Source organism: Aquarana catesbeiana, linkage group LG05 (genome assembly GCF_042186555.1).
Source record: "Aquarana catesbeiana isolate 2022-GZ linkage group LG05, ASM4218655v1, whole genome shotgun sequence".
NCBI lineage: Eukaryota > Metazoa > Chordata > Amphibia > Anura > Ranidae > Aquarana > Aquarana catesbeiana.
In genome coordinates, this window is record NC_133328.1 from 463264574 (window position 1) to 463552931 (window position 288358).

General features: G+C 42.0%; 1 protein-coding gene across 2 annotated transcripts; it reads left to right on the top strand.

Moving 5' to 3' along the window:
* Nucleotides 1-67413: 67413 nt before the first annotated feature.
* Nucleotides 67414-206855, top strand: TMEM200C (transmembrane protein 200C). Of its 2 annotated transcripts, none has more exons than XM_073631381.1 (2): nucleotides 67414-68144; nucleotides 204234-206853. In XM_073631381.1, exon 2 carries the CDS (start codon nucleotides 204270-204272, stop codon nucleotides 205911-205913), a length of 1644 nt encoding a protein of 547 aa, XP_073487482.1. In that variant the 5' UTR covers nucleotides 67414-68144; nucleotides 204234-204269; the 3' UTR covers nucleotides 205914-206853. The 2 variants fall into 2 exon arrangements, with proteins under 2 accessions (XP_073487482.1, XP_073487483.1); XM_073631382.1 differs by lacking the exon at nucleotides 67414-68144 and adding an exon at nucleotides 70571-70713 and having other exon boundaries at nucleotides 204234-206855.
* Nucleotides 206856-288358: the final 81503 nt, after the last annotated feature.

A 288358-nucleotide genomic window follows, 5' to 3' on the forward strand; every position in this document is an offset into this window, starting at 1 on the left:
AAAGTCCCACTCACTCCAGCCTCACACATCCCCCTAATTCCATTAGTGGGAATGTACCAATGCCGGAAAAAATTATGCCTAACGTGCAAATTTGTTGACCATGGACAAAAAAACTTCACTGTTAAAGACAAAACATTCACCATAAAAGACTTTTATAATTGCTCCAGTGAATACGTGGTGTACTGCCTGACCTGCCCATGTGGTCTCTTTTATGTGGGCAGGACCATACGCCCCCTACGCCAACGTTTTGGCGAACATAGTCGTTTCATAGAAAAGGGCTGGGACAAACACAGTGTCCCTCTTCATTTTTTGAAGGAACACCAAAAATCTACCATGGGCCTCAGAGTCTGGGTCATCGAGGCCATGCCCAGAGGTCTTCCTGCCGCAGAACGTTTTAAACGCCTGTGTCAGCAGGAGACCTACTGGATATATTCATTGGGTACTCTCTCGCCAGGGGGACTCAATGAAGAATTAGAAACACATTCTTTGTTGTAGTTTACTCCCCCCCCTTCCCCTCTCCAATCATACATTCATTCTTCACTTTCTTATTATATATATATACACCTTGCCCATCACTATACAAACCATGTAGACGTTTCTTACAACATAAAAATACCCCCATGGTCCTTTGCTGTCGTATCATCCAGTCACCTGAGGGACCGCTGTCCCCTCATGGACCCAGATAGCAACTCCATTGTTCTATATAACTCTTCACCCCCTTCCCTCATGTCCCCCTGAGCTCATCCTCATAATGTGTATCCCAGTGCTTTTTAATCTCATTTTTTATTTTAATTTTACATTTATTTTGATTTTTATACTTATTTTTATTTTTATTTTATTTTTTTATTTATTTTATTTATTTATTTATTTTATTTCTATTTTTCATTGTTTTTTTCCCATTTTTATTTTTATTTTTCATTTTATTTTTTAGTTTATATTTATTTTTATTTCATTTTTTTTTTCCACATTTTTTCAACTTCTAAATAAATGTTTTAACTCTAATTCCACTTACTATTATTATCCTTATATTTATTAAACTTACCCCCAATTCATCATATTTTTAATTCTTCATACTTTACTTTCAACTTTTTTGTGCTTTTTGGAAGATTGTGGGTCTGCTGGCTGTTGTGGTTCCACAGCCACAGACCTCCAGCCCATACACCTTAACCCAATTAACCTAATTGCCTCCACTATATATTCAAGCTGCTCTCCTCCAGGGAGCAAAAAGGCCAGTAGAAGGAGCTGTGAGCCCCGAGCGCGTAGCCTGTACTATCCCTGCATTATCCCCAACACCAGCCTGGACGTTTGCCGTGCATCAGTGACGTCATTTCCTCTTCTGCACTCCAGAGTGGTCAGCGTGGAGCTTTCCATGCACTGGATGCAGTGGTTCAGCCTGTGTACAGACTCCACACCCAGACGCCTGAAGGAATGAAATCCGAGCCGGAAACAAGATCACAGCACATCCCAGGACACTTTTAAATCTCAAAGAAACACCTCCACCCTGCGAACCAGTAAGTGTAATTGTTACACTAACTTTTATTTTTATAAACAAGCTACCACAGTTGGCGCCTCAACACCCCTCCTTTTTTCAACATTTTTTGTTCAACCCACTGCTTGAATGAAAAAAATGGACTGATCTATGGGCTGCCCTGATCTATTGCACATGTTGAAACTGTTACTAAAATTGTTACAAGGCTTTTGCTTTTTAGCTAGCTTAGAGTTAAAAAATACACGCACAAAAGAAAAAACTAGCAGGTGCACTGATCAACAGTTTGGTACAGCGCTGTAGCTGGCTATTGGTGATAATTAGACAAGTCAAAGGGTGGTGCTGCTCTTTATGGATCCTCTGAATGGCAGGAACACATCTAGACAAAACACAAAAGAAGAGAGCGCAAAGCCACCCTAGTGTAACTTTGCTTTAATATGGTAAAGTTTAAAACACTACTAGGGTCTTCACACTCTCAGTGTGAAGATAGATACAGCATAAGGATTCCACTGTGGCCGCGCTCCTATAACCACCTCAAGATCCTGGCAGGGGAAGGGGGGAGCCATGGACATTCAACCTAGCTGCCCAGATCCTGGCAGCACATCCAAGGCTATCCACCACCACGCTCGACATGCAGATCCTAATGCGCATGCTGGCGTTTCTCTCCGAGGACACACAAACCTACAGAAACAGGATACGGGGGGAGGAGGTCACACAGTTGCCATAACAATGTGTTTCGGAGGTGTGGCCTCCTTCCTCAGGTCATGCCGACTAACTCACCAATTTATAGGGGAAGAGAGACCCGTTCACGGTGATGCCTTTCCTGTCTCAGATCTTATAGAGTTAACCTAGTTTGCCTGAATTACGCTTATTTCGTTTCTTTTCTCCTCTCCTCGCCTCTCTTCTTTTATCTATATAGATTTACAAGGTTTCCACAATTTACTATATTTTCTATTTGTAGTGCTACTTATGTAAAAGCTGGAGGAATTAAGTCCAGGTCTTCCTAACTTCAGGTCTGCGGCCAGGCATGCACTAGGCTCATTTACTGTTCTCCAAAAAACAGTTCAGGGATTTTGTTGTTTTTTTGTTTTTACTTTTGGAGAACTTGGATAGGGATGATGGTAGTGGTGGGATACTCCAAGATTGAGAACTATATACACTGAGGACTTAAGGTGGTTGTAAAGTCACATGTATTAATTACTTTGATTACCTCTGTTTTAAGTCCCTGTTCAGTACAGTGTGTTTTCCTAAAAGTATAGTGCTAAATACATTCTTTCCAGAGCCCTGCTGTCCTATCAAGTGACTTCCCTCTGATTTCCTTCCAAGTGAGTACAGTGTAGTGATGTCCAGTTCATGAACGAATCGTTCTTTTGAATCGATTTTTTTCAGTGAACTGGATGAATCGATTCACCTGAGTGAACTGATCCGTTTGAAACAGTTCACTATGCACTCAATACTAGCAGAGCAGAGCAGGCCTGGTAATATGATCCTAGAGTGATAGAGCTTGGCCCCTCCCTGCAACCAATCAGCGTGCTCAAGGCACAGTGACACTCAGGAACTGGATACAAACTTAAAACAAGAGTCAGGAGTACACAGTACACCGAGTTAAAGAATCATACAGGTTACCGAGTTAAAGAATCATACAGGTTACCAAGTTAAAGAATCATACAGGTTACCGAGTTAAAGAATCATACAGGTTACCGAGTTAGAATCATAGGAGTTGTTAGAACATAGTACACTGAAAGAACCATGAGTCGCCACCAGTAGAACAATACACTAAATCAATGATCAGGTAGCAGCACTACACTACAGACTGCTTTAAAGACAGAGAGGACAAAGTCAAGATAACAAGCCTCTATGTGATAGTTTGTTGAAGTGACAGGTTCTCTTTATTGCATCTTGGGTCTGTTGTATGATCATATGAGTATAGGATTGTGCTCAGTAACCTGGGTAGCAGGTGTTCTGTCAGATCAAGCAATCTATAGGAGTAGCCAATATTGCCACTTACGTGATGCACAAACAGCTGTGTGTTTTTGTGCATGTGAACTGCATTCTGATGGGCCAACTTCACAGTTAAGATTGCTAGCCATCAGATTTGTCCGTAGTCTTTACAGTGCCTAATGAGGCCCCTTTCACACTTGTGTGACTTGTCCTTCGACTTGGGACTACAAAGTTGCATGACAAGTGGTACCCTATGATTTCCAATGAGTACCGTTCATATCTGTGCAACTTCAAGTCACAGCGACTTCAAAGTAGTCACTGCATTACTTTGGTCCTATTTTGATGCGACTTGAGGCAGAGACCTCAAGATTACATAGGTAATTCTTCAAATCGCATCAAAGTCACGGTAAAAATCATGGCAAAAATTGCACGACTTTCAAATGGCACAAGTGTGAAAGGAGCCTAATGATTGGATTTTACTACCGTGGGTACTTCGCCCGCCCACAGTAGTAAAATCCGATCATTTTTCCTGTGCATGCACTGTAAAGATTACGGAAAAATCTGGTGGCTAGCAATGTTAACTGTGAAGTTGGCCCATCAGAATGAGGTTCACACGCACAAAAACCCGCTTTTCATCTACACAGCTTTTTGTGTGACACCAAAATTGATGACGCTGGCTGCTCTGACAAATTGTGGTCTGACAGTCTGACACAATAGTATTGTGCTCTGAGCAACAAACTAAATACAAGTAAACCTCCCCAGGACCTGCCAACCTTCTGCGAAGAATCATTCTTTTGATTCTAATCATTTAAGAAGGTTGAGTCAGAGATTTGGTTCACTTGCTTGTCAGTAGACTCAGCAAGTGAACCGAAGAACCGAAGAATCGATTCATTGAATCGGTTCATTTCAGTGAGTAGTTCGAAATGAACCGATTCAATTAAAAGATCTGGACTTCCCATCACTAGTACAGTGAGTATAGTGGGAGGTGCTGAGATTTCCCTCTGATGAATGCAAGCTAGCAGAGGGAGGTCACATGTCCGCACAGAAGGGCTCTGCAAAGAAGGTGTTTAGCATTATAATTTTAAGAAAAAACACACACTGTACTGAACAGGGACCTAAAACAGAGAAGATGGAAGTAATTATTACATGTTTCTTTTCTTTACAAGTACTGGAGCAGCTGCAGGGAATATAATTACACAGACGTGAGAGGTGGGGAGAGGAGAGGGGCGGGGAGGAGCTGCAGCTGCAGGGAATATAATTACACAGACGTGAGAGGTGAGGAGAGGGGTGGGGAGGAGATCGGCTCTCCCACAGACTACAGAACTAACCGCGAAAGAATGGGGGGGAGATCAGCAACCATGTTAAACGTGGTCAGTTTACAGAGGGGAAGACAGGAACAGGCAGGATCAGCCAGGAATTGTACAATATAGAAAGGGACAATCAACCTGGAAAAAGCCCTGTGCTATACTATATACTTGTGCCTTAAAGGCACAGGAGCATGTTTTTTTTTTGTTTTTTAGGGTTACAACAACTTTAATCTTCCTTTCTTGCTTGAGTAGTAGTAGAACTAGTCGAGCAAAGTCCCTTCTCTTTAGTGGACAATATCTGGATAGAGCTCTTCAGGACCACCAGTCATTGTCCCCTTTAACAGACCCACAGCTGACTATACTAGGCACTAGAGGGCTAGCTAGGGCACAAGGTCCCCAAGATCCAGTAATGTTTGTACTCACAAGGCCCAAGGACAGATGGATGAAGCCTTCCAATCTTCCAAGCAATGCCATCCAGTGATACCAGATAGATATGTGGCAGACTGCTCACCTCAGTCAGCTTCTTCTAAACACCCGGGTCTCTGCTTTCCTCCCTCAGGTCACCCACTTGAGGCCTCCTCATGGCAGGTTGTGCCTGAGAGGGCAATGTGCCCCTCTCAGGCTGGCTTCCTCCCTTCTGGGACCCAAAACTCAGTGTGCTCAGTGTGATCATTTTTCCTGTGCATGCACTGTAAAGATTACGGAAAAATATGATGGCTAGCAATGTTAACTGTGAAGTTGGCCCATCAGAATGAGGTTCACACGCACAAAAACCCGCTTTTCATCTACACAGCTTTTTGTGCGACACCAAAATTGATGACGCTGGCTGCTCTGACAAATTGTGGTCTGACAGTCTGACACAATAGTATTGTGCTCTGAGCAACAAACTAAATACAAGTAAACCTCCCCAGGACCTGCCAACCTTCTGCGAAGAATCATTCTTTTGATTCTAATCATTTAAGAAGGTTGAGTCAGAGATTTGGTTCACTTGCTTGTCAGTAGACTCAGCAAGTGAACCGAAGAACCGAAGAATCGATTCATTGAATCGGTTCATTTCAGTGAGTAGTTCGAAATGAACCGATTCAATTAAAAGATCTGGACTTCCCATCACTAGTACAGTGAGTATAGTGGGAGGTGCTGAGATTTCCCTCTGATGAATGCAAGCTAGCAGAGGGAGGTCACATGTCCGCACAGAAGGGCTCTGCAAAGAAGGTGTTTAGCATTATAATTTTAAGAAAAAACACACACTGTACTGAACAGGGACCTAAAACAGAGATGGAAGTAATTATTACATGTTTCTTTTCTTTACAAGTACTGGAGCAGCTGCAGGGAATATAATTACACAGACGTGAGAGGTGAGGAGAGGAGAGGGGCGGGGAGGAGCTGCAGCTGCAGGGAATATAATTACACAGACGTGAGAGGTGAGGAGAGGGGTGGGGAGGAGATCGGCTCTCCCACAGACTACAGAACTAACCGCGAAAGAATGGGGGGGAGATCAGCAACCATGTTAAACGTGGTCAGTTTACAGAGGGGAAGACAGGAACAGGCAGGATCAGCCAGGAATTGTACAATATAGAAAGGGACAATCAACCTGGAAAAAGCCCTGTGCTATACTATATACTTGTGCCTTAAAGGCACAGGAGCATGTTTTTTTTTTGTTTTTTAGGGTTACAACAACTTTAATCTTCCTTTCTTGCTTGAGTAGTAGTAGAACTAGTCGAGCAAAGTCCCTTCTCTTTAGTGGACAATATCTGGATAGAGCTCTTCAGGACCACCAGTCATTGTCCCCTTTAACAGACCCACAGCTGACTATACTAGGCACTAGAGGGGTAGCTAGGGCACAAGGTCCCCAAGATCCAGCAATGTTTGTACTCACAAGGCCCAAGGACAGATGGATGAAGCCTTCCAATCTTCCAAGCAATGCCATCCAGTGATACCAGATAGATATGTGGCAGACTGCTCACCTCAGTCAGCTTCTTCTAAACACCCGGGTCTCTGCTTTCCTCCCTCAGGTCACCCACTTGAGGCCTCCTCATGGCAGGTTGTGCCTGAGAGGGCAATGTGCCCCTCTCAGGCTGGCTTCCTCCCTTCTGGGACCCAAAACTCAGTGTGCTCACTGAATAAATACAGTCTCCCAACCCCCTTACTCCCAACCTGCTTCTCTGAGAGGGGCCAGGGCTGTATAAATATTCATGCTGCCATCTGCATAACTCATAGTTGCCAACATTGTAAAAACAATTTTAGGGACACTTTTTTGGCTGTAGGCGAAGTCTATTCTAATTAGTGGGCGGGGCATGCGATTGTAGGTGTGACATAGTGGGAAAAGAAAAATGACATGCCAACAAATGGGCGTGGTTTATGTGAAATGGTGGGCGTGGCTTATGTGGGCGTGGTACAAATGGGGGTGTGGTTACAGTCTGAGATGAATAAGAGATGGAGAAAGAAAGGGGAAAAGAGGGAGGGAGGGAGAGAGAAAGAAGGAAAGAAGGAAGGAAGGAGAGAGAAGGAAGGAAAGAGGGATGGAGGGATAGTGTGCCCAGATCTTACACCACAATAGAAATGTGTATTCCAGAGTTTAACAAATCAGCAGATAAAGATACTCCAAACACCTGGTGTTAGCGCTTTAATCATCCCAGCACCATGGTTGTTGTGGTGTCAGGATGATTGAAGCGCATTATTACTATTATTACATTGTAATATAGAATGAAATCATTCAACTCACCATAATCCAGAATCAGTGGGATCCCTGAGCATGTCACCTGCCACGTCGCCTGCCACCAGATGCCATCAGTTGTCCCCAGCAGAGTCCGTCCTTAAATCAGGTGCCCCCAGCAGAATCTGTCCTTACATCAGGTGCCCCCAGAAGCAGAGGCCCTCCTTACAGATCTGTGTCCCTGACAGCAGAGCCCCTCCTTACATCTGGTGTGCCCAGCAGCGGAGCCCTACTTTACATCTAGTGTCCCCAGCAGTGGAGCCATCCCGAAAAATTAATCGGGACGAGCTCCGATTGGGATGAGGCAGGGCGGTGTACGGAGGTCAGCAGGTTGCAGGGCGGTGTAAGAAGGTCAGCAGGTTGCAGTATACGGAGGTCAGCAGGTTGCAGGGCAGTGTACAGAGGTCAGCAGGTTGCAGTATACGGAGGTCAGCAGGTTGCAGGGCAGTGTACAGAGGTCAGCAGGTTGCAGGGAGGTGTACAGAGGTCAGCAGGTTGCAGGGCAGTGTACGGAGGTCAGCAGGTTGCAGGGCGGTGTACGGAGGTCAGCAGGTTGCAGGGCGGTGTACGGAGGTCAGCAGGTTGCAGTATACGGAGGTCAGCAGGTTGCAGGGCGGTGTACAGAGGTCAGCAGGTTGCAGGGCGGTGTACGGAGGTCAGCAGGTTGCAGGGCAGTGTACAGAGGTCATCAGGTTTCAGGGCAGTGTATGGAGGTCAGCAGTTTGCAGGGCGGTGTACAAAGGTCAGCAGGTTGCAGGGCGGTGTACGGAGGTCAGCAGGTTGCAGGGCAGTGTACAGATGTCAGCAGATTGCAGGGTGGTGTATGGAGGTCAGTAGGTTGCAGGGCGGTGTACAGAGGTCAGCAGGTTTCGGTATACGGAGGTCAGCAGGTTGCAGGGCGGTGTACAGAGGTCAGCAGGTTGCAGTATACGTAGGTCATCAGGTTGCAGTATACAGAGGTCAGCAGGTTGCAGTATACAGAGGTCAGCAGGTTGCAGGGCGGTATACGGAGGTCAGCAAGTTGCAGGGCAGTGTACAGAGGTCAGCAGGTTGCAAGGCAGTGTACGGAGGTCAGCAGGTTGCAGTGTACGGAGGTCAGCAGGTTGCAGTATACGGAGGTCAGTAAGTTGCAGGGTGGTGTACGGAGGTCAGCAGGTTGCAGTATTCGGAGGTCAGCAGGTTGCAGGGCAGTGTACGGAGGTCAGCAGGTTGCAGGGCAGTGTACGGAGGTCAGCAGGTTGCAGGGCGGTGTACGGAGGTTCGCAGGTTGCAGGGCAGTGTACATCAGCAGTGTTGACATGTGTGCCAGTGCCACTGTGACCCTCGCTCTCTATTTATAGAGCCACAGCCAGGTCAGGGTTTAGGGACAGTCTATGGGGAGAAGGCAGCACATACCTGGTCCTGCTGGCCAGCCAAGATCAATCCACGGGCTGTAAATACAGCCTTCTACTGCTCCCAGCAGCTCCTACCCCATGGCGTCCCCAACATGCAGGCAGCATGGCATAGGGTGGGATCAGAGCAGCAGTGACGCTTACGGCCTCGCCCACTCGTTCCTCGCTGGAGAAACATAGCGGCTCGCTGCCTGTCTCCCTGAGTCCAACAGCAAGCATGTGCCGTGATGATCCGCCTATTGGCATAGCGTCATGACACACTGTGTGTCATGACGCTATGCTAGTGGGCGGATCATCTCAGCTGGCCATGCCCCCCACTGACCAATCTGAAGTACTTCCTGGAGGAGGTGGGGGGATGACAGAGCGGCCCGAGGGCAGAACAAAAAACAATTTTCGGGACAAATGCCGGGACAATAAAAAATCGGGACATAGGTCGGATTTTTGGGATTGTCCCGGCAAATTCATGACTATTGGCAAGTATGCATAACTTCACACTTACTGTGCGGAAACTTCTTGAGCATCCTGGATACAGGGGAAGCTTTAGACCAGACTGGGAGCATCTCCACACACTGAACAGACCTAACTAGCGGCTTGCAGCTTCACTGATTACAGTGAGCAGAATATGCTTTTGCCTGCCAAACAATTGCAGCCACACTGCCTACAGTGTGGCAACTGAATTTACCTTTCAAAAACACAACTTAACAGCTATCTAACTATCCTAGCACCTACCTAGGAGGGTGCTACATATTTATATTATCCCCTTTTTTTTATTAAGAGTTTCAGAATGATCTTTAAAGCTATATTAAACTCAAAAGCAAGCATTGATATCAGCTTACCAGTTCTTAGATGTGATGGCTGAACTAGTTTTCTGTTTTAGTCCTTCTTTCCTTTATTTTCATCTGGTAATCCAGCCAGGAAGTCTGCTGGAAATGAAACTGTTATGTGGATGGGTTTACTTACACTTTAAAGTGGTTATAAATCCTCACATATACCCTGTGAAGTGACTGGCCTCAGGTGATACACAGAGATAAAACAAATCCTACTACATAAGTTGTACCTGTCTATAGCCATCTGTCCCCTACATCCATTCAAAGTGCATAATTTACACAGGATCTCTCTTCATTCACAGAGCAAACGGGAACAGACCTGACCAATCACAGGCTGAGCCATCCCGTCACAATTTTTCTCTTGGTGTCAGGAAACCTCTTCAGAAATGACTCTTGACTTATGCACACAAATAGAAGGATATGCTTTGTTCATATTTCATGTCTGAGGTTTACAACCACTTAAAAAAAATAAAACAAATACAGCCACAGCATCTAATGATTTGTAAGCTGCAATATACATTACATTTTTGGTTTGGGGTTTAATACCGCTTTAAGCCTAAGCATACATTTTTCACATGCATCAGCTAGCTGCACAGTAACACTTTGTAATCCCTTGTGTATGTATCCTTACAGAAATCTAGAATTACTAAATAGCATGAGACTGCCTTTACGAAGGCAATTTATGCAACTGCTTTAAGTATCATTTGCAATAATCAAGCAAAGTTGGGTTAAAAATATTGTCAATGTCATCACCACTGAAATTCCAGATCTCAGTGAGAGATCTACTTACATATGAAAACTCAAAGTTTATTTTCAGTAAAAGATTGCTCCTCAAGGATCATTAAACAATCTATTTCAAATCTTTAGTACAAAAGTAAATAACAAAAATGAATAATGCCAGAAACAGTTAAACTTATGTATGGGAGGTAAGATTGAAGTGGTATTCTGATTTATATACTGTATGTGTATATGGTACCATTATTCTCTGACTTACTGTAGGTGCTACACCAAAAATGTCCTCCTCCAGTTTGCACTTCAAGTAATTGCCTGCTTTACTTAGTCAGGCAGCTGATATAACCATAGAATGTGCTGACCTGCATGACATGGAGGAGAAAATGTTCAGCTTTGGCCCTTTCAGCTGTGGTATTATAGAAGCATTGACATAATCTTTGTGTAGGATTTGAATTGCTGTAAACATGCTGATCCCAAGTCCTTGGTTTTATATGATTCACCATAGTTTTATTGTTTGCCACAGTTTGTGTTATCCGTGGGGAGGTGTAAATCAATGTATAATATCTCTAGCCTAAACCTAATTTTTGGCTTTGGATACATACATAAAGAGATAGATAGATAGATAGATAGATAGATAGATAGATAGATAGATAGATAGATAGATAGATAGATAGATAAATAGATTCCCCGACGCTCTAAAACATGCACTGGTCACCCCCATACTCAAAAAGCCCTCCTTGGACCCAGGCATGTACTGGCCATTGGGACTACAGAGAGTTTCCCGGTGGGCCGATGGCTCAGTGGGCCGATTTCAGTGACAGTGGACCGCCGCCCTCCCTCTGGTCCTCTGTCCCCCCCACAGTGCTCACCTCCTCTCCCTGGCTAGTTATGCAGTGCGCCTGAATACAGACATGATACTCAGGGGTCAACACTGAGAAGCTCATCATACGATCCGGAAGGAGGGTGGCATCACTTTCCTGCCTAATCTTGTCCCATGGGGGGGGGGGCGCCAAACTGATTCTTTGCCCCAGGTGAAATAATGTCTAACTTCCCACTGGTACTGCCTATAAGAGCAATAATGTAGAACGGCTAATGGCTAGTGGGGGGTGGGGCTTGGGTGGCAGGCCGGGGGAGGCGGGTTTGTCCAGCCGGCATGGGAGAGACCTGTCAAAGTGGGCCAGTCTGGATGAAGTCCAGGGCCAAATTTTTGTCCCAGTCCAGCCCTGGACCCTACCAATCTTAACAACCTACGCCCCATCTCCTTGCTCCCCTTTTCCTCTAAACTCCTTGAACGCCTGGTTTACAACCAACTGAGTGACTACCTCATTAAAAACAACCTTCTTGATCCCCTTCAATCTGGATTCCGCCCTCAACACTCCACAGAAACTGCTCTTTTAAAACTCACAAATGACCTACTAACTGCAAAAACCAATGGACACTATTCTGTACTCCTACTTCTGGATCTTTCAGCTGCCTTTGACACGGTTGACCACCCCCTCCTCCTCAAAAAACTTTACTCCCTCGGTCTCCGTGACTGTGCTCTTCAGTGGCTCTCATCCTACCTATCCCAACGCACCTTCAGTGTCACTTACAATTCTACTTCCTCCACTCCTCTTCCCTTCTCTGTCGGGGTCCCCCAAGGTTCTGTTCTTGGACCTCTTTTATTTTCAATCTACACCTCTTCCCTGGGTCAGCTGATAGCCTCTCATGGCTTTCAATATCTTTTCTATGCTGATGACACGCAAATCTATCTCTCCACCCCTCAACTCACTCCATCAGTCTCTTCACGCATCACTAACTTACTAACCGACATATCTGTATGGATGTCACACCACTTCCTCAAACTCAACTTGTCCAAAACTGAGCTTATAATATTTCCTCCCCCACGTGCCTCTTCCCTTGACTTCTCTGTCAAGAGCAATGGCACAACCATCCACCCGTCCCCACATGTCAGGGTGCTAGGTGTTATCCTGGATTCTGAACTCTCCTTTCAGCCCCACATCCAATCACTTTCCAAAGCTTGCCGCCTCAACCTCCGCAACATCTCTAAACTACGTCCCTTTCTAACCAATGAAACCACAAAGCTCCTGATTCACTCCCTGGTAATCTCTCGCCTTGACTACTGCAACTCACTCCTCATTGGCTTACCTTTAAACAGACTATCCCCCCTGCAGTCCATCATGAATGCTGCTGCCAGACTTATCCACCTTACAAACCGCTCAGTGTCTGCTACCCCTCTCTGCCAATCCCTCCATTGGCTGCCACTCGCCCAACAAATTAAATTCAAAATACTAACAATAAGTTACAAAGCCATCCACAACTCTGCCCCCAGCTACATCACTAACCTAGTCTCAAAATACCAACCTAATCGCCATCTCCGTTCCTCCCAAGACCTCCTGCTCTCTAGCTCCCTCATCACCTCCTCCCATATCCGCCTCCGGGACTTCTCCCGAGCCTCGCCCATCCTCTGGAATACCTTACCCCGTCTGTCAGACTGTCTCCAAATGTATCCACTTTTAGGCGATCCCTGAAAACTTTCCTCTTCAGAGAAGCCTATCCTGCCTCCATCTAATAACTGCACTATTTTCTCCATTAGCTCATCCCCCACAGCTATTACCCTTTTGTATAACTTGACCCTCCCTCTTAGATTGTAAGCTCTAACGAGCAGGGCCCTCTGATTCCTCCTGTATTGAATTGTATTGTACTTGTATTGTCTGCCCTAATGTTGTAAAGCGCTGCGTAAACTGTCGGTGCTATATAAATCCTGTATAATAATAATAATAATAATAATAATAAATAGGTTTTCTGTGCTATTCCAGCTACCACTTACTGCGCTAGTTTTCTGTTCAATTGAACCAAATTTTTACCACCCTTTTTTTAACTGTTGGAAATATTTTATGCAAATAAATTTTCCTTGTTCAACGGGATTTACACTATGTGGAGGCCTTTGTTCCTTTCCTTTTTGGCTTTTTCCTCGTTTGCATTCTGAGGATTGTCGGAGATTGAGGCAAACCCAATGGACGATCCCAGCCCCTACTAGGATTTGAAAATTGGAGTCGTGGGTTCTTTCCTGCCTACCAGACACATCCTCTGAATTGGAACCAGACCTAACCCTACCGCTTTGACGGTACAAGCCTGTATGACTCACCGCCAACGGCCTGTGAGTCCAACCTATCTGGTAAGGGCATTACATTTTCCCCTGATGGAGTGTGTGTTTTAAGAAGATCCTGTCTTATAAGATTGATATGCTTCACACTTTATGCTGAAGAGCATTCGCACAAGTCTGGAACATTTTACTCTTCCAAGAATCCTTATCACACATATGGACTTATTTTATCACATCATGCTCCTATGTCTTGTTATTTCTGGTTAATTTTTTACATTTGTTGGCACAATTTTTTGTTATGATAGGTGTGTGTCACCATCTTTCTTCTTATATGTGTATTGTTATGCCAACTTAATCCCCTAGACCACCTATGCACTTTTGGTCGATTTTCCTATTCATACCTTTTTCCCTCCCCCTGTTTTTTATTTATCCATCTACCCTGTTTGATGTCACATCAAGTGATATACATTTACACGGCATATGATTTTTTGAGTAGATGTAATATTTCTTTGACACAGCAATTGTCTATTTGGTCTATTTTGATGTTTTACACCTTATAGGGGTATCTATACACTTTGTCACCAAGGTGATTCTATATTCACATAGCTTTTTGTTTTCTGTTTTTTTATTGTAGCGCTACACTTTGTTGCTTTTTTATTTACTTTCCACAATTAGTCTGATTATAGTGTTGGCTGCTTTTAGAGTTGGCGCGGCAGTTCTTCTTATTCATTTAGATAGATAGATAGATAGATAGATAGATAGATAGATAGATAGATAGATAGATAGATAGATAGATAGATAATCAGAATCCCTGTAATACCATTGTAACGGGGTAAGCAAGCAATAGGATATCCAAGGTTTTAAAAATTGTCACCAGAACAGAAAGTGAGGAGAAAGCTTCTATTGGGGATCCTCTTAGGCAGCATTCTAAAAAGTAAATTTCTACTAATTTTGGAGAAATTTCCTGTTTCTTTTTTTAGTCTTTAGAACAAAAAGGTATTGGAAAAATTCCAGTAACAGGCCACAGACAGCAAAAATAAATAAATAAATAATACAATTGTTCTAAGCTTTTGCCATTTTATTGAAAAGATAAAAAATAAAAAGATAAAAGAAAGATGCCTAGACATAAAATGATTTATAAAAAAAATGCAAGCTTAGTTATGGCAGGTAAAACAAATCCTTTTTTTTTACAAAGATTGCTACACAGATGGGAGTTGACATATGATGTAATAGGTGCATAAAATCTTAAAACAATTATTCTTGCATATACAAACTCACGTGTAAGCAATATACTGTATGGATACATGTTAATAAAGTTATGTGAAGTGGATTTGACTTGTCCTGCTGGGGGAGAACCAGATAGTTCTTTAAATTCTTTTTATTCATTTTTAGAAAAAAGATTCACAAATACAATACATCACAAAGGAACCTAAGACATCATTCACAAAATAAACAAGCAATAATAGAATACATCTTTAAATCACATACCCAACACTACAACCATACTATTTCATGTATATAAAAAAGCTGTATATTCTATGACTCTATCAAACCAAATATGTCATATTTATTCCCTAAAGAAGAGGAAAGAGACGTCATGAGAGGCGGAGGATACCACCCCATCTAAATACTAAAAAAAAAAGAAAAAAAATCCAGCTAGTCTTTCTTCCAGATAGATCTAAGGGTTGCCCAGCCTCTCTACCTAATCCTTACATTTTTCATCCACACTCCCCTATCCCCTTTCTTTTTCCCCCTCCATCAATCTCAACCACCCCTTACTACATGTGTTTGTGATGTTACCAAAAATCAAAAACCAAAAATCAAACCAAAAATAATCTTTTCTGATATTAGGGAGAAATAATGTAAGATGCTCTCATCTTCCTTTATAATTCTTCCCTTTCCTTCCCATACCCTTTTACCCCCTTAACCCCTACCTCCCTCAATTTTACCCATTTAGGCCCCATATGGGCATTCTATACCAGTGAATATACCCCCTATCTCAAATTACTGAAGGTGTATATCCTGTGTGAGTTTTAAAAAGTTCTACCACCCATTGACCCTAAACCCTAAGGGAGATGATAGGGGGGAGTAAAAAAAGGGTGAGGGGAGATGAGTACCTAGACAGGCCTTATTCGATTTCCCCTCCACTATATCTTTTACACAATATGGGGATTCCTCTGTCGCTCCCTCTCTCCCTTCCTCCTATGTATTCTGATTACCTAGAATCTCATTTAAACCGAAGATTGTTTAAACTCAAACCAACTTCTCCAAGTTCCATAGAAATTTGAATAGGAATCATTTTGCAGATGTATCAACTCTTCCATTAATAGTTCCAGATAGTTATAATAAGCAGAAAGTGTAGTCATTGCTATGCGCAGATTCAACAATCATCATATATCCTTTTTTAGACTTTTAGACTTTGCCAAATATGCATGTTTGAAATTCAGAATTCACTAGACTGAGGATTCATTCTTATTACAATTGGGATAATAATACTATTCATTTCTATGTTACAGCCACCTTGTTTTTTCTTTCTAATCACAGGAGTAATACTGAATAAAGCTGTCAACCACTGAGTTATCCATATCCTAAAGTATGAAACACTAGGTATGTGTTATTATTTTCCACACACCCCAATGTAATCTTTACAACTCAAAGTATATAATGAGCAAGAAAATTCCAATACAACAGAGAGAAGACCTGCTTGATAAAAAGCGACCTAGTGACCAGCCAACAACTAAAGCAGTCTTATATCTGTTTACTCAGTTTGCCTGTACAGCTAAAGATAAAAAGCAATTTATTTCTTAAGCAGTGCTAGCCATAAAATCTGCTTGCAAGTGATCTTCAGTTTCTAATTTTAAAAGACTTAGTGGATCAGGAGTCAATCAGTTTTAGCATTCAGTGTAATAATTTACATTGCTCTTGGTCAATTGCTTTTTTTTGTTACAATGAGTGCACTAACAACAGTTTCAGACATTAACTGTTAACAATTTCAGTCATGCCCTCTTTCTAAGAGGCTGACACAGATCAAAAGAGATTTGTGCTGAATAATGTGGTCCCTAAAATGAACCCATCATCCAGCACTGAAATACCTACCATTAATAATACCCTTTGATCAAAAGCCAGTTTGCATTGTGTAATTACTCTCGCACATACATTTCATGAGTCAGTTATAAAATTCTTTCTCAGATATATATATATACATAAAAGTGTAATGACTATCCATTGCACTAAACTCTTTTTAATCATTCATATTTCTCCAGCGTCTGACAAAGCTCTTGACAATATAATAAGCATGATTTGAGCAAATAAACTAATATTTTTTTTTTAAGCAAGTTGGGGAAAAATAGGAAGATATATTTTCTTCCTTGTAGCTTTAGATGTAGATTTAAATCCAAACCTCTGCCAAAAACATTTTTTTTTCAATAGCATGGGTAAGTGTCAGAACTTCTGTTTTATCGCTATGCCCTGAGAAGATATCCTTTCGCTTCCTATCATGGTGACACTAGGACAAGAAATGAGGGGTTGCGGATATTATCAGAACAACAAAGCTTATGTTGGCCATATAAGTAACAAGCTGATGGAACGATTCTTTCCAAAACTGAACAATATAATTGAATCTATAAATAATTGAAAAGACGCTTACCGTTGCACATCTTTTCTCTTGCCCCAGACTGTCATATTTTTGGAATAAGGTCCAAACTATAATGCAGAAATTACTGACTTTGAATTATTTTTATTACAATATAACTCTGTTACCTTTAAAGTGTTACTAAACACACAACAGTAAAACCAGTCTGTATATGCAGTAAAGCATGCTTGTTATACTCACTGTGGAACCTAAGGGGTTAATGTCCAGTTTGTTGAAAAAGGCTGTTTGATCCTATCTTCTCTGATCCTCCCCTTCTTCCACTGTCCCTAATCAATCTCCTGATAGTACAGAGCCTTTGGACTCACTCAGCACATGCTGAGTTTGGTGAGTACTGCTGGATTTTTTTATTTTTTGGGGGGAGGGTGCATGTGATCAGCACAGGGCCAATCAGCACTGTCCAGACAGAGGGTTAGAGGTCCCGCAGCCTCATAGGACAGTCAGAGGAGAATGAAAACTCCTCCTACAAGCTTTAACCAGACACTGATAGAAGTCACAAGAAAAGAATCTCCCTCCTTACTTTTTTTCTTTCCTTCTCTACCCTTCTCTCAACCCACCTCCTCCTTTCCTTTTCTCCTCCATACCAATACCTCTTCTCCCACTCCCATATGTCCATATTTCTGCCTTCTCTATAAGAAAAGCAATGCTCCTCTGCCTTTCTTACTGCCCTACTGTCCCTTTCCTCACTTTCTCTCTTTCCCTTTTGATTTGGAATAATTTACTCAAAAACAGGGATGCCCTGTATTTCAATGATTAGTAATTTTAGGGATTCTTATATTCCCACCTTTATTATTTATATCTCTTTTTATATTTGTAATGTTATAGAAATGCTTCTGTCATGCTTTTAGTACAATATACAATAGCATATGCACCTGAACAGTGATCCACCAGCTCCGTGATGTCATCATGGAGGAGTGGAAGAGGACTCCAGTGGCAAACTGTGAAGCTCTGGTGAACTCCATGTCCATGAGGTTTAAGGCAGTGCTGGAAAATAATGGTGTCCACACAAAATATTGACACTTTGGGTCCAATTTGGACATTTTCACTTAGGGGTGTACTTGACATTGTACCAAAGTGTCATTTCTTCAGTGCTGTTACATGAAAATATATAATAAAATATTTACAAAAATGTGAGGGGTGTACTCAGTTTTGTGAGATACTGTAACTGCAGGCAATGCTTTTACACTTTAAGGCTGGTCATAATGGGGTTAATCATTAACCTAATTTGAATCTTAACCTAATTTGAATCTTGCCAAGAAGCTTGGGTTAATTTTGGCTACCACAGAGGGAGGTAATCGGTGCTTCCAACTGTTAGAAAAATGTGGAAACTAGTTGCTAAATATCTGTGCTGTCAAGAGAGAGATGTAAGTACTAAACAAAGTATGTTAATTCAGTCCATAAGGCAAGTACCCAAAACAGGGTATGAAGTATTAACCACTTGCCTTGGGAAAAAAAGTGTGGGAACTCACTGAAGACCCCCCCCCCCCCCACCTGAAAAGAAAGTGTGTGTATATATATATATATATATATATATATATATATATATATATATATATATATATATATATATATATATATACAGTGTCTCACAAAAGTAAGTACACTGCTCACATTTTTGTAAATACTTTATTATACCTTTTCATGTGACAACACTGAAGAAATGACACTTTGCTACAATGTAAAGTAGTGAGTGTACAGCTTGTATAACAGTGTAAATTTGCTGTCCCCTCAAAATAACTCAACACACATCTATTAATGTCTAAACAGCTGGAAACAAAAGTGAGTACACCCCTAAGTGAAAATGCCCAAATTGGGCTCAATTAGCCATTTTTCCTCCCCGGTGTCATGTGACTCTTTAGTGTTACAAGGATTAAGGTGTGAATGGGGAGCAGGTGTGTTAAATTTGGTGTTATCACTCTCACACTCTCATACTGGTCACTGGAAGTTCAACATTGCACCTCATGGCAGAGAACTCTCTGAGGATCTGAAAAAAATAATTGTTGCTCTACATAAAGATAGCCAATGCTATAAGAAGATTGCCAAGACCCTGAAACTGAGCTGCAGCATGGTAGCCAAGACCATACAGTGGTTTAACAGGACAGGTTCTACTCAGAACAGGCCTCGCCATGGTCAACCAAAGGAGTTGAGTGCACATGCTCAGGGTCATATCCAGAGGTTGTCTTTGGGAAATAGACGTATGAGTGCTGCCAGCATTGATGCAGAGAATGAAGGGGTGGGGGTCAGTCTGTCAGTGCTCAGACCATACGCCGCACACTGCATCAAATTGGTCTGCATGGCTGTCTTCCCAGAAGGAAGCCTCTTCTAAAGATGTTGCACAAAAAAAGCCCGCAAACAGTTTGCTGTAGACAAGCAGACTAAGGACATGGATTACTGGAACCATGTCCTTTGGTCTGATGAGACCAAGATAAACCTATTTGGTTTAGATGGTGTCAAGCAGGTGAGGAGTACAAAGACAAGTGTGTCTTGCCTACAGTCAAGCATGGTGGTGGAAGTGTCATGGTCTGGAGCTTCATGAGTGTTTCCGGCACTGGGGAGCTACAGTTCATTGTGGGAACCATGAATGCCAACATGTACTGTGACATACTGAAGCAGAGCATGATCCCTCCCTTCGGAGACTGGGCCGCAGGGCAGTATTACAACATGATAACGACCCCAAACACACCTCCAGGACAACCACTGCCTTGCTAAAGAAGCTGAGGGTAAAGGTGATGGACTAGCCAAGCATGTCTCCAGACCTAAACCTTATTGAGCATCTGTGGGGCATCCTCAAACGGAAGGTGGAGGAGTGCAAGGTTTCTAACATTCACCAGCTCCGTGATGTCGTCATGGAGGAGTGGAAGAGGACTCCAGTGGCAACCTGTGAAGCTCTGGTGAACTCCATGCCCAAGAGGGTTAAGGAAGTGCTGGAAAATAATGATGCCACACAAAATATTGAAACTTTGGGCCCGATTTGGACATTTTCACTTAGGGGTGTACTTACTTTTGTTGCCAGCGGTTTAGACATTAATGGCTGTGTGTTGAGTTATTTTGAGGGAACAACAAATTTACACTGTTATAAAAGCTGTACACTCACTACTATACATTGTAGAAAAGTGTCATTTCTTCAGTATTGTCACTTGAAAAAGATAGAAAATATTTACAAAAATGTGAGGGGTGTACTCACTTTTGTGAGATACTGAATATATATATATACATATATATATATATATATATATATATATATATATATATATATATATATACACACATATACATATCTCATACTCCAGGGGTCGGCAACCCCTGGCACGTGTGCCACAAGCGGCATGTGAAGTCTTTTTTGTTGGCACGCCGACTCCGTCTTCATCTGCTGAGTGGCGCATGGAGAGGTCAGTGACACAGCTGCTGCCTCGCTAGTGTATGCCAATCTCAGAATTCCCTGACCCACAGCAGCACGGGGGGAGGGGGGGCGCACTTTACCTCCAAACCTTGTAGAACATGTGAAACACTTTTTGGTTTTACCTCTTTGCTGCAGATGCAATCATAACTCACAGCCGCAGCAAAGATCCGCCCAGCTTCTGTGATGGGGAGGAGATCGAGTCCCAGTTTGCTAGGGGGCGGGTCCCTGTTTCCAGGGGGAGAAGGACTGTGATTGGTAACTGAAAAGGTCAATCACAGTCCTGATAGCCCCGCCCACCTTAAGAAGGAAGATGGCTCGCTTGGCTGAAATAGAGGGATATCACTGTGACTGAAAAAATGGCAAACAGGTGAAAGTTTTTGAAAATTCTAATGAGCTTCTTGGAACTTTGTTAGAATAGTCAGAGCCCAATGTGTTTCCATTTGCTGTTGCTGCTGCTCTCCTACCAAATTGGCCTTTTTAATTTTTGGTGGAGAGGACACATGGAAAAACTGCCATATCCTTGCCTGGGGCAGATGAAAAAAGAGGTACAGTGGTGGTGGGGCAGATGAGGGGGTACAATGGTGGGGCATATGAGAAGAGGGGTAAAGTGATGGGGCAGATGAGGGGGTACAGTGGTGGGGCAGATGAGGAGAGGGGTACGGTGGTGGGGCAGGTGAGGGGGCACAGTGGTGGGGCAGATAAGGGGGAACAGTGGTGGGGCAGATAAGGGGGGCACAGTTGTGAAGAAGATGAGAAAAGAGGTACAGTGATGAGGCAGATGAGAAGGGGGTACAGTGGTGGGGCAGATGAGAAGGGGGTACAGTGGTGAGGCAGATGAGGGGACACAGCTGTGAAGAAGATGAGAAAAGAGGTACAGTGGTGGGGAAGATGAGAAAGGGGGTACAGTGGTGGGACAGATGTGCAGAAGGTACAGTGGTGGGCCAGAAGAGCAGGGAGGTACAGCAGTGAGGCAGATGTGCAGTGGGGTTCAGCAGGGGGTGTCAGACAAGAAAGGGGGTACAGTGGTGGGGCAGGTATGCAGGGGGTACAGTAGTGGTAGGACAGATGTGCAAGGAGTACAGTTATGGGACAGATGACAAGGGGTACAGTGGTGGAACAGATGACAGGGAGCACAGTGGTGGGAAGAACAGGGGGGGTTACAGTAGTAGGCCAGATGAATGGGGGGTACAGATTTGCAAGGGGGTACAGTGACCTGAGGTTTAAAGGTGCAAGAATTGCAGCTGACTTGAGATGTAAAGGTGCAGGAACTGGGGCTGATCTGGGATGTAAAGATACAGGGATTGGGATTGGTCCGGGGAGGTGAAAGTGCAGGGATTGGGGATTAACTGAGGTGTGAAGATGCAGATATAAATTGGAGTGATCTAAGTTGTGAAGGTGCAGGATTTGAGGGGTGAACTGAGGTCTAAAGGTGCAGAACCTTGGGTGATCTGAGGGGTTTTGATGCAGGAATTGGGGTGATCTGATGTTTGATGGTGCAGAAATTGGAGCAGATCTGAGGTGTGAAGGTGCAGGAACTGGGGTGACTCCAGGTGTGAAGGTGCAGGAATTGGGGTGATAGTGGTGTAAAGGTGCAGGAATTGGGGTGATCGGCGGTGTAAAGGTGCAGGAATTGGTGAGATCGGAGGTGTGAAGATGCAGGAGTTGGGGTGATCTGAGGTGTGAAGATGCAGGAGATGGGGTGATCTGAGGTGTGAAGGTGCAGGAGTTGGGGTGATTGGAAGTGTAAAAGTGAAGGAAATGGTGAGATTGGAGGTGTGAAGATGCAGGAACTGGGGTGATCTGAGGTGTGAAGGTGCAGGAATTGGGGAGATCTGAGGCGTAAAGGTGCAGGAATTGGGGTGATCTGAGGTGTGAAGATGTAGGAGGTGGGGTGATCTGAGGTGTGAAGGTGCAGGAATTGGTGAGATCAGAGGTGTGAAGATGTAGGAGATGGGGTGATCTGAGGTGTGAAGGTGCAGGAGATGGGGTGATCTGAGGTGTGAAGGTGCAGGAGATGGGGTGATCTGAGGTGTGAAGGTGCAGGAGATGGGGTGATTTGAGGTATGAAGGTGCAGGAATTGGGGTGATCGGTGGTGTAAAGGTGCAGGAATTGGTGAGATTGGAGGTATGAAAATGCAGAAGTTGGGGTGATCTAAAGTGTGAAGATATAGGAGTTGGGGTGATCTGAGGTGTGAAGGTACAGGAGTTGGGGTGATCTGAGGTATGAAGGTGCAGGAGATGTGGTGATCTGAGGTGGGAAGGTGAAGGTCAGGGTCTATGGATATCTGTCCCCGGACAGCTCTTGGCTGCCAACTTGGGTGAAGTTTTTATATTCGTCTTTTGAAATTTGGAGTATATAGTCCACAATAGTGTAAAGCAGTGCTAACAGTTTTTTCTGGGCTGGGTATAGAAGAACAAAATGGCTGAAATAGTTATGTTTCCTGGACAAAATAATACTTCAGATGGCCACATGTCTGAGGTCCAAGAACTGGGTCATATAATCTTTGCTGATGAAGATAAGTCTAAGAATTGCCTGATTCTCCTCTCAAACCATGCTTATTCTTTAAAGAGAATCTGTCTAACAATAATGAGGATATCCGTGGTGTGCTGGCAAATATCCTCATTATTGTTAGACAGATTCTCTTTAAAGAATAAGCATGCTTTGAGAAGAGAATCAGGCAATTTTTAGTCTTATCTTTATCAGAAAAGATCATATGACCCAGTTCTTGGACCTCAGATATGTGGCCATCTGAAGCATTATAGTGTCCAGGCATTTTATTCCTCTATATCCAACCCAGAAAAAAACTGTTAACACTGTTTTCACCCAAGTTGGCAGCCAAGAGCTTTCCGGGGACAGGTATCCAGAGACCCTAAGTGAGTATTTTGCAGACAGATCGTTACAAGCAGCACAGACAGACACCTCTCCCAGTGCTCCTACTCACACACAGTGCACTGCTCCAGCTCCTCCGTGCTCCGCTCGGCTCCTGGCGCAGTGCGGTGCTATAGCGGAATGCGCCATGATATCATCGATTGATCACTGGCCTACTGATGAATAGGTGTGCCGCACTCGCACAGCCTCTGCCAGACCCTCCCTCCAGCCCGGGCTCTGCTGGCTGAACACAGGATTGAATGATGGATCCACCAGGACACGGTTACTAATGGGAATGGCGTTCCTGCTGTGGAACGAGTACAGGAACGCCGTTCCCATGTGTTGCTGCAAGACTCAAGCCCTGCTTTTACCCCCCTTCCTGCCTAGGCCAATTTACATCTTTTAGCGCTGTCACACTGTACACAAATTCAATTTTTATCCTTTTTTTCACACAAATAGAGCTTTCTTTTATTGGTATTTAATCACCACTGGGTTTTTTATTTTTTGCTAAACAAACAAAAAAAGACTGAAAATTTTGAAAAGAAAAGGGTAATTTTTCTCCTTCACTGATATACGCTAATGAGGCTGCACTGATGGGCACTGATAGGCTGCACTGATGGGCACTGATGGGTGGCAGTGATGGGCACTGATAGGTGGAATTGATGAGCACTGATGAGGCAGCACTGGTGGGCAATGATGAAGAGGCACTGATGAGGCTGCACTGATGGGTAACACTGATGGGCACTGATAGGTGGCATTGGGCACTGATAGGCAACACTGATAGGTGACACTGAAGAGGACTGATAGGTGGCACTGATGGGCACTGATAGGCACTGGTAGGCAGCACTAATGGGCACAGATAAGTGACACTGGTGAGGAAGCATTGATTGGCAGCACTGATGGCCACTGATTGGCAACACTTGTGGGCACTGTTGGGACTGCACTGATAATCAGGACACTGATCATCAGTGCCCTGATGATCAGTGTATATGTCTCTTTAACACAAGCCGGTTATCAGCTCTCTTTTTTCCTCCTCATGCTGTCAGCGCCAGGAAAAGAAAGCTGATAACCGGCTTGTGTTTACATTGTGATCAGCTGTCATTAGTCACAGCTGATGATGTGATAAAGGGCCGCTGTGATTGGCCCTTTCCCCAGTTCTGTCTGAAGGACTCAGCGATCACAGAGTGTGCCACCCGCGTGCCGTAGAGGGTGCGTGGGCTGCGCGATCACAGGAGGGTGTCATATGACAGCCTCCTGGCAAAGTAAGCCTGCATTGTAACTGTCTTTCAGCTACAGTATAGCATGGGTCTCTCCTCTGAGAGACTCCAACAACTCTCCTCTGGGCTTTGATGTTCTTTCCTGTGTCCTCTGAATTCCCTCCCCCCTCACTCATTCAAAGTCTGTATCAGCGTCTCCTCCAGCCGATGGGGGGAGGGGGGAGAGTCACTTCTCATGTCCAGAAATGAACACAGGTAAGTTCTCCAAACACAACACTGTGTTATATGAGAAGAGCAGACATGGTGTGGAGCATAGTGACCTGTGCCCTGTGTCTGTTCTCTGAAATGTACACAGTGCTATGTGTATAGAACATGCCTGTGTACAGTACATAGGAGAGGAGACTGAAAACTCCCCCACATCTAAAGGGACCCCCGATATGTCCCCAGAGTCTCCTTTATTGTACATACAAATCATCCCTTTGTCATTCTACTCCTATACAACATTTCATTTCACTATACCAGTAATGCATGAAATGCCTGTGTGCTGTCACATCCATATGTGTATTCTGCTTTACAATATATATATATATATATATATATATATATATATATATATATATATATATATATATATATTGTTTTCACTCTGGTAGATAGTAATATGTAGAGGACATTTACATACACAGCACTATCAGTGACTTCTCCTACCTTAGTCACTGAACGAAGTGCTCTTATCTCTGCCGACTCTGACTATTGAAACATGCTGCGGAGGAGAAGGGAGGAAGGAGAGAGAGAAGGGAGGAGGGGGGAGGAGAGAGAAGGGAGCGGGGAGGAGAGATAAGGGGGGGACTAGCTACACTCTGTGAAGTCTTGGGAACGAGCAGAGAGAGGACATCAATCAAGCAAAATGACAGGAAGGGGGGGTGGATCCAGACTCCAGAGCCAGACCATTGTCTGTATTACACTGTACCAAAGTCTGTAGACCCTACCACAGGTATTTAGCTCGATTTTAACCAGGGCCATTTAAATAGTATCATGGGCCCCTGGGCAATGTAATGGTCTGGGGCCCCTACACTGGAGACAGTGCAGGTAAACAGACATCAAGTAGGTAGGAGGCAGACAAGCGAAGCTTCCCCTTTTGGGTGGAGCTCCGCATTAACTACATGAACAATCATTCTGTACAGCAAAGAAACAGTGGGAAAATACTATATACATAAAGTAACAAAGCTGTCCTGTGCATATAATATATCTGCTAGATTGATGCCTCCCCAGCACTATGGCCCCTCTACACCCTAGATATCCCCCCAGCACTCTGACCCCTCTACACCCTAGATATCCCCCAGCACTCTGACCCCTCTATACGCCAGATATCCCCCCAGCACTCAGACCCTTCTACACTCTAGATATCCCCCCAGCACTCTGACCCCTCTACACCCTAGATATCCCCCCAGCACTCTGACCCCTCTACATCCCAGATATCCCCCCAGCACTCTGACCCCTCTACACCCCAGATAACCCCCCAGCACTCTGACCCTTCTACACCCTAGATATCCCCCCAGCACTCTGACTACTCTACATCCCATATATCCCCCCCAGCACTCTGACCCCTCTACATCCCATATATCCCTCCCAGCACTCTGACCCCTCTACATCCCAGATATCCCCCTAGTGTGCTGACCCCTCTACATCCCAGATATCCCCCCAGCACTTTGACCCCTCTACATCCCAGATATCCCCCCAGCACTTTGACCCCTCTACATCCCAGATATCCCCCCAGCATTTTGACCCCTCTACATCCCAGATATCCCCCCAGCACTCTGACCCTTCTACATCCCAGATATCCCCCCAGCACTCTGACCCCTCTACACCCCAGATATACCCTCAGCACTCTGACCCCTCTACTCCCCAGATATCCCCCCAGCACTCTGACCCATATACACCCCAGATATCCCCCAGCACTCTGACCCCTCTACATCCTAGATATCCTCCAGCACTCTGACTCCTCTACATCCCAGATATCCCCCAGCACTCTGACCCCTAAACACCCCAGATATCTCCCCAGCACTCTGATCCCTCTACACCCTAGATATTCCCCAGCACTCTGATCCCTCTACACCCCAGATATCCCCCCAGCACTCTGACCCCTCTACATCCCAGATATCCCCGCAGCACTCTGACCCCTCTACATCCCAGATATCTCCCCAGCACTCTGACCACTCTACATCCCAGATATACCCCCAGCACTCTGATCCCTCTACACCCCAGATATACCCCCAGCACTCTGACCCCATCTACATCCCAGATACCCCCCAGCACGCTGACCCCTCTACATCCCAGATATCCCCCCAGCACTCTGACCTCTCTACATCCCAGATATCCCCCCAGCACTCTGACCCCTCTACACCCCAGATATCCCCCCAGCACTCTGACCCCTATACATCCCAGATATCCCCCCAGCACTCTGATCCCTCTACACCCTAGATATCACCCCAGCACTTTGACCCCTCTACACCTTAGATATTCCCCCCCCAGCACTGTTACCATATACCATAAGATACTCCTTGTATTGTGACCCAACTACATTCCTGATACCCCCTACACTTTGACCTCTCTATATTCCTGATGTAGAGAGGCACTATAGCCACCCAAGATACCCCAAACATCGCTACCCCCTATACACCCCAGATCCCCCATCAGCATTGTTTTCCCCTTACACCCTTGATATCCCCCTGCATCATTATTCCATCCATGTAGTACCCCCTTTTCCAGTGGAGATGCAGTGCATGTGAACTTTTGGCTACGTGCCCACCTTCAGCACTGTACTCATCTATACCAATCAAGGAGGCAGAAGGAGGGGCAGAGGAGGGAGCATCTCTCCGAGCATTCCAAGCCCTTCGGTGCAAACAGTGCTGGACAGGTATTGTTCTGCACAGCACGGTGCACCACTGCCAACCTGCCTCCTTTGTGTATTCATCACTCTCAGTGCCATCATGAGGTCCCCAATTTCCGGGAAGTGTGGGCTCAAGAACCAGCAGCTTTGGGGAAAGTGCAGGGGCCCCCCATGCAGCCGGGGCCCCTGGGCCGTGCCCAGGTGTGCCCACTCATTAAGACAGCCCTGATTTTAACAGAATGGGGGCACTTCTGAGAGGGTTGGAAAGATTTTTAGATATCAGCAGCTCACATAGAATAGATGTAAGAAAAAAAGGAAACCCATACTTCTCTTTTAAGTGGATTTTTGAAAATCAGACAGCAAAGGTATACAGAGACTATAAGCAATGCATGAAGGAGATGAAAACTTAATGACCCTATTCCAGCAGTCTGAGCACTTACTGAATGGTGTAATGAAGGCATGGATGAGTAAACAATGAGGTCCACTAAATATGAAGTTAAAGGATGCAAAAATATGACAGAAGGAAACAGTACTTCCCTATTGCTTTTCATTTGCAAAAAAAAAAACAAACATGATATTTTTTTTTGTATTTTACATGTTTGTCATAATATGTCTTGGACAGAACACTTGCTTCAAAGGAGAACTTTGTTATGTGTATTTTAACCCTAACAAAGAACAACTCTTAAGCCTCTTTCACATGGACGATCCGTATGTCCGTTTTTCATCCTTCCGTTTTCGGATGCAAAACGGACATACATTCATCCCTATGGAGCGTCGGATGTCAGCGGTGACATGTCTGCTGACATCCGACCCCGCTCCGATCTGAAAAGTGTAACGGAGGAAAAACCTACTTTTCCATCCGTTTTCGGATCGGATCGGGTGACGACGGACACTACGGTCCGTCATCACCCGATCCCCCATAGGGGAGAGCGGCGCTCTGACAGGTCCGCCGCTGCACAGCGTGCAGCGATACACCTGTCATCTTCCTGCTCAGCGGGGATCGGCGGAGCGATCCCCGCTGAGCCAGCGGATGTTCACGGGGCGGATCATCACTGATCCGCCCCATGAGAAAGAGGCCTTACTTGCTTCCTATTGTTTGTTATCTCTGTTCAATAAGACCAAAAAATACCTGTTGATTCTGCCATTTATCAAACAATGGCAAGCAATTATAGCAACCCTGCCTGGCTTACTTCTGTGAACAACAGAACACCTTCCATCTATGTTATAGAGATAATGAGAGGGGCTGCTGTTTTGTAGTCTGAACACACTTCCTATCCAAGGGAGACAACCATGTTCCTCCATAGTTAGTATAGTGAGTGAATGTTGTCACCCTATAACAGGAAGTGTGTTACTGGCAGGATTTCCTGACGAACATAAACAAAAAAACAAATGCAGCCACTACATCTAAGGCTTCATGTGCACTTGGCCATCATTTTCACGAACTCAGGAAATTGCAAAACGTGGTTTTCTCACATTTAGCGTTTTCCTGCGGCCGGCCATCAAAACGTTTTTATCCTGAACGCGATTCTTCCACGTTCAGGAGAGGGAAGTTGAGGGAGGTTGAACCTAACCTAATTGCAGCAACTTCTAAACTCTGATAAAAGCCTATGTGTACATGGACTCACAGGCTTTTATGGAGTTGAATTTAGGAGTTTTGGCAAAAAACACCAAAAAGTCCCAAACTCCAGTTTAGGAGCTGCTAGTGTACATGGAGCCTGAGGACTGGTAACTGCAATATATTACATTTTTTTGTTTCTTATCAGGATAAGATACTCTTTTAGTTAAAACAAAAATGATCAGTTAACTCTGATATAAACCTTTACCAAATGCCCATTTAGTAGCAAAATGCTGTATATGTATTATGTATGGTGGGAGGGAATCATGACTACAGTAATAACAGGCTGAATGTGAGTCTTTAAAAGGGCAAATTGTCTATTTTTTGCACTTCCCTCACAGGCTGCACATGTTGGTTCATAAGGCATATTTCCTAATTGTTGCTGGCTGACATTTTTTTATTAAAAGGCCTTTTCATTAGCAAAAGCCGTGTAATTTTCCTGGGCAATGTTCATCAGCATGTCACAGTGTGATTGGCAGATAGGAGATGGTTGGCAACAGGGGCAGAGAACAGTCAACCCATAACACAAAATGCCCAAACATGGACCTTTTTATTAGTATCACCAGCTGTTACACAATGAGCTGCATAAACAGATAAAATATTTTTTTCTTTTATTTTTCACAACAAAAATGATGATCATGCCACAGGCTATGCAAAGTCAGCTGGTGCATTCTCATTAAACTCTTCACCTTTGGCAGGCAAGGGAGTAATGTCTGCTTTGGCAATCAGAAAATATTCATGTGCTTCGATCTGCTTCACCTACATGTGATTGTCACAACAAAGTAAGCCGGACAGAAGACCTTTTTGTTTTGCCATCCACATCAACCCTGTTTAGATCAGATGTTCCATTAGGTTTGAGTGGAAGACACTATATTATCAAAAGTATAGGGACGCCTGCCTTTACATCCACATGAACGTTAATGGCATCCCAGTCTTATGCCACTTACACACGGTCGGAATTTCCAACCACAAATGTCCGATGTGAGCTTGTTGTCGGAAATTCCGACCGTGTGTGTTGGCTCCATCGGACATTTGCTGTTGGAATTTCCGACAACAAATGTTTGAGAGCAGGTTCTCAAATTTTCTGACAACAAACTTTGTTGTCGGAAATTCTGATCGTGTGTACACAATTCCGACGCATAAAAGTCCACGCATGCTCGGAATCAAGCAAAAGAGTAGCACTGGCTATTGAACTTCATTTTTCTCGGCTCGTCGTATGTGTTGTCCCCGTGTTCTTGGTGATCGGAATTTCCGACAACATTTGTGTGACCGTGTGTATGCAAGACAAGTTTGAGCCAACATCCGTTGGAAAACAAATCTGCGGTTTTGCTGTTGGAATGTCCGATTGTGTGTACATGGCATTAGTCCGTAGGGTTCAATATTGAGTTGGCCCACCCTTTGCAGCTATAACAGCTTTAACAAGGTTTCGGAGTGTGTCTATAGGAATGTTTGACCATTCTTCCAGAATCCCATTTGTGAGGTCAGGCACTGATGTTGGACAAGAAGGCCTGGTTTGCAGTCTCTGCTCTAATTCATCCCAAAGGTGTTCTATCAGGTTGAGGTCAGGACTCTGTGCAAGCTAGTCAAGTTCCTCCACCCAAACTCGCTCAGCCATGTCTTTATCGACCTTGCTTTGTGCATTGGTGCGCAGTCATGTTGGAACAGGAAGGGGCCATCCCCAAACTGTTCCCACAAAGTTGGGAGCATGAAATTGTTCAAAATGTCTTGGTATGCTGACGCCTTAAGAGTTCCCTTCACTGGAACTAAGGGGCCAAGCCCAACCCCTGAAAAATAACCCCACACCATAATCCTCCCTCCACTTGGACCAGTGCACAAAGCAAGGTCCATAAAGACATGGATGAGCGAGTTTGGGGTGGAGGAACTTGACTGGCCTGCACAGAGTCCTGACCTCAACCTGATAGAACACCTTTGGGATGAATTAGAGCAGAGACTGCAAACCAGGCCTTCTTGTCCAACATCAGTGCCTGACCTCACAAATGTGTTTCTGGAAGAATGGTCAAACTCCTAAACCAGACACACTCCTAAACCTTGTGGGCAGCCTTCCCAGAAAAGTTGAAGCTGTTATAGCTGTAAAGGGTGGGTCAACTCAATAATGAACCCTACAGACTAAGATTGGGATGCCATTAAAGTTCATGTGCCTGTAAAGGCAGGCGTCCCAATACTTTTGGTAACATAGTGTATCTTACTGCTGCAAAGCCATAGCAAGTTCATGTCATGAATAAACACATCTGTAGCAGGAAACTAAGGCTGTTCTGTCTTTTAATCAGGAGATATGATCACCTATAAATGTGTTAGTTACAGTTCTGCTGTCCCTACTCACCCTATTTACAAATCTGGACAAAGATGGTCTTACAAAGAAAAACATCTTTTTCAAAATAATAAATGAAAATGCTATGGTTGGGTTCACACTTGTATGACAAACGCTCTGACATCGGGAGCTCATGTCGCATGACGTGTCAAAATCAATGTTTCCCTATGGGAGCCATGTTAACTGGTCCGACACAAGTCGGTCCGACTTTGAAAATGCTTCTTGCACTACTTTGGTCCGACTTTGATCCTACTTCAACCCATTGAACATCACTGAAGTCAGATCAAAGTCGGATTGCCGTCTTAACTGATCTGACTTTGGCATGCAACTTGTGCTCTGATGATCTTGAAGGGCATAGGCGTGCGCACAGGGTGTGCCAGGTGTGCCTGGGCACACCCTAATCGCCTTGTGTGGTGCATATTCCCTCCTGTTTAGACCACTGATATTTCATCCAAAAAAAATGTTACAAAATAAAATAATTTTAAAAGAATAAAAATACAACTACTGACACTATCCACTGCCCTACTGACACCATCAGTACATATACACATGCATATGTATTTGAGCTTTGGGGTGCACACCCTAATGCAATAGGCTGCGCACACCTATGTTGAAGGGGAACTCCACGCCAATTAAAAAAAAAACGGCATGGGTTCCCACTCCAAGAGCATACCAGGCCCTTTGGTCTAGTATGGATTTTAAGGGGAACACCCACGCTGAAAAAAAAGCATGGGGGTCCCCCCAAAATCCATACCAGACCCTTATCCAAGCACACAGCCCGGCAGGTCAGGAAAGGAGTTGGGGACGAGCAAGCGCCCCCCCCCCCCCTCCTGAACCATACCAGGCTGCATGCCCTCAACATGGAGGTCCCGCCCCTTTTGACGTGTCTGCTTGTATCTCACTATGTTTGTTCTCTGCACTCCCGACCTATAGTCTGACTATGTTTCTGATATTGTCAACTGTGCACCACGCTATGGTTCTAATCCTGGTCAGCTGATATCTGCACAAGTGTATCTGAGGGCCAAAACCTGGTACACCTATTAGAAAAAACATCACTCCTTGCAGGGCGCTCTGGTGAAGATCTGGTCTGTATGCTTAAATTTTGTACCCCTGCCATTTCATGGATTTGCATCCTCTCCAACATGTAGATATCACCTGGGATGCAATCATTTTTTTTTTTTTAACAGAAATGGCCTTTTAACCAATTAGAGACATTCCTCTCTCTTATCTCACTTTCAAGAAGTTATTCCTTTGAGCCAATGCCAAAACCTCTGCCAGCCGAGTTTCGGATTTTTTGTTTTTTTGCTTTGAGGAAATGAACTATGGACTGTCTTAATACATTCATTGGATTCTTCTATACTGCTGCTTTCTAGCAATTTCCATTTCAGCTGACCTTTTAGTCCTTTAATTGCCTTCATGACTGCAATTAAATTATCCACATTTGGATTGATGCACTGGGGTTGATTTACTAAAACTGGAGAGTTCAATATCTGGTCCAGCTCTTCATAGAAACCAATCAGCTTCCAGGTTTTTTTTTTGTCAAAGCTTAATTGAACAAGCTGAAGTTAGGAGCTGATTGGCTACAATGCACAGTTGCACTGGATTTTGCACTCTCCAGTTTTAGTAAACCAACCCCACTGTGTCATTTTTCTTCTTCGGTTCAATACTGGATACATTCTTTGATTTGAAGGCTTCAATAAAATACATCTTTGATTCGCTTTACAACTCTATTGCATATCATTTAATTGGGCTCCTTGAGTAAAGAGAAGCAGGAAGAGGAGGAAAAGGACATTTTAGAAACCTTCAATAAAAATAGCTGCTATACACCTTGGAGAAGGAGGAAGAGAAGGAAAATGGGGCATTAAAAGTCCTAAAAAAAATGGCTGCTATGTGCCCTTGAAGAGAAGGAGGAAAATAATGCATTAGCATCACTCTAACCACCCTTGAGGAGGATTGCATGTCTTTTGTTGCCAACTTTTCTCTGTACCCACTGCTCTCTGTGGTGCAGTCATGTGTTTACGCATGCATGTGGTACTCCAATGACTGGTATTTTTTGCCACAGCTGATACCCTGCAGGCAGAGGCTGCAGACCACAATGGTGCTGTCAGCAGGACACAGATTACAAAAGAACTGCACTGCAGTGCTCTTTCTATTTGCTGTCTATTCAAGTGTTGTCTATATTTTTAATATTTTGGTAATAATTCGGGATATAAGGATGGGAGTAGGTTCAGGGAATGTAGAATTGTGGCTGTGAAGTGTATTCCATTGAGCCATGTTTAATCATTTGACTGTGAAAAAAAGCTCACAAACTCAAATTATACTGGTAACTACTTACCAGCCGCCGTCGTTATACGGTGGCAGGTTGGCTCCCTTGCGTGAATCACTGTCCCTGTTTGGTGGCCGCTTTAAGGGGTATAGCAGTGACATTGGAGCCGATGCGCATGGCTGGAGGCCGCAATGTCCGCCGGCGACCAGCAAACGCTCCTGAGAGAGCCCGAACAGGGATCTGTGTGTGTAAACACACAGATCCTCGTTCTGTCAGGGAAGTAGAGAGACATCTGCTGTTCCTAGTGATCAGGAACAGCGATGTCTCTCTACTCCCAGTCAGTACACTGCCCCCACAGTTAGAAACACTTCTCTAAGGAACACTTAACCCCTTGATCTCCCCTAGTGTTAACCCATTCTCTGCCAGTGTCATTTATACAGTAATCAGTGGCTATTTTGAGCGCGGATTGCTGTATAAATGTCAATGGTTCCAAAAAAAGTGTCAAAAAAGTCTGATCTGTCTGCCACAATGTCGCACTTCCGCTAAAATCGCTGATCATTACTAGTAAAAAAAAAAATAATAATAATAATAATAAAATAATAATAATAAAAATGCCATAAATATATTCCCTATTTTGTAGATGCTATAACTTTTGTGCAAACCAATCAATTTCCATTTATTGCAATTGTTTTTTACCAAAAATATGTAGAAGAAAACATATTGACCTTAACTGATGAAGAAATTTGTTATTTTACTATTTTTTTGTTTGGATATTTATTATAGCAAAAAGTAAAAAATATTGGGTTTTTTTTTCAAAATTGTTGGTCTTTTTTTGTTTATAGCGCAAAAAATTAAAACCGCAGAGGTGATCAAATACCACCAAAATAAAGCTCTATTTGTGGGAAAAAGAGGACATCAATTTTTTTTGGGTACAGTGTCGCACGGCTGTGCAATTGTCAGTTAAAGCAACGCAGTGTCTTATCGCAAAAAATGGCCTGGTCATTAAGGGGGCAAATCTTCCAGTCCTTAAGAGGTTAAACTGTTTTGGTCTCCTCACATATTCAGCATCGAGCTGGTAAAATTGGTCGGCATGTAAAGTTAAAGAATCACCAGCTCTGTGCTCTGGGACAAAACAGTAGTATTCATGGGAATGGGCGGACTGTCCGAGGGCCCGGTCACTGAAGGGGGCCTGCCAGCGCCACCTGCTGGAACTCTCAGGGCTGGTTTGGGGACCAGGAACAAAGAACTTGCAGCCACAGGCCCCTGGCCACCAGCGCTGCTTCGGATGGTAAGGGGGAGGGCGAGTACCGCCAAATTACATGGAGCGGGGATCTCCTGCTCACCCGGCGACCGCTGTCATCCGATGCCCTGCCTCCTCCGATGCCCTGCCTCCTCCGATAGATGTCACACGGGTCCAATGCTGGAACATGTGACGTCTATCAAAGGAGCCGGTGCAGGAGGCGGGACATTCAATGACAGTGGCTGCCAGGTGTCACAGTGGGAGATACGTGCTCTGTGTAATCCGACGGCTCTCCTCTCTAACCCACATGCACTGATCAGGGAATCATGGGTAGGTGTTCTGATTCAGCAGAGGTAGTGCGAGACTTGTATTAGGTTATAGACATAAAATTGAAGAATAAGGAGTTATTTGCTTATATTCACCAGGAAGCACCACCTGGTTTCTTACTACCAGAACGTTACACTACAGTGAATTTATCTGGTTTTGTTCTTCACATGTTACTCAAAACCACCAACCCAATGCATTTGGCATTAAAGTTGGACTCCAGTCAGCTACAGAAAATTCACTTTACTGTTCATGTGGCTACCACCGCTCATCATAGGTACATAGTTGTTAAGGTTGAATAAAGACACGGGTCCATTCAGTTCAACCTGTGGTGTGTGTATATGTTTATGTCAATAGTAAAGCAAATATCCCTGTATGTTGTGATCGCTAAGATGCTCATCTTATAGTATTTTTAAACTATTGATGCTCCCTGCTGATATCACTGCTTGTATAAGAAAATTCCATATCCTTACCACTCTGATGGTAAAGAACCCTCTACGCAGTTTAAGGTTAAACATCATCATGTATAATGACAAAGGATATCAAAGACCTTCCACACTGGGAAGTAAGGAATTCTTCTCTATCTACTTTACTCTACTCTACTTTAACCACTTCAGTTCTGGAAGGTTTTACTCCTTCCTGACCAAGCCATTTTTGCGGTCGTGCAGTCTTGAGACACTGTACTCAAATAAAATTTATGTCCCTTTTTTCCCACAAATAGAGCTTTCTTTTGGTGGTATTTTATTTTTTTGTGCTATAAACAAAAAAAAACCTGACAATTTTGAAAAAAATAAAATAATATTTTCTACTTTGTGCTATAAAACATACCCAATAAAAAAAAAATGTAAAAAAAAAAAAATGTCTTCATCAATTTAGATCAATATGTATTCTGCTACATATTTTTGGTAACAAAAATCCCAATAAGCGTATATTAATTAGTTTGCGCAAAAGTTATAACGTCTACAAACTATGGGATATTTTTATGGAATTTGTATTTATTTATTTTTGTTACTAGTAATGCCGGCAATAAGCAATTTTTAGCGGGACTGTGACATTGCGACGGACAAAACAGGCACCTAACTGACACTTTTGACACTTTTTGAGGACCAGTGATATTATTACAATGATCAGTGCTAAAAAAAATGCACTGTTACTGTACTAATGACACTGGCAGGGAAGAGGCTAATATCAAGGGCGATCAAAGGGTTAAGTGTGTCCCTAGGGGGTGCTTTCTAACTGTGGGGATGTGCTTTCACTAAAGGAAAACAGAAATCCGTGTTTCACAAGATCTCAATTTTCCCCTCTGGCAGAATGATGACCTGGAATGGAGACTGCCATTCTGCCTCTCCTCAAATCTATCGGCGGGTTCCGGTGGACATCGTGTCTGCCGGACCTGCTGATTAGCTTCTACTATGTCCAATGACAGTTGAAGGGGGCTACAGCAGCATGCGCGCGCGCGCCCCGGAGCCAAAGAAAGGAATCACTTACAGGTATGTGATTTTGCACTTAGGGGCCACCCTGCCGTGTACGTGGGGCAGTCCTTAAGCAGTTAAACCTCCACAAGCCTAATTGAGGGTTGATCCCGGGAGAGTGGTACTTGAGGGAGCTTCACGTACTACTTATATTTTTTTGTCTGACTGGATTTCAGTTTTATCTTGGAAGCCTGTCAAGAAAAATCACCTAGAATCACCTAGAATCATCATCATCATTTACTCCTTTGGAGGGAATTGTTTAGATGCCTGCTCTTTTTTTTTAAATCCTTTGTATTGTACTGTATTACTGTATGAATAACTCCTAAAATGTGTGTTTTATCTCAATTTACCAATAATAATAAAAACAGTCATATTCTTCAATTACAGTGGGGACGGAAAGTGGCTGAGCTCCAGAGATGCAGTCGGGAGATGGGAGAAAGTTGTAGAAAGTCAGCCATCACTGCAGTCCTCCACCAGTCGGAGATTCATGGCAGAGTGGCCCGACGGAAGCCTCTCCTCAGTGCAAGACACAGGAAAGCCCGCATGGAGTTTGCTAAAAAACACCTGAAGGACTCCAAGATGGTGAGAAATAAGATTCTTTAGTCTGATGAGACCAAGATAGAACTTTTTGGCCTTAATTCTAAGCGGTATGTGTGGAGAAAACCAGGCACTGCTCATCACCTGTCCAATACAGTCCCAACAGTGAAGCATGGTGGTGGCAGCATCATGCTGTGGGGTGTTTTTCAGCTGCAGGGACAGGACGACTGGTTGCAATCGAGGGAAAGATGAATGCAGTCAAGTACAGGGATATCCTAGACGAAAACCTTCTCCAGAGTGCTCAGGACCTCAGACTGGGCCGAAGGTTTACCTTCCAGCAAGACAATGACCCTAAGCACACAGCTAAAATAATGAAGGCGTGACTTAACATCTCCGTGACTGTTCTTGAATGGCCCAGCCAGAGCCCTGACTTAAACCCAATTGAGCATCTCTGGAGAGACCTAAAAATGGTTGTCCAACAACGTTTACCATCCAACCTGACAGAACTGGAGAGGATCTGCAAGGAGGAATGGCAGAGGATCCCCAAATCCAGGTGTGAAAAACTTGTTGCATCTTTCCCAAAAAGACTCATGGCTGTATTATATCAAAAGGGTGCTTCTACTAAATACTGAGCAAAGGGTCTGAAAACTTAGGACCATGTGATATTTCAGTTTTTCTTTTTTAATAAATCTGCAAAAATGTCAACAATTCTGTGTTTTTCTGTCAATATGGGGTGCTGTGTGTACATTAATGAGGAAAAAAATGAACTTAAATGATTTTAGCAAATGGCTGCAATATAACAAAGAGTGAAAAATTTAAGGGGATCTGAATACTTTCCGTCCCCACTGTACCTAACATTTTAAATTGAGATATCTTTACTGGACATGGTTTTAACAATCAAGGTAATTGAAGGAAAAATATGAACACTTCTAGGGCAATGGCATTGTAAAAGGAAAGTAATTAGAGTCGGGTATTCAATGACTGATTAAGAAGCCTCAATAGATTCATTTGGAGGACTGTCTTGTAAAACATACCATTTTAGTTACCCACTCTTTAAAGCTCCCAGCAAAAGAAATTTCTGAATACTATAATAGAAACTCATCACATGGATATCAATCAGTCTAGAGCCAGGCACACTGCTCACAAACGGAAAAAAATTAAACACTATTGCTGCTTTCTATTGGTGTGAATGTCCTACAGAGATCAATCCCAAGACACATCATACAAACCTCCGGTAAATGAAAAATGACACTATGATAACAGCTAAGGATGTGAATCTTATGTACCCGAAAACCTTTGTATCCATAAGGCTGGATATACAGAACAGTGTTCATAGGTAGTTGCTATGGGGGAAGCCTCTGCTTTGCAAAAAAATGTTGATGGTGTTAGATTTGTTTGGGTCCACTTGCATGTTCCGCAGCACTTTTGGAGCAATTCTCTGTGCACAGATGAGAACAGGGCTAAACTGTCCTGTAAAAACAGCACCCGGGGGGGGGGGGGGGATTTACTAAATCAGGTACACACAGAATCTTGTGTAGCTATGCATAGTAACTAATCAGCTTCTAGGTTTTAATGTCAAAGCTTAATTGAACAAGCTGACATTAGAGGCTGATTGGTTACTTTGCACACCTGCATGAAATTCTGTGTGCACCAGTTTTAGACCCCTTTCACACTGGAGACGTTTTTCAGGCGCTTTAGTGCTAAAAATAGCACCTGTAAAGCACCTGAAAAAAGCCTCAGCTGCAATCCCAGTGTGAAAGCCTGAATGCTTTTACACTGGGGCGCTACGCTGGCAGGACGTCAAAAAAAAAAAAAGTCCTGCAAGCAGCTTCTTTGCAGCAATGTAGGACCAGTGAATACACGGCTCCTAAAGCGCCCCTGCCCATTGAAATCAATGGGCAACACCGCCGAATCGGCAGTGGCACTTTGCGGGCAGTTTCAACCCTTTTTCGGACGCTAGCAGGGGTTAAAAGCGACACTAGCAGCCACTAGCCACCAGCAGCCAAAAAGTGCTGCAAAAACAACGGTACAGCGTCGCTAAAAATAGCAGAACTTTACCGCCAATGCCCAGGCACTGGCAGTGTGAAAGTGTCCTTAGTAAATCCCCCTTATTATGTTTGAAGAAAGCAAACCACAGCAAATATGAATGGAGGGAATATAATAATTTAGGGATACATTTCTGATTCATATATTCAAGCACTGGCGGCTGGTGCTCAAATTTTTTTTGGGGTGGGGGCGCAAATAAATACCACCAAAAGAAAGTTCTATTTGTGGGGAAAAAAGGACATCAATTTTATTTGTGTACAACATTGAATGACCACGCAATTGTCAGTTAAAGCGACGCAGTGCTGAATAGCAAAAAATGGATTCCTATCTGTGGCTGATCACAAAAACCTGGCCATGCCCGCTGCAGACATATGCTGATCTGGGTGGTATACGGCTCTAATTGGCCGTGTGCATGAGATATAGGACAACTATCATCTTATCTTACCTGTCTCTATACCTAACACACTTAAGGTAGATATTAACTACTATGACATTTAGCTTGCTAAAGCATGGTTTATCGTAACAAATGCCATTTTTTCTTTTTTGGAAAACTTTTTTTCTTTTCATGCAGTTGTGCATCTTAGCACTTCTGATCTCCTGCGGCCTCTTAGCAGCCACTTCCAATTTATATGCATGCCCCCTGCACCAGCTACATGTCGTTGGTTGACAGGACATTTCTGCACAATGGGTGTTGCCACATCCGTCTCCACCAGAAGTATGTGAAACTAAGTGACATCCCAGGAAAACAATTGGCAGAGGGGGACAGAGCGTTGCCACTATAACAGGAAGTGCCTGAACATGGACCTTCACAGAAGGATCGCCTGGTATTATTATAATGACAGCTGCAGATTTGAAAAGATTGACAAGAACTTTGGAAATAACATTGACATGATGACAATTGGATGAGATTGGGTGCACAGGTCACAGATGCAATCCAGCTGTGGGAACTGTCACAATACAGATGACACACATATACATCATCATTCAATTCTCCCAAATGTAATGAGAAAGCCTGTCCTCTTATTGGATGAGATGATCAGTGCACTCATAGGATGTCTGACAAGGGGGATTTTTTACAGAATCAGCAAAACATCCATCCTGAAAAAGTTATTTCCCCATTCCCCTCAGGAATTCAAGCCTGATTCCCAAACAAAGACTTTCCCAAGTGTGTGGGCTGGTGGCACATACACATAACATTGGGTGGAGGAGGCAGGCATTGAGCCTGGGATGGATGGACGGTGGGGGAACAGAGCCCATGTGCTCTCACTGATGTACCTCATGCAGCAAAAAGTTTGTTTGTTCCGCAAGTGAGGAGCTCAGCCATGCACTGCTGCTGGGGAAAAGGGGGGGGGGTCCTTTGTGTGCAGATTGGTTAAACGCACAAGTGCTTTTTTACCACTACTATTCCTTTATATTGGATTTTGGAATTTACAAATGCAGCAATTTAGAAATCAGATTAACCACTGGGCACTTAAACCCCCTTATTAACCAGACCAATTTTCAGCTTTCAGTGCTCTCACATTTTGAATGACAATTACTCAGTCATGCAACACTGTACCTAAATGAAATTTTTGTCCTTTTTTTCACACAAATAGAGCTTTCTTTTGGTGGTATTTAATCACCGCTGGGTTATTTATTTTTTGCGCTATAAAAGAAAAAAGACTGAAAATTTGGTAAAAAAATGAATTTTTCTTTGTTTCTGTTATAAAATTTAGCAAATTAGTCATTTTTCTTCATAAATTGTGGCTAAAATTTATACTGCTACATATCTTTGGTAAAAATAAGTACACATTGGTGTATATTATTTGGTCTTTTTGAAAGTTATAGAGTCCAAAAGCTAATTGTGTCAATATCTGAAAATTGATCACACCTGAATTACTGACGGCCTAAGTCTAATTTCTTGAGACCCTAACAAGCCAGAAAAGTACAAATACCCCCCAAATGACCCCTTTTTGGAAAGAAGACATTCCAAGGTATTTAGAAAGATGCATGGTGAGTTTTTTTGAAGTTTTTTCATTTTTTTCCCACAATTCTTTGCAAAATCAAGATTTTTTTTTTCTTTTCTTTTTTTTTCACAAAATTGTCATATTAGCAGGTTATTTCTCACACACCGCATATGCATACAACAAATTACACACCAAAACACATTCTGCTATTACTCCCGAGTACGGCGATACCACATGTGTGAGACTTTTACACAGCGTGGCCACATACAGAGGCCCAACATGCAGGGAGCACCTTCAGGCGTTCTGGAGCACCCAGGCCAATTCTGACATTTCTCTCCTACATGTAAAAATCATAATTTATTTGCTAAAAAATTACATAGAACCCCAAAACATTATATATATATATATATATATATATATATATATATATATATATATATATATATTTTTAGCAAAGACCCTAGAAAATACAATGGTGGTCGTTGCAACTTTTTATCTCGCATGGTATTTGCGCAGCAATTTTTCGAATGCGTTTTTTTTGGAAAAAACATAGTTTTGTGCTTTAAAGAAAAACAAAACAGTAAAGTTAGCCCAATGTTTTTGCATAATGTGAAAGATGAAGTTACGCTGAGTAAATAGATACCTAACATGTCACCCTTCAAAATTGCACACGCTCATGGAATGGCGCCAAACTTCGCTACTTAAAAATCTCCATAGGCGACACTTTAAAATTTTTTACTGGTTACATGTTTTGAGTTACAGAGGAGGTCTAGGGCCAAAATTATTGCTCTCACTCTAACGTTCGCAGCAATACCTCACATGTGTGGTTTTAACACCGTTTTCATATGTGGGCGCTACTTACGTATGCGTTTGCTTCTGCATGCGGGCACACGGGGGACAGGGTTTTTATTATTGTTCATTTTACTTTATTTATTTTAGTTTGACACTTTTTTCCAAAAAATTTATTTTTTGATCACTTTTATTCCTATTACAAGGAATGTAAACATCCCTTGTAATAGGAATATGGCATGACAGGTCCTCTTTACAGTGAGATATGGGGTCAATAAGACCCCACATCTCACCTCTAGGCTGGGAAGCCTGAAATAATAATAAAAAAAACAATCCTGGCTTCGATCGTGGCGGTGAGTCGGTAGAAGCACTGGAGGGTGGCGGGAGGGGGGATGTAAGAACAATCAAGCAGTGGAACAGCCGCTATGATTGCTCTTATGGTGTAGGGAATTGCCGGCTGAAAAAGCTGATATCTGAATGATGCCTGTAGCTGCAGGCATCATTCAGATATCCTCGCACAAAGTTAAGGACGTCATATGACGGCGGGCTGGAAGTGGTTCGAAAGCATTTTTTTTAACACAAAGTTGTCCATTTATACAATATTTCTAACACATAGCATGTACATACCAAAAATGACACCCCAAAATAGATTCTCCTACTCCTCCTGAGAACGGCAATACCACATGTGTGAGACTTCCACAGCCTGGCCACATACAGAGGCCGAGTACAGCCGAGTATGGCTGAGCATGGCCGAGTATGGCTGAGCATGGCTGCGCATGGCTGGGTATGGCAGGGTATTGCCGAGTATGACTGGGTATGGCTGGGTATGGCAGAGTATGGCTGGGTATGGCAGGGTATTGCAGGGTATTGCAAAGTATTGCGGGGTATTACAGAGTATTGCAGGGTATTGCAGAGCATTGCAGGGCATTGCAGAGTATTGCAGAGTATTGCGGGGTATTTGGGGGTATTGCAGAGTATTGCAGAGTATTGCGGGGTATTGCAGATCATTGCAGGGTATTGCAGAGCATTGCAGGGTATTGCAGGCTATTGCAGGGTATTGCACAGGGTATTGCCGAGTATTGCACAGGGTATTGCACAGGGTATTGCAGAGTATTGCACAGGATATTGCAGAGTATTGCACAGGGTATTGCACAGGGTATTGCAGAGTATTGCACAGAGTATTGCAGAGTATTGCAGAGTATTGCACAGGGTATTGCAGAGTATTGCACAGGGTATTGCAGATTATTGTAGGGTATTTCTGAGCATGGAAGGATGGCTGAGCATGGATGGATGTATTGTGGCTCTGTGCACAGAGCAGTGCTGTGGGCACTACGGATGCAGCCCACAGCGCTGCTGCCATCCGATCCCTCCCCCTCTGTACTGATCGGTACATTTTTGATAGACAAAAAGTGCATTTTATATACAACTATATAGATCAGACCAAAATGAGGGACAAATCAGGATGAATGAGGGACAGAGGGACATTGCTCCAAATCAGGGACAGTCTTTCGAAATCGGGGACAGTTGGGAGTTATGGAAGTAGCCTGCATGCAGATCAGAGAGGGTTAAAGTCTGTCTGAGCAGAACTATGGGGGGAGGGGTCCTGCTGATCGCAGTCCCGGGATAAACAGTGACAGAGGCAGAGCATTCACTTTGGCAGCAGCATGGAAAGCAAATGTCCACACAGACAACACAACCCGCCCCCCTGTCTGTCAGTGCAGACACCCTCCATCCCCTGTACACAGCCTGCACCTGCCTTTCTTCCTCTTCATTGTCCGATGGTCAGAGCCACGTCCTACAGCGGTGCCAAGCAACATAAACACAGTAAGACGAATGACACTATGAGAGTGTAGAGGCACACTGCATAACGCCATAAAGCCGCAGAAAACCCCACAAATGAAGCGTCTCGTCTGCAATCATGTGATTGCATTGGCGTCACGCTTCCCATAGTGCACTGTGTCCAGCGCCCGAACACAGTGCACTTAAAGGACTTATTTTTTCTTAAAGGGCCTTTTTTTTCTTTTACCAGCTTTGGGGGGGTGGCACCCCCTATAGACGGGCTGCCACTGTATTCAAGATATTGAATTTCAAGTTGTATCAGAAAATTCCACAGTATAATCTTATGATTTCTATCTGCACACAACATGAAAGCGATCCAATAAATTAAACACAACAAAATTCTAGAATTTGTAAAAGCCAGATTGCTGTCCTAACCTTAGGCTTATTCAAATGCAGTATTGAGATTTGCAGGCTGTTTAAGAAAAACAAATCAGAATGCATATGATTGAATAGAGATTTTGTATTTATGAATGAGCCAAAATAGTTTTTAGCTACTGCATAGGTATGGTCATAGGACACAAAACCAGGGTAAGGGTATTGCCAACAAAGAATATTCCACTAAATATAGTTGCTAAATATAAAGCATCATGTATGATAATGAGTTAAAGCAGTACAAAAGTCATTCACTGGAATACCTGACTCCATTTCCTGCTTTTCATCAGGTTATATCCCAGAGTTTTTCTTGCATTTTTCACCAATGAGGTTGATTCGTTAAAATGGATGAATAAAAAAACTTCCACAAAAGCAGACTGGTTGCACATAATGACCAGTTGAGTTTGTCCAATTGTCTAATCAAGACTTTCTAGCACCCCTTTAAGTGCAATGAGAAAGGGTTAGATCTGGGTGTTTGTTAGTACACATGGCAAGTGACAGAGCCTCTTATTAGTCTAAACTAAACACCAGAACATGCGAACAGGCAAAAAATTCATTCGAACACACGAACACCGTTAAAGTCTATGGGACACAAACATGAATAATCAAAAGTGCTAATTTTAAAGGCTTATATGCAAGTTATTGTCATAAAAAGTGTTTGGGGGCCTGGGTCCTGCCCCAGGGGACATGGATCAATGCAAAAAAAAAGTTTTAAAAACGGCCAGAAGCGTCATACAGCGGGAGCCTCCCACCATGCTGGATGCGGAGCGGCCCAGAAGACAAAGGGAAGAAGACGCTGGTGCCGCAGAGGACCAGACGAGAACACCAGAGGATGAACCAGAAGAATCAGAAGAACCTGAAGAAGAAGAAGATGGAGGAAGAAACCGAAGGAAGATAGAAGATAGAAGAAAGAAGATAGAAGATAGAAGAAAGAAGAAGCATTTAAATAAAGGGATTGTCAAAAACTGTCTCTTGTCATTTTTAACATTTTTGACACTTTTTTTGTGAAATGGTAGGGGTACTTTTGTACTCCCTTACCATTTCACACAGGGGGGAAGGCCGGGATCTGGGGGTCCCCTTGTTAAAGGGGGCTTCCAGATTCTGATAAGCCCCCTGCCCGCAGACCCCCACAACCACCGGGCAAGGGTTGTTGGGATGAGGCCCTTGTCCCCATCAACATGGGGACAAGGTGTTTTGGGGGGCTACCCCGAAGCACCTTCCCAATGTTGAGGGCATGTTGCCTGGTAAGGTTCAGGAGGGGGGGCGCTCTCTCGTCCCCCCTCTTTTCCTGTGGCTTGCCAGGTTGCGTGCTCAGATAAGGGTCTGGTATGGATTTTTGGGGAGTTCCCACGCCATTTTTTTTTTAATTTTGGCGCGGGGTTCCCTTAAAATCCATACCAGACTTGAAGGGTCTGGTATAGATTTTGAGGGGGACCCCACGCCATTTTTTTTTAAATTTTGGCCAGGGTTCCCCTTAATATCCATACCAGACCTAAAGTGCCTGGTATGGAATTTAGGGGGACCCCCCACGTCATTTTCTTTTTAAATTTTGGTTCGGGGTTCCCCTGTGGGGAATTCCCATGCCGTTTTTATAAATTAACTTTTATGTGTATTGTCGGACCGGCAATTCATTAATAGCTGCGAGTAGTTTTAAATGACTTTTTTTCCTTTGAAATGTCATTTTGCTGTCAGACTGTTATAAACACGGGAAACATGCGCCCCTTTACAGGCATACTCTAGACACCCCCCAGGTACGAAATTTAAAGGAATATTACACTTTTATTGTTTCACTAAGCATTATTAAAATCACTGCTCCTGAAAAAACGTCCGTTTTTAAAACTTTTTTTTGCATTGATCCATGTCCCCTGGGGCAGGACCCGGGTCTCCAAACACTTTTTATGACAATAACTTGCATATAAGCCTTTAAAATTAGCACTTTTGATTTCTCCCATAGACTTTTAAAGGGTGTTCTGCGGCTTTCGAATTTGCCGCGAACACCCCAAATTGTTCGCTGTTCAGCGAACTGGCGTACAGCCAATGTTCGAGTCGAACATGAGTTCAACTCGAACTCGAAGCTCATCCCTAGTCTAAACCAAGTTTTAAATGCTCATTTAGTCAAGGGGAGGTTTAAGGCACAGGAATACTTACCTTATTCTTTGCTCCAGCAGGCTTTCCTGTAAACCGTACAACCAGTCCCTCAAAGCCACTCCCCTCACACCTGGTGATGTAGTCTGAAGTGCAGAGGTAGGCCTCTCTTACAGCTCTGGCTCAGGAACCCTGGTAAGGTAACAGGGAACGCCAGAGCACAGAGTGGCATGAGTGCCTGTAAAGCCTTTTGCCACAAGGCACTGATGTGCGTTAGTGCTCAGAGGTGACCTGCTGAATGTACATAGGTGGAAGGACCAGAGCTGGAGGCAGGCACTGGTCTTTTGATGCAGATGCAGGTATGAAAGCAAAAGCAAGGTCAAACAGTCCAGGTCAGCAATCAAGGTAGATCAAGGTACAGACAGCAGGCAGCAGAGTGGTCGGGAACCAGTCCGGGTCGGTAACAGCAGGGCAGATCATACAAAGGAGCAGGCAAAAGAGTAGTCCAGAGGCAAGCCAGGGGTTGGTACAGGCGATGTACAGGCAGAGTCAGGTACAGATGAGGTCGGCAACAGAGGATCAACACAAGAACAGATGCACAGATGCTCAGGAACGTAATAGACCAAGCGGCACGTACACAGAGGATGCATGCAGTTTAAATAGTCCGCTTGGTGCCAATGTGCACGTGAACACGCATCCGTTACGCAGCAGTGGTTCTTAGGCCTATGCGCCGGCATGAATGCAAACGTCTTTCCTTACATCACTGTTCATATAGCCAAATCCTTTCTGACAGCATCATGTGCAATGACAAAGGACATTGAAGGCCTTCACACTTTGCAGGAGCAGAAGATCATACTGGTTGGGGGCTGTCACACACTACTGATTTTTTTTTTTTTTTTTTTTGGCTGACTGGAGCTTAACTTTAACTTGGAAGCCTGCCATAAAAAGGACTTCACCCAGAAATCAGTTACCCTTTTGGAAGAAATTATTTAGACACATTTTCTAATGAATTGGCAATACTGTTGTGAGAAAAACATAAAACTGTTCACTCTTTTTTTCCCAAGCCTTTGCATTATCCTGGATTGCTGCATGAATGGTTCCTAAAATGTGGTTTTATCTCAATCTAATAATAATAAAAAGTCATATTTTTCAAATAGCTAACATTTCAAATTGCCATGTTTACGGTTTAAATGATCAAGGTACTTGAAGGAAAAAGCATGACCACCTCTAGGGTAATGACATTGTAAAATCAAAGTAAATACTGTAGAGTCAAGTGTTCACATGACTGATGAAGGTGCTTCAATCAACGCATTTGGAGGAGTGACCTGTAAAATATACAATTTTGGTTACAATTTCAGTTCTCCTGAATGCGTAAAATGACAGAATATGTTTGGGATGTTTTTACTTCCTATGGGATACCTAAATAGGAATTGGGGGAATTTTCCCCATAAAAAAATGCAGACCTTATCCCTAAAATAAGAGAAAAAAAGTTCCAATTTTACTTTACTACTAATACAAATGTTAATAATTAACAATGTAGTGCTACCCCTGCAGGATCCACTTGAATTTTTGGTTGCCCAGGGCTCCCATTGTTTAATCTGTAGCCAGTTTCAATATATTTTCCCACACAGCAAGGTGCACACACTCTTCCGCTCGTTGTCGCTAAGGGGATGCGTGTTCTTTTTTTTTATTTGGAGAACTTGGGTAGGAGAAGGGATTCAGTAGGATACGCCTAATTAACTATTTACATGTGAGGACAGCTTTCTCAGTAGAACTGTGTAGCAGACTGTCAGTAGAACTTACAGCAGACTGTACAGAATAGAGCAAAGTCTCTTTGTAGTAGGAAGAATTTAGTGAACCTTGCTTCTTCAAGACACCAGCTGGTGTCCCATTTAGCCTACACCCAGCAACTGACTTCTAGCATCCAGAGGGGGATTTAGCAACACTAGTCTATAGGATCCATTTAGGGGGGTCTGTACTCATAATACCCTGGCCACTGGTCACCTTCCTCTGTGATACCAGACAGGACCTGTGGACATCCTCCCTCAGTCAACTCTCAGGAGAACCATGCGTTTCAGCTTCAATGTTTCAGGCCCCCAGGTCACCCACCTGAGGTCACATGGCAGCCTCTGTGGAAGAAGACCCAGAACCCATGTACTCATCAAATATAAATACAGGCACCCAGCATGCTAATTGGCTAGGTCTGTAACTGTAAGGATATTCATGCTCTCAACTGCAAGGTTTCCACCCATTATTCCAGCACCTGCTAGACCAGTGTGAAACTTCAAGACAGCATGAGCAGCACCAGAACACATGGAATAGGCTCTGCTAAACAATCACGGCTTCTGTTAAGCAGAGAGCACATCATTTTACGTACTGTCTCTCTATTAGGCAAGGAAACCAAAAAAAAAACTATAGTACACTCACTCCAGCACCTATTTAGGAGGGTGCTACAACAATAAGCTAACAATTAGCTATTTTCATTCTGAAATATGGTAGTAACAAAAAACCTAAGACATAAAATAAAAACATTTACACACCTCTGTGCTTCCAGATGTTGTGCATTTTTCAACTTGCACCTTCATGCATTTTTGGTATGTTCCTCCAAATGATGTGTTCAGTTCCTTGGGGGTGTGAGAAGAGCCTGAAATGTTCCAAATGTACCCAGGACAAGAGCACATGACTAGGGTTGCATCTCAATAGCTGTGCACTTTCAGAACGTGAAAGCAAATGTGTTGTGCTTTCATGCACTCATATTGACTTCTACGGACTCCTCAATGCTCATTGACAGATGAGAAAATGTACCTGAATTATTTTCCATGATGCTCCACAATCAATTGCAAATATGTGAACCATATTCATTGAAAAAAATGGGATGGCAAGTCAAATGCACTTTGATGCGTCTTAACATGCCTTACACATAGGTGTGAACAGAGCTTCAAGCATCAGGAGGCAAGTTTGAGACCCCACAGAGGAACAGCTGATTCATTTTACAATGGACCCAGGCTGTTTCCAGTTCATAGACCTTTGGACGATTTATTTGGATCATGCAGAGAGGTCATTACACAATGAACATGCTGTGAAAAATGTCTGCAGAATTTGAAACATGGTGATCTTGTTGCCAATTATGCCTATGATTGTAATGGATCATAGCAAAACAATGTTTGCTCATTCAGGATTAATATACACTTATTGTATGTGATCATTTATGTACTTTACAGATAATGTTACCCTTCCCAGTAAGTGCAAAATTATCAGGTTACTGTAAGTTCACCCATTGACCCAGTTATGCTCACCTTCACAGCACTCCCCTGCAGCTTCTTCCATTGCTGCGGCTGCAAAATACCCAGTGCTTCTATGCAGTGCTCGGGTCTAGTGGTCAGTTGCTAGACACAAACACTGCCACATTATAAAAGGGGTCCTGAGACCTGCCTCAATATTTTGTGTTAGCTACAACAGAAAAAGGAGCAGCTTGGTAGTTCCGTGGAGGTGGGTATAATGGGTGGAGATGTGTGTTTTAATAGCATCATTTTGCTACAAATGGTCAAGGTCACAGGTTCCCTTTAAAGATAACCTTTCTTGAAAGAAATATAAAGATTACCGTTGAGTCTCTTCTAAAGTATAAAGTCAGAAGACTTTCAAAGCTGAAACCAACTTATAAAAGCACTGAGGTACTTTTAGTAACCTCATTGTTCCCTCTTGAGTCTGGTGCCACGGCCAGCCACTTATTGTGCCTTTAATATAATCTGCCACAGTGAAATAATTGCCAGTTCAGACAATGAGGTCACATTGTTAAAACAAAAACAGTAAATACTCATTGTTAAAACCAGTGTTCATTTTGACGTCAAATCTCGATTTAGTGTTAGTTTTTTGACTAAAATGCCATTTTAGTTTTAGTTGCATTTTAGTCATCTGAATTGTTTTAATTGTAGTCATATTTAGTTGAATAAAACCAGCAGTGCATTTTATTTATTTATTTATTTATTTTTTCGACTAAAATCTCCAGTACTTAGTCAATTGACGAAAATGTGGGGTAATTTTCGTTTAGTTATTGTCACTGGAAACATGCCGCTGACGAAAATGTTTTCGTCAACGAAATTAACACTGGTTAAAACTGAAACAGTGATAAGGTGCATTGGCCTTTATAAAGGAAAACATTTTTTTCATTTTTTTCTACATGTCAATAATGCAATAAAATATGTCATTCTTATTGTTTCAGATTGTTTTATTTTTTTCTCTAGCTCTCTGCACTGACTAGCTGATCAATATTAGAGATGCCATCTTAGGGAGAAACTTACATTGTTGATCAAGCAGATGTGTACAAAGTGTGGCTAATTTGACCAAGGGGCATTTTTTTTCGACAGACTAACTTTACCATATACAGTATCTCACAAAAGTGAGTACACCACTCACATTTTTGTAAATATTTTATTATATCTTTTCATATGACAACACTGAAGAAATGACACTTTGCTACAATGTAAAGTAGTGAATGTACAGCTTGTATAAAAGTATAGATTTGCTGTCCCCTCAAAATAACTCAGCACACAGCCATTAATGTCTAAACAGATGGCAAGAATAGTGAGTACACCTCTAAGTGAAACTGTCAAAAATGGGCCCAAAGTGTCAATATTTTGTATTGCCACCATTATTTTCGAGCACTGCCTAAACCCTCTTGGGAATGGAGTTCACCAGAGCTTCACAGGTTGCCACTGGAGTCCTCCATGATGATGTTAGAGACCTTGCGCTCCTCCACCTTCCGTTTGAGGATGCCCCACAGATGCTCAATAGGGTTTAGGTCTGGAGACATGCTTGGCCAGTCCATTACCTTTACCCTCAGCTTCTTTAGAAAGGCAGTTGTCATCTTAGAGCTGTGTTTGGGGTCGTTATGATGTTGAAATACTGCCCTGCAGCCCAGTCTCTGAAGGGAGGGGATCATCATCTGTGCTTCAGTATGTCAGAGTATACATGTTGGCATTCATGGTTCCCTCAATAAACTGTAGCTCCCCAGTGCCGGCAGCACTCATGTAGCCCCCCGGATCGTTGTATAACGACAGCGGATGGTTGGCAAGTGGTAAAAGATATACATTTTATTTAAACAATGATTAAAAAATTGACTAAAAGCAATTCCACAACAAGTACATAAAGTACAATCCTTATGGATACAGCAGATTTGATGGCGTTCCCAACATGTTTCGCCCTCAATCTGGGCTTCCTCAGGGGATGCTGTCCACTTGGAGCACAAGCCTTCTAATATTGAAAAAAAAAGTAAATATATATATATATATATATATATATATATATATATATATATATACATTGATATCCATACAAAGCATTTTTATAACACCAACAGTAAAAATACAACAACAGCAAAAATTACATAAAGAGGTTGGATTTACATACATGTGCATATTCAATTTGAAGGTATCCCTACTCACCCCAGGATTTGAGACAAATGTGTACACTACAATCAATGACGATTTAAAGAGTATATAACTGCCACAACAAACCAAGGACTGCAGGTGATCATAGGAGGCATTTAGGGACCAGCTAAAAAAAGAAAAAAAAATTGAAAACTGAATACATAATAAAGAAATAAATTAAATGGGAACAGTTGTCTCCAGGGAAAAAACAAAAACTTACAAAGAATGGTCTTGCAAAAACGAAAAACGCAGAACACTCAGGGACATAGATTTTCAAGGCAGGACACTCGCATATGGAGCTACACAATCAAACAAAGAGAGACTTCAATTGTATGCATTGATGTTAAAAAATTGCCAGCATCTAAACACTCAAACTAAACGCTTCATACTTAAGCAAGTTTCCCCAAACAGTGGGGGAGAAAAGAAGGATGCTGTGCCAATAACATACAATATATAGAAAAACTTTCTTCCAAACAAAAATACCTGATATCCTGCAAAAGCAAACGTATCCCTGTGGTTCCAGCAGTTTGTAATGGGCGAAACAAGCGGCCTTAAATACCTCCCATCCAGCCAGCAATCAGCACGGCTAGATGTGGATGAAAAAAATGCACCACGCATGCCCTGCTCGCGTCATATCCTCTGCCCTCTGAGCCGCTGCTGGGTCTAAATGCTCGAATTGTGAGAGGATATGATAGACTCTTTCTAGTGACTGGAGGGAAATCATTCACCTCAGAGACAACAATAAGGACATAGGAAAAACGGCGCCAGATAACTGAGGAAAATGCCTGGAGATGGTAACAGGTTGACGCGTAGAAGCTCACAGCAGCGTGGTACAAACGGGCGCCATCCCGGGGAGAAAAAAATTCCCTAGAATAAAGCGCTCTGAGCCTCCAAAGGGTCCAGGGCAGGCGGCATTTGTGTAGACTCTTGTATGTCAAATATATATAAGAGAAAAGAAAACAAAAAATAGAGGGGGGGGGGGACAGAGGAGAATAGCATGCACATATATTTACAAAAATATCCACAAAATAAATCACAGAACAAATAACACTTTAAATGAATGCATTAAAAATTATATACTAATTAATATACAGTAACGGTATAAATATATAATGCAGTATAATATCTGGGATTCATATATCAATTTACAAGACCAGGGGGAGAGGAGAGGGGGGTTTTTTGAAGGGGGGGGGGTGGGGGAAAGAAAGGGAAAGAGGACAAAGGGGATAGAGGCAAATAAAAAACAAAGTAGACAATTATAAACATAAATTATATAATATAAAAATCCTGTATAAATGATTTTTTTTACAAGAAAGGTTTATAGCTTATGGTTTTGTTTATGGTTGCTTATGGTTTTGTTTAGTCTAGGGAAGGTTGTAGCTTTAAGAGAGTTAATCTAATGAGATTCTAACTGTAACAGTCTTTGATTATTACTCCCTCCTCTAACATCAGTGGGAATATGTTCCAATGCCATAAATTTTATTGTGATCAAACTAAAGCCATGGAATAGGTCAACATGATGACTAATAGGTGTTTCCATTTTGCCTTTTTTAATAAGAGAAACATGATCTTTAATTTGTTTGAAAAAGGGGTGTTTGGTTTTCCCAACATAAAAGTAGTTACAAGTACACTTCATTAGATACACAATTTCGAGGGGGGTCTGACATGTTACTCTATGCCTAATTCTATGAGTTTGATTATTAGGTAACAATACCTCTTTACTATTAGATATAAATTGGCAATGGTCACATTTTCTACATGAAATTAACCAGAGGTCATAGTAGATGGTTTGAAAATTGTATAGTGGCTTTGAACCAGACTATCAAGGACTCGGCTTGTCTATGTGATTTGTGGTTGTTTCTCCACATATTTGCTCACTATAGGGTCAGCCAATAATAATGGCCAGTATTTGTTTATAACTTGCCTCACTTGTTTGTGTTGTTTTGTATAAGAAGTAATGGTTCTCACTGACTTAGAGGTTTGTTTGGTTTTTGTTTTGATCAAGGTATTAGATACATGGGTTTTAGCCCTGTTAAAAGCCTTCTTTTTAAATTACTACAGATATGGCCTCTTTTGCGTAGACATGAGTAGAGATGATTCACCTCAGTTTGGAAATCCTCATATCTACTGCAGTTTCGCCCTAATCTAAGGTACTGACTGTAGGGAATGCTCTTAACAAAAGACTGGGGATGAGAGCAAGACAATACTATGTAAAATAGTATTCCCAGCTGATGGCTTTCTAAACAATGAAGTGCCCAGAGATCCATCTGATTCAATACAAATTGTGATGTCCAAAAAGGTAATAGATTTTTGATCATATGACATTGTAAAATTTAGGTTATAATCATTTGCACCTATGACGTTCATAAATCCAATCAGCTCCCGATGAGTACCTGACCATACCATCAGAATATCATCAGTATATCGATGGAAGGTAAATATGTACTCCAGGTATTTGCTAATATCTTCCCGGGAAAATAAATTCCACCCCCACCCCCCCAGGGACAGGTTGGCATACGATGGGGCACAACGTGTCCCCACATCACAACATCCTGCACCTGGAGGTAGTGGGAGAGACCAAACATGAAGACATTCCTCGTTAGGATTAATCTTAGAAGGTCCAGTATAAATTTGTTATATTTGTAAGCAGAGTGGCCCTGTTCGTGTAAATGGTCTGCTACAACAAAAAGTCCCAACTCATGTGGGATCGTATTGTACAGACTCTCAACGTCAATGGCTGCAAGCCAAGCATGTTTAAGGATTTGAAGACCTTCAAAGATCTTCAAAAGATCAATGGTGTCCTGTACATACAAAAACAAAGATCTCACATGGGGACTCAAATAGGTGTCATTTAAACTGCTCGCATTTTCAGTTAAACATCCACACCCAGAGATGATAGGATGACCTGGGGGATGAGTTGTAGATTTATGGACCTTGGGTAAAGCATATAAGGTGGGGATTTTTGGTTCCTGTACAATTTAGGGATGTGGTGCTTATTTTAGTGGTTTGTCCGTGGTTAAGAATTTATCCTTTTTCACACAACACACTAAGGCTCTGTTTCCACTACTGCGACTTGTTTTGCGACTTGACACATGTCAAGTCGCATGACAAGTCAAAACCCATGTATTTCAATGGTCCCCGTTCTAATTAGTGCGACTCAAGTCGCAGCGTCTCCAAAAAAAGTTCTTGCGTTTGTTCCATCTTCAGTGCGACTTGTTCTCTATAGAAAGGTATTAAGTCGCAATGCAGTCGCATGTACATGTCTGACACCGTGACTTTGTTGCGACTTCCACGGAAGTCTACGGAAGCACATGATCTCTGCTCCTCCCAAATACATCACTTCCTATATTGATGTACGTGAGTGTGGAAGACAGGAAGGGGAAGTAACTAAGCAGGATAAGAAATTACATCACTCTGGCTAAATCGCAGAACATCAAAGTCGTTTTTAAAGTCGCATCAAATCGCAACATAAATCGCATTGTAAAGTTGCAGTGTAAATCGCACAACTTTGGGGACGCACTAGTGGAAACATAGCCTTAATGGCATTTTTTTTTTTGCCAAAGACGTGTAGCAAAATACATTTTGGCTTAAATTTGGAAGAAATCTGATTTTATTGATTTGTTTTATAACATAGTAGAAGTAGAAATTATTGGGTTTTTTTTCAAAATTGTTGGTCTTTTTCCATTTATATCGCAAAAGAACAAAAAACCCAGAGGCAATCAAATACCGCCAAAAGAAAGTTCTCTTTGTGTGAAAAAAATGATAAAATTTAATTTGTGTACAGTGTTGCATGACCATGCAATTGCAAGTTAAAGTAGCACAGTGCTGAATAGCAAAAAATGCCCTGGTCATGAAGGGGGTAAAATCTTCTGGAGTTGAAGTGATTAAAGCCCCATTCTGGAATAAAATCCTGCCCCCTCCCACCTACACCCCAAACACAATTTGCTAGTAGCCTCTGTCACCTAGAAATCTGGCCCGAATTTTCTCCTCTACTACTAGTTTCTGGATTTTGGTCATTTGGTGTCCATGTCAGTGCCTGCCTGAGGTGAAAACTTCCTATGGGATGGTTGTAGCAGTTTTGTCTCAGAAAAGAGAAAAGGAAGGCGGCATCACCGGAGGATGGCAGGAAGACAAGAATTTCAAGAGGGGGGCACTGTAGCACTGGATCAGCAGTTCCCCTACCGGGAACTGGCAGCAGCAAGATACCTGGGTAGGGGATTTAGGTGAGTACATAAGGTTTCACAAGGTAAGGAGAAAAAGGTTGGGAGGGGATAGTTCACCTTATCATTTTTTCTGAAAAGGTAAACTTAAAGTGAAAGGCAATTCAAAACCTAACTAAGTTTGAACCTGCTCCCACCCCTATTCTAAGACTATTTCTGTCTACCATGGAATAGGAAAGATCACATGATCAGCTCCCAGAGACAGGTTCAGTGTAGAAGTTGGACAAATGACAACAGATGCCCCATAGTAAGCCTATGGGTGACATTATCACCCAGGCTCTATAGCCATTGTCTGTGATCTCTCTTCTGTGCTGAAGACGGCACTGGAAAACAATTATGTGTCCAGGCTGAAGTGGATGATTGGCTTCCAGCGCCATGTTCTGCATAGAAGAGAGATCACCAACAATGGCAATAGAGTCTGGGATGATGCCCACAGGCTTATGATGAGGCATCCGTTGTCAGCTGTCCAACATTGAAGCTGCCGCTGAGAGCCGATCATGTGACCGGACCAGAGCGTCCTCAGAATAGGTACAGTATGTATACAAATCTTTCCTTTTCAAGGGGAGATAGAATAGGCTTAGAATGGGTGGTTGGAGCAGATTTAGACTTAGTTAGGTTTTGACTTTCCATTTTAATATTTAGATCATGGCCAGATCAGGGGGTGCTGGGAGTGGGCTGGGTCTCCCTTAGATTTCAGTTGTGCCCCCCACCAAAGCCCTGATGGAGTACAAGTCTAATTTCTGCCTCCACACTATAAAGAAACAACTTCTGCAATCTTGTCAGGTAATCACTTTTGTTCTTCCCAGCAATCCTCTCACAGCTGTGTGCTCTCTGGCAGAAAGCAGTGAGCATGCCCTGCTGTCACCCGATCTACTGAGCTCCCAACACAGCTCCTGGCTAGGGGGCCACCGCTCTACTTCTCCCTGGACTTTTCTTGCTCTCTCCTGGGCTGAATAGGGGGTGAAAAGCTATTGATGCCACTCCCTGCATAGGCTGCCGACCCTCCACTCTCCCTCCCGGTTCTGCCACCCATTTTATTACACCTGAGGTGGTTCTGCCCCACTAAATTGGCAGTCCTCTCCACTTTTCTCTGCCAAACTTTTAGAAGCTAAGGACCTATGCATACCTCTCCCACATCACTGCCCTTCAGACCTGCTGATCTCCTGGAACAGGCGTCCATGCATTGTGATCTTCCAGACTCCTCTCACTCCCTCCATGAATGAAGGCTTATGGAAAAAATAATAAATGCACATATTTTTTGCAGAAAAAATATGCATCTATTATTTTTTGCAGCAGGAGCCTGGAAAGCATTGTACGTGCGATCAGCAGATCACGGGTGCAGGAAACTTTGAAAAGAACGTGACACATCCGCGTCATTCACTCACAAAGTGACAGCAGGTGCGGGAAGAAGAACTCCTGCCTGTTGTCACAGGGAGGGGGGACAGGGGGCAGGAGTTGGAACATGTTCCACCCTAAATACAATAGGAAGACATAACGTGTTCCAAAGAAGTGGGAGAAAAAAACATCACTGCTGCTCTCTGCTTATCTAAGGCTGCTGCCTGACACTGTACATCCTAAGCCTGCTACCCTTGCATTGATATAGTAATCTCTCCTGCTTTTCTCCACTTACATTTGTAGAAGTCAAAGCCCCCTGCCCCCTCCCCCCCCCGGACACTGTGCCCAGCTGCTGAGCTCCTTCTCCCATCCCTGCACTGCATTCAGCCTGGGCACTGGCAGCAGTTTTCATCATCTACACACTACACATAGCTGAGATCACATTCTCTTACACACAGCCACGATCCACACAGTGCGTACCTGGCTACTGCAGCAGCACTGCTGTCCCATTTCACAGAAAAAAACAACAGCCTCCTGCGCTCAAGGGTGATGCAATGGTGGTGGATGTAACAGAGGATCTTGATAGTTCCAATGGATACACAGGCTTTGCTGCCCTTTAAGGGTCCGGGAGTGGGGGGGGCAATGGAAACACTGTAAGAAAAAGAAGAAAGGGTGCACCAGCATTGCCCATTACCCAAGTGATGTTTATTAATATAAAGTAAAAGTAGATACTCACAAACAAATTAATTATAAAAGCATATCAGGGTCCACAATGGACACAAAGTGACCATGTCACTGAAAACCTGGAGGACCTTTCAGATGGTTGACGCGTTTCAAAGGGAGGTCCTCTCTTTCTCAGAGCCAAGATGGTGCATTGACAGTCTTAAAATAGCAAATGATTCCAATCACATGATGTTGTGAAAGCCCCTCCTTTCACAACATCATATGATTGTAATTCTTTTATGCTTTTTATATGCTTTTATGATTGATTTCTTTGCAAGTATATCTCCTTTTACTTACTTACATAATAATAAAGACCAATTGGGTAATGTGCAAGGTTGGTGCGCCCTCTCTTTTTCTTACAGGGAATTTCACAGGTCAGAACTGCAACATAGCAGCCTGCTACACACTGCCAAGTGCCCTACCATCAATGACCCCTGCCCTCTTCCCTGTCGACAGTGGCCCCTGTCCTCTGTCCTACCAGCAGTGACTCCTGTCCCCCATTCTGCTGATCCCTGTCCTTTGCCCTGCTGACCCCTGTCCTCAGCTCAGCTGACCACTATCCTTGGCTCTGCTTATCCCCATCCTATGCCCTGCTAACCCCTGTACACTGCCCTGCTGGCTCATGTCTTCCACCCTGTTGACCCTTGTCCTCTATCCTACTGACCCCCTGTAATCTGTCATACCGATTCCTGTACACTCCCCTCCCATCCTTTACCCTGCTGACCCTTTACACTGCCCTGTAAACCAGTGTTTTTCAACCTCTTTTCAGGCAAGGCATCCTTTAACCACTTCACCACTGGAAGGTTTACCCTCCTTCCTGACCAGCCCATTTTTTGCGTTAATTTAACTGACAATTGTGCAGTCGCGCGACACTGTACCCAAATAAAATGTATGTCCTTTATTTTTTTCCCACAAATAGAGCTTTCTTTTGATGGTACTTGATCACCTCTGTGTTTTTTATTTTTTTCACTATAAACAAAGAACAACCAATAATTTTGAAAAAAAACCAATATTTTTTACTTTTTGCTCTAAAACACATCCAACAAAAAATGTAAAAAATCTAATTTCTTCATCAATTTAGGCCAATATGTATTCTGCTACATATTTTTAAGCGTATATTGATTGGTTTGCGGATAAGTTATAGCGTCTACAAACGACGCAATATTTTTACTTATTTATTTTTACTAGCAATGGTGGCAGAGACTTGTAGCGGGACTGTGATATTGCAACAAATCGGACACCTAACTGACACTTTTTACACTGTTTTGGGGACCAGTGACATTACAGTAATTAGTGATAAAAATATGCATTGTCACTGTACTAAAAGCAGGGGAGGGGTTAACATCAGGGGCAATCAAAAGGTTAACTGTGTGCCTAGCTAATGTTTCAGTGTAGTGGGGGAAGTGCTTTTACTATTTGAAGACATGGATCAGTGTTTCTGCTTTACAGAAACACAGGATCCATGCCTTCTGTACTGCCTTGTTTACATAGGCAGACTGCCATTCTGTCAGTGTGCCGGACGATCAGCGGGTGCCAGCGGACATCAGGTCCGAGAGACCCCGCTGTGTAAAATCCAGTGCCCAATACTCAAAAGTGCAGGATCACGTATATGTAGATGAGATCCTGCACAGCGTGGCTGCCCTGTAGCAGTAAATCTGGTCGGCAAGTGGTTAAAATGCTACACAATCTCAAGGCACCCCATTTCAAAAAGTTAAAAACTAAATGAATAGTTTTACATACTATAATATATATAATGCAGCAACATCCCCACATGTAGGACACCCAAAATTAGAGATGATTTATTCTTCTAAAGGAGGGGTCTCCAAACTTTTGAAACAAAGGACCGGTTTACTGCCCTTCAAATTTTAGGTGGGCCGGAACTGTGGACAACGGGAGTAGAAAATGTCCTGGCATTGGATGGTAGTAAACAATGCCATAGGCTTGGTGGTCAGTGGGAGTAAAAAAATGACATCATTCATGTCAGTCGGAGGAATAGTGCCCCATCATTGGTGTCAGTGGAAGAAATAGTGCCCCAAGGGCACGATAAAGGCAAGCAAAGGGCCACATCTTGCCCACGGACTGCAGTTTGGAGTTCCCTGTTCTAAAGCAAACACACCTTTGCACACTGGTACTGACTAGTATTCAAATGTTTCTTTTCTCTTTCAGTTTCATTGCCTCACTCAGCTAATGTGACCCCAGTGCTGATGGAGGAACAGGGGAGGAACAAACAAGGAGGCTGTGCAGGTGCCCAACATCCTCCTTATCAACCGATTACATCATTGTAGCGGAAACTCGCTACTCATTTGTTTGCAGCAACCAAACTCACTATCGCTAGGGCATGGAAGTCCTTGGTCCTTACGTTTGAAGCGGTGAACATGGACGATAATATGGTTAACGAAAAAATGACAGCTGTGTTATTTGACTCTCATGGCAAATTTCTTAGAGTTTGGCAACCTTGGATACCATATTCTTCTCCTTCATGTTTTGATCACCAATTGTTGGACATTTGATGCACTTGCACCCCTGACCCCTGGGATGCTCTATTTCTTCTGTTCTCTCTTCCTTCTTCTTTCCCTTTTTTCTCTTTCCTTATCTCCTCCTCTTGGGTTTTTCCCCTCTGGATTACCCGTAATGGTCCTTCTTGGCTGGTCCCTTTTTACTGTTGGAAAACGTTTACCTTATGTATTGGACTATTATATTCCTACTTGCATTATAGTGCCTTGAAAAAGTATTCATACCCCTTGAAATTTTCCACACTTGTCATGTTACAACCAAAAAACATAAATGTATTTTATTGGGATTTTATGTGATAGACCAACACAAAGTGGCACATAATTGTGAAGTGGAAGGAAAATGATAAATGGTTTTCAACATTTTTTACAAATAAATATCTGAAAAGTCTGACGTGCATTTGTATTCAGCCCCCCTGAGTCAATACTTTGTAAAACCACCATTCACTGCATTTACAGCTGCAAGTCTTTTTGGGTATGTCTCTTCCAGCTTTGCACATCTAGAGAATGACATTTGATTGGATGGAGAGCGTCTGTGAACAGCAATTTTCAAATCTTGCCACAGATTCTCAATTGGATTTAGGTCTGGACTTTGACTTGGCCATTCTAACACATGCATTTGCTTTGATCTAAACGATTCCATTGTAGCTCTGGCTGTTTCTTAAGGTCATTGTCCTGCTGGAAAGTGAACCTCCACCCCAGTCTCAAGTCTTTTGCAGACTCTAACAGATTTTCCTTGTAAGATTGCCTTGTATTTGGCTCCATCCATCTTACCATCAACTCTGACCAGCTTACCTGTTCCTGCTGAAGAAAAGAATCCCCACCACATGATGCTGCCACCACCATGTTTCACAGTGATGTTTAGGGTGATGTGCAGTGTTCATTTTCCACCACACATAGCATTTTGCTTTTAGGCCAAAAAGTTAAATCTTGGTCTTATCTGACCAGAGCACCTTCTTCCACGTGTTTGCTGTGCCCCCCACATGGCTTCTTGCAAACTGCAATCGGGACTTCTTATGGCTTTCTTCATGCCACTCTTCCATAAATATTTGCCCTGCGGACAGATTCTCCCACCTGAGCTGTGGATCTCTGCAGCTCCTCCAGAGTTACCATGGGCCTTTTGGCTGCTTTTCTGATTAATGCTCTCCTTGCCCGGCCTGTCAGTTTAAATGGACGGTCATATCTTGGTAGGTTTGCAGTTGTGCCATATATTTTCTATTTTTTGATGATGGATTGAACAGTGCTCCATTAGATGTTCAAAGCTTGGGATTTTTTTTATAACCTAACCCTGCTTTAAACTTCTCAACAACTTTATCCCTGACCTGTCTGGTGTGTATATTTATACTGAGATTAAATTACACACAGGTTGACTCTATTTACTAATTAGGTGACTTCTGAAGGAAATTGGTTCCACTAGATTTTAGTTAGGGGTATCAGAGTGAAGAGGGCTGAATACAAATGCATGCCACACTTTTCAGATATTTATTTGTAAAACATTTTGAAAACCATTTATCATTTTCCTTCCACTTCACAATTATGTGCCACTTTTTTTTTTTTCTTCTCTATCATATATTTTTTCTTATATTTTCAATTGTTAATACTGTGTGATTTTGATATATTATTCTTTTGATTAATTGCTGTTTGGGGTCACATTGCTCCATTATGGCGGACTTCTGTGGAGAGGCCTGGGAGGGATTCATGGCCAAGATACATTTATCTCAGAATTCCTCCAATATTACTAAGGCAGACTTAGATAAATCATTTTTGAGATTACAACGTCTTTTAGAGAAGAAAGTAAGGATCTATTGGCATAAACAATTCTTTGAGAAATACTCAGAAAACAAAATTGTCCCATGGGGGCTTAGAATACAAATTTTTCCCAGTATTAGAAAAATCAATGACTCTCTTAAACTGCTTTGGGAGCAAAACTTACAGAACTGCTCCCTAGAAATGATTGCTATTTTATGCAATCAATACCAAATCGAAATCACCAATCTTGATGTACAAATCAGTATTTGGTATCTAGACCATGTCTTGATTGTCTCCTCTGCCTTATTTGTTCATAAGGAAAAGGAATTACATGAACATTTAGAAGAATACACAGTAGACATCATAAATGCAAAAGAAAGTAAATTTCTTAGGGATAAGTCAGCACACGAAAACGGTTATGCCTACAAATGGAACCAATTGACTTTTAGTAAACCTATGAATAGACCTCCAACACAGGCAGCACCTAAAACTACCAATGATGTACCTAATATGTCCTCTGTTTCTCCTGTGTCATCTAGCCAGTCAACCATCTATCATGATCTGTCACAAGACAGACTCCCAAAAACACAAAGGAAAACTAGATACGATGTCCACGGAATCACTTAGACACGCCTTTGGATCTTTAGCTACTCGACAATCACAAGTTGCACGTTCTATACAAACTACTCCATGGGCCCTTTCATCTACTCTTCATTCACTTAAACACGTCGACACTTTGTCCGCACCGGTTTCTAGTTCTGCACTTAACACTTTGGCATTAGCCTCGTCTTCCCTCTCTTCCAAAACCATGACCACCGCAAAAAGGGTAAGTGAACCTAACCTTCTTTCTTTATTCCCCACAGTACTCTAGCTATAGATTCCAAAAAAAGCGCCTATTTTTTTTTCGTGAAAACACCGAATCAGTCCCCCCCAGCTCCACTGCCACGGCCTCACTACCCAAAAACAATATGGAGACACTAAACTAGAAATTATCAATCTTTCCTCTTTATTTTTGACTAGTGACAAAACTGAAGTGTTAAAACTAGGGTTAACCTTTTGTCCACAAGTTGATGGTGATAAGTTCCAGATGATTAAGGATATACAACTCTTTGCAAGGAAATTAATGTATGAAGTCAGTTACGATGATCCTATGTTAGGTGAAGGTATTCCCTCTAGCACCTCTATTGAGCAACATAATTTTGGCCTTAATGAACTTCAAGCTTTTGATGATCTGATGGATTTGTGGGAGGAGAGCCACACCGAGTTGGGGGCATCCCTCACTCCACCCTTGGGTGGTGTCTGCGTTCCTGGTGTTGCCTTCCCCCACCTTTATCCTTCAGACCAAAATTGCAAACATTTCCACTACTCATCAATAATCCCAATATTTGGGCATTTGTTGAACAGACAACTAAGGAAATTGAAAAGATTGACTGTAGCATTAAAAGCACCAACAACAATATATCACCAGGACAGAAGCAAGCTTTGAAATCTCTTCAAAATAATTGTAAAAGTGTAATTAAACAAGCAGACAAGGGAGGTAATGTAGTAGTTATGAATGTTGAAGTTTAAGAAAATATTTGTCGAGGCATTCTCAATAACAGAGAATGGTATCGACCCATTTCTAAAAACCTAATTGAAAACTTTAATCTTGAATACTACTCTCTAATCTTTAAAGCATACACCAAGGTACTTATTGACAAAAATACCTGGAATTATATAAATACCAAAGAACCTAGGATCCCTACGTTATATGCATTACCAAAAGTACATAAATCAATATCCAATCCCCCTGGTCGACCAATTGTATCTGGTTGCCAAAGTTTAACCGAAAATGCAAGTGCACTTGTTGACAAATACCTTTACCCTCATGTAACGTCCTTATCTTCCCATATCGAAGACACAAATGATCTTCTTCAAACCATCAAAGGCATGCATGTCCCCGAAAATACCTGGCTAGTTGGCATAGATATAGAGAGCCTTTATAACGCTATTCCACACACCAAAGGAATTGAAATTATAGGGAATCACTTGAAAGACAGGGGACTCTCGGCCCACCAATACAACTTGTTAATTCTGGACGTACTTAGATTCATTCTTACCCGTAATGTTTTTCTATTTGGCTCCTCCCATTTCCTCCAGGTGCAGGGGGTTGCGATGGTGACGAGATGTGCCCCATCGTATGCCAACCTTTACCTGGGGGGATGGGAGAAAGAACTCTTCTCACGTGATGATATATCGGAATAGCCGTCACATGTAATTTCATGGTACAGGTATATCGATGATGTTTTATTGTTTTGGTCTGGCACTAAAGACAAATTAACACATATTATGAGTATCCTATCTGTAAACGATTTCAATTGAAAATTTACCATGGATTGTAATCAATGTAAAATTAACTTTCTAGATTTGGACATTTCTATTGACAATGAGGGCTTTCTTTATTCTTCTTTATATCTGAAGCCCTTTGCAGGGAACACCATACTGCACGCCACCAGTGCACACCCCCAATCCTTATTAAAAAGTATTCCATTCAGTCAATATGTAAGACTCAGAAAAAACTGTACATGAAATGAGGACTATCAGATAGCCGCTAAATGACTTTATACCAGATAGGAGGAGTATTCAAATCCCCTGGCCCCGATCTAATCAGGACTCACGATCAAGTGAAGTGCATGGGACAGTTCTTGTCGTCCTGGGTCCAGTCAGGGACGTCCATTGTCTTTAACCTTCTTGGTCCTCGACCTGTCCCACAGGGGAGATTGAGGGCTGGTGGGGGTTGGTCTCTTGGATGATCCAGGGTAGTTTTGGGAAGTATTCATAGCTGCTTCTTGTGAGATGAGCTTAAGTTGCAGTAGCAGTCTTTCACCGTCAGGGAAAGTGGAGAATGAGTAGTTCTTTCCGTTGTCTGAAAACTTTACAGCAAATGGGAAGGCCCACCTGTATTTAATGTCCTTTTGTGTCAAGGCTAGAAGTAACGGCTTCAGAGACTGTCTGTGTTGCATTGTGGAGGGCGAGAGGTCTGTGTATATCTGGATGGGGTGTCCTTGGCACATCACCTTGGGCACGGACCGAGCTTGTCTCATTACCTCCTCCTTCACTGCATAAAAGTGGGGTTTAGCAATAATGTCTCTCAGAAAACTGTGCTTTCTGGGGGGCCCCAGAGCTCTATGGGCTCTATCCAGCTCCAGGCGTTGTTACGGGATATTTGGGATCAGGTTCTGTATCACATTTTGCACTGCTGCCGGTATGTTAGTAATGGATTCAGGAAGGCCTCTGATCCTGACATTATATCTTCTCGATCTGTTTTCCAAGTCATCGATCCTGGACAGGGCCACATCCAGTTGTTCCTGTACAGGGCCCTCTGATCCCTCCTGTATTGATTTGTATTGTAAGTGTACTGTCTGCCCTCATTTTGTAAAGCGCTGCGCAAACTGTTGGCGCTATATAAATCCTGTATAATAATAATAATAATAATACTGTGTGCATGTGGTCTGAGTTTTGGTTAGTAGTCGCGATTGTTTGCTCTAGCTTGTTTTCAATAGCTTCAATTCTGGTTCCCAGATTCTGAAAGTCTGCTTTTAAGTCTACTGTTATCTTAGCTGCAGTTTGGGATAAACCCCTTTCAAGGAGATCTGATAGTTTCTGGTACAAGTCAGCAACTGAAAAGGCAGATGCTGCAGCTTGGGAGTCTGCAGGGAAGGTGTCAGCGTGGCTGGCTGTGTTAAGCCCTATAGGGGAGAGGACATAGTCCTCAATTGAGTGGCCTATCAGCGATTCTGTGGACCTGCTGGGTACTCACATGTACCAGGGGGGTATAATGCAGGGTAGCCGGGGCGATCATCAGCCATCCGCCTGGGGTGTCTCAGTGCTGGAAGCATGATGCCTTGTTGCGGCCACCATCTTGGATATATGTTATTAAATTGTGGCCCGAGGTCCCTCCGTACTGTGGTACTGGGCATATGGGGGGATGCCCAGGTGTCTGGGGGTGCCGTGGACAGTGGTGGCTTTGCTCCCGGATTGCTGTGTGCGGATCGTCAGGCGCCGCTGGGCTGGGGTGGTGAGGAGCTCCTGGCTCAGGCAGCCATCTTCCGGGCTCCGCGCATGCGCACTGACTGTGTACTCAATTTTATTCTATTCTATTTATTTGTGCACTATTTTTATGTTCATTGAATATGTACAGTTTTTTATATATATATTTTTCTGTTGCAATCTATCAATAAAACTTGGATACACAATATATAACTGTTGTTCAATTTCCTTTAGATTTACCTTCAACTATGCAGTGGAAGGGCCTGCCTGATTGCATACAAATTGATAGTGTGTAGGTTTGACCCCATATTATATGGTTTTGGTAAATCTAAAGGAAAAAATCGAAAGAAGATTTTATAGCAGTATGTATCCACAAAAATCTGAAGGCACCCTGGTTGAAAAAGGCTGCTATAAACAAATAGCCTCTATACAAAGTGCTAAGCTTATCCTCCGTCCTGCTGACCCTCCCATCCTCTGGCCCCACATATCTTTTACTGCACCCCCCCCCCCCCCCCCCCATCAGACAGGCTAGATCTGGCCTTGCTTTAGCTCCTAGAACTGCAGTCTGCTCACATAATTTGTAATAAAAACATCTTTGCCATTCTGAACCACTTTGAATATTATTTTATTTATACTGTGATTCTGTATCTGCCAAATATGCTGCAGAAATGTCCCTCCACTGAGTCTGGCTGCAACCATTTTAACTGTGGGTAGCTGAAGCTGCTGCCTGTTCACTTCCTGGATTTACACAGACATGCAAAGGCACACCTCCAGCTCTGCAGCTCTCATTGGCCCTCTTATGACTTACCCCCCCTCCCTTCCTGGCAAACTGTCACGAGAGCTGTGCATGATGCCATACGCCTAGGCTTTTTACCAGAAAAAAAAGAGGAAGTGGGCTGTATAACTACTTTCACACTGAAAGCGCCTGGCGTTGTCGGTAAGCGCCTCTTGTTTTTTTATCTCCCTAGGGAAGCATGAGAGGCGCTTTACAGGTGCTATTTTTAGTGCTAAAACGATGGAAAAGCGCCTTGGTGTGAAAGCTGGGGAGGTAACTCCAGGCACTTTCAGTGTGAAAGTAGCCTTATAAAGCCCACTTCCTGTTACTTGTCTGGTAAAAAGCCTAGGTTTATGACATCATGCACAGCTCTCTCTAGTGAGAGTTTGCCAGGAAGGGAGGAGGGATGGTCATAAGAGGGCCAATGAGAACTGCAGAGCTGGAGGTGTGCTTTTGCATGTCTTTGTAAATCCAGGGGTCCAAGGTATTTACTGGCAGAAAAAAGAAAAAAAGTTAAAACAACAAGGGCAGAAGATTTAATAGAGGGAAAGATGAAAAAATGACTTTAGTTTCCCCCATATTAGTGAATGCAGCCTATGATGTGTATCCATTCCTCGGTGATCATATCAGGTGTGAAGAGCTGTCCCTACACTCCGCCCCTGCTGTGTAAATGACCCTGAGGACCAACCACAGGGCGAGAAGTGACCAGGGGCGGAGCCTGCCCGGAGCTGTGCGATGGAGAGAGTGACAGAGGCGGATCCCGCAGCCGAGGATGTCAGGGACGGGAGATCTTCTCCAACCTCAGCGCGGCGCAGGACCGGAGAGGAGGAGGAGGAGGAGGCAGGCAGCCGGGGGAGCTCCGAGCATGTGAGCCGGGTCCATGGAGGAACATGATGGACGGCCGATGTCAGGAGGATCGCAGGATCTGACCACACTAATCCTACTGGCTGGGTTGTCACCCGGCATCCATTCCGCGGCACGGCAAACTGGTGAGTGCGATCATGGAGGGGATGATTTCCCTGCAGATGGCAAGCTGTTGTCTGCTCACTGATCGGATTTACAGACATCTCAGAGCCGGCGATCGGTGTGCTGCTGATCAATGGGCTGCTCAATGGGCTGCTCGCTATCATCTGATCGGTCCCGGGAGTTCTTCATGTGACATCGATCTACTTTGTAGTGTCTAAAGAGGAGCTGATCTTATTATACGGGGATGTATACAGCATCCATGGGCTTTATCCACACATTCCACCTTAACCAGTCTACCAGTCAGGAAAAAACAAATCATACTGGGAATTCCTTTCACACTGTCACTCTTATTGTGTTCTGCTTATTCTGATACAATGGTTCTGTTTTACCCATTGTAATTGTTATTAGAACTTTCTATTGTTACCACTATATTCTTAATTATTAATATTATTACTACTATCATTTGTATTATTGTTATTATTTATATTATTGTCATTATTCGCATTCAAATTATTTTATTTATTTTTATTATTTATTTCAATGACTATGACCGTGTTCCTGATTGTTTTCCTTCCACATCGAAAACCAAAACACATCTGAACCCTTTCTAGACAACGTTTATTTTCCTAAAGCACTGCTTATCATAAATAATTACCTTATTGCCATCCTTTTTGTATCTCATTTCAGCTGATTATTACTATTATCATTATTATTTTTATTATACGAGAGTTCTATAGCACCAACAGTTTCGATTCGCTTTACAAAATAAAGAGGGACAGTACCGTTACAATTTAATTCAATAGAGGAGGGCCCTGCTCATGAGAGCTTGCAATCTAATGTCATCCAGCCTCTTTTGGCTACCTTTGGTTACCATGTACTCGCTCCAGCATCCACACTGGAGCAGCAATGGTTGTACAAACCTGTGCAATGTGCATAGGTACAGCCGCTTGGAGTCTACGCCAGGGGAGCAGGGTGACAACATAGGAGCAATTTTGCGAGACAGGTGCCACCTCATAACAGGAAATGCCTGAACAATGACCTTTATAGCAAGATCGCAATAGCCTCAATTTTGAGAGCTAACACACCAATATTAGGATTCTTATTTTCAAAAAAGTGAAAGGTATTTTCAGCAGCAGCTGAAAGCCGCAGATTTTTAAACAAAATTAAAATAACATGGTAAAGCTGATCTCTGAGGAAAGGAAAAATCCTCCTTTGTAATGGAGCTTCTCCAGCAAAGCAAGATTTCAATTCTCATTTAGGACTAGGGGACCAGAAAAAACAGTTTTACATACCTGATTCCTCGCTCCCTTGGCAGCCAGTGCTCCCCTCTGCTCCCCTACCCTCCAGTGGTAGACTTTCCCTCGGGGTCCTCATGTCTAGTTCAAGACTATTTGCCCTGCATTGTACTTAATGACATCAGAGGGCCTGCAGTCGCCAATGCGTAGAGGAGAAAAGGCTGCAGGGACTGGTCTAGCAGCATGGAGGGAGCCTACTGGACTCGGGGATCGGGTAAGTAAAAGTGTTTTTACCAGTAACCTAGACCAGTGTTTCCCAAGTCCATTCCTCAAGTACTCCCAACAAGCCATGTTTTGGGAATTTCCCTTAGATAAAATAACTGTCATAAATACCAAGCCATTAACATCGATCTAAAGCTCCTGTGAAACAAAATCAAAGAAATTCCCAGCTTAACTTACGAACCAGCCCGCTAACCAATGGTTGGTTAGCGGGCTAGTCGTTAAGTTGAGCCGGGAATTTCTTTGGTTTTGTTCTGCATGCGTTGCCCTTCCACATGCTGCTTGCTGCAAATGACAGTTATTGGTGAGGCCAGTGGCCATTTGTTTGTACTGTTTAAAGCACCTGTGCAAGGTTAAGGAAATCTTGAACACATGATCTATTGGGGGTTCTTGAGGACTGAAGTTGGGGAGCACTACTCTATGAGTATTCAACTCTTAAAGTGCGACAACAGCCTCACTGCAAGGGAGGATTTATGTTTTCCATGGAGTTCAACTCTAAAGCTCATATGAAATGTAAGTGATTGGGTCTCTATCTATTTTATTGCATGCCATTGGTATATGACAGTGATGGCAAACCTTGGCACCCCAGATGTTTTGGAACTCCATTTCCCATGATGCTCAACTACACTGAAGAGTGCATGAATATGATGGGAAATGTAGTTCCAAAACATCTGGGGTGCTAAGGTTCACCATCACTGGTATATGATGACCTGAAAAGTGGAGATGTGTGAAGCTTGCATCAGTTTTCCCTCCAGTTATATGAAGGTCAGCTCCATGGGTTTTCCACTACCCCAGAGTGCAGGTGACCCTGACGTGTAGAATGAGGGTAAGCTTAGTAGGTGCAGGTTACCACTTCCATCCCCTGTCCTGGTCTGCATGAGCCCTGCACTTCCATTGAGCCCGGGTTCTCTTCTGATGCATGAATACATTGTATCTATGTTGAATCTCTATGGCAACGTGTAGAGGAGGACACGTGATGCACACAGAGGCTTGCAGCGGTAAGCAGTCCTGCAGCTTCCTGAGCCTATGATGTTCCCCTGCCAGTTTGGAATATTTTGGGAAACCATGACATAGGGGGGTGAGTGAACTCCTTAGCTGAATGAGAATGGGATCAGTGTGTGGCTATGGGCACCATGGTTTCTTTCCGTCTTCTATGCTCTACTTGCTAGCTGACTTTTCTCTATAGTACAATGTATCTATTATAAACCATATTTTGAATGTGACATTGTCTGCACCTGCTTAGTGCTCATAGTTACATCTGGTTCAGTTTGTGTTCTTAGTCCCTTCCTAGCCAGGATCAGCGGCAGAGGTAATTTAAGTGATTTAAAGTGTTTCTTTTGTGTAGTCCAAATAAGGATGTCAGGATTATTAAAGGCTTTCCTAAAGCTGACATCTATATTATTTTAATAGCACATGGGTCAGTGCGTGCTGATCGTACACCGCTGTCTGTTTTCCATCTTAAGTCTTTCACGGGAGAATGTGTTTCCTAATATACACACACCATTCCTCAGTCAGAAGGGGTATGGTATATTACAATCACCTTATATGTTGCAGAGCTACAGCACAATTCATCAGTGCTAGATGAGTAAATTATGTGTAGAAGACCCGTGGCAGCGGTGAGAGTGACAGCGCCAGGTTCTGTATTGTATTGTGCAGCTACACTGGCGAGCGAGGGGGTCAGTGACTTACCTGAATGATTGAATACCGGTATATTGTGCTGCTGGATTTCCCACTGCAATTTACTTTTACCTTAGCTCGTTACATGCTTGAGCTAAAAAGGCACCAAAGGTGAGCTTGCGCAAGTGATTCTAATAAGCCTTATTAAACGTAGTAAACAATGCGGAGATCAAATCGGAGTTGCATAAGAAGAACCCCGAGCTTTGAATAACTAGGGTTGGCATGTTCAGCACAAACTGCAGCTGCACAAGTACTGTGGGGATACGTTATTATGCAGCAGTATTGCCTCGTTCTATTCTAGGGAGAGTAGACCCATGTAATGTATTCTGAGCTGTGTGGATTTTGCCTTTATATCAATGCAAATACAGTACATACACAGATGAAAGCAGGCTAGGAGCCAGGATTCTAGGAGGCCCTTTTTAACTATTTTGTTATTCCTGTGTTAGCAGATTACATTTATCAGAATAAATAGAATACTGCTTATATATTCATGTGGACTGCTGGTGTAGTTTCACCATTTTTCGGACCCTTTGTGTGTGACATTTTTGAATACAGAAAAAATGTAAATTTATGCGTTTACTGTATCATATTAACGTGTCTTGGAAAATAACACAGAGGAGTGTGGACTTTGGGGTTTGCAGGAATGATCTGATTGTATAGTATGTATTATATTAATATGTATTAAATGATATACGTAAATTGGAACTGCACTGCATCTGAGCACCACAAATCAAAAATGCTATATAAATTAATTTTTAGTCCTCAAAGTAAACTCCTCTGTCCATCCATGTCTCTATGCTTTATTTTGCTGAGAAATCATTTTAAAAAACACCCCCTGGCATTTCTGGCAGTGGCCATCTTGAGTAAGGGCAGGGGATTAAAGCAGTGTTCCACCCAAAAGTGGAACTTCCACTTTAAGCACTCCTCGCCCCTTTACATGCCACATTTGGCATGTCATTTTTTTTTTTGGGTGGGGGGGAGTGGGTACCTTGTTTTGAGAGAGACTTCCTATCCCACTTCCTGCTTCCGTCTCTTGGCCGCCTAGGCGACTCCTACTCTCCCCCTAGGTGGCCCCTCCCTCTCTGCAATCTTCTGGGACACGTCACAGGTCCCAGAAGATTGCCTGGCCACTAGCAGAGCGCAGCGTGACTTACGCATGCGCAGCGTGCGTCCGGCCGCGAAGCTGCAAGCTGTCACGGCCGGGTGCCCACAGTTGCTATGACAACGAGGAGGGGGAGGGAAGTGAGGCTCAGAGCGGTTGCATTGCTGGACTGTGGGACAGGTGAGTGTCTATTAAAAGTCAGCAGCTACACTTTTTGTAGCTGCTAACTTTTAATAAACTAATAAACCAGTGGAACTCCGCTTTAATGTAGTATTTACTTCCTGGAATCCATATGCCCTTCGCTCAGGCATGGGTTGGGCTGAGAACCATTTCTCCACTCCTGAAATCTTCTGGGATATATGATATAATTTGCCTAGGCATGGAAACTAGGAAGAAATAATAAATAAATAAATAAATGTTTAAAACAAGTAAATATGATATACTTTCCTATCTACTGCGGACCAAGGATATGTGTGTGAGCCGCTCAGGCTGTATGGGAATGAAGTGTGCCCACCGCTGTGAGTGATGGCCAGGAAGGGAGCTTGTCTATGCTCCAGGCAATAATAGAGAGTAACTAGGTGTCCTGGGAGCCACACATCAAGTCAAGACCTGCTGTATGATAGTGAATGGCAGTCTCAGCCTGGACTCCTGCTAGGCCATGTCTTGGGGGCATTGCCTGCTGGGCGTCCAGGCCAAGACTGCCATTCAATATAACAAAGCAGGTCTTGACTTGATGTGCGGCTCCTGGGACACCTAGTCACTCGCTACCATTTCCTATCTATTTACTAATGCTAGCAGCATAAGTATTAGAAATAGTCTATGCTGTTTGAGAGCGTAAAGTTCCGCTTTAAAGCAGAACTATGGGAATTAGACAAATGTACCTCTTGCGGTGGGGTTCCCCATACTGCAAGGGCTAAATGATTATTTAGTCTAGGGGTGAAATAGTTAGGTGTATCACTTACCCTATCTCTCCCTCCAGCACTGTTCTCTTCTGTCTGAATTTCCGTGCTGTGGGTGGTCCCACGGCATCACCATGTGCAATGCAGGGCTAATAAACCTGCATTGTATGTGAGGAGGTGAGGTTGCAACCAGGGCCCGAAGCAACTTTGAGAGGTGGCAGTGCAGGACTGGTTGCATGGTTGAAAGGAGCCTGCCAGAGCACCCCTAGACTAAATGAGCAGTAGGGGCCACATTGCAAGGGTAGATTTTGTCTTATTCCTGGAGTTCAGGTTTATGAACTGTTGGTCTCGACCATACAAAAAAAAAAAAATGCAGATTTGTTTTGTGTAGGAGCATATAATCTTTATATTGTAGCTGGCTGGTAGATGAAAGGTGAGCTGTAGACAGAGATGTGAGGTGAAACAAGTTCAAATGTCAGGGGATCTTGCAGTCTAGCAAACAAAAAAGTTGCAGCAATTTTAACAAATGTGACAGCATGCAGATCAAGCTTGTTTTACAACTTTGGGGCAAATACATGAAAACATGTCTTCTTTCTGGCTAGAAAGTTTCAGTATTGTTCCTCTGTACTCAATGTACATAAGTACCGAATTAAACCTGATCTATGACAAAAATGGTACAATTCAAGGAACTTTGCATAATTACAGTATTTCATTCCTCGCTGCACACGACAGGTTCAACTGCACACAGTTCTTATTGAGAATGTTCAAATTCATGTTGTGTAGTAGCAGTTAATAACTAGTTTATTGTGTGCTGGACAGGAAAGGACAAATTGATATCAAAGTTAGGAGCCAGTCAGTCCTGTTTAATCACCAACTTTGGGTACAGAAAAAAAACCCTTGTAGTGAGGCCGCCTGCATTGCAAGGATTAAATGTTTGATAACAAAAAAACACTGCTCTAGGCAGACATCTCATAATGCATCCCACCTGCTAATGGAAACAGGTACTGGCTCTGCATGTAGGAATGAATCGAAGAAAAGGCTGGATGGCCCCACTCTGTTGACACCTTTATTGAAGACGGTTTAAAAATTCTTTTGGTACAAAGGCATCAGAGGCACAGGATCAATGAAAAGCTGACTTTTCACTCCACACATTTGTGGCTATGACTAAGCACCCCATAGTGGTGTGAAACATGTCAGCTTTTAGTTGATTCTGTGCCTCTGATGTCTTTGTACCAGAAGAATTTTTAAACTGTCTTCAATAAAGGTGTCAACAGAGTGCGGCCGTCCAGTCTTTTCTTCGTTCCATTAAATGTTTGATAAGTCTAGGGGCAATGGAGGAGGCTCCAGCACCTTCCTCTTCACCGTGTAAAACTTGTATTGCATGTCTTACCACTGTGCTGACAAGAACACTGTCCTCTTCTCCATGTAAAACCTGTATTACTTGTCTAGGGGCTCATGTACGCAGACTTGGTTGACCGCCAACCGTGGGAAAACGCAGCAAAATCATGCCGCGATTTTGCCGCATTTTGCGAGGGAGATTGAGGGAGGTTAACCTCCCCTAACTGCAGCTGCTTCTAAACTCTTGTAAAAGCCTATGTGCAAATGGGTACATAGGCTTTTATGGAGTTGAGTTTAGGACCTTTGGCAAAAAAACGCCAAAAGCTCCTAAGCTCCTAAAAAGCTCCAGTGTTCTCTTCTCCTTATAAAATGTCTATTGCTTGTCTTATCACTGCTCAGGCAGGCTCCAACACTCTCCTTTTCTCCCTGTAAAATTTGTATTACTTGTCTTACTCTTGCTTTGGCAAGCTCCAGTGTTATCCTTTTCTCCTTCTGGCACTCCAGTTTGCAGGTGATCCCTCAGTGCTATCACATACAATGCAGGGCTTTTAGCCCTGCATTGTATGTGGAGGAGGTAAGTGTGCGACCACGGCTGGGAGTGTCTTAGAAAGGAGGCTTTGGAAGGACTGGCCGTATGGATAGGGATAACCTACTGCAGTGATTAATATGACAAGCATTACACCTTATTCCTGTATCCCTACACCTAACGAGAATCTAACCCTTGCAGTGCAGGGGCTCCACTGCAAGGGTATTTCTTTGGTTGTGCCTGAAGTTGGGCTTTAGGATGCAGCAACTGATTTTATTTTTCATCTACAGCTTTTACTATTGCAGTAGAAGAGTCTTTGAATAGTCTTGGTGTAATGGCTACCTTCTTTCCAGGATTTGTCCAGACTGATACCTTGAAAAAAATGAAACAAATTGTTTGTGGACGTTTTTTTTGCAGGCCAATAAGTCATTTTCTCAAGAGATGTAATTAACGTCTGTTTTCTGTACATGTGAGTGAGTTAAGATACACGTCCGCTAGTGAAAATCATTGTCACATAGTAAGATGTACTGTCTTTCACAAAAACAGGTTCTGGAAAAAAAACTCATTAGGAGAATGGACAGTCCCAAGGGATAAAATATAAGCTTTCCATGCAAGGCTAAGCTTCAGGTACAGTACATATCAACCATTTTACATTACTGGGCCAGAGATGCAGATGAAGGAACTAGTGATGAACAAATGGAATCCAGGTGGAATAAGAAAATCAGTGAAGTGTAAATTTTTAAGCACTCCTGAATATACACAGTCAGATTGATCCTGTATTGAGACATACAATTCATTAACCAATATTTCCTGGGTTCCTACATTTTTTAATTTAAAAGAGAAGTTCGGTATTTTTGTTTTTTAAGAATCATAATTACATAGGCTGAATGACTGGGAGCCGAGCGATCAAACACTGCTGATCGCTCAGTATTCAGAGCTCTGTGAGCAGAGAGTGTCAGTCACTACTGTCTGCTCTGCCCCCAATGCTTACTGGAGCGCTGGGCGGTGGAGGGTGCAGGAGTGGCTGGCTCAGCCTCTCAGCGGTTGTGGGTGGATCCCATATTGCCGTAATCTTGCCTGGACTGGCTCTGTGATGTCAGCCGACAGCGGGCTTCAGCCTGCTGTCAGCTGACAATGAGTCACAGAAGTGCAAAACAGACTGCATACCTGTGATCCACAGGAAAAGTACAGCCAAACGAGCTTTGGCTGTACTTCTCCTTTAATTCAGATCAAATCTACATGAAAAAATATTAGGGGATTCAAAAATAATGAGTCAGCAGCTTTCCTGATTTGACATTACTTAGCAGTAATCCTTAAATTGAACATGCACTTTGCCCATGCAGAGCGAAGCAACAAGCTCACTTACATTTCCTATCTTCCCAGCTGTACATACTCTTTTTCCGTTCACTCCGCTGCTGCTCTGTTCAGACACTAGCATAGCTCCCAACTGTTCCTGATTTCTAGGGACTGTCCCTGATTTGGAGCAATGTCACTCTGTTCCTCATTCCTCCTGATTTGGATATCTTTTTATATCCTTTTCCACCTTTGTAAAGTTTCATTACCTTGTTACACGGGTCTTTTCACTGTTCTTTTCTACCTTCTCATGGCTCAGTGTCTAGCCTGCTTAGTGCATCCATGTGAGAGCTAACAAACTCATTGACTATTTATACACAGACACTAATTGTGATTTAAAAAGCCACAAATATGGGAAATTAACCTGTAATTGCCATTTTAACCTGTGTGCCAAGGCCAAACATTCCAGGGTATGTAAACCTTTTATCGGGTCCATTTGGGTGATTTCTGTTCTCATTATGATTTAAAAAGGATCCAAAAACTACATGATAAAAAATGGTTTCATGTGATTGCTATCCTTAAATAAAAGACAGTTTTTTGGCATGATCAGTCATATTTTCAATATTAATGCCAAAAGTCCACAATTTCTGCCAGGGTATGCAAACTTTTGAGCACAATTGTATATAGGCAAATTACCATAGGTTCACGCTAAGCAAGTGCTTCCATTCTAGAAAGGTTGTTTGATCTAGTTTCCTTATTGTTGCAAGAATGATACGATGGGTGAGTTATTAAGTATTGACAAACTTGCTTTGAATCTAGGAGACAGCTAAAAAAAGTCAGGAGCCAGTTTTTTTTTTTTTCCTTTTGCCTGCTGGTTACTTTCACCCCCTTCCCACCCAGACCAATTTTCAGCGCTGTCGTACTTTGAAAGGTAATTGCGTGGTCATGCAACACTGTACCCAAATTAAATTTTTCAAATTTTTTTGAGACAGAGCTTTCCTCTGGTGGTATTTGATCACTACTGGGGTTTTTTACTTATTGCTAAATACATGAAAAAAGACCGAACCCCCCCCCACCTTTCTTCATTTCTGTTATAGAATTTTGCAAGTAAGTAATTCTTCACTAATGTGTAGGGATGAGGCTGCACTGATAGGGCCACTGATGAGGCTGCACTGATAGGGGTACTGATAAGGCAGCATTGATGGGCACTGATGAGACTGCACTGATATGGTCACTGATAAGGCAGCATTGATGGACACTGATGAGGCTACACTAATAGGGCCACTGATAAGGTAGCATTGATGGGCACTGATGAGGCTACACTGATGAGCACTGATGAGGCTGCACTGATAGGGGCACTGATGAGGTTGCACTCATAGGAACACTGATGAGACGGCACTGATGGGGGCACTGATGAGGCTGCAGTAATGGGGTACTGATGAGGCTGCACTGACGGGCACTGATGAGGCAGCACTGATAGGGGCACTGATGAGGCTGCACTGATAGGGACACTCATGAGGCTGCATTGATAGGGCCACTCATGACGCTGCACTGATATGGACACTGATGACACTGCATTGATGGGCACTGATAGATGGTGACACCGGCTGTCCAGGGGGTTCTCAGGCTGACTCAGAGCCCTTCCAGGTGGGAACAGGGTGCCCAGGGATCCCAGCGGTTCCTGCTCTAGGGAGTCTCCCCGGAAAGCTCAATCTAGACACACACCTGGCGGGAGGGAGAAGAGAGCCGCACAGGAAAACTTCTTGCCCGGGGCTCTGCTCCCACCCTGTCAGATCTGCTCCTCTCCCCAACTCGCCCTTCCTACTACCTTATAGCCCCCGTTTGCTCTAACCCGCCCTTCACAGTCCCGCCCCTCTCCTCTTTTAACCCGGCTTCACAGCGATGCCTCTCCCCACCCCCGGCATCAGAAAACAAACTTTCCTTCCGGCCGCCCGGCAGTGGTGCGCCCGGCTGTTCCTCCCTATGCTAGCCACTGGAGCTGACAACAGCCCAGGTGCCAGGCTACATTTCCTAGTCGCAATGGCGACCTACGGTTTGCCAAGCCTTGAGATGCATCCTTTGTTTGTTAAAGCACCAAGATATGTTTCTGCATCATTGAAACATTTTTTTCACAGAGATTGACACATAGCTTTCTTAAAGCGGAGCTACATCCAAAAGGGGAAGTTCCGCTTTAAGCACTCCTCCCCCCTCCCCTGCCACTTTTGGCATGTAATTTTTTTTGGGGGGGAGCGGGTACCTAATTTAGACAGGTACCTGCTCCCACTTTCGCTCAGATCGCCAAGACAGAGTGGAAGTTCTCCTTTTCCCCTTCCTCCCCGCAGTCTCATCTGGGACACGTCACAGTTCCCAAATGACTGCCGGATCATATATGACACGCAGCACGACTCGCACATGCTCAGTGTGCACCTGGCTATCACTGCCGATTGCCCACAGTTGAAATGCCGGCACAGGGTAGAGAAGAGGGAGAGAAGCGATAGCTTGGGTGACCACATCACTGGATACAGGGACAGGTGAGTGTGTGTTTATTAAAAGTCAGCAGCTAAACTTTTTGTAGCTGCTGACTTTTAATAAACATAGAAACGACTGGAACTCCTCTTTAAGGAAACTTTACTTGAAAAAGTGTTTCCTGCTCATAGCCTATGTCATAAATGAAATTAAAATGACCCATGTCATTCCTTTTACTATCCTATCTACAAATAACAGTGCATAATAGCTAATTTTTATATCAACCCCTAGATTGCAGCTGTGAAAACTTTGTGTAAAAGTTACCTTTTCAAGTCAGGCTTGCAATGCCCGTATACAGTATGTCCCAGTAGATTGACTTCAGCCCTTCTGTCCTTATTGGATGCAATTTTTTTTCTGTTGGCTGAGGTCAGGAATTGCCAAGAGAGGGAAACATATAGAGCTTATAAAAGCCATTATGTAAGGTACTGTTAACTGTGGTAGAAAGAAAAACGTATGGGTCACTTGAGCATTTTACAGGATCCCAGTAATACATCTTCTTTGGTAAAAGCTGTGGGTCCTTTCAGTTCAGTGAGCCATGGTTTCAGCATTCCCCTTGGCACCCACCTGAAGGCTAAACAACAGCCGTAGTGGCAGTGCCTGACAAATTCGGCCATTCAAGTCAGTTACAATGCATTAACCCATGGGTGCTCAACCTGTGGCCCTCCAGCTGTTGGTGAACTACAAGTCCTATCATGCCTCTGCCTTTGGTAGTTACGCTTGTAACTGTCAGCCTTGCAGTGCATTATGGGACTTGTTTCGCAACAGCTGGAGGGCCACAGGATGAGCACTCCTGCATTAGCCCCATTATAAACTGCAAGCCCCCCCCCCCCCCCCAACAATCGAAAAAACCCCCAGACATTTAGAAGAAGGCAGGGCTGCCTTCTGAATTGCTGACAGCAGTTTGAGAGGCGATCCGCTGCAGACTACTTTTCAAATCACTGGTTATTGTGAACCTAGCCTAAAGCTGGCCATATATGGATCGAAATTAAACCGGTTCACCATGAACCAGATGAATTTCAAACCATATAAAGCTGAAAAGAGTTGATCTACTCCCCCCAAACTGGACTGTTGGTATATTTTTGCTCGACCAACGCTTGCAGCCAAGGCCTACAGAACTGATCAGTGTATTCTGGCAGCGGAGGAGTCCCTCTGCCAGCTTTAGTGAGAGCTGCCTGGAAGCATGGAACCTTGGAGATATGCTGCATCAAAGACATGGCTAACTCTGGACTCTCATTTGACTGGTAAGCCATGTATTATTTGGACTGCTGATTTGCATACTTTCCTGTACCAATGGATTCTTAATTGAACTGAAGGAAGAGAGGTAATTTAATGTTTTGTTGAAGAGTAGCCATTACTAAGAAATAAACTGACTTTTTATAAGCCAGCAGTGTCCTATGTGCATGCGATATTCCAGAATCCCTTGAATTTCACAAATGATTTAATTAGCTGCAGAGGAGTAGAAAAGTACACCATCTTTTATCTGATAATCAGTCTGTAGTCTGTGGTGTATGCTGGGAAGTGGACGCTGTTACACAATTTTTTTTGCATGTAGCACAGTGAGCATACTCTTTGAAGCTGGCTAGAAGACAGTTGTTTCATGCAGACATGTAAAAGGCATGTTGTTTTTTTTTTTTTGTCTGATACTTGTTTCTGTAGGTGGCATGCTGTCTCTAACAAAACAGGGACACCACTATTACCTTGTATTTGCTTAGGTAATGCATATTTTTTGTTCCAGTTATTACTTCTGTATTAACTCGGTATGCAAATATCATCCTAATTATTTTGCAGTGAGACTCATGGGCAAATATATAGTATGAAGAATCATGAAACAATATTAGGTGGTCTAAGACCTAATTTGACATTAAAGGTGAATTTCATATATGGATATTTTTTAAAGTGTGGAAAATAATTATTTGATTCCCTGCAGATTTTGTAAGTTTGCCCACTTACAAAGAAATGAAGTCTATCACTTTCCATCATATGAGTATTTTAAATGATAGAGACAGAATATCAACCAAAAATCCAGAAAAAAACACATGATACAAATGATATAAATTGAGTTTCAGTGCAGTGAGTAAAATAAGTATCTGATCCCCAAGCACAAGATGACTTAGTACTGAACTGCAACTTAATTTACAGCATGTGTTTTTTCTGGATTTTTGGTTAATATTCTGTCTCCATCATTTTAAATATACCTATGATAAAAATTATAGACCCTTCATTTCTTTGTAAGTGGGCAAACTTACAAAATCTGCAGGGGATCAAATAATTATTTTCCCCACTGTATATATGTAGCGCTATCCCCAAAGGAGCCACTTGGTAATTTGGGATCTCTGTCCTGCGCCTCGACTCCAAAAACAGGCTCAGCCCCCCTGATGCACCTGGTTGAGTGAAAGTTACTGCAAGCACTTATTGGAACACAAGTGTGGATAACCGTAACTTGGTTGTGAATTAGTACCGGGAAATAGACTCAATACCGTATAGTGATACATGAACTCAGTGTATTGGTACAGGTTAGAATAAATTATGGTTTGAGCATAAACGAACACACAGAAGGTAGGTTCAGACACAGTCTGCTAGGTAGTACAATCACTATGAAAAAGGTAACTTAGAATAGAGCTTTGTACCACTAAACTGAAATTAACTTGTGAATCAGCAAATTCAGCAATAAACAGTGCATATAAACAATAACTGCAATGTGAAAAATCATACAATAACTAACCTAGAGTGCACTCTAGGAGAATGGCTAATATATAGTACAATGTCCCCTGGGAGGTACCTCTTAGCATAAGTAATAGGTGAAGGCTTCTGTGTAGCAGCTGTAAAGGGACAGTCTTTAGTCCTAACTCTTCAACTGGCTAGCATTGGGTCCCAGTTGTACCCTTGGTGCACATAAGAATAGTCACAGTCTAGCCTGTTGGCAGCAAAAAGGCTACTAGATGGCTTTATGGGCAGCTCCTAATGGGCTCAGTGTCTCTAGAAGCAGATAGTAAATTTCCACAGCAGGAGCTCACCAGTCCATGTGATATTGCAGTTCACCATCCGGTCACACACAGCGTTTGGTCCACTCTGTGCTGTCGGCACCCCTGACCTCAGATTCCACTCAGGCTGCTGATATGCAGCAGTGATGGTGCACACTAGACGGCATTGTGCACTCTCCAATCTCCCTCACAGCAAGAGTCGAGCTGTGTCCTATACAGTCTGAGAAAATACAGCCCTGTCACCTTCTCCTGATCTCTCTCTCAATCTCTCTCTGGGAAATGAAGTTTAACCACTTAAGGACCGAGCCTCTTTCTGAGATTCGGTGTTTACAAGTTAAAAACAGTTTTTTTTGCTAGAAAATTCCTTAGCACCCCCAAACATTATATATATTTTTTTCTAACACCCTAGAGAATAAAATGGTAATTGTTGCAATACTTTCTGTCACACTGTATTTGCACAGCGGTCTTACAAGCGCACTTTTTTTGAAAAAAATACACTTCTTTGAGTTAAAAAATAAGGCAACAGTAAAGTTAGCCCAACTTTTTTTATATTGTGAAAGATAATGTCATGCCGAGTAAATTGATACCCAACATGTCACGCCTCAAAATTGCGCCCACTCATGGAATGGAGACAAACTTTTACCCTTATAAATCTCCATAGGCGACGGTTAAAAAAATTCTACAGGTTGAATGTTTAGACTTACAGAGGAGGTATAGGGCTAGAATAATTGCTCTCGCTGTACTGATGGTGGCGATACCTCACATGTGTGGTTTGAACACCGTTTTCATATGCATGCTTTCGCTTCTGCACGCGAGCTTGGCGGGACAGGGCGCGTTTAAAAATTTTAATTTTTTTTTCTTTTTCTTATTTATTTTACCTTTTTTTTTTTACACTGTTCTTTTAAAAAAAAAATGTGTCACTTTTATTCCTATTACAAGAAATGTAAACATCCCTTGTAATAGAAAAGAAAGCATGAGAGGACCTCTTAAATATGAGATCTGGGATCAAAAAGACCTCAGATCTCATATTTACACTAAAATGCAATAAGAAAAAAAATGTTTTTTATGTCATTTGAAAAAAAAATGTACCTTTCCGCCCTCAGTGGTATGGAGATGGATGGGGGCCATCTTCCCCTCACTCGTCTCCATGCTAAGCCAGGGACAGGACACGTTCGCCTCCGTCGCTGCCGGCAGCTCCGGTAAGTGCCGGAGGGCACCGGAGAGCAGTGGGAGGGGCCCTTTCCCGCCGCCAATAAAAGTGATCTTGCAGTGAATCCGCTGCAGAGACCACTTTTATCTTGAAGTGGACCGCCCGCTGAAGAAGAGGATACCGGGGTTATTGCAGCTAGCTGTGTCCATAACAACGGTATTCCTCTTCAAAATAGGGACGTAAAATGATGGCAGGTAGTCTGTAAGTGGTTAAAAGCTCTTGATACAGTAGAGTCTCCCTCCTCTGGACTACAGTTCCCACAGTGTAGTGCTGCCTTACTTAGTTCATTAAACAATTCTTGCTTAGCAGCTCCTTCCTCTTGCTGATATAGCTGTTAACCAGTTCAGCACACCAGAGAAGCAGCTACAGAGAGTAGCTGCAGCCAGTGTTTCTCTCACACTTCATTCTTAGCCAAGCACCTGGCTACACATAGTTACTGAAATAGACACCACGACTCCAGTGATCTCCACTTGCTTCCATGCTCTGCTGCATTTTATGAATAAATGCAAAGCGTTCTCTTGTTGTACGAGGTGGATAGCATGACATCACCACCCTCTCTCTCAACCTCATCCAATCAGAGATTGCCTTGCTTTCATTCAGCAAAGCATTCTCTAAATGGAGCTGGTGCCCTGCAACCAACCTCCCCTGTTCAGAATGCAGCAGAGCAACTGCTCAGGGGTCAGGTATGGTATACGCATAGTTACATTGATCCAAGCTGAACCGATGTAACTATGTATAAGACATCTATACCTGGAATTCTTCTTTAATGTATTAGGTGACAAAATGTGCATCTCAGTGGTCAATATAGACTGCTGCCTAAGGCCTTGTGTAGAACAATAGCTTGAGTTCACTCTTCTCTGAAACAAACAGCCTCTTGCCAGGATATTAACATTTACTTTTGTTGGGTAGCAGGGTAGCAAGCACATCTGCTCTTATCTGGGCATGCAGCCCCACAGGGGAACAAACAAGTTCCTGCAGGTTTGGGGCAATTTTTATGCCCCTAAATGCTGTTCTAAAATATTAATCCAAATACCGCAGTGTGCATGGACACATTAGCTAATATAGAGCTGTATTCAGAGGCAAAAAAAACCCAGAAAAATGCTTCTAAAGCGGCATTTTTTTTCCTACCTGCATGTATGAGGTCTAATGCTGTGTACAAGCGACCGGACTTTCGACGGATTGAATCACGTCGGACTTTTCGATGAACTTTCGACGGACTTCCGTCGAATCGGACTTGTCTACACACAATCACACCAAAGTTCGACGGATTCGACCGTGATGACGTACGACCGGACTAGAATAAGGAAGTTCATAGCCAGTAGCCAATAGCTGCCCTAGCGTCGGTTTTCGTCCGTTGGACTAGCGAATGGATTTTTCGACCGGACTCGAGTCCGTCGGAAAGATTTGAAGCGTTCTAAATCTGAAGTCAGTCACATTTTCGACAGAAAAGGTCTGCTGCAGGTCCGATGAAGCCCACACATGGTCGAATTGTCCGACGGATTCGTTCCGTCGGACAAGTTTGGTCGAAAAGTCCAGCCGTGTGTACACGGCATTACTCTCTCTATTTGTCCATTGTTACTGGGACAAAAAGTGAGTGGAAATCCAAAATATTACAGTTGTCACTGGAACAGGAGGTCAGGTAAGTCTTCAAATGGAGACATCTTTTCTGATGATGCTAAGAAGATACTTCTCCTGACTTTGTGGAGAGTTTCACTAACTTTCTGTTGTCATTCCATGACAGGAAGTAAAGGGAAATTTCCTCTAAAGATGTAGACAACTAAAACATTTGGTGAGGATTTTACCCATTTACTACTCCATAGAGCTGCACGATTCTGGCCAAAATGAGAATCATAATTTTTTTGCTTAGAATAAAAAGATCACGATTCTCTCACGATTCTCGCAACGTAAAATCTTTCACATTATACAAAAAAAATTGGGCTAACTTTACTGGTTAGTTTTTTTTTTTTAATTTTCCAAAAAAAATTGCATTTGAAAGACCTCTGCGCAAATACAGTGTGACATAAAATATTGCAACAGCCACCATTTTATTCTCTAGGATCTCTACTAAAAAAAAAATATATATATATATAATGTTTAGGGGTTCTAAGTAATTTTCTAGTAAAAAAAAAAGATTTTAACTTGAAACCAACAAATGTCAGAAAAAGGTTTAGTGTTTAAAGCAGAGTTCCACCCAAAAATGGAACTTCTGCTTTTTCCGGTTCCCCCACCCCTCCGGTGTCACATTTGGCACCTTTCAGGGGGGAGGGGGTAGCAGATACCTGTCTAATACAGGTATTTTGCTCCCACTTCCAGGCATAGATGCCGGAGCCACCCGCGGGTATCCAGGCCACTTCCTGTCCCACCCGCTGTATACTGGGATACACACGGGTCCCAGAAAACAGCAGGGACCAGTGGGATAGCGCAGCTTGAGTTGCGCATGCGTAGTAGGGAACCAGGAAGTGAAGCTGCAAGGCCTCACTTCCTGATTCCCTTACCGAGGATGGTGGATAGATCGGCTTTGGGTGCTGACATCGCGGGCACCCTTGACAGGTATGTGTCCATATTTTAAAAGTCAGCAGCTGCAGTATTTGTAGCTGTTGACTTAAAAAAAAAAAAAAAACGCCGGAACTCCGCTTTAAATGGTTAAACTTTCCTCACTTACACACAAAGTCTATTTCTTTGACAAATTGTTACAATGTTTCGGCTTAGTTCCACTGCTAAAGAATGTTGTGATTCTTGGCATACTGCCTGTTTTTTTTTTTCTTCCTTTCTTTTGATGGCTGTCGGCTTCAGAAGAGCAGAGAGAATTCTCTGCATAGCAAGAATCGTGAAACACCTTTGTCAAGATCGCAACGGGGAAAAAATTGTGATAACGATTCTTGACGATTAATCGTGCAGCTCTACTACACCAATACTCTTTTATCCAAAATATTTAAAAAAAGGTTTGGACTTAAAATTGAGTTAAACTAAATAGTAGCTCACTAAGCAAGCATTGTTTGGCAAAAGTTGAAGTATAACTAAACCATAAGTGGAACTTAGTTTGCTAAAACACTGTATATCTTAAACAACTGACTTTTTTTTACAGTCCTGTTTTAAAATGATGAAAAATGACTTGAAATCACAGTGTATGTCAAAGTTTATATGATATTTTAGTAACTGGATTTATATTTACTTTAATATATCATTTACAGCCCATTAACTGCCAATTATGCCTCTTTGCTTATAATAACTACTTGACATCAGGAAATATGCCTAATAAGATCACTTGGCTTCCCTAGATTGTCCCCAGACGTCACTTAACACAGTCAAAAGTCATCTTGGTGTTTTTTCTGTTCCACAATCCTTACAATATTTAGATATTTCCTGGTATAGCTTGCTGGCAAGACAACTCCTAATTCTTGTGGCTGAAAACTGATTTTTCAGATATGCCCTGGTGTCCGATAAATATCATTTTATTTTTTTTGCCTATATTAGCATCACTTTTACAATTTTTTTTTGTTTGTTTGTTTTTTATATGTGCTTTTTATACCCCTGCGTTTAATACTTTTGGTGCAAGCATTGGGTTTTTACTGTTACAGCTCTGTCACCTTAATAAAGGGGACCAGCATGCTTCTGACATGTCCAGTTTATATATCAGACTTCAGTAAATTTAATTTCACACTGGCATGCTAGCCTTTATTATACATTGGATTCTGGCATCTGGCTGTGCACTCACCTTTTTGATTGCCTTGTAAGGAAACTGTGCAGTATGTTTGTATTTTGAGAAAAAAATGACAGGCGTTCTAGTCTACCCCTAATCTATTAAATAAAATCTTTTTTTTTGTCTCTGTTGTTGCTGTCAGTTGATTTCACGTCCTGTAAGGGAAAATGTTGTCAGCAGGACAGGAAGTTATAGGAAACCTCTTTAGCCACTTGCTTACTGGGCACTGAAACCCCCCTCCTGCCCAGACCAAAATTTTGAAAAAAAAAAATATGTTTCATACTTTGTTATAAAATTTTGCAAACAGGTATTTTTTCTCCTTTATTGATATGCGCTGATGAGGCGGCACTGGTGGGCACTGATAGGCTGCACTGATGGGCACTGATAGGCTGCACTGATGGGCACTGATAGGCACAGATAAGGCGGCACTGGTAGGCACAGATAAGGCGGCACTGATGGGGACAGATAAGGCAGTACTGATGGGCACAGATAAGAAAGCACTGATGGCCACTGATAAGATGGCACTGATGGGCCCTGATGGGTGGCACTGATAGGTGTTACTGATTGGTACCACTGATAGATGGCACGGATGGGCACTGATAGGTGGCACTAATAGGTGGCACTGATGGGCACTGGAAGGTGACATTGATGGGCACTAGTAGGTGACACTGATGGGCAGCACTGTTGATGAGGCACTGATTGGTGACATTGATAGGTGGCACTGTCGTGCACTGATAGGTGGCACTGTGGGCACTGATAGGTGGCACTGTGGGCACTGATAGGTGGCGCTGGTGGGCATTGGTAGGCGGCACTGTTGTGCACTGGTAGGTGGCACTGGCAGGTGGAACAGGTGGGCACAGCTGAGCTAGCAGCTATTCTCCTTGATCGGGACCGATGTCCCTCTGACAGCCGCCGGTGATCAGCTTAAAATATAGCTAAATACCGGCTCTGTTTACATCACATGTTCAACTGTCATTGGCTGACAGCTGATCATGTGGTAAGGGGTCGTGATCGACCCTTTACTCCAACCTGTGATCCGTGCTTGCGCAGGCCGCTCGAGCACGGGAGGACGTCTATTGACACCCTCCCGGTAAAGTAGGTCCGCGCTGTAGCCATCATTCGGCTATAGCGCGGATCTGAAGTGGTTAAAGGAGCACTGAATTGGAGGAAATGTTTTGGCTGAAAATACATTTTTGTGGAATTTCATTAATTGTTATCAATGGACTTGACCAGTGTGGATATGTGGTAACCTCTTACACTATATTATAAATATTAATAGTTTAAAGATGCTACAGAAAATCTTAAATACTTCTGAACTGGCATAAACATTACTTAAAATTGACCTGAGCTTTGCTCCTTAAAGTGGATGTAAACCTTCACATACACCCAGTGAAGTGAACAGCCTCAGATGATACACAGAGATGAAAACCCTACATAAGTTTTACATGTATATCTGCTGTCTTCAGCTTTATATACTGTTTAGAAAGTGCACATTGTGTTAGGAGATTTTCTCTTCCTGGTTAGCACTGCAGTGAAGCCTGGGCATACAGCCAAGACAGCTGATTGGAGGAAAGGCACACAACCCTCTCCTCATAGGTAGAGACTTTCAGCTTTGTCCCTTTTGAAGATTTAGAAGACCATTGATCATTTTCCTTCCACTTCACAATTATGTGCCACTTTATGTTGGTCTGTAACATAAAATCCCAATAAAATACATTTACGTTTTTGGTTGTAACATGACAAAATGTGGAAAATTTCAAGGGGTATGAATACTTTTTCAATGTATACTTATATAGGATAATTGTAATACAATAAACTTGCATTGATAAGGTGTTTGTGGAAAAAAAGTCCTCTGCAATGTTTTGGCCTGTTGCCTGTAGAAAAATATAAAATTAGATCAGCAGCTCTGCTTCCACCCCTGACTTCTTTCTGGTTCTGTGCCATGTGACATGTACCTGTGATCTAATGCAGAATGCTACAAAGCAGAATTCGGGGATAAATAGACTTCCCCTAGGTTTGTAAGTTCCTTGCTGATTAGAAAAAGTGAGCTGCCATGTAATAAGGCTGTCACTACAGATCCCAATTAATGTGCTGATGGAGTTCTAATGAGGACACATGGTGAGCTTTGTAGGATGTGGTTTTGGTAGAAAAAAATGTCAATGTCACAGCAAAGATGCTATAGAGGAAGTGAGGATGGTGGCTATTTCCCAGGATTTAGGCATATATTTTTTAGTGTCTGACAACTCTTTTTTATATGTGGACCATCATTAGGTAGGTGGGAACCTTAATTTACATAGTGAGTCTTTTTTATTTCTTGAGAAGCATTAAAATACATTAGAAAAAAGGAAAACACTTCGGCCTTGGAAAAATGGCAATATATGAGCCGCTGCTGTCCAGTGTTATCCCCACTAGAGGGCAAATTACATTAACACGCCTTGTGATCCTACCAGTCCCCTCCACCCTGTTTTCTTCTTACCACACTAGACATGGATGCAGATCTATACTAGCGTGGTCAGTTTATGTCCGTGCCTTCTGAATGGGAGCTACAAGACTTGTGCCTATGCACTAGCAATCTCCTCCCACAAGACCTTATATAGTTACAAAGTTGACAAGGTTGAATAAAGACACCAGTCCATTCAGTTCAACCTGTGCAGGTGTGTGTGTTCATGTAAAAAAAATCATTTCCCGCAATCCCTGTATTTGTTTGTTAAGATACCCATCCAAGAGTTTTTTAAAACTATCAATAATTCTCACTGAGACCACCGATTGTGAATGTGAAGTTCACATCTTTTCTGCCAGTGAAAAACCCCCAACGCAGTTTATCCGCTTGACGCATGCCGGCCGTCATATGATGGCCAGGCGGCGCTGCTCTTGTTCTGGGCGGGCGTCATATGATGTCTGTCCATTTAAACAGGGCATGCGTGTGATCGTGTGCGCGCAGCCCTGTACTGTCGGTGGCGGAGTGTCAGGAAGACACCTCTCGTCACCGAGGGGGGGTGAACAGCCATTGGGCATGTCTGTTTACCACGTGATCGGCCGTGATGAAGTCACGGCTGATCACAGATGGTACCTCCCCACTTTGCACGGCGCATGCGCTCGGTTGCGAGCGTGCTTTGAGTGCACATCAGTGGTAGCATGTTCCCGGGAACACTGCTCGTCACCGACGCTGGTAAACAGCCATTGGCCAGCGGCTGTTTACCATGTGATTGGCTGTGGTCCTTTCACAGCCGATCACTAAATGTAAACACAGAGCGGTAACGAGATGTTACTGGGTTCTCCTCCTCACACACTGATTGTGTGTGAGAAGGAGATTGCGGTAACATCTCGTAACCGCTTACAGTGTACACCAATCACACTGATTGCCCCCCCCCCAATAAAGAGGACCTGTCACCACCCATCAAAGTGCCTGTCACAGTTCATATGAGTACCGAGTACCTGTCACAGTCCATCTGAGTACCTGTCACTGCCCTTCAGAGTACCCGAATACCAGTCACCAGCCCATCAGAGTATCCCAGTACCTATCTGTAGCCCATCAGAGTACCCGAGTACCTGTCACCAGCCCATCAGAGTACCCGAGTACCTGTCACCAGCCCATCAGAGTACCCAAGTACCTGTCACCAGTCCATCAGAGTAAACGAGTACCTGTCACCAGCCCATCAGAATACCCGAGTACCTATCTGCAGCTCATCAAGTTACCCGAGTACCTGTCTCCAGCCCATCAGAGTACCCGAGTACCTATCTGCAGCCCATGAGAGTACCCAAGTACCTATATGCAGCCCATGCCTTAATATAATATACGTTGGGGTGTTTGCTTTCCAAAATGGGGTCATTTTGTGTGTAAATCCACTGTCCTGGTGCTCAAGGACCTTCAAAAGTGTGATAGGTAGGAATGAAATGATATGTGTATTTTATGCTCCTAGAACGCCTGAAGGTACTACTTCAATGTTGGACCTCTGTATGTGGCCAGGCTGTGTAAAAGTCTCACACGTGTGGTATTGCCATACTCAGGATGAGTAGCAGAATGTGTTTTGGGGTGTAATTTTTGCTATATACAGGCCTTGTGTTAGAAATATCTTATAAATTGACAACTTTGTGTAAACAAAAAGCGTTTTCAGTTTTTTTCCACATTTTCCAAAAACTTCTGGAAAAAAATGAACCATTCAAAAGACTTATTATGCCTCATAGATTATATGTTGGGGTGTTTGCTTTCCAAAATGGGGTAATTTTGTGGGCAATTCCATTGTCCTGGTGCTCCAGGGCCTTCAAAAGTGTAATAGGTGATTGAGAAATGAGATATGTCATTTATGCTTGTAGAACACCTGAAGGTGCTACTTCAATGTTGGGCCTTTGTATGTGAATGAATGAATGAGTGACTTGTATAGCGCTACCTGTGCAAACTGAATCGCCTCAGGGTGCTTTTTAACCTACCAGCATGTCTTTGGAGTGTGGGAGGAAACTGGAGTACCCGGAGGAAACCCACGCAGGCACAGGGAGAACATGAAAACTCCAGGCAGGTAGTGCCGTGGTCGGGATTTGAACCAGCGACCCTATTGCTGCTAGGTGAGAGTGCTATCCACCACACCACTGTGCTGCCCCTATGTGGCCAGGCTGTGTATAAGTCTCACACATGTGGTATTGCCATACTTGGGAGGAGTATCAGAATGTATTTTGGGGTGTAATTTGTTGTATGCATATGCTGTGTTTGAGAAATAACCTGATATGACAATTTTGTAAAAAAAAAAAAAAAAAAAAAAATCTTCATTTTGCAAAGAATTGTGGGAAAAAAATTACAACTTAAAAAAACTCACAATGCTACTTACTTAATACCTTGGAATGTCTACTTTCTAAAAAGGGGTCATTTGGGGGGTATTTGTACTTTCCTGACTTGTTAGGCTCGATTCACACTGGGGCAACACGACTTCAGCGCGACTTTGTACCGCGACTTCAACGCGGCTTCAGCGCGACTTTAGCGCGACTTCGGAAAATTACGAGGCGACTTGAAGTCGCCTCCATGACAGGCGACTTCGCCTGTGGCCAATCACCTCTCTGGGAGGGAGGGGGGGAGGGAGGGGTTTTCCCTGCAAAGTCGCTTGACTTTACAGAGAGATCCGACTTGCAGGCGACTTACATTGAGTTGAATGGGTACAAGTCGCCTACAAGTCGGATAGAAGTAGTACAGGAACCTTTTCTGAAGTCGGAGCGACTTCAGTAGTGTCAATTAAGACGCTCCCATTGCCTACCATGATAATCTAAATGCAAAGCGACTTGGGGCGACTTGAGGGCGTACAAGTCGGATCCCAAGTCGCCCCAGTGTGAACCGACCCTCAGTGTCTCAAGAAATGAGATACACCTGATGTACTGAAGGCCTGATCAGATGTGATTAATTTTCAGTGATTGGCACCATAGTTTGTAGACTCTATAACTTTCACATAGATCAAATAATATACATATAATATACTAATTTGGGTTATTTTTACCAGCTGTGTAGCAGTATAAATTTTGGCCAAAATGTATGAAGAAATTCTAACTAATTTACAAAATTTTATGACAGAAACAAAGATAAAGGCATTTTTTTCACAAAATTTACGGTCTTCTTTTATTTATAGCACAAAAAATAAAAAATCCAAAAGGGATTAAATACCACCAAAAGAAAGCTCTATTTGTGTGAAAAAAAGGATGCAAATTTCATATGGGTACAGTGTTGCATGACTAATTGTCATTCAAAGTGTGAGAGTGCTGAAGGCTGAAAATTGGTCTGGGCAGGAAGGGGGTGTAAGTGCCCTGTATTGAGGTGGTTAAGGTTAAAATGCTTCTCCTATAATTTAATTGAGTGACCCCTTATTTTCTTACACTCCCTGAGACTGAATAGTGTATTCCCAATGCTAGAATCACCATTGAGGTATTTATATATCGCTATCATATCTCCTCTTAAGTGGCTCTTCTCCAGAGTTTAATGTTTATAGTTGTGCCTCATAGCCGAGGTCCTCCAGTCCCCTTATTAGCTTTGTTACCCTTCTCTGGTCTTTCTCCAGTTCTCGCACCTCCCTCCTGAGAACTGGTGACCAGAACTGATCTGGTGACCCTTGAAGTCCAGGATGCAGAGCCTGCATATTGATAGTGTTTTTTATTTTATCTTTTTTTGTCTTAAATTAGTATTGTACTTGATTCTGATATTTTAACCACTTGCCGACCGCCTCACGACAATGTACGTCGGCAGAATGGCACAGGCAGGCAGAATCACGTACCCCCCCCGGTGCCCGAGGCGGTCGGCACTTCTCCCCCAGCGATCAGAGGTGAGGGGGAGGCCATCCATTCGTGCCCCCCCCCCCTCCCGATCGCTCCCAGCCAATGGGATAATTTCCCTGCCTCTGTATAGTACACAGAGGCAGAGGAAATTATGTCATCTCTCCTCGGCTCGGTATTTTCCGTTCTGGCGCCGAGGAGAGAAGACTGTAATGTGAGTGCACAACACACACACACACTCAGTAGAACATGCCAGGCATACATTACACCCCCGATCCCCCCCTAATCACCCCCCCCCCCCGTCACACTGACACCAAGCAGTTTTTTTTTTTTCTGATTACTGTATTGGTGTCAGTTTGTGACAGTTAGTGTGGTAGGGCAGTGATTATTAGCCCCCTTTAGGTCTAGGGTACCCCCCTAACCCCCCCTAATAAAGTTTTAACCCCTTGATCACCCCTCGTCGCCAGTGTCGCTAAGCGATCATTTTTCTGATCGCTGTATTAGTGTCACTGGTTACACTAGTTAGGGAGGTAAATATTTAGGTTCACCGTCAGCGTTTTATAGCGTCAGGGACCCCCATATACTACCTAATAAATGTTTTAACCCCTTGATTGCCCCCTAGTTAACCCTTTCACCACTGATCACCGTAAAACCATTACGGGTGACGCTGGTTAGTTCGTTTATTTTTTATAGTGTCAGGGCACCCGCCGTTTATTACCGAATAAAGGTTTAGCCCCCTGATCGCCCGGCGGTGATATGCGTCGCCCCAGGCAGCGCCAGATTAGCGCCAGTACCGCTAACACCCACGCACGCAGCATACGCCTCCCTTAGTGGTATAGTATCTGAACGGATCAATATCTGATCCGATCAGATCTATACTAGCTTCCCCAGGGTTCCCAAAAACGCAAAAACGGGATCAGCCCAGATACCTGCTAACACCTGCGTTTTGCCCCTCCGCCCGGCCCAGCCCAGCCCACCCAAGTGCAGTATCGATCGATCACTGTCACTTACAAAACACTAAACGCATAACTGCAGCGTTCGCAGAGTCAGGCCTGATCCCTGCAATCGCTAACAGTTTTTTTGGTAGCGTTTTGGTGAACTGGCAAGCACCAGCCCCAAGCAGCGTCAGGTTAGCGCCAGTACCGCTAACATCCACGCACGCACCGTACACCTCCCTTAGTGGTATAGTATCTGAATGGATCAATATCTGATCCGATCAGATCTATACTAGCGTCCCCAGCAGTTTAGGGTTCCCAAATACGCAGTGTTAGCGGGATCAGCCCAGATACCTGCTAGCACCTGCGTTTTGCCCCACCGCCCGGCCCAGCCCAGCCCACCCAAGTGCAGTATCGATCGATCACTGTCACTTACAAAACACCAAACGCATAACTGCAGCGTTCACAGTCAGGCCTGATCCCTGCGATCGCTAACAGTTTTTTTGGTAGCATTTTGGTGAACTGGCAAGCACCAGCGGCCTAGTACACCCCGGTCATAGTCAAACCAGCACTGCAGTAACATTTGGTTATGTGGAGAGTCCCATAAGTGCAGTTGAAGCTGGTGAGGTGGCAAGCACAAGTAGTGTCCCGCTGCCACCAAGAAGAAGACAAACACAGGTCCGTCGTGCCCATAATGCCCTTCCTGCTGCATTCGCCAATCCTAATTGGAAAACCACCACTTCTGCAGCGCCCGTACTTCCCCCATTCACATCCCCAACCAAATGCAGTCGGCTGCATGAGAGGCATTTTCTTTATGTCCTCCCGAGTACCCCTACCCAACGAACCCCCCCAAAAAAGATGTTGTGTCTGCAGCAAGCGCGGATATAGGCATGACACCCGCTATTATTGTCCCTCCTGTCCTGACAATCCTGGTCTTTGCATTGGTGAATGTTTTGAACGCTACCATTCACTAGTTGAGTATTAGCGTAGGGTACAGCATTGCACAGACTAGGCACACTTTCACAGGGTCTCCCAAGATACCATCGCATTTTGAGAGACCTGAACCTAGAACCAATTACAGTTATAAAAGTTAGTTACAAAAAAAGTGTAAAAAAAACAAAAAAAAACCCCAAAAAATATATAAAATAAAAAAAATAGTTGTCGTTTTATTGTTCTCTCTCTCTCTATGGTTCTGCTATTTTTTACTGTATTCTATTCTGCAATGTTTTATTGTTATTATGTTTTATCATGTTTGCTTTTCAGGTATGCAATTTTTTATACTTTACCGTTTACTGTGTTTTATTGTTAACCATTTTTTTGTCTTCAGGTACGCCATTCACGACTTTGAGTGGTTATACCAGAATGATGCCTGCAGGTTTAGGTGTCATCTTGGTATCATTCTTTTCAGCCAGCGGCCGGCTTTCATGTAAAAGCAATCCTAGCGGCTAATTAGCCTCTAGACTGCTTTTACAAGCAGTGGGAGGGAATGCCCCCCCCCCCCACCGTCTTACGTGTTTTTCTCTGGCTCTCCTGTCTCAATAGGGAACCTGAGAATGCAGCCGGTGATTCAGCCAGCTGACCATAGAGCTGATCAGAGACCAGAGTGGCTCCAAACATCTCTATGGCCTAAGAAACCAGAAGCTACGAGCATTTCATGACTTAGATTTCGCCAGATGTAAACAGCGCCATTGGGAAATTGGGAAAGCATTTTATCACACCGATCTTGGTGTGGTCAGATGCTTTGAGGGCAGAGGAGAGATCTAGGCTCTAATAGACCCCAATTATTTCAAAAAAGAGTACCTGTCACTACCTATTGCTATCATAGGGGATATTTACATTCCCTGAGATAACAATAAAAATGATTAAAAAAAAAAAAAAAAATGAAAGGAACAGTTTAAAAATAAGATAAAAAAGCAAAAAAAAAAAAGGAAAAAAAAAGGCACCCCTGTCCCCCCCTGCTCTTGCGCTAAGGCGAACGCAAGTGTCGGTCTGGCGTCAAATGTAAACAGCAATTGTACCATGCATGTGAGGTATCACCGCGAAGGTCAGATCGAGGGCAGTAATTTTAGCAGTAGACCTCCTCTGTAAATCTAAAGTGGTAACCTGTAAAGGCTTTTAAAGGCTTTTAAAAATGTATTTATTTTGTTGCCACTGCACGTTTGTGTGCAATTTTAAAAGCATGTCATGTTTGGTATCCATGTACTTGGCCTAAGATCATCTTTTTTATTTCATCAAACATTTGGGCAATATAGTGTGTTTTAGTGCATTAAAATTTAAAAAAGTGTGTTTTTTCCCCCAAAAATGCGTTTGAAAAATCGCTGCACAAATACTGTGTGAAAAAAAAATGAAACACCCACCATTTTAATCTGTAGGGCATTTGCTTTAAAAAAAATATATAATGTTTGGGGGTTCAAAGTAATTTTCTTGCAAAAAAAAAATAATTTTTTCATGTAAACAAAAGTGTCAGGAAGGGCTTTGTCTTCAAGTGGTTAGAAGAGTGGGTGATGTGTGACATAAGCTTCTAAATGTTGTGCATAAAATGCCAGGACAGTTCAAACCCCCCCTCAAATGACCCCATTTTGGAAAGTAGACACCCCAAGCTATTTGCTGAGAGGCATGTCGAGTCCATGGAATATTTTATATTGTGACACAAGTTGCGGGAAAGAGACAAATTTTTTTTTTTTTGCACAAAGTTGTCACTAAATGATATATTGCTCAAACATGCCATGGGAATATGTGAAATTACACCCCAAAATACATTCTGTTGCTTCTCCTGAGTACGGGGATACCACATGTGTGAGACTTTTTGGGAGCCTAGCCGCGTACGGGACCCCGAAAACCAAGCACCGCCTTCAGGCTTTCTAAGGGCGTAAATTTTGTATTTCACTCTTCACTGCCTATCACAGTTTCGGAGGCCATGGAATGTCCAGGTGGCACAAACCCCCCCAAATGACCCTATTTTGGAAAGTAGACACGTCAAGCTATTTGCTGAGAGGTATAGTGAGTATTTTGCAGACCTCACTTTTTGTCACAAAGTTTTGAATATTGAAAAAAGAAAAAAAAAATTTTTTTCTTGTCTTTCTTCATTTTCAAAAACAAATGAGAGCTGCAAAATACTCACCATGCCTCTCAGAAAATAGCTTGGGGTGTCTACTTTCCAAAATGGGGTCATTTGGGGGGGGTTGTGCCACCTGGGCATTCCATGGCCTCCGAAACTGTGATAGGTAGTGAGGAGTGAAATCAAAAATTTACGCCCTTAGAAATCCTGAAGGCGGTGATTGGTTTTCGGGGCCCCGTATGCAGCTAGTCTCCCAAAAAGTCCCACACATGTGGTATCCCCGTACTCAGGAGAAGCAGCTAAATGTATTTTGGGGTGCAATTCCACATATGCCCATGGCCTGTGTGAGCAATATATCATTTAGTGACAACTTTTTGTAATTTTTTTTTTTTTTTGCCATTATTCAGTCACTTGGGACAAAAAAAATTAATATTCAATGGGCTCAACATGCCTCTCAGCAATTTCCTTGGGGTGTCTACTTTCCAAAATGGGGTCATTTGGGGGGTTTTGTACTGACCTGCCATTTTAGCACCTCAAGAAATGACATAGGCAGTCATGAACTAAAAGCTGTGTAAATTCCAGAAAATGTACAATAGCTTGTAGACGCTAACCAATAAATATACGCTTATTGACATTTTTTTTTACCAAAGACATGTGGCCGAATACATTTGGCCTAAATGTATGACTAAAATTGAGTTTATTGGATTTTTTTTATAACAAAAAGATAGAAAATATCATTTTTTTTTCAAAATTTTCGATCTTTTTCAGTTTATAGCGCAAAAAATAAAAACGGCAGAGGTGATCAAATACCATCAAAAGAAAGCTCTATTTGTGGGAAGAAAAGGACGCAAATTTCGTTTGGGTACAGCATTGCATGACCGCGCAATTAGCAGTTAAAGCGATGCAGTGCCAAATTGTAAAAAGTGCTCTGGTCAGGAAGGGGGTAAATCCTTCCGGTGCTGAAGTGGTTAAGATAGACAGGGTTCACAATTACTTTAAAGTATATGTTCACCCCTACCTTGTAAAAGAACTCATTCAGTTTAAAATAGAAATAAATTGCAGAACATTTATGTGTGTATATATCATTATAAATGCTTTTTTTTTTTCACATAACCTCTGTGCTCAGCTGCATACTGTGGGTGTGGAGAGACAGCAGTATGCTGATCTTTCCAGTGAATGGCTGTGTAGGGGAGGGAGGAGGGGCATGTCTTGGCCATTGAAGGACAGGCAGGCTGTTATACCAGCCTGACTGACCACACCTGGATGGATGTGCTCTCATGCCTAGAGTGGTCAGTTTGATATAAGTAAGGAGGGGGACTGGCAAGAATACCAGGTATTTCACGCAAAGGAAGCAATGTAAAGGGAACAAGATACTTTACATTTTACTTTATTTTACACTGTACAACAGGCACATATCTGGACTATGAAATGCTGGGGTAACATTCTTTAAGTCACTTTGACTATGGGTCCGCTTTAACTGCTGTACCACTATGACTTTTCTTTATGTATTATATTTCGCTATACTCTTTAGTTAGGAATACTCAAATAATGCCTCTGTAGGTGTTTCTGCAGCTATATAATGTATATTGTAATTACAGGGGATATATGATAGCATAATTTGATATCAAGCTATATATAATTGATATATCAAGGTTATCTTAATACAAGTAATCAAGTAATACATACGAATATCTACTTTAGCGTGATTATGCCCCTAATAGACTCTAGTTAGGCAGGTCACCTCCAGGAGATTGCATCGTCTTCTGGTCTGTGAGTACTCTGTTCCTCCTTGAAGGAAAAGGTTGAATTGAGTTTAAAACTGTAATAAAAGCAGTATTGTAATAGGAAAATAGGCTACTGAGCTGAACACAATTATACTTAGAAAATACATTTACTAGTGTTTGATTTTTTTAACTCTATAAAATAATGTTTTGCATTTAAGACAATAATATTATGGAAACAACCATGCTCATGCTGATATGGCATTGCCTATGAGGCATTCGCCTATTTTTAGCAAACGCTATTAAAGTCTATGGGACAGGAACATGAAATATCTAAAGTCCTCATTTTAAAAGCTTATATGCAAGTTATTGCCATAAAAAGTGTATGGGGACCTGGGTACTACCCTGGGGGACATATATCTTAAAGTGAAACAATAAAAACAAATTATTCCCTCAAACTTCGTGCCTGGAGGGTCCCCTTAGTCTGCCTGTAAAGTGGCACATCTGTGCGATGTGTAGAACATGGCACAGCAATAATAACATTTCTAAAGGAAAAAATGTAATTTAAAGCGGAACTTCAGTCATTTTTTCAACTTTTCATCTATAAAAATCCTCTGCCCTTGTTGTTTTAACTTTTTTCTGCCAGTAAATACCTTATACCTCCCACTTCCTGTTTCTTGTCTGATAAAAAGCCTAGGCTTATGTCATCATTTGGGGTAAAAATGTACTTATTTGAATTAAAAAATAAATCTTTTTTTTCTATATTGTGAAAGATAATGTTATGCCGCGTAAATTGATACCCAACATGTCATGCTTCAAAATTGCGTCCACTCATGGAATGGCAACAAACTTTGGCACTTAAAAATCTCCATAGGCGACGTTTAAAAATGTCTACAGGTTACCAGATTTGAGTTACAGAGGAGGGCTTTTGCTAGAATTATTGCTCTCACTTTAACAATAGCGGCAATACCTCACATGTGTGGTTTGAACACTGTTTACATATGCAGGCGTGACTTACGTATGCGTTCGCTTCTGCGCACAGGCATGGAGGGAAGGGGCGCTTTAAATTTTTTTTTCTTATTTATTTTACCTTGTTGATGGGGACAAGGGCTTCTTCCCGACAACCCGGGGCCCCCAGATCCCCCCCCCCTTTCCATGTGAATGGACATCGCACCCCTACCCATTCACCAAAAAAGTGTTGAAATGTAAAAGCCACAAGAGAGTTTTTGACAATTCTTTTATTATGTCCATTTTTTTTCTTTTTTAACCACTTAAGGACCGAGCCTCTTTCTGAGATTTGGTGTTTACAAGTTAAAAACATTTTTTATTTGCTAGAAAATTACTTAGAACCCCCAAACATTATGTATTTTTTTCTAACACCCTAGAGAATAAAATGGAGGTAATTGCAATACTTTCTCTCACACCGTATTTGCGCAGCGGTCTTACAAGTGCACTTTTTTAAAAAAAATACACTTTTTTAATTAATAAATAAGACAACAGTAAAGTTAGACACATTTTTTTTATATTGTAAAAGATAATGTTACGCTGAGTAAATTGATACCCAACATGTCACGCTTCAAAATTGCGCCCGCTTGTGGAATGGCGACAAACTTTTACCCTTAAAAATCTCCATAGGCGATGTTTAAAAAATTCTACAGGTTGCATGTTTTGAGTTACAGAGGAGGTCTAGGGCTAAAATTGTTGCTCTTGCTCGACCAATCGCGGCGGTACCTTACATGTGTGGTTTGAACACCATTTTCATATGCGGGCGCTGCTCATGTATGTGTTCACTTCTGCACGCGAGCTCGGCGGGACGGGGCGCGTTTAAAATTTTTTATCTTTTTTTTCTTATTTATTTTACCTTTTATTTTTACACTGTTCTTTAAGGCCGGGTTCACACCAATGCAAATTAGATGCGGGTTTCCCCACATCGAATTCGCATAGCAGGAGAATGTGACTGGCTCCCTATGGAGCTGGTTCACATATCTCCGTTGCGGCTGCGGTGCACTGCACTGCACTGTGCGTCTTTGGCTCAGTTTCAGGGCCGAATTCAGGCATAGATTCGGCCCTGATTCGTCCCTGAAATAGGGAGCAGGGAAGCACAGAGCTCCTGTGCGATCCGCAGCGGGTTCCAGTGTGAACCGAGCCTAAAAGTAAAAAAAATTGTGTCACTTTTATTCCTATTACAAGGGATGTAAACATCCCTTGTAATAGAAAAAAAGCATGACATGGCCTCTTAAATATGAGATCCGGGGTCAAAAAGACCTCAGATCTCATATTTACACTAAAATGCAATAAAAAAAAAATGTTGCTTTAAGAGCTATGAGCGGAAGCGACGTCTTGACGTTGCTTCCGCCCTGCAATGGTATAAAGACAGGTGGGGGCCATCTTCCCCTCACTCTTCTCCATACCAAGCCAGGGAGAGGACCAGCGGCCTCCGCCGCTACCGACTGCTCCATTAAGCGATGGAGGGCACCGGAGAGCAGCGGGCGGGGGGGCCCTCTCCCGCCGCCGATAAAAGTGATCTCGCGACGAATCTGCCTCAGAGACCACTTATCTAAAACCGGACCGCTCACTGAAGAAGAGGATACCGGGGTTTGGGTAGCTAGCTGCTGCCATAACAACGATATCCCTCTTCAAAGTACCGACGTATATCGGCGTGAGTCGGTCCGTAAGTGGTTAACCACTTAAGGACCAGAAGATTTGCCCCCTTAATGACCAGGCCATTTTTTGCGATACGGCACTGCGTCGCTTTAGCTGACAATTGCACAGTCATGCGACGCTGTACCCAATCAAAATTGATGTCCTTTTTTTCCCACAAATGGAGCTGTCTTTTGGTGGTATTTGATCACCTCTGCGGTCTTTATTTTTAGTGCTATAAACAAAAAAAGTGACAATTTTGAAAAAAAAAACAATATTTTTTACTTTTTGCTATAATAAATATCCCCCACCCAAAAAAAAAAAATCATCAGATTAGGCCAATATGTATTCTTCTACATATTTTAGGTAAAAAAAAATTGCAATAAGCGTAAATTAAATGGTTTGCGCAAAAGTTATAGTGTCTACAAAATAGGGGATATATTTATGGCATTTTTATTATTTTATTTTTTTATTTTTTACAAGTAATGGTGGTGATCTGCAATTTTTAGCGGTACTGCGACACTGCAGTAAGCAGATTGGACACTTTTGACCATTGACATTTATACAGCGATCAGAGCTAAAAATAGCCACTGATTACTGTATAAATGTCACTGGCAGGGAAGGGGTTAACACTAGGGGGTGATCAAGGGGTTAGGTGTGTTCCCTGGGAGGTGTTGCTAACAGTATCGGGGCTGGGCTCACTGGAGGAGGAGACAGATCGTTGCTCCTAATCACTAGGAGCAGACAATCTCTCTCTCTCCTCCCCTGGCAGAATGGAGATCTGTTTGTTGACACTGACAGATCCCTGCCTGTCTCTGGAGCAATTGCGGGTGGCCGGCGGACATCGAGTTCGCCGGACCCACTGGTTGGCTCCCCCGCTTGTGAATGCATCGTGTATGTGCGCCCACAAATCGACGTGGACACGCCTGACATACAATGATGCCGATTTGCGCAGGGGAGCAAACTTGCCGCAGTACAACTGCGGTGGGCAATCCGTAACTAGTTAATAAAAGAATTGTCAAAAACTGTCTCTTGTGGTTTTTACACTTTTTTGATGAATGGGTAGGGGATCTGGGGGCCAGATTCTGATAAGCCCCTCTCCCGCAGATCCCAACAACCACTGGCCAGGGTTGACGGGAAGAGGCCCTTGTTCCCCATTAAAATCTATGCCAGACCCAAAGGGCCTGGTATGGATTTTGGGGAGACCCCATGCCAATTTCTTTATACATGTTTTTTTCCATTTGGTGCTTTCACAGAGAAGAATTCACATTTAGTTGACATATTTCATGGTTTACCTAGTCCACAAAAGAATTAATAGAGCCCTGAAATTCAGCATTGGAGCAGGGATTTTTTTTTTTGGGGGGGGGGGGGGGGGCGTTTCTTCCCCTTCCCCCATTACACTTTCTACTCAAGGACTTGCATGTGTGCAAAACCAAATACTTTTGTATGCAACTAGATTTAATACAGATTTATGAATAGTTCTTACTTATAAAATATGTATTTATAGTCTGCAAAAGTCAAACATAAAGCAAAAAAGAATCAACTTTTTATTTCAGCAATTGGTACATTAATGTACTAGGGCAAAAAAAAAATAAAAGGCATGGAAATGATGCTCCAGCATTTGACAATATAGTTAGAAGGGCCCTGTTTATAAGAGCTTACAATCTACAAAGTAGAAAAGCAGGGATACAAATCAAGCCAATAATAACCATGGCATACAAGAAAAGGTTGACCCCTATATTGCTACAGGGATCAAATAGTGGCTACTTAGAGCAACAACAAATCAACACCAGGATATGTATATGTAAAAACTATTATTTTATTAATTTAAAACCGCTTCAACATGCATCAATTGCATCCATATGCAGGGCTTGTAGCTCATGCATAAGATGTGCGTCACCAGGTGCAGCGATAATACACTGTCCTGGTGGGCACTGTGGTCAGTGAATAATCATCAAACAACAGAAAAAACCACATAAACCCGAACACATAACAAGACAACAAACAAGTGACACATATATGACACAACCACCACACAGACAGTCCGGACGCCGGCTTATTGCCTTTCACAGTGAGGCTGGATGACAATACCCCAGTATCACTATCATGAATGGCCAATTTGGGTAAAAGACATGAGGGGACACATCATGTTGTGTCAGACTGAGGTATTTCCAGTGTCACTGTGAAGACTACCCCAGGATAGCTAGGTGGCTAAAAAATTATTATAATAATTATGCTGTTGAACAGGGGCTTGTGGGGCATGTATGGCTGAGTAGGGGGTCCGGGTGGAGGCCCAAATGGGCTGGAATCAATGGACTCTGCCCTGTCACAAATACCAGGGGCTCTTCCCAATGGCCGTCACAAATTGTAGCGTACAACAGCTGATGGCTGTAGTTGCCTCTTGATTCACCTGCTAATTTAATTTAAGTACACAAAGCAGTCCTGTCTCCCCGCTGGAACATCAATCAGTCCATTGTTTAATCATGCAGTGATAATGAAGTATGTCACTGGGCATAATATGCCCTTAATGCTGGTATGGGCTGATGTTGCACCCGCAGGTACAGTTGGACGGGCGTCTGTATGTGAGAATGGCAGTGGGAACTGTAGAGGGTTAAATGGGAACAGAGTCTACATTACCACCCAATCGGTCAGCCTGCACGGATCCCTTTGCCGATGTCTTGATCCCCCTCACACCACTCTAGGAGCCGTCCTTAATGCTTGTATATAGTGGTGCCGCCGCCTGCTTATTGCTGTACGTTCGTTGGCAGCGCGGGGTTGGTGGTATTGACCCACCGTGGCTCCGATATGGCAATAAAGCAGCGGGACCCGTGAGTGTGCTCATCCGCTCCGTTTCCCATCCATTTCTCCGGCACTCGTCTCCTGCTCCGTGACGATAACCAATGGGGGAGTAGTAGGCGTGTCCTCCGGCCAGCGTCACATGACCGCGGAGGGCACTGGATCGCGGCGGGAGGGGGGGCCCTCTCCCGCCACCAATAAAAGTGATCTTGCGGCGAATCCGCCGCAGGGCCCACTTTTATCAGAAAGCTGTCCACCACACGAAAACGGGGATACCGGGGTTATGGCAGCTAGCTGCTGCCATAACCCCGGTATCCCCCTTCAAAGTTTGGACGTACATCGTCGTGCGGCGGTCCGGAAGTGGTTAATCAATGCAGATGTACTGTGGAAGGCCAGAGCGCCATTGAACAACCTGTTTCTGGCATATGACATCTGTTTGAAGGCTGGGTATGGCTGATTACTGTCAGCATGCTGCAATTGGTGCTGGTGGGGAATTCTTAAGGCTAATTATTGACCTTGCCCATGGAAAACATATGGCATGATTTGCAATGGTGGTGGAACCCTCCTACACATAAATACACAAATACTGCATTTCTTTGGGCATATACCTATGGGTGGTGGAATGACATTAGTCAGGACTCAGGAGTTATGCATCTTTATTTATTCTGTGATATTTTGTGGTTCTTGGATTGTGAGTGTAAAGTAGTTATTTTACCCTCTGAATTCTGGGAATGATATTCTGATGTTGGTACACATATCACATTTTTTGGGGTCAAAATATGATCATGTGGGAATACTAAACAACACACAACATTTTGACTTGATTTAAAATTTGCATTAGCAATGGTATTGTTTGTTACTTGTGAAGACACCTGTGAGAGTTTGGATTTGATTTTTGTGAAAAATATATTTTACCAAAACATGAAAACATTTTACATTACTAGCATGCTTAATAAACAGTTCATCTCAAAATTAAAATGTATTTTTTTGTAGAAGTAACAATTGTACAATTATATTCAATGGTTGAAACATTTTCGCGTTCGCAAACGCTTTTTAACTAAGCGCTAATGTGCGAATTTACTATAGCGCTTGGTGAAACATTTATGGGAGTTAAAATGTGAGTATTTCGCATGTCTGAGCATGCACACTTGTGCTGGCACATAGTTGTAGAAAGAGGGGGAATTTATCTCTTCTCAGACTTTCAATGATATTTCTGTTTATAAATACATTTTTCCTGCAGATTATCTTTAACCCCTTCCAGCCAAGCGTACGTAGATGTGCGTACTCGGCTTTCTGGGGTTATACCGGGATGATGCCCGCAGCTGCAGGCATCATCCCGGTACCGTTGTTTACAGCGGGCGATCGGCTATCCAGATATAACAACCGATGTGGCTAAAAGCCGCTCGGCTGCTATACCGGAGCAGCGGGAGGGGACGCCCCCCCCCTCCCGCAGCCTCCCGCCGCTCTTACCGGGCCTCCCGTGCCATTGGGAGGCCCGGTGACCAATCGGGTGCCTCCGGCGGCTGGGGGTGGGCTGGAACGAAGCTGTGGGCGGCTTCGTTCCAGCCTTCTAATTGTAAACGCGGAAGCGACGTCATGACTTCACTTCCCGTTTACTCGGCTGCCAATGGCGCCGTTTTAAAAAGATATACGGTATTCAGAATCGCCGTTTTCGGCGATCTGAATACTGTGAAGTGCAAAGGGGGGATCGGGGGTCTTTTAGACCCCCGATCCCTTTATAAAGAGTACCTGTTACCACCTATTACTGTCACAAGGGATGTTTACATTCCTTGTAACAGCAATAAAGGTGATCAAAAAAAAATTTTTTTTAAACACAATTTATAAAAATAAAAATAAATAAAATAAATAAGAAAAAAAAAAAAAAGCGCCCCCCGTCCCCGCGAGCTCGCGCAGCAAAGAAAACGCATACGGAAGTCACGCCCGCATATGTAAACGGTGTTCAAATCACACATGTAAGGTATCGCCACGATCGTCAGAGCGAGAGCAATAATTCTAGCACTAGACCTCCTCTGTAACTCTAACCTGGTAACCGTAAAAAAAATTTAACATGTTTGGTATCTATTTACTCGGCGTAACATCACCTTTCACATTATGCAAAAAAAAAAAATGGGGTAACTTTACTGTTTGGATTTTTTAAAATTCATGAAAGTGTCCCTTTTCCCAAAAATTTGCGTTTAAAACACCGCTGCACAAATACCGTGTGATATAAAATATTGCAACAATCGCCATTTTATTCTCTAGATTCTCTGCTAAAAATATATATATAATGTTTGGGGGTTCTAAGTAATTTTCTAGCAAAAGAATACGGATTTTAACTTGTAAACACCAAAATTAAAAAATAGGCTTAGTCATGAAAGGGTTAAACAATATTCCACATATTTAAGAACCATTTAGGCTATCATATCACGCCCTAAACATTATTTCCATGTGCAATTCCTGTGTTTCTAGCATGACTAATGATTTGGATGGTCTCTGTTGTCTGAGACCTATAGTGAATTTGGTTTTGTCAAAATTTTTACCCAAGCGCTTTTATTGAATTCCATTTTCACACTAATTTAAGCAGTTTGGCTATTTTGCGAGTATTTAGTCGAGCATTCGCATATTTGCGCGATAGTGAATCAACCCCATTGTGTATAAAAGACACCTGTCCACAGACTCTCTTTCTTCCATTCAAACCTCATAATAATGGGCAAGACCAAAGAGCTGTCAAAATACGTCAGGGACAAGATTGCAGACCTGCACAAGGTGGAAATGGGCTACAAGACTATCAGCAAGACGTTTGGTGAGAAGGAGACAACTGTTTGAGCGATTATTCGCAAATGGAAGAAATATAAAATAACCATCAATTCCCTCATTCTGGAGCTCCAGGCAAGATTTCTCCTCATGTGAAAAGGATGGTCATGAGAAAAGTGAGGGATTAGCCCAGACCTAAACGGGAAGAGCATGTGAATGATCTTAAGGCAGTTGGGACCACAGTCACGAAACAAACCATTGGTAACACAATACGCCATCATGGATTGAAATCCTGCAGCGCCCGCAAGGTCCGACTCCTCAAGAAGGCACATGTACAGGCCCATCTGAAGTTTGCCAATGAACATCTAAATGATTCAAAGAAGGATTGAGAGAGTGCTGTGGTCAGATGAGACCAAAGTTGAGCTCTTTGGCATTAACGCGGCCGCTGTGTTTGGAGGACGAAACATGCTGACTAAAACCCTAAAAACACCATCCCTACAGTCAAGCACGGAGGTGGAAACATTATGCTTTGGGGCTGTTTCTCTTCTAAAGGTACAGGCCGACTTTGCCACATTGAGGGGCCAATGGACCGTGCTATGTATTGTAAAATCTTGGATGAGGACCTTCTCCCCTTTAGCCAGCACACTGAAGAAGGGTCGTGGATGGGTCTTCCAGCATGACAATGACCCAAAACATACCACCAAGGCAACAAAGGAGTAGCTCAAAAAGAAGCACATAAAGGTCATGGAGTGGCCTAGCCAAACTCCAGACCTTATTTCTATAGAACATTTATGGAGGGAGCTGAAACTTCGAGTTGCCAAACGACAGCCAAGACACTATAAGGTTTTAGAGAAGATCTGTAAAGAAGAGTGGACCAAAATCTCTTCTGAGATGTGTGCAAACCTGGTAACCAACTACAAGAAATGTCTAACTTCTGTGCTTGCCAACAAGGGTTTCTCCACCAAGTACTAAGTCATGTTTTGCTTGGGGATCAAATACTTATTTTACTCTTTGAACTGCAACTCGATTTATAACATTTGTATCATGTTTTTTCTGGATTTTTGGTTGATATTCTGTCTCTATCATTTAAAATATACCTATGTTAAAAATTATAGACCCTTAATTTCTTTGTAAGTTGGCAAACTTACAAAATCTGCATAATTATCTGCAATACTTATTTATTATACCACTGTATGTGCTACATCATTTTCAGGGGTCAACCCAGATGGCACCTGTTTGAGAAAGGCTTATATAGACATCACAGTATTCAGAAGGTCTTCCTTCTCAGGTTAAAGCAGACCTGTCCTGGAAGAAATATGTAAGCAGTCATTGCTGACATATCTTTCTTAAATTCTAGCTGCCTTGCTGATCCATTGTCTTCACTACTTTCTGAGTCACTGATTCAAAAGAAGCATGCTGATCCAACTAGCTTTATGCTTGTTTCAGGTCATTGGCTCAGAAAGTTTTGCTTTTCACTTACTTTTAGTCATGGTAACAGTGGACACCATGATAAACAGAAGGGGTAAATCTTCATAGTGGGGAGACAAACAACAATAAAAACATTTCAGGGGTTCTAACATCTCACCACTATATACAAAACTAGAAAAAAAAAGTTTTGGCCTTAGATACAGTTTAACTTCAGCTGTTAAGCTACATAGTATCCTTTCTACAATCCCCTCTATACTGTATTTCCGAGCGTCTCCCGGCACTCACATGACCGTCCGCCTCTCTCCTCTCCCAGTCTGACAGCTACAGCGGGAGGCGCCGAGAAACCCCTGCTGACATCAGCTGGGAGGAGGAGAGGAGGGAGGCAGTTGGTCACAAGAGCGCCACTTGGAAATACAGTATAGGCTTATTTTTACAAAACCACATACACTGGGCACATCAGTTAATGTAATAGAGGGGATTGTAGAAATGACACTCAGAAATTATAGCAGCAGTCGGAGCTGACAGGCAGGGAGGGGAGGGGGAGGAGGATAGAGGAGAGCTGCAGATGAAGAAGGCACGTAAACTGACCACGGTGTCAGGGCTCAGCAGCCATGATAAACTGTGGTCAGTTTACAGGGGGAGGGCAGAACCAGGAAAGATCAGCCAGGCATTTCAGATGATACAGGGGGCCAAATTACATAGCACAAGCACTGTGCTGATGTTCATGCTTTAAAGGAAAAGGATCTATTTTTTTTCTTTTTTTTTTTTTTTTAGAGTTGCAAACTCTATATATATATATATATATATTCATGTATAAATATATATATTTATACATGATTTTGCGCTTCTGCCTAGGGGGCTACTCACACCAGAAGCTGATCTGTGAGTGCCGGACACTGGATGCCCGCTGGCACCCGCTGATCATCAGCCAGAGACACAGAATGGAGCTCTGTAAACAAGGCAGATCTCCGTTGTGACAGGTGGGAAGGATAGGATTTTGTGCCCCTGAAAAGCAGGGATTAAACTCTTTCACTTCCCTGAGTAAAAGCAGCACACATAGTACAGTAAAACACTGGCTAGGCACACAGTTAACCTTTTGATTGCCCTAGATATTTAACCTCTCCAGTGTCATTTGTAGTGACAGTGCATATTTTTAGCCACATATTGTTAGTACATATTGGCCTAAATTTATGAAGAAATTTGATTTCTTTCAAAAAATTTTATTGAATAGGTTTTAATAGCAGAAAGTAAAACAGAATGTTTTTTTCCCAAAATTGGCGGTATTTTTTTATTTATAGCGCAAAAAATAAAAAATGCAGTGGTGATTACATACCACCTAAAGAAAGCTCTATTTGTGGGAAAAAATTGTATTTGGGTGCAGACTTGCATGACTGCGCTATTGTCAGTTAAAGTAACACAGTGCTGTATCACAAAAAATTGCCTGGTCATGAAGGGGGGGGGGGGGGCAAATCTTCCAGAGGTCAAGTGGTTAAATAACTTTCCAGAAAAATATTAACAATTACAGCCTTTTAATTATTCCTTGCAGTAAAAGTTTTAATTAAAGCAGGCTGATATAGAAGACAGAAATTAGTGCAGCTTCCCAATCATCAATGCACAGTAATTGTAAATACCTGAATTTGACTTGGTATTAGCCTCTTACAGTAGAGTTCAGAAACGGGGAGGAAGTGCAGAGCATACTGATAGGAGGAGAGAGCAGATTGATAGAAAAAACACAGCTCATCAGTCTGCTGTTTCTCCTTTCACTCCAGTCACAGAAAGGTGGATGTGGAAAGGGGGACTGGGACTAAAACTTCAGCAGAGGAAGACTAGATCCTCTTCATTGCTTGGCAGGACTGTGCTATGGGACAGAGCTATGGAACGCTCAGTACTGTTTGAACAAAAATAAAAACCCTTTGGCAGGGAATCAAATATGGATATGTAATCCATATTTGCATGGAGTTCAGCTATAAGCTACATTGAATGAACTTTAGCACTATTGCATTGTGTTCTAGAAAGCGTTGGTGGCTCCTTTACCGGTTGACTGGATTTGCTTTATAATCTTTTATTTTAATAGTGTGATGTGGAAACTAAAAGTAAAAGGTTTGTTGCAATGCCAGGACTGAACATTGCACCTGAGTGCATTTTAAAAAGTACAGCATGTGCATGTTTGATAGATACAATAAAAGTTAACGGGAAGAAGGCCTTCCATTTCTGTAAAAAGGTTTCAAAAACCTTTCACTTGTCTGTTTGTTGGAAAGTTATTTTTAAAGGTAACCTGTAATAGTTTTGCATCAGTTTTAGTTGAACCTTTTAACCACTTACGGACCGCCCGCCATCATTATACAGCGGCTGTTTGAAGGAGGATATTGTTGTTATGGCAACAGCTAGCTGCCATAACCCCGGTATCCTCGCCTTCAGCGGGCGCTCCTCTACAAGATAAAAATGGTCTCTGTGGTGGATTCGCCGCAAAATCACTTTTATCGGTGGCGGGAGAGGGGCCCGCGTCCTGTCAGTAGCTGAGTATGGAGACGAGCGAGGGGAAGATGGCCCCCACCCGTCTCTATACAATTGCTGGGCGGAAGCAACGTCAAAATGTCACTTCCGCCCACAGCTCTTAATTGCCATTTTTTTTAAATCATTTTTTTAAATGACAATTTTTTTTTATTGCATTTTAGTCTAAATATGAGATCTGAGGTCTTTTTGACCCCAGATCCCATATGAGGTCCTGTCATGCTTTTTTCTATTACAAGGGATGTTTACATTCCTTGTAATAGGAATAAAAGTGACAATTATATGCCCACTGTACATATACTGCGGCAGGGTGGTTGCTCTGCGCCAGATCATGTACAGTGCCTTGAAAAATTATTCTTATCCCTTGAAATGTTCCACATTTTGTCATGTTACAACCAAAAACGTAAATGTATTTTATTGAGATTGTATGTTTCACAGGGGGGGTAGTGTGTTCAGGATGATGTGCAGTGTCAGTTGTCACACATAGCGTTTTGCTTTTAGGTCAAAAAGTAAAATTTTGGTCTCATCTTTCCAGAGCACCTTCTTCCACATGTTTGCTGTGTCCCGCACATGGCTTCTTGCAAACTGCAATTGGGACTTCTTGTGGCTCTCTTTCAACAATGGCTTTTTTCTTGCCACTCTTCCATAAAGGCCAGAATAGTGGTCCTGTGGACAGATTCTCCCACCTAAGCTGTGGATCTCTGCAGCTTCTCCAGATTATTGCTCTCCTTGCCCGGCCTGTCAGTTTAGGTGGATGGCCGTGTCTTGGTAGGTTTGCAGTTGTGCCATACTCTTTCCATTTTCAGATGATGGATTGAACAGTGCTCTGTGAGATGTCCAAAGCTTGGGATATTTTTTTTTTATAACCTAACCCTGCTTTAAACTTCTCCACAACTTTATCCCTGACCTGTCTGATGTGTTCCTTGGCCTTCATAATGCTGTTTGTTCACTAAGGTTCTCTATCAAACCTCTGAGGGCTTTACAGAACAGCCATATTTATACTGAGAATAAATTACACACAGGTGGACTCTAGGGCTTCAACTAACGATTATTTCCATAATCGATTAGTTGGCCGATTATTGTTTCGATTAATCGATTAATCACCTTAAAAAAAGTGCGGTGTATAATTTATTTAATATGTAAAGTTTAAAAAAAAATGTATTCTTAAATATCTCTATATGCAGTGGTAAAGGTAAATATAAATAACCAACTATATTGTTAGGGAGCAAAATCTCTAATCCACTCTGAGAATAACAGACAGAAGAGATATACTGTATATACTATTAGAGGTTGAATCTGGTAAATATCATCAGACTCAGAGATCATTTTTTATTTATTTAACCACTCCAAGCCTCTTTTTTACATGTGTTGTTTACAAATTAAAAACAGGTTTTTTTTGCTAGAAAATTACTTAGAACCCCCAAACATTATACATTTTTTTTCTAACACCCTAGAGAATAAAATGGCAGTCATTGCAATACTTTCTGTCACACTGTATTGGCGCAGCGGTCTTACAACACACTTTTTTTGGAAAAAATACACTTTTTTAAATTAAAAAATAAGACAACAGTAAAGTTAGTCAAATTTTTTTATATTGTGAAAATTAATTTTACGCCATGTATATTGATACCCAAAATGTCACGCTTCAAAATTACGTCCACTCGTGGAATGGCGACAAACTTTTACCCTTAAAAATCTCCATAGGCGACATTTAAAAAATTCTACAGGTTGCATGTTTTGAGTTACAGAGGAGGTCTAAGGCTAGAATTATTGCTCTCGCTCTACTGATCGCGGCAATACTTCACATATGTGGTTTGAACCGTTTTCATATGTGGGCGCTACTCACGTATGCGTTCACTTCTGCACGCGAGCTTGGCAGGACGGGGCATGTTTAAATTTGTTTGTTTTTTTTTTTTTTAATTTATTTTACCTTTTATTTTTTATTTTTACACTGGCAGCTAGCTGCTGCCATAACAACGATACCCGTCCTCAAAGTAAGGACGTATAACGGCGTGCGGCGGTCCGGAAGTAATTAAAGAAAAAAAAAAAAGTTAGACTGTCTTGCAGATTTTCAAACAGAACTGTAATATATTATATGCTGGCCATACAAAAACAATGTCTTCCTTCAAAAAAAATGTCATTTTAAGAACGTTCGTTTGATTTTCTAATCGTTAGTGGGGTCAACTCGACGTTCGTTTTCAACCACAGTGATGGGAAAATTTAGAACTAATAGAAAACTTCCTGGTCAAAGGAATTTTCAGACAGTGTTTGTAGTTTTCTTTCAAAAATTACATTCATTTTAAAACAGAATGTTAAAAGCAAATGACATTTTCAAACAAAATTCTTTCATTCAGCGAATGTAAAAAGATTTTTCATATGAATATTCTTGTCTGAAAATTGATCCGTGAGGGCAGCATAAGGCTCGGTACAACCTATGCAGTTTGCTTTTGATCTGTTTCTGCAGTGCCTTTTGCTGTGCGTTTTGATTTTTGCGCAGGTGATTTTGCTGCGATTCGCGTTTTTTTTTTTTTTTTTTTTGGGCCAATTTGTTAATGGGCAGATTAAAAAACACAAATTGCTGCAAAAACGCATTACATGCTTTTCTTCAGCTTCTCCATTGAAGTCTATTGAACCAAAAAAGCACCGTTTTGTGTTGAAAAAAGTCCTTGACCCTTTCCAAATACGCAGCAGCTGAAAAAAGCATATATGTTAAAGTGTCCCATAGGAAATCATGTTAAATAAACTGTAGTGGATTTCTGCAAAAAGCACCAAAAAAACACATAGATGTGATCCAGGCATTAGACGTTTAGTAACATAATCGGGGTAAAAAAACTAAAATTAGGCCTTTATAGTACGAAAAGGGCTCATTTTAGTTTTTTTAACCCCATTATGTTACTGCCTGATTAATTGATTATGAAAATAGTAATCAATTAATTTCATAATCGATTAGTTGTCGATTAATTGATTAGTTGTTTCGGCACGAGTGGACTCTATTTACTAATTAGGTGACTTCTGAAGGCAATTGGTTTTTTACTAGATTTTAGTTACGGATATCAGAGTAAAGGGGGCTGAATACAAATGCACGCCACACTTTTCAGATATTTATTTGTATCTGTGGCAAGACTTGAAAATTGCTGTTTACAGACGCTCTCCATCCAATCTGACAGAGCTTGAGCTATTTTGCAAAGAAGAATGGGCAAAAATTTCACTTTCTAGATGTGCAAAGCTGATAGAAACATACCCAAAAAGACTTGCAGCTGTAATTGCAGTAAAAGGTGGTTCTACAAAGTATTGACTCAGGGGGGCTGAATACAAATGCACGCCACACTTTTCACATATTTATTTGTAAAAAAAAATATAATTTTTCTTCCACTTCACAATTATGTGCCACTTTGTGTTGGTCTATCACATAAAATCCCAATAAAATCCATTTACGTTTTTGGTTGTAACATGACAAAATGTGGAAAATGTCAAGGGGTATGAATACTTTTTCAAGGCACTGTTCCTAGTATGTGCCCCGGACGGCAACCCGCTTCCGCTGTGATCACATCCAGCAGGAGCACAGCAGCAGGTATCGCGGACTCGATGTCCGCCAGCACCCGCCGATTGTTCAGTACACAGGCAGAATGGCAATCTGCTTATGTCAACAAGACAGATCACCGTTCTGTGAGGAGGGTAGGCATGGATCCTGTGTTCCTGCAAAGCTTTGCCTTCCTTTAGTAAAAACACCTCCCCCACAGTACACAAGCACTGGCTAGGAACACAATTAACCGTTTGATTGCCCCTTGATGTTAACCCCTTCCCAGCCAGCGTCATTAGTATAGTGTCACTGGTCCCCAAAAAGTGTCAAAAGTGTCAGTGTCTGATTTGTTCTCTGCAATTCTCAGTCCAGCTATAAGTCGCTGATTACTAGTAAAAGAATAAAATAAAATATTCTATAGTTTGTAGATGCTATAACTTTTGCGACAACCAATCAATATATGCTTATTGGGATTTTGTTTACCAAAAATATGTAGCAGAATACATACTGACCTAAATTTATAAAGAAATTTGTTGTTTATTTTTTTCATTTTTTTTTTTTTATTGGATGTGTTTTATAGCAAAAAGTAAAAAACATTGTTTTTTTTTTTAACTGTGTTTAGTTTATAGCTAAAAAAATACAAACCGCAGAGGTGATTAAATACCACCAAAATAAATCTATTTGTGGAAATAAAAGGACATACACGAAAATGGCCTAGTCATGAAGGCGGCCGGGGGGGGGGGGTAAATCTTCCAGAGGGCAAGTTGTTAAAGTGTATGTAAAACCAAAACATTTTTAGTTTTGAATAGAGTAGGGAATGAATGAGCCTCCTCTCAAAGTTAGAGCGGGTACCTGACAAAACAAAAACAAAATATTCCAAATATGTCAGAGGAGGAGGAAGAGTAGAACTTCCTCTTTTGGGTGAAGTTCTGCTTTTAAGGCCAATTCCAGTTTAAAAAAAAGTTTCTCCCTGCCTCTGTTAAAAAAAAAAAAAAACAGCACTGGTCGCTATATTCACCTGATCTGTGACGCTGTTCTCCACAGACTCATCCACTCATCAGTCTAGCACATTACCTCTTGTAGGGTTATTCAGTCAGCACCGCCCCCCCGCCTCCCCAAGAGAATGCATTTCTTTTGTGGCACTGCTTTCTACAACACTAAGGCTAGGTTCACACTATGAAAAACAATCCGCAGTGGAACACTTTTCACAGTGCAGCTAGGCAACCACTGTCAGGTATTCAGAAGCACCTCCTGAATGCTTGTATTTTTTTTTTTTGGGGGGGGGGGACTAAGGCTAGGTTCACAGTAGCGAAAAAAGCAACGTCATAAATAGTTGGGGGCACTAATAGCGATTACCTATATAGGACTAAATGGCTTAGACACTGGCTAAGTTTATTTAAGAAAACTCCAAATTTATTAAATATTGAGTAAAAGTTCCTCCTTATATTATAAATCAAATGCAAATACAGACACTCATCACCATCAAACCACACTAATTAAAGACAACGTTGTCTCTGGACACACAATAAAAATTCAAACTTCACAGGGCCACATTACTAATACTTGGCAGGGGGTAACATACCCTTAATAGTAAAATTAGCATAAATATCATGTAGCTGCCTTGATCTTAGATCAAATAGGAGCAACAGCCAACACATTTAATCAAAGGTTACAAAATAAATAGAATACAGTCCTTGCCCATGGGTTAAGTTTTAAAAAACTGAAGATGATTATGATCTTCTAATTTCAGTTTGCCCCGATAAGCAGGGTGCAGAAACTTGATCTCAATGGTTGCAACCAATGGATATCAGAGATAGTCTCTCATTAAATTGTAGCTTTCAGCTCATGCTTTTTAGCAGGAGTAAACAGCAGTGAAAAACGAATGCAAGAAGCTCAAAGGCAAGTAGCAAGCAAGGAGCAACTGGGCAGTAATAAAGGCAACAGAGTTCCAAATGACAGGAGACTGATACGCATCCCCGCCGCTTATCAGCTGTCCGCCAGACAGCCCCCAACTGCCACATCCGCCAGCTTTCTATTCAACTGCTGGCTTCCTCCAGACTTGGGGGCGTGGTCACACGTGATGTAATGGTAACTGATGTCCACGCGTTTCGCTAATAGCATCCAGCTTTGTCAAGATGTGCTGGTTACTTAGTAGGCAGCATATTTGAAGGGAAAACCCCTCCTCCTCGGTGCATATTTTGGCTCCACTTTAAGTAACTCTTCACTTCCTGTTTGTTCTCGATTAAAAAGGCTAAACAATTTAATACAACTTAAGGCAAACTGTTTCCAATTGTGTTGTTTACACATAACTGGCTATAAAAAGTAAATCACCCAAATCACAAATAAACACTCAGTGACAACATCGGCCAGGAAAAAAAGGGCTGCGTCTAAAGATTTATTTCATAATCAATTAGTTGGCCAATTATTGTTTCGATTAATCGAATAAAAAACTCCAAAAACCTCAAAAAAGTGTGGTATATAATTTAGTTAAAATGTAAAGTTTAAAAAAAGTCTATTTATTTTTGAATATCTACTGTATATGCAGTGATAAATATAGATAACCAGCTATATAGTTAGGGAACAAAATATCTAATCCACTCTGAGAATAAGTGACAGAAGATATATATATATATATCAGGGGCGTAACTACCACCATAGCGACCCATGCAGGTGCTATGGGGCCCGCAGCCGAGTGGGGCCCAGTGAGGATAAGAGCACTGCCGGCACAGTCTCCCAGCCAGGGGAAGAGAGAGGAAAGGAAGAGGCGAGCTGTCCGTATCAGCAGAGAGCTGAATTGTCCGATGTAAGAGCTTTCATTAGAACTTCCAGTGTTCCCGGGGTTCACGTCACATAGCTCCACCTTTTGGCCCGGTGCCTTTGATAGACAGAACGCCGATCCAATGCGGGACATGTGACGTCATCAAAGGCATCGGGCCAAGAGGTGGGGCTATGTGACGATGAGCCCCGGGAAGACAGGAAATTCAAATGAAAGCTATTACAGCGGGCAATCCCGCTCTCTGCTGATCCGGGAGGCTTGCCTCTTCCTCTGCATAGGTGAGGCTGTATGGGGCACAGGCAGACCAGGCTGTATTGGGCACAGGTCACACTGTATTGGGCACAGGTCACGCTGCATTGGGTACAGGTCACGCTGTATGTGGCACAGGTCACGCTGCATTACGCCCCTGAGATAGATATATATATATATATATATATATATATATATATATATATATATATATATATATATATATATATATACTATTAGAGGTTGAATCTGGTACATATTATCAGATTCAGAAATTGAACAAAATTTTATAAAGAAAAAAACATTAAAAAAAATACCTAGAACACTGTTTTACATATTTTTAGACAGGACTGTAATATAATATTTTGCATGGCAGACTCCCTTGTCATAGGTAGGTAGCTTGATACAAGCTCTCTACGCCTACTGTCACTAAGACATTTAGTAGCAGCAGCATGTTTTTGTATTAGCTTTATTGATGGGGTCCCCATAAGAAGATGCGGACCCCATCAAACAGCAGTAACCTACATAGGACTAAATGGCTTCAACACTGGCTTTTTAGGGACCTTCGACCGCCCATGACAATAGGGATTTATGGGCTGCACTCACAGGACCTATTATGTAGAGGACCTATAACATCATCATGCAACTAGAAGGAAGAAACCTTAAAAGGGTGCAGGGTAGTGCTATGGGGGCCAGGGCAAATATCACAAGACGCCGGTTGAGTTCAAAGTTGGCCTACTAAGTACTCTAAACAGGCTTTTTCAGCAAAGCAGATAACAATAGCTTTGAACAAATTGAAAAGGGTCCATTCACCCAACTTGTCATCTGAATATGAGAATACGAAACATTGGTATGTAATATTTCATATTTACCTTACAAAAAAAAGAAAAATATTTTTTCAAATGTTATTTTTTTAGTCTAATCATGACCGTAATAAAGACATTGTATACAACACCACGTAACATGCCCTTCATAAAGGCATGAGATATATTTGTTTTACCTATAAATTGTAACTCATGTATGATGTAAAGTTTATGTGATGACCATAATAAGTAAAGAAAATGTATACAGCACCAATCAACATTCCCTTCATAGAGGAAAGAGATTCATTTGGTTTACTTATAAATGGAGACCCTGAACTAACTCATGTACAATGTAAAGTTTGTGTTATATGTACAACTGGCTCTAAAATGAGCTTGTGGTGAACTGGACTGTTTTTTAGGGAAAGTGCTGTTAAAGATACTCATAAAAACTGGATTGGTATCTATGACAGAAGGTCCTCTAAGCCGTCCAGTGCTTACTAGAACGTGAAATAGTGCTTTTATAGTTATAGTTAAAAACTTCACAAAATGTAAATCAGGAGATCAGAGGAAGGTAAGGCCGGCCATATATGGTTTGAATCTCAGCCGGTTTAGCAGGAACCGGACAAGATTCAAACCATTAAGGGGCATGCTGAATATACCAAATTGATTGATCAATCAACTTGGGTACAACCAGCCTGCCAGATTTGGTTGCGATTATCACAAGTAGCTGCTATAGACGCTAGCAATAATCATTGTCTTCTCCTGGTGGGGACGGCTTCCGCTGCCCGCAGTCACCTGCCCGCCGGGAGAAGGCGATTGTTGTTTCCAGCACTGCCTGGTTGCAGGAAAGGAATTTGCACTGTGTATGGCCTGCCTAAATGTAGCATTTTACGGACATTGCTGCCTGTCATTTTTAGTGTCATTGCTTTGCGTTTTTTGCCTTTGGACATCCTCACTGCTGTTTATATTGAATAACTGTGCAGGCCCAGGAGTATGCCGAAAACGATAAGGAGGACATAGAAACTTTGGGTCATTGAATTTAAAGCGGGGGTCCACCTATCTATCGTTTTTTTTTTTTGGAGTTCATTCACAAACTTTTCTTCTCATGATTATCTACTCACATGTTCTGTGTAATAAGTCCGCCTGTGTCAGATTTTGTTGTAAAGAATAACTTATAAAATTCACTGAAGGCGGTTTCCATCTTCATTGTGGGCATTTGAAGCCTACAAGCATGTATTTCCTGGATGCGATGAATGCTGTGCTCCCAGCATTCACCAAGATGTTGTGATGACGCTGTTGCACAATGCATGCAGGGAAGCCTGAGACTAGCTCCCAGGGGACTGTGGGAGGTCTGGGAGAGGCTAGAAACACGCCTACTCCCATGGGAGGAAAATCAGGAAGTGCTAAGAAGATTAGAAAAAAGAAAGTAATTACGGCGATTTAAATTTTTTTACACAGCATGTCAGCATCTAGGCAAGGAAGAGAATGCATAGAGATAATGTTCAAAATTTGGGTGGAACCCCGCTTTAAAAGTTGCTGAAACAGAGTGTAGCATGTTTGCTTCCAAAAGCTGATTTGGAAACAGTAGATAGTAAGTATTTTTTGTTCTACCTCTATTGGAAATTTGTATTTGTGGTAAAGCAATTCTGCTTAAAGCGGAGGTTTGCTGAAAAAAAAATATTAAAAGCCAGCAGCTACAAATACTGCAGCTGCTGACTTTTAATATATGGACACTTACCTGTCCAGGGAGCCCGCGGTGTCGGCAGCCGAAGCCAATCCGTCCTTCGGCTCTTGGCTGCTGCCGCCGCCGTCCTCGGTAAAGGAATAAGGAAGTGAAGCCGTGCGACTTCACTTCCTGGTTCCCTACTGCGCATGCGCGAGTCGTACTGCGCGTCCTCTCAGGTCCCTGCTGTATGCTGTGTCTCACAGAATACAGCGGGGGAGGACGGGGGAGGCGGCGGTAGTGGCGTAGGTCACCGCAATCACCACGGTGATCTATGCCAGGAAGTGGGAGCAAATACCTGTATTAGACAGGTATCTGCTCCCTCCTCCCCCTGAAAGGTGCCAAATGTGACACCGGAGGGGGGTCCAAAAAGTGGAAGTTCCATTTTTGGGTGGAACTCCACTTTAAATTGCATCTTAACCCCGCCAGAAAAATTTTATATTTTGTAGCGTACCACTCCTTAGATGTGAAAGGTTTATTTGTTTTATTTTTCAGGCTTTCCCCTCTTATTTTCACCTGGTGATCCTGCCAGGAATACACAGCCTATCCTAGAGTGACAATACTCACTTATTCTACTAGCGGTGCACCAAATTGAAACAAAATTCAGGATGCACTTGGCCAAAACTGAAGGTTTTTAAAACATATACAGTATCTCACAAAAGTGAGTACACCCCTCACATTTTTGTAAATATTTTATTATATCTTTTCATGTGACAACACTGAAGAAATGATGCTTTGCTACAATGTAAAATCATTCATTTAAATGAATATGAATTATTTATATAATACACTTGTATAACAGTGTACATTTGCTGTCCTCTTAAAATAACTGAACACACAGCCATTAATGTCTAAACCGCTGGCAACAAAAGTGAGTACACCCCTAAGTGAAAATGTCCAAATTGGGCCCAATTAGCCATTTTCCAACTCCCGCTGTCATGTGACTCGTTAGTGTTACAAGGTCTCAGGTGTGAATGGGGAGCAGGTGTGTTAAATGTGGTGTTATCGCTCTCACTCTCTCATACTGGTCACTGAAAGTTCAACATGGCACCTTATGGCAAAGACATCTATGAGGAGCTGAAAAAAAGAATTGTTGTTCTACATAAAGATGGCCTAGGCCAGTAATGGCAAACCTCGGCACCCCAGATGTTTTGGAACTACATTTCCCATGATGCTCATGCACTCTGCAGTGTAGTTGAGCATCATGGGAAATGTAGTTCTAAAACATCTGGGGTGCCAAGGTTCGCCATCACTGGCATAGGCTATAAGAGTATTGCCAAGACCCTGAAACTAAGTTGCAGCATGGTGGCCAAGACCATACAACGGTTTAACAGGACAGGTTCCACTCAGAACAGGCAGAGCAGTATTCCAACATGACAGCCCCAAACATACCTCCAAGACGACCAGTGCCTTGCTAAAAAAGCTGAGGGTAAAGATGATGGACTGGTCAAGCATGTCTCCAGACCTAAACCCTATTCAGCATCTGTGGGGTATCCTCAAACAGAAGGTGGATGAGCGCAAGGTCTATAACATCCACCAGCTCCATGATGTCATCATGGAGGAGTGGAAGAGGACTCCAGTGGCAACCTGTGAAGCTCTGGTGAACTCCATGCCCAAGAGGGTTAAGGCAGTGCTGGAAAATAATGGTGGAAACACAAAATATTGATACTTTGGGCACAATTTGGACATTTTCACTTAGGGATGTACTCACTTTTGTTGCCAGCAGTTTAGACATTAATGGCTGTGTGTTGAGTTATTTTGAGGGGACAGCAAATGTACACTGTTATACAAGCTGTACATTCACTACTTTACATTGTAGCAACCTGTCATTTTTTAAGAGTTGTCACAGGAAAAGATATAATAAAATATATACAAAAATGTGAGGGGTGTACTCACTTTTGTGAGATACTGTATATATTTTTATAAATAATTGTATTATATTTGACTTTTTAATTAAAATCATTAATTTAAATGAATATGAATTATTTATTGTCGGACATTATTGGCACCTTTTGAAGCAGTGTTTAAAATCCTGTTTGTTGCATTTTTGGTGCATATTTGGTCAGTTGAAAAAAACACATCAAAAACGCACCTCCCCATTTAAATGCATTGAAAATGCAGTAAGAGAGCATCAAAAATGCACCTGTGTTGCGCTTTTGATGCATTTTTTGAGTCACATGACCTATGAAAAGCACACCATAAGCAAGGTAAAATTGTGGCAAAATCATGGTTGTTTTCGCCAGCCATTTTTCGGCAGCTATTATCTGCACTTACTTTTAGCGCAGAGCTGAAAACCCTATTTTCGGACGATAATTTTCAGTGGCCGAAATTTCGGTGCGTCACTATACTGTACTGTATCTATTGAGGAACAGCATTGTTATTCTAAGCTGCTCTCCTGGTTTCGACCTCAAACACCTTCCCTTCTCCTCACCTCCTGAACATAAAAGAGAAGTAGATTTGGGTTGGCAAAAGTTTTTGTCCTTTCAGTGCCTAGTGTTGTATACATTTTTTTAATATAAATCATTTGAAGGACCCCCTATTTTTAAATATAACAATAAAATGGAGCCTTTTTCAGAAAAGCTTGATGTATCACAAAAATATATAGAAAAGAAAGAGCAGTACAAAACTATATTTCTTTTACAAAAAAAAATGTCCTTATTGTAGTAGCCAAAATGGCCACCTTGGTTTGAAAAAATGTAAAAGTAACAAAGAAAAATCCACACATTAAAGTGGTAGTAAACTCACTATGTTGGTTCTTGCCTATAGGTAAGCCTATAATAAGGCTTATCTGTAGGTACAGTAAACATTTCCTAAACATGCACTGTTTAGGAGATATTTGCTTTAGCAGCAGCCGGTGACGTCACCGGCACATTTGCTCTGAAGGAACGGCATACTTGTGCTGTTCCTTCAGTGCTCTGCTCCGTGCCTGTGACTCCTGAGTGCATGCATGGTAGTGATGTCATGGCGGCTCAGTCCTTCAAATAGCTGAAGCCTGCAAACCTGGAAAAAAAGATTGAGTGAAGATGGAAGTGGTGTAACCCATGACAGCATGCTACTGCAGGGCTTTGTTTTCACGTAAGTCTGTCATAATGTGCTAGTATGTGGTGCATACAAGCACATTATGACTTAAACCGCTCGGGGCCTTTTTTTTTTTGGTTTACTACCTATTCAAGCAATCACCTTATGTTACTCCAGATAGTCCACAAAAACTTGCATACAGTGAATGCATCAAAAAATGGTATCTCTAATATCTTTGTTATAAGAATTTCCCCCAAATTATACAGAATAGGTAAGTACAGCATAAAATTCTACTTTATATGCAGCGGACTTGAATTGTTCACAATTGTCATGCAATTAACCACTTCCGGACCACTGCATGCCGGTATACGCCCTAACTTTGAAGCGGAATATCGTTGTTATGGCAGCAGCTAGCTGTCATAATCCCGGTATCCTCTTGTTTGGCGGGCGGTCTGGTTTCCGATAATAGTGGTCTCTGCGGGGAGATCACTTTTATCGGCGGTGGTAGAGGGCCCCCCTCCACCGCTTACCAGAGCCATCCGGCAGCGGCGGAGGCGATTGGTTCCTTTCTCTTCTGTGGTTTGGAGGGCGGAAGTGATGTCAAAACGTCACTTCCGCCCATAGCTCTTAAAGAGCCTTTTTTTTTTTTTTTTTATTGCATTTTGGTCTAAATATGAGATCTGAGGTTTTTTGACCCCAGATCTCATATTTAAGAGGTCCTGTGGTTAAGTGGTTAAGGTGCTTAGTGCATTAATTCTAATGTGGGACATGTCCAACAATGAACCAATCTTCACCCGTGTTTCCTTACAATGTCAATTGAAGTTCATATTACTGTAATACAAAAATAAACGTAAGTCGGGTTGAGGATATAATATTGATGGTTCCCTAATTCCATATATCAATGGAGGGTGATGTCTTGGTTATATATTTGAGTTAGATATTCCTAATATATCTTTTCCTTCTCAGGATGATGGTCATAAAGCAGATAAAATCTGACATATAATTCACTCCCGTGTGTAATCAAACTATTAAACCTGGTTTTCACAGAGTATACTGTACTTGGCAAACCATATAAACTTCACAGGATGTGAATCATAGTGGCTTCAGTAGCATAGTCTTAATGAACAATCAATCCTCTTTGTGGCATAGAAGTCATATTTGAGCAAAAAATCACAGTTCATCACATTTAAGAATTGAAAAAGCCCAAGATACCAGACATATAATAGTCAAAGTTCTGTTAGAACTTGAAGAACAAATAACTGTACATCCCCGACGTGTTCTTGTCTTAAATTTGGCTTGCCTGTATCTTTGAGATAATTCCATCATCCTAACTGATGATATTCCCTGCCAAAGAGGAAAGAAAAAAGGGAAGATTCTTCCACTTTCTGCTCCCAAACTGGATAAATCAGGTTTTTTCTTTTAGGTGATTTTAAACAAAGTTGGACATTTTAGTTATTACATTAATTATTTAATTATTTTTTTAAAGATCTTTGTACTTCTCTTTTTGTATAAAACCCAAAAGCAAACATGTATTACAGTGGATTAAAGTAGTCATACCCCTTGAAATGTTCCACATTTTGTCATGTTACAACCAACAATGTAAATTAATTTTAATGGTATTTTATGTGATAGACCAACACAAAGTGGCACATAATTGTGAACTGGAAGAAAAATGATAAATGGTTTTCAAAATGTTTTGAAAATAAATATCTAAAAAGTGGGGCGTGCATTTGTATTCAGCCCCCCTGAGTCAATACTTTGTAGAACCACCCTTTGCTGCAATTACAGTTGCAAATCTTTTTGGGGATGTCTCTACCAGCTTTGCACAACTAGAGAGTGACATTTTTGCCCATTCTTCTTTGCAAAATACATCAACCTCTGTGAGATTGGATGGTGAGCATCTGTGAACAGCAATTTTCAAGTCTTGCCACAGATTCTCAATAGGATTCAGGTCTGGACTTTCACTGGACCATTCTAACACATGAATATGCTTTGATCTAAACCAGAGATCCACAAAGTCCTGCTCTCCAGCTGTTGTAGAACTACATGTCCCATGAGGCATTGTAAAACTCTGACATTCACAGACATGACTAGGTAGGATGGGAATTGTAGTTCCTGAACAACTGGAGGGCCATAGTTTGGAGACCCCTGATCTAAATCATTCTATTGTAGCTCTGGCTGTATGTTTAGGGTTGTTGTGCAACTTGAAGATAAACCTCTGCCCTAATCTCAAGTCTTTTGCAGACTCTAATGCCGCATACATACGACTGGACTTTACGGCATACTTGGTTATGCGGACCAGAGTCCGTCGGACGATTCGATCATGTGTGGGCTCCAGCGGACTTTTTTTGCCAAAAATTTAGATTGACCTAGAAATGAAACATGTTTCAAATCTTTTCGATGGACTCGAGTCCGGTCGAAAAGTCCGCTCGTCTGTATGCTAGTCCGACGGACAAAAACCGACGCTAGGCAGCTATTGGCTACTGGCTATGAACTTTCTTGTTTTAGTCCGGACGTACGTCATCACGTACGAATCCGTCGGACTTTGGTTGATCGTCTGTAGGCAAGTCCGTTCATTCGTAAAGTCTGTCGTAAAGTCCGTCGAAAAATGTCCACAGGACAAAGTCTGCCGTAAAGTCTGCTCGTGTGTGCGTGGCATAACAGGTTTTCTTCTAAGATTGCCCTGTATTTGGCTACATCCATCTTTCCATCAACTCTGACCAGCTTCCCTGTCCCTGCTGAAGAAAAGCATCCCCACAACATGATGCTGCCACCACCATGTTTCACGGTGGGGATGGTGTGTTCAGGGTGATGTGCAGTGTTAATTTTCCACCACTCACAATGTTTTGCTTTTAGGCCAAAAAGTTACAATTTGGTCTCATCTGACCAGAGCACCTTCTTCCACATGTTTGCTGTGTCCCCCCACAAGGATTCTCGCAAACTGCAAAAAGGACTTCTTATGGCTTTCTTTCAACAATGGCTTTCTTTTAACAATGGCTTTCTTCTTGCCACTCTTTCATAAGGGCCAGATTTGTGGAGTGCACATCTAATAGTTGTCCTGTGGACAGATTTTCCTGCCTGAGCTGTGGATCTCTGCAGAGTTACCATGGACCTCTTGGCTGCTTCTCTGATTAATGCTCTCCTTGCCCGGCCTGTCAGTTTAGGTGGACAGCCATGTCTTGGTAAGTTTGCAGTTGTGCCATACTTTTTCCATTTTTGGCTGATGGATTGAACAGTGCTTCGTGAGATGTTCAAAGCTTGGGATTATTTTTTTTTTATAACCTAATCTTGCCTTAAACTTCTCTACAACTTTATCCCCAATCTGTCTGCTGTGTTCCTTGGCCTTTATGATGTTGTTTGTTCACTAAGGTTCTCTAACAAACCTCTGAAGGCTTCACAGAATAGCGGTATTTATATTGAGATTAAATTACACACAGGTGGACTCTATTTACTAATTAGGTGACTTCTGAAGGCAATTGGTTCCAGTAGATTTTAGTTAGGAGTAGCAGAGTAAAGGGGGCTGAATACAAATGCACACCACACTTTTGAGATATTTATTTGTAAAAAAATTTGAAAAACATTTATCATTTTCCTTCCAACTCACAATTATGTGTCACTTTGTGTTGGTCAAAAAATTCCAATAAAATACATTTACGTTTTTGGTTGTAACATGACAAAATGTGGAAAATGTCAAGGGATATAAATACTTTTTCAAGGCACTGTATATTTTAGTTTACCAATTCTTAGAAGTGATGAATGTATTTGTTTTCTTCTACTTTCATCTGGTGATCCAGCCAACGAAAGCTGTTATTTTTCTAATTTCCAGATTGGAGAACATCCAGCATCATTTAGCCTAATCCTCCCCAGCCTGACTGTCCCTGGTCTACCCTTTCATTCATTTGATGTAATTTCTTCGCTCAGCTCAACTCAGCTCATAGAGGCGCAGCATAACATGTGGGTATTACCTAGAGCAGTTAGAATGCAGATGCAGTTTGCATAGGAACATCCACTTATCCAGACTGACATCTGCCCATCAATACATTTTGATATTTACCTAACTTCTCCCAAAATCCAGCCCACTGCTTGCATCAGAATTGAGGGTTCTAGACAGGAGTGCTGGGGCAGGGTGCTGTAATATTTTCAGGAGGTTATGTGCAGCACCCAGCTTGCCTCTTCCACCAGCAATGATCTATCTCTATTGCATAGAGAAGCACAGGGACTCAGTGATCATGGCATTGGGCCTAAAACAAGATGTGTAATGATGAAAATGGAAAGATTTTATTTATTTATTTGATCCTGATAAATCCTTGTGAAAATATCATGTGGCATGAAAAATTGGAACTACAATTATTTTATTCTCCATGGTCTCTGTTTTCAGAAAATATACAGGGGGATTCATAAAGAAGTATACAGTTTCCAGATGCTGTAAAACAGTAACAGTTGAAGACACAGACCACAGCTGCAAACCGTTAGGTAGATGTACTCATAAAGTTTGTGTCCCACTACTGAGGGAAGTGTCACATGACTAGTCAGTCAAAATGGCAGCGTCTGCAGTGGAGAAGGCGTTTTGTGTTCTTGAATTGAGCAAAACGGAATCTGTATTTGTTGTACAAAGGCATTTTGGATCGCGATTCGGAAAAGAACTTCCAACCAGAAAATCTATCTACGATTGGCATAAAAAATGTGAAACTATGGGCTGTTTGTGCAAACTTATAAGTGCTGGATGACCGTGTGTATCGGAAGAAGACGTCGATAGTGTTTGCACCACCATTCAATGAAGCTTGGGAAAATCAACGCGGAGGGTTTCACAGCCCACTGTCTGCAGAATTTTGAGAAAGAAGCTGAAAATGATTCCATACAAAGTGCAGATGTTGCAAAATGTCACTGACCTTGACAAATCAAAGCGCTTTGAATTTCGTGCCAAAATGCAGCAAAATGACGATTTTGCCGATCACTTCGTTTTCACAGATGAAGCTACATTTCACGTCATAGTTACATAGTTACATAGTCAGGAAAACAAGCTAAACGTTCGCTTTTGGGGAACAGAGGATCCCAGATTTACAGTGCAACACATGCAAGATTCTGTGCTGCGTCCAAAAAGAAAGTGTATGGCCCCTTCTTTTTTCATAAGAAAGCTGTCATGGGAGGCTCTTTTCTGGATATGTTAAGTCTTTGGTTGATGGATGACAGTGACAACTTTATACTCCAGCTGGATGGTGCACCACCAAACTGGTCAGGCGAAGTGCGTTATTACCTTGATGAACATCTTCCTGGCTGATGGATTGGACGAGCTGCGGACTACAACATGCCACTGACCCAGTGGTCACCCAGAAGTCCTGACTTAACACCTTGTGACGTTTTCCTGTGGGGGTACATAAAGGACAAGGTATTCGCTCCTCCTCTTCCTGGTGATCTAGCAGAAGTGAAACAGCGTATCACAGCCACTATTACTGCACTTGATTCAGATTTCTTAACTCGTGTTTGGGTGGAAATGGATTACCGGCTCGATGTGTGTCATGTGACTAAGGGTGCACATATAGAACATCTGTGACTGTCTCTTAAATACTTGAAACATTCCCCTACAATTCTGTTGCAGGTAACATAAAATATCTAATGTGTTCTTGTTTTTAAGTGCATTGAAACTGTATACTTCTTTATGAATCACCCTGTATAATGGTTAGGGGTTTTAAGTACTCTTCAGGCCTAAAATAATTTTTTACCAAAAAAATAGCTCCACCATCAAAAGGAGTAAATGAAAAAAAAAAACTCAGATAAGCAATGAAAAATACAGCCATTAAACCTTTTTGTAAAAATGACAAAATAAATTATTTTTTAGTAGGAGAAGGCCCCTGCCAGCTTTTCTTTTTTTTTTTTGCTAATTCCATTGAGAAAACTGCACCTATCAGGACCTGACTCAACAATATTATATTGTTATATTATATATTACATAGAAAAAGGCATCTGATTAGGATTCATACAGTTTTTTTGTTTTGTTCTGTTTTTTGAATAATTGTAGAAATAGGACATAAAAGACATAAATATACTTCCACAAGAAAAAAAAAAAGAATGAAAACCTTCAGCAGGGCACTGGCACAAAAAAAGAAAAGATCATAAACTCCATATACTATGTAACAGCCATAGTGCTGAAAAATAAAATATAGAAAAAAAAAGAATTCATAAATGATTGAAATGTTACTGGATAATATTGTGCCAGTTCCCAGTCAACTGATGCGATAAGGTTATTATGCTGTGCTTATTGCAAATATATGGCATCATCTAATGTGTGGTAACTGTGTGGCAACTGTTATTGTGCATATATGGATAATGGATAGTAGCGCTTCTGCTAGAAGGGTCCTCGGGACACTTGTAATCTATTTTGGTCATCCTAGGTAAAAGCTGGTAGGGCATTCAAGCAGCACTTTTGGGAGAGAAGCAGGCTCTGGATGAACAAACATGTACAAAGAAAGGTGCTTCTAAGTGCAGTAGGCCAGTGATTTTATTAGAACACAACGGTTAAAAACACAGAATGTAGAAATAAAACACCCTCATCAATCGTTAGGTGCCCCTGAGATGGTATTTCCAGTCTCTGTGCCAACCAGCAGCTGCAGGAACTAAGGGTTCGTGGGAGCAAGATGGCTGCCGCACTTCCGGGAACCACTGTGGAATGCATGGGGGGCTGCGTGGAACGCAAGGGCCCTACCTGCTTACACGTTCATTGGTTGATTCCACTACTTGTTCTCCGTCCCCCTTCCCCTTATAAGTCGGCTCATTACTTTGAGGCTTAGGTTTTGAAGAAAGAGCTTCTGAGCATGCACCAAAATGCATCACTGCCCCCATTCTGACGTCACTTCCAGCTCTTGCGTTCCACTCAGCCCCAGTGTGTTCCGCGGTGATTCAGGAAGTGCAGCGGCCATCTTGTTCCCATGGACCCTTCGTTCCGGCCGCTGCTGGTCGGCACAGAGAAAGAGAATACAATCTCAAGAGTACTTAACGGATTGATGAGCCTGTTTTATTTGTACATTCTGTAAGTGTTTTTAACCGTTGTGTTCTATTAAAACTGCTGGCCTACTGCACTTAGAAGCATCTTTCTTTTTACATGTTTTATCTTGCATATATGCATAAGACTCTGAACATGTGTGAACCAGAAGCTGGCTAGAAAGTTACAGATCGCATATATATCATCAACTGCATATTAGTGAATTCCAGCAAGCTTAGACACAGTATAAGGTTCAGACAGGAGGTCAAACAGGCTCCACAATGAGCAATAGTTGTAATATCACAACAGGATTATAAAACCATTGTGCTTCATATGTAACAGCCAGTGTAAAGATTTCAGTGTTCAAATGGACTTGGTGTAACATTATCTGCAAATCACAAGCTAAGTTAGGTTAATCTGTTAGCGGTCCGTTATTTAAGAGTAACTTCAGCAGGGGAGTGGACTAAAACAACCCCCATTGTAAACAAGGAACGAGGAAGTGGGAGCAGATACTGCCAAAAAAGGTACTTGCTCCCCAAAAAAGTGCAATTTTTTACAGGCTAGGGGAGAAGATATAAAATAAGGTAATTTCATTTTCAGGTAATGGGACAGTGTCATTTAGAATGGATAACACTGAGCTAAAGCAGTGGGCAGGGCTGAAAAAGAGAAATTAAAAGCATGTATGGCCAGCTTAAAGTGACATTAACCCCACATCATTAAAAACTATCAATAAATGCTGCATTACATACTGTTCATACTCACACAGTCAATATGGGATTTGTTTTCTGTATTTTGCAACAAACCTGGTTTATCCTGTTGCTCTCTGTGTCCCCCTCCTGTCCATGTCCCCATTGCAGTTGGGGATTTTGCAAAGCAGTGTTGACAGCTAGTACACAGGCTCAGTCTTCCGTGTATTTTCTACAGTGAGCATTTCCTTCCCATTACATCTGAGCAGCCCATGTGTCTCTAGAGTCGCACATGTGGGGATATGCACAGTAGTAAACGGCAGCCCAATCCCTTCTCCTCCATGACCACTAACCAGCTAAACAAAATGGGGGTGGGATATTACAACTTGATTGATGGAGGCTTCACCTCCCTGTTATTTTAAGACTGGAGGAGTGTGACACAGCCTGTGATTGGCAAAAATCCATCCACACCATGTTCTTGTCAAAAACTAATAAAGATGTGATTTAAAATATCTATTTGTATGACAATTTAAAACAGTTTATTGATGTGTGACCAATAGCAGAGCACTAGAAGCTCCTCCTGCCACCGTTTCCCTACAGACAGGCTGTGGGAATAAGCTGGGTCATGTGACAGCTGTATATCGGTTAGGAAAAAAGTACTTGGATGTTTTTTTTTTCCTATTAAAATAATCACAGTGCCATCATCCACATACAGAGAGAGAATGGATAATGTAACTTAACCCCTTGACGTCAACTTACCACAAATATGCGGCCTCACTGGGCTGGACTTTTTTTCTGCGGGCTGCATATTTGCATATCTCCCTTTGTCCTGGGAGCATGCCACATCGTGCACACCCAACACAGGGAAAGGAATCTTACCAAGAGCGCTGTGCCACGTACTAACGATCGGGACCCAGAACTCACAATGCCGGGTCACCTAATCGCTGTGATAGCCTCTGATTGGCTACCACAGTGATCAGTCACTGTGAAGCCCACCCCCATGTTTTCTCTCTCTGTGAATGGAGGAGGGAGATATATCATATCTCTCTCTTTCCTTTCAGCGAATAAAAAAGTGTGTATAAAAAAGAAAATAATAATAACGTTTTTTAAAGAAAAAAACCTAGATCAAGGTTTGATCTAGGTCAGTGCCAGTGTTAGTGTTTGGGTCAAGGTCAGGGTCAAAGGTCCAGGACAGGGTCAAAGGTCAGGGTCATTATTTTTTATGGACATGTTTTTTTTTTTTTTTTTTTTCAAATTAGTATCAGTGTGTTTAATGTAGCATAAAAAAAAGCAAAATGCACACTATTGTTTCTGGGCTGTACTACGGGTACAAACACCAACTAACATACCCATATGTGGTATCACTATAATCGTCAGGAGTGATAGAATTTATCACATTACTGTTTAGTTCCCACCCCCTCTCCTTTCTTCAGCAGCTCTGCAAGGATTGGCTTTTCCACACCTCACCATGATTTGGCATGCTGAAGTCATGTGGTTACTTTCCTGTCTTTTCACTGGATGTTAGAGATCATAGCAGAAGTTTAGTGTAAGAAATACACAGGAGAAAATGCATATTGACAAGGGGAGTGTAGAAGTGGGCGGGGAGTCTACTGACATCACGACTCCACCCACCGAGCTCCAGACAACAGACCCACCCACAGAATATGCAGTTTTTCTGCTCTCATAACAGACAGAGGGGAGACATTTGACAGGTAAAGATACATACAGGAGGCATGTATATCCTTATAGATAACCCCTATGGCAGTAGTTTAGAAAGGATGACATTGGGATTACATCCACTTTAATCTTGCACCACTCAATAAAAAAAAAGATGTAAGGTTCGGACTGAGCATACGCTTGAAAAGTAACAGTATACCAATGTGAACAAGTCTCTGGCTTCCCTCCTTTTAAAGTAATGAATTATTCCTGGTGTATAAATGATCATCAAAGTTTTCAGTGAGAAAAAAATGAAAATTCCCCTTAATATAGTTGAATATGGTGAAAATGACTGAAGAAATTGCCCAGTATTGCTTTATAAATAGGTGACTTTGAAGCAATATTTCTCATGAAAAAGACAAGAGGAAATCAGAATTGACCTCGATTAACAGGACACATAGCACAATTGAAGCCTACCAATTTATCACCAATCTTCTCCATAATAATGTGTAGATTATCAATATTATGGTAATCAAGGGCCCCGATTTGTTCAAAGCTAATTATTAGCTAATTAGCAAGATGTGATAAATTTAAGTCATTGCAAATAAATGTGCAGCACCATGTGATGGGACCTAGCAGGGAGTATATGATAATAACTACGTAGCTAAAGTGTGTATTCAGGTAGATGGCATTATGTCAAGAAATAATTATTAAAGCATAGGAGTCCTATGTGCAGTTACTGTAACATACAATAATTGCACATTACAGATCTTTTTAATGAATTTTTATCATGCTGGGAAAACAGTGAGTCTGTTATCTAAAATTAAAATGACAAGAGAGAGCAGTTGCTGAATTTTTAATGTCACACAGTCTAGTGACTAAGCCAGAGCTTCAAAATGGAACAGATGAGGTATCTTCATTTGTCTTGCTTGCACTTTGTGTAATGGGGACCGTGGAGCCCTGGAGAAGGAGACATCTCTTCAAAGCTAAAATATTGTCATGGTGCTTTATAAATTAATAAATGATTACATAAATAATATCTAAAATAGTAATTATGGCTTCTCTTGTTAAAGGGGACTTCTAAATAAAAAGATTTATACAGTATATATTATTCAAAAGAAATCTGGTCTGAATATTTGACAGTACATAATATAAATACTTACCTTTCTTGCAGTGATAGAACAGCTATTGTCAAAATTGAGAGTCTTTACAGAATGTTTGCTGTGCCCACTACTACTTTAAAGCACAACTCTGGGCTCAGTCCCCCATGCCCGGTGCTGCCCACTCTATCCCTGATGCCTTAGGTAATGGTCGGAGTGGCATTATAAAGAATTCAATCTGCATGCATGTTTGGAAACCTTCCAACCCACAGAATGCACAAACCACTCTTTGGGAAAAGGGATTAGTAAACTTGACTGGTTTGGTTCACAGAAAGTTCTGTGAACCCATCGGGAAGTTCCCAAAACTACAAACTTAGCACCAAACCACATTGAAGTCTATGGGAGGTGAAACTAGATCATTTTTATTGCCTTTTTAAGGCTGGGTTCACACCTATGTGAATTGGAATGCTGGTTTCTCCGCATCCAATTCGCATGACAGGAGATTGTGACCAGCTCTCTATGGAGCCGCTTCACATATCTCTGTTGCAGCTGCGGAGCGGCTTGCACAGTTGTGCTGTGTGTCTTTGGCTCCGTTTCAGGGCCAAATTCAGGCAAAAATTTGGCAAAAATTCAGCCTTGGTTCGTCCCTGAAACGGAGAACAGGGATGCACCAGATGCCTGCTGCAAGCCGCATCCGTCGGAGGTGTGAACCCAGCTCAAGGCTAATAGGCATTTTTTAAAATCCTTAAATAAAAGACATGGGGAGCTGCAAAAATACATTTTAAAAAATATTCTTCAGCGGGGAGATGGGTCTTTTTTTGCAGCTTAAAGGGCAACTTTGAAAATGCACAAAGCTTTTAACGAGCAGGTCAATGCTGACATTTCTCTCCTACATGTAAAAATCTTTGTTTTTTGCTAGAAAATATCACAGAACCCCCAAACATTTTATATGTTTTTTTTTAGCAGAGACCATAGAGAATAAAATGGCAATCGTTACCGTTTGTTCGGTCACATGGTATTTGTGCAGCGATTTTTGGGGGGGGGAAATTCACACTTTAATAAATTTTAATTCAAAAACACAATATATAACCCATTTTTTTAAAACATAAAAGATAATGATACGCCGGGTAAATAGATACCTAACATGTCACGTTTTAAAATTGCGCACACTCGTGGAATGGTGCCAAACTACAGTACTTTAAAATCTTCATTGGTGACGCTTTAAAAATGTTTACAGATTACCAGTTTAGAGTTACAGAGGAGGTCTAAAGCTATAATAATTGCTATTGCTCTGATGTTTGCGGCGATACCTCACATGTGTGGTGCAAACACCGTTTACATATGCAAGTGTGACCTATGTAAGCACGAAGGGTTGGGGGGCTTTAACACCACACGGGTATATTGAACACCCAGTGTTGTGGTAACTATTAGTGAGTACTGGTCTTTAACCAATTTTTTTTATAGGCTTTAACATTTTTATTTTTTCATTTATACACTGTCCCTTTAATTTTTTTGATCACTTTTATTCCTATCACAAGAAATAAGGCATGATAGGTCCTCTTTATATAGAAATCTGGGGTCTATAAGACCCCAGATATCTCCTCTACCCTGAAATGCTTGAGTTAAAAAAAAAAACAAACAAACATTGATCTCTGCTTTCTAGGGAAAACAAATGACAGTGTTTAAATCTGCTAGAGCTGGAAGTGACATCATGATGTTGAATCCAGCCTCCCAGGGTCTTAGAGATGGCCGGGCACCATTCGGCCAATGAGGAGGCCATACCAATATGGAGGTATAGACCCAGGAGAGCTCTTGTGCACAGTGCTGGATTAGGTAAAACCTTCAGGCTTTAGAACCACCTTGTAAAGGCAGAAGGTTTTTTTATCTTAATGCATTCTGTGCATTAAGATAAAAAGCCTTCTGTGTGCAGCAGCTCCCCTCAGCCCCCCTAATACTTACCTAAGCCCCATCTCTGTCCTACAATGTCCACGGATGTCTCTGCCGTCCGAGACTCTCCCTCCTGATTGGCTGAGACACAGCAGCGGTGCCATTGGCTCCTCTCTGTCAATCAAAGTCAGTCACCCAATCAGGAAAGAGAGAGGGGCGGGGCTGGGCTGCAGGTCCATGTGTGAATGGACACAGAGAGCTGTGACTCAGCTCAGGTGCCCTCATAGCAAGCTGCTTGCTGTGGGGGCACTCAACAGGAGGGAGGGATCAGGAGCACAGAAGAGGGACCTAAAAAGAGGAGGATCTGGGCTGTTCTGTACAATTGCAATGGGGCAGGTAAGTATAACATGTTTGTTATTTTTATTGAAAAAAACCCAAGACTTTACAATCACTTGAAACTATTTTGCATATAGTGACAATACAGTATAAGACCATACTGTTGTTCTGGGTAGTCTATTGTTGTTAGGCTACTGTATCTTTAAAACATATTAAGCTGTCTAGAAGTTTATAGGCCAGTTTGTGAATTTTAAAAAGTTTGACTGAATTGCAACTGTATGAACTTTGCAGATGTTTGCACATCTGTAATCTATACACATGAGCATATTCTTGCACAATCATAGGCATGTACACAATCACACATGCAGCCTTTTACAAACACATGTACATCTCACAAACATAATCCCATAGAATATGGAATATTATGTACATATTCAGTCTTCTTCATGCATTCACACTCTACTCTAGTCTGCTATTTCTTCCTTGCAAATGGCCAGTGTATTCTCTGTAAGAAGAAGACACTGAAGCTACCCTTTGTGAACTGGGACATTTTTAAAAGCCTTAGGTCACTTATTGAAACAATTCCTGATCTTGCTATCAAGCTGGGATCTGGTAGATCACCTCATTTGGACACATTAAGGGGTCCACAGAGTTAGTTTTATGTTTACATAATCTTTCAAAAGGAAGATATGGCAGAATCTGCTAGATGGCCATTATTCATTATAGTCAGCTTAAAGTGATACTAAACCCATTTTTTTTATTGTAGTTCAGGCAAGACAGTTTAAGCCGTGTACACACGATCGGATTTCCTGGTGGGAAATGTGTGATGACAGGCTGTTGGCGAAAAAACTGACCGTTTGTACGCTCCATCAGACAATTGTCGGATTTTCCACGGACAAATGTTGGATGGCGGGCTTGGAAGCAAGGACGAGTTGGAAGTGGTCGGTCTTGTAAACTAGCATTCGTAATGGAGAATTAACATTTCTGACGTGGCAAATTATGAAATTATCGAAATGCACACATTCTCTTCTTCTTTAATGGGATAATAATGAAGCTGCTTTGCTGGTGATACTGATGGAGTTATGGCAAACGTATTTTTAAAGGTTTTTATTTTCTAGTGATATCAAGAATATTATTATGCTTTTCTTTTTTTTTTTTCTTTTTTTTTTTTTGGGGCAAGTTACCACAACACCATTATCCCCTGGTTGTTAAGATCAAAGATACAACTATGTTGGTGTCCCTTGTTCATTTCATATTGTATTTTTTTAAATGTAACTGCCTACTCCCAAACTGTCATTTGAAGTAAAACACATAGCCAAGTATTATTCTCCACAATTTTTTTTATTGTGCATTAAAAAAAAGAAAACAAATAAAATTAGACATGCTATCTGCCAATAGAACTTAACCAAAAAGTGCATTATATGCATCCATAAATATAGAAAATATACCAAATCAAATCATTATTCTACCAAAAAATAAAATAAAAGCCTCATGCATGTGTCCTGCTTCTTAATATAGGGGGTCACCAATGCCAAGAGTTGGTGAAAGCAGGGGTCTGTCACCCGGAGATGATTCTGAAAATCACCTGGATTATTCTCCTGGAGCTCCCGTAGCAAAGGCATATGACATAATTGGTCACGATTAATAAAGCAACCAATTTTCGGTCCAAGAAATCCTCCTCCTCCTGTTTCTGGACAGGACATGGGTCAAAGCAATAACTCCAAGGCCAATAATAAATAACATGTTATCTCCTCTGTATCCACAACATGTCTGGTTGACGAACGGCCGTTCAGAAACGAACTGAAAAGCGCAAAATGAAAAGCGCAAATCAACACTCACCAAACTTCTACTAACACAAAACTAGCAGAAGGAGCCCAAAGGGTAGCGCTAAGGAGTTGAAAAACCACGTAGTACATCACTACGTTTGTATTTGATGGCCGACAATTCCTTGACAAAAATCCAAGCACATGCCTTCGGAAAAAAGTCCAAGGTTTTGTCTGCGGAAAATCCGATTGTGTGTATGAGGCTTTACATATAATGTATAGTCTGCTTCTGTAAAACAAGACCTATCTTGTATGCCTAGCAGGTTTCTGAAGCAGTATACCCCAATAATGTTTGCAGGTCTTCTTTTCAAAACTGACTGCAAAGAAGAAACCCAATTGCACTCCTGTCTGGGCCTGTGTTCGTCCATGAGCACACACAGCACCCACCAAGCCACACCCCTGCTCTCACCTCCCAACCCCCAACAGACAACTTTAGGACTCAGGACACAATCTCTCATCTACCCTCACCATCCCTCTGCACCCAGGAAGTTTAGGGTGCTAATTGTGGAGGACTCAGGAATAAAGGGTATTTTTGATAACCTCAGCACCACATTCCTAAAGTTATGGAGTGCCACAAAATGTGGATATACGAGACTTTTAATGTGCTAATCCTTTTACCCTCAGAAAAAAAAGAGCATAATATTCCATTATTACAAAAACATAACTTTATTATAAATTTGCAAAATGTTCAATAAAATGGACTTATGGAGGACCCAGCAGTTGTCAGAATGACAAAAATTAAAAAAATTAAGGGTAGTACACAAGTACCAGGGTTTTTTTTTTGTTTGTTTTTTTTTACTTTAAAGCTGAACTCCAGGATTTAAGCTGCTTTGTAAAATGAGTTGGCATACTATGAAATAAATCCAATGAGGGGCATTCCACCTCATAGACTTATCTCTTTAATTTACATCTGACAGGTTTTTGGATTCCCCCGGGGTACAGATATTGTTATGCTCCCAGCGCTCTGAGAGGAGAGGTGCTGTCTTCTCACACACATCATCTCTGCCCACCCCATCCCCTCCTTTCCCTTCTGCTGTTCATAGAAGGTCTAGGAGGAAAGGGGAAACTAGAAGGTCCAGCATCAGAGAGCCAAAAGTATACTGATAGCTATGCTCCCAGAGCTCAGTAAAAATGGCAATTGTAAATTAAAGAGATAAGCCCACAAGGTGGCATGAACCTTGTTGGACCTAACTCCTAGTATGCCAGCACATTTACAATGTAACAGAATTCCTGGAGTTCAACTTTAATGCTATGTATGCATTAAGATAAAAGATGATTAGCCTTTAAAACTACTTTAATGCAAATCCTGCATACAAATAAATATATCTCAGTCCAAGCCATTCATAAGAGTATATAAATCAAAGTGCACAATAGTGTCCAAACAAATAGCAGGCAATCCTCATGTGGGTTTTTTGAAAAAGTGCTAAATATTCCTCATGCTCTTCTTATGAGATGTGCACATTAAGGCATGCTGCAGTGCTCTCCAGTGACCCCCAATGGATAATGCGCTCACCTTAGAGCGTGTGACACAGTAGCTAAACAGTGTCAAAACACGCATTAGAGCCACTCCAGGGCTCACACAGGGTATGCTGGTGATGATCTGTATCTCGCTCAAATGGTGACATATATGAAAGAAAGGAGACTCATAGCATAATACCGCCAGGAATTTATTTGAAAAGCCCTAAAAACAATCCCTCCAGGAGGGTACTCACAATGCTTGGGTGGATCCCCCAGATGAAGGCACGTATACCCTGTGCCGAAGACGCGTAGGGGAGGGGCAGGACGGAGCTTTCTACACACAGACAGGCAGAGGATTGAACACCGCACCGCACGCCACAGGATTCATCTGTATTGCATGTTTTGGATAGGATGGTGCACTGACGCACCCAAGCATTGTGAGTACCCTCCTGGAGGGATTGTTTTTAGGGCTTTTCAAATAAATTCCTGGCGGTATTATGCTATGAGTCTCCTTTCTTTCATATATGTCACCATTTGAGCGAGATACAGATCATCACCAGCATACCCTGTGTGAGCCCTGGAGTGGCTCTAATGCGTGTTTTGACACTGTTTAGCTACTGTGTCACATGCTCTAAGGTGAGCGCATTATCCATTGGGGGTCACTGGAGAGCACTGCAGCATGCCTTAATGTGCACATCTCATAAGAAGAGCATGAGGAATATTTAGCACTTTTTCAAAAAAAACAGCATGAGGATTGCCTGCTATTTGTTTGGACACTATTGTGCACTTTGATTTATATACTCTTATGAATGGCTTGGACTGAGATATATTCATTTGTATGAATTGGTTTCGGACACTTTATGTATCAAGTAGCACTTATATATTTTTTTAATCATTTAAAGGATTTTTTTTTTTTTTTTTCTCACATTTTTTTGCATGGTGCATGTTACCATTTTTCATATATTCAATTGTGGATTATAGTCACTTTCTTCACAGGTGTGTGACACTGTTTATAATTTATAATAATTTTTAATATTGTATAGATTTATTATATTCTTTGTTCACGTATTCATAGCCTTTAGCGCATACACATATATTTATTTATTTTTGGCATATACACGGTATGGAACGTGGTTAGTGTGTGCAGCTGAATTAGGTTCATTTATTCACACTGAAGGCATTAACCCATTTGTGGCTCACAAGATTTTAGCACTACTTATTGACTACATACAGATTGCATTGCAGAAGATATAAACACTGCACCGGCCTTGTACGGGCCTGGGCAGTGCAAAGCACACAGTCTTCTACAAAAAGGAATGGAATTACTATACATTTTCAAATTTTGCTGCTAAATGTGTCTTACTGGTCATTGTTTTGCTTGAAAATACAATTTTTTTATACGTAGAAAGAGTTTATTAAATAATTTTAATAAAATAAGGGTACAGAGACAATACAGCATATTGGAGTTAGTCACCGGAATTTTGCAGTCCATTGTAGACACGATCGTTGAGGAAAGACTTTACCAACTTTGCTAATGTGGCAAGTGTGGTCCGATATAGATGCATGCTGTGTATTGATCCTTGCGAAACTCATATGGTTGACCTGAATATGAGTAAATGTACACAATTTTTTTAACAGAAGGATGTTTAATATATGTATATATATATATATATATATATATATATATATATATATATATTAAAAAAAAAAAAAACCTTACACAAGGGCGCGTGTAGAGAAGAAGTGACTCTCCAAGAGCTGAATTGCAGTTTATAGTTACTCTCTTGTATATATTTCCCAAGAAACATCATCATGATATTTTTCCCTATTCTCATTGTGTGGATTTCTATTGTGATTTCCATTGTGGAACTATTACTGTAAACTGCATGTTACCATTCAGACCCATTCAGCAGTTTGAGATGCATGCTGGCAATGCTATTAAGTACCAGTAAAATTCTCAAATGCCGAATGAGCATTTTTAGTGCCATCAAATGGTCTGCTCGCAATCCAATTTACTAATGCATGTATAAAAAGGTGATTTTAAAAACGACGGTACATCTGTTACACTCAGTAATATGCATAAGTTTAATGCCCCTTGTGTGAAGATAATTCTACTTTAATAAAAAATAAGGGAAAGCAGACAAAGTATTCTAATTACAGTAATGAAATCAGTTTAAGAAGAGCGATATGACCTCATGGCAGTGTGCAGTTTGTGATATGACTTTGAGAATAAGTCCATAAGTACTTTGCATCTCTCAAATCTGCTGTGCTAACTGACCAACCACTTGTGCATTTAATATTGATTAGAAAACACTTGGGAGAATGGGTACCATCTGCTTCTATGTTTCAGCTGTGAATGGACCATTGGCTTTGGTACTGTGCCCAGAACTAGAGCTGTAGTGCTGTTCATTAAGCATCGATTTGGATAGAAAAACAATGTAAACTCTTCCTATTCGTGGTAATTATGCAGAAGTCGCTTTCTTTCCAAAAGCAAGCAGACTTCCTATCCCATTTATTTAATTTTTTTTAACCAATATTTTTATATGATTCAACATCTTTAACTACGGAATATTCTTTCATCTTTCTTTCAGAAGAGCTTTCACCTATAATGCATTAATAACAAAGGGAATTTTTGCTGTAAACAAATTCACTCATGTAATGAATCTAATTTAAAGGTATCAATAAAATGCATATTTCAAAGCATATGATTTTGATTTGTTTGATTTTCATTTGGGCATTGCATCAAACATAACTAATACAATCTGAGCATCCCCATCAGACCGAACATGAATTGAATGAGTCAGAATTTTTTATCTTGATTATACATTGTTCTCCTTGTCGGCGTGGGTAATATTCCTTGTGAAATTAAAATAATTCTTAAAGCGGAGCTGCCTGGTTTTAAAATCCCATAAGGCAGTGCAAAGACCATATACAGGAATTCGTATCAACCATTAGGAAAAGATTCTTTGTGATATCAGGCTGCAGCAATATAAAACAATAGCAAGGGAAGGGCGCACTGATCTAGCGTATTACCAAAATAACTTTTATACTCACATACACACGGTGCATATAGGCATATCATAGCATAGCAAGTGAGATTAATTGCCTTCAGGTCTGCTATAGTCAACCAAGACCAGGCGGCATCTTTGATGGCTGATGCGTTTCAAGGGAAAAGTCTCTTCTTCAGAGCCAAAGTCACTATTTTGACTCTAAAGATTAAGGTTCTCCCTCAAAACGCGTCAGCCGTCAGAGGCGTTGCCTGGTCCTTCCACACTATTTGTTGACTATAGCAGACCTGATCTCCCTTGCTATGCTATATCTATATACACTGTGTGTATGTGAGTATAACAATTGTTGCTTTTAATTTTAAATAACATTTATTTTGGTAATGCAATAGGTCGGTGCACCCTTCTTTTGCTATTGTTTTACAGTCCCAAGGATACCTATTGTCCTGAGAGGGGCAGCAAAGCCATTTGCAGAAAAAAGGATACTTACATTATATACCACCAAGTTTACCACTTGAGTGCAGGAGAATAGCTTTTGGACTGCAGCGATATCAAGTCTGACTGGTTCCTATAGAGTACCTAACTCTAGTACCTACACATTGTTATTGGTCTTCACACTTTCCTTTTGAGTAAGCCTATTAGAGTGATAGCAGCTCAGATATTTCAGGAAACATTTGGTCTTTGCTGCTGACATGCTAATAACACAGTTCAGCAAGTGTTAAAAAAGTGAAGACAATACTTATCTGTTTACTGATTGAGAAGCTAATAATTTATCCTAGACTGAAGAATAATATGAAAGGAAACAATCAGCGGTAAAGTGGTTTTCTAGTCTCGATGCTTGCGTTCCATATAGATTTGAGATCAGATAATTGAAATGTATTGCGAGATTCGGTGATGTGTTTTATTGATTTTTTCCGCTTTCCCATTTCCTTGTCCATGTTGAGGTTTTTCAGACAATACAGAAAGCAAACAATTCTCTGTAACATACAGCAATCTACTTTAACTCAATGTATGTTGTAATTCTTCAATCTAGATAGAGTGTAGTGTTTTGAGAACATCATTGGTGGCAGAAGAGAAGAAACTTGGTTTGATGTTCACTTTAATTGGCATTAGAAGGCTAGTGTTCAGCACATTGTTTTGATTGGGGATCTCATTGTTTATTGTCTATTATTGTAACGCAGTGCCTTGTAGTTTGTGCCCTGTTTTTCGCTTGTGTCCACGGCTGTCTTTCCTTCATTGCCTCATGGAAGAGAGACTAAAACGTACATTGAGATATTTTCTGTCTGTATACAGTAGCTAATTCCCTGTTTTCACTGCTAGAAGAAAAAGATATCAGAGTAAATAAAAGTATAACATGCCTTGAGACATTCCTAACCTATTATCCTTGTTTACCTGGAGATAGCTGGGCCTCTTTTGCTAAGCAGTAGTGGAATCATAGTGTAAATGGTCAAATTTACCTCCAGTACCAACAGTAACTACTTATGCAATGTAAAACAATGTAGCAGCACTAATAAATGTGAAAAAATATAAGGATATTGCCCAGAAAATATAAAAGAGAACTCCATGGTGTATACTATGATAACGCTTCTTTATCTTTTTTCAGCAGTCCTCCAGTCTGTTGCCAGCTGTCAAAGTTACAGATGGTACATAAAAAATGCAAACTAAGACTGGCAACAGACAGGAGGACTGCTGAAAAAAGATAAAGAAGTGTTAACATAGTATACACTACAGAGTTCTCTTTTATATTTCTGGGCAATACCGTATGTATCTCTGCTATCACATGTCACTGAACTTTGGCTTATTCCTCGTTTATGCTTCTACTTGATCCCAATGTGTGACCACTTGTTACTGACCTTTGGCTTCTTTACTGACTATGCTTCATACCTACTTGCTATATCTGCTACTGGACACCAGCTTGCTCACCTCATGATGGGGCAATCCTGAGGACTGTCACTTGCTACTTACATGTATTAAAAACCCATTTCCACCATCAGGAGCTCTGGTGAACACTGGTTAATACTCAGACTCCGCACTTCAGGTGAGCCTGTGTTATCCACTAGGGTGACCTGCTGCTGCACTTATCTAGCTGGTTGGTGTGAGCCTCCTTACTGCTATAGCTATTGGTATCTGATGCCGACCCCCGACTGTTGCAAGAATCCACCAACTGCCTGCTGTCAATCATAAGGGGTTTGAACCTGATAGGGGGCTAGTATCTATGAATCCCCATCAGGATCCACCCACCCAGATATCAAACTCCATTGATGTACTGTCTCTGTGACAGCTGCAGCGGCAGGAGGAAGCATAGCTGCAGTGAGGGCGGAATGTCTATATGAACACTCTGCTCCATACTTTTTACAACAGACACACTAAGCTTTAGCAATCCAAAAAAGGGAAGGAGGAGCCACTCACCATAAAAGACAATTTGAATTTATTAAAGCAAAGAGATGCACTGACAATTGACCTGGTGTCAAAGCTGCTCTAGTGCGTTTCACGCCTAAAAGAAGCTTAATTATAGAGTAAAGATACATAAAGAAGCAGTCCTTATATTGAAGACTAACATCAAAACCTGTAACACTTGAATTATCTTCATGAGCTGAGTGGATGATTAGCTTACCTTACGAAGGGTAGTCAAACCACAATACTCTTACACACTGCCACCTAAGGTCAGTGATCAAAGTGCAGTTCCACCTAATCACAACCCCAAGAAACATTGTAACAGTGATATCCAATTCACAAATTTATCCAAATGATCAACCAGAACAAAGTTAAGAACCCTTTGCAATGTTTATCAACAGAAATTAAGATGTAGCATCAACAAAAATTAAGATGTAGCATTATTGGACGGCTACAGTTGACAAAGTGTGAGTGTGAGAAACTCACGTCCAATGTATGCGTATCAACACTAGACCCATAGGGCCACATCTTTTACTATAAATGTGTAATAACTCATTGCAAGATAGAACCATCAAATCAGCTCATCAAAAAACATAAAAAAAAATTAAAATCAGACTTATTATTACAGAAAATATCAGATACAAGAATGAGATAATTAACTATTAATGCTAACCAAATCCGTATTCCTTTACAAAAAATGTTTATTCATGTAAATCCCATTCAAAGTTAAGACCCACTGGTAAACGAGTTTCCGAAGTGAAAATCCAAAACACTCCACTTCGGCATAACCCTGATAACCTAGAATGTCATCTTACTGGCCTCTTCATACTGCATTCAATAATTTGCATTTTTAAACGCTCAACATTTTTAGCATGTACAGTACATCTATGAAATGTTTTGCTACAGGAGTCCACTTATTTCAGTTGATATTCTGTAAATGAGAGACAGTAGATGGGGCGTGGAGGGGCTAATCACATTGCAGCAAATTTAAGGTGTGGATAAAAATGTGCTAAAAGTGGCCACCCTCCCGTGCACCCCAGGGCATTTATTTTTAGGAGAATGCTTTAGTTTCAAAACATTTTTTTTTTTTTTTGCACAGCTGCAGACTTTTCTTCCGATGCACACCAGGTCAACCTTTTGCAAGTTAAGGCTTTATTTGCACAGCAAGTTTTTTAAACAGCAGCAGAATTGCCTCTCACAAATGCACATACTGTAAGGTCAGTCTTATGCAAGGAAATATTGATTACGTTTCACGGCAAATTTTTTAATTTTTTTTTACAGCCCCAGAAACTTGCTTTCACACATGTATGCACATTAGGACATCCATTTTCTGTTGGAATGTTAAATAAAATAAATTATAAAGCAAGGTGTTTTTTTTTGCACCCCACCAGGCTAGTACAAAAGTAGAGATTTGCCTCCCAGGGTCCCACCCTGGAAAGTCTCTCTGGCACTGCACTTGACCTTCACCTGACCTAAATCAATTCCAGATTCTAGGTACCAGCCATTCCAAGACTGCAATGTCAGGAAGAATTGAGCCCAGCCAGCCACCTCATGTGCTGCTCTCTTCTCACTGCTCACTGTGCTCAGCCTCCCAGGGCTTGTACAGCACAGTCACTCTCCTCCTTTGTTGAGAAAAAAACATTCCCTTCTGGGAGATCTATGGACATTACAAGCATTTTAACAAACTTTGTTGCAGATTCCTACCTTTTGTTATACTGAAGAAATCCCTCTGTATTTCTCTGTGCCCATGTGGGAAAATACAATTATTCAGAGTTGTTTCATAATTATCAATCAGCCGTGGCACCTGCAGGGCACTAATGAGGAAAGCTGGGAAAGCTGCTGGGCTTGCATCCCCTCAGACGTGTTCCTATTGGGAGTAATACTCCATATTCCCATCGCACACGTTTCTGGATAAGCTGCAAAAGATTTGGGTGCTGCAGCAACAACCAGCTGGCGAAGGGGCCCTGTGTTGCTCCGAAACTTTTGCACTGCTTTGTATTGTGATCATGCAACAAAATCTGATCGGACGCTACTTTGTCGATCAATGGTGCTGGCAAATGTCATCCGTTGTTCCTATTGGGAGTATCTCACCCAGAATGACATTTTTGTTGCAGGGAATGCTTGAAATCTGCCTTGTATCTAAGTGCAGACTTCTGGGAAAATCGGTGAGCCAATCACACAAGCAGGAAATTATGTTTCTGGGGTGTGCTCAGTACACACTCTGTGTACAGAACAACTCCAGGTAGTCATATTGCATTGTATTTCCAAAAATATTACAGAGCTGCAAATTGAAAAGGAAAGGTAATTTTTAATAACATTAATTTACAATTTGACTTGCGTCGCAATTGTATACGCTATATTATTTTTTCTTTATTTGCTATTTTTTTTCCCACGAAAGTGGAGTTACTCTTTAAGGTTTTTGACTCCTCCCCTCTTTCCCTATTCTCTCCACAAGGCTCATACTAGCTACATAGTGCCATATGGCAGCATTGGCAACTTTGCATGCATGAATCATTGAGTGACACCACGCATGCAGTAGTCATCCCAGAGTTTCACCAATTCCAGTAATGACCTGGCAGCTGGTTCCAAATTCTGGCATTTCCGAGTCAATTTCAGGCAAGTTCCCACCCATGTATACATTGAATGAATGAGATGGGGTTCTAGATCAGGGGTCGCCAAACTATGGCCCGCTAGTTGTTCAGGAACTACAATTCCCATCATGCCTAGTCATGTCTGTGAATGTCAGAGTTGTACAATGCCTCATGGGACGTGTAGTTCCGCAACAGCTGGAGGGCCATAGTTTGGAGATCCCTGTTCTAGAGGAAGTGGACAAGACATCATGTATGCTGTGTCTCCTGTAGCAGTCAACATCGCAAATGGGCTGATGACCCTGCTCCAAAATTGCCTTGGCTGCCAAGGAAACATGCAGAGCATTTGAGCTGATAAGGTTTCATTTGACACTTCTGTCATGTCTTTCCAAGGGCCTCTACAAATCTCAGGTTGTGAAAGGAAATGTTCTAATCTTTCCAAGGGCCTCTACAGATCTCAGGTTGTGAAAGGAAATGTTCTAATTTTTGAGGGCCAAACCTCTACACCAAGATTAGATATTGGCTGCACACATTTATAGGCAGAATACATGTAAAAAATATATTTTTCCCTAAATTAGAGGTCATTATGTCTGCATATAGCAATGAAAAACATTTTAGCTCAGAAGTTGTTTGATAAGGTCTGCTGAATGATTTTTCCAGAAGTCTGCACTAAGATGTAAGTCATAATTTAGGCATCCTCTGCAACCAAAATGTCATTTTTTTGTGAGATAAATACTTCTAAAGGGAGGTAGACCCTGCAATTTCTTCATTAGAACACTGCAGGTGGATCAGTTGATTTAGGCCTCATGCACACTGATTTATTGTAAACGTTTCTCCTAATAGGAGAAAATCTATTTTAAAAACTCACCTAAGCTGCATTTCTTCAAACCAGTTTAGGTGAGTTTAGCAACGTGTGGTATTTGGGCGCTTATTTATTTAATTTGCCAGAATTTTTATCTTTTTCTGGCCATTGAAATTAATAAGTGCTAAGTGCACTTTTGGCCGTTTTTATGTCCAAAATCTCCTTTTCTGATGAACACGATTCTTCTACATTCAGGAGAAGAAGCTTTGACTGCCTCTAAACTCTGCTGCCCCTAAACTCCTCCAAAAGCTTATTGCTCTGTACACACGATAGGATTTCCCGACGACAAAATCCATGTTTTTTTTCCGAAGGATGTTGGCTCAAACTTGTCTTGCATACACACGGTCACACAAAGTTGGTCAGAAATTCCGAACGTCCAGAACTCGGTGACGTACAACACGTACGACGAGCCGAGAAAAATTAAGTTCAATAGCCAGTGCTGCTCTTTTGCTTGATGCTGTGCATGCGTGGAACTTTGCGCGTTGGAATTGTACACACACGATCGAAATTTCTGACAACGGATTTTGTTGTCGGAAAATTTGAGAACCAGCTCTCAAATTTTGTGTGACGGAAATTCCGATGGAAAATGTCCGATGGAGCCTACACATGGTCGGAATTTCCGACAACAAGCTCCTATCAAACATTTTCCGTCGGAAAATCCTATCATGTGTATGGGACATTAGTGTGCATGGACACATATGCTTTTATTGAGGTGCGTTGAGGGGCTTAGGGAAAATAATGCCAAAATCTCCTAAAAAGTCAGTTTAGGAGCAGCAGTGTGCATGAGGCCTTATAATTAAAAATTCTCCCCATCCAGATTCTCTCTGCACATTGGCATAATGAAATAAAGAACTATTCCCCCACAGCAGAAACAGGTGGGAATCTGCAATAAAGTTTGTTAAAACCCCTGCAATGTACATTGATCACCCAGTGGGTGTTGTTTTCTTCTCAAGAAAAGTGAGAGTCACTCTTCAAAAGAAGTTGAAAATTAACAGACTTATTGGCCAGAGCACTGGCAATGAAGAAAGGACTCCCTGGAGCCAAACATTCGTGCTGTCCCTGTGCTGGGTGTATGAATGGCAACCTCCGCCTGGGCTTGGACCAGGCCATGCCCTCAATGCATTTCACGCTGCCCCTTTGGAGCTTAGTCATTGGCCAGATCAGCAGGTGAAAATAAAGAATAAAGCCTAAAAAAGAAATACAGCAACCAAATCATGGAACGGCTGTGCTGGAATATATTGCATTTTTTTCTTTTTGCCTTTAATACTGCTTTAAGCCTTATGGTACCAATCCACAAACCTTAACTATAGTACTAAACTAGGGAAAATATCTATGGCTACAGTTTTAACCTTAGTGCACTTTGCATTGTCAAATTATAAGACATTACAACATTCAATTAAGTGATCATGTGGGCACTCATGTGATATCAATATGGCATATGAAGACTAATGCATGTTTAGTGACCACTTTTGTAGGTACTTCTATCTACTTCGGTGTTGGAGCCACTTCTGCCTTCAAAACAGTCTGAATTATTGCAGCATGAGTTGGACAAGCTGGCTGAAATATTCTTTATGGATTTAATGGCTGCCTTAATAAGCCCGTGCATGGTAGTTTCATTTGTGTTCTTAGATTACACAGTCCTATAATTAGGCCCTTTGGATGAAAAACATCAAGGAAAGATGTCCTGGAGGGACTGCGCACTTTGTAGTGCAATAATGCCTTAAAGAAGGCAGAGCAATTGTTTTTATTTTTTGTACATGTACATTGCTCTTATGCCCCGTACACACGGTCGGATATTGATCGGACATTCCTAGGATTTTTTCCAATGGATGTTGGCTCAAACTTGTCTTGCATACACACGGTCACACAAAGTTGTCGGAAAATCCGATCGTTCTGAATGCGGTGACGTAAAACACGTACGTCGGGACTATAAACAGGGCAGTAGCCAATAGCTTTCATCTCTTTATTTATTCTGAGCACGCGTGGCACTTTGTGCGTCGGATTTGTGTACACACGATCGGAAATTCCGACAACAGATTTTGTGAAAATTTTATAGCCTGCTCTCAAACTTTGTGTGTCGGAAAATCCAATGGAAAATGTGTGATGGAGCCTACACACGGTCGGAATTTCCGACAACAAGGTCCTATCACACATTTTCCGTCGGAAAATCCGACCGTGTGTACGGGGCATAAGGCTGTTCCTCTTACCCTGCTGCTCCAAAAGACTCTATCCCACGTGGAGGGTGAGAGCCCTGTATGCAAACAGCTGCTTAGAACAAAAGAAGGCTGGACGGCCAAACTCCTGTGCAATTTCTTTATTCAAATACCGGATACAAAGGTGAACTACAGATACAAGCTAACATGTTTCACATCAAAGTCGGTTGCTTACTCATAGCTCGATTTTAGGCATCCTCTGCAACCAAACCAAAATGTCAATTCACTCACACTGCAGCTGCCATGGAGATGTGTGCTCCACTGAGAGCCGTGCACACTCTCCTGTCATGCGAATTGGATGCAGAGAAACCCACATCCAATTCACTCTAGTGTGAACCCGGCCTCAAAATACCTTTGTTCACAACGCAATTGTAAATAATGGATATTTGAAGGGTGTGGACATCCTCTTAGCTAGAACAAATCAGGCCATATCCTTGGACCTCTTTTGTTAACAATATTGTCAGCAACAGATCCTTTGTTCACTGGATGTTTTTAGGTTTCTTTTTTTCCTTGGCACCATTCTCTGTTAAATTTAGAGATGACAGACCTTTTAAATTCCAGATCGGTAGTCTCTGAATCAACCAACAACATTGATGACAACTATATTTTCGGAGTCAAATCATTTAAATTACACTTTTTCTCTACCCTGTTTGGCCAAATAACAGAAGCACCTTTTAACCATTTTCCATACTTTAATCATTGAGTTGCAGCCACATTATTCACTGATCGATCTCTACTGTTAAAGCGGACCTTCAGTCATTTTTTCATCTTTTCAACTATTAAATCTTCTGCCCTTGTTGTTTTAACTTTGGAGAGTAAAATATTTTTTTTCTGCCAGTAATTACCTTATACAGCCCACTTCCAGTTTATTGTCTGGTAAAAAGCCTAGACTTATGACATCAGAAACAACTCTCTCTCTCACTCGCGTGAGAGTTTGCCAGAAAGGGAGGGGGGATGAGTCATAAGAGGGCCAATGAGACCTGCAGACCTGGAGGTGTGCCTCTGTGTAAATCCAGGAAGTGAACAGGCAGCAGCTTCAGCAGCCCACCATTAAAATGGTTACAGCCAAACTCAGTGGAGGGAGATTTCTCCAGCATATTTAGCAAGTAGGGATGAGTCCGATGTTCGAGTAAGTTCGACTCGAACGTCGGGTGCTCACCTGTTTGCCGAACAGCGAATAATATGCGGTGTTCGCTGCAAATTTGAAAGCTGCTGGAACACCGTTAAAGTCTATGGGACACTAACATGAAAAATCAAAAATGCTAATTTTAAAGGCTTATATGCAAGTTATTATCATAAAAAGTGTTCGGGGACCTGCGTCCTGCCCCAGGGGACATGTATCAATGCAAAAAGTTTTTTTAAAAACAGCCGTTTTTTCGGGAGCAGTGATTTTTATTTAATGCTTAAAGTGAAACAATAAAAATTAAATATTCCTTTAAATATTGTGCCTGGGGGGGTGCCTATAGTATGCCTGTAAAGTGGCACATTTTTCCTGTGTTTAGAACAGTACCACAGCAAAATGACATTTCTAAAAGAAAAATTGTCTTTCAAAACTGATTGCGGCTGTAATGAATTGTCGGGTCTCGGCAATATAGATAAAACTCATTGGAAAAAAAGAGCATGGGATCCTCCCCCCCCAGTCCATTACCAGGCCCTTTGGGTCTGGTATGAATATTAAGAGGAACCCTGAACCAAAATTAAAAAAAAAATGCGTGGGGGTCCCCTAAAATCCATACCAGGCCCCTCGGGTCTGATATGGAAATTAAAGGGAACCCTGCACCAAAATTTTTTTTAAAATGGCGTGGGGTCCCCCCCCAATATTCATACCAGACCCTTATCCGAGCACCCAACCTGGCAGGCCGCAGGAAAAGAGGGGGGAATGAGAGAGCGCCCCTCTCCTGAACCCTACCAGGCCACATGCCCTCAATATGGGGAGGGTGCTTTGGGGTAGCCCTCCAAAGCACCTTGTCCTCATGTTGATGGGGACAAGGGCCTCATCCCCATAACCCTTTCCCAGTGGTTGTGGGGGTCTGCGGGCAAGGGGGTTATCGGAATCTGGAAGCCCCCTTTAACAAAGCCGCCCAGATCCCGGCCTCCCCCGCCCCGTGTGAATTGGTGAAAAAAAGTGTCAAAATGGTAAAAAAGACAAGAGACAGCTTGGGACAAAAATGTCCCCACGATGTAAGTTCATGCCGTCTCTTGTCTTTTTTTACCATTTTGACACTCTTTTGTGAAATGGTAGGGGTACTTGTACCCCGATACCAATTCACACAGGGGGGGGCAGGATCTGGGGGTCCCCTTGTTAAAGGTGGCTTCCAGATTCTGATAGGCCCCCGCCCGCAGACCCCTCCAACCACTGGGCAAGGGTTGTGGGGATGAGGCCCTTGTTCCCATCAACATGGGGACGAGGTGCTTTGGTGGGCTACCCCAAAGCACCCTCTCCATGTTGAGGGCATGTGGCCTGGTACGGTTTAGGAAGGGGGCGCTCTCTGGCCCCCCCTTTTATCCTGTGGCCTGCCAGGTTGTGTGCTTGGATAAGGGTCTGGAATGGATTTTGGGGAGGGGACCCCTACGCCATTTTTTTTTAATTTTGGCGCAGGGTTCCCCTTATAATCCATACCAGATCCTTCAGGTCTGGTATGGATTGGGGGGGGACCCTACGCCATTTTTTTAAAATTTGGCACAGGGTTCCCCTTAATTTCCATATCAGACCCGAAGGGCCTGGCATGGATTTTAGGGGGACCCCCATGCAATTTTTTTTAAATTTTGGTTCAGGGTTCCCCTTAGTATTCATACCAGACCCAAAGGGCCTGGTAATGGACTGGGGGGATCCTATGCTCTTTTTTTCATTGAGTTTTATCTATATTGCCAAGCTACGATCAGTTTTAAATGACAATTTTTCCTTTAGAAATGTCATTTTGCTGTGGTACTGTTCTAAACACGGGAAAAATGCACCACTTTACAGGCCTACTATAGACACCCCCAGGCACGATATTTAAAGTAATATTTAATTTTTATTGTTTCACTTTAGGCATTACAAAAATCACTGCTCCCGAAAAAACGGCCATTTTTAGACATTTTTTTTCCATTGATCCATGTCCCCTGGGGCAGAACCCAGGTCCCCAAACACTTTTTATGACAATAACTTGCATATAAGCCTTTAAAATTAGCACTTTTGATTATTCATGTTCGTGTCCCATAGACTTTAACGGTGTTCGTGTGTTCTGCCAAATTTTTTGCCTGTTTGCATGTTCTGCTGCGAACCAAACAGGAGGGTGTTCGGCTCATCCCTATAAGCAAGTACAGAATCACAGTATATATCAAATAATAAGCAAAGTGCTTGGAGGGAAGCTTCAGAATGGCAAAGATGTTTTTATTACAGATTATGTGAGCAGACTGCAGTTCCTCTTTAATCAGGTGTATCTAATATATTGGCTGGAGAGTTGATACTTGAATGAAAAGCTTTTATTTTTTCATGTTTGTACTACGTATTTGAAGTACCTGTGTACTCAGGTAATTTATCATAGGATTGTTTGTCCCTTCCCTTATCTCTTGTCTATCTGCTAGAAGTAAAACAGGTTAGAAAAAGGCTAAGTTTACACAGCCAATATTTTTTTCTGTGTCTTTGTAGAGTTTGGTTCAAGCAGCATTTTTCAGTGAGCAATTCTACTTCAATAGTACAGGACAAACAGTGTGGTAGCAGCTGAATATTTAAAAGTAAATGTATTTATTAGTATTTATGCAGTAATGTATTTATTAAAATAGTAAATTAATATATTTTAAATGTATCTAGTTGAAATACCAGAATATTACTTGTTTTCAGCCTCTTGTACTCTCCTATACAACAACATTCAGACTTAGGGAGTGTGAGCCAATACTCGGGTTTAATTAGGCTCTGTTCACACCTGAGCGATGCTGCCATGTTTTTAGAGCTTTTTTGGTGCGTTTTTTGAGTGACACTATTAATTTAAATGGACCTCCCTCCTGTACTGAAGAAGCTTGTGTACCAAATTTTGGCACTGAGCCAAGTATGTTTTGTGGCATGCATTTTTGAGCATTCTTTGCGTGCTTTGTGAAAGGGGCCTCCGATCTCATGCAGACAGGAGGAGTGAGAAGAGATGACCTCATCCTACTGTTTCTACTCCTTTCTTTTCTGGGGAAGGGAGGTGTCCTAGCTGTGTTGCTTAAGTGAAACCTAGAAGAGTTAAGTTACCAGTCCATCACAGGCCTGGATGTACAGTAATACAAACCCTTTTTCAGGTAAGACAGCTGGCATATTTGGGTTTCAACTGCGCATTTACTCCTTTGCCTGGAGTTCAGCCTTAAAACATGGTATACATGAGCAATAAGTACAGCGAGAAATATAGGAACTTGAGTAATCCAGATTTGACAGGCATTAATGGTAAATGTTGTAAAACCACCAAGTGCCCATCAAGAAAAAATACAATGCTTCTGTTGCTGTATTCCAGAATCGTTCCATCATATTATTTATTTATTTATTTTTTGGTAGAGAAGCGTGATAATGCCATACGGCAGACTGGAACGGCATAGAGAACAGTTGTTCTCTCTGCATATGGGAATCTCTTGTACTCATGGGACTTCAATGAAAGGGACATGAGAACACCATCAGGGAAGACAGCAGTACACTGTGCTTTTCTCAGATGTTATTTTGGGGTCTGTTTTATGCAAGTCTTATGTGAGCAACAGATCCGTCTATGCACAGGGGAGAGACTGGGGAAAGAAGAAGTCCCTTCACTGCCTTGTGCACTCAGGCATATTATCAGTCTGGAATACTACCAAAGGACCTTTACCTCTTGTTTGTTTGTCTTCAATAATCAAGTCATTAAAATTTCATCAGCAAACAGGCGACACGTTTTATTAGCTATAAATGATGTAGAACTTTCTCTTAGCGACCAAGAAACATTTATGAAATATTCTTTCTTTGAATAGAATAAATCATTGTTTATTTCATATTTTGATTTCTTTTTTTACTTACTTGAAGACTCTGACCTGCTCTTAAGGGAATTTGATCTAGTCATGGACAGGTTATCACAAAATAAATCAGGATGTTCACATTACTCTTGGGCTGTTACAAATTACTGTAGATAATATGTTCCTCTGAATGTACAAAGCTCATTTTTACAATGTAAAAATCTGTTAATGCTTGTCCATGTACATCTTGCCATCTGCCTGTTTTCACAAGTCACTATGAAACCTCACATAATCCCTAATAGTCGGTGAACTGCTGTTAGGGATAGAGAGGTTTGCAATTTTTTATGGCAACCATGAACCCAGCGAGTAATCCAATCAAATAATCTGGACGGCAAATATGCAGTGTGAATTTTGTAAGCCACAACATGTTTAGCCAAATCTTTGTGGAATTCCATTCTGTAAAGCACTGCACAAACTATTGGCTCTGTATAAATCTTGAATAATAATAAAATAATAGTAATAATAATTCAAAGTTGAAGTTGAAACAGTTGAAACAAATCTTAGTGCCCGTTGACAATTATTTAACTGTAAAAATGTATTTATCCTGCATGAGTATGCTTTTAACTGTATGTACTTATGTACTCACCATAGATGTGTGCAGCCTATTGCATTAGGGTGTGCACCCCAAAGCTCAAACACACATGCCTTTCTCAGCTGGACAGGGCAGTGAATGCATTGGCTTCCTATTTTTCAGTTATGAATGGACACAGTGAGCGAGTGTGTTCACTGTGTTCATTTAGAAAAGGAAGAAGCTGGTAAATCACATATTTACTAGCCCCTTCCCCCGCTCCCTCCTGAAACATCCAGAGGGGGCAACATGGAGGGAAGCCTGGGCAGTGGGGAGAATTGGTACCACGCGTAGTGATTAAAGTGTATTCAGGCACACCTAGCATACCCCCTGCTATGATACTCACTATTGTCTCACTGTATGCCTTCACAAGTGTGTACATCTGCACATTAAAGTGATTGTAAAGTCTTGGTTAAAAAAAAATAAAAAAAATAAACAAGTAATACTTACATGCCCTGTGCAGGGGTTTTGCACAGAGCAGCCCAGATCCTCCTCTTTTCAGGTCCCTCTTTGCTTCTCCTGGCCCCTTCCTCTTGTCGAGTGCCCCGACAGCAAGCAGCTTGCTATGGAGGCTGAGCTGCAGCTCTGTGTGTCCATTCAGAAATTAAGTTGCAGTTTGGCCCCACCTCCTCTCTCTCCTGATTGGCTAACTGACTTTGACAGCTACGGGAACCAATGGTGCCACTGCTGTGTCCCAGCCAATCAGGAGTGAGAGTCCTGGACGGCCAAGAGACTCGTGGACATCAATGGACAGAGATGGGGCTCAGGTAAGTATTAAGGGTGCTGGGGAGGATGCTACACACAGAAGCTTTTTATTTTAATGCATAGAATGCTTTAAGATAAAAAAACTTCTGCCTTTACAACTCATTTACTTTTACACGGTCTCTAAAAAAAATTGCTATCTGTTTTCACATTCCATTGATACAAAGAAAGAACCTGCTTGTCACCAGAGAGAAGCAAAATGAAGACCTTTTGTTTCCCTGAAATTTTCTAAAAAAATCAGGAAATTTTGAAAACACTGGCAAAACGTTAGCTGCAATAGGAAATGTGAAATTAAGGGAAATGTTGATGATTTTATGGTGTAAAGAAGATTAAATGGCACCTGAAGGTACCAGAAGCTTCTTTCAACAATTCAGGACCCATTCTTGTGCCAAAAAATGGCCCTTTGTCAGCCTCATCATTTTACCTTTTTCTCTCGGAAAGAAAAAAACAGGCATTAAAGTGGTTGTAAAGTCTTGTTTTTTTTTTCCTATAAAAATAACAAACATGTTATACTTACATGCTCTGTGCAAATCCACTGCACAGAGCAGGTAAGTATAATATGTTTGTTATTTTTATAGGGAAAAAAAAACAAGACTTTACAATCACTTTAATGCCTGTTTTTTTCTTTCCGAGAGAAAAATGTAAAAATAATGAGCCTCCTCTTCTTGGGGTCCCTCTTCTGCGCTCCTGGCCCCTCCCTTCTGTCGAGTGCCCCCACAGCAAGCAGCTTGCTATGGTGGTACCTGAGCCAAGTCACAGCTCCCTGTGTCCATTCAGACACAGAGCCGCGGCCCGGCCCTGCCCTGCCCTCTCTTTCCTGATTGGCTAACTGACTTTGATTGACAACTGCGGGAGCCAATGGCTCCACTGCTATGTCTTAGCCAATCGGGAGGAAGAGTCTTGAATAGCCAAGACAGACGTGGACATGGCTGGACAGAGATGGGGCTCAGGTAAGTATTGGGGGGTCTAGGGGGGGCTACTGCACACGAAAGGCTTTTTATATTAATGCAAAGAAAGCATTAAGATAAAGAAACCTTCTGACTTTACAACCCCATAGAAAATCCACAAAATTGGGGAAAAATACAAATACAAAGAACAATAAGTGAAATAAACTAAACTAAAAATTAAGCACCCTCTTACCCTCCCTACTCATCTTGATGAACAAAAAAAGTTTTAATTTGTGCAAAGTTTCACTGACAACGAAACTTGTAATGTCATGGCAAAATCAATTCCATTGAAATCATTCTGCTTCTCAAGAATGAAAATGATGGGATGCCAGACATAGATGAAACAATTCTTTATCTGGTAGGAGAAGAATTCAGTAACACTGAGCAGATGACATTTTTATAAAAATCTTACTAGTGCTTTAAAATGTTATCAATCAGTGTGTAAAAAAGCTGGTGATGTTCTATGGAATCATTTTTTTCTTTTTAGTTGTGTTCCAGAATAATGTAGCAGATTGAAGAATTATGTTATAGAGACTCCACTGTATGGATACTTGTACATCTTTTGATACCTAACATTTATGCAGCATGTGCCAGTTTATCAGCCAATGTATTGTCAGTTTTGTACATGAAATAACACATTTGTGAAATCTTCATCAGATTAGATGAAAAATGTTTTATCAATGGCCAGCCTAAGGAAAAAATGGCTTGTTAATGAAGAGTGGGGGCACGCTAATGCAGAAGGTGTGTTACTTTCCAATTATTACTGCTTTAAATAAAACAAATGCAGGAGTCTAGTGTGAATGTAGCCGAAGGCTTGCCCTTTTTTAGTGATGTGCACCTTTTCATACATAGAAAGAAGGTACAAGAAGAAAAGGTATTTTCTAGCATAGTCTAGAGTAATTATTCAGTACATAAAATGCTGCCACTGATTAGTTGAGTTTTTAGAAAGTGCCCATGGATATTGGGTATCTTCCATCTGACATCTAATCACCAAGAGCCCAGGGGGAACACGCCAAACTGCGCTGCCCCCACTCCTCCCAAGATGTATGAGCATTTTGTGTCAGCAAAAATCCCCCCCCCTAAAAAAAATAAAACATTGGGGCACTAATCTGTATGATTATCACCTAAGCATAAATTCTCCCTCCTCCCAGTACAAATCTGCTCCCTGGTGAAATCACCCCTCCCAGCACAAATCTCTGCCCCCTCCTCCCCCCAAATCCCCCCAGCACATATACCCTCCCCCCCAAAAAAAATCCCTCCTACAACAAATCCTCCACCCCTCAATTTTTCCCTCCGAGCATACATTCTTCCCCCACTCCAAATCCCCCTCCTAGCACAAATATCCCCTCATTCTCTCTCCTAGCACAAGCACCCCCCCAATCATCCCTGCTAGCACAAACCTCTCCCCCCACCTATTACTTCTTCTAGCACAGGCCCCCCAAAATCAACCCCCCTAGCACAAATTCTCTTCTCCCATCCCACTCCCAACACAGATCACCCCTGAATCACCACTCCCAGCACACACTGCCAATTTTCCCCTCCTAGAACAATTCTTACCCTCTGCTGCCCTCCAAATTCCTCCCCCCAACACTAATCCCCTCTGCCTTCAATCTCCATGGGGTGCCTCTCCCACCTCACATGATAACACACTTACCAGTGCAGCTGCCCATCCTGCCCACCCATTGTCCCGGCCCTGCTGACACCTACCTTTGTGAGCTGCTATCAAACTGTGTATGTTACACCATTGTTGAAATAAAGGTCAGTTTCATGACAGAAATGTTTAACTCCTTGGCAGGTACAGCTTGTTTCTCTTTGCAATGCCCTGACTTCTTTCAGAGAAATAAAAGTATACTTCCTGACATGTCACTGAATCTAGCCCCCTATAGCTGTAGATATATATGCATTATACAATTACTGCTATTCCAATTCAATTTGGAGTAAGAATGAGTGATGTCATTGCTGTGCTACTGGTTGTGCTTCTGATGGTCCCTGGTAAGGAAGTCTTCCTACTTTTATCATATCTCGTCTTTTTGAAGACCCCCCACCAGTCGTCACTAGTAATCAGAAGGTTGGGTTTTACAAGAGGGCAGAAAGCCCTGCTCTTTTTCCAAGTCGGCCACCTTCACACAGACACAATGTACAAGCCAAGGCATTGTAATTAATGGGAAAAAGATTAGCTGCAGGGATACCACAGGAAATACTGGTGACTAGACTTTTACCTCCACTTGACTTTTTTGGGCATGGCTTTTGCAGTAGAAATATATTATCTAATATCAGATGTAATATCTGGCCAGCTTTAGTAAGTTACCAGTATAATAGCATTGCACTGTGTCAGCTCTAGTCATTCAGCAATGTTTGCTTCCATATTCTTTGGTTCTTTGTGAACTTTATGACTGTATTGTTTTGCCTGTTTTCATCCCATTTTGTGAACTATATTTTTGACAGGGAGTCTACTGGTTTGATTCTATTTCTGGCCTTTTATTTGGTGATCTAGTCAGATAGTATAACTCTCAGCTTCCCTCTAAATTCCACTTTTCATTAACCCTGCCTCCCAGCCCGTTAAGGGTTAAGAGGCAGGGCGGGATCTATGATTATGTGGATGCCACGATTGTCTGTCACAGCGGTCACATGATCGAAAAGCTTTCCATTAGCCGCCGGTAAATGTTCCAGGAATGCGCAGGGAGCACGCTCTTGGCACAGCTGGTTTTGCAGTGTTGCACGCAAATATGTGGCCACTCGGTGCCAAGGTCCTTCCGCCAAGAGGCCACATATTTGCATGCCGTCGGCGCCAACAGGTTAAAGTACAACTAAAGACTCCCATATTAGCCCTCATTCACACGAGGCGGACTCCGTTTCCACGGAGCCTGCCTTGGTCCGCCGACTCAGCGGGAGATCTGGCCGTTGATCTCCGCTGAGCCGGCGGATGACAGGTCCCTCTCTGCTCACTGAGCGGGGAGGGGCTTGTCAGGCGCCGCTGATGCCTATGGAGGAATCGGATGAAAACAGACAGCATGTCCGTTTTCGTCAGATCTCACCCGATCCGATTCGCCAGCGACGGATCTGGATGTAGGGCCATCCGTCTGCTTTTAGCGGATCGGACGGGGTTGGATGTCAGCGGACATGTCTCCTCTGACATCCGTCGCTCCATAGGCTAACATGGAGTGCCCGTTCAGGTCCGCCGTCAAAACTGACAGGCGGGCCTGAACGGTCCGATCGTGTGAAAGGGGCCTTACAGTCTAAACAAGCACCAAATCCAATTACTAGGTTATGCACATGGGTCATAAAGTAAACAAAGAAACGTCCTTCTACTCTGACTAGCTCTGCTCTGAATTCACAAGCTGTGCTTGTGAATGCACCACACCATCACTGAAAGGTGGACTTTACTGGCAGGAACAACAGGTATTTCAGGGACTTTGCAGGTATACTGCGGGAAAACTGAGATGCAGATGCGCTGATAATGAAGTTCTGCAGCACATATTTTTGTTTTAATTTGAAGTCATAGTTATACTTTAAAAATTGAAAAAAATCCAGATTTGCTGATAGGACTTCTTTTTGAAAATGTTCTTTTATTACATTATCTTTGGAGTCACGTGCCTGGTAAATATCCTTATATACCTTTAATATTCCATGTCTGTACAAGAGTCTTACACTGCCTGGTTACCCTGATTGTATTTGAAAGAAGCTCATAGATTAAAAATAATTTCCTTGGAGATAAATGTATCAAGCAGATATTGCTTGATAAAAAAAAACCCAAGTGATACATAGCTATACCCTATTCTGTCGGTTATTTCAACACTCTTATAGTGGGAATCACAGCCTTAGATATTGAAATAATGGAAAATTAAAATAGTGGAGTCCAGTGGCGGCTGGTGATCAAAATTTTTGGGGGGCACAAACAAACTGAAATTAAAAAAAAAAAAAAACATCAATTGCAGCCACTGTGCCATCAAACGCAGCCACTGTGCCATCATATGCAGCCACTATGCCCAACGCTGCCACTCTGCCTATTAAACGCTGCCACTGTGCCATCAAATGCAGCCACTGTGCCATCAAACGCTGCCACTGTGCCATCAAATGCTGCCACTGTGCCATCAAATGCAGCCACTGTGCCATCAAATGCAGCTACTGTAGCAAGCGCTGCCAGTGTGCCCATCAAACGCTGCCAGTGTGCCCATCATATGCTGCCAGTGTGCCCATGAAATGCTTCCAGTGTGCCCATCAAATTCTGCCAGTGTGCCCAACTGCCCATCATACACTGCCAGTGTGCCCATCAAACGCTGCCAGTGTGCCCAACTGCCCATCATTGCTGCCAGTGTGACCAACTGCCCATCAAATGCTGCCAGTATGCCCAACTACCCATCATTTGCTGCCAGTGTGCCCATCAAACGCTGCCAGTGTGCCCAACTGCCCATCAAATGCTGCCAGTGTGCCCAACTGCCCATCAAATGTTGCTAGTGCCGAGCACCTGATTGGCGGAGAGGTGGTTCAGTGTTAGGAAGGCGAATAGTCATTTGCTTACCTAAAACAGCTGGGTGGACTGTGAGTGCCATTTAAAAAAAAAAATTGTGACTGCTGGGGGGGAGGGGGGGCACAAGGAGAACATACAAATTCCTAGCAGGTAGTACCAGGCTAACCACTTAGCCGCTGCGATGCCCCTATCATCACTTATGAGCCATGCATTGCAGGATGGGTGCTGTAAGGTGCTTGTTGTTTTACTCCATTGTAAAAAAATGTTTCTGTAGAATTCCCTGTACCCACAGAACCTACAATGTGCAAATTTTCCACTTTAAAGTGGAACCTTACCCAACTTGATAAAAAAAAATGTTCTTTAGCAAGGAACATACATTCCACATTAACCACTTCAGCCCCGGACCATTTGGCTGGCTAAAGACCAGAGCGTTTTTAGCGATTCTGCACTGCTTCGCTTTAACTGACAATTGCGCGGTCGTGCGATGTGGCTCCCAAACAAGATTGACATCCTTTTTTCCCCACAAATAGAGCTTTCTTTTGGTGGTATTTGATCACCTCTGCAGTTTTTATTTTGTGCGCTATAAACAAAAAGCGACAATTTTGAAAAAAACACAATATTTTTTACTTTTTTGCTATAATAAATATCCCCCAAAAATATATGAAAACAAAATTTTTTCCTCAGTTTAGGCCGATAGGTATTCTTCTACATATTTTTGGTAAAAAAAATTGTAATAAGCGTTTATTGATTGGTTTGCGCAGAAGTTATAGCGTCTAAAAATAGGGGATAGTTTTATGGCATTTTTATTAATAATTTTTTTTTCACTAGTAATGGCGGCGATCTGCAATTTTTATCATGACTGCGACATTATGGCGGACAGATCAGACACTTTTGGCGCTATTTTGGGACCATTCACATTTATACAGCAATCAGTGCGATTAAAAATGCACTTATTACTGTGTAAATGTGACTGTCAGTGAAGGGGTTAACCAGTAGGGGGCGCTGCAGGGGTTAAGTGTGTCCTAGGGATGTGTTATAACTGTGGGGGGGATGGCCTACGTGTGTCATGACACTGATCATCGCTCCCGATCACAGGGAGCTGTAATCAGTGTCCTGTCACTAGGAAGAATGGGGAAATGCTTGTTTACATCGGCATTTCCCAGTTCTTCCTCTCCGTGAGACGATCACAGGTATCCCCGCGGACATTGACCCGCGATCACACTCACGGAGCTCGCGGCGGGCGTGCGCGCCCACAATGCCGCGTCTTAAGGGGCAACATACAGGTACATTATTATGCCTGTACGTGACCTTTTGCCGACGTATATCAGCGTGAGCCGGTCGGCAAGGGGTTAATACTGATGCTACCAATATTAGTGTGTGCTGTAAATCCAACATTGCACCTGTTTCTTCTTGCTGGAGGCTGCCATTTTGCTTAAAGTGGAGTTCCACCCACTTTTACAACTCTTCAGCATCCCTCACTAAACTGTACACTGTAAACAATTTGGATATTTTTTTATTTTTTTTCTCAGCACCTACTGTATTTCTGCTGTATTCATTTTTCACTTCCTCCTCCCTGGCCGCGGCCCATCGCATCATTTCCTGTTTGCAATGCCTTCTGGGAAGGGGCGGCAACTTCCTCTGACACTGCCGTTGCTATGGAAACCTGACCTGAAACCTATTACACTGCTTGTGCTGCACTGAGCATGTGCAAGATCTACAAGGATGAGATCCAGGAAGAAATACAGTCCAGCGCTACTGGAAAGCGCTATTGACTTCTTACTGGTGAGGTCTATTCAAACATGTGAGAAGACACCCATAGGTGGGATGAAGGGCACTGTGGTGTATGTTTTCTGTTAAGCCAAGATCTGCTCTGGTGGATGGGATTGCACAGTCATGAAGATCAACTATATTGGATTTTTATGGACTTTTTTTATGGACTGATGTTTATGTTTTTTTTATGATTTATATGCATTTTTTCACATAATATGCTGTGTGTTATTTATCTGATGACCATGTGTTTTAAGCACTAAAGTCAGATACACTTATATATATATATATATATATATATATATTTTTTTTTTTTTTTTTTTCTTTACACGTGAGAGGTGAGTTGCACCGTTATTTATGAAATATATATTGTTTTGCTTTTTTCACAGGTGGTTAAATGCATGTGGTGTTAGCTGCCACCTTTGTGATGTGATGTGTATATATATATATATATATATATATATATATATATATATATACATACAGTGCATTGAAAAAGTATTCATACCCCTTGAAAGTTTCCACATTTTGTCATGTAACAACCAAAAATAGAAATGTATTTTATTGGGATTTTATGTGATAGACCAACACAAAGTGGCACATAATTGTGAAGTGGAAGGAAAATGATAAATGTTTTTCAACATTTTTTACAAATAAATATCTGAAAAGTGTGGCGTGCATTTGTATTCAGCCGTCTTTACTCTGATACCCCTAACTATAATCTAGTGGAACGAATTGCCTTCAGAAGTCACCTAATTAGTAAATAGAGTCACCTGTGTGTAATTTAATCTCAGTATAAATACAGCTGTTCTGTGAAGTCCTCAGAGGTTTGTTAGAGAATCTTGAAAAGTGAACAAACAGCATCATGAAGGCCGAGGAACACACCAGACAGGTCAGGGATAAAGTTGTGGAGAAGTTAAAGCAGGGTTAGGTTATAAAAAAAATGTCCCAAGCTTTGAACATCTCACGGAGCACTGTTCAATCCATCATCCAGAAATGGAAAGAGTATGGTACAACTGCAAACCTACCAAGACATGGCCATCCACCTAAACTGACAGGCTGGGCAAGGAGAGCATTAATCAGAGAAGCAGCAAAGAGGCCCATGGTAACCCTGGAGGAGCTGCAGAGATCCACAGCTCAGGTGGGAGAGTCTGTCTACAGGACAACTATTAGTCGTGCACTCCAGAAATCTGGCCATTATGGAAGAGTGACAAGAAGAAAGCCATTGTTGAAAGAAAGCCATAAGAAGCCCCATTTGCAGTTTGCAAGAAGCCATGTGGGGGACACAGCACACATATGGAAGAAGGTGCTCTGCTCAGATGAGATCAAAATTGAACTTTTTGGCCTAAAAGCAAAACGCTATATGTGGTGGAAAACTAACACTGCACATCACCCTGAACACACCATCCCCACTGTGAAACATGGTGGTGGCAATATCGAGTTGTGGGGATGCTTTTCTTCAGCAGGGACAGGGAAGCTGATGAGAGTTGATGTGAAGATGGATGGAACAAATACAGGGCAATCTTAGAAGAAAACATGTTAGAGTCTGCAAAAGACCTGAGACTGAGGCGGAGACCTTCCATCAGGACAACGACCCTGAACATACAGCCAGAGCTACAATGGAATGGTTTAGATCAAAGCATATTCATGTGTTAGAATGGCCCAATCAAAGTCCAGACCTAAATCCAAGTGAGACTCTGTGGCAAGACTTGAAAATTGCAGTGGTTGTAACATGACAAAATGTGGTAAAAAAGGTGTATGAATACTTTTTCAAGGCACTGTGTTTAGTGGTAGCACTCTCGCCTAGCAGTAAGAAGGGTCACTGGTTCGAATCCCAACCACGACACTACCTGCTTGGAGTTTGCATGTTCTCCCTGTGCCTGCATGGGTTTCCTCCGGGTACTCCGGTTTCCTCCCACACTCCAAAGACATGCTGGTTATTGAGGGTAGGGACTGATGAGAATGTACAATGTATATGTAAAGCGCTGCGTAAATTGACGGCACTATATAAGTACCATAAATAAAATATATATATATATATATATATATATATATATATATATATATATATATATATATATATATATATATATATTAATAGATTTATATTTATTTTCACTCAGGATTTATTTGTAGTTAGATGGTAGGGAGTGTTTGCAGATTATAGCGCGGAAGTTTTATGTTATTGGATACAATAGAATTATTGTCAAGTTAACTAATGCATGCTGATGTTGCTAAATTTGACCTGAGCTTGTATGCATCAATGACCTCTAGACACAAACAGGTTCATTTTAGAGCTGTGTGATGTGACCTTTTTATATAGTAAAATGTAACACTGTAAAATTCTGTTAGTATATACACAATTAGTGATTTCCAAAAACTGAGTAACCATTTTAAGAAAGGAGACTGCAATGCATCTGGGGTGCTCCTGTCAGTGTATACAGTCCATAGCTTGTTGCCATGGTGACTAGAGCGGATGGGTATTATATAAAAGTGTTCAAGTGTAATTGTCTCTGCTGCATCAGTGCTAAGCACTCTAAACTGAACAGATCATGGTTTTGTTGGCGACTGAGATACTGTATGTTCCCAAGAAAGATATTCTTTTATTTAACATATTGTATTGTGTTTCTAAGCCTGCATTCTGAATTTAAAGCAGTGTGCAACATTGAAAATATACATACCACAGCCTGAGTAAAAGCTAAACTGATGTTTATGGTTAACATCCCAAATTGCTTTTATATAAGATGTCAAGCTGTACATTTCTACCTGACCTCCCTATCTCTAAAATAGTTTGAAAGTGTATGAAATACAATATTATACTAAGCTGTATGTGACCATTCAGAATCAACCGGAGGTCTGTGCTAAACGTTAAAGCATTTCAACAATGACAAGCACAATTCTTAAAAATACTATAAGCATGCTTTGTGAAAGCAGATAGTTTACTCTTCTATGAAGACATACATTTTTCATCTGGCTGTATAAATAGCAACTTTATAAGAGCATGTAAAAAAATTGAAAACGTTTTGTGGTTGTATCTTTTCATTTAAAAAAAGCAGAACTCCAGTCAAAAATAAATTGTTTTTAGGGGAATATTAACCACTTGCTTACTGGGCACTTATATCCCCTTCCTGCCCAGGCTAAATTAAAAAAAGACCAAAAAATTTGAAAAAGTCTTCATAGTTTGTTATAAAATTTTGCAAAGAGGTAATTTTTCTCCTTCATTGATGTGCGCTGATGAGGCTGCACTGATGGGCACTGATAAGGTGGAACTGATGGGCACTGGTAGGTAGCATTGATGAGCACCGATAGGTGGCATGAAAGGGCACTGATGAGGCAGGACTGGTGGGCACTGATCAGGAGGCACTGATGAGTCTGCACTGATAGGTGGCACTGATAGTCAGCACTGAAGGGCACTGATAGTCAGCACTGATGATGAGGCACAGATTGGCAGCATTGATGGGCACTGGTTAGCAGCGCTGGCGGTTCCTGTGTGGGATCGATGTCCCTTTTACAGAAGCCGGTAATCAGCTTTTTTTTTCTCCTTCGCTGTCAGCACTGAGCACTGATGAGGCAGGACTGGTGGGCACTGATTAGAAGGCACTGATGAGGCTGCACTGATAGGTGGCACTGATGGGCACTGATAGGTGTCACTGAAGGGCACTGAGAGGCGGCACTGAAAGGCACTGAGAGGTGTCACTGATAGGCGGCACTGATAAATGGCACTGATGGGCACTGGTAGGTGGCACTGATGATGAGGCACTGATGGGCACTGATTGGCAGCATTGATAGGTGGCACTGGTGGGCACTGGTTAGGAGCACTAGTGGGCACTGGTTAGCAGCACTGGTGTGGGACCAATGTAATCTGCTTTTTTTTTCTCCTCACGTTGTCACCATGAGGGAAAAAAAGCTGATTACTGGCCTCTGTTTACATCATGTAATCAGCTGTAATTGGCTGACAGCTGATCACGTGGTAAAGGACCTGGTTATCACAGAGCGTGCCAACTGCGTGCCGCAGGGGGACGTGCTGACAGTGCGAGCATGGGAGGACATCCATGTACAGTATCTTACAAAAGTGAGTACACCCCTCACATTTTTGTAAATATTTTATTGTATCTTTTCATGTGACAACACTGAAGAAATGACACTTTGCTACAATGTAAAGTAGTGAGTGTACAGCTTGTATAACAGTGTAAATTTGTTGTCCCCTCAAAATAACTCAACACACAGCCATTAATGTCTAAACTGCTGGCAACAAAAGTGAGTACACCTCTAAGGGAAAATGTCCAAATTGGGCCCAAAGTGTCAATATTTTGTGTGGCTAACATTTTCCAGCACTGCCTTAACCCTCTTGGGCATGGAGTTCACAAGAGCTTTGCAGATTGCCACTGGAGTCCTCTTCCACTCCTCCATGAAGGCATCACAATGCTAGTGGATGTTAGAGACCTTGCACTCCTCCACCTTCTGTTTGAGGATGCCCCACAGATGCTCAATAGGGTTTAGGTCTGGAGACATACTTGGCCAGTCCATCACCTTTACCCTCAGCTTCTTTAGCAAGGCACTGGTCATCTTGGAGGTGTGTTTGGGGTTGTTATCATGTTGAAATATTGCCATGCTGCCCAGTCTCCAAAGGAAGGGGATCATGCTCTGCTTCAGTATGTCACAATACATGTTGGCATTCATGGTTCACTCAATGAACTGTAGCTCCCCAGTGCTGGCAGCACTCATGCAGCCCCAGACCATGACACTCCCACCACCATGCTTGACTGTAGGCAAGACACACTTGTCTTTGTACTACTCACCTGGTTGCCACCACACACGCTTGACACCATCTTAACCAAATACATTTATCTTTGTCTCATCAGACCACAGGACATGGTTCCAGTAATCCATGTCCTTAATCTGCTTGTTTTCAGCAAACTGTTTGCAGGCTTTCTTGTGCATCATATTTAGAAAAGGCTTCCTTCTGGGATGACAGCCATGCAGATTTGATGCAGTGTGAAATTTGATGCAGTGTGCTGCGTATGGTCTGAGCACTGACACATTGACCCCCACCCCTTCAACCTCTGCAGCAATGCTGGCAACACTCATACGTCTATTTCCCAAAGACAACCTCTGGATATGATGTTGAGCATGTGGACTCAGCTTCTTTGGTCGACCATGGAGAGGCCTGTTCTGAGTGAAACATGTCCTGCTAAACCACTGTATGGTCTTTGCCACCATGCTGCAGGTCAGTTTCAGAGTCTTGGCAATCTTCTTATAGCCTAGGTCATCTTTATGTAGAGCAACAATTCTTTTTTTCAGATTCTCAGAGAGTTCTTTACCATGAGTGTGCCATGTTGAACTTCCAGTGACCAGTATGAGAGAGTGAGAGTGATAACACCAAATTTAACACACCTGCTCCTCATTCACACCTGAGATCCTTGTAACACTAACGAGTCACATGACATCGGGGAGGGAAAATGGCTAATTGAGCCCAATTTGGACATTTTCACTTAGGGGTGTACTCACTTTTGTTACCAGTGGTGTAGACATTAATGGCTGTGTGTTGAGTTATTTTGAGGGGACAGCAAATTTACACTGTTATACAAGCTGTACACTCACTACTTTACATTGTAGCAAAGTGTAATTTCTTTAGTGTTGTCACATGAAAATATATAATAAAATATTTACAAAAATGTGTGGGGTGTGCTCACTTTTGTAAGATACTGTATGCCCTCCCAGCAATTGTAGCCATCTTTCAGCTATAGTGCGGACACTAAGTGATTACACTTGTCTTTATCAGAGGCTACTTGCAAAGTCCTCTCCAAGTGATACTTGTAACTCTTGCTTATCTTCCAAGGGATATGCGCTGGTGACCAGGCTGTGGTCTGGTCACCTGGACATAATGCAACCTTTCTGGTGGTATTACCCTAGAGTTATAAAATACTGGACAGAAGTATAGTCCCTTATATATTTAGTCACCAACATGCATATTCCCAAAAAAGCTAGCATTACCCTCCGAAATGAACCTGTCCAAAGAATCCCAGGACAGACACAAAACCTCATATTCAATATTTTCTTTGCTACTAAGAAATCATAGCAAGATCACGAAAAACAACTACAATAGACCTTCATTTTACCTAATCTAAACTGTCAAGGATTATGATCCAAGAAAAATTAGTATAAGTAATGGTACACAAATGGAATTCAAGATGACTTGGGACCATCACTTTCAGTATATCCATAAATAAGGATGGGGTTCTGTAAATGAAGATATCACATTTGCAAATGGAAGACCCAACATGATTTTTCCTCATCTTTTCTCGTTGACAATTGTACTCTGCGTGGTTATTTATATATGGGCAAAGGTCAAATTTCATTGTAAGTTGTATTTTCATTTCAGTATAAAACTTTTTTAATATATGTAGCTTTTAATGTAGATGGAACCACATTATTTGATTTAAAGCTTAAAGTGGTTGTAAATCTCAGTCATGAAATGACACTGAATATTGTCAAAAGTACTGGAACGCCTGCCTTTACCCACCAGAACTTTAATGGCATCCCAGTCTTAGTCCGTAGGTTTGAATATTGAGTTGGCCCACCCTTTGCAGCTATAACAGCTTCAACTCTTCTGGGAAGGCTTTCCACGAGGTTTAGGAGTGTGTCTATGGGAATGTTTGACTATTCTTCCAGAAGTGCATTTGTGAGGTCAGACACTGATGTTGGACGAGAAGGTCTGGCTCGCAGTCTCCGCTCTAATTCATTCCAAAGGTGTTCTATCGGGTTGAGGTCAGGACTCTGTGCAGGCCAGTCAAGTTCCTCCACCCCAAACTCGCTCATCCATGTCTTTATGGACCTTGCTTTGTGCACTGGAGCTCAGTCATGTTGGAACAGGAAGGGGCCATCCCCAAACTGTTCCCACAAAGTTGGGAGCAAGAAATTGTCCAAAATGTCTTGGTATGCTGACGCCTTCCCTTCACTGGAACTAAGGGGCCAAGCCCAACCTCTCTCATCCATCTGCCTGTATTTATATTAATTGGTATGTATCTGTTTTTCAACTGATGCATTATATCTTATTTTACAAACTGAATATATGGAATCTTTTTTCCACAAATTGAAAGCGATTGTTACCCCAACACTTCATATTTCTAATATGTGCCTGCTGTACCATGTACTTGTATGAGAAAGTATCCTGTTCTCTTTGTATTGCTTCCTTTTTGTGAAATCCCTGGTATTCCTGCTAGTCCCTCTGCTTTCCTGTTAAAAACTGACCACTCTAAGCAGGAGAACACAACGTGGTCAGTTCTCTAGCTGTGCTGGGAACTCAGTGTACTCTCCTTCAATGATCAGACTTGTCCTGACACACCTCGCTGCACAGCCGTTCACTGAGAAGCTCAGTGTGCTGCTGCTTCTCTTCCCCCAGCTATTATGCAGCTGGGAACAGAGGGAATGTGATCAATTATAAAAAAAAAGAAAAAAAAAGGTATTTATCATTTTTTTATATCTATACAAAAATGTTTTGTCTTTCATTTTTATTGTAAACTGAATGGGTTGTTTTACAAGGTGATCGTTGACAATCACTTTAATTTAAAGCAGTGATAAATTGAAAAAAAAAAAAAAACTGTGTATGTATGCATTGTATACTAGCACATAATGCAAAACTTACTGTCACAAACCTGGTCAGAGGCCGATGTGCTAAAAGGGCTCCCCTTGCGGCTGAGTGCAGAGCACCCCTGAAGGTGGTACAGGGAATACAGTGCTCAAAGAAGCACGGGTTGCCAGTTGTAGTAGTCTGCAGAGCTGATCACTGGATGGTAGCAGGAACAAGCAGGATGTGCTGTAGGGCAGGTGTCCTTAATCAGTTCCAGGTGTACATGTCAGCAGGGCAAACAGGAAGCAGTACCAGAAGCCAGGCCAGGAGTCATATAAAAGTATATTAGGGATAAAGAGGACTATCAATCAGAGTTTGTGTTTGTCTGGCAAAAGAAATTGGCTCTAGAATCTATTGAGGGAGACAATTTGATGAACACATTACCCCAAGGAGCAGCAATGAGTTGGTCTGGGGTGATTTCTGTTCTTTCCCAACTAAGGAGGGACTCCCACTGGAGAGATACCCTGCAAAATAAATTTAGACCCCCAAAGAACGGCTCCGTTCAGCCTTATCTAGGGACCCCATCTAGGGGACATAAGAAAAATAGAAACAATTATAGGCAGGGTACACAATATCAGTACCAACAAGGAGCCCCTATGCAGGTACGGGATAATAACCCAGTGAGGCAAGGACCACCTCCACATATGCAAGGGTATGATCAACAAAACTCGGCATATCATAATGGAGAGAGCAATAGGAACCACGGATACAATGTTCCCACACATAACCGTTTTTTTCCACTATCGGATTCTGAAGCCCCTGGGGGCTATGGATTCAATGATGGTGGATATGGTTATAATGCATCGAGGAGGACCTCAGATATGTATTATTCAGGTCCCTATGGATTTAATAACAACCAACAAAGATCGGACCAATGCCCAGGGCCCCCTGTTAATCAGGGGAATCAGAATTTTTCCCAGGAACAATCAGGGCATAAAAAGGCCTGTAGAATTAAGAGAGGAACTAGAGGGGGGCAGCGAGCCCAATCAACAAAAAAGAAAAAGATCCTAGGAGTGGGATTCTATAACTTGAGTAAACAAAATCTGACAGATCCAGAAAAAAGGTTACTGGACAAGGGTCTGAAATTTGCTCCACCGAGGAGATTGAGCAAATTTCAGGCATATATGGACGTACATAAGTATGTACGAAAACTTAAAGGGGTTGTAAAGGTAAAATTTTTTTTTTTTAAAATAACAAACATGTTATACTTACCTTCACTGTGCAGCTCGTTCTGCACAGAGTGGCCCCGAACCTGGTCTTCTGGGGTCCCTCGGCGGCTGTTTCAGCTCCTCCCCGCAAGCATTAACCACCTTAATGCGAGCTCCCTCGCATGGTGGTTAGTGCTTGCGGGCGCGCTCCCGTGATACAGCCGGCGGCTATAGCCGCTCACTGTATCACTCGGCCCCGCCCCCCAGCGTGTCGCGTCATTGGATGTGATTGACAGCAGCGCGAGTCAATGGCTGCGCTGCTTCCAATCCATCCACTGTAGCCCATCAGCGGCCAGGGTGAGCGGAGGAATAGATGTCGGGAACGAGAAGCTGACTTTCGAGGCGTTAGGTAAGTAAAACGGGGGGGCTGGGGGCGGCAGTATTGTCAGAAGTTTTTTCACCTTAATGCATAGAATGCATTAAGGTGAAAAAATTTTTACCTTTACAATACCTTTAACATCAAACACTACATGCTAACTAATCCCATCAGAGAGAGCGGTGCTGTGAGATCGGAATTCCAGCACTCCAATCTTTCTAACGCTTCCCTCTTCAATCCTCCAGGCTCATTAGCACCCTTTATCAGGGTATTTAGGGATGTGGTCCTACGAGACCTGGAGCAGATTAGAATTAAAAACGTTAAAATGCAAAAAGATTTAGAAGTGGGTCTGGATTCCCTGTGTAAAAATAAATCATTGGTCATCAGACCGGCTGATAAAGGGGGGGGCATCGTGATCTAAGATCGTTGCGACTACTTAGCAGAAATGTACCGCATTGTGGGAGATTGCAAGACATATACCCCTTTGAATAGGGATCCTATTGTCAAATATAAAAAGGAATTGGAAAGTATCAGAGATAGAGGTTTCCATAGAGGGATTTTAAATAAAAAGGAAAAACTTTTTTTGGTACCGAGTGCTCCTCGCACGCCGGTCATATATTATCTCCCAAAAATTCATAAAAGCCAAACTTGCCCTTAGTCAGCTGTATTAACTCTATTACGTTCCGGGTGGGCTAATATATTTACCATTATTTGCAGCCCCTGATGCAAAAGGTTACATCATATATTAAGGACACCAAACATGTTATTAATTTGCTATCTGGAATCACTCCTAAAAGGGGGTTATGGCTGGTTACAGCAGATGTAACCTCATTACATACTATTACTCTCTATCATTTGGGTTTAGAGGCAGTTAGGTTGCATCTGCCAGGTCTGTTCCCTCAATAAGTGTAAAGATAGAAAAATCTGTGGTTTTGTATCTACAAGTACATCTCGGGTTTTTGAGATAGAGTCATTCATTACATGTTCATCAGAGGGCATGGTCTATCTTATCCAGTGCCCTTGTGGGCTACAGTATGTAGGTAGAACTAAGAGGGCTCTTCAAGTAAGGTTGAATGAGCACATCAACAATATCAGAAAGGGTTTTAAAAACCATTCAGTGTCCAGACATTATGACTTGGTGCATAATAGAGACCCTTCAAATACACTTTGTGGGGATTGATAAAGATAAACCCCACTGGAGAGGGAGCTTCCTGGTTAGAGAGATCTTTAAACAAGAAATGGCCTGGATATACAGACTCAGGACGTATGTCCCCTTTGGCCTTAATGTGGACACTGATGTTAATGCATTTATCAGTAATTCTTAACCTAAATTTTACATCTAGTTAGATGTGGCGTATAGAATATTTAGGGTGACCTTAGTATTGCCATTATGGCCTGGATATTTACTATTACAAATAATTTATTGCTGTAATGGGATGGGGGGGGGGGGTGGTAATGTCACATTTGGTTGATTTGTTTTTCCAGAGATGAATCTAGATTTTTAATAATTCATATTAATTTTTTAATATTTTTTATGTTTTATTAGCAATTGTGTAGTTTGTTATAAGCACCTGGTTTTGAGCCTCTATTTGCCCAGGACTAATAATCTGTAGCTATAATTTATAACTTTTGAATATGTTTTAATAGTGTCGGACGGTAATACTGGGAAAACTGGGATCATTTCCCGGTTTTCCTAAGTTGGCACTATAGTTTTTATAATAAGAATTTTTAAATTAATTTTGTGAGTGAATGGTAATTGCTTCCTTGCCCACTAGATGTTATTATGCTGAAGTTTTAACCATGACACCAGCTTGAGAATTAGATCTACTTCCGGTTTATTTTAGTTGGAAGGATGATTATCCCATTTATTTTTCTCCTTTTTTTGTGTTCTAGTTATTGTTGACAAGTCACAAAATAAGTATTTGGGAAATTAAGATAGGTAGTGGTCCTTTTTTGCACTTTATATGCATGATTGTCTTAAATTGTATCAATTACTGTTACCAGGCTCGATCGCATGATAAGTGTCCATTCAAGAGACCAATTTCATGCTACCGCACACGTCTGGTGAATCGTGGCTCAGACCGAGGCCTGGTTAGCTATGTTTTGTATACAGGGAGGTGATGCAGCGCGTCGCCCGTGCCCCTGGATGTCATCTCTGACGAAACGCGTAGGGCGGATCGATGCGCTGACGTCACCTCGTGTTTACATCTCGTATCCTGGAAGGATGGGTCTGTCTGTTTCTGTGCCGGCCGGCACATCAGACTTAAGGCTTATACTGACGCTAATAATTGTAAGTGCAATACTTTGCTTTAATAAATCTAAAAGGTTTTACACTGTATGGAGCCTTTATCTTTTATGTACCACATCCATCCATCTACCGGTCTGAGCCTATGAGAGGCGGCTTGAGGATAATTGCATGTGCATACTGTGAGTGGGAGCCAGGCTGTGCTTAGACTACAAGCGCTTTTTTGATCCTCTGTAATGGGGGATCATAGGAAGCTGGTAAGAAGTGACTTCTTCTATCTTGTGGTGGATTCTGCACACAATTGACAGCGGTTGGAGACGCCATCGCATGTATTGATGGACTTCACCAATCTTTGAACACTGGTGGACTTCACATTGATCTTGGATTTTATGCAAATTATCAATTATTGATTACATATAGTTTTAGCGCGATTCTATTTTCTTTTGAGATACACGGTGGATCAGTCAGTATCAACGGCAGATAACAGGAACTGGAACAAGCCGGGGTCATACATAGGTAGACAGATAGTAGCAGAGTCAGTGAGCCAAACCAGGGTCAAACACAGTGGATCAAGCAGTAGCCGGGTCAGCAGTTCAAGCCAGGGGTCAGAGCCAGGAGTCAAGATGAAACAGGTCTAAGGCAAGCCGGGTCGGTAACAGGAAATCCAAGATCAGAATACACAGAGGCACAGAAACACCAGGGGGGCTGACTATCTTCCAGCAATCTAGTGTGCAAAGCAGCAGCCATTTATAGGCCAGTGGGTGCCACAGGGCTCTGAAGGAATGGCAAGGATATGCCATTCCTTTAGAGCGCATGCGCCAGTGTTATCACCGGCAGCTTCACATGTGAATATCTTCTAAACAGTGCACGTTTAGGAGATATTTACAGTACCTGCAGGTAAGCCTTATAGGCTTACCTGTATAAAACATAAGCAAAGGCCTTTACTACCACTATGCCCAACCCAGGGAAAATGTAATTTTAAAATAAAAGGGGACTATGACATGCATAGGCCATTCTGACACCAGTCCTGCCTCTATTTTAAGGTATGCTTGCTTTCATGCTGCGCATGTTTTATGCTACATTCTACCTTAAAAAAATGGCATCTTTGCTTCATGGAAACCTACTGTTGACATACTTAGTGCAGCCTTAGTAGTTTGTTGCCATGAGTAATTCATTTAAATTTGGGATTTAGACGTGTATTTGACCTGGGTTACACCACCACTGGGCTTTATGAGCATTTTCTGATTTTCTATTTGGGCATATTAGGGACTGGCAGGAATATTTGGGGGCTTAGAGGAGTTTTCATTTTTTTTTAATATTGGTGGTGTGAGGGTACTTGTGGAATGCTATTGCATTATCCTGTTTATTAGCGAGACATGTTTAATATATATGAATAATATATATGTTTTAATACTTGAATTGTTACATAATTGCAGTACATTGTTAGGCTAAAAAAAGATAAGTCCACCTAGTCCACCAATGGGAAAATCATTAAAAAATAGAATACAGTAGTACCTTGGATTACGAGCATAATTAGTTCCAGAAGAATGCTTGTAATCCAAAGCACTCGTATATCAAAGCGAGTTTCCCCATAGAAGTCAATGGAAACTGAGATAATTTGTTCCAGAGTGACTTCTATTGTATGCAGTACCACATGCGGCCAGAGGTGGGGGGGTGCTGGAGACACTCAGAAACACTTAGAAACCACCCGGATGCACTCGGAAACACTCGGAGAGGCTCAGAAACATTCAGGCTCAGAGTGTCACCGGCGCCCACGCACCTCTGGTCAAATGTGGGACTGCACACCGCAGATGCATGAATCCTGCTCATTTTGCGAAACAATACTCGCAAACCGAGTCTGTTATTTTTTTTAAATAATAGCTCGTATTGCAAAATGCTCATTAACCGCGTTACTCGCAATCCGAGGTATTGCTGTACATGCTAAAAAAAAACTCTATATACAGAATCTTATATTCACAGTTGAGCCAGTCCAGCTAAGCCAATCCACTAAATTGTAACAAAGTATTTTCTGTCGATGGAGGTTTGGATATTGTTACAAGGTGTTTTCCTTTTGGTTTGTTACTACACAAAGGTTTGCATGTTTAATCATAATTACATTGTAATGCAACCATAATGCTGCTTTTCTATTAAAGTGCTATCATTATATTCATAAAGCACTCCTTCTACTCTTTATAATATGTAGTTTGCACTTTGCTTCATTCAGGACTCTGAAACGTGTTGTGGGAGAAGTAGGACTCTGTCACATGACCTGTTCAAGGTCATGTAACAGTGCTCTCCTCCTATTGGCTGCAGATCTGTGCCACCACCGAGCACTGCAAATTACATCACAACGTCACTTCTGGTCCAGCTGAAAGCAAATCTTTTTTTTTTAAAGCAAAATTAAAATCAATTATTTTTTTTGATCTCTTGCTTTTACCCACTTACCGCCCGCTGTATGCAAAATGATGACCGCAGGGTGGTTATGTTATCCTGCTTGTGAGTCATATGACGTCAAGCAGGGTAAGCCGCTGGTGCAATTGGTAGTATGGTGTGTCGCTCTGACAGACCGCATCTCCGATCTTGGTAAAGAACTTATGATTTAGGCTCTTTACCATGTGATCAGCTGTGTCCGTTTATCGGCTTTTCCTCTATTCCGCTAACAAAGCGCGAGTAGAGGAGAGCCAATTAACGGCTCTCCTGACGGGGGGGTCTGCACATTGATTAACAGTGCAGACCCATCAAACATGCCCACTAGAGCCCACCAGGGATGCCAGCCCATGCCCACCAGGGGTGCCAACCCGTGCCCACCAGGGATGCCAATCAGTGCTCCATTAGGGATGCCAATCAGTGCCTCCTCATCAGTGCTGCCTATCAGTGCCACTAATCGGTGCTGCCTATCAGTGCCCATTAGTGGCGCCTATCAGTGCCACATATCAGTGCCCGTCAGTGCTCCCTATCAGTGCCCGTCAGTGCTCCCTATCAGTGCCCATCAGTGGTGCATATTATTGCCTCATCATCATAGTGCCCATCAGTGCCACCTCATCAGTGCCCATCAGTGCAGCCTCATCAGTGCTCGTCAGTGAAAGAGAAAACATACTTATTTAGAAAAAAACCCCTTTTTTTTTCAACATTTTGGGTCTTTTTTTATTTAGCGAAAAATAAAAACCCCAGTGGTGATCAAATACCACCCAAAGAAAGGTCTACTTGTGGGAAAAAATTATAAAAATTTTGTTTGGGTACAGTGTTGCATGACCACGCAGTTGTCATTCAAAATATGAAAGCTGAAAATTGGCCTGGGCAGGAAAGGGATGAAAGTGCCCTGTATAGGTAAAGAAGAGATTTGGGGTCTTTTTGACCCCAGATTTCTCCATAAAGTGGACCTGTCATCCTTATTTCTATTACAAGGGATCAAGTGATTAAAACAAATAAAGGGACAGTGTTAAAAAAAAATTCTTATTTATTTTACTTTTTATGTTAAGTGCCCCCATCCCTTCGTGCTTGTGCGCAGAAGCGAACGCATGGGTAAGTTGCGCACGCATATGTAAACATGTGAGGTATCGCAGTGAACGGGTAACCTGTAAAGGTGTTTAAAGCATCGCCTATGGCAGCCCTCAAATTTTCCACTCGCCTACTCGCATTTTGCGAGTGGAGGATGATGACTGGCGAGCGTGGGCTGCCTAGGAGCGGGGGGCGAGCACCGCCGACAGGTGGGGTTAAATGGGAACTTTTCTCCCAGCGATCGCCGAGGTAAAGAGAGAGGAGAGCAGGTGGCCAAGTTATCAGAGAGCGGGGAACATCGTTGTAACAGCTTTCATTTGCATTGCTGTGTGTTCCCATCGCTCGCCGCCACAAACAACCCTGCACTTGGCCCGGGTACTTTGATAGACAGATCACCTGTCCAATGCCGGGATTTGTGATGTATATCAAAGTACCCGGGCCAGGAGGCGGGGCTGTATGTGACAGCGATCGGCGGGAACACATGTCAATTCATATGAAAGCTGTTACATCGATGTTCATCTCTCTCTGATGATCCGGCCAGCAATCCTCTTCCTCTCCTCTCTTCCCCTGCACAGGTGAGGCTGCATTGTTGGAAACAGGTAGGCTGCATTGTTGGGCACAAGTAGGCTGCATTGTTGGGCACAGGTAGGCTGCATTGATGGGCACAGGTAGGCTGCATTGATGGGCACAGATAGGCTGCATTGTTGGACACAGGTAGGCTGCATTGTGGGACACAGGTAGGCTGCATTGTTGGGCACAGGTAGGCTGCATTGATGGGCACAGGTAGGCTGCATTGTTGGACACAGCCTGCATTGTTGGATACGGGTAGGCTGCATTGTTAGGCACAGGTAGGCTGAATTTTTGGGAACAGGTAGGCTGCATTGTTGGAACTCTCCCATGGATGCCATTTCTGCCCAGTCTCTTTCTTATTGTTGAATCAAGACTGATCTTACCTGAGTCAAGTGAGGCCTGCAGTTCTTTAGATGTTGTTCTGGGTTCTTTTATGACCTCCTGGATGAGTCGTCGTCAATTTTTGTCAATTTTTGTAGGCCGGCCACTCCTGGGAAGGTTCACCACTGTTCCAAGTTATCTCCATTTGTGGATAATGGCTCTCCCCTTGGTTCACTGGAGTTCCAAAGCCTTAGAGATTTGAAACCGTTCTGAGACCGATACATGTACATTACAGGCGGTCCCCAGGTTACAAACAGGATGGGGTCTGTAGGTTTGTCCTTAAGTTGAATCTATTTGTAAGTCAGAACAGGTATGTTTTTTTAAGTGTAGCTCCAGCCAAAAAAAATACTGTTTAAACTTTTTGGATGGCACAGGGAAGGGTTAACACCCCTGTAACGTTTGTTTTGCTGTCTGTGCCCCGTTCAGAAGATGTCACCTCACTTTCTGTCCCAATAACAATTGAATTTTGAAAATTTTGGGTTGTTGTGGAAACAAGCCTTGGTGATAAAGTATCATTGGAGGTACCTTTTTCCCATAATAGCTCTTACAGGAGTGAATTATCGTTCCTAGGGGTAGATTTCCTCTCGCAACCTGTTGTCTCCCTCCGTTTGTAAGTAGGAGTCGTTTGTAAGTCAAATGTTTGTAATTATTGGACCGCCTGTACTTTGTTTCTAATCTGTTCTTGATTTTTCTTAGATTGTGACATGATGTGTGGCTTTTTGTGATCTGTTATTGTGCTTCACTTTGTCAGACAGCTTCTATTTATGTGATTTCTTGATTCAACAGGTCTGGCAGTAATCAGGCCTGGGTGTGGCAAGTGAAATTTAACTCAGGTTTCCTAAAACTTGTGGTTAATCACAGTTCATTCATGATTCGGCATGAGAGGGGGCAATTACTTTTTCATATAAGGCCAGGCAGGTTTGAACAGCTTTTTTCCCCAATAAATGAAATAATAATTTAAAAACTGCATCTTGGATTTACTCTGGTTATCTTTGTGTAATATTAAATTGTTGCATGATCTGAATCATTTAAGTGTGAAAAATATGCAAAAAAAAAAAAAAACAGGAAGGGGGCAAATACTTTTTCACACAACTGTAAGTATTCACAGCCTTTGCTCAATACTTTGTTGAAGCACCTTTGACACCAATTAAAGCCTTAAGTCTTTTTAAGTATGATGCTGCAAGCTTGGCACACCTATTTATAGGCAGTTTCTCCCATTCTTCTTTGCAGGACCTCTCAAGCTCCATCAGGTTGGATGGGGAGGGTCAGTGCACAGCCATTTTCAGACCTCTCCAGAAATGTTCAATCTGGTTTAAGTCTGGGCTCTGGCAGGACCACTCACGGACATTCACAGAGTTGTCCCATAACCACTCCTTTGTTATCTTGGCTGTGTGCTTAGGGTCATTGTCTTGTTGGAAGATGAACCTTCACCCCAGTCTGAGGTCCAGAGCGCCCTGGAGCAGGTTTTCATCAAGGATATCTCTGTACATCGCTGCATTCACATTTCCCTTGATCCTGACTAGTATCCCAGTTCCTGCTGCCAGAAAACATCCCCACAGCATGATGCTGCCACCATCATGCTTCACTGTAGGGATGGTGTTGGCCGGGTGATAAGCGATGCCTGGTTTCCTTCAGACATGACACTTGCCATTCCGGCTAAAAAATTCAGTCTTTGTTTCATCAGACAAGAGAATTTTGTTGCTCATGGTCTGAGAGTGCTTCAGGTGTGTTTTGGAAAAACTCTAGGTGGGCTGTCACGTGCCTTTTACTGAGGAGTGGATTCCGTCTGCCCACTCTCCGATACAGGCCTGATTGGTGGAATGCTGCAGAGATGGTTTTGTCTTTTGGAAGGTTCTCCTCTCGCAACAGAGAAATGCTTGAGCTCTTTCAGAGTGGCCATCAGGTTCTTGGTCACCTCCCTGATTAAGGCCTTTCTCCCCCAATTGCTTAGTTTGGCCAGGTGGCCCGCTCAAGGAAGAGTACTAGTGGTTCCAAACTTCTTTCATTTACGGATCATGGAGGCCACTGTGCTCATTGGGACCTTCAATGCTGCAGAAATGATTCTGTATTTACCACAGGTGGACTCCAATCAAATTGTAGAAACATCTCAAGGATGAGAAGTGGAAACAATATGCACCTGAGCTCAGTTTTGAGTATCATGACAAAGGCTGTGAATACTTATGTACATGTGATTTTTTTTTTTTAATAAATTTGCAAACATAAATATAAACAAACTTTTACGTTGTCATTATGGGGTATTGTTTGTAGATTTTTAGGTAAAATTATGAATTTAATCCATTTTGGAATAAGGCTGTAACAAAATGTGGAAAAAGTGAAGCACAGTGAATACTTTCCGGATGCACGGTACATATGCAGGCGCAGCCTGAAGTATTTCCAGGGATGGCCTGCGGTGAGCAAAGAGTGGAAACTGTTCTCCTTTAAAAAAGGGACCCTAAGTGCATTTTCTTTTACAGAATTTTAGTTTCACTTAAAATAAAACAAAATAGATCATTTAAAATACAGTTGTGTGTTTTATTGAGTCCATACAGTGTTTGTCAAAAAAGTCAGGGAAAATATACAGAAAGATAATACATAACTTTAATTTTAACCTGATAGCAGGTAGAACTTGTAGACTGCTAACAGTGCAGCCACATTAAAAGCATTGTAAGGAGCTGCAGACAATAAACAAAGCTACAATGCACTGGATGTGTCTGACACTAGATACAGGTCATTGCTGGTTACTATGGTAACTGGATGATGGGGAGTAAAGAAAACCTAACAATGAACCTTGCAGTTCACTTTGCGTAGCTTTCTCTGAAATGGCTAATTTAGCCTGTATCTTTTTTTTATGGTGTATTATGTATTATATTAAATATATACAGTATGTAGGTACATTTTTGGAGCAAATATCTGTAGCGTTGCTTATATTGCAAATTAATTACTGGGAATGGTAACTAAACTATTAGTGTTCTCATGAGAAATATGAATGTAATCTAAGTAGGACTGAAACAACTAATCGACATAATCGATTATGAAAATAGTTGTCAACTATTTCCATAGTTGGTCAACCGATTAGTTGGCCTGCAAACAGAATGCAATATTTGTTTACATATCAGGAAATACAGTGCAGCACACATACAGCTCAGTACACGTCAGTATACACAGCAGGGGCGGCCCGTCCATCGCCGCCTCCCGTATTAATGCGTCTGGCCCCTTTCAGGACACTGGCGCATGGATTCCAATGCAGAGGGGCTTTTTTTTTTTTGAAGCACCGATTAGACCTACGAGGTTCTAATAGTCTTCAATATAGGGTGGGCTTGGGTCACAAAGAGTGCACTCCAAGCCCACCCAGGTGTGTTACAACAGCGAATCATTATTCGCTGTTGTAACACTGATCCTCCTCGGGAAGTGGGCTTTGACACTAGTCACCCAATTGGCTGAAAGGACAGGCGACCCTTTTGGATGCCTAGGAGGAGCTGGAAGCCGCCAGGGAGGAGAGAACTCTGAGCTGAGCCGCTGCACCATGCTGCCTGCCACCCGCCATGACAGGGTAAGTACCGGACTGATCAGCAAACAGGGGGGTGGTGGGTGTCGCTCGGGGGGATGGGTGGTTGTTTGCCGCCCCCCAAAAAAAACACCAGCCGCCACTGATACACAGTGCAGCACACATACTGCTCAGTACACCCTCCATACATTTCAGTATACACAGTGCAGCACACATACAGCTCAGTGCAATGTCCATACATGTCAGTAAGTGCCTGAGAGCTTGTGAATGTGGGAGGAGTCATGCCTTGTGGGACATGTAGTCCCTGGCAGGAGAAGGAAGTGAGTGATTCCAAAGGCAGGTTTTTTTTTACCTTGCTATAGGGGCACTCTATACTATACTTTGCTGCTTACTTTAGGGGCACTCTGAAGGCAGGAGGAGCCAAAAACATGTGAGAAGCCAGCATGGGACCCTAGAAGTGTCAAATCAGGGCTGCCTTGTGCAAAAGCATTGTACAGAGCAGGTAAGTATGACATGTTTGTTTAACCACTTGCTGATTTACGTCAGCAGAATGGCACGGGTAGGCAAAAGGGCGTACCCCTACGTCCCTTTGAATTTGCTGCCTACTGCTCCCAGTCAATCTTCTTCAGGCCCTGCCAGCCCTCCTGACTGCAGCTGCCCAACTCCACTGTCCATGACATCACAGTCTCTCCTGCTGGCTCTACATCCATCTCAGACTGCACACACCCGGTCCACTCTGGCATTCCTCCCCAGCTTTCCCAACTGTGCCTGTCATTTATCAGCCTTCCTGGCTGCACTCCAGTGGATCCCTCCTGGAGACTTGCCCGGAAGCACTAGATCCCGTTGTCCTTCTCTATCCATCTCTGTGCCTCCTGTCCAGATCCTTCTTTGTTTCTCAGAAAGGTTCAGACTTGCACTTGAACTCCACAGGCCCAAGGTCACCCCCCCCCCCATTCTGAAAAGTGCATCAAAGGCCCCGACAACCTAGTGCTTCATCTCAAGCTTCTTCCACCTGACAACTCCTCCCCAGCAAGGCTGACTCTAGGTATTTAAGGAGGCCTGGCCCCTGCCAATCCAAGTTGGGGATTGGTCAGGGCTCCTTAGAACACCCCAGGCACCTCCACCTCTCTTCTCCTCCTCTCTTCTAGAATCCTCTAGAAGCCAGAGGGAGGTAACCGAGAAGGGATGCTGCATGTGAGTCACCTGCTGCTACTCTAGGCCACTCCCAGCCCACACAGATTACAGCTAGGCCTGATTACATTTACCTGCACTACAAAAATCCTACTTCTAGCAGCTATCTAAAGTAGAGGGTGCTACACTAACATAAAATATTTATATCCACCCATATAGCTTCATGTCTGACTCCCAGTTAAAATACCCTGTATATCCTTCTTCTAGGTATATTATTATATATACATGATATAAGTTTATTATATATATATATATATATATATATATATATATATATATATAATTACTTTCCCTGTTTCACAGTTAAAAATACTCCCTTATAGTAGCAATTATCTGCTGTTTTTGTACTATAAAGTGATCATTTGTTTTTTGCTGCTACTAAAGGTCCTATGCTGGCCATACACATATCGATTTTTGGATAACAATATTCTATGAATGGCCAAATGGTGTTCAAAAATTTCACTTGCTTTTAGCATTCATTTTTAATATGAATATAATTTCTGAACAGACAGGGACAAGGGAGTGTGTCATGCATTATTATTTTTACAGTCCTGTCTGAAAATCAGAAAAACAGTGTTTTAGGTTTTGTTAATAATATGGCCTGGTCATGAAGGGGATAAATCTTCAAGTGGTCAAGTGGTTAAATAAAAACTTTGATCTCTGAGTCTAATGATATGTACCAGATTCAACCTCTAATAGTGTGTATATATATATATAGATATATATCTATATATATCTATATATAGATATATATCTATATATATATAGATCTATATATATATAGATATAGATATATATATAGATATATATAGATATATATATAGATATATATCTATATATATATATATATATATATATATATATATAGTATATATACACAGTTAGGTCCATATATATTTAGATGCAGGCATAATTGTAGATTTTTTAAGGTATTTACCAAAACCTATTCAAGCTATAGTTATATAATAGATATGGGGTGAAAGGGCACACTCTTAGGTTTAATATGAGGGTATGTACAATCCAAATTGGAGGAAGGGTTTAGGAAATGCAGCTCTTAAGAATAGCTAGCCCCCCCTTTTCAAGGGACCAAAAGTAATTGGACAATTGAATCAAAAGCTGTTGCATGGCCAGGTGTGGGTTACTCCTTTTGTTATTTCTTCATCAATTAACCAGGTAAAAGATCTGGAGTTGATTCTATTTGTGGTATTTGCATTTGGAATCTATTGCTGTGAACCTACATCATGCATTCAAAGGAGCTGTTCATGCAAGTGAAACAGGCCATTGTAAGGCTTCAAAAATGAAACAAATCCATCAGAGAGATAGCAGCAACATTAGGAGTGGCCAAATCAACAGTTTGATACATTTTGAGGAATGAGGAACGCACTGGTGAGCTCAGCAACATAAAAAGGCCTGGATGTCCATGGAAGACAACAGTGGTGGATGATTGCAGGATCCTCTCTATGGTAAAGAAAAACCCATTCACAACATCCAAACAAGTGATGGACACTCTCCAGGAGGTGGGCGTATCATTGTGAAAGTCTATAATCAAGAGAAGACTTCACAAGAGCAAATGTAGAGGGTTCACCACAAGGTGCAGGATAAGCCGGAGGAATAGAAAAGCCAGATTAGACTTTGCCAAAAGAAATCTAAAAAAGCCAGACCAGTTCTGGAAAGGCATTCTTTGGACAGATGAAACTAAGATGAATATGTACCAGAATGACAAGAAGAATAAAGTGTGAAGAAGGCTTGGAACAGCTCATGATCCAAAGCACACATCATCTGTAAAACATGATAGAGGTAGTGTGATGGCATGGGCATGCATGGCTTCCAGTGGCACTGGGTCATTGTTTATTGATGATGTGACAGAAGCAGCCGAATGAATTCTGCAGTGTTTAGAGATATACTGTCAGCCCAGATTCAGCCAAATGCAGCAAAATTGTTTGGATGGCGCTTCATAGTACAGATGGACAATGATCCAAAACACACTGCAAAAACAACCCAGGAGCTTTTGAACTAAAAGAAGTGGAATATTCTGCAATGGCCGAAAGGAAAGGAGGAAACCCAGTCTGTGGTAATGTCCATGGGTCCCAGACTTCAGGCAGTTATTGCAAGTAAATGATTCTCAACAAAGTATTAAAAATGAACATTTTATTTAGGATCATATGTATTTGTCCAACTACATTTAAGCCCCTGAAAATGGGGGGACTGTGTATAAAAAAGTTGCAGTTTGTAAAAATGTGTACTTGATATTTATGTTCAACCCCTTGAATTAAAGCTGAAAGTCTGCACTTCAAATTAATTTGGATTGTATTAATTTTATTCTGGTGGCATAAGTATGGCAGAGCCAAAAGCCAAAAGTATGAAAACTATGCCTGTGTCCAAATATATATGGACCTAACTGTATTTTACAGCTGCACGATCCTGGATAAAATGAGAATTAAATTTGTTTTGCTTAGAATAAAGATCACGATTTTCTCACAATTCTGAATTTTATTTTAAAGATTTACAACCCCTGAGCATTAGGTTATCAAACAAGATCCCAATAAAATAAGACATAATACTCTTTGCTTCAATCAAATTTAAAGAAATGTAATGAAAAATAATGTAATGTGAAAAGAAATAAAAAAAATACCATTAAGTCATATCAAGGTACAAAGCATTGAAAAGTTATTTTACAATGAAATAAATGTTTTGTTTTTTTTAATGTGAAACGTAATATTTTTTCAATGTGAAACATGTAAATATATGTTAAAGGTGTAAAAATATTAATGAACAAAGCAAACAAAAAATGTTTTTTAATTAATAGTTTATAAAATAGAAGTAAATAAAAACATATAGCAGGAAATTAATAATTAAATGGAGAAGGAAAATAAAGAGTTAATAAGGCTGATTAGAGAGAAGAAAGGGTTAATAAGGGGTTAAACAGAGGAGCAATTTAATATAAACCAAAAAAAGAAAAATTTTTTTTACTTGACAGGGTTGCTTTAAACTGACTTAATTTACAGACCAAAGTTCATCCCTTTGATCTGTAAATGAACAGAAAGATACAATTTTTTTTTATCTCTCTTTCAGCACTGAGCAATGTTGTTGATAAATATTGCTGGCTTTTTTTTTTTTTTTACAGCTGTGAGCAGGGAACTGCTCTGCACTTGTTACATGAATCGTGGAAATGCCGGATTAAGATTGTGTGGGGGGGTTGAATCAAGATCATGATCTTTCACTGATTAATCGTGCAGCTCTAATCTATCTATCTATCTATCTGTCTATCGGTCTATCGGTCTATCGATCTATCTATCTATCTATCTATCTATCTATCTATCTATCTATCTATCTATCTATCTATCTATCTATCTATCTATCTTCTGTTATTCTCAGAGTGGATTAGATATTTTGTTCCCCAACCATAATAGCTGGTTATTTATATTTACCACTGCATTTAGATATGCAAGAATAAATTGTCTTTTTTTTTATTTTGCATATTAACTAAATTATACACCACACATTTTTTAAGGTTTTATCCGATGAATCAATTAATCAAAAAAATTAATCGGCCAACTAATGAATTATGAAAATAATCGTTAGTTTCAGCCCTAAATCTAAGTGAGTGACTTCATACCAACCTTGAAAAGTTTACCAAACTGAAAAATAATGCCAGCTTAAAGGTTTCCTTTTCTCTTTGATGCCCAGCATTCTAATGGTTAGCCTATTCTGGTTGCCTGGAGCATTCAGCACCTTTCGACTTTTATCAGCTTATGCTGCGTACACACGAGTGGAATGTCCAACGGAAAAAGTCCGATGGAAGCTTTTCATCGTATATTCCGATCGTGTGTATGCCTCATCTGACTTCTTTTTAGAAAATCCTGACGGACCTAGAAATAGAACATGTTCTAAATATTTCCGACAGAACCAATTCCTATCGGGAAAACCGCTGTATGCTGTTCCTACAGACCAAAAACGACGCATGCTCTGAAGCAAGTACGAGACGGATGGAAGATATTGGCTACTGGCTATTGTACTTCCTTTTTCTAGTCCCATCTTACGTGTTGTAGGTCACCGCATTCTGGACGGTTGGACTTTGGTCGGACTTTGGTTTGTTCCGTCAGAGAAACCTTCGGAGTTTATTCCAACGGCAAAACCGGTCGTGTGTACAGGGCATTAGGAAAAATGTTTGTTAGTGCATTAGAAATCAATGCTCCATTGGGCTTTCATTGGAGGTGCCATAACTGCTTTCTCCTCTTGCAGTGAAAGCTAAGTAATGTGGACTGATCCAAGCTACTGTTGGAGGATGGCCAAAATTTAAGAGATGGATTCAGATACTACATTCAGATACAGTACCCTCAGTTTATAGGTTTCTGTATATTTCTAGTAAATGAAAGTTACCTTCACAGAATATTCAAGCATTGCATGAGAGTTGTAGACTTAGGGGTAACCAAAATATTACACTTTAGTTTTTTTGAGAACATGCACCTGCAAAATCTTTAATATGCTATTGTCTTGTATTTTTATGCGTTCAAATAATCTTAAGCAAATCCTGTAAATATAACCCCTTCACGCCTAAGGATAAAACAAATATTAAAGTGGTTGTAAAGCCTTAAGGTTTTTCACCTTAACCACTTAAGCACTGAGCTTTCTAAGTAATTTTTTTGCTAGAAAATTACTTAGAACCCTCAAACATTATATATATTTTTTTCTAACACCCTAGAGAATAAAATGGCAGTCATTGCAATACTTTCTGTCACACCGTATTTGCGCAGCGGTCTTACAAGCGCACTTATTTTTAGAAAAAATACACTTTTTTGAATTAAAAAATAAGACAGCAGTAAAGTTAGCCCAATTTGTTTTTAAATTATGAAACATAATGTTACACCGAGTAAATTGATACCCAACATGTCACACTTCAAAATTGCGCCTGCTAATTTGATGGCGACAAACTTTTACCCTTAAAAATCTCCATAGGCGACATTTAAAAAATTCTACAAGTTGCATGTTTTGAGTTACAGAGGAGGTCAAGGGCTAGAAATATTGTGCTCGCTCTAACAATTGCGGAGATATCTCACATGTGTGGTTTGAACACCGTTTTTATATGCGGGTGCTGCTCACCTATACGTTCGCTTCTGCACGCAAGCTTGGCGGGACTGGGTGTATTTAACTGCTTTCGTGCCTACCTGCCGCAGTAAAATGACGGCGGCTGGTCGGCACGATCCTGCAAACTGTCGTAGCTATACGTCGGCTCGCGGGATCGGGATAGCAGGCGCATGCGCCCGCTGCACAGCAGGGGTGCCAATGCTCGTGGCACAAGCGATCATGAGCAGGAGAGACAGAACAGGGAGGAGTGTGTGTAAAAAAATTGTGTCACTTTTATTCCTATTACAAGGAATGTAAACGTCCCTTGTAATAGAAAAAGAGTATGACAGGACCTCTTGAATATGAGATCTGGGGTAAAAAGACCTCAGATCTCATATTTACACTGAAATGCAATAAAAAAAAAAAAAAAAGTCTCTTTAACCACTTCAGCCCCGGAAGATTAGGCTGATCAATGACCAGAGCACTTTTTAATTGCGAGGTCATGCAATGCTGTACCCAAACAACATTTGCGTCTTTTTTTCCACAAATAGAACTTTCTTTTAATGGTATTTGATTGCCTCTGTGATTTTTATCTTTTGGGATATAAACGGAAAAAGACTGAAAATTTTGAAAAAAATGAGATTTTCTACTTTTTGTTATAAGGAAAATCCAATAAACTCAATTTTATTCATACATTTAGGCCAAAATGTATTCAGACATGTCTTTGGTAAAAAAAAAAAAAAATCAATAATATATTTATTATTTATTAGTTTGCACAAAAGTTATAGCGTCTACAAACTGTGGTGCATTTTCTGGAATTTACGCAGCTTTTAGTTTGTGACTGCCTATCTCATTTCTTGAGGTGCTAAAATGGCAGGGCAGTACCCCATTTTGGAAAGTAGACACCCCAAGAAAATGAGAGGCTTGTTGAGCCCATTGAATATTTTATTTTTTTGTCACGAGTGATTGAAAAATGGCAAAAAAAAAAATATACAAAGTTGTCACTAAATGATATATTGCTCACACATGCCATGGTTATATATGCAATTACACCCCAAAATACATTCTGCTGCTTCACCTGAGTATGGGGATACTTTTTGGGAGCCTAGTCGTGTACAGGACCCTGAAAACCAAGCACCGCCTTCAGGATTTCCAAGGGCGTAAATTTTTGATTTCACTCCTCACTACCTATCACAGTTTCGAAGGCCATAAAATGCCAAGCTTGCACAAAACCCCCCAAATGACCCCATTTTGGTAAGTGGACACCCCAAGGTATTTGCTAAGAGGCATGGTGAGTATTTTGCGGCTCTCATTTGTTTTTGACTATTAAGAAAGAAAATTTTTTTTTTTTTCTTTTTTCAATTTTCAAAACTTGGTGACAAAAAGTGAGATCTGCAAAATACTCAATATGCCTCTCAGCAAATAGCTTGGGGTGTCTACTTTACAAAATGGGGTCATTTTGGGGGGGTTTTGTGCTATCTTGGCATTTTATGGCCTTCAAAACTGTGATAGGTAGTGAGGAGTGAAATCAAAAATTTACGCCCTTAGAAATCCTGAAGGCGGTACTTGGTTTTCAGGGTCCTGTGCGCGGTTAGGCTCCCAAAAAGTCTCACACATGTGGTATCCCCGTACTCAGGAGAAGCAACAGAATGTATTTTGGGGTGTAATTCCACATATGCCCATGGCATGTTTGAGCAATATATCATTTAGTGACAACTTTGTTCAAAAAAAGTAAAAAAAATTCAAATTGTAATTTTCCCTGTATTTTTGTTGTCAAAATATAAAATATTCCATGGACTCAACATGACTACCAGCAAATAGCTTTGGATGTCTACTTTCCAAAAAGGGGTCATTTGGGGGGGTTGGACTGTCCTGGAATTTTATGCACAACATTCAGAAGCTTATGTCACACATCACTCTTCTAACCACTTGAAGACAATGCCTTTTCTGACACTTTTTTTTTTTTACATGAAAAAATATATTTTTTTTGCAAGAAAATTACGTTGAACCCCCAAACATTATATATATTTTTAAGCAAAGGCCCTACAGATTAAAATGGTGGGTGTTGCATTTTTTTTTCACACAGTATTTGCGCAGCGATTTTTCAAAAGCTATTTTTTTTTTAAAAACATTTTTTTTTATTTTAATGCACTAAAACACACTATATTGTTTGATGAAATAAAAATGATGATCTTATGCCGAGTACATGGATACCAAACACGACATGCTTTAAAATTGCGCACAAACGTGCAGCAGCGATAAACTACATACATTTTTAAAAGCCTTTACAGGTTACCACTTTAGATTTACAGAGGAGGTCTGCTGCTAAAATTACTGCGCTCGATCAGACCTTTGCGGTGATACCTCACATGCATGGTGCAATTGCCGTTTACATATGACACCAGACTGACGCTTGCGTTTGCCTTTGCGCGTAGGGATGTAAATATCCCCTATGATAGCAATAGTTAGTGACAGGTACTCTTTTTAAAAAAAAATTGGGGTATATTAGACCCTAGATCTCTCCTCAAAGCATCTGACCACACCAAGATCAGTGTGATAAAATGCTTTCCCAATTTCCCAATGGCGCAGTTTATATCCGGCGAAACCCAAGTCATTAAATGCTCGTAGCTTCTGGTTTCTTATGCCATAGAGATGAATGGAGCCATTCTGGTCTCTGGTCAGCTCTATGGTCAGCTGGCGGAACCACCAGCTGCATTCTCGGGTTCCCTGTTGGGACAGGAGAGCCTGAAAAAACCATGGAAGACAGTGGGGGGAGGGAACGTTCCCTCCCACTGCTTGTAAAAGCAGTCTAGAGGCTAATTAGCTGCTAGGATTGCTTTTACATGAAAGCCGACCGCTGGCTGAAAAGAATGATATGAAGATGATACCTAAACCTGCAGGCATCATTCTGGTATAACCACTCATAGTCCAGCAACATACCAGTACGTTGCTGGTCCTTGATGGGCATACATTGTAATGTTCTTTTTTTCATGCAGCCTGTGGTCTGAATGAAAAAAAAGGAATTGATCGGTGGGTATGCCCACCATTAGAATATCGCCCTTCATCCACCCATTTCTAATGATGGGCAGACGTGCACCATTTTTTTTTAAACTGTGGTGGTGAAATCACCACTAACAGCATTGGAATCGCTGATTTACGTATCGTGGGAGCAAACACTGTTGCTGTCAAGATAAATAAATCAGTGCTGCAGCTGAATGGCGCACCTGCTAAGCAAATGATGGTTAACAATAAAACAAAGTAACATTACAGTATAACAGTAATGCCCTGTACACACGGTAGGACATTGATCGGACATTCCGACAATAAAATCCATTGATTTTTTCCGACGGATGTTGGCTCAAACTTGTCTTGCATACACACGGTCACAAAGTTGTCGGAAAATCCAATCGTTCTAAATGCAGTGACGTAAAACACGTACGTCGGGACTATAAACGGGGCAGTAGCCAATAGCTTTCGTCTCTTAATTTATTCTGAGCATGTGTGGCACTTTGTGCGTCGGATTTGTGTACACAATATCGGAATTTCTGACAATGGATTTTGTTGTCGGAAAATTTTATAGCAAGCTCTCAAACTTTGTGTGTCGGAAATTCCGATGGAAAATGTGTGATGGAGCCCACACACGGTCGGAATTTCCGACAACAAGGTCTTATCACACATTTTCCGTCGGAAAATCCGACCGTGTGTACAGGGCATTAGACATACCATACCTGCAAAGCAAATACAATAAAACAGTAAAAATAAAATTTTTTTTAACGCAATCCGTGCCTAAAAAATATATGCCGAAGCATGGGGGCAATCCACCCCTAATGTTAGGAGCAAATTGCTCCTCCACCCCTGCCCCCATGCTTCGGTATATACAGTTGCAATAAAAAGTATGTAAACCCTTTTGGAATGATATGGATTTCTGCACAAATTGGTCATAAAATGTGATCTGATCTTCATCTAAGTCACAACAATAGACAATCACAGTCTGCTTAAACTAATAACACACAATTAAATGTTACCATGTTTTATTGAACACACCATGTAAACATTCACAGTGCAGGTGGAAAAAGTATGTGAACCCTTGGATTTAATAACTGGTTGAACCTCCTTTGGCAGCAATAACTTCAACCAAACATTTCCTGTAGTTGCAGATCAGACGTGCACAATGGTCAGGAGTAATTCTTGACCATTCCTCTTTACATAACTGTTTCAGTTCAGCAATATTCTTGGGATGTCTGGTGTGAATCGCTTTCTTGAGGTCATGCCACAGCATCTCAATCAGGTTGAGGTCAGGGTTCTGACTGGGCCACTTCAGAAGGCGTATTTTCTTCTGTTTAAGCCATTCTGTTGTTGATTTACTTCTATGCTTTGGGTCGTTGTCCTGTTGCAACACCCAACTTCTGTTGAGCTTCAGCTGGTGGACAGATGGCCTTAAGTTCTCCTGCAAAATGTCTTGATAAACTTGGGAATTCATTTTTCCTTCGATGATAGCAATCTGTCCAGGCCCTGATGCAGCAAAGCAGCCCCAAACCATGATGCCCCCACCACCATACTTCACAGTTTGGATGAGGTTTTGATGTTGGTGTGCTGTGCCTCTTTATCTCAACACATAGTGTTGTGTGTTTCTTCCAAACAACTCAACTTTGGTTTCATTTGTCCACAGAATATTTTACTAGTACTGCTGTGGAACATCCAGGTGCTCTTGTGTAAACTGTAAACATGCAGCAATGTTTTTTTTTGGACAGCAGTGGCTTCCTCTGTGGTATCCTCGCATGAAATCCATTTTTGTTTAGTGTTTTACTTATTGTAGATTCGCTAACAGGGATGTTAGCATATGCCAGAGACTTTTGTAAGTCTTTAGCTGACACTCTAGGAGACCGTGGACTGATGAACAGCAAGACTTTTGGGGATACTTTTATAAGCCTTTCCAGCTTTATGAAAGACAACAATTCTTAATCGTAGGTCTTCTGAGAGCTTTTTTGTGCAAGGCATCATTCACATCAGGCAATACTTCTTGTAAAAAGCAAACCCAGAACTGCTGTGTGTTTTTTATAGGGCAGGGCAGCTGTAACCAACACCTCCAATCTCATCTCATTGATTGGACTCCAGTTGGATGACACCTCTCTCCAATTAGCGCTTGGAGATCTCATTAGTCTAGGGGTTCACATACTTTTTCCACATGCACTGTGAATGTTTACATGGTGTGTTCAATAAAAACATGGTAACATTTAATTCTGTGTGTGTTATTTAAGTAGACTGTGATTGTCTATTGTTGTGACTTAGATGAAGATCAGATCACATTTTATGACCAATTTGTGCAGAAAACCATATCATTCCAAAAGGGTTCACATACTTTTTATTGCAACTGTATGCTATTTTTTTAACTGTGGTGGTGAAATCGCCTTCTACAGAACTGGAGTCACGGCTTTACGTATCATGAGAGCAAACCGCTGTTGCTGTCAGAATAAACAATTCAGCTGCAAACGCTGCAGCTGAATGGTGTACCCGCTAAGCAAATGATGGTTTAAAATAAAACAAAGTAACATTACAGTATAATAGTAAGACATACCATACCTGCAAAGCAAATACAATAAACATAGTAAAAATAAAACATTACAGTTCTAAAATATAGTAACAACAGAGAGAGAACAATAGTGAGCGAACAATAGAGGGAGAGAAGAAAAATAAAACCACAACTATTTTTGGCTTTTTTATTTTATATTTTTTTGTGTTTTTGTGTTTGTGTGGGTTTTTTTTTGCACTTTTTAAAAAACTGTAAACTGTGAACGTTCCAGATTAGGATCTCTCAAAATTTGATGGCCATCTCATCTTTCGAGACCCTGTGTTAGTGTGCCCTAGGACTGTGCAGTGCTGTACCCTACGCTAATACTCAACTAGTTTTTGGTAGCGTTTGAAACAGTCACCGATGCAGAGACCAGGTTGGTCAGGACAGGAGGGAAAATAAAAGCATGTGTTATGCCTAAATCTGCGTTTTCTGCAGACACGACATCTTCTTTTGGGTGTTCTTTGGGTAGGGTACCAGGGAGGACATACGGAAAATGTCTCTCATGCAGCCGGCTCACTGCATTTGCGTTGGGAAGGTGGGCCATAGCACCGTCTGGAAACAGAAGGGCTGTGACGATCTCTTCCTGGAATTTTAGGAATGATCCAGTTCATCCTGAAGCTTTGTATAGCACAAAAGCGTTCAGCAGAGCCAATTGAAATAAGTATACAGACACTTTTTTTGAACCAGCGTCAGGCCTTACGGGCAATTAGGTATGGCGCCAACAACTGGTCGCTGAGGTCCACCCCTCCCATGCCAAAGTTGTATTCGTGGACACAGAGGGGTTTCTCCACAATATCAGTCGCTGTAGGAATTTGGACTGTCGTATCTGCGTGAAGGGAGGACAGAAGGAAAACATTCCATGAATCCCTTCACTTCACTTCTAACAAATTATTACACTTCAAGCAGGCTCTCTCCCTGTCTAAGTTGGGATTCTACAAGCCACTGGGGGAAGCCCCGACGATTAGATCATACGGTGCCACATGTGACTATCTTTTCCCTCGTAAACCATAAAACTATATGTATAGCCTGTTGCCGTCACAGAGCTAATACATCTTGACCCCATATCTGGCACGCTTGCTGGGAAGATACTGTTTGATAGACAAGTGGTCAGAAAGCTTAATGAGTAAACAAGACTGTAAACTGTTGGTTGAAGTGGTTTACGAGTGGCCGAATTTTGTAGAGCCGATCAAATCCAGGTTCACCCAGAGGACGACAGAGTTCATTATTATTTAAGTGCATGAACCGCAAGATCTGCTTGTATCGTGTCCTGGTCATGGAGGCAGAGAACACGGCATGTGGTGAATTGGGTCAGTGGACTAATATGACCGCAACTTACTCTTTTTAGTTATGCCCATGAGGAGGGATAGGCCCAGGAACGGCTTAAATTCAGAGACCGTAATAGGTCTCCAATCTCTAGCAAGGGTCAACTGGGGATTAGCAGTGATAAATTTACCAGCATACAAATAGATCTATAGAGATCTTCCGTGAAAAACAGCGAATAAAAATCAAGTGACGTAAAATCAACTGTTTCCACCTGAATTCCGGGTTGGCCAGTGAATGGGTGAAGTATGGGTGCTGCAGAAGTGGTGGACTCCCAATTAGGAATGGCAAATGCAGCAGGAAGGGCACTATGGGCTTGACGGGCCTGTGTTTGTCTTCTTCCTGGTGGCTGCAGGACACTACTCATGCTAGCCACCTCACCAACTTGAACTGCACTTATGGGACTCGCCACGTCACCAAGAGTTACTGCAGTGCTGGATGTTTGACCAGGATGTACTAGGCTGTTGGAGCTTGCCAGTTCACCAGAAGGATGAGCAGCACTAATACTGGCTCTCTGCTCCATACACGAGCTCTGCGGTTCTTGCACCTCAACGACAGCATAAGAACAGGGTCAGGTACGCCTGACCTTGGCAGGGACCACTACTCCATTGTCAGAGGTATCTGTCAGGGTGCTGCTGCTGTCTATCGGTTCATATTCTGAGCCTGAATCTGACAGATGAGTGACTTCCTCTTCACTATCTGTCATGCTCAGAAACGTGTAGGCCTCTTCACTACTGTACCTTGGATTTGACATTTTGGTCTCTAAATTTTCTGGTACAGTAGTGCGATTCACAGGAAAAAGAGCTCCTGACTGTCAGCAACTGCTTCAACTACAAAAACAACTGTTAGCGTTCGCAGGGATCAAGTCTGACTCGGTGAATCCTGCAGTTATGCGTTTAGTGTTTTTGTAAGTGACAGTGATCGATTGATACTGCACTTGGGTGGGCTGGGCTTGGCGGAGGGGCTAAACGCAGGTGTTAGCAGGTATCTGGGCTGATCCCACTAACACTGTGTTTTTGGGAACCCTAAACTGCTCGAGACGCTAGTATTGATCTGATCAGATCAGATATTGATCCGTTCAGACACTATACTACTAAGGGAGGTGTATGGTGCTTGCATGGGTGTTAGCGCTACTGGCACTAATCTGATGCTACCTGGGGTGACGCAGAGTCTATCTTACACTAAAACCTAACTGATATCAGTCCCCAGACCTATCTGGACCTACCACTAAGTACCCTAACACTGATTTTTGTCACTAATGACACCAGTGCAGTGATCAAAAAGAAATATGAACACTGCACTGGGTGACACAGTGACAGGGGGTAAAGGGGTTAACTGGGGGGGCAATTGGGGGGTGACAAGTGTACCTACGTGAACTGGTGTCAGTGTAGTGTTGGTGCACTTACTCTGAGATGTCTTCTGTCCTCTCTCTGGAACAGAAAAGAGTTGACATCACTTCCCCTGCTGTGTTTACACTTACACATGCAGGGGAAGGATTTCGCCAGGACCGATCACCAGGTCCAGGCCAGAAATCATTGGCCTGGAGACTGACCGATTCTGAAGCAAATCCGATCGTCGCTCGAGCCCCCAAGGTAGGCCAACCTGTTGCAGTATAAGTGCGGTCGCTGGTCTGGAACTGGTTAAGAGCTATGGGCGTAAGTGACGTTTTGACATAGCTTCTGCCCTGAAATGGTATAAAGACGAGTAGGGGCCATCTTCCCCTCACTCAGCTCCATAACACACAGGGAGAATGATCCAATTGGCTCCGCTGCTGCCGGCAGCTCCAGTTAGTGGCGGAGTGCACCGAAGAGCGGCGGGAGGGGGGGCCCTCTCCCGCTGCCGATAAATGTCATCTTGCAGTGAATCTGCCGCAAAGACCACTTTTATCTGAAAGCGGACCGCCCGCTGAAGAAGAGGATACCGGGGTTATGGTAGCTAGCTGCTGCTATAACAATAATATCCCACTTCAAAGTATCGACGTATAACGATGGTGAGCGGGCTGTAAGTGGTTAATGTATTATATGCATTAGGGTGAAAAACCTTCTGTGCTGCAGCTCCCCCCCAGACGCCCCTTTTTCTCACCTGAGCCCAATCTGATCCAGCGATGTGCATGAGCGCAGCGGCTTAAGCCATTGACATTCTCCTCATTGGACAGATTGATAGCAGCAGGAGCAATTGTCTCCCACTGCTGTCAATCAAAAGCTGTGACACGGGTGCGGGGGGCAGGGCCGAGTCCTTCTGTGTGTGTCAATAGATGCAGCAGTGGGCACGGCTGCCCCCATGGAAAGCAGCTTTCTGTGAGGGGCACTCGATGAAGAGGAGGAGCCAGGCGTGCCAGTGGGGGGCACCCCAGAAGAGGAGGACCAGGGCTGCTCTGTGCAAAACCACTGCACAGAGCAGGTAAGTATAGACATGTTTGTTATTTTTATTTTTATTTTGAATCGAAGGTTTACAATCACTTTAATTCCTAAGCACACCTTTTGCAACTTTGACATGTGTTAGTAAAATATCATCACAACTACTTTGTGCATTCAGGGGGATTATACATTGTTATTTTTCAGGACAAGTTGGGCTTTTATTTGGTGGTAAATGGTAATGGATATCTCCTATTTTTTTTTTATATCAAAGAAAAACTGACCCAAAATAATTTTTTTTTTTAAATGCTGTATATTTCTTGTTACTACCATAACCCACCACCAAAAGACAACCCAAAATAAATTCTCCAGCACCTGGAGACACAGGAGAACATATATGTATGTTATTTGTTGTTTGTACCCATAATACAGTCCAGAAACAATAGTGCATGTTTTTTGTCCTACCTAAAGCACGCTGACACTAACTGACACTGATACTATTTTTTTTTTAAATCCTGCCCAAACTATATTGACCCTGACCTGGACCTTTGACCCTTACTTGACCCAAACACTAACCCTGGCACTGTCCTAGATCATAATTTGATTATTCTTCTTTATTAGTTATGTATTTATTTTCTTTACACATTTTTTTTCTCTCTGCAAGGAGAGAGAAAGATACAATGTATATTTCCTCTCCAATCACAGAGAGGGAAACACAGGGGTGAGCTTCACAGTGACTGTTCACTGTAGTAGCCAATCAGAGCCTACCACAGTGATCAGGTGACCAGAAATAAAGAGTTCCATGTCCCGATCTTTAATACGGGACCAGTGGCACTTGGTGAGACCCCGTTCTCTGTACTGGGAGTATGCTGTGCGGCATGCTCCCAGCACAAAAACAGATACACATATTTGTGGCCCCACAGCGAAAAGCCAGTCCAGTGAGGCCACATATGTGACATATGTGTTATGTTGGCATGAAGAGTTTAACATTTATTATATATATGTTACGTAGTGTGTATATATATGTATGTAGTGAGTGCAGAGCTTGTATAACAGTGTAAATTTGCTGTCCCTCAAAAAAACTCAACACAGCCATTAATGTCTAAATCGCTGGCAACAAAAGTGAGTACACCCCTAAGTGAAAATGTCCAAATTGGGCCAAATTAACCATTTTCCCTCCCATCACGAGTGTTACAGGGTCTCAGGTGTGAATGGGGAGCAGGTGTGTTAAATTTAGTGTTATCGCTCTCACTCTCTCATACTGGTCACTGGAAGTTCAACATGGCCCCTCATGGCAAAGAACTCTCTGAGGATCTGAAAAAAAGAATTGTTACTCTACATAAAGATGGCCTAGGCTATAAGAAGATTGCCAAGACCCTGAAACTGAGCTGCAGCACGGTGGCCAAGACCATACAGCGGTTTAACAGGACAGGTTCCACTCAGAACAGGTTCCACTCAGAACAGGCCTCGCCATGGTTGACCAAAGAAGTTGAGTGCACATGCTCAGCGTCATATCCAGAGGTTGTCTTTGGGAAATAGACTTATGAGTGCTGCCAGCATTGCTGCAGAGGTTGAAGGGGTGGTGATCAGCCAGTCATTGCACAGACCATACGCCGCACACTGCATCAAATTGGCCTGCATGGCTGTCATCCCAGAAGGAAGCCTCTTCTACAGATGATGAACAATAAAGCCAGCAGTTTGCTGAAGACAAGTAGACTAAGGACATGGATTACTGGAACTATGTCCTGTGGTCTGATGAGACCAAGATAAATGGTGTCAAGCATGTGTGTGTGTGGTGGAAACCAGCTGAGGACTACAAAGACAAGTGTGTCTTGCCTACAGTCAAGCATGGTGGTGGGAGTGTCATGGTTTGGGGCTGCTTGAGTGCTGCCCGCACTGGGGAGCTACAGTTCATTGAGGGAACCATGAATGCCAACCTGTACTGTGACATACTGAAGCAGAGCATCATCCCCTCCCTTTGGAGACTGGGCCGCAGGGCAGTATTCCAACATGATAACGACCCCAAACACATCTCCAAGACAAGTACTGCCTTGCTAAAAAAGCTGTGGGTAAAGGTGATGGACTAGCTAAGCATCTATTGAGCATCTGTGGGGCATTTACACTGGTATACAAGATGTACACTCACTACTTTACATTGTAGCAAAGTGTAATTTCTTCAGTGTTGTCACATGTCACATGAAAAGATTTCAAAAAAATATTTAGAGATACTGTCTATCTATCTATCTATCTATCTATCTATCTATCTATCTATCTATCTATCTATCTATCTATCTAATCTTTTTGGCTCTATACACCACCACAGTGGATTTGAAATGAAAAAAACAAGATGCGCTTTAACTGCAGACTTTCAGCTTTAATTTGAGGGTATTTACATCCAAATCAGGTGATCGGTGTAGGAATTATAACAGTCTGTATATGTGCCTCCCACTTTTTAAGGGACCAAAAGTAATGGGACAGATTAACAATCATCCATCAAACTTTCACTTTTTAATACTTGGTTGCAAATCCTTTGCAGTCAATTACAGCCTGAAGTCTGGAACGCATAGACATCACCAGACGCTGGGTTTCATCCCTGGTGATGTTCTGCCAGGCCTCTACTGCAACTGTCTTCAGTTCCTGCTTGTTCTTGGGGCATTTTCTCTTCAGTTTTGTCTTCAAAACTGAAATGCATGCTCAGTCAGATTCAGGTCAGGTGATTGACTTGGCCATTGCATAACATTCCACTTCTTTCCCTTAAAAAACTCTTTGGTTGCTTTCGCAGTATGCTTCAGGTCATTGTCCATCTGTACTGTAAGGTGCCGTCCAATGAGTTCTGAAGCATTTTGCTGAATATGAGCAAATAATATTGCCTGAAACACTTTAGAATTCATATGCTGCTTTTGTCAGCAGTCACATCATCAATAAATACAAGAGAACCAGTTCCATTGGCAGCCATACATGCCCATGCCATGACACTACCACCACCATGCTTCACTGATAAGGTGGTATGCTTTGGATCATGAGCAGTTCCTTTCCTTCTCCATACTCTTCTCTTCCCATTACTCTGGTACAAGTTGATCTTGGTCTCATCTGTCCATAGGATGTTGTTCCAGAACTGTGAAGGCTTTTTTAGATGTTGTTTGGCAAACTCTAATCTGGCCTTCCTATTTTTAAGGCTCACCAATGGTTTACATCTTGTGGTGAACCCTCTGTATTCACTCTGGTGAAGTCTTCTCTTGATTGTTGACTTTGACACACATACACCTACCTCCTGGAGAGTGTTCTTGATCTGGCCAACTGTTGTGAAGGGTGTTTTCTTCACCAGGGAAAGAATTCTTCGGTCATCCACCACAGTTGTTTTCTGTGGTCTTCCGGGTCTTTTCATGTTGCTGAGCTCACTGGTGCATTCTTTCTTATTAGGGATGTTCCAAACAGTTGATTTGGCCACACATAATGTTTTTGCTATCTCTCTGATGGGTTTGTTTTGTTTTTTCAGCCTAATGATGGCTTGCTTCACTGATAGTGACAGCTCTTTGGATCTCATATTAAGAGTTGACAGCAACAGATTCCAAATGCAAATAGCACACTTGAAATGAACTCTGGACCTTTTATCTGTTCCTTGTAAATGGGATAATGAGGGAATAACACACACCTGGCCATGGAACAGCTGAACAGCCAATTGTCCCATTACTTTTGGTCCCTTAAAAAGTGGGAGGCACATATTCAAACTGTTGTAATTCCAACACTGTTCACCTGATTTGGATGTAAATACCTTCGAATTAAAGCTGAAAGTCTGCAGTTAAAGCACATCTTGTGCGTTTCATTTCAAATCCATTGTGGTGGTGTATAGAGCCAAAAAGATTAGAATTGTGTTGATGTCCCAATATTTATGGACCTGACTGTATATAATATATATAGATATATATATCTATATATATATAGATATATATATATAGATATATATATATACAGGGCTTTTTTCTCAGATAATAGGTGCAGGAACTCACCCTCTCTGACCAACTTGTCGCCCCAACCACACCCAAACACCACCCCCACCACACCTTCCTTAGAGGAGAGAATTAGAGCGGCACCAAAAAATTGTAATGAGTTAAGGCTTAGAATTGTGTATCACAAAAGGCAAATCCCTCCAGCTCTCCTCTCATCACAAATCCCCCCAGCTCCCCTCTCTGTACAAATCCCCCCAGCTCCCCTCTCTGTGCAAATCCCCCAGCTCACCTCTCATCACAAATCCCTCCAGCTCACCTTTCATCACAAATCCCCCCAGCTTATCTCTCATCAGAAACCCCCCAGCTCCCCTCTCATCACAAACCCCCCCCCCCTCCACACACACACACACACACTTTCCCAGGTTTCCTCTCTGCACAGATTCCCCCCAACTCTCCTCTGTGTACAATGTTCTCCTCTCTGCTAAACACACACACAAACTTTCCCTCTCTGCACGTATTCCCCTTCTCCCACAGACTTTCAAACAGTGCAGTGCACTCCTCTCTGAATGAACTCCCTCACCTCTTCTGCCGTCACCACTCTCCATGATATGTGCAGGATTTTTTTTTTTCATCACACTACAGTGGACCGGAAAACTTCCCCCTACTGTAGCACAGAGCTGAGGAGGTGTTTTAGGGCTCCTCGGCACCGTGCTACAAAGTCTGAGTAGCAGTGGCAAGCAGGGATGGAAGCTTCCCCCTAAATTACTGCAGCAGCTGAAGGTTGGGATCTGAAGCACTTACCAGTGATCGAGGGCAGCAATAAAATAAAAAATAATATATATATATATATATATATATATATATATATATATATATATATAAAACACAATATTTTATGAATCTTGGAATCACAATTTTTGAAGCAATAAAAATCTGATATTGTCAGACTTGCCTCTGTTAAGACATCACTTTTTAAAAGTTTGGTACCTTGCATCACTTAAGCCAAATTTAGTGCAATATATCAAGCCCTACTCTGTACAGCAGAGAAGACTTACCCTTTCAGTGTGGCTGTTCTAGGCAGAAAGGAATAAGCTGTAATATTTACCTTATTCCTCACTCCCACAGGCTTCCATCCCCACTGTGTGACTGGTTCCCTAAAGCCTGTTCTCTTCAGTGCTCTGTCACAATTTGAAGTCATCATATACAGTATACAATGCAGGACTAGCAGTCCTGCACTGAACGTGTTGACCTGCCCACATCTCATAGCGCTGGACAGAAGAGACAAGTGCTGGATACCTGGGGAGTGAGAAATGTATGCTTTAGAGTTTTTTTCCAATACCACTAGACTTAACAAGCATTCAACCCCTGCAGTGTTAGGAGGCCCAACTGCAAGGATATTTTTTTTTTTAAACCCAGAGTTCATCTTTAATTTTTAATAAGCTATTAATGTAGCAAACTTTTTCCTATGGTAAACAAATAAAGTGTATGTATAGCCCAAACTTTTTTTTTGCATAACATATTGAAGGATTAGAACCTTTTCAAGTTGCAATTGCTTTCTGTTTACGTAGTCTCACCATCCCTATTTGTACTGTTGACTATTGTCAAAGAGATAAAAAGTAATGGTATATCCAAGACATACTTTTTAATGTACTGTGAAAATAAATGTTAACATATTGATTTATCAGTACATATTTAAGCCTTTAAAGCAGTTGGTAATCTTTCACATTAAATCACACATCCTCTTGAGATGTACTGTACTCTGTAGAGCATCATATGGTTGTAGCATTTAATAGATACAGTGTTAATATTGACAACTTAACATACTTGGAAATTTTGTTTTAACCTTTAAATTTGTCTTTTTTGTCTCTTTTTAAATGCACAGGAGCTGGAGTGACTTGTGTGGCAGTTTGAGGTCGGCATGATTGCCACTGGAGGTCTGTTGAGGATCTCTGCACGAAAACAAGATCCTCTCAGACCCCAAAGCCAAGCTCCAAAGAGAAAGCGGAAAGCAAAAAAGAAGCGCAAGAATGATGTGGTGGTAGTAAAAGGCAAACTTAAACTTTGCTCTGTCTCTGGATTAATTGCCCTGTGTGGAATTTTGGTACTTTTGGTTGGAATAGCCATGGCTGTTATGGGATATTGGCCAAAAAGCAGTTCTGTTTATCATGGCAGTCTAGGGACAAATCAAGCCAAACTTTCATCAGGAGATATAAATTCTATCAGTTCAAATTCAAGCCAATCATGGAGCCATCACAACAGTCAAGGAGCTAATCAGAATGCCTTCAAAGTAAGTGATACAAACTTAACAAGAAGCCTTCAGCAAAAAACTCCGCCTGGATTTCTTGCAGGTTTTTTTTCTGGATACTTGCACTCGGATAATCTTAAAGTTTTTGGTCCTCTAATAATGGGCATTGGAATATTTCTTTTTATTTGTGCTAATGCGGTTCTTCATGAAAACAGAGACAAGAAAACAAAGATCATCAACCTGAGGGATCTCTACTCTACAGTGATTGATGTTCATGGCATGAAATCTAAAGATGGAGTTCCTTTAAATGGGTTTGTTAATTATGTGCAATCTCGAAGCATGGATGTAAAAGGTGGTGACACATTTGGTGCGGCAATGTTGGCCAAGAGCTCCTGGAATTCTGCTCTTGGTGGACCAATTTCCTTCTCTCCTCCTAATCTAAGGGAAACAAGGACGTCTTCTCCTAAGGTATATCGACACCCAACTGAGCAAATAAACTTGAATGAGGAGGTATACAGTATTTACAGGGAGAGATCCAACTCTGCTTTACCATTTGACAGAATTTCAGGGAGAGATGAGGATATAGATTCCTTGTCTGAATCACCTGACGTAGAATGGGGTAGGAACAGTGCGTGTTCAATTGTCGGTCACTCCCTCAGTGCTTTTACACTGCCTATTGTCAAGTTAGAAAGCTGTCTCTTGGAGAAGAAAGAAGAGCATGGGAAAGGGAACAAAAGTGCCAAAGAAGTATCTAAGGGAGAGATTGAATTAAGTTTAACCAATTTTAGCCATGCAGACTTAAACTGGGAAATTCCCAAAACTCATAGAAAATTACCTTTAAGGCGCCAGAGCACAAGCTGTCTGCCTGACTTCAGGAGACCAATGTCACCTGGGCCACTGTCAGAATTAGGTAGCCAGTCATTAAGTAGCACAGATTTAGACTGTAGCCTTTTGGTGAGAGGCTCTCCATTTGGCAAAACAAAACCTGCTGTTCTTTTGGATTCTCTTACTACAGCGCCATTGATAAGAAAAGATTCCCAAAGTTCAGGGTCTGACCAATCAAGCAATAAGGGCTACATTCATCTTGAGGAGGCAGGAACCTCCTTCGAGTCTATAGACACCTCAGCCAATAAAACTAAAGACTGTAAGGAAACAGAGGCTATAGACATTGAAATTCCCTCGGACGATACCAGCACAGAACAACAGGTAGAACAGAAGCAGTTCACTAATAAAGAAAAACTGTTGATGCTCTCCAGGTCTCACGCTAAGTCTGGTGACAATGGTAATGACGATGATATAGATAACACAAGTATTTAAAGCACACTTTGAGATTTGTCCATAGTTCTGGAACATGCTGTATTACAGGGAACTTGCCAATATCCAAAGATCTGCAGTGTCAACAGTTTTAGTATGTATTGGTAACCATCACCAACACCTGATTGTAACTGTATGTATGACTGAAACCAAACTGTATTAATAAACAGTGAACTAGCCCATCTTTAACTTTCAGTATGCATCAGATTATTTTTAACAGTAACTGTGCACTTCATTTTAGCTACAGTAGATATTTTTTTCCTGCTGATGGCATGTCAGTAATTGCTCGGTTATGGCGATTTAGTTTGGCTTACTGAAATGCTAAGGCAGCAAGTCTGCCTACATAGTGATAAACTGATTTATTTTTCTGAATAAACTGTTTTAGAGGTTTTATCATTTTTTTGGTAACATAATATTCAAATGAAGTTTAAAAAGGCAGAATATTAAAATTAATTTTAAAGGCAAAGGACATCAGTTGAGTTTGCTTAAGTGGGACTGTTAGAATTTTTTTTTTTCAAATAATTAAAAAATTTCTGTATTACGCTGTTTTTATTGGATGTTATGGTTATTAAATGACTGAAAGCATCATTATTATTAAAAAATAATAAAAAGAAATGTTTACATTCAAATATATCACATGCACCAAAATGTATTTTTGTTATTTTTAGGTTTTTTTTTTGTTTGGTTTTTTTTTTTACCTCTTGCAGTATTTTACAAATGGCATGCAATCTTGCTTACAACAAGCAGACTTGAAATGCAGAATATATAGTATATTTAGGAATCTTTTTGCTAGCTACCATAGAATTTAATTTCTATAAATGGAAGTGCATGATAAAATGTATTTTTGCTACATTTCATATTTATTCAATGTAGATTTGCATCACTGGCCCATTTGTCAGAATGTCAGCCTTTTGATGTTTTCTATTATAAAGATTCTTTATTAATAACAATGCTAATACTAATAATATTAATAAAGATAAATAATTTATTTAAAAAGGTACAGAAGTATTGTTAAATATTATTAAAGTAAACACTACTGTTTCCTTTTAAAACTTTTTATCTTATTGCGCAGCTTGACAATATGTGGGTTATATTTATGGTAAAATTGTAGCTATGTTCATTTTTATTGATAAGAAATGGCATTTTGATGCCTGATGTGCTTTCTTGGTATTTAGGAGGTCCATTTACCCTGTTGTTATGTATCAGAGTATAATTAACATTTGTCCATGTTCTGTGAATTTTTGTACGTCAAAAATAGATATGCAGCCTTTTTCTTTTACATATCATAAAGTATGTTATCACTTTTTGAAAAATACTGTAGCATGCCTAAACTACAGTACCCTTGTGTTTTCTAACATTGTTGAAAATTATTTATGGTTCTTTAAGAAAATTAGGTCCTGAAACTGTACAGATGTAATGGTGACTGCAGTTCATGAAAATGTTGTGCCTCATGACAAAAAAAAATCCTGCATCCTGCAATTCTTTTAATCTGATTGAATTCCTTAAACCATGTTTCGATACCATAATGCGAAAAACTGTGAATAGTTATCATTAGCTGTAGGCATCCAGTCCAAATTGGATACAGACCTGGGGTTTTGTGTTTTATCCAGGCAGAGCTGTATGTTCTAGTTCAAGCCACACTTCTACTGAAATCTCCTTAGTGACAGTAGCCTTGTTAATCAGAATGCCATCTGCTCAGCTTCCGAATATGCAGGTCAGGTATCCCATCCTGGCCCATTTCATGTTGTTCAAGTAATATGGGTTACATAGAGGATAATGTTCAAAAGCTGCAGCCACACATAGGAACTGTCCCAGTAGCTATCTACATCTGGTTACTTTGCTATGCTTTAAATTAGAATTCAGTATGAAGGCCAATTCAGTAGATTTTCTGACTTAAAGTTGAATTCCAGTCAAATTCTAACTAAGGCTAAAACTACTCCCACCCCCATTCTAAGACTATTCTATCTACTCTGTAAAAGAAACAATGCTTATACCTACCTATTATGAAGGTGCTCTTGTCCGGTCACATGATCTGGTTCCAGCGCCAGCTTCAGTGTAGAGAAGAGGTAGCGACAACAGCTGCAGAGCCTGGATTGTGACATCACCTATAGGCTTACTACGGGGCATCCATTGTTGGCTGTCCCTCCTCTACACTGAAGCCAAGTGGCTTCAGAATAGGTAAGTATACACATATTTTCTTTTACAGGGTAGATAGAATAGTCTTAGAATGGGGGCGAGAGTAGATTTAGCCTTAATTAGAATTTGGCTGGAATTACATTTTAAAGTGCATTTCTAGGCAAAAAAAACCACAAACCATTCCACACATTTCAGCAATACTTGCACATTTCCTGTGTGTTTTTTTTCCACAACTACATAAAAGTACCCGAGGGTCCTGACAAAAATCCTGTGAGCTCCTAACTTTCTTTAGTGATCTGAAAATGCTGCCTCTGCTGTACTGGATTCCCAAGCAGTGTTGTCAGCCCTGCTTGGGTTATTATCTGCTGGACTATAAAACACCCCCCTCATGCCAATAAGGTAGAGGTGGTCTACAGGCCAACAAGGGAGAACCCAGGCCAGATTTAAGATTCCAGTTCAGAAAAAGTGTTGTCAACAACAAAATGTAAGAGTTCACTGTTTTTCTGTCAGGATCTACAAATATTGTTCTGTAAAAAGGGAAATGTGCATGGTTTGCAGAGATGTACCGGATATTTTTTTTTTATTTTGCCTATGACATACACTTTAAAGTGTATGTTTCCCCAAAATATATTATTCCATCTGTGAGTCCATGTGGATGTTTGTTAATGTGGCCTGTTCTCTTTTTATTTCTTGGTTTCATGAGAAATCACTGGTGATCCTGCCATTTTTTTAAAGAAATTCTTGAAATTAGATAACATACATTAGGAAGTTCTTCTTCCTACTTCTATATACTAGCGATTTAAAAATTAGTAAATGCTCTAAGTCTACCCCCCCTTTTCTATATTAGGCACTTATCTTTAGTTCCTCAATCTACCCTTCCAATGCCTAAAGGTAAAAATCAACAATATCCATTATAATAAAAAGTTGCACACCTAACATCATGTCCTTTGGCCCCGTATGACATTGTTGGTCACTGGTAGTTGGTATAAGGTAAATATAGACACCATAGAGTGTCTGAAACAAGATGGGGATGGTTTATTCTTTTACAGCACAGCAGTCATTCAACAAGGATTGCGACTCCCCATCTTGGACACATTAAAAAAACAACCGATTCATAGTCTTTCCATTTCAGTTCTTGATTTACCTTTCAACAATGAGTATGTGCTCCCTGAGATCCTCATTATTTCCAGTCATCTGCACTGTTTATGAAGTTTTATTTACTGATTATTTACTAGGGCAGTGCTAATTTACAAGAACAGCCTGACCCTATCAAAGACCAATATCATGTAGCAGATTTAGTGTACCAATCCTGACTCTAAAAAGCATTCATTTTAATGTGAGAGAAAAGTATATTAATACAACTTGTGATCCATCATTTAAAGGTCTAAAATATTTCAGTTTTCATTGGTTTTTGGCTTGTTGAATCACAGTCCGCAAGTCTCATTCCCCAACAAATTATTGAGATCTCCAGCTCCTAAAACATGACACCATCATTATGGCCATGTAATGTGAGTTAGAGGCTCAAACTACCGCAGGTAAACATCTCCATTATAGACTCTGGGAGATGTAAGAAGCTAGCAAGTGTTCAACTCTCCAAAAGCCATTCTAAAGTCAAATAACTACTTTATATAGCACTAGCATTTTAAGTATAATGATTGTTAATTCATAATTCATAAATTAGGATACATACGGTACAAACAATGTAGACGTTGGCTGCCTTCCAAGCATTAATTACCTGGATTTACAAATAATAGTATCTCCTGTTTTGTGCATTCTGTTCTGCTGTCACTGTATAAAAGTAATGGATGATGTATTCTTTGTGCATTAGATGATTTGATAGGTCTGCCGTGTTTTGGCTTACTGAGAATTTAGTTTGCGTTAGACCCAGCTTTAAGTGGTAGTAAACCTCTTTTTTGAACTTGTACCTACAGGTAAGCCTATAATATGTCTTACCTGTAGGTAGAGTGAATATCTCCTAAACTTGTGGTATTTAGGAGATATTCACACAGCATATAGCCGGTGACGTCACATGCACTCTGAAGGAACGGCATACCTGTGCCATTCATTTAGAGCTATGTGCTGTGTCCGTGACTCCCGCACTCAGGCATGGGAGTGACGTCATCGGGGCTCGGCCAGTCAGGTGGCTGGAGCACGCAAACCCGGCAGGAAGACTGGGTGAAGATGGAAGCCCTGTCAGCGATGACAGCGCACCGCTTTGTTCTAAGGCAAGGATTTCAGAATGTGCTAGTATGTGATGCATACTAGCACATGTTGCCTCTACCTTCCAGAGTTTTTTTTCTTTTTAAACATGCCCAAGTTTACTACCACTTTAAGACTAGCCTGGTATTTTTAAAACTGCCGTGGAACAGATTGCTATAAACACTGCACAGACCACAGAGGACAGCAAGCCTATTCTACAATATATAAATGTTGGAAATGCAGTCCATGTCTTTTTTTCAGTGAAAGGACATTTATAATAAATTAACCTCCTCCCTAAAGTCTTCAGTTCAGTTCTCACCAAGGTACTGTCTTAATGAGGTCTGCAAGCCTGTTCTATATGAACATGAGATTCCACTTGACATTCCTGTTACCACTATGTAGAAACATACTGCTCCCTACAAAATTGATATTTGATCTTTGTACAAGTTTAGAATGAGGGTAGAGGAAATCAGTTTGGCTCCTGCATCCATTCCTGTAATTAGTTAGAATCTGTATCTCTACTTTGTTTTTCTTTTATGAAAAAAAAACAAAAACTCTGTCTCATTTTCTGGTAAAGACGTTATGTTTGTTGGAGTAGAAGGTCAATTCCCTGTCTGCTGGGTAGAAGAGTCACCAGATGTCGTGGAAGTGGAGGGAGTCCATCATGGATGCTAATTGTGATACGTTAGAGGTCATGGGTGTTTCATAGAGGCGTTTGGGTGTAGCTCTGTCGGGTGCATGATGGTGTTGAAATCGCCCACAACTACATGTGGGATGTGTAGTAGTTTAGTGGAAAGCTCGCTAAAGAATTGTTTGCTGGGATTATTGGGCGCATAGATATTAGATATCACAAGATCTCAGTTTCCTACAGGGATATGTGCCGTGAGGAAACGGCCTTGATCATCGAAGTCTATGGAGATGACTTCACAGGGGAGGTTTTTGTGGATCAGGATGAGGACCCCTGCTTTGCGTCCAACTGCGTTGGATCCCAAGACTGTGCCTACCCAGAGTTTCCTCATGCGATGAAAATCTGGGGATGACAAATGGGTTTCAGGAAGGAGGGCAATGTCAGTTTTAAGCCTCTGAAGGTGGCGCAGGATTTTAAGTCTCTTGGGGGTCCTAAGCCCTTTCACATTCCAAAAGGTGACTTTCATGGAGGAGGAATGTATTGAGGAGTTTGGACTGGTATTAAGGTTATAGTGAGTTCTGGCTTGTATGGAGGGGCTGGTGCATTAATGCATAGTGATGTAACTTTCAGGTGGGAGAGTGTTGGTGCTGGAGTGTCTGGTGTTGGATAGGTGGTGTGAGAAAAAGGTGGGAGAGATGAAAGGGTATTTGGAGGGGTAAAAATAGGGAACAAACAATATACAAAACATTGAGTGGACTTCGCTTTTTTTCCGCCATTAGTAACTGTATAGGCTAGCTCCCAGTACTGACCCGAGTGTTGTATCGGAGGGTCACCCAAAAGGAGCAGCGGCAACTCTCGCAGCATTACTCAGGTTGTATATAGGGAGGGAGGTGGCTATATGCAGTAGGACCATAGAAGTCACTTAGACCCCTTTCACACGGAGGCGTTTTTGCGACATTTTAGCGCTAAAAATAGTGCTATTAAAACGCTCCCCATGCATCTCAATGGACCCTTTCACACTGAGGCATTGCGCAAGCAGGGCGTTGAGAAAAGTCCTGCAAGCAGCATCTTTGGAGCAGCTTTTGGGCGTTGAAAAAAGCGCTTCAAAAACGTCCCTCTCCATTGAACTGAATTGAAAGCGCTGTAAAAACGCCTGAATAGCGCCTATAATCCGCCCTGAGCTGTAGAAAAGTCACATGATCTCACAAAAAGGTAAAAATGCAAGCAGAAAAGAGAGCTTCTACATGTAGGGAGGTGGGGTTAAAACGCCCGCAGAGTTGCAGCAATTTTACCGCTAGTGCCCCAAAAACGCTGTAAAAATGTGGTAAAAATGCTAAGGCGTTTAAGGGCGTTTTTGAAGTGCCTCAGTGTGAAAGGGCTCTTAAGGTATAGAAAAGACTTAATAAGGTTGGGTGTAAACCTATATAGAACATAATATCAAACATAACATCAGGGCCTGCCAGGTTAATGGAGGCTATATCAGGAGTACCAATAATGTAGGTGAAACCCAGACTTGGGTGACCTAGAGAGAACACTCATAAGTGCCTGTGAGGCGATTGGCGCGTATATACAGTTACTGAGTCAGCATTGAGTAGAACGAAGATCAGGACCAGAGGGTCTGAAGCGTTTTGGTGAGTCCTTCCTAAGGCTTCTTTGATCCAGTGGGCGGTTGTTCGGGGCAGCCCTGGATGGTGAGTTGAAATGTGGGTCTGCATGTAGCTTACGCAGCAAAGATTCTGCTTCAGAGGGCTCCTGGAAGGAGAACTGATCCCCATTGGGGGCCTTGAGGTGGAGAATTGTGGAAAAAGCCAGAGTAAATTTAACTTGTAGCTGGTGGAGTTCCAAGTGGATGGATTGGAAGGATTTCCTTTTTTTGGAGACTTTGATGGAGTAGTCCACAAAGATTAAAACCTTCATTCCGTCTATTTGAAGAGATCTGGACTGTCTGAATTTTTGCAAGATGTAGGCTTTATCCGAGTAGTTCAGATATTTTGCGATGATCAGGCGGGGAGTTTTGCGCTTGGCGGTGAAAGGCCCCATGCATTGGGCCCGTTCAGCTGTGCATGGGCCAGGAAGGCCTAGAGCTTCCGGGATGCGTCTGGTGCAGAAATCCATGAGAGTTGATGCTTGGTGGGACGTAGATTGTTCCTTCTGGACCTGTTTTCCAAATCGTCCAATTTTTGGAGCACATATTGGTTTGTTTTGTCTTGTGCCTGTTCTGTCGCTTGTGCTTGATATAGTTCCTCTTCCACGTTGGAGAGGCAGCCTTTTAACCTTGTTCAATCTGGTGGTGTGTTCCCCCAGTTGTTTTTTTGATCTGTCATCCCCGCATTTACTACTTTTTCAACTAAAGCAGCAATCATGGGGACATGAGTGCAGCCACTTCTTGGGCTATGAGCTCAGTATTGTTTTCCCCATGTTTTGAGGGGGGAGAGGGGTGGTGTGAGGAGGGAGATGCTGAGCAGCCGCTCACTTCCATTTCTGGAGCGTCCGCCGCAGTATTCGACAAGGCCGAGACCGGGGCCTCGATTTTCGGCTGGGCCGGCCACGCCATCAGGGCTGTTAGCGTGTGTGGGCCGGATTTCTCTATGACTCGGTCCATGAGAGTGCGGGGGGTTACCCCAGGTGGCTGTGGGCCGTTGTGGATGGTCGGGCTGGTTTTATAAGCCAGTTTGAGGGTCCAGCTGCGGGAGCTGAGTAGCGATGCAGTTACTCCAAGCGGTGCCGGAACTTTTCTAAACGTTACCAGACAAACCATAGATGGATTGTCTATAGCAAACTCCAAGAGGGTTGTACATAAATTAAGGGGAGATTATGTGCAATGTATCTGCTTATTCTAGGGTCAAGATAAAAACAGACCCCGCTCAACCATAGAATGAGCTAGCAGTTATATGTGATAGTAGCATCCTATTGACCCAGTCCCGTGCTGCATGCAATCCACTGGAGAAATGGAGATACCCAAAACAGAAACACAAAGGCTATATGCTACACACAGGTAAAGTCAGGAAACCTGTGAGAAAAAAAGTAGATAAATTGGAGGATGATGAATAAATAAAACTTGCTTCCATATAAACCATGAAGTAACATTTATTATGTGGCCATCAATAAAGCACACAGGCTAGATAAAAACAGTAATGTCTGAACTACACCGTCTAATTTGAAAGCATCCTGCAAGCAGCCATCTTTCCGGTGGGCTCCAGCTTTGCTACACACCACAGTGAAGTGTGTCTTCCCCGCAGGACAGCAATAGCTGGTCCCAACGAGCCTTCCGGCTGGTATGTGAACCTTGAGCCTGTTTCCATCACAAGTGCCGGGCCCTCCATTTAGTATTTGAGGCTGGAGGAGACTTGGGCTTTTACCTTTTAAATTAGACTGTGCCATTCACACATGACTGTGTTTTTATCTAGACTGTGTTCTTTATCAATGGCCACATAATAAATGCTACTTCATGGTTTATATAGAAGCAAGTTTTATATGTTCATCATCCTCCAATTTATCTACTTGTTTCTCACGGATACTCTGACTTTACTAGTGCGCAGCATATAGCCTTTGTTATTCTAGGGTAAGCTAACTTGCTACCACTTGACAGTTTACACAGACACAAGTTAAATGCTAGGTACACTGCATCAGCAGAGTTAATAGCTGCACTTGGTATGCTGTAAGAGCAGAATTAGGGTGTCTTTTCGAAACACCAGTCACATTTTGTTGTTTGATTGTGTGTTGTCGCAGGAACACTAAAAATCACTCAGAGCACATTTAATCCCTGACAATGACTCAAAAGCAGTAAAACATGTAGGACTGTGATGGGGAAGGGAATATATTAGGATGAAATGTGAAAAAATTTCTCAGAAAGCGAAAAAAGACAAGACAAACAGAAATATAAGTTCAATATGCAGTCTATGCAGCAAATATTATGAGAATGAACAATATGAGAAAAAACTGAGGCTACTGAGGCCAATAGTGACTTTCAAATACACCCAGTGCTGTGTGGTGTCAATCAAAAGTTACTGAGACTTTATGGGGAACCAGGTTTATCTACAGCTAGACCAATGACACATAATTTCCCAATTATGGGCATTGTTATTTATCTCAATTACCACCAGTTTGCTAAACAGAGAACTGGTGGTAATTCTTTAAGAATTTATCACTGACATAGAAATGTAATGTAATGTTACAGAGACTGGCACAAATGCTTGCCTGAATTCTGTGCAGATAGTTCTTAAGAGAGCTACCACCAAAATCTGTCGTTACGGCAATTTCGAATACCCCTGAATATCTCCTCGTAAATAAAAGTTAAAAGCACACAATAAAAGATTTAATAGGATACAGTTGAAAAAATATTTTATTGATTAAAAATAAAAGTTAGGTTTTATTAAGCCTTTCTGGGATGGACATGCAAATTAGTGAAGTATGTCAAGCTCTTTGCATATATTTTAAATAATGATATGCAAAATAGATGTAGAGCTAGTGATATTGCAAAGTTATAAAATTTACAAGTGAAAAGAGACTAAAAATAAAGACTAAAGCAGAGTCTCTAAATTTCAGTCCATAGGTGAGAAATGACAACATCCATCCATGCTTGGTATAGATGATAAGCTGTAGGATAGGGAAATGTGAAAATCCTTCCAACAATGTGCATCCAGTTTCGCACCCAAGTGAGTAAGTAGCCTGCTTACCAGCTCTTTGTGACCACTAGAATAATGGTCTCACCAAGCTCAGGGAAATAGGTCTCCCCAGGACCCTTAATAGTGTCTGGAACGTCCGCCTTACTAATGAGACTCGGAAATATAAAAAATAATTGCTCCCATAGTGGAGTACTTTAGAAAAACTGAATTTAATAAAATAAGTGGGTTGCACTTATAAAAGCCATTTGTAGGCAAGATAAAAGCCATTTGTAGTCAACAAAGCAGTATATCGTGTGGTAAGAACCGCAGCGTCTCCACAGGCTTCGCTTCACTTTCTGGCTCACTTGTCCATCAACCTCCTGAGAGGAAAAAACGTGAAGATGTCACAGTTGATGGCCCCTACCCAGGTGACTGGGTAATCACGCATATCATTTATAAAGTCCCACGGTGCCATCTTAACTATTGGCCGTGGGACTAATATGATAGATACAAGGCGGCAACGCCATTTTAACTGCTGGCCACCCATTTAGACAATGAAAACAGGGAGTGAGAGAGCCACATATGTAAACAAAGAACCTCGCCATCTAGTGGCAGAAAAATAAAATAGCTAAATAGAAACAATTATTGTTATAACAATTAGCAAGCTTAGAAAGGAAGTCAGAGACTGTGTAAACGCTGCATATATATAGGTGAAATACACATTAATATAATTCACTCAAAGCTATAAACTAGGCAATAATATTAATCATTACAAAATAGATAGAAATGAGTAAAGTAAACATGAATGTAAATAAATTTTGATATAGATATGAAAATAAAATAAAAATCCTTAGGCATTATTTATACAGCAATTGATATCCCAATCGACATTTAAGCCGAAAGGTACATAAGATTTCATATCAAATATCCATCTGGTTTCTAGCCTAGAAATTGATCTGACCATGTTCGTTCCTCTCCAATGAGGTAAAATCTTGTCAAAAGCCAAAAAGAGGGTACCTTGGAGTTTCCTGTCATGGTACTTAGCATAGTGTCTAGATAGATTATGTTTTCTAAAACCATGCTTAATACTCCCTACGTGCTCGGCTAAATGTACACACAATGGCCTTTTAGTGCGTCCGATATACTGTTTAGAGCATGGAGACTGGATCATGTAAACAACATATTCCGTAGAACAGGTAATAAATGTTATATGTTCTACGTGTCTGTGTGGATTGAAAGGTCTCACATTTGCACCCTCTAAAGGAATTAATCTGACAAATACTGCATTTTCTACAGGAGTAAAAAACGTTCATAGATTGAAAAAAAGAAATTGTTTTCGAGGGGTATATTCAAGGCAATATTGTGTTGCAATGATGGAGCTCTCCTATATATTACTATAGGTTGATCTGGGATTACAGGGCCAAGTATTTTATCATTCTTTAATATACCCCAATGCTTATTGAGGATCTTCTTTACAGAGTGAAAGTGCTGATTGGAATATCCTGTGATCGTAGACCATCCAAATTTGTTATCTTGGCCACGGTTAGTCACTCTTATTCTATTTACCATATGATCCCTGTCCATATTTCCTACTTTTTCTATAGTTTCATCAATATCCCTCTCCAGATAACCCTTTTCCAAAAACCTGAATCTCAAAACCTGTGCCTGTTGATGGTAATCTGAGATATCCGTACAGTTACACCTTATGTGCTGGAATTGGCCTCTGGGAACTGCATTCAACCATGGTGCATGGTGGCAGCTGGGTAAGGGAATGTAAGCATTACGGTCCATCTCCTTAAAGTATGTGGTGGTGGTCAGACGACCATCCTTAACCGTGATGTTGAGATCAAGGAAATGAATCTGGGAATAACTCGCCTCATACTGTAAGGAGATGCCCCTATCATTCCGATTGAGTCTTGAAAAAAACACTTCAAGAGAGGGTAAATCCCCATCCCACAGAGGAGGACATCATCTATATACCTCCTCCAAAGGCGTAACTCTCTCGGGGGATTTGTATCGATCACCTCTTTTTCCCAACAGGCCATAAATTGGCTAGACTGGGCGCAAATTTTGCGTCCATAGCCACACCACAGGTTTGCAAGAAAAAATTACCTCCAAACCAAAAAGTAATTATGGCCTGTTGTAAAAATCAGAAGTTTTATGATGAAATCTTTCTGCATTTGTGGATAGAGTGATCCTGTTTGAGATAAAACTGATCTGGACAGGGATCATATGCTAAATAGGATAAGAGTGACTATTCGTGGCCAAGATAAAAAATTTGGATGGTCTATGATCAAAGGATATTCCAATCAGCACTTCTCTGAAGAGAAGAAGATCCTCAATAAGCTTTAGGGTATATTAAAGAATGATCAAATACTTGGCCCCATAATTCCAGATCACCCTATAGTAATATATAGGGAAGCTCCATCATTGCGACACAATATTGCCCCGAATATAGTTGACCCCCGAAAACAATTTCCTTTTTTCAATCTATGAAGAGACCCTTGTAGAAAATGCAGTATTTGTCAGATTAATTCCTTTAGAGGGTGCAAATGTGAGACCTTTCAATCCACATAGACACGTAGAACATATAATATAGAATAATTTATTACCTGTTCTACGGAATATGTTGTTTACATGTGTCCATGCTCTAAACAGTATATCGGACGCACTAAAAGGGCATTGCATGTACGTTTGGCCGAGCACGTAGGGAAAATTAAGCTTGGTTTTAGAAAACTTAATCTAGCTAGACACTATGCTAAGTACCATGACAGGAAACTCAAAGGTACCCTCTGTTTGGCTTTTGACAAGATTTTACCTCATTGGAGAGTAAAGAACATGGTCAGATCAATTTCTAGGCTAGAAACCAGATGGATATTTGATATGAAATCTTATGTACCTTTCAGCTTAAATGTCGATTGGGATATCAATTGCTTTATAAATAATACTTAAGGATTTTTATTTTGTTTTCATATCTATGTCTATATTTATTTTTATTTACATTCATGTTTATTTTACTCATTTCTATTTTGTAATGATTAATATTATTGCCTAGTTTATAGCTTTGAGTGAATTATATTAATGTGTATTTCACTTATCTATATGCGGCATTTACACAGTCTCTGGCTTCCTTTCTGAGTTTACTAATTGTTATAACAATAATTGTTTCTATTTAGCTATTTTATTTTTATGCTACTAGATGGCGAGGTTCTTTGTTTACATATGCGGCTCTCTCACTTCCCTGTTTTCACTGTCTAAATGGGGGGCCAGCAGTTAAAATGGCATTGCCGCCTTGTAGCTATCATATTAGTCCCACGGCTAGTAGTTAAGATGGCGCCACGGGACTATATAAATGATAGGCGTGATGACCCAGTCACCTGGCCAATCCCCAGATGATGTCCAGTAGTGACGAAATGCGTAGGGTGGGGCCAGCGACGGTGACGTCATCACGTTTTTTCCTCTCAGGAGGTTGCTGGACAAGTGAACCAGGAAATGAAGTGAAGCCTGTGGAGACACCGTGGTTCTTACCACATGATATACTGCTTTGTTGCCTACAAATGGCTTTTATTAGGTGGTGCAACCCACTTTTTTTTATTAAATTCAGTTTTTCTAAAGTACTGCACTATGAGAGCAATTTTTTTTTTTTCTGAGTCTCAGTAGTAAGGCGGAAGTTCCAGACACTATTAAGGGAGGGTCCTGAGGAGACCTATTTCCCTGAGCTTGGTGAGACCATTATTCTAGTGATCACGGAGAGTTGGTAAGCAGGCTACTTACTCACTTGGGTGCAGAGCTGGATGCACATTGTGTGAAGGATTTTCACGTTTCCCTCTCCTACAGCTTATCTATACTAAGCACGGATGAGTGTTGTCATTTTTCAACTATGGACTGAAATTTAGAGACTCTTCTTTAGTCTTTATTTTTAGCCTCTTTTTCACTTGTAAATTCTGTAACTTTGCAATATCACTAGCGCTGCATCTATATTGTATATGTATATTTGATTGCGTTTGTATTAGACTTTGGGGTGCTAGCAGCTGTGTTCATATACCTAAAAGTTTCTATTGATTGTTTTGTTCTAGAGCAGCGTTAGTCTTTGGGCTTTTTTTTATATTTTAAATAATTGAAAACCCAATTAATGCCTTTCACACGGGCTTTCCATTCAGGACCACCTGTCAGTTTTTTAGGTGGACCAGAATGGAAGGTCCATGCAGCTCTATGGGCAGGCTGGTGTAAAGGGACTTGTGCCCATTTACACCCACCTACCTCCCAGTCTGACAAAATCTGGAAAAAAAAAACGGAAAAGGATTTTTTTTCCAGACCTAGACGTGGCAGATCAGAGATAGCCTGATGTAATGGTCTGTTTACATCCAACCACACATAGAGCCATTACGTATCCACTGTGTAAATGTGAACACAAACTGGACAGGCACAGATGTAAAAAAAACGGACATCTGTCCCATTCAGCTTTGCTTCAGCAGGAGATCTGGGAGTGGAGCAGCAGCTTCACTTCAGCAGGAAATCTGGGAGTGGAGCAGCAGCTTCACTTAAGCAGGGGATCTGGGAGTGGAGCAGGAGCTTCACTTCAGCAGGGGATCTGGGAGTGGAGCAGGAGCTTCACTTCAGCAGGTGATCTGGGAGTGGAGCAGCAGCTTCACTTCAGCAGGAAATCTGGGAGTGGAGCAGCAGCTCCACTTCAGCAGGGGATCTGGGAGTGGAGCAGGAGCTTCACTTCAGCAGGGGATCTGGGAGTGGAGCAGCACCACGTGAAACAGCCCTTATGATGGTATAGTAAAATGAAACCTCATTTCATAACTATTTTGACAGTGATATACTTCATAGCAAATCCTCCAAACCCTCTTCAGTTTCCTCTGGTGTTGGTACATTGTATGATGAATGGTGCAGTTTACAAAAGCCTGCTACATCACTGGGTTGTGGCAAAGTGTTAGTTATTACTGGACTCCCCCCAAAGTGTGTTTTCTTTTTTTTTTTTAAGAATATGAGAGTAAAAAGAAGCAGGGAGCCAAATACTGACCATGAAAAAGGAACTTTGTGATATTTTTAAAACTGATTACTAGATGCCGAATAGCAGGATTTATACCACCAACTGATAAATCCTGATTGTTTATTGTAAACCTGAATTACAACCACCAACATACAGAAATTTATAAAAAACAAATCCAAATTGTGCTGCACCCAAAATTCACAAATAATAAAAATTAAACATAAAAAACAATAAGTGAATATACCGTTAACAAAAAAACTAAAAGAAATAGGCAGCTACCTTCCACGCAAACAATATTACATCAATAGACTCATATAAGGAGTGCCCACTGGACATGCATGATTCCTTTTGTTACATATTGAAATTCTGATGAAATTGTCATTGTTCGGAGATTTGTTAGTACTTGTCCGAATTTCCAAATCACAATAGTAAAGAATTTCAACAAATTCGAATTATAAAGAAACAAATTCATTTGTATTCAGGCCTTTGATTCGGATAATATCATGCTATAGTTTGGGACTATTGTTAATGTTTGAAGCATCCAAAATAACATAATGACATAACAAATGATCCAAATTGATTTGAATCCATATTGTTTTTATTTTGCATTAACATTTTTTAATTATTTTAGAAAATGCAGTACATATGAAATGGACACCTATTGCAATAAATATAGTAAGGTATAAAAGTGAAATAAGATGATGATTCCTAATTGTGTTTGGGTTGGGTAGATCCATCAGAATCTCTGAATCTTAACATAACAAATTAATCTGAAATTATTTTGTTCCATATGTTATGTTATGATCTAGAGATTATTCTGGATCTACCCCCATCCATCCCAAACAGTGCATGAGTAATCTCCCTAAATGAGGAATTAACATGTTAAAACAAATATAGCCAATCTTCCTTAATAACGTCCAATATATGAAACAAATCCGAATAAATGAAACAAATATTTTATGCTAAAGACTCCTGTAAGTTTGTTTATGCAGAACTCCAGCCTACCTTCTAAAATACCTAAATGGACTAGTGCAAAAGGCATCAATATCTTTAATACAATATTGAGTACTATATATATATAGAAAGAGAGAGACTCACACTGTATACTTAGAAAAAGAAACAAACTAATTAAAAATATTCCCTCTTATTGGCTTTGCTTTCAGGTCTAGACTAATAAAGTGCACAGTGACATAAAAATCAAAACATATTTCTTAGTTAATTTATGTCTTTACAGCAAACTCTTTAGCAAGGAACGTGCATTCCACATGGATAATTATGTTACCAAAATGAGTGTGTGCTGTAAATTCCCTCCATCATTGTTCCTGTCTTTTTTTTCAGAGGCTGCCATTTTGCTGAAGCCCAGAGCCCTGACCAGCAGTAAATCTTTAGGCTGTCAGCAGACCAGCCTCTAGTGTCTCTGAATGCTAAAAAATCAAGAGCAACTGAGCATGTACAAAGGCAGTGTATTCTTGGATCTTAACCACTTGCCGCCCTCCATATAGCAGAATGATGACGGCAAAGTGGTTTCAATACCCTGACCGGACGTCATATGACATCTTCAGGATATTAAGCCGCTGCGTGCCCCCGGGGGTGCGCATTGCGGCGATCGTTGTTGCTGTGTGTCAGTCTGATACACCGCAACTCCGATCTAGGTAAAGAGTCTCTGACGGAGACTCTTTACCACGTGATCAGCCACGTCCAATCATGGCTGATCACGATGTAAACAGGAAGAGCCGGTGATTGGCTTTTACTCACTCGCGTCTGACAGACGAGTAGAGGAGAGCCGATCGGCTGTTCCTCTGACAGGGGGGCTGTGCTGATCGATTATCAGCGCAGCCCCCCCGAGGATGCCCACACTGGACCACCAGCGATGCCACCGGACCACCAGGGACGCCCACCACCAGGTATGCCACCCTAGACTATAAGGGATGTGAATCAGTGCCCACAATGGATGCCAGTACCCACAATGGATGCCAATAAGTGCCCACAATCGGCATCACTGATTGGCAGGCATTGTTGTTTGGCACTGATTGGCATCCATCAGTACAATACATTACAGTACATTCGTGACCATCCGTGCCGCCTATCAGTGCCCATTCGTGCCGCATATCAGTGCCACCTCATTGGTGCCCCTCAGTGCCCGTCAGTGCAGCCCCATCAGTGAAGGAGAAAACTTACTTATTTACAAAGTTTTGTAACTGAAACAAAAAAAAAAAACATTTTTTTTCAAAATTTTCGGTCTTTTTTTATTTTTTTAGCAGAAAATAAAAATTCCAGAGGTGATCAAATACTACCAAAAAAAAGCTCTATTTGTGGGAACAAAATGATAAAAATTTAGTTTAGGTACAGTGTAGCATGACTGCGCAATTGTCATTCAAAGTGCGACGGCGCTGAAAGCTGAAAATTGGTCTGGGCAGGAAGGTGTATAAGTGCCCTGTATTGAAGTGGTTAAGCAGCATAGGCACTTATTTTTAATGTTTCCCATAGCTATACATACAAAAGGGGCCAGACTGAAGTAATCTAGCAGGACTTACAACCCCAATTCCAAGTTGTGATACTGTGTACAATCTACACAAAAACTGAATGCACTGATTTACAAATCTCATAAACAATATAAATACAACGTATGTAAATTGGTTATTCCAATTATTGTTTAACTGGTTTCTACAATACAGAGCTTTGTATGGAGTGTATATATTGTAAATGTATGGCCATGAACTGATTTCGGTTTTTGTCTTTTTATATTTTTAAACAATCTTTAATAGATTGAATTTTAATTACATTAACTACAGTGATTATTGTGCCAATAAAGTCCAAAGCCCCCCAAAAAAATTTCTCTCTATATGCACTATGTTAGGACGTGGCACTTAGTATTCTCTGTGTATCCACATTACCACTATGTGTTGATACCTCATTAATTTAAATCTCATAAACACATATTTATTCACAATAGAAAACATCAAATATTTAAACTGAGAAAATATACCCTTAAAAAAAATAAGGTCATTTTGAAATTGATGGCAACACGTCACAAAAAAGTTGGGACAAGCCCATGTTTACCACGGTGTAGCGTCCCCTCTTCTAACAACACTCTGTAAACACCTGGGAAATGAGGAGAACAGTTGCTGGAATTGGGAGGGGATTATTGTTCCATTTAAGATGAGCCAAATATTTTCAATTGGTGAAAGGTCTGGACTGCAGGTAGGCCATTTAGGCACCCAGAATGTTCTACTAGGAACCATGCTGGTGTCATAGATTAAGTATGTGGTTTAGCATTGTCCTGTTGAAATATACAAGGTCTTCCCTGGAAAGGATGTCGTCTGAATGGGAGCATATGCTGCTCTAAATCCTGGCTGTATCTTCCAGCAGATTTGCATGCTGCCCATTCTATACACACTAATGCACCTCCATACCATCAAAGATGCAGGTTTTTGAACTGAGCGCGATTAGCTGGAAGGTTCCTCTCCTTTTTAGTTTTGGTGGACGTGGTGCCCATGGTTGCCAAAAAAGAATGTAAAATTTTGATTTGTCTGACCACAGAACATTGTTCCACTGTGCAACAGACCATTTTAAATTGCTTTGGCCCAGAGAAGACAACGGCATTTCTGAATCTTGATTAGAAATGGTTTCTTCTTTACATGCTAGAGCCTTACCTTTCATTGTTGGATGGCACTGTGAACTGTGTCCACAGACAGTGATTTTTGGAAGTATTTATGAAGCAATGCAGTGATGTCCACAATCATACCTGTTTTAATGCAGTGCTGTCTAATTCCCTGAAGATCACGAGCATCTAATATTGCGTTTTGGCCTTGTCCCATGCACAGCGATTTCTTCAGATTCTCAGTCTTTTTAGGACATTATGTACTGCAGGTGACGATTTATTATATAATAGGAACATAATTCTGAATTTGTTCAACAATTTGTAGACATAGCTTTTCACAGATTGGTGATCTTCTTCCTATCTTTACTTCAGATATGCTCTGACTCTCTATGATGCTCTTGTTACTGACCAATTGCCAATTAACCTGATTAGTTGCAAAATATTCCTCCAGCTCTTCCTTGTTAGTACGTCTTTGCCAGCTTTTTATGGCACTATCCCAACTTTTTGAGATGTGTTGCTGCCATTGATTTCAAAATTATCTTATTGTTTTCTTAAAATTGTACATTTTCTCAGTTTAAACATTTGATATGTTTTCTATTTTCTATTGTGAATAAAATATGGGTTTATGAGATTTGCAAATCATTGCATTCTGGTTTTATGTATATTCTACACAGCGTCCCATTTTTTTGGGAATTGAGGTTGTAATTTTCTGACTAAAGTTTCACTTTAGAAATAAAGCTTGATCTCCAGTTTATCCTTTTAAATATTTTAAATAAAGTACTGATTTTTACATTTTTTTATGATGTAAACTAGCGATCATGTATGACACTGTTTTATCTCTGACCCAAAAGCTGGTTCTGTTGGAATGATATAATTTAGACTTCATTTTAAATTAATAGATTTGTATGGGTTTAGTTATATCAGAATTCTATTTTTCCTTATGTTGATTCCATGGGTAGCATGCATGATTAATCATTAAAAAATCGGGATCACGATTCAACCCCTCTCATGATCTTAATCCAAGATTTCCACGATTCATGAGCCGTTCCCTGCTCACAGCTGTAAAAAAAAAAAAAAAAGCAACCAGCAGTGTTTATCAACAACATGCGCTGAAAGAGGGATAAAATGAAACATTGTATCATTGTGTTCTTTTAAAGATCAAAGGGATGAACTTCTGTCAGCAAATTAGGTCAACTTAACCACTTGAAGACTAAGCCTTTTTCTGACACTTGTTGCTTACAAGTGCTTGCAAATCAGTATTTTTTGCTAGAAAATTACGTAGAGCCCCAAAACATTATATACACTTTTTTTAGCAGAGACCCTAGAGAACAAATTGTCGGTCGGCAATATTTTATATCACCCTGTATTTGTGCAGAAGTCTTTTAAAGTTTTTTTTAGGGGGAAAAATACACTTCAATGAATTAAAAAATAACTAAACAGTAAAATTAGCCCCATTTTTTGTATAATGTGAAAGATGATGTTACGCCAAGAATCATGATCTTTATTCTAAGAAAAAAAAAATAGTGATTCTCATTTTATCCAGAATCGTGCAGCTCCATGGGGCATGTTAAACATTATGTTTTGTTAGGGCCCATGTACTGTACATTCCCAGTGTACTTGGTTGCAGTGGCATAATCCTAATTGTGCCTTAAGACAACAGAAATACAGAACACGTTCTGTTTTCATTAGTCTATGTCACATTGCAGCTTGCAAATTCCATGCATTTAGTAGCTGAAGCTGTAATAATCACCCAGACCTACAAATAAAAGCATTCTGATTCAGATTCAGATGCGTCAGTAATTAAAACAGTAGCATAATTTAGACAGTTAATATGAAATAGTCTTTTTAATTATGAATGCCATGCATATTTATGGACCAACATGCTCATTCATGTAATGTTCCTAATGGGATTAAGTAAAACATATTTGTCATTTAATAATATGTTACTTTTTGAAGATGACCACCAAGCAACGGGTAATAAATAGTAATCTATGCACGCCACCAAGTAGATCCCAAATGAAAAAAAACAACATTCATATCTCCATTTATACTGCATGGTGCAGATTGGTAACTTTAAAGGGCAGGGATTACTGGCTATACATTTATACTTACTGTGCTGTAATGTCCTTGTTTTATTTATATGTGTGTATATATATATATATATAACAGTATCTCACAAAAGTGGGTACACCCCTCACATTTTTGTAAATATTTTATTATATCTTGTCATGTGACAACACTAAAGAAATTACGCTTTGCAACAATGCAAAGTAGTAAGTGTACAGCTTGTATAACAGTGTAAATTTGTTGTCCCCTCAAAATAACTCAACACACAGCCATTAATGTGTAAACCTCTGGCAACAAAAGTGAGTACACCCCTTAGTGAAAATGTCCAAATTGGGCCCAATTAGCCATTTTCCCTCCCCGGTGTTATGCGACGCATTCATGTTACAAGGTCTTAGGTGTGTTAAATTTGATGTTATCCCTCTCACTCTCTCATACTGGTCACTGGAAGTTCAACATTGCACCTCATAGCAAATAACTCTCTGAGGATCTGAAACAAAGAATTGTTGCTCTACATAAAGATGGCCTAGGCTATAAGAAGATTTCCAAGACCCTGAAACTAGGCTGCAGCACGGTGGCCAAGACCATACAGCCGTTTAACAGGACAGGTTCCACTCAGAACAGGTCTCGTCATGGTCAACCAAAGAAGTTGAGTGCACGTGCTTAGCATCATATCCAGAGGTTGTCTTTGGGAAATAGATGTATGAGTGGTGGGGGGTCAGCCTGTCAGTACACCATTTGCCGCACACTGCATCAAATTGGTCTGCATGGCTGTCATCCCAGAAAGAAGCCTCTTCTAAAGATGATGCACAAGAAAGCCCAAAAACAGTTTGCTGAAGACAAGCAGGCTAAGGACATGGATTACTGAAACCATGTTCTGTGGTCTGATGAGACCAAGATAAACTTTTTTGGTTCAGATGGAGTCAAGCGTGTGTGGCGGCAACCAGGTGGGGGGTACAAAGACAAGTGTGTCTTGCCTACAATCAAGCATGGTGGTAGGAGTGTCATGGTCTGGGGATGCATGAGTGCTGCCGGCACTGGGGAGCTACAGTATATCGAGGGAACCATGAATGCCAACATGTACTGTGACATACTGAAGCAGAGCATGATCCCTTCCCTTCAGAGACTAGGCCACAGGGCAATATTCCAACATGATAATGACCCCAAACACACCTCCAAGATGAACACTGCCTTGCTAAGGAAGGTAAAGGTGATGGACTGGCCAAGCATGTCTCCAGACCTAAACCCTATTGAGCATTTGTGGGGCATCCTCAAATGTAAGGTGAAGAAGCGCAAGGTCTCTAACATCCACCAGCTCCATGATGTCGTCATGGAGGAGTGGAAGAGGACTCCAGTGGCAACCTGTAAAGCGCTGGTGAACTCCATGCCCAAGAGGGTTAGGGCAGTGCTACAAAATAATGGTGGCCACACAAAATATTGACAGTTTGGGCCCAATATGGACATTTTCACTTAGGGGTGTACTGACTTTTGTTGCCAGCGGTTTAGACATTAATGGCTGTGTGTTGAGTTATTATGAGGAGACAGCAAATTTACACTGTTATACAAGTTGTACACTCACTACTTTACATTGTAGCAAAGTGTCATATCTTCAGTGTTGTCACATGAAAAGATATAACAAAATATTTACAAACATGTGAGGGGTGTTCTCACTTTTGTGAGATAATGTATATTGTACAGGAGGCCAGGGTTGAGTCCTGAATGGCAAGTATATTTCTCCACTATTTGGGTTGTGGTCCTTTCCAGGGGTACAGTTTGCAAGTAATGTTGATTACTCAGGGGTTCTTACCCATGCAGGGTGAGGGGTTCTGAAGTAGTCTGGCTAGAGGGGAGTGGACTGACTTTCAGTACTCTGCGGATTGCCAAGTCCTTGTTAGGGACCCGTGATTTTGAGGTTCAAAGAGTTTTGGGTGGGTAGGACCTCCAAACCCTGTTTACAGGGACTTTGGTTAACCCAGATGCCTCAGAGTACAGGAAAGGAAGAGATAACAATCGGCACCTGGCTGTGAGAGGGCTGGACACTTGTGCAACTGAGTTTTAGGATTGAGCCACAATTGCTGAGCTGTGAAAACCTCCTCTTTGGCACCCCTGAAGTCAACAGGAAACCTTAAAACCATGGGACTTGTATGGTGGTGGTGCGCCATTTCCTTGTTTTGCAATTTGAACCAGAGCATGGACTAGTGTGTGTTTTCTGTTTGCTGAAGACAAGCTGTTTTTCCTGTTTGAAAACATTAGAATAATACGGCGCACTCTAGATACGACAATCCAAAAACAGAAGGGGGGGAGGGTGTAGATTGTCAGTTATCAAATAATGCTAATTAGTCCATGTGAGGAAACACAGTATAACAATAAAAGCAAAATTAATATTGAAAACTGTCCATGGAGGGCTGCCAGTTCCAAGTTCAGAATGCACAAGAAACTCTGGAATAGACAAGGGACAAAAGAACAGCGCCCAATCCACGGCGTACACTGCTCACAACGACAGACATCACTTCCGGGTCGGGTCAGCGGGAGGTGCATCGCGTTCATGACATGCGTGACCCTTCCTCAAAGAAGCCTGATGCACCTCCCGCTGACCCGACCCGGAAGTGACGTCCATCGTTGTGAGCAGTGTACATTGTGGATTGCCTTCCTGACTACCTGGATAGCACAGTGAACCAACAGTGTGACCAGACACATGATCGCACCGCAGGGACACAGCCACCATTACATCTCTACTGAACCCTTCCTCTCTCTCACTCGGTCGGTGTGAGTGGATGACACTACATGCCCATTTGTAATACACTTTTGTGAGTGTTTTTAAACCTATTACTTTTATTAAATTAGCTTGCATACTGCACTTAGGGGGAGCTGTTCTTTTGTCCCTTGTTTTTCCTGTTTGTCTGTTTTGTTTGGAAAAAAAGAATGTTTGTCTTTTACTAACATGCTTGGCTGATGTTCTCAAGTCTTTACACGTGATAATATATAACGGCCCGTGGGCAACTCAGACTAGAGGTCTGACCACCAGGTAAGATGTGGACGTAGAAATAAATCAAAGCTTTACAAAGGCTCTGTGCTCCAGAGCCCAGACCAGAATGTAAAGATTTGTGAGAAAATAAAGTTTTTTTCCACTTCAGCCGTAAACTCTGGAGGCGCCTGTCATTTGTGTATATGTGAGAAACCTAGGTGACACATAAGCACGATTCACAATCCTGTTAGCCAATGCCTTACATACCCACCACCTCCTCAGACCTGTGGAAAAGAGTATATGTTTTCAATAAATGGTGCACATTTGATGCTCCATCAGCATTCCCTTGTTGGGTCCCTGGCCTGTGTTCTTTAAAAAAAATAAAGTCTTGCAGAGCCATGAACCATTTGTGACCGTTGCATAGTTTGTTTTGTTCTGAGTTATCCACTGGGTGGAGAATGGTCTGTACCCGGAACTGTATGCTGAAAGATAAAAATCTCAATAGCTCTCCCTTTCTACTAATAAATAGTTCCTCTGCACAAGACTTATTTCCTGACTGAGGGATAGTTGAATACTGTCTGCACTAACATACAGTTTTTCAGGACATGCTTTCGAGTATGTCCCCTTTTTCAAGGTCCAAGCAATACGCAGAATGTTAAGTAGGACAATCTGAGAAAAAAACCCCACAAAAGTTCTGCTAAAACTTTGTGTATTAGTACTGCTTAGACCTTAACCACTTGCCCCAAAAGCACATACCTGTATGTTATTTTGCTCAAGTGGTTGTACCGGGGTGATGCCTGCATGCATCACCCTGGTACCGTTTTTTAGAGCCGACGGTCGGATTTCTTGTAATAATAACTGATGCGGCTATGCAGCCACTCGGCTGTTGTTAAAAAAACAGCAGGAGGAGACCCCCCCCGTTGCCTTCCGCTGCTCCGCCTGGGTTTTGCGTCCCACCAGGAGACCCGAGCCACCAGCCAGCATGTTTGCTGGCTGCCTGGAGTCCCAAACAAATGAGCTGGAATCTGCTTTGATTGGGTCTCCAGGAAGAAACGTCACTTCCCGTTTACTCGGCAGTCAACGGCGCCATTTTTAAAAAATCCACAATATTCAAAAATGCCGATCTTGGAGGAGGCGTTTGAGGTATTTTAGACCCCAGATCCCTCCATAAAGAATACCTGTCACTGCCTATTACTGTCACAAGGGATGTTTACATTCCTTGTAACAGCAAAAACATTTTTTTTTTTAAGTGCCCCATCCCTTGCACGCCAAAGCAAACGCATACGTAAGTTGCACCCACAAATGTAAACAGTATTCAAACCACACGTGAGGTATCACCAGAATCGTTAGAGTGAGAGAAATAATTTTAGCGCAAGACCTCCTCTGTAAATCTAAAAAAATGTAAATGTCGCCTTTGGAGATTTTGAAGTACCGGTACCTTATTTTGTCACCATTCCACGAGTGTACGCAATTTTAAAGCGTGACATGTTAGATATCTATTTACTCAATGTAACATCATCTTTCAAATTATACAAAAAAATTGGGCTAACTTTACTGTTTAGTTTTTTTTTTTAGTTCATTGAAGTGTATTTTCCCCCCCAAAAAATGCGTTAGAAAAACCGCTGCACAAATACAGTGTGACATAAAATATTGCAATGACTGCCATTTTATTCTCTCGGGTCCCTGCTAAAAATATATATATATATATATATATATATATATATATATAATGTTTGGGGGTTCTAAGTAATTTTCTACCAAAAAATATTAATTTTAACTTGTAAGCAACAAATCTCAGAAATAGGCCTGGTCTTGAATTGGTTAAAGAAGGGGACACACCCCAAAAGCTTGTCCTGAAAATTTGGATGTTAGTGCAATAAATAAAAAAAGTATCAGTACTCATTCTTTTTTTTTTTTTTAAGTGCACTAATACGTCTGCAATTAATTCAAACCCGATTGAGAGATGTGACTGATGCTCTTCTCCATTAATTTACTGGGACATAACTGCTCCCAGGCCAACATCAGAGGCATCTGTTTGTACAAGAAACTCTCAGCTGAGGTTAGGAATGGTTAACACTGGTCCCCTACATAAAACTGCCTTCAGCTTTTGAAAAGTGCTCTCTGCCTCTTCATTCCATTTCACAATGGTGGACTCATTGTCTTTGCTGAGATTAGTAGTTTTTTTTTTTTTTACACAGGTTGGGCCTAATTTTAATTGCCTTAATCTTGTCCATTAGCTTTTTTAAGACTCTGCCCAATGCTGTAGCCTCTACTGTGCTTCTTCCAGGACTATTTATAATTGTTTTGGATTTGCTGCTAACCTAGCCTTGTGAATAAAATTTAGAACTCGACGGACCTTCTTTAAGTGGAAATCCCAGTCAAGACTAAAAATAACATCACCATGGTGATGATGACATACAGAATCATACATTGTGGGGTTTAAGAATGTAGTCTATCAATCTTTGGAATTAGGCTGGGGTCTCATGGAAGCCTAAAGGGAGAACCACATACTGGTACAGCCCACCTGGTCTTTTCCTTTACCCTGGCTGTTAAGAGAACCTGCCAATACCTTTAAGTAAGATTGGAGGTGGTAATGTACCTGTCAAGACCCAGCATTTCTATCAATTCATCCACCTGGGGCATGGAACAAGCAACAAATTTGGTAATTTTAATGCATTTCCTCAAGTTGTTGCAGAACATCAGGCTTCATTTAGGTTTAGATGAACCTTTTAGAGCTAAGCAACTAGTTTATAGATTCCTCTATAACCTCCAGGGCTATTATTTTATGAACCTCTTCTGATATGGCTTAACTGAGTTTCAGGTACCCGGTATGGTCTTAACATTACTTTCATAAGAAGTTCAGTCACGATGTCAAGGTAAATTATGTTAGCTAAACAGGAAAACACCTCTTTTGTACCAAGAACACTCTCATCTCCTGAATCTGAGTAGCAGACAGGGGTTCTGACATCCTAACCTCTGGTATACTTTTTATTGATGGTACTTAGGGTCACTTTCTACTGAAAGAGCATCCTGATCCTTCCAGAGTATATTTGGAGGGGTCATCTCTTTCTGGGCTGGTATACCTGTTAATTCACATTATTGACTTTCTCTATGAACTCACAGGAGCCCCAGCACTTTTTCGCTGGTGATACTTTAGGGTGATTTTCTGCTGAAAGAGCCTCTTGATCCTTCCAGAGTTTTGTTAGATTTACATAGTATATTTGGAGGGGTCATCTCTTTCTGGGCTGGTATACCTGTTAATTCACATTATTGACTTTCTCTATGAACTCACAGGAGCCCCAGCACTTTTTCGCTGGTGATACTTTAGGGTGATTTTCTGCTGAAAGAGCCTCTTGATCCTTCCAGAGTTTTGTTAGATTTACATGGTATATTTGGAGGGGATTTTTCTTTTGGGGCTCGTATGCCTGGTAGATCTTGCTACTGACTTTCTCTGTGAACTCATAGGAGCCCCATCACTTTGCAAGACGTTAACTTTCTATAGTGGGCACCAATCTAATACTGTCGCCAGGTTTAAAGTTCTAATTTTACTAGAGCAGAAGGCCTGTGCCTCTTGGGCTTGCTGCATATGTTCTCAAACTATGGGCATTGCTGCTGCTATCCTATCCTGCACCTGAACAATGCGTTTGATTACACTTTTGTGTGGTGTGGCCTCTTGCTAACATATTGTCTGGGCTATATCCAGGAGTACCTGGGGACATCTACTGTGCAAATGTTCAAATGGGGAAAATCCTGTGGACGACTGTGGCATTTCCTTTACTGAAAATAATAAGTATGGTAACAGGAAGTTCCATTATTTTCTCTCCTTATTAAACACTTTCGCATATATTTCATGATTCTATTTACCTTTTCTACCAGACTTTTAGTTTGGGGCTGGTACACTGAGGTGCATATGTGAATAATTTCCTTTGATGTAAAAGAGGTTCCTTGGTCTGTAAAATTTTATGTAGAAATACCAGTACAGAAAAACATGTAAAACTGTTTTTTTTTCAATATAATCTTTAGAAGATGTGGTTCCGAGAGGGATTGCATCTGGATGCCAGGTGGCAAAGTTAGTCAAGGACTAACATTATGAACTGGCGCCCTCTAGCAGACCAGATCCATAGCAACCCTCTCAAAATTACCTAAATTACAGGCAAGAGTACTAGTAGCTTTATAATACTCAACTGCTTTGAAAATACTGGGCAATTGCCCCTCAACCCTCTCTTTTGTTATTTCTTACCCAAAGTGACCAACAACCAGCACATGGGAATGAGCCAGATCCAATACACCCTTCTGTGAGACTGTGAAACCACTAGTATATCTGTTATTCCTGGCACTGGATAAGTTCTTCTGACTCTCCAAACAGAGGCCCCTAATAGAAAGCTGTCTGGTACCTCTGACATAATCCTATCAATATATCCCTCAAATTCAAGCAAAATGGTAACACCGTTTACATTTTCAGGATTGGTTACCCACTCCCAGTTGCACAGAAACAGAAATCAATCTCAGTTGTATGAGTAGCAAGTTCTTAACCAAACCCATAGCATAGTCCCCCACCTGTCACATACCAATGTCATCTAGAATCCAATAATGCCTTTACTGGATGTCCTTCTATTGTACTAGGATATATATCTACCTTTCAGTTTCAGTTCCTCCATATGCTGCAAGAACAGGCTTGGCAAATAGTGACATACACCTCCCCAGCTCACAGATGGTATTTATAATTCCACAACAGCTGGATAGAGAAGGCTGATGCAGAATAAATAACTTTATAATCCAGCTGTAAATGAGTGAAACCTTTACTATGACATTGTAGGAAACTCAAACCATCACTGCGTGGAAATCTTGACATTAGAGTCTGTGAGGGTTATAAAAAAGGTCAATCAGGATTCACCCACAGTACAACCAGAGTATAAGGCATGGTGGTAAAATCATATAACCATGGTGTTCTTTATTGACTGTCGTATCAGAAGATTTTGATCATACTGAAACCCCCCTTTTACTTTACAAAATGCAAGTAATCATTCAAACTAGACTTGCATAATGTAAAATTGTGATTTTCCCATGCTGGCTGAAGCAGCAGGTTTGCTTCAATGCCCCCACCCAATACGTCCCTTTGTTTGCCACATCATTAGATTATCAGGATTCCCTCTGGTTGTATCTTATTCAGGGATGGAGACTTTTCCTCATGTGACATAAAATGATTTATTCACTCCTGGAGGTTAAACTAAAAAAAGTTTTCTGGTTTTGAACATCCACTTAACTTATGAGTGTCATCAGACATTGGCCAGTATATTAGAGATTGGTCTTCAAATGAAGCATTAATGGACGGATTAGTGCATTCATTGGTTGATTAGGTGTTCCTTATGGAAATTATGTGAGAAGCATGTCTTTATACCATTTTTGTGAGTATAATATATTTTTTTAATGAATTAAAAAAACTTTTGAGGATCTTACACTATGCCAGTATGCCTCCTGTTTCATTTACTTTCATTAGGCATTACCGAAAAGATTCCTGATAAAACCTTTTTTCAACTCCATGTTCAGTTTCATTGCTATCCTGTGTATCTTCACTTTTATGGATAAATTATGAAAGGGTTTGCAGTGTCAGTTCTGAACGCACAGACTGTTAACATAGCACAGCACACATTCCGTTGTTCACGATCCATTTCAAAAAATGCAATAAATAGAAGTCAAGTCCAAATCTTTAGTAAATACTGAACATGGAAAGATTAAACACTGAAACCAATACCAATGAAGGTATTTTTTAAAGCCCTGGTCAGTCAGCACATGGTGTTGCCCTTTACCTTGCAGAATGATCACCAGAATGGTAGAGGTTGAATGCAATTAATAGGATTTAGATCCTGAAAGAGTACAAGGGCAACAGGTAACCCCAGATCATACCCCTTTCCATTGATTTATTAAACACCTGCATTTATCCATATGTTTGTTTTTGGACTAGTGCTTAGTTGTTGTATAACACCCCTTGTTTTTGTATTTCTTTCTAGTGATGGGGTAGAGCCAAGAGATGCTGCAAGAATGTCAGGGAACAGATAAGCTTCTTCCCACATAACACATGGCAAAGACTGGCCAACTTTATTGGTCCCTGAGGGCTGGCCACTGCGTTGTGGGTTTAAAGGTAGAGAGTGTGTACATGTGCTTCATCTAATAGAAAGTCAGTATTAGTTTAGGATTTTTTTTCTCATTATTAATAATGTAATACATAGGTTATTAAGCATGTAAAGCATGTACTGGGGTATTATGATGCTTGCTTACGTCCACAAACCTTGGATTTGGCCACTATGTGTTTCCACAAATTTGTTTAAAAATATAAAAATAAATGTATAACAACAGCAGTACCTTTCTACTTCTGATAGTTATTAATTAACCAATTGATGATGAAGAGTTTTATTTGCTTAAAGTTGTTCATTTGCTCCCGACTGCTGGTCATCTACACTACCAGATGTGTGAATATCTGCTCCTTTAGTCTCATGATGTATTTTGACATCCCAGCTACGGGACGTACGAGCTGATAGGAGAAATCACAGCAAGGGTCGGAGGAAGCATTTATTTCACATGTAAAAGCGTAGAATATCTACAGTGTCCAGCAAGCAGCAAAGCATCAGCGTTCAAAGACACGGGTCACTGGAAAGGTAAGCCTAAATGCTCTTCTTTTACAGTTCAGGCTTCTTTTACAAGTGACCCTGGGGTTATTGTGTAGAATCTTCAGAAGTAGGAGCTTGTCAGAAACAGGCCAAACTAATTAAGAATGCTACACTTTGCTTTCTGAAAAGCACATAACTTAAATTAGGATGTTAAATAGTTATTTAATTAGCACATTTATATGTTTAATGTCTTCTGTAACACAGTGTGAAAATATTAAAAATAATATTTTGCAGCTTACCTGTCCTTAGATATAATGGATGCATTTGTTTTAATTTCTCACGTTGAGAACATTTTCAGCAAGTACAGAAAATACCTGTTGATCTTGCTATTAATGTAGGCTGCTTGTATGAGATAAACTAGAAGCAAAAACAGCCCTATCTTGGTTCTCTTAACTACTAATTTCATTACCCCCACATGTAATTGAGTTGAACAAAGGCAGACATTATTGAAGTCTAGTCTTGGTGACAATCATAACTCCACCACTGATATAATGGAGAAGTGAGCGTAGACACTCTTGAACAGAAATTGCATTGTTCACAGAGTAACTCACTAAAAATAAAGGGAAAACAGCTGAGAAATGAAAACGAGTGCGGTCACTACATCCAATGACCAGTAAGTTGCAATGTATTTTACTTTTATTTTTGAGTGTAGATACACATTAACTGCTTCAGCCCCGGAAGATTTTACCCCCTTCCTGACCAGAGCACGTTTTGCGATTTTGGCACTGCGTCGCTTTAACTGACAATTGCGCAGTCGTGCGACACTGTACCCAAACTGAATTTTTATAATTTTGTTCCCACAAATAGAGCTTTCTTTTGGTGGGATTTGATTACCTCTGCGGTTTTTATTTTTTGCGCTATAAACAAAAAAGAGCGTCAATTTTGAAAAAAAATCATTTTTTACTTTTTGCTATAATAAATATCCCCCAAAAATATATAAAAAATACTATTTTTTTCCTCATTTTAGGCTGATATGTATTCTTCTACATATTTTTGGTAAAAAAAATCGCAATAAGTGTATATTGATTGGTTTGGGGATAGTTTTATGGCATTTTTATTATTTGTTTTTTTACTAGTAATGATGGCAATCTGCAATTTTTATCAGGACTGCGACATTATGGCAGACACGTCGGACAATTTTGACACATTTTTGGGACCATTTTCATTTATACAGCGATCTGTGCTATAAAAATGCATTGGTTACTGTAAAAATGTCACTGGCAGGGAAGGGGTTAACACTAGGGGGCGATCAAGGGGTTAATTGTGTTCCCTAGTGTGTGTTCTAACTGAAGGGGGGAGGGGACTGTGTAGGCGAGATGACAGATCGCTGTTCATACTCTGTATGAACAGACGATCTGTCTCTTCTCCCCTCAGAGAATCGGAAACTGTGTGTTTACACACACAGATCCCGGTTCTCGGTGTGCCCCTAGCGGTCGCGGGAGCCCATTGGTGATCGTGACCACCGGGCACTCGCATCAGCGCCATGGGCGAGCACGCGCGCCCCTAGTTGCCACAGGGCGAAGCGACGTTACATAACGTCATTTCGCCCAGCTGTGCCATTCTGCCGCAGTACAACTGCAGCGGCTGGTCGGCAAGTGGTTAACGCCCGAATCCAGTCAAATATGATTATTTTGCAGGTAGACTAGGGAAAGGTTAGAAACTCTGTTAGGTTTTTATTTCCATGCTCCCCATTTGGGCGTTTTCCCATCACTTTATCTAGATGATTGGAGGTTAGGGAGGTACAGAAATTGATGGGAATTTTCTTTATTGAGGCAAAACTGAAGCAAAAATGTGTCTGTGTGTATATATATATATATATATATATATACACACACACATAGTGGGGAGAACAAGTATTTGATACACTGCCGATTTTGCAGGTTTTCCTGCTTACAAAGCATGTAGAGGTCTGTAATTTTTATCATAGGTACACTTCAACTGTGAGAGACGGAATCTAAAACAAAAATCCAGAAAATCACATTATGCATTTTATTATTATTATTATTATACAGTATTTATATAGCGCCAACAGTTTACGTAGAGCTTTTATTTTATTGCATGACATAAGTATTTGATCACCTACCAACTCCTGTTCTCCACTCATTACCTGTATTAACTGCACCTGTTTGAACCTGTTACCTGTATAAAAGACACCTGTCCACACACTCAATCAGACTCCAACCTCTCCACAATGGCCAAGACCAGAGAGCTGTGTAAGGACATCAGGGATAAAATTGTAGACCTGCACAAGGCTGGAATGGGCTACAGGACAATAGGCAAGCAGCTTTGTGAAAAGGCAACTACTGTTGGCACAATTATTAGAAAATGGAAGAACTTCAAGCTGATGGTCAGTATCCCTTGGTCTGGGGCTCCATGCAAGATCTCAACTCATTGGGGCATCAATGATCATGAGGAAGGTGAGGGATCAGCCCAGAACTACATGGCAGGACCTGGTTAATGACTGATCAAAGAGAACTGGGATCACAGTCTCAAAGAAAACCATTAGTAACACACTACACTGTTATGGATTAAAATCCTGCAGCACACGTAAGGTCCCCCTGCTTAAGCCAGCGCATGTCCAGGCCCATCTGAAGTTTGCCAGTGACCATCTGGATGATCCATAGGAGGAATGGGAGAAGGTCATGTGGTCTGATGAGACAAAAATAGAGCTTTTTGGTCTAAACTCCACTCGCCGTGTTTGGAGGAAGAAGGATGAGTACAACCCCAAGAACACAATCCAAACCGTGAAGCATGGAGGTGGAAACATCATTCTTTGGGGCTGCTTTTTTTCAAAGGGGACAGGATGAATGCACCGTATTGAGGGGAGGCTGCTTTTCTGCAAAGAGGACAGGACGAATGCACCGTATTGAGGGGAGGATGGATGGAGCCATGCATCACGAGATCTTAGACAACAACCTCTTTCCCACAGTAAGAACACTGAAGATGGGTCATGGCTGGGTCTTCAAGCATGACAACGACCCGAAACACACAGCCAGGGCAACTAAGGAGTGGCTCCGTAAGAAGCATCTCAAGGTCCTGGAGTGGCCAGCCTCCAGACCTGAACCTAATAGAAAATCTTTGGAGGGAGCTGAAAGTAGTCCGTATTGCCCAGCGACAGCCCTGAAACCTGAAGGATCTGGAGAAGGTCTGTATGGAGGAGTGTGCCAAAATCCCTGCTGCAGTGTGTGCAAACCTGGTCAAGAACTACAGGAAACATATAATCTCTGTAATTGCCAGCAAAGGTTTCTGTACCAAATATTAAGTTCTGCTTTTCTGATTTATCAAATACTTATGTAATGAAATAAAATGCAAATTAATTACTTAAAAATCATACAATGATTTTCTGAATTTTTGTTTTAGATTCTGTCTCTCACAGTTGTAGAGTACCTATGTTAAAATATTATAGACCTCTACATGCTTTGTAAGTAGAAAAACCTGCAAAATTGGCAGTGTATCAAATACTTGTTCTCCCCACTGTATATAGTGCACACACAGAGTATATATATATATATATATATATATATATATATATATATATATATATATATATATACACACACACACACACACACACACACACACACACACAGTATACTGCATACATAAAGGAAATATGTTTTTAAGTAGAAATAAATAGTAGAACTATGTTATAGTGAGCATCAAGAAGTGCTGATTGTGCCTAAGCAACACCATGAAAAATGTACATTTTGTCTTGAATTTGACCTAGAAAGTGTGATTTGACATTACTGTTACATAGTTAGTCTGGTTGATAAAGTCCATCTAGTTCAAGCAATAAGAGGTAAACAAAATCATACAATCTTATATACACATTCCTATACCCATAGTTGATCCAGAGGAAGGCAAAAAATCCCAGCAAAGCATGATCCAATTTGCTCCAGTGGGGGAAGAAGTTCTTTCCTGATCCCCCGAGAAGTAATCGGCTATTCCCTGGATCAACTTTTCCTATAAATGTTAGGATTATGCTTAGCTCTCTTTAGCTATATAGTTTCAATGTGAGATCTAAGACATTGTCTACTCTGATTGCTACTCTTAGAAGATTTAGAGTAAAATGTGGTGATTTCACCACTGTGCGTTCACTGTTGTTGGAGACTGACATAAGGAAGTAAAGCCCTGCCTCTACCAAGATGGCCACCACCATACAGAAACACAGTGCAGAACAAGGCTTATAGTCAGTAATAGGGAAAGGATCAACTACAAGGAGACCACAGGCAATACTAGTGATTAGTTATTTTCCCTGTGCCTATCTTTTTTGGGTACAGTTTGCAGACTTCAGTTCCTTATTAAGTAGAAGGGAACATCTGTGAGATGTTTATTGCTCTCTGTATATTCCTTTTCTTAACCCCTTTTCTGTCATTTCTTATTCGGGTTGCAACAGGATAAAACATGATGATAGGTACAAGTCATTGCAATAAAAACCCTCACAAAGGTTCTAATCTGCCTTCATTCTATTCAAAACTTTAAAAAAAAAAGTATTTTCTATGCATCATCAACTATTTCTTTTTAAGTTACACTTAGAGAAGTATTTTAAATAACATATATTTTAAACAATTTTTATTTAAACATTTAAAGAGTCATTTAATGTACAGTGTAAGGTGAATTCAGAATGTGACCTACTTTTTATATAAAATCCTATTGTTGATATTTCAAGGACCAGTCAAGATGTGTAACTATCTTTATGTGGTTTGAAACATAATATTATTTGAATGTACAGTAAGAGCCTTGCAGGCTCAAGTGACCTGGTTTTGTTGATACTGTACATATTACAGTGAACTAGCACCACAAATAGCCTATCAAGCAGACCCAGAAAATCTGAAATATATGTGATATCTCCAAGGTATTGGCTCACTCTTCTTTGTTCAGGGTGATCTTGTCTGTCTAGTTTGTGGAAATAAATTATGCTTTAGACACTGGAGATTTTTTAATATTTCACTGAAATGTGATGTCTCTTCTCAGTAAGGACCCAAGCAAAGTCCTAACCTGTTGAAATATTGCTTTACCTCAGATGGGCAGTTCATACTTGAAGACACAGGAATTTATAACTTGGAGGATTATTTAGGAAGAAAACTATGTATTGGTTTGTTCCTTTCACTGGAACATAGTGACAATTTTGATGCTGAGAAGTACAGGTTCTGACAAATTAAGCTGGCCATACACTGTTCGAGCTTTGGCTACTTATCCATGCCATTAATCTTGCTATCCCATTCAACAGCACCTGGACACGTTGCCACCATCCTTTATTTCCTACTTGGCCTAAACTATTTTATTTTCAATTGGCGGAATACATAATAACTTCAGTCAATATGAAAAGAAGAAAGGATGGCAATGTATCCAGGTACTGAGTAAAGAAAGCAATCATGAGCCTCTATATACAGGTACTGTTAGGATGTCAAGAGGAATTGAGTAGAATTTTGCTGGCTCTAGCCTAGAGACATTTAAGTATTTCTGTACCTTAGTAGGAAGTAGCAGTGGTTATCACGCTGAGTGTTTGAAACATTATTAGGTAATCTATTTATTACTTCCTCAGGTATCATGGAATTCTGGCTTACCTTTTTTTCACCAGAGATGAGCTAAGTATTGGATGAAACATTTCTCCATATAACTGATCTTTAGTAATACTTTTGGTCTCTTGAGGTCTGCATATATGATAATTTTAGATAAAAATGTCATACAACTCTGCTGAAAATAGTTGTAAAATGCAACAGGCTTAATATGTTTATGATAACTTTAATTAATTAGTTTTAATATGGATAAATTCACAAACCTGTTTTTAGAGTTTTTCAATTGTACATGTTATGTGGATCTGCTTTTAAAATGCTCAAAGAAAGTACCTACATAATTAAAGCCCATCTGAAGTCTTACACCTTTTTTACTCTTTATAGTCCTGTACCATCATATGTTACAATTTTTAACTTATTTATACTTGGAAATGCCTTACAATACCTACTTAAAATGATATTAAACTCTATTTTTATATACTATTTAAGATGCTGATGTTTGGACTTACCTTGTGTGCTGCTTCTTCTGGTTTTTCTTGCAGTCTGTCCTCCCTTTATATCTGGTGTCCCTGATCACTGGTTTAAATTTCTGCTGTAAGGGTGGCTCCAAAGTTTGCCGACTCCCACTGAAACCCCCCTTACATGTACACTTTTAGGAAGAGCACTACATACCTAGGTGAGGATTCTGTGTGCACAAACATGCACAGGCAGCCCTAAAGAACCACTAACAAAAGACACATCTCTACGCTTCCTCCAAGGGAAGTAATCAAAAACAGTCACTTAAACAGCCAATAAATGAATCCGTTTTTTTTATTCAACCAGCGGGTTGAATGAAAAAAACTTACCCAGCTCCCCCATCCACACATTCAATGTTAATGGGGGAAATCTCCCCACTGAGCTATTGTATTCTGACAGTGTGGGAACTTCCTTGCTGTCAGAATACACTGATCAGAGCTGCTGGCTAAAGTTGACAGCACTGATCAAGTGGGGAATATCTGACAGAGCAGTTGTACAGAAGTCGATCAGTAGATCCACATCTGTACAATCTCCCTGCCTATACATGGATTGAAATTCGGCCTTCCCTGCTGAACCGGCTGACTTTCGATTCATGTATGGCCAGCTTAGGGCAGCACTGTCACTGAGGCGGAGCATAGGCCTGTCTTGTTTTATTTGTGTTTTCAGGCTGCCTGTGTGTGTGTTGGCACAAGCTGCGTACTCAAAATAGCCTATGGGGTATGCATGCAGTACAGATTCACATGATTTTTACTCACATTTTCAGTGCTGTCGAAAGTGCGGAACACAAGAAACCAGTGGACGAGGCTGCAGTATGAATATATTGTAAGTGTTCTGCAGTTATTACAAAAGGATTCATTCTTGTTATGTTGTGTGCAAAATGTATATGTTCACATGTGTTGCTGCTAAAACAAGGCTTTACTACCAATTTAATTTTTCGGAAAATATTCACCCCACTCCAGTACTTTGTGCTGGCATAGATAAGTAACAGCCACACCTCATCACGAGTGTCCTAACACAGTGTTCTGGACAGGTTTTTTAGATGAAGTGCACTGACCAGCATTCAAACTCTGGTGCCAATTGGACTGAGCAGTCATATGTACAGTATACACACTGTGCTACAGCTATAATAGTGAAGCAAAGGTAAGACTATACAAATCAAGGTTTTCATGACAATGTCCATGTTATTAATTATCTATTTCTGTCACTTCAGTTGGGCTTTAATTCCTGGAAATCAGCATTAATTAATCAAATTTGTGTATTGCATAGAGTAATGAAAATAGTGTTTTAGAAGTTTAGAAACCATTACTTCATGGTAAATCAACCTAAAATTGATATTTCAATTTTTGGTAGGTCCTAGAGTCTCATGGGGAACAGCTGCATTTGAGTTACAAGTTATATACATCTGCAATGACCATTATAATTTTGCAAGATTTTTTTTGGTGTTTATCAGTGTTTTCCAAACTTCACCCCACAAGTCTAACTAATAGTTCACACTGTCTAGATACCCAACCATGATATTAATCCACACTGCATTGATGGTAGTGACCCCCCATTGTTTGGGGGTATAGAACAAAAAGTTTTGGTAGTAATACCTTAGAAACCGAGTTCTCAAAAACGAAGGAAGCCAGTGGTTTATGCAAATTCACAATTCACTGAAATATCAGTTTTTGGTAGACTGACACTTTGATGAGAAAAGTGACGAGTAGTAAGATATATTGTTTTAGAAAGTGACGAGTAGTAAGATATTTTACTGATGACAACAAATACTTTTATTGTAATATATAAATGAAAATGTATTCTTTTATTTCTGTTCACAGCATTGTAATCTACATTTTTAAATGAAAATAAAGACATTTTTACATTTTTGCATGTTTCTTCTTTGCGCAACAAACCTACAGCCTGCAGAGAGCACTTATTTGAGGCAATGAAGATTGTTCAAGTCACAAAATCTTGGCTACCTGCAATGCAGTATGCAAACATGCAGTGCAGAAAGATTGTTACCATGACTTTACCATCAATTTAGTGAGATTAGGACGCTGTACTAACTAGAGCTATATCTAGAACACCAGCTGGATATTTTTCTTATTGTAGTTAAGTTTATATATTGTTATTGTTACACAATACCTAATAAGATTTTACTAAATCTTATATTTAAAGCTTAGGGTTTTTAAAATAATGTGCCAACATTTGAATCCTTCCAGTGGTTAAAAAGGATATACAGACAAATACAGAATGTTTCTGCTTGTAAGGTAGCCCCAGGTTTGTCTAACAGGTACCCTTGGGCACATACTCATCAGTTCAATTTATTCTAGAGTGCCTAGGTTTCCTCAAAACCTCTGCACAATATTAGGGATTATCAACTACACAGCATCCTGATAGGGTTGAGCCGAACACCCCCCCCGGTTTGGTTCGCACCAGAACTTGCGAACCGGCAAAAAATTCAGCAGAGCACGCAAACATCGTTAAAGTCTATGGGACACAAACATGAAAAATCAAAAGTGCTCATTTTAAAGGCTTATATGCAAGTTATTGTCATAGAAACTGTTTGGGGACCTGGGTCTTGCCCCAGGGGACATGTATCAATGCAATTAAAAAAAAAAAAAACAGATGTTTTTTCGGGAGAAGTGATTTTTTTAATGCTTAAAGTGAAACAATAAAAATGAAATATTCCTTTAAATATCGTGCCTGGGGGGTGTCTATAGTATGCCTGCAAAGTGGCGCATTTTTCCCATGTTTAGAACAGTACCAAAGCAAAATGACATTTCTAAAGGAAAAATTGGCATTCAAAACTGATCGCAGCTGTAATGAATTATCAGGTCTCGGCAATATAGATAAAACTCATTGAAAAAAAGAGCATGGGTCCCCCCCCCCCGGTCCATTACCAGGCCCTTTGGGTCTGGTATATTCATAAATATACATTCATATTTTAAGGGGAACCCCAAACCAAAATTAAAAAAAAAAGTTGCGTGGGGGTCCCCCTAAAATCCATACCAGGCCCTTCAGGTCTGTTATGGAAATTAAGGGGAACCCTGCGCCAGAATTTTAAAAAAATGGCGTAGTGTCCCCCCCCAAAATCTATACTAGACCCTTATCCGAGCACACAACCTGGCAGGCCGCAGGAAAAGAGGGGGGGATGAGAGAGCATCCCCCCCTCCTGAACCGTACCAGGCCACATGCCCTCAACATGGGGAGGGTGCTTTGGGGTAGCCCCCAAAGCACCTTTTCCCCATGTTGGTGGGGACAAGGGCTTCATCCCTACAACCCTTGCCTAAAAAATAAAAATGTCCAGCGATGTCCATTCATCTTCTATCACGTTGCCCAACGGACCAAAAAAAAGGCCGCAACTGTTTCGCCTCCATGGGAGTCTCCCACCAACTGACATGTGTTCTCCTATTCTTCCCATTGACACCAATAATGAGGCACTAATCTATCCCCTGATACCAACAATAGGGCAATATTCCTCCGACTAATACCAATGATGGGGCATTCTTTACTCCCATTGATGCTAGGGAATTTTCTACTCCCACTGGCCACAGTCCGGCCCCCTCCAAGTCTGAAAGACAGTAAACCGGCCCTTTGTTCAGAAAGTTTGGAGACCCCTGACATATACCATCTTCACACTACTGGGTGGTATTAAGTACATTTTGTAGGAATCCAGTGCCAAACCATCCACTCTCCAAAGGTTTTTGTTGCTGTGTGTCTCCCCAATGAGTGTCAGTGGGATTGATATACAACCTGGTGAATGTGGTGAAAATTCACTTTGCAAAGAATACTCAGTCACAACCAAGAAAAACGAAAAAGCAGACAATTTGCTTGGACATGATTGGATGATGGAAGTCGGCAAATTTGGTGCAATAAACGAAGAGAACATTCCCTTACAATGTGAAAATTCAGTGAACAGACAATCTGCTGATAGTAAATCAATCCAGTGTGTCACTATAAGCAAGATGGGTTCAATAAGGACAAACGGGAAAATCTTTTTGCATACTAACAGCAACGAAAGTGAATGTGAGAGATGACATCACTAAGGGAGCTAGGGAGGAGGTGGAATCCTCATAGGTAGAGCTCCAAAGGGATGAAGCTAAGGAGAAAATAATACTGGGAGTATGTTTTAGGCCCCCTAACCTGAGGGAGGAAGGGGAGACAGATCTCCTATCACAATTTGGATTAGCAGCAAGGATGGGAAGTTTTATCATAATGGGGGATTTTAATTATCCAGACATGGACTGGGCGGAGGGAACCACGCATTCATCTAAGGCTCGCCAGTTCCTAAATGTCTTGCAGGACAATTTTATGGGTCAGATGGTAGATGCACCAACTAGAAATAAAGCATTACTGGATCTACTGATTACCAACAATACAGACCTGATCACACATGTGGAAACCGGGCAATTTAGGTAACACAGGTCAATTGGCTTTAGTATAAATAACACAAATAGGAAACATAAGGGGAATACAAAGACACTGAATTTCAAAAGAGCCAACTTCCCTAAACTACTAACCTTTCTAGAAGGCATAAATTGGGATAAAATCTTAGAAACAATGAACACGAAGGAGAGATGGGTTTGCTTTAAGAGCATATGAAATAAGGGCATTAGCCAATGTATCCCATTAAGTAATAAATTTAAAAGAGCGAACAAAAGTCCTGGATGGCTTAACTCCAATGTTAAAATGCATATAAAAGTAAAGGTGAAGGCCTTCAAAAAATACAAGGTTGAGAGATCATCAGCATTCAGACTTTTTTAAAGAATGCAACAAGAAATGTAAGGGTGCAAAAAGGATGGCTAAGATGGAACATGAAAGACACATAGCGGAGGAGAGCAAAAAAAATACCAAGAAATTCTTTAAGTATGTAAACAGTAAAAAAGGGAGGAAAAAAGGGAGGGCAGACCACATTGGCCCCATAAAGAATGAGGAAGGACATCTGGTTACAAAGGATGGGGAGATGGCAAAGGTATTGAATTTATTCTTCTCCTTAGTCTTAACGAGGGAATCGGGGGGCTTTGGTAACCAAAACTGCAGTGTTTATCCTCATGACACATCACAGGAAGCACCTCCATGGTTAATAGAGGACAGAATTAAAATTAGACTTGGGAAACATAACATTAAATAAATTACCGGGACTAGATGGCTTGCACCCTAGTGTACTTAGGGAACTCCGTCAAGTAATTGCCAGACCATTGTTCCTAATTTTTACTGACAGTCTACTCTGGAATGGTACCAGCTAATTTTAAGAAAAGCCAATGTAGCATCAATATTTAACCGCTTGCCACCCACCGGCCGTCATATGACGGTTAGGCAGCACGGCTCTCGTTCTGGGAGGGCGTTATATGACATCTGTCCATTTAAACAGGGAATGCGCGCGATCACGTGCACGCATCTCTGTACCTTCAGTGGTGGTGTGTCACGGAGACACCACTTGCCACCAAGGGGGGTGAACAGCCATTGGGCTTGGCTGTTTACCATGTGATTGGCTGTGATGAAGTGTGTGAAAAAAAGGACGCAAGTTTCATATGGGTACAGTGTTGCATGACTGAGTAATTGTCATTCAAACTGTGATAGCGCTGAAAGCTGAAAATTGGTCTGGGCAGGAAGGGGATGTAAGTGCACTGTATTGAGGTGGTTAAAAAGGGCCCAAAATACACCCCTGGGAATTACAGACCAGTTAGCCTAACATCAATAGTATGTAAACTCTTGGAGGGGGTGATAAGGAACTATATACAAGATTTTAGATACAGATATAGATATAGATATTTAGATACAAGATATGAGAACGGTATCATTAGCAGTAATCAGCTTGGATTCATGAAGAATCTTTCTTGCCAAACCAATCTATTAACCTTCTATGAGGAGGTGAGTTCCCATCTAGATAAAAGAAGGCCCGTAGACATGGTGTATCTGGATTTTGCGAAAGCATTTGACACAGTTTCCCATAAACGTTTACTGTACAAAATAAGGTAAGTTGGCATGGACCATAGGGTGAGTACATGGATTGAAAACTGGCTACAAGAGCGAGTTCAGAGGGTGGTGATAAATGAGGAGTACTCAGAATGGTCAGGGGTGGGTAGTGGGGTCCCCCATTGTTCTGTGCTGGGACCAATCCTGTTTAATGTGTTCATAAACGACCTAGAAGATGGGGTAAACAGTTCAATCTCTGTATTTGCGGATGATACTAAGCTAAGCAGGGCAATACCTTCTCCGCAGGATGTGGAAACCTTGCAAAAAGATCTGAACAAATTAATAGGGTGAGCAGCTACATGGCAAATGAGGTTCAATGTAGAAAAATGTAAAATATTGTATTTGGATGGCAAAAATATGATACACTGGGAGGGAGAACCTCTGGGGGAATCTAAGATGGAAAAGGACCTGGGGGTCCTAGTAGATGATAGGCTCAACAATGGCATGCAATGCCAAGCTGCTGCTAACAAAGCAAACAGAATATTGGCATGCATTAAAAAGGGGATTAATTACAGATATAAAACGATAATTCTCCCGTTCTACAAGACTCTGGTCTGACCGCACCTAGAGTATGCTGTCCAGTCCTGGGCACCAGTCCCCAGGAAGGATGTACTGGAAATGGAGCGAGTACAAAGAAGGGCAACAAAGCTAATAAAGGGTCTGGAGGATATTAGTTATGAGGAAAGGTTGCGAGCACCAAACCTTTTCTCTCTGGAGAAGAGACGTTTGAGAGAGGATATGATTTCAAAATACAAATACCATATTGGTGACCCCACAATAGGGATAAAACTTTTTCGCGTAAGGGAGTTTAACAAGACTCGTGGCCACTCATTAAAATTAGAAGAAAAGAGGTTTAACCTTAAACTACGTAGAGGGTTCTTTACTGTAAGAGGGGCAAGGATGTGGAATTCCCTTCCACAGGCAGTGGTCTCAGTGGGGGGCATCGGTAGCTTCAAGAAACTATTAGATAAGCACCTGAACGACCGCAACATACAGGGATATACAATGTAATACTGACATATAATCACACACATAGGTCAGACTTTATGGACTTGTGTCTTTTTTTCGACCTCACCTACTATGTAACTATGTGAAAAATTCTAACCCTTTTCTGCTTTTTTTCATTACTTAGGCAAACAAGCATGGAACCAATCCTGGAGTTGGGCTTTAAAACTTAATATACTGTATCTTCAAACTCCCCAGTGGATACAGAGAAAGCCTTATAAAGAATGGTCCAATATGCTGTTAAAAGCACCTGTATTCTCAGAGACAAAATATACTGCAATGAAAGCAGACAGAGAAAGAAAGTTTAAAAATGTTAGGTTATTTTGGAAGGTTTCTATAATAGCTTAAAGTGGTTGTAAACCTAGTTACACCACTTGTACCTACAGGTAAGCCTATAATAAGGCATACCTGTAGGTACAGTAATATCTCTTAGACCTGCACAGTTTAGGAGATATTTACCATATATACTTGCCCCGACCTGTAGGTACCTGTAGGTACAGTAAATATCTCTTAGACCTGCACAGTTTAGGAGATATTTACCATATATACTTGCCCTGACATCATCAGCTCATGCGCTGTGAAGAAGCAGCTGTTTCTTCACTAGCAATGCCCTGACTGATGGCTCCCGCGCAAATGTGCAGGAGTGACGTCACGTGACTCCGGCCAGTCACAGAGCCAAGTCCGCGGCCCCGGAACAAAGAGGGGCGAAGCTGGATGCGCCCACTAACGGGGACAACGCAGGCTTTGTTTGCAGGTAAGTGCCACATAATGGGCTAATATGCGATGCATACAGTACTAGCCCAGTATGCTTTTACTTTGCAGGGAAAAGCAGGGGAAAAAAGAGGAAGCAAAACCCATCAGTGTTTATTTCTTCTTTAACGCAAAGTAAAGAGCTAAACGCAGTGTTGAAACACAGATGTACGGTGTCTTGAAAAAGTATTCATACCACATGAAATTTTCCATATTTTGTCATGTTACAACCAAAAACGTAAGTGTATTTTATTGGGCTTTTATGTGATAGACCAACACAAAGTGGCACATAATTTTGAAGTGGAAGGAAAATTATAAATGGTTTTCAAAATTTTTAGAAATAAATATGTGAAAAATGTGGCATGCATTTGTATTCAGCCCTCCTGAGTCAATACTTTGTAGAACCATCTTTCGCTGCAATTACAGCTGCAAGTCTTTTTGGGGATGTCTCTACCAGCTTTCCAGATCTAGAGAGTGACATTTTTGCCCATTCGTCTTTGCAAAATAACTCAAGCTCCAGATTGGATGGAGAGCGTCTGAACAGCAATTTTCAAATCTTGCCACAGATTCTTAATTTCACTTAGGTCTGGACTTTGACTGGGCCATTCTAACACATGAATATGTTTTGATTTAAACCTTTCCATTGAAGCTCTGCTTGTATGTTTAGCATTGTTGTCCTGCTGAAACGTGAACCTCCACCCCAGTCTCAAGTCTTTTGTAGACTCTAACAGGTTTTCTTCTACGATTGCCCTATTTGGCTCCATCCATCTTCCCATCAACTCTGACAGCTTCCCTGTCCCTGCTGAAGAAAAGCATCCCCACAACATGATGCTGCCACCACCATGTTTCATGGTGAGGATGGTGTGTTCAGGGTGATGTACTGTGTTAGTTTTCCGCCACACATAGTGCTTTGCTTTTAGACAAAAAATGTTCAACTTTGGTCTCGTCTGACCAGAGCACCTTCTTCCACATGTTTGCTGTGTCCCCCACATGGCTTCTCACAAACTGCAAACAGGACTTCTTATGGCATTCTTTCAGCAATGGCTTTCTGCTTGCCACTCTTCCATAAAGGCCAGATTTGTGGAGTGCACGACGAATGCCCTGTACACATGGTTGGACATTGATTGGACATTCCGACAACAAAATCCATGGATTTTTTCCGACGGATATTGGCTCAAACTTGTCTTGCATACACATGGTCACACAAAGTTGTCAGAAAATCCGATCGTTCTAAACACGGTGACGTAAAACACGTACGTCGAGACTATAAACGGGGCAGTAGCCAATAGCTTTCGTCTCTTAATTTATTCTTAGCATCCGTGGCACTTTGTGCGTCAGATTTGTGTACACACGATCAGAATTTGCGACAACGAATTTTGTTGTCGGAAAAGTTTATAGCAAGCTCTCAAACTTTGTGTGTCGGAAATTCCGCTGGAAAATGTGTGATGGAGCCTACACACGGCCGGAATTTCTGACAACAAGGTCCTATCACACATTTTCCGTTGGAAAATCCGACCGTGTGTACAGGGCATAATAGTTGTCCTGTGGACAGATTCTCCCCCCTGAGCTGTGGATCTCTGGAGCTCCTCCAGAGTTACCATGGGCCTCTTGGCTGCTTCTCTGATGAATGCTCTTCTTGCCCGGCCTGTCAGTTTAGGTGGACAGCCGTGTCTTGGTAGGTTTGCAGTTGTGCCATACTCTTTCCATTTAGATAGGGGCATCAGAGTAAAGGGGGCTGAATACAAATGCACGCCACACTTTTCAGATATTTATTTGTAAAAAAAAAAATGAAAACTGTTTATCATTTTCCTTCCACTTCACAATTATGTGCCACATTGTGATGGTCTATCACATAAAATCCCAATAAAATTGATTTACGTTTTTGGTTGTAACATGACAAAATGTGGAAAATGTAAAGGGGTATGAATACTTTTTCAAGGCACTGTATTAACTGTTTTGCTTGCCAAAATCTTGTGATTCCATTGTTACATTGTATAACCAGTCAAGTGACAAGCCTATAGCTTGGCTTAGCTTTGCAGCTATCAATTTTACATCTCTATCGCTAGCCTCCTCTTTGGACATTGAATGAGCATCATCACTGTTTTATTGACTAATGGTTAGATGGGTGACATTGGAAACTGCAAATGAGAACAAGAAGAAATGATTCTATGCTGTATGAAAGGGTTTGAAAATCAAAAGACTGGCTTAACAGAACTGTAAATCCATTGGCAAAGAGTTTAACAAATGTGTGTTTTAACTTTATTTTCACCTGCCTGGGGTTCTGCTTTAAAGAAAACCTGTCTCGATCAAGGAACATTTTTTCCATGATCTCCTCTGTAACAAATGAACCCATAACTGACAATGATTTCCTGACTTCCGGTTTCAGAGCTGTCATTCCCTTGCTGCTACAGTCAGGAAAACAGTTAATCAAGCACAATCTGTGCTTCATTAGCTGCAGTGGAGGGCAAGAGAGTCTATTGGATGTATGATGTTGCCATAAAGAGTACCTGTCACTTGCCCAAAGCTATCACAAAGGGGGCTTGGTAGTTCTATTGCGTAGGTCCCGCTTTTAAAAGGCTTTTAAAACGATGACACCTATGTCATTTTGAACCTTGATGTGCTTGGTATCTATTTACATAACGCATCATCATCTTTGCATTTGATATACAGCTACACAAATATCATTCCAGCAGCCACCATTTTATTTTCCAGAGCCTCTGCTTTTAGAAAATATATAATGCTTTGGCGGTTCTAAGCAATTTCCTAGCATTTATACATATGTGCAAAAGCGTAAAAAATTGCTTTGGACAGCAAGTGGTTAATTTGAAGTTAACCTGCATAGGTTGCTGTAATTCTTCAGTCTTGGTTGTATAAGAATATTTTTTCAAATATTATTTATTTGTATTGCTTGGCCTGAAGGCAACTCTGCTAAATCTGATTTGTTGAGTAGCAGCCTTCCTGCTGCCCAAAATTATCACTATAACGAGCTGTCAATCAAAGTAGCTTTTTTTTCAGAAGCACAATTAGCTTCCAGTTAAAGAGCCTTTAGTTGTTTACATTCTTTTCTCCAATGTGACAGCACATCATGTTATACACATTAGATGGCAGGTGTACTATGCTGATCCTATAGGCCTGCCAACAGTGCAAGTTTTCCCTGCAATTAGACAGGTGCACACTGCAAAAAATGATTACCTGTACAAAAGAGCAAGAAGGCCCCCACCATACTGATAACAGCCTGTACAGATACATTAAAATGGCTTTGCCACTTTACTAACTTTCCAAGAGGTGGTAAAGTGGGTGGCATATGTTCAACTTTTACGTTTATTATCACCATTCAATTATCATATTACAACATACCTATATTACAAAGGTGAAATAATTTACCATACTAAATGTGAGGTTTACCACTTGATGTCAGCTCTAAAGCCGAAAGCCGGATACAGCATAGGTTTAAATTGCCTGGAGGGTGTACATAGATGTCCTCCTGTGCTCACGCTGCCCGCGCGCCCCCTGCGGCGCACAGGTGGCGCGCTCTGTGATCACCGAGTCCTTGGGACTCGGCTGATCACAGATCAGACTTACCATGTGATCAGTTGTCAGCCAATGACAGCGGATCACGTGATGTAAACAGAAGCCGGTAATCTGCATTTTTTTTTTCCCCTCAAGCTGACAGCGTGAGGAGAAAAAAACAAGCTGATTACAGGCTCATGTAAAAGGGACATCGCTTCCACACACTGACGGCCACTGCTGCTAAGCAGTGCCCACCAGTGCTACCTACCAGTGCCCACCAGTGCCACCCATCAGTGCAGCCTCATCAGTGCCTCCTGATCAGTGCCCATCAGTGCCACCTCATCTGTGCCTATCCGTGCCACCTATCATTGCCCATCAGTGCCGCCTTATCAGTGCCCATCAGTGCAACTGTGTGTGAGTAGTGCAGGGCTGTACTGGGGGCTGGAGATCACTTTCCAGTCAGAGTAGGAGTCAGGTAGGTCAGTGTAGTGGTCATCTAGGTTAGTGTAATGGTCAGGTAGGTCAGTGTAGCAGTGGTCAGGTAGGTCAGTGTAGTGGTCAGGTAGGTCAGTGTAGCAGTGTCAGGTAGGTCAATGTAGCAGTGTCAGGTAGGTCAGTGTAGTGGTCACCTGGGTCAGTGTAGCGGTCAGGTAGGTCAGTGTAGCAGTCAAGTAGGTCAGTGTGGGAGTCAGGTAGGTCCGTGTAGCAGTAAGCCAGTGTAGTGGTCAAGTAGATCAGTGTAGCAGTCAGGTAGGCCAGTGTAGCAGTCAGGTAGATCAGTGTAGCAGTCAGGTAGGTCAGTTTAGTGGTCAAATAGATCAGTGTAGTGGTCAAGTAGAGCAGTGTAGTGGTCAGGTAGGTCAGGTAGGTGTACAGTAGAGCTCAGCATATAAAGGGTTTTTTTTTGACAGCCCACTGTCTCCACCCCCTTTCCTAACAGAAAGCCATTTGCAAACAAACCGTTTGCCCCCCAAAAAATAAAAAGATCTCAGCCATACATACAATTTAAAGTGATTTTTAACTGTTATTTTTAACTGTTCTCACACATGTTAAAAAAAATGCTTTGATATCTGATCAGATATCAAAGCTTTATTTTAACATGTGTGAGAACAATTACAAATATCAGGTAAAAATCAATGTACCCACTTGACCTCCCGAAGGTTTTACCCCCTTCATGAACCGGCCAATTTTTCCTATTCAGCACTGTGCTTCTTTAACTGGCAATAAACACACACACACTTGGGTTTGAGCTTTGGTTTGGGGTGCACACCCTAATGCAATAGGCTGCGCACAGCTAAAATTATTGTATATCTAACTATATATATTAATAAAGTGCATTATTTTGACTTTAGTAACACTTTAAAGGGGTTGTAAACCCTTACATATACCCACCGAAGTGGACTATCCTCGGGTGAAACACAGAGATTAAACAAATCCTCCTACATAATTGTACGTGGTTATCCACAGACTTCTCTTCTCTACGTCTGTTCAAAGTGCTAAAGATTATCTGAGCTGTCAAAAAGGGGGCAGAGAGCTGAGGTTACATTTTGCAGAGCTCATTGAAGAGACCATCTGGGAGCTGATTGGAGGGAAGAGACACAACCCTTCACACAGCACACAGCAACAGAGCTGAGACTTTCAATTAGCTGGCGCTCCCTCCCCTTTCATCTCTTTTCTCTTGGTGTCAGGAAAACTCGTCAGAAGTGATTGATGCTGATAGCAGAGGAACAAAGCAGCAAAGAGAAATGGCACTTAGTGCTATGGATTGAGACAAGTGCACACTATAGAGGGATATGCTTTGTTCATATTTAATGGCTGAGGTTTACAACCACTTTAATGCAGCAGATGAAAGACACATCATGCGTAGTTCTCTTTGACATTGGAAGATGTCCAACAGTGCCATCAGCACAGAACTGGCAGAAAACCAGTGGGACCCAGGTACACCCATCTACTAGAGAAATCTGGCCCGAAGTTGTCTTCATGGAAGAATTGTGGCCAAAAAGCCAAACTTCCCTTGTGCAAACAAGGCTAAGCGACTCAACTATGCACAAAACATAAGAACTGAGGTGCAGAAAAATGGCAGCAGGTGCTCTGGACTGATGAGTCAAAAATGTAAATCCTTCACTTTGCTGAGGGGGCACTTTGCTGAGGGGAACTTTGCTGGGGTTCGTTCTTTTAGCCCGGGTTCACACCTATGCGAATTAGATGAGGCTTACACCGCATCTAATTCGCAGGACATTTTAAAATACATTCATATGAATGTATCTGGTTCACATATGTGCGTTGCATTCGCACTGCGCATTGCACAAAAAACGTGTGCGTTTTTTGGGCATTGCGGTGCGAACTACAAGCCTATTATCTCCTATGGGAACGCATCTGATTCGCAGATGCATTGCGTTCTGAACAAGGATTTTCTCTTTCTCCTCACTACACCTCCCCCTCTCCCCCCCCCCTCCCTCCCCCTCTCCCTGCACTCTAATCCTGAGCCAAAACGCAATGAATCCGTTGAACAGGAGATTGTTATCTCCCCAGTGAAACCTGAGCTTCAATTCGCACCGCACATGTGTGAAACCAGGCTTAGTGATTTTTTTCTCTAAGTGATTCTTTAAACAAGTGATATTCACTTCAAGCTATGCTTCATCTGAATGTCTCACCTGAAGATTTCTTCTCTGTCCCTCCACAGGTATGTCACAGCAGATTCACATCCACCCATAACTGAAAATTTACTTTGCTTTCGCTGTCTGTGTTCATTTTGGAGTATTGTTGCCTTCACCATCTGTTGCCCTGTCTGCATCACTATGGTGTTTATGGAGCTCTGTAGTGTTTTACCTAAGTTATGTGCTGTTTTTATCTATACAGCTCTGCCCTCTTGCTAGTCTGACTTAGATGTGAAAGGCTTGCTTTGATTGCTAGCCATCCTTATAATAACTCATCAATAATGAATTAACAAACAATCACCCCCACCCTTAACAGTATAAAACAAAAGAACACTTATGGCGACAGCACTTTGCTGAGGGAAACGTTGCTGGAGTTCTTTGAACATATATAGCAAACTGCACTGAAAACACAGAGAAATCAGGGGAAGAGGCATGTTACATAGTAAGTCAGGTTAAAAAGGACACAAGTCCATCTAGTTCAACCAAAAAAAATACAATCCCATATACACAATCCTTCCCCCACAGTTGATCCAGAGGAAGGTGAAAAACCCCAGTAAAGCATGCTTCAATTTGCTACAGCAGGGGAAAAAAATTCCTTCCTGATCCCCCGAGAGGCAATCAGATTTTCCCTGGATCACCTATAAATGTTAGTACCCAGTTATATTAAGTAAATTTAGAAAATAATCCAGGCCTTTTTAAAGCAATCAACTGAGCTTGCCAGAACCACCTCTGGAGGGAGTCTATTCCACATTTTCACAGTTCTTACTGTGAAGAAACCTTTCCGTATTTGGAGATGAAATCTTTTTTCCTCTAGACATAAAGAGTGCCCCCTTGTTCACTGGGATGACCTTAAAGTGAATAACTCAACACCAAGTTCACTATATGGACCACTTATGTATTTGTACATGTTGATCGTATCTCCCTTAATCTCCTCTTATCAAGAGGGAATAGATTCAGTTCCTCTAATCTTTCTTCATAGCTGAGCTCTTCCATGCCTCTTATCAGTTTGGTGGCCCTTCTCTGCACTTTCTCCAGTTCCCCAATATCCTTTTTGAGAACTGATGCCCAAAACTGAACTGCAAATTCCAGATGAGGCGAGGTCTTATTAATGATTTGTACAGGGGCAAAATTATACCTCTCTTAATACAAGAAAGGACTTTGCTCGCTTTGGAAACTGCAGCTTGGCATTGCATGCTATTAATGAACTTATGATCTACCAAAACCCCCAGATCCTTCTCCACTATGGATTCCCCCAGTTGTACTCCCCCTAGTATATACAATGCATGCATATTCTTAGCCCCCAAGTGCATAACTTTACATTTATCAACATTAAACCTCATTTGCCATTTAGCTGCCCAAATAGACAGTGCATTGAGGTTGGCTTGTAAATTGGAAACATCCTGTAAGGACGTTATTCCACTGCATAGCTTAGTGTCATTTGCAAAGACAGAAATTTTACTTTTAATCCCAGACCCTATATGATTTATACAGTTTTAAAAAGTAAGGGCCTCAGCACTAAACCTTGGGGTACACCACTGATAACCTTAGACCATTCAGAGTAAAAGTCATTAACCACTATCTGAAATCTGTCTTTTAGCCAGTTTTCTATCCATTTACAAATTGATCTTTCCAAGCCTGTAGACTTTACCTTACACATGAGCTGTGTGTGGGGAACTTGTCAAACGCTTTTGCAAAATCCAGGTATACTATGTCCACAGTGAGGGAGGAAATATTATGAGCTTGGTTTTAGATAGATTGAGTTTGAGTAAGTGGTGTGACATCCAGGATGATTCTGTTAGTAAATTAGTGATAGGTGAGGACACTGATGGAGTGAGATGAGGTGTAGAGAGATAGATTTGGATGTCATCCGCATACAAATGGTATTGAAAGCCATGGGAGACAATCAGCTGACCCAGAGAGGAGGTGTATATTGCGAATAGGAGAGGTCCAAGAACAGAACCTTGGGGAACCCCGACATAGCAAGGAAGAGGAGAAGAGGTAGTAGAATTGTAAGTGACACTGAAGGTGCAATGGGATAGGTGGGCTGAGAACCAGCAAAGAGTACAGAGACCAAAGAAGTGGAGGAGAAGGGGGTGGTCCATCATATCAGAGGCAGCAGTGAGGTCCATAAGTAGGAGTACAGAACAGTGTCCATTGGTTTTAGCCATCAGTAGACCTTTTGTGAGTTTAAGGAGAGCAATGTTGAGGGCAAAATCTGGACTGAAGTGGATCCAGAAGTTTGTTCAGATGATCAGTCAGATGATCACTCAGTCTGTTGTAGACCAGACGTTCATGGAGTTTGGAGGAAAAGGGGAGTAAGGAGATGGAGCAAAGGTTGTTAAGACAGGTGTGGTCCAGTGAGGACTTTTTAAGGATGGGGATGACTAGTACGCGTTTTAGAGTGCTTGGGAAGATGCCAAAAGAAAGGGAGAGATTGAAGATGTGAGTTAGAGGGTGTAGAATAGAGCCAGAGGGTGACCGTAACATTTGCGAGAGAGCATAGTCCAGGTGGCAGGTGGTTAGGTGGGTGTTAGAACAAAGTTTAGCAACTGCATCAATAATAGCAGGGTTGAACGAGAGAAGTAATGATTGTACCTGTGGACATGGAGAATTAAGTGGGGGAAGTATCTGTGTATTGGAGATCTTCTATTGAATTGTATCAATCTTATTTTCAAAGTGATTGGCGATCTCCTTGGCAATGAGTGAGTTGGTGGGAGGCAGTGGAGGACAAAGAAGAGAGTTGAAGGTAGAGAAGAGTTGACAGGGACCTGGTGAGAAGGTGTTAACAAGAGTGATCAAATAGGTCTGCGTGGCAGTGAGGAGGCAGGAGTGGTATTTTAAAGGGCAGATTTATATCAGTTGAAGTCTTTTTGGGACTTAGTCTTACGCCACAGGTGCTCAATAGTGCAGCTATGTTTTTTGAGTTTTCTGGTGTCATCTGTTTGCCAGGGTTGTAGAGGTGGGCCCTGACTGTGTTTGTAGTGAGAGTGGCGAGCTTGTCTAGGGAGGATAGCAGTGAAGTGTTGTAGACAGAAGTGGCTAGGTTGGGGCAGGACAACGGAGACATTTTGTCATGGGGTGGTCAGCAGCAGAGTAGAGAAAAGAAGGGTTAAGGTGGGGAAGGATTCTACGGGTAACTGTTGGGTAGTTGGAGGGAGAGGAGGTGGAAGACAGGGAGAGAGCAAAAATAATAAGGTGGTAATCAGAGAGTGGAAGATGATTGTTGGAGAGGTTGCACAGAGTGCATAGATAGGCGAATGCAAGGTCAGCAAAATAGAACACAACAGAGTAATAACACTGAACCCCAACTGTCAAGCCATCCCTCCCATGCTTCACTGTGAGTTTTCCTTGCAGTGTGTCCTCTTCCCGAGTCTCTCTGCAGCCTAGCTCTGAATTGACCTCTCCTTCCGGACTACAGACCTGCATAATGTATATAACGGTGGTCTCTTTCCATACTCCTTTTGCCTAAGACTCCCCCTACATCAGATTATAAAGGGGCACAGTACACCACCCACTAACATCACCCAGAGGTGGGACCTCTGGGTTACTAACACCTACCTACCAACCCAAACACATGTTCATAAAGTGCATGATAGGCCAATACAGCTGCAAATTGACAAGACTTGTGCAGTGTTTTCAGTGCTCCAAAAGCAGTGCTGCAAAAGTAGATATAATGGCAGAACTAACAGGTAAGATGGAAGGGGAACTGAATACAATGGATTTTCTTCCAAAAGTACATATTGACCCTGAAAATTTAGATTTTGCCTAGACATACTCTTTAAGAATTAGGTTAGTTTAGCCTTAAAGAAGAACTACAGGCAATATTTTTTTGTACATTTTGGATAGAGCAAGCGAGGATTATAACCCATATCAGTTATTTGTCATCTGCATGCCATTGGAGAGATTTACCTTCACTTTCTGTCCCATAGCCAAAACAGGAAGTGAGAGGAAATCCCTGCAAATGAAGGCGGCCCACGATTGCGGTGAGGAGAGATGCCTATGTAAAAAAGGCATTTTCATGTTCTGCCAAGCAACATGACAGGGATCTACTGTCATGTTGTAGTAAGCCCATCTCCTCCCCCACAGTTAGAATCACTCCCTAGGACACACTTATCCCCTTGATCGCACCCTAGTGTTTAACCCCTTCCCTGCCAGTGTCATTTATACAGTAATCAGTGGCTATTTGTAACTCTGATCGCTGTATAAATGACAATGGTCCTAAAATAGTGTCAAAAGTGTCTGATGTGTCCGCCATAATGTCGCGGTCCCGATAAAAATCACAGATCGCCGCCATTACCCGTAGGCTGCCATGGAGTCTGTCAGGAAAACAGAACATTTATTATCAAATACTTACCGTAACTTTCCTTTCTTGATGGACTCCATGGCAGCCTACATGTGGGTTAACCCTGCCTCCTCTCCAATGCTATAGGACCCAATACCCATAAATTTGAACTCACCGCTAGGGACTGCGTTCCATAACTAGCCAACTCTTGACCAAATGGGTGGGAACTCCGTCTGCCATGGAGTGCATCAGGAATGGAAAGTTCTGGTATTTGATAATAAATTTTCCGTTTTCCTGACAGACTCCGTGGCAGCCTACCTGTGGGAAATAACTAGCCAGACCAAACGGGGTGGGTATGCTGAACAAAAAAGATTTAATTTGCCCCGCCAACTGACAGGTTTCTTAAACCAAGGTTCACAGAAGATAGAGAAGCAGGCTCTATGCAGTAATGTGATATAAAGTATTAATGGAGGCCCAAGAGGCCGCTGTGCAGATGACCTCTGGAAGCACGTGCCGGGTCGCTGCCCACGAAGCCGCCATGCCCCTGGTGGAATGTGCCCTCGCCGCCTCTGGAGGAACCAAGCTCTTAGCTCTATAAGCCTGCTGGATGGACTGGACGATCCAGGCCGCAATCGTTCTGGTTGAGGCTCGCTTCCCTCTGTTACTGCCGGAGTACAGAATGAACAGGTAGTCGGAGTGTCTAAAGGAGGAAGTAGCTTGCAGGTATTCCTTCAGTATTTGGCCTATATCCAGAGGATGAACCTCGGTGGACCCTGGAGACCTGAACGTAGGTAGGACGATTTTTTGGTTCTCATGAAACACTTAAGTGACTTTCGGATTTGAGCCGAGCATAGGGATTAGGACCATCCAGTCTGGGAAGAGAGTCAGGAATGGTTCTTCATGACCCAAGGATCTGATCTCAGAAAGAATCTAGGCCAAAGTGATGGCGACTAGAAAGGCTACTTTTGCAGAAAGGTCTTTGATAGAAAGCGGGTAGACCCCTTTATACTGGGTCCAGACAATGAGTCGAGAACGAGGGGAAGATCCCATTTGGGGAATCTTCGTCTTCTTTGGGGCCTGAGTCTTGTCGCCCCACGGAAGAACTGCCGGATTAGCGGTTGAACAGCCCATGATGTTCTGGAGAAGACTGATAAGGGTGAGACTTGGACTCTAATGCCCCGTACACACGGTCGGATTTTCTGACGGAAAATGTGTGATAGGACCTTGTTGTCGGAAATTCCGACCGTGTGTAGGCTCCATCACACATTTTCCATTGGATTTTCCGACAAACAAAGTTTGAGAGCAGGATATAAAATTTTCCCGACAACAAAATCCATTGTCGGAAATTCCGATCGTGTGTACACAAATCCGACGGACAAAGTGCCACGCATGCTCAGAATAAATAAAGAGATGAAAGCTATAAGCCACTACCCCTTTTATAGTCCCGACGTACGTGTTTTACATCACCACGTTTAGAACGGATTTTCCGACAACTTTGTGTGACCGTGTGTATGCAAGACAAGTTTGAGCCAACATCCGTCGGAAAAAATCCTAGGATATTGTTGTCGGATAGTCCGAACAAAGTCCGACCGTGTGTACAGGGCATAAGAGAGCTGATGGATAGAGACAGATCTAGGCCAGATTAAAGGAAGCTGAGGATATCCTGGATCTCTGGATCCCTAAATGATCTGCCCATAGAGGATGAGAATTCAACAAACTTGGCCCATATTCTCTTATATACTTTATTTGTGCTCGCCTTTCTTGAGCTCATGAGGGTGGAAATCACTCTTGAAGTGCACCCCGAGAGATTCCAGCCTCTCCCTTTAAAGAACCAGTCCATCAGTCTCAGTAATGCCGGAAAAGGGTGCAGGACTGCCCCCTGAGAAAGAAGGTCTGGCCTGAGAGGAAGAAGCACTGGGTCCCGTAAGCCTAGCTGGGTCAGAAGGGGAAACCATGGCCTGTTCAGCCACTAAGGCGCAATCACCACCACCTAGACCTCTTCCGCTTGAAGTCTCCGTAAGAACTTGAGGATGATCAGGAGTGAGTGGGGGAAAGGCGTATGCCCTGCTGAAGCTCTACTGATCTGTCAGGGCATCTATTCCGAAGGCCTGGCTACAACAAACCTGAGTGTAGTACATCTTGATCTTGAGGTTGCAGGGGGATGCAAATAGAACCACTTCAGATCGATTCCCAGGGACAGGCTCCAGTCGAATGTCTGCACATGAAGAGACCACTCGTTGTCTAGCTGTGTGCGGGACAGGAAGTTCACCTGGATGGGGATGAAGACTGACAAAATATTAGCCAGGTTTAAGGCGCAATCACCACCACCTCGACCGCTTCCGCTTGAAGTCTCCGTAAGAACTTGAGGATGATCGGGAGCGGGGGAAAGGTGTATGCCCAGCTGCAGCTCTGAGTGCCCCCTTGCCACCTCACATAGGAGACTACTGTGATGTTGTCCATCCTTAGTACCACTGACTCCCCTTTCAGGAGATGAGTGAAGGATTGAAGGGCATACCAGGTAGCCCGAAGTTCCAGGAGGTTTGAGCCCGGATTGTGATGACGAGCATCCCGCTTGCCTTGTGCAAGTTCTGACCTGCAGAAGGCTCCCCATCCAGCACTTCTGGCATTGGTCGTGACCGTGACCCATGAGACGGGGGTGATGGAGTGGCAAGTGAGCAAATTTCTGCGCTGAAGCTACCAAGAGAGGCTGGCCCTCATCACTGATGTTAAGCAAAGGGACTTATTGATGTCCCCCAAATTCCATTGCTGAAGGAACCCTGTCTGAAAGGGGCGTAACCTCCACAGAGACCACTTGACCACGGGGGTCGTAGAGACCATTGTGCCGATAATTCTTAGGCACTGTGAGACCATCAGGCGTGAGGGGTTCAGAGCCCGTGAAATTCTCTCTCAAATAACTGGGATCTTCTCCACAGGAAGAGAGATGGTGCTTTCCACTGTTTCGAACTGGGCCCCCGAGTATATCAGGCACTGGACTGGTACTAGATGGCTTTTCTCCGGGTTTAGGAGCCACCCGAAGTCGACCAATGTGGAGATAACCTGCTCCTTGTGGTTCAACAATTGCTCTTTTACCTGGGACAGCAACAGTAGGTCGTCGAGGTAATGGTACAAGCGTATCCCTCCTGTTCTGATGAAGGCCACCACGGCCAGTAGAACTTTCGAAAATACTCGGGGTGAGGTTGTCAGCCTGAAAGGGAGGCAGATAAACTGCAAATGTTCTTGCCCGAATTCCTCTGCCACAGGCACAAGCATTTTTTAAGTCAATTGAAATTAGCCAATTGCCTGGCTGCGGGGCTTGCTGGATGGTAGACAGGGTCTCCATTTTGAACCTTTCGTATTTTATGAATTTGTTTAGGTAAGTTAGATCTATCACCGGGCGCCAAGAAGCGTTTTTCTTCTAAACTAAGAAAAGAGGGGAGTACACTCCCTGGAACTCTTTGTCCTTTGGGACAGGCACCGCCGCTCCCTGTGTTCTCAGCGAATCCATGTAGGATAGTAACACCAGCCTCTTTTCTTCTGACCATGGTAGCAGGGTGGAAATAAATCTGGGGGCAGGAATACTGGTGAAGGACCATGTGTGGCCTGAGGATACTGTCTTGATGATCCAGTTATCCGTGATTGAGGCCACCCAGACGTGCCGGAAGAGAAGCAAACGAGCCCCCACCCGACCCGCCTAGGTGGCTCCAATCTCAAAACGACTTAGCTGGCTCACGTCCACTGGACGCCTGGCTTTAGCGGACTTTCGGAAGGGAACCTACCCTCTGTTCCAACTCCTTCTGAAGTCCTGGCCGGGCCTGTAAGAGCGCACTTCCCTTAAACACTCGGTACTGCATCTTCTAAGCTGAGGTCTCTTCTGCCTGAACAGACACCTATTCTGGGGTAGGAAGCCCGATTTCCCACTGGTGGCCCTGGCTATAGTGCTGTCCAGCCTGTTACCAAATAGCGAGGAGCCCTCAAAGGGGATCCTACACCAGGCTTGTTTGGACGCCGGACCGGCGACCCAAGGCTGTAACCACAAGGCCCGCTTAGCCGTGACCGAAGCATAGTCCGGGCCAGCAGGCGGATAAGAGCAATAGAAGCCTCCCCCAGGAAGGCCATTGCCAGCTTCAGTTTCTGAGCTAACTCTTCTGAAACCCCCCTGAGTATGGAGTCCACATTCTCTGTCCAGGTTTCCATAGTCTTGGACATAGCCGCTAGGGCCAGGGCGGGTTTGCAAGACATACCGGCTAGCCCGTAAATTTTCTTGGTCTATTCTTCTCTCAAGACCGTCTTTGAAGGATACCGCATCCTCCAAGGGAAAGAAAAGTGATGTGTTTCACCAGACACATCAATGCTGCATCCACAAGGGGAGCTTTTTCCAGATGTTTCACTTCCTCTGCCTTGAAGGGGTATAGTCTGGAGGTTTTGCTTGAAATAGAAGCTTCCTTATCTATTTTGCTCTATTCCTCATCAATAATATCCTTCAATTCATAAAGGAGCGGGAAGTTAGAACTTTCCTTTCCAAACTTCCAAACTTCCTTTATTTAGCCGGTAGAGTGGAAGGGTCTTTTCACTTCAGGGCCTCTTTGACTGCCTTGAATAGTGGGGAAACAAGCAAAGTCGAAACCTCTGGCAAACTCCTCTCCCTCTAACTCACTGTCTAAAGATCCGGGAGAAGCATTATAGGGCTGAGATGGGCCTGGATCCTCCTGGGCCTTGTCAGCCAGGGAGCCAGATAGTGTGGTGGACTGGCTCCGCATGTGGGTTGCACCCCACTCCTTTAGTGATTACTGCACCACACGCTTGATAAGAGGCTCCATCTGTTGGTCTTCTGTCTCTTTTCCTCCAACCACCTGGCCAAAACATGGGTCACACAGTGACTTGTCCTCCGTGACTCGTGTCCCACATCCCCAGCAGGCTCTGCGATCAGAGCGGCTGTCATGGCGGTGGGTGCGGTGACTGGAGGAGGAATGGGAACATCTCCTCTGTTTGGAGAAGGAACATCTCTGCTGTTGGGTCCTGGATGGTGATGTTGCAGCCTGGCAAGGTCTCTGTCGGTGGTCTGATCTGGAAGGGCTGAATAAAGACAAAGAAAGGGGGGAAGCGAGATCTGGTGTTGAACGCATTTTCAACTAAAAAAAAAAAAATCTCAGCCCATCCACCTCAACTGCACATACCTTGTGCGTGAGGGCTGGCCGCACGAAGGCGGTGACCTGTCCATGACCCCTGGACGGAACGTCAAACCAGATCAAGGAGTCGCACGGGATTTTTGGCAATATGCGGATATTTTGGGATAAACTGGGGAGCAAGCAAAGCGGAGCCAAAATAGATTTTTTTTTAAAACTTCACTTTTAAGATTTGCAAAATTCCCCCACAGAGGCTCACCTTATCGCGTGCAAACCCAGGCTCGGGGAAGCTGCCGCTCACTGCCCGCAGGTATTCCCGACTTGGCAGGGGCTGACAGCCTTTTAAATTCCCTGCCCGAATGACGTATGATGTCACTGCCTCCCCCACCTGGCGCCTGCACCGTGTAGGGCTGCCAAACGGTGCCTGTGCGACCGCCAAGTGCTCCACCGCTCTGCGCATGTGAAAACCAAGCTTTGATGTCACGGAGGCCACGGGCATGCGCAGCAGCTAGCAGAGACCGCAACCAGGATGTGCTGTGGTGTCCTGAAGCGCTCCAAACGCCTTGAGAGGCTTCGGGAAGCTAACATGGAGAGGTGTAGGAAGACAACAGACATAGACAACAAAAACAACTGCCATGGAAGTGAAAATAGAAACAGCAGACCTTGCCATCTGAGTCACTTGCCAGACGTCCATCTCGGGCATACAGAGGCAACCTCTCCTCCACCACTGGGGTATCTTGTGCCTAAACAGCCACTCACCCGCCCATGGCTGGGCCCTGAGCTTGCACTGCGTAGATAGTATGCCGAAATCCGGAATCGTCCCGACTGTACGCCAAGCAGGAACAAACGTAATGTAGGTCCATGGAGGAGGACAAAAAAGGAATGCAGTCCCTATCGGTGAGTTCAAATTTATGGGTATGGGGTCCTATAGCATTAGAGAGAAGGCGGAGTTAACCCACACGTAGGCTGCCATTAAGTCTGTCAGGAAATTTGTTTTTTTATATATTTTTTGGGGATATTTATTATAGCAAAAAGTAAAAAATACTTCACTTCAGGGCCTCTTTGACTGCCTTGAATAGTGGGGAAACAAGCAAAATCGAAACCTCTGGCAAACTCCTTTCCCTCTAACTCAATGTCTAAAGATCCGGGAGAAGCATTGTAGGGCTGAGATGGGCCTGGATCCTCCTGGGCCTTGTCAGTCAGGGAGCCAGATAGTGTGGGGGACTGGCTCCGCATGCGGGTTGCACCCCATTACTTTAGTAAATACTGCACCACACGCTTGATAAGAGGCTCCATCTGTTGGTTTTCTGTCTCTTTTCCTCCAACCGCCTGGCCAAAACATGGGTCACACAGTGACTTGTCCTCCGCGACTCGTGTCCCACATCCCCAGCAGGCTCTGCGATCAGAGCGGCTGTCATGGCGGTGGGTGCGGTGACTGGAGGAGGAATGGGAACATCTCCTCTGTTTGGAGAAGGAACATCTCTGCTGTTGGGTCCTGGATGGAAAATCACGTCAGGACCTGGATGATGAGTGGTGATGTTGCGGCCTGGCAAGGTCTCTGTCGTCCTGGACCACAATTTGGTGGTCTGATCTGGAAGGGCTGAATGAAAACAAAGAAAGGGGGGGGGAAGTGAGATCTAGTGTTAAACAAATTTTCAACTAAAAAAAAAATTTCAGCCCATCCACCTCAACTGCACATACCTTGTGCGTGAGGGCTGGCCGCACGAAGGCGTGACCTGTCCATGACCCCTGGATGATGTCACTGCCTCCCCCACCTGGCGCGTGCACCGTGTAGGGCTGCCAAACGGTGCCTGTGCGACCGGCGAGTGCTCCACCGCTCTGCGCATGTGAAAAACAAGCTTTGATGTCACGGAGGCCACGGGCATGCGCAGGAGCTAGCAGAGGCCGCAACCCGGATGTGTTGCGGTGTCCTGGAATGCTCCAGACGCCATGAGAGGCTTTGGGAAGCTAACAGGGAGAGGTGTAGTAAGACAACAGACATAGACAACAAAAACAGCTGCCATGGAAGTGAAAATAGAAACAGCAGACCTTGCCAGCCGAGTCACTTGCCAGACGTCCATCTCGGGCATACAGAGGCAACCTCTCCTCCACCACTGGGGTATCTTGTGCCTAAACAGCCACTCACCCGCCCATGGCTGGGCCCTGAGCTTGCACTGCATAGATGGTATGCCGAAATCCGGAATCGTCCCAACTGGACGCCAAGCAGGAACAAACGTAATGTAGGTCCATGGAGGAGGACAAAAAAGGAACGCAGTCCCTAGTGGCGAGTTCAATTTTATGGGTATGGGGTCCTATAGCATTGGAGAGAAGGCGGATTTACCCACACGTAGGCTGCCATGGAGTCTGTCAGGAAATTTGTTTTTTTATATATTTTTTGGGGATATTTATTATAGCAAAAAGTAAAAAATATTGCTTTTTTTCAAAATTGACGCTCTTTTTTTTATAGCGCAAAAAATAAAAACTGCAGAGGTGATCAAATACCACCAAAAGAAAGCTCTATTTGTGAGAAAAAAAGGACGTCAATTTTGTTTGGGTACAACGTCGCACGACCACGCAATTGTCAGTTAAAGCGACGCAGTACAGAATCGCAGAAAATGCTCTGGTCAGGAAGGGGGTAAATCCTTCCGGAGCTGAAGTGGATAAAGACGTTCACATACCTATAATATTCAGCATCGAAGACACTATTTTCCCCAAAATGGCTATTGGAGTCCACATATAGTAGCTGTCATTAGGGTGAGTAAATTATATGTTGAAATGACACTTGCCCAGCTAAAGGGACAACAGTTATTTAAAGGGAACCTCTCTTGAAAGAAATCCTTACGTTATCTTTAAAGAGTTCTTAAAATTAAAGCTCCCTGGCTTTTAATACTCATCCTCCTGATGCCCTAAAAACACGTACTAATGCTGTAGTAGTGAACTCAATTTTCTTTTGCTCTTGCAGTTTGTGTCATAATGTGTTAGTATGCACGAGTAGCGGAACTACCAGGGTTGCAAAGGTCGCACTTGCGACTGGGCCCTGGCGTTCCGCCACTGTCTGGGGGGGACCCAGTGGGGTTGCTTTCCGCAGGACTCTGAGTGTCTCTCTCATACAGCCCAAAGCCTGCACTGACAGTTCCCCCTCCCTCGCATGGGTGGGAGAGGAAAGATCCGATCTGCTTCTTCTCCTCCCGCTCCTCTCCTTCTGTGTACACCATGGAAATTGTGAGGCTAAACAGCTGAATTTGATCATTTAGCTGCTGGGCTTCACACTACCTGTGGTGCACATAGGGGGAGAGGGGCAAGAGGATAAGGAGCAGATCAGCTCTCTCCTCTTCCATCTGTGCGAGGGAGGGGGAACTGTCAGTGCAGGCTCTGGGCAGTATGAGAGAGATGCTCTCAGTTGAGAGTCCTGCTGAGAAGGTACTGATAGGCAGCATTGATGAGCCCTGATAGGTGGCACTGATAGGCATCGCTGATGGGCACTTATAGGCAGCACTGATGGAAGCTAATAAGTACTGATAGGCGGTATTGATTAGCACTGATAGGTGGCACTGATAGGCACTACTGATGGGCACTAATAGGCAGCACTGATGGGGCTGCAGTGATCAGTGCCCTTATTATCTGTGTAAACAATGTACTGACAGTCTTGCCAATTAACGGCTCTCCTTTCCTCACACAGACACAGTATGGGAGGAAAGTACTGCCGATAACTGACAAGTCTGTTTACATGTGATCAGCTGATCACATGGTAAAGGATAGCTGTGATTGGCCCTTTACCATGATCTGTGTTTAGCTGTGTCCAAAGGACACAAAAGTCACAGAGCACAGTGGATGCACTCCCCAGGGGGCACACGGGAGGCAGGGTTCTGGGAGGATGTCCATAGACACCCTCCCAGAACTGGAAGTCCGGGGCTCGGATGGAAGGGGGATGGGGGGTCAGGGGGGCCCCTCATGGTTTCTTGCACTGGGGCCCTGAAGGTTCTATTTACGCCTCTGGTATGCACTGAAAACTAGCTATGACTGACTTACCTGGAACCCTCTAGAGCTAAGCTGTCACCACTCCTGGTACTTCCATCTTCACTTACTCTTCCTTTTGGGTTTGCACTATCCAGCTGTTTGAATGGCGTGCTGCAATGACGTCACTCTTGGGCATGCGCCAGGAGTCTCGATCGAGGCACAGTGCTCTTACTAAAACTGGAGAGCTCAAAATCTGATGCAGCTGTGCATGGTAGACAATCAGCTTATAACTTCAGTTTGTTACATTAACCACTTCAGCCCTGGGAAGGTTTTACCTTCCCAGGCCATTTTTGGGGATATGGCACTGCATTATTTTAACTGACAATTGCGTGGTCATGTGATGCTGTACCCAAATAAAATTGATGTCCTTTTTTTTCTCACAAATAGAGCTTTCTTTTAGTGGTATTTGATCATCTCTGTGGTTTTTATTTGTTGCACTAGAGACAAAAAAAGACCGACAATTTTGGAAAAAAACTATATTTTTTACTTTCTGCTATAAAACACATTCAATAAAAAAATGTAAAAAATCTAATTTCTTCATCAATTTAGGCCAAAACGTATTCTGCTACATATTTTTGGTAAAAAAAATCCCAATAAGCGTGTATTGATTGGTTTGCACAAAAGTTAAAGCGTCTACAAACTAGGGGATAGATTTATGGCATTTTTATTATTTATTTTTTTTTTTTACTAGTAATGGCGGCGATCAGCAATTTTTAGGGGGACTGCGACATTGTGGCGGACAGATCAGACACCTGACACTTTTTGCAACCAGTGACATAACTAAAGTAATCAGTGCTAAAACTATGCACTATTACTGTACTAATGACACTAGCAGAGAAGGAGTTAACACCAGGGGCGATCAAAGGGTTAAGTGTGTCCCTAGGGGGTGCTTACTGTGTAGGTGATGGACTCACTGGATGAACACAGAGATCCATGTTCTTGATTAGCAGAAACACAAGATTCATTCCTGTCAGAACGGCGGTCTGCCTTGTTTACATCGGCAGACGCTGTTCTATCTCTCTGGCAAGCGATCGTGGGTGGCTGGTGGACATTGCGTCCGCCGGACCCTCTGGCCAAGCGGTGCACGAGCGCTCCCTGCTGGCTATGGGACGAAATGACGTACAGGTATGTCGTTTCGTGCAATAGAGCCGACCTGCCACAGTATATGTACTGTGGCTGGTCAGCAATTGGTAAGCTTTGTCAAAAATCTGGAAACTGAGTGGTTTCTATGAAGAGCTGCACCAGATTTTGCACTCTCCAGTTTTGGTAAATGAACCCCTTAGTGTACCCTGAACAAGTGTAGTGTAGCTGGTGACACCATCAGCTGCAGCCTCTGTGAATATCTTCCAAACATTACAAGTTTAGAAGACATTCACTGTACCTACAGGTAAGCCTTGTTATACGCTTACCTGTAAGTAAAACTTTATAAGAGTTTACTATCAGTTGTTCCAGTGTCTCTCACAGCACCCCCATTCCTAGTCAATGAGTCACTGAAAGTCATCAAAAGTAGACACACTGAAAAGCGTAAAACAGCACAAAGGTGTAAAACACAAGGTGTAAAAAAAGAACAAACTTGTTAATGTTCACTGAAGACTGAAGAGAATTCATACCTTAAAACAACACTATTGCTTGTTTCTCTCATTAAAAATGTCCAAATAATGATTATTTAAAAGTATTTTTGGAAAATATTTGAAGTTCTCATATCTACACAGCCCCACTAAATATAGATTATTGCTTGTTACTTGAAAAGGCTTTTAGTAAAATTGATTATTCTCTCTATTCCCTTGTGAATTCATTTAATATACTGATATTTTCCAGTCACGCTAATTATTTATCTAGACATTTTCTATAAATCCAAATTTTTTTCTTCACCTCTGATGTGCCTTTTCTCTCCTGAAAAACAGAGATATAGATGGTTATTAAATTACTATTTTAGAATGTCAGATAGTTACATGGAAAATATATGACAATCATTTTTCCCTGTTCAAGAAATAATGGAAGACGGACCATATATAATGACTGATATTGTAACTAATAATAGTAATTCACTTTGTTCTGGAGAGAAGACAGAAGAGTAGTAAAAAAGGGACAGAAATCCTTGAATATTGGCACAAGCCCATTTGGATAATTTAGTGACCTACATTTACATTGGTTGTAAATTGAACTGTGAGATTCTTTTATTCTTTTGAGAGAACAGAACCTTGTAGACAAAGAGTATTACACAAATGAATGAACAGCTCTGTCTGCATTTCCAGTTTCATCTATTGTTCTTCCTCAACATGTTATGATTCATGCTAATCAGAATTCATCTAGAAAAATATTGCATTGCTTTGAAAACATTGTGATAGGTTATAAAGAATAATGTATGAGGTGCAAAATGGTTAGACTGCAATGTAATGATATTAGAACCGAACATTTGCATGTGCCATTTTGCACAATGCAAGCATTGTCACCTACCACTATGCAATGAAATCAACAGTAAAATGTACATTTATAACAAAGAGTAAAATAAATGTTTTCAAGGGTAAGTGATTTTCTGGGCAATCAGTCACTGGACACAACTGTCAATCAACACAACACAACAGTCACAATCTGACATCTAGTAATAACGCATCATATTTGCCTGCTGGTACCTTGGGCTAACAGCCCTGTGTAAGGTCTGAGACAAAGCTTACAGAGAGATAATGACCTTCCACTATTAGCTTCCTGTACAGAAATGCCCAATGCTGCATATTGGCAAGTCAGGCCACCCATCATATTTGTTGACATAAAAAGTCACAGCCACCTATACACAGAGGAGTTACACCTTGGATCCATCCCACAGATTCACTATTAGGCTGAGCCTCCTTCTGCATGTACTGTGTGGCAAGCTTAACTTAAGAAAGGTATGCAGGCAGCAATAGATCACTATTAGGAATGATTCGTTACTGTACAGCTCTATTGGGGGATCTGGATCTGGTCTCCACTGGCCAGAACCAAATCCCAAATTGATTAAAAAAAAAAGCAATTTAAAAATTTTAAAAAGTGTACAGAAATAGAAAATATACTTTTGCTCTCTCTATCTGTGTATATACATTATATATATATATATATATATATATATATATATATATATACATACACATACATACACACACATACATACATACACACACTCACCAGCCACTTTATTAGGTACACCTAGCTAGTACCAGGTTGGACCCCCTTTTGGACATATTGACATGATCGCATCACGCAGTTGCTGCAGATTTGTCGGCTGCACGCCAATGATGCGAATTTCCCGTTCCACCACATCCCAAAGGTGCTCTATTGGATTGAGATCTGATGGCTTGACTTATTGTCAAGTTCAAGATACCAGTTTGAGATGATTTGAGCTGTGTGACATGGTCCTGCTGGAATTAGCCAAAAGATGGGTACACTGTAGGCATAAAGGGATTGGACATGGTCAACAACAATACTCAGGTAGGCTGTGGCATTTAAACAATGCTCAATTGGGACCCAAATTGTGCCAAGGAAATATCCCCCACACCATTATACCACCACCACCAGCCTGAACTGTTGATACAAGGCAGGATGGATCCATGCTTTTATGTTGTTTATGCAAAATTTCGACCCTGATGCCGTGTACACACAGTCGGAAATTCGGCCAGCAAAAGACCATTGAGAGCTTTTGGTTGGAAAATGCAACCATGTGTATGCTCCATCGGACTTTTGCTGGCAGAATTCCTGCCAGAAAAAGATTGAGAGCAGGTTCTCAATTTTTCGGTTGGAAAAAGTTCCTATTCGACGCGCAAAATTCCTACGCATGCTCAGAAACAATTTGACGCATGCTTGGAAGCATTGAACTTCATTGACTGCCAGCACTGGGGAGCTACAGTTCATTGATGGAACCATGAATGCCAACATGTACTGTGACATACTGAAGTAGAGCATGATCCCCTCCCTTCAGAGACTGGGTCACAGGGCAGTATTCCAACATATCGACCCCAAACACACCTCCAAGACGACCACTGCTTTGCTAAAGAAGCTGAGGGTAAAGGTGATGGACTGGTCAAGCATGTCTACAGACCTAAACCCTATTAAGAAACTGTGGGGCATCCTCGTATGGAGGGTTGAAGAGTGCATGGTCTCTAACATGCACCAGCTCCGTGATGTCATCATGGAGGAGCGGAAGATGACTCCAGTGGCAACCTGTGAAGCTCTGGTGAACTCCATGCCCAAGAGGGTTAAGGCTGTGCTGGAAAATAATGGTGGCCACACAAAATATTGACACTTTGGACCCAATTTGGACATTTTCACTTAGGGGTGTACTCACTTTTGTCGCTAGCGGTTTAGACATTAATGGCTGTGTGTTTAGTTATTTTGAGGGGACAGCAAATGTACACAGTTATACAAGCAGTACACTCACTACCAGTGGCGGCCCGTCCATAGGGGGCCCTCCAGGCAGTCACAAAAAAAATAAAATTAAAAAAAAAACATTTTTTAAACTGGGCCTTCAAAAAAAAACAAAAAATACAAAAAAAGGTCCTTATCCTCCCTGACGGTATTCCCGAGAGTGGCTCGGGGGTTACATTTCAGCACCATTAGCGGTAACCCCGAGCCACACTCAGGATCCTGATGCAAGTTACTTACCTTGTCCCCAGGATCCTGCGATGTCCCCCCGCAGTGTCTGCGGGCTCGGTCCTCTGCCCGAAGCCTCTCTGTGCCGGGCTCCGTTCCCTGCGAGCGTTGCGACGCATGGGGCGGAGCCTGGCGGCAAATTTAAAAATGTAAAAAAGTCATAACACATACAGTACTGTAATCTTACAGATTACAGTATTGTATGAAATCATTTCACTTCCCTTTTGTCCCCAGTGCTTTGGCCCATGCCCTGCATGCAGCTTTATATGATATATACTGTTCTTTCTGCCTGGAAACTTGAGATTGTCCATAGCAACCAAAAAGTGTCCCTTTACGTCAATAGTGGCTTTAGACCAGCTAGAAAACAGCGAGTAGCTTCCGCCCGGCGCTCATAGTATCCATTACTACGGCCGGGCGGTTTGATTGACATCCGAGTTAATCTGAGTTAGATGTCACTTCCTGTTTTCTCTCTCCCATTCTGCCCGAGAGAGAGAAAACCGGAAGTATGAAGAGCGGACTCCATCGCCGCTGCCAGTGGAAGGAGACACCGCAGGAGAGGACAACAAAGCAAGGTAAGTACCGCTGTGCTCCCGCAGAGAAGGGGGGGAGGGGGGTTTAATGGGACACAGGCTGCATTTATTGGGACACAGGCTGCATTTATTGGGACACAGGCTGCATTTATTGGGACACAGCCTGCATTTAATGGGACACAGGCTGGGACACAGCCTGCATTTAATGGGACACAGGCTGCATTTAATGGGACACAGGCTGCATTTAATTTAATGGGACACAGGATGCATTTGATGTGACACAGGCTGCATTTGATGGGACACAGGCTGCATGTAAGGAGGGACTCCGCTGGGGGCACCTGATGTAAGGACGGACTCCGCTGTGGACACCTGATGGCATCTGGTGGCAGGTGACATGGCTAGTGACACGCTCAGGGCTCCCAATGATTCTGCATTATGGTGAGTTGAATGATTTCATTTTATATTACAATGTAATAATAGAAATAATGCACTTCAATCATCCTGACACCATAACAACCATGGTGCCGGGATGATTGAAGTGCTACCACCAGGTGTTTGGAGTTTTTTATCTGCTGATTGTTAAACTTTCTAGAATACACTTATTTCTATTGTTGTGTAGGATCTGGGCCTGCTGTCCCTCCATCCCCCTCTCCCTCTCCCTCCATCCCTCGTTCATCTCAGAAGCTAACCACACCACCTTAGAGCCACGCCCACTATTTCACTGAAACCACGCCCATTTTCACCTAGTGTGAGGGGTCAAAAAGGAAGTGCGGGGTCTAGCCCCCCCATCCTAAAACTTCACCAGCCACCACTGCTCACTACTTTATATTGTAGCAAAGTGTAATTTCTTCAGTGCTTCATATGCTTTGTTCATTTTTCCTTTCCTTTAATTTTAAAACAATAGCATAAACATTGCACGGTACATCAGATATCCTTTTCACATGGTTAGTAAGTAGACAAAATGAAGTAAAGATGCTAGGGATGATAATACAGTATGTTTTCTGTGTTTTGATCTGGGGGCAGGGAGTGGTTAGTGTAGCAGTGGGTGTAACCACCTGTACTTTAGTTCTGAAGTACCTCCCCTGCTTCCAGTGAGAATATTCTGGAAGAGGGGCAGGGCCTAGAACTGGAGTGACAGGTAGCTCATGTGAGGAACCCTGACCAATCCCCAACTGGAATTGGCAGGGGGCAGGCCTCCCATATAAGCTGAGGTAACAGGCTACTGGGAGGAGTTGCCGGACGGGAGAAGTGAAGAATGGAGTACTAGACAGCAGCAGGAGGGCACCCCCATCCGGGGGGGGGGGGGCGCCGATCGCAGGAAGAGGCCCGGGAGAGCTGTGTGGGAACTTCACCCTTACACGGTCATGGGTGAAGTCTTCATCATTACACAGTCATTGATGAGGAATTCCTGGAGCAGAGGGGCAGGAGAAGCTGTTGGAACATATGGCCTGGTTAAGTTCTTCACCATGGACTCGGGGCAGAAGAAGGTTGGTGAGTGTACCACAATGGAGTGCTGGATGTGGAGACATGCCAGGGAATCTGTGAGGGAACTTCATCCTTACACGGTCATGGATGAAGTCCTCATCATTACACGATCATTGATGAGGAGTCCTTGATCAGAAGAGAGACTGTGGGGAATAGTGTCAAATTGATATGGCCCGAGGGTGCAGGATTTGCAAGCTGGGCTAGCTGGGAACAGTAGTCCACCGTTCAGCACATGCTATTAAACTACTAGGCCTCCAGGGAGAGGTACTTCAGGCCTCTGGCCTAGCAGCAGCAACTAATCAGAGTCAGCATTAGAGACTATTCAGAGTGGGTTCTTTTGCATATAGAAGAAGATTTGACAAGAAACATAATGTTCTACAGTATAAGTTTGTGCAGGAGGGAAGGATTCCTGGGAGCAATAGTCTGCAGGAATTACGCAGAGGAGGAGCAATAATCTGCAAGGCGATGCAGGGAAGAGACTGTTGATGTTATACATGTGCATTATTTCTTCAAGGCTCAACTAACGTTCTAATTTATAAATATGATGGCAAAGTGATTTGATCTATGGGCATCCCATATACCCTTTTCCCCAACCAAGTTATATCCCCCAATAAAAAAAAAACAAAACAAAGCAAATGACTATTCATTGTCTCAGAGGTGATATATGAAGATCTGGCAGCAGGGTGACATGGTGGATGTTAGTAACTAGTGACAACACACCGCTACACACTTCAGCCCTGGAATGTTTTACCCCCTTAATGATCAGGCCATTTTTTGCGATACGGCACTGCATTAATTTAACCACTTCAGCCCCAGAAGAATTTTCCCCCTTCCTGACCAGGCCATTTTTGTGATGCGGCACTGCATCGCTTTGACAGTTGTACGGTCGTGCGACGTTGTACCCAAGCAAAATATTATTTATTTTGTACTTTTTGCTATAATAAATATCCCCCAATTTTTTTTAATAAAACTAATTTTTTCCTCAGTTTTGGCCAATATCTATTCTTCTACATATTTTTGGGAAAAAAAAATAAAAATATCGCAAGAAGCGCATATATTGATTGGTTTGCGCAAAAGTTATAGCGTGTACAAAATAGGGGATAGATTTATGGCATTTTTATTATTCACGGTTATTATTTCGCGGTTCGGCCTATCATCAGATGGCCGGAGCCCGCAAACCCAAAAGGAAAACGGGTGAAGATGGAAGTCCTGTCAGTGGTGACAGCGGATCACTGGAGGGCTTCGTTTTATGGTAAGTCTCATACTAGCACATTATTTATGACATTGCCTTGCAGGGGAAAAGTGTTTTTTTTTTTTTTTTCCAGTTTACCACCGTTTTAAACTTTTAAAATGAAAGATAGAAGCTGACTGGTTGTCATGCACCACTGACTGTCTATTCTCGTGTTAGTAAATTCCCCTCATTGTATCTGTGCAAGTGTTGATTAGTTATTGTGACATATATTACCATGTGTTACTCAACTGTACATTCTGTTGGTAGTTTCTTACTCCTCCAAAAGCTATTTTTTCTAAAATAAAGCAAAGCAGAGTTATAATTTTTCTTTATGCTGATAAATCTTACATCACACAGCTTCATCAACGCAGCCAATCAATGACCTCAACAATATTTCAAAATACACAACTAAAAGGACAGCATATGCTTCAATTGCAGAATAACAGGGTCATAAATCATTGAGATACATAGTTGTTGCTTTGTTTATTTTAGTATCAGAGAGCAGGTGTCAGAATGAGTACACAGATGTTCATGTCATCAAGGTGAAATGTATTGCGGCTTTGTTCAATGAACTGATCTCAGAGTGACGAGTATAATTTGAGCTAGGTGGTAAGGCCTGCCACTGTGCTGTACATCTAAAAGCTGATAAATAGGCCATCCTAAAATAAATTCACACAGTAATAACTAACCTGAAATATGTAGCAGAGCCCACTAAAAAGAATCCAGGAACAACACCAAATTACTATATATATAGTGAAGTAAAGCCTAATTCAAAGAAAGGATATTATTCTCAAAGCCTTTGAAATCACAAAATATGTTCAATGAAGACTTTTATTTACGCTGATTACAATTATGTAATCCAGTATAACGTCCAAGCTCTTTACAAATGATGTGTCTGTAAAAGCACCCTCCGCTGAATCCTGTTTAAGCTCTCTAAACATGAACATTTTTATTTAAATATATTCCTCAAAAGCCACAAATGATGTAAATCCAGTCCACAATCCACAAGTGATGCAAACTCAGATATTACATTAAAGTCACATAGATCAAAAGCCTTTTGAAGAAGTTGTAACAACGAAACACATTAAGGCTAGACCGCATGGTAACCAGGAAGTGAAGTTGGACCCATCCCAGAAGTGACAAGCCGGAGCTCACTCGGGTCAGTGGACTGGTTGAGACGCATAGTGATGGGGATGAGGTGTCTGACGATTGTGTGGTATACTGTTATGCCGCGTACACACGAGCGGAATTTCTGACAGAAAGAGTCCGATGGGAGCTTTTCATCGCATATTCGGACCGTGTGTATGCCCCATCGGACTTTTTCTGTCGAAAATTCAGATGGACTTAGATAGAGAACATGTTCTATATTTTTCCAACGGAACAAATTACTATCGGAAAAAACGCTCGTCTGTATGCTGTTCCGACACACCAAAAACGACGCATGCTCTGAAGCAAGTATGAGACGGAAGCCATTGGCTACTGGCTATTGAACTTCCGTTTTCTAGTCCCGTCGTACGTGTTGTACGAGCAGAGATCCGTCTGAACTCCGTCGGAAACACCTTCAGAGTTTATTCTAACGGCAAAATCGGTCGTGTGTACAGGGCATTACTCTGCATTTATGACAGGCATTTTGTAATGTATGCTTGTGAATATATTTTTCACTGGGACGAAAAAAAATATGGTTTTATTGATACTACACTGTTGAAGGTCTCTCTTTTTTCCCATTATGAGTAGAGAGGTGACATCTTAAAGAAGAAGCCTTACTGAGGAGTCTTTGAGCCTGTTCTTAACTGGTTCCCGACTGACTCACACTGATCTACGTTGGCAGAATGGCACGGGTGCGCAAAACGACGTACCCTTACGTCACTCACGCGCGTGCCCCTGACGATCGGATTTGTTGCAGAACTGATCAGTCTTCAGGTCCAGGCCAATGGTTTCTGGCCTGGACCCGCTGATCGGTTCTGACCAATGAAATGCCACCTTTGCCTGTGTAATGTAAACTCAGGCAGAGGCAGTGATGTCACCTCCCGTCCTGGAATTCTTTTTGGTTCCAGAGTGCGGAGAGAGGACATCTAAAAGTTAGTTGCACCAACACTACACTGACACAGTACATGTAGGCACACATTTCACCCCCCCCCCCCCCGATCATCCCCCAGTAAACCCCTTCACTCCCTATTACTGTGTCACCAAATGCAGTTTTCAGATTTTTCACTGATCACTGCATTGGTGTCACTAATCAGCGTTAGGGCAGTTAGTAGTAGACCCAGGTAGCCTTAAGAAACCCCTGATTAACCCCCTAATAAAGGTTTAAGCTCTTGATCACCCCCCAGTTAACTCTTTCACCAGTGTCACTAGTAGATCTATTTTCTGATTGCCGTGTTAGTGTCACGGGTGACGCTAGTTAGCCAGTTAGTTGGTTTGTTTCACTGTCAGGTTTTTATAGCATCAAGGTACCTACATATATTACCTAATAAAGATATTAACCCACTGATTGCCCCCTAGTTAACCCTTTCACCCCGTCACCAGTGATCACCATATTAGTGTCACGGGTGACGCTGGTTAGTTAGTTCTTTATAGCATCAGGGTACCCACCGTATATCACCTAATAAAGGTTTAACCCCCTGATCACAGCGGCAGGTGACATCAGTTAGGTTTTAGCATCAGTTAGTGTCAGCGTCAGTCTCAGGCAGCATCAGATTAGTGCCAGTAGCGTTAACACCCACGCACCCACTATACTCCTCCCTTACTAGTATAATGTCTGAACGGATCAATATTTTTGATCTGATTAGATCTATACTAGTGTCCCCAGTAGTTTGGGGTTCCCAAAAATGCAGTGTTAGCGGAATCAGCGCAGATACCTGCTAGCACCTGCATTTAGTCCCTCTGCCCAGCCCAGCCCACCCATGTAAAACAGAGGCCCCCCTAAATGAGGGTTGGGATTTTAAGGGCAACTGAGTATAGTAGAGAAACCAGTAGATATAAATATAAGCGTATTTTATTAATGTATAAGCATTAAAAAAGTCAGTGCATGTCACTAATACAGCTGACTCGTTAAGAACAACAATAGCATGTAATAGGGCATAAATATACAAACAAATACAGTCTCCTGCTTTTGAGAAATTGGCCCGACGCGTTTCAGGAACTTGTCCTTTCTTCAGGGGCTCATCACACATGGAGGCAGGTGTACATCTATAAGAAAAACGCATCTGTCAAGACTGGGACACATATGGACAAGAGCATATGAGGAGCATCATTAAGGACAGAAAGGCAAATCAACCCTGGAAAGGCCCACCTCAAAAAAAAAAAAGGGGGGGGGGGAAGGGAGAGTATGGAAACAAAATTAACAAAGTGCAGTATCATCACTGTCACTTACAAAGTACAACACACATAACTGCAGTGTTCGCAGGCCTGATCTATGCGAATGCTAACAGTTTTTTGGTAGCGATTGAAGCAGTCGCTGACAACCAGTTGCTCTTTTTGCTTGTGAGGTGCACTAGTACCTGTAAATTTAGAGGCCAAAATGTCTAAACAGAGGTACACTAGTGAAGAGGCCTACACGTTTCTGAGCATGACAGATGAGAGTGAAGAGGAAGTCACCCATCTATCAGATTCAGGCTCAGTATATGAACCAGTAGACAGCAATGGTACCCTGACAGATAGCTCAGATGACGGAGTAGTGGTCCCTGCTAAGGTCAGGCGTACCCGACCCCATTCTTCTGTTGTTGAAGTGCAAGAACTGCAGGGCTTCTTGTATGGAGCAGAGAGCCAGTACTAGTGCCGCTCATCCTTCTAATGAACTGGCAAGCACCAGCGGCCTATCACACCCTGGTGGTACATCCAGCACTGCAGTATCACGTGGTGACGTGGTGAGTCCCATAAATGCAGTTCAAGCTGGTGCGGTGGCTAGCACTCATAGTGTCCCGCAGCCACCAAGAAGACAAACACAGGCCCATCGAGCCCATAGTGCCCTTCCTGCAGAATAAGCCAATCCTAATTGGGAGCCCACCACTTCTGCAGCACCTGTACTTCCCCCATTCACTGGCCAACCCAGAATTCAGGTGGAAACAGTTAATTTTTAGTCAAATAATTTTTATTTGATGTTTTTCATGGAAGATCTCTATAGCTCTATTTTGGACCAAAGCAATTAGTATGCTGGTCAATTCATCGCTGCTAATCCCCAGTTGACCCTTGCCAGAGATTGGAAACCTATTATGGTTTCCGAATTTAAGACCTTTCTGGGCCTATCCCTCCTCATGGGCATAACTAAAGAAAGTGAGTTGGGGTCATATTGGTCCACTGACCCAATTCACCATATGCCTGTGTTCTCTGCTTCCATGACCAGGGCTAGATACGAGCAGATCTTGCGATTCATGCATTTTAATGACAATGAACTAAATTGTCCTCGGGGTGACCCTGAATTTGATTGGCTCCACAAAATTCGACACCTCGTAAACCACTTGTTTACCCCCGATCAAGTTGTCTGCATTAATGAGTCCCTTATTAAATTTTCTGCCCGCTTGTCTTTCAAACAGTATCTTCCCAGCAAGCGTGCCAGATTATGGCATCAAGTTGTATAAGCTCTGTGACAGGGCAACAGGCTATACATATAGTTTTATGGTTTACGAGGGAAGAGATAGTCACGTGGAGCCTGAGAACTGCCCAGACTACATAGGGAGCGCTGGCAAGATTGTTTGGAACTTGGTGTCACCCTTATTCGGAAAGGGGTACCACTTGTACGCTGACAATTATTACACGAGCGTGCCACTTTTTAGTCACTTATTTGATCATGTAATTGGTGCATGTGGCACTGTGCAATCTAATCGCCGGGGCTTCCCCCAATGGCTTGTAGAATCCCAACTTAGACTGGGGGAGAGAGCCTGCCTGAAGTGTAAAAATTTGCTTGCAGTGAAGGGATTCACAGAATGTTTTCGTTCTGTCCTCCCTTCATGCAGATACGACAGTCCAAATTCCAACGGGAGGGGTGGACCTCAACGACCAGTTCATGGCGCCGTACCTAATTGCCTGTAAGGCCAGATGCTGGTACAAAAAAGTGTCTGTATACTTATTCCAATTGGCTCTGCTGAACGCTTATGTGCTATACAAAGCACCAGGATGAACCAGATCCTTCCTTAAATTCCAGGAAAAGATCATCACATAATCCCAGCCTTTCTGTTTCCAGACGGTGCTGTGGCCCAACTTCCTAATCCAAATGCAGTGAGCCGGCTGCATGAGAGGCATTTTCTGTATGTCCTCTCTGGTACCCCTACCCAACAATCACCCCAAAGAATATGTTGTGTAAACGTGGATATAGGCGTGACACCCGCTATTATTTTCCCTCCTGTCCTGCCCAACCTGGTCTTTGCATCTGTGAATTTTTCGAACGCTACATTTCTCGAACCGTTACAGTTACAAATAAAAGTGTAAAAAAAAAAGGAAATGTTATATATATATATATATATATATATATATATATATATGTATATATGTATATATGTGTATGTATATGTATGTATATATATATATATATATATATATATATATATATATATATATATATATATATAAAATAAAAAAGCCAAAAATAGATGTTGTTTTATTGTTCTCTCTCTATTGTTTTGCTGTTTTATTGTAATTTTTAACTTCAATGTTTTATTGTTACTATGTTTTATCATGTTTGCTTTTCATGTTTGTAATTCTTTTATACTTTACTGTTTACTGTGTTTTATTGTTAAAGTGTAAGTAAACCCTCCTTTCGTTTTTTCAGCCAACGAAGCTGCCATCTTTGCCTCTGTTTAATCTACAACTGCCATGATGCTGCACATGTGATCAGTTATGACACCAGCCATTGGATGGTTTGACAGTTTGGTTGAGAGCACAGCCAATGGGAGTTTTACATTTCTGGCACGTTCCATAAATGAAACTGGTTTTATGGATGGGTTTACTTCCACTTTAACCATTATTTTCTTTTCAGGTACGCCATTCAGCTGCAGCACTGATTTATCTATCTTGACAGCAACAGCATTTGCTTTCACGATATGTAAATCAGCGACTCCAGTGCTGTAGGAGGTGATTTCACCACTACAGTTAAAAAAAAGAAAGCATATATGCCGAAGCATGGGGACAGGGGTGGAGGGGCAATTTGCCCCTAACATTAAGGGCGGATTGCCCCCATGCTTCGGCATATATATTTTACTCTTTTTTTGGCACAGATTGTTGTTTTATTGAGTTAATGTTTTATTGCTGCCATTGTTTGCTTTTCAGGTACACCATTCAGCTGCAGCACTGATTTATCTATCTTGACAGCAACAGCATTTGCTCTCACGATATGTAAATCGGTGTCTCCATCAATATAGGAGGTGATTTCACCACCACAGTTAAAAAAAAAACAGTGCATGTATGCCCATCATTAGAAGTGTGTGGTTGCAGGGCGGTATTCTAATGGTGGGCATACCCACCGATCAATCTCTTTAAAAAAAAAAACATTACAATATATGCCCAACAAGGATCAGCAACGTACTGGTATTTTGCTGGACTTTAAGTGGTTATACCAGAATGATGCCTGCAGGTTTAGGTATCATCTTGGTATAGTTCTTTTCAGCCAGCGGTCTGCTTTCATGTAAAAGCAATCCTAGCAGCTAATTAGTCGCTAGACTGCTTTTACAAGCAGTGGGAGGGAACGTCCCCCCCGCCATCTTCCATGGTTTTCTCTGGCTCTCCTGTCCAACCGGGGAGCCTGAGAATGCATCCGGTGGTTCTGCCAGCTGACCATAGAGCTGATCGAAGACCAAAGCTCCAATCATGTAAAAAAAAAGTGTCAGAAAGGGCTTTGTCTTCAAGTGGTTAGAAGAGTGGGTAATGTGTGGTAAATTCTTAGAAGGTCAGAGAGGGCAATCTGTAACCAAGACCTGAAGCGCCGAACAGTATGTTGTCTACCGGGCGCTCGGGTTCGGCACATCACGGATCTTGTGGACAGATTACTGGGAGGGGCTGGGGAAGACCCAGCTGTCATGGTGCACGTTGGCACCAATGACAAAGTCAGAGGCAGATGGAGTGTCCTAAAGAACGATTTTAGGGACTTAGGAGCTAAATTGTGAAAAGGACCTCCAAGGTAGTATGCTCAGGAATACTACTGGTACATCAAGCCACACCAGAAAGGCAGAGAGAGATTAGGGAAGTAAACAAGTGGCTGAAGAGCTGGTGTAGTAAGGAGGGGTTTGGGTTCCTGGAGGACTGGGCCGACTTCTCAGTCGATAACCGGTACTATAGAAGGGATGGACTGCACCTAAATGAGGAGGGTGCAGGTCTGCTGGGAATGAAGATGGCCAAAAAGTTAGAGGGGTTTTTAAACTAGGCGATGGGGGGGAGGGTCCAGAGGTAGAGATAGTCAGCGCGGAAGATATTCCAGAGGGTAGTATTGGGGGCATTAGTGGTAGGTTAACCAAAGCGCAAAAACACAAGGTAAGTATAGTAGCAAGTCCTAGTTGCAATCTCAAAACACCCAATACAAGGACAATATGCGACCGGTCTAAACTATGTGGCATGTTCACCAATGCCAGGAGCATGGCGGACAAGATGGGTGAACTAGAGATACTGTTGTACGAGGAGGATTTGGATTTTGTGGGAATTTCAGAGACCTGCTTCAACAGCTCTCATGATTGGCTGGCAAACATTCAAGGGTAGACCTTTTACCGCAAGGATAGAGAGGGTAAAAAAGGGGGAGGGGTGTGCCTATATATCAAGAATAATGTACAAGTGAATGTGAGAGATGACATCACTGAGGGAGCTAGGGAGGAGGTGGAATCCTTATGTGTAGAGATCCAAAGGGATGAAGCTAATGGGAAAATAATACTGGGAGTATGCTATAGGCCCCCTAACCTGAGGGAGGAAGTGGAGACAGATCTCCTATCACAATTTGGATTAGCAGCAAGGATGGCAAGTGTTATCATAATGGGGGATTTTAATTATCCAGACATAGACTGGGTGGAGGGAACCGCACATTTAAGGCTCGCCAGTTCCTTAATGTCTTCCAGGACAATAATAGAAATAAAACATTACTGGATCTACTGATTACCAACAATACAGACCTGATCACGGATGTGGAAATACGGGGCAATTTAGGTAACAGCGATCACAGGTCAATTAGTTTCAGTATAAATCACACAAATAGGAAACATAAAGGGAATACAAAGACACTGAATTTCAAAAGAGCCAACTTCCCTAAACTACAAACCTTGCTAAAAGGCATAAATTGGGATAAAATATTAGGAACAAAGAATACAGAGGAGAGATGGGTTTGCTTTAAGAGCATATTAAATAAGGGCATTAGCCAATGTATCCCATTGGGTAATAAATTTAAAAGAGCGAACAAAAGTCCTGGATGGCTTAACTCCAATGTAAAAATGCATATAAAAGCAAAGGAGAAGGCCTTCAAAAAATACGAGGTTGAGGGATCATCATCAGCATTCAGACTTTATAAAGAATGCAACAAGAAATGTAAGGGTGCAATTAGGACAGCTAAGATAGAACATGAAAGACACATAGCGGAGGAGAGCAAAAAAAATCCCAAGAAATTCTTTAAGTATGTAAACAGTAAAAAAGGGAGGACAGACCATATTGGCCCCGTAAAGAATGAGGAAGGACATCTGGTTACAAAGAATAGGGAGATATTGAATTTATTCTTCTCCTCAGTCTTCACGAGTGAATCGGGGGGCTTCAGTAACCAAAACTGCAGTGTTTATCCTCATGACAAAACACAGGAAGCACCTCCATGGTTAACAGAGGACAGAATTAAAATTAGACTTGAGAAACTTAACATTAATAAATCACCGGGACCAGATGGCTTGCATCCGAGGGTACTTAGGGAACTCAGTCAAGTGATTGCCAGAGCGTTGTTCATAATTTTTACAGACAGTCTACTGACTGGAATGGTACCAGCTGATTGGAGAAAAGCCAATGTAGCACCAATATTTAAAAAGGGCCCAAAATACATCCCTGGGAATTACAGACCAGTTAGCCTAACATCAATAGTATGTAAACTCTTGGAGGGGATGATAAGGGACTATATACAAGATTTTAGTAATAAGAACGGTATCATTAGCAGTAATCAGCATGGATTCATGAAGAATCGTTCTTGCCAAACCAATCTACTAACCTTCTAAGAGGAGGTGAGTTGCCATCTAGATAAAGGAAGGCCCGTAGACATGGTGTATCTGGATTTTGCAAAAGCATTTGACACAGTTCCCCATAAACGTTTACTGTACAAAATAAGGTCCGTTGGCATGGACCATAGGGTGAGTACATGGATTGAAAACTGGCTACAAGGGTGAGTTCAGAGGGTGGTGGTAAATGGGGAGTACTCTGAATGGTCAGGGGTGGGTAGTGGGGTTCCCCAGGGTTCTGTGCTGGGACCAATCCTATTTAATTTGTTCATAAACGACCTGGAGGATGGTATAAACAGTTCAATCTCTGTATTTGCAGGCGATACTAAGCTAAGCAGGGCAATACCTTCTCGGCAGGATGTGGAAACCTTGCAAAAAGATCTGAACACATTAATGGGGTGGGCAACTACATGGCAAATGAGGTTCAATGTAGAAATATGTAAAATAATGCATTTGGGTGGCAAAAATATGAATGCAATCTATACACTGGGGGGGAGAACCTCTGGGGGAATCTAGGATGGAAAAGGACCTGGGGGTCCTAGTAGATGATAGGCTCAGCAATGGTGTGCAATGCCAAGCTGCTGCTAACAAAGCAAACAGAATATTGGCATGCATTAAAAAGGGGATCAACTCCAGAGATAAAACGATAATTTTCCCACTCTACAAGACTCTGGTCCAGCCGCACCTGGAGTATGCTGTCCAGTTCTGGGCACCAGTCCTCAGGAAGGATGTACTGGAAATGGAGCGAGTACAAAGTAGGGCAACAAAGCTAATAAAGGGTCTGGAGGATCTTAGTTATGAGGAAAGGTTGCAAGCACTGAACTTATTCTCTCTGGAGAAGAGACGCTTGAGAGGGAATATGATTTCAATATACAAATACCATACTGGTGACCCTACAATAGAAATAAAACTTTTTTGCAGAAGAGAGTTTAACAAGACTCGCGGCCACTCATTAAAATTTGAAGAAAAGAGGTTTAACCTTAAACTACGTAGAGGGTTCTTTACTGTAAGAGCGGCAAGGATGTGGAATTCCCTTCCACAGGCGGTAGTCTCAGCGGGGAGCATCGATAGCTTCAAGAAACTATTAGATAAGCACCTGAATGACCGCAACATACAGGGATATATAATGTAATACTGACACATAATCACACACATAGGTTGGACTTAATGGACTTGTGTCTTTTTTCAACCTCACCTACTATGTAACTATGTAACTATGTGGCATAAGCTTCTAATGTTGTGCATAAAATACCAGAACAGTTCAACCCCCCCAAATGACCCCATGTTGGAAAGTAGACACCCCAAGCTATTTGCTGAGAGGCATGTTGAGTCCATGGAATATTTTATATGTTGCCAAAAGTTTCGAGAAAATTACAAAATGTTTTTTTTTTTGTTGTCAATAAATGATATTCTCACACATGACATGGGTATATGTGGAATTACACCCCAAAATACATTCTGCTGCTTCTCCTATGGGGAGTATGGGGATACCACATGTGTGGGAGCCTAACCAAGTACAGGACCCTGAAAACCAATCACCACCTTCAGGATTTCTAAGGGCGTAAAATGGTGATTTTACCCCTCACTACCTATCACAGTTTCGGAGGCCCTGAAATGTCAAGATAGCACAAAACCTCCCCAAATGAGCCCATTTTGGAAAGAAGACACCCCAAGGTATTTACTATGAGGCATGGTGAGTATTTTGCAACTCTCATTTGTTTTTGAAAATGAAGAAAGAAAAAGGAATTTTTTTTTTTTTTTCAATTTTCAAAACTTTGTGACAAAAAGCAAGATCTGCAAAATACTGAACATTTGTAATTTTTCAATCACTTGTGACAAAAAAAAAAAAAATATTCAATGTGCTCAACATGCTTCTCAGCAAATTCCCTGGGGTGTCTACTGTCCAAAATGTGATAATTTGGGGGGGAGGGGGGGTTTGTACTGCCCTGCCATTATAACACCTCAAGAAATGAGATAGGCAGTCAAACTAAAAAAGCTGCGTAAATTCCAGAAAATGTACCCTAGTTTGTAGACGTTATAACTTTTGCGCAAACCAATATTTATTTTTTTTTATTTTACCTGAGACATGTGGCTGAACGCATTTTGGCCTAAATGTATGACTACAATTGAGTTTATTGGGTTTTTTTATAACAAAAAGTAGAAAATATCTTTTTCCTGGAAGACTCCATGGCAGACTACATGTGGGTTAACCCCCGCCTCCTCTCCAAT

Coding starts and splice junctions, on each gene's coding strand:
- TMEM200C (XM_073631381.1), top strand. CDS start 204,270: ATGATTGCCACTGGAGGTCTGTTGAGGATCTCTGCACGAAAACAAGAT.